The sequence below is a fragment of the Acinonyx jubatus genome, chromosome B2, assembly GCF_027475565.1.
Source record: "Acinonyx jubatus isolate Ajub_Pintada_27869175 chromosome B2, VMU_Ajub_asm_v1.0, whole genome shotgun sequence".
Classification (NCBI taxonomy): Eukaryota; Metazoa; Chordata; class Mammalia; order Carnivora; family Felidae; genus Acinonyx; species Acinonyx jubatus.
Genome location: NC_069385.1, coordinates 129,048,417 through 129,335,749, shown reverse-complemented (window position 1 = coordinate 129,335,749; position 287,333 = coordinate 129,048,417). Strand labels below are relative to the sequence as shown.

The 287,333-nt window shown below is 43.2% G+C and overlaps 2 protein-coding genes and 1 long non-coding RNA gene across 4 annotated transcripts; 2 read left to right on the top strand and 1 right to left on the bottom strand.

Moving 5' to 3' along the window:
* Window positions 1-52,583: 52,583 nt before the first annotated feature.
* Window positions 52,584-83,522, top strand: LOC106971797 (uncharacterized). 2 transcript variants are annotated; one of them, XR_001429738.3, is made up of 3 exons: window positions 52,584-52,645; window positions 76,906-77,015; window positions 77,781-83,522. It is a non-coding gene; the product is annotated as an uncharacterized LOC106971797 (long non-coding RNA). The 2 variants fall into 2 exon arrangements; XR_008298712.1 differs by having other exon boundaries at window positions 52,604-52,645; window positions 76,910-77,015.
* Window positions 83,523-100,953: 17,431 nt separating this feature from the next.
* On the top strand, window positions 100,954-127,653 carry TXNDC5 (thioredoxin domain containing 5). The gene is made up of 10 exons (XM_053223139.1): window positions 100,954-101,283; window positions 105,417-105,566; window positions 110,153-110,258; window positions 114,196-114,292; window positions 116,560-116,675; window positions 118,853-118,939; window positions 119,868-120,008; window positions 123,021-123,103; window positions 124,568-124,697; window positions 125,931-127,653. Exons 1-10 carry the CDS (start codon window positions 101,015-101,017, stop codon window positions 126,051-126,053), a joined length of 1,302 nt encoding a protein of 433 aa, XP_053079114.1. The 5' UTR covers window positions 100,954-101,014; the 3' UTR covers window positions 126,054-127,653.
* A 931-nt stretch (window positions 127,654-128,584) lies between these two features.
* BMP6 (bone morphogenetic protein 6) lies at window positions 128,585-285,784 on the bottom strand. The gene is made up of 7 exons (XM_027040270.2): window positions 284,249-285,784; window positions 159,199-159,391; window positions 143,880-144,028; window positions 142,914-143,111; window positions 130,427-130,503; window positions 129,364-129,474; window positions 128,585-129,044 (listed from the first exon to the last, which is right to left on the bottom strand). The coding sequence occupies exons 1-7, from the start codon at window positions 284,877-284,879 to the stop codon at window positions 128,895-128,897; spliced, it is 1,509 nt and encodes a 502-aa protein (XP_026896071.1). The 5' UTR covers window positions 284,880-285,784; the 3' UTR covers window positions 128,585-128,894.
* Window positions 285,785-287,333: the final 1,549 nt, after the last annotated feature.

The following is a 287,333-nucleotide window of genomic DNA, read 5'->3' as shown; positions in this document are numbered from 1 at the left end:
TTTTATCTGTTTCACTACAAAAATAGCTATTTTATTTTATACAGTCAGTATTTATTTAGATTTATCCACAAGCTTATCATTTTATTATCCTTGAAAGTTAGCTGGCTCTACAGTTCTAGGTTGATGATTATTTTCTCTTAGTATTTAATGATATTCTTTCATTATCTTCTTGCATCCATTGTTGCTTCTGAAATCACAGTTGTAGCTGATCACTACTCCTTTGAAGCTAACTGTCTTCTCTCTCAGGTTCTTTATAGTCTATCTTTGGTGTTTTACAGTTAAAGTCATCATAATACAATGTGTCTAGCTGTGGATTTTCTTTTTTATTTTAATTCCAGTATTTTTGATCTTTTCAAAATTCTTTTTATTATCCTATTCAAATTCATTGAGCTTTCTAAACCTGAAAATTAGTGATTTTTCACAATTCTGGAAAATTCTCAACTACTGTCTCTAAATATTGACATTGCTCATTCTCTCTGTTCTCTACTTTAGGAAATCAAATTACACTTATATTTTACCATCCCACTGTTCTTCAAATCCCTTTTATATCTGTTTCATATTTTGTCTCTTGTCTGCAGTGTGTTGAATTCTGGATATTTCTTTAAAAATCTATTTTCCAGTTCCCTAATTCTGCGTTCTTGCCATCTCTAACCAATTTATATCTGAGTTTTTTTTTAATTTTTAAAAATTTATTTATTTAGAGAGAGCAGGGGAGAGTGGCAGAGGGAGAGTGAAAGAGAGAATCTTAAGCAGGCTCCATGCTCAGCACGAAGCCCAAAGTGGGGCTCGATCTTGTGACCCTGGGATCATGATCTGAGCCAAAATCAAGAGTCAGACACTCAACCAACTGAGCCCCTAACCCATTGAGTTTTTAACTACAGTTGTTTTTTTCTTTACCAAAAGTGTTGTCTCTTTCTTTCTCAAACATTCCTGGTCATTTCAAATAGCTCCATTATTTCCTCTTTTTCTTTTCTTTTTTTATCTAATGTTTATTTATTTTGTGAGAAAGAGAATGAGCAGGTAAGGGGCAGAGAGAGAGAGAGAGAGAGAGAATCCCAAGCAGGCTCTGTGCTCTCAGTGCAGAATCCAACTCAGGGCTTGATCTTAGGAACCATGAGATCATGACCTGAACCAAAATCAAGAGTTGATTCAGACACTTAACTGACCGAGCCACCCAGTTGCCCCCTCCTTTTCTTTTCCTAAGACATAGTAAATGTTTATGTTCTGTATATGATAATTTCATGTTTTCTCCTTTTTTGTGACTCTAAATCTACCAATTTGTTTTATGTTGTTTGATCTGAAACAAGTATATTGGTGATTTGTTTTCTAATATGATCAGTAATTTGGGTTATGAGTTGGTATTCCTCTAAACTTTATTTTGGGGAGTTTTTATTTAAAATATGTTTCTATAGGGAGATAGTGTTTTCATTTTTCTTGCACCACCAGTTTGTATCTTGTGGCATGATGAACCCTGGATCCCTTCAGTTTTCCTCTGGGGTTTCCTGCCTCTCTCTCCCCTGTCCTTCACTGCATGCATGCACATGTGTACATACACTTAGAAGTAGTGTGAATTTCATTCTCAAACATAGGTGAGTGTTGGGCTGTGATAAGGCATTCTCAGAGGAGACTTTTTCCCCTTCATGGATCTCCTTGGAGTAAAGAAAGGCACATTTAGGTATTTTCTAGTTTACTCATTGAGAATGACACCTTTTGGGGGTTCACCAGTCCTACTGCTCATCCAGCTCAGTCCCTGTTGCAAACTGAATTTGTCCTGCCAAATTAATATGTTGAAGCCCTAACCCCCTGTGTGATTGTATTTGGAGATAGGGCCTTTACAGAGGTAATTAAGGTTAAATGAAGTCGTGAGGATGGGGCCCCAATCCCGTAACTAAGTCCTTATAAAAAGAGGAAGAGACAACAGAGCACTCTCTCTCCTCTTGCACACAGAGGAAAGTTCATAGGAGGACACAGCAAAAGGTGGCCATCTGTAAGCCTCACCAGAGGTAGAATTTTCTGGAATTGTGATTTTGGACTTACCACCTCCAGAACTGTGAGAAAACAAGTTTGTTTAAACCATCCCATCTGTAGTATTTTGTTATGGCAGAGCAGACAGTCCCAAATTGTAATTCCTGTCCCCCACGTAGGCATGGCTTCTTAAAACTGGAACCCTTTCAGGCTACGGGGATGGGAAAATGCTTTTAGGACTGTTACCAATTGCCAGTCTAAATGATGCTATGGAATTTCACTTTTTCCTATTAATTTGCCATTACTCAGCCATGAATAAAAAAATAAATGTTTTTCTCATTGTTTTTGGTATTCAGTATCTAGTGAGATTTCTCTGCACAGAAATAGCATGTCAGACAAATACATGTTGATTTTATTATATTAAAATTTACCTACCCCAAGGGGCATCTGGGTGGCTCAGTTGGTTAAGTGTCCAACTCTTGATCTCAGCTCAGGTCATGATCTTGGTTCCTGAGATCCAGCTCCAGGTTGGGCTCTGTGTTGACAGCATAGACCCTGTTTGGGATTCTCTCTCTTCCTCTGTCTCTGCCCCCTCGTAAGAATTCACATGTGCGCACTCGCTCTCTCACTCTCTCTCCCTCCCAAATTTAAAAAATTACCCCCAAAAGAAATGTCCATATTCTTGTATAAAAGGTGACACCTTTCCTTTTCATTATTGTACCAAATATTGTTCATTTGATTGTTTATTATCTCCGAACTAATTTGATTGTTTTTATTACTTCTGCTGGAGTCTTCCTTACTATTTGTGAGCTACTGAAAACAAATGAGTATAATAGTCTTTCTGAACCTACATCACTTTCACCTGAATACATCATTTTGGATTCTTTTCAGGACATTATTGTTATTTGTGAATATGTAGATAGATACTATGGCTATGTAGATAGAGGTATTAGATCTGTGGTATTAAACCTCAAGTGCCATGAAAACCTGGAGGAGTCACAAATGCTTCCAAGATACATTGTAAATTGTCGTCTTTGCTCCTGTAACACACATAGGCTTTCCATCTGAACACTTCCATTCACTTTCTCAACTGTTTTTAAATGTACATGTATTTTGATGTGTTAGGTTCTTGTTGCCATTGCAAATTAAAAGTAGAGCGTTTTATTGCTTTGGAAGTTAGCATGGTGACTGTCTTTCCTGAAACGGCACCTTAGAGGCTCTTTTTTGCAATTTGGGGCTATAAGTCTATATCTCAGTATGAAAAATACCAGAAAAATATTTTAAACACTAATTCAGTGAAAATACTTGAAGCTACCATTCTAGAAAATGTACTTTCTAGTAGTTTTTTCTTAGTCTTTCAGAAGAATTTTACAATCATTTCATTAATTTTCAACTTCAATAAATATGGATATTAATATTTTATTGACTTAGTGTAATTCAAGGTCATAGAATGAAGAGAGGATCAAAATCGCTTACATCACTGCTTGCCTGCTCATCCTCTTCTCATTTTTAAATTTTAACTGCTAAAAACAGTGGTTTCTTGTCACTGGTCTGGCAAAATTAACAAAGCAGTGTGGCCTCTGAAATTTTTATCTTTATGGTCCATAAAAAACAGAAAATGAGATTTTTAAATGTGATGCATTATAAGAGCAATAAATTAATAAGTAACACCTGATCCTCACACAAATTCAAGATTATAATTATTTCTGAAGAAATAATCCAAATCGATTTAAGGTAAGTATATATACATTCATATAACATAGCTTATAGCTTCCAGTGTACATTGTGCTTTTAAGTGCCTTGCATGTAATTTAATCTTCTTCATCCTTGTAAGCAAGACATACACCCTGTGTTCTTTTGGAGAAAAAGTAAAATGGTAGAAATATAGGTAATACAGTGTTTTGCTTACCTATCACTGAGCCAGCAGCAGTACATTAGACAGATAAAAAATACCTAATGTTTTTTTTAAATATTCCATAGATACTATCATGAAAATCCACACTATAGATGTGTCCGCCAATTTTTCTTTACCATTACATAGTGTTTTTTTTTAAAAGAATGTTTCATGTGCTACAAACACTAATAAGTCAATATGTGAAATTTCAGTGTTCTAAGATATTCTGAATTACTGAAAACATCTACTGTTAAATGCTGTGCCACAGGATAGAAAATGATATGAGTTTGGCCAAGGTTAAGAGATAATATCGTGCCACTAGGGAAGAGACCGCTGTGTGATTTGAGGTCACTGAGAACAGTCAACACACACCAGGCCCAAGTGGTCCAGCCTCTACTTAAATAGCAAAAGGAGAGATGGGATAGAAGAACCAACCTTTTGCAGTGCATGTAGCCCTCCTGGCCAGCCAGCCCCCTCCACAGCCAATGTGGGCAGTAGTATAGTATACTTTTTAAAAATGGAAGTGAATACAGAATGTGTTTCCCATTATTCCTCTGGAGTAATTGCTTTCCTCCCTTAAACTTAAAAAAAGAAAATCAAGTTTGATTGAGACCAGGCAGGCATGGAGTTTAGACTTCATAGCAAATCTTACCATTTATGAGTGAAAATTTTGACTGTAAGAGAAGTCAATGTCATCTGCAAAGAGAGACAGTTTTACCTCTTTCATGATATTATATATAGAAAACCCCTGAAGATGCCACCAAAAAACTGTTAGATCTAAAGAACTAATCAACAGATTCAGCCAAGTTATAGGATACAAAATCAATACACAAAATGCAGTTGTGTTTCTATACACTCAACAATAAAAGTAAGAGAAATCAAATTAAGAAAACCCATTTACAAATGCAATTGCCTTACAAATTGCACATCTCAAAAAGAATACCTAGGAATAATTTTAACCAGAGGTGAAAGATTGATACACTGAAAACTACCAGATATTGATGAAAGAAATTGAAGAAGACACAAATAAATGAGAAGATATTCTATGTTCAAGGACTGGAAGAATAATAAAACGTATAAAATGTCTGTACTACCCAAATTCAATACAGTTACTATAGATTTCAATGTAGTCCCTAACAAAATTCCAATGGCATTTTTCACAGAAATAGAATAATCCTAAAAACAGTATGGAACTATGAAAGAGTCGGTAAGCCAAAGCAGTTTTGAGAAAGAAGAAAAGTCTGGAAGCATCACATTTCTGTATTTCAAAATATATTACAAAGCTACAGTAATCAGAACAGTGGAACACATCGGTGGGACAGAGTATAGAGCCCAAAAATAAACCCATGTGTATATGGTCATTTAATTTATGATGAGAGTCAAGAATATACAATGGGGAGGGTGCCTGAGTGGCTCAGTCAGTTGAGCATCTGATTCTTGATTTTGGCTCAGGTCATGACCTTGCAGTTCATGGGATCGAGCCCTGCATCCAGCTTTGTGCTGAGAGTGTGGAACCTCCTTGGGATTCTCTCTCCCCATCTCTGCCCCTCTCCCCACTGCACACATGCACACTCTCAAAATAAATAAACTTTAAGATATATATATATATATACACACACACACACACACATATATATGTATGTATGTATATATACATACACACACACATGCATACACAATGGGGAAAGGATAGTTTCTTCAATAAATGGTATTGGGAAAACTGGACAGCCACATGCAGAAGAATGAAACTTGATCACTATCTTATACCATACACTAAAATGGATTAAAGACTTGAATATATGGCCATAAAGCCCTAGAAGAAGGAAGGCATAGAGGTAAGCTCTTTGACATTTGATGATTTTTTTTGCATTTGATACTAAAAGCAACAAGTGGGACTACTTTCAAAAAACTTATTTCTGTACATCAATAAAATGAAAACTGTGGGAGAAAATATTTGCAAATCATATCTGATAGGTTACTATCCAAAACATATAAAGAACCCATACAACTCAACAGCATAAAAGCAAACAATGAATTGGAAAATGGTCAGAGGAACTGGATAGACATTTTTTGAAAAAAGTGATACAAATGGCCAATAGTTATATAGAGAAGTGTTCAACACCACTAATTGTCAGAGAAATGCAAATCAAAACCACAATGAGATTTTACTGCATGCCTGTTAGAGTGCTATCAAGAAGATAAGAAATAACAAGTATTGGCAAGGATGTGGAGAAAGGGGAACCCTCACACGCTGTTAGGGGAAACGTAAATTGGTGCAGCCACTATGGAAAACAGTATGGAGGTTCCTCAAAAAATTAAAACTAGAACTACCATAGGATCTAGGAATTCCACATCTGGGTATATATTTATAGGAAACATTATCACTATCTGGAAGAGATATCTACACCCCTCTCTTCATTGCAGTATTCACAGTAGCCATGATGTGGAAACAACTTAAGTCCATCAACAGTTGAATAAAGAAAATGTGATACATATGTACACACTGGAATATTTAGCAGCCATAAGAAGGTAATCTTGTCATTTGCAAAAACATGGATGGGTCTTAAGAGCATTGTAAGTAAGTTAAGTTACAGAAAAACAAATACTGTGTGATCTCACTTATATGCAGAATCTAAAAAAAAAAAAAAACTTCACAGAAACAGATTGGTAGTTGCCAGAGGTGGAGGGTGGGGAGTGAGAGTGAAATGGGCAAAGAGGGTCAAAGGTACAAACTTCAGTTGTAAAATAAATAAGTCACGGGATGTCATGTAGAGCATGGGGACTATAATAAACAGTACTATATTGTATATTTGAAAGTTGTTAAGGGAATAGACCTTAAAAGTTCTCATCACAAGAAAAAAATTATAACTGCAAAGTGATGGATGTTAACTTATTATGGCGACCATTTTGACATATATACATAAATCATGTTGCACACCTTAAGCTAACACTGTGTTATATGTCATATCTCAGTAGAGCTGATAGAAAAAAGTCAATATATGCGATTAGCTAGATTGTGTTTAACAGTTTCTCTAGGGGCTCCTGGGTGGCTCAGTTGAGCTTCCGATTCTTGGTTTTGGCTTGGGTCACGATCTCATGGTTCTTGAGTTCAAGCCCTGCATCAGGCTGGCCGCGCAGAGCCTGCTTGCGATTCTGTCTCTCCCTCTCTCTCTGCCCCTCCCCTGCTCATGTGCGCATTCTCTCTCTCTCTCTCTCTAAACAAACATTAAAAAAAGTTTCTCTATTGCATAGATGTAATTCTTAACTTTTATGAAATTGCTTATATTGCTAAAATTCTAATTCTACAAAGAAAATATCCTGTAAATGATTTTAAGATTTAATATAATGCGTTCCCTTAAAATATATTTGTAGAGAATTTGAAAAGAAAGCTGCAAGTCAAACCACTTTTTTAAAAACATCATGTACTCCAAAAGGCTTAAAAAGCTTTTTTTTTTTTTTTTTGGAAATGTATCATTTTTAAGAAAACAGTTTATAAAGTTAGATTATTATCACAAAAATGTTTTAAATGTCAATTGCATATTAAATAAATTTGTTTCAAAAATTAATTATACATCAAATAAACAATTTCTTCAAATGGAAGACATTAATGTTTAATTTTACTAAGCAAAATTTTGATTCTAAAGAATGTGTCCTTTGCTTGGAATCTAAAATTTATAGCTAAAACCAGCAGGTGTCACTGTGATAACAGATTTGTTTTCTTTTCCCCTCCATTTAAGCAGTTATGTGTAGATGGGTACATACCATCTATGAACAAAGATGTGTAAGAGATAATGAATTTAAAGTACGTCACTGAGCAAAAATACTAGAATGTAGAAAAGTATGTACAAGATTTCAGGAGGATTAGGAGTACATTTGAGAATTGTATTTTTTCATAACTTTATTCCTGTCTCAAACATACATATTTTTTCACTATATAATTGATGTGCGGGTTTTATTAGCAGTAAAAATACATAGTAAAAAGCCTGAGGTGATGTTTTGGACTTTATACTGAAGTATATAGACTAGTGCACTGATGATTAGGTTACAGCTGTGTAATGAAAATCAAATCAAGAAACAACATTTCCAGGGGCGCCTGCATGGCTCAGTTGGTTAGGCATCCAACTCTTGATTTCAGTTCAGGTCATGATCTCACAGTTTGTGGGTTCAAGCCCTATATCGGGCTCTGCACTGACTGTATGGAGCCTGCTTGGGATTCTGTCTCCTTCTCTTTCTGCCCCTCTCCCTCCCTCCCTCCCTCTCTCTCTCCTCTCTCTCAAAATAAATAAACATTAAAAAAAAAGAAAGAAAGAAACAGCATTCCCAGGAATGTTTTCAAGTGAATTTTTGAAAAACTCGGTCCTGTACTCCAAATAAAGGTAGAGTTATAATTTCTAAATGAATGTTTAGAGACAAACATATAATTGGTGGAAAATAATAGGAATCGAAGAGGTGGTTGTCAGGGCATTTTTCCCCCACCTAGTATGGAAGCCAAAGTAGGATTTAATAAGCATTTATTCCTTGGTGCATTGTGCAGAGTCTGGATTTGATTCCAAGAGAAATACAGTCAATATAGCATTCAATCTTAAAGGAATTTATAATCAAGTTGTGCATATATATAATAATAGGAAAGCCAAGACCATAATAATAATATGATATCAAAGACCATAATATTTTATAATATGTCAAAGGCCATTTTATATATATAAATATATATGTATATGTATACACACACACACACACACACACACACACACACACACACACACCCCGTAATATACAAGCGAATTCCAGGTAGGAACTATCTTTGTGAATTATAATCAGGAAATAGTTCTTAATAGAGATAAAACTTGAATTCATTAGGTCTTAGAGAACAAAAAGGATGGCAGAATATGTCTGGTTCAGTTTAGTTCAATAAGCATTTATGGAGCACCTATATTCTAGCCACTCTATTCCTCAATAGATACTAGGGATGGAGAAGTGAATAAAGGTTGGTTTCTGCCCTTGTTTATCAAAAACACAGATGGAAATACGCCCAGCAAATTCAAAATAGTAATTCGTAGACTCTTCGATGTTGAAAACAGTGATAGGGAAGACTAGATTTTGGAAAGCACACTGGTTTGGGAGCCAAAAGACTGGCGTTAGTCATACCATCACTAAATTTATACAGGGACTTAAACACATCACTTAGAAAATTTTCACATTATTTCCAACTTTAGTAATTTGTATTTATCCTGTAGGTAATGAGACTATTAGAGTAAGTGGCACTATGAAAGTTACAGGAAGGTTACTCTGTAGACTCAGAGGCATGACTGATTGATAGAGGAAATTACTAACCTGCTCATGGGTCTTGAGAATGTACTTGAAAACAGCAGTTCCTAGTCTAGACAGGGCAGGGTTAGAAATGAAGATCTTGGTTTGGAATTTAAGGTAGTGGGGATTGTTAACATCCATATATAGATATGTTTATTTCCTATTTATATTACTTATGCCAATTACTAGCACAGTTTCAGATTTAGATAATCAGCCCCATTACCCTTTTTATATGATTCTTAATCGTTTTCCCAAGTAACTGAATTCTTGCTTTTGAGAGTACGATCACTATAAATTAGGAAAGTCAAAAAGATATTGAAGGGTCTTTTCTTCATCTTTTAGATATTTTGCTTTCATATAATTAGTGGGAAAATACTATGGGGTTTTAAGCAGCTACTCCCGTTTAAGGATTTCCCATTTCCTTTCCCAGAAGACTAAATTGTTCAAGGACAAAGAATGTGTTTTATGCTGTTTTATATCCCATGCTGAGAACATGTGCTGACTATGATTTAAACAAGGGAAATTCTCTCCATATTACAGAGCTAGTCATGAGTTTGTTAAGGAAGATTTGAATTATCCACGCTACTTACATTTGTGTTTTATAATGATTGAATATGAAGAAATACATAGACTAATGTGTTCCATTATTTTTAGTGTATACATACCATCAGGTTTCTGGTCTATCATCACCTAATTTATTATTTGCTATTTCTCTTAGGAAGCTTTTAACGTGAACTATATACTGCAAAAATAGAAACTTGAAATCTTAACCTCTTTGAAACACACGCACACACACACACACACACACACACACACACACACAATTACTCCCAATTAACCAATATATACATATTTTTTTTCCCAAAAAATTTAGGTCATCTGTTTGGAACTTGGAATGAATCTCTAGATGGAAATAATGATGTACATAGTGATTAGGCTCTTAGCTAGCCCACAAAACTATTAGGTCTCAAAATATTATGGTACCAGTAGTAGAACCAGTAGCATGTAATGATGTAAGCCACTATATTTAATTTTTTTTTTAATAAAATTTAAATGTACCCAGATTTTCAACTTGAGAGACCTGGAATGAACCCCTCTTGCTGTAGCTCTGAAGGTAATGTTGCCAGATAGGAACAGAGGAAGGAGAAATCCCTTAGTTCATGAAGAGAGACTTCTCTAGTTTAAGCCAAATCCTTCTTTGTCACCAGTCCTGGCCTCACACCAGTCAGCTTGCGTTTCTATTGCTACTCTTACTGCCTCAAAACAGAAAGTTCTCCACCTCATTTCCAAATGAAGTCACAGTTTCTTCTCTGGTGCTGAAGAGATTTTGGAATTCTTAACATGATTTGTTAACAATAGGAAGCAGATGACAGAAAAGAAGCACCCTTCCCTACCACCATCATGCACACTCACACATTGTTGAATGTCATTAGGTGAGGATTGATGGAGGGAGGTGCATGCGGGGATGGGTTAGATGGGTGATGGGTATTAAGCAGCACCCTTGTGATGAGCTCTGGGGGTTGTATGTAAGTCATGAATCCATAAATTCTACTCCTGACACCAGTATTGCACTGTATGTTAACTAACTAAAATTTAAATAAAATTTTTAAAAATGTACTCAGGTGACAGTGATAGCTGTTTAAACCCACCACTGGATAAAGGTATCTTCATTTGCAGGTTCAATGAACTTCATACATTTTGTCTGAGGTTCTTTCTTTCTTTCTTTTTTAAATTTTTTTAATGTTTATTTATTTTTGAGACAGAGAGAGATGGAGCATGAATGGGGGAGGGTCAGAAAGAGAGGGAGACACAGAATCCGAAGCAGGCTCCAGGCTCTGAGCCATCAGCACAGAGCCCGACACGGGGCTCGAACTCATGGACCCGGAGATCATGACCTGAGCCGAAGTCGGAAGCTCAACCGACTGAGCCACTCAGGCGCCCCTGAGGTTCTTTCTTTTAAGTGTGGGATGTTCTGTGAGGTGACTGAGTTGGCTGTGAGGGTGCCGCCTAAGGGCTTTCTTTGGGTCTTGAGAAATGACAAGTGGCTGTAGAGAGCAACTCCTAAGGGTTTATTTTCATTTTTTTTCCCTTTTCCCTTCTTTCATGTCCACACTAGTCTTCCCATCATAGATCTGGGTTACCATGAAGTGAGTTAAGGTGGTGTTGGAGATCCCAGGTCCCAATGGTGTCTACAATTATAAGATGGTAACAAAACACCTTCCTATATCTGATACATGTGTCTATGTATATAGCTCTTGCATTGCTCTTGGGTTTATTGTCTTATAATCTCTTGTAAGTATCCTCTTAATGTCCCAGAGTGAGACTGACTTGAGTGCTGGAATGCATGGACACTACTGTCAATCACCTGAGAAAGTGGTAACTCTTAGGGCCAAAGGGGTTGAGAATCCCTCCATTCTCCCCTCCCTTTCCCCCCTTTCCCTTCTCCTCTGTACTTTCAGAAATCTGGGCACACTTGATGGCATTCCTGGTGGGTTAGGGTTACAGGTAGCCTCTGCTACATGGAGCTAGTCAGGGAGTCTCTCGATAGGAGTGCTTGAGCCAAAGATGAGTGAGTTATGTTTTATAAACCAGATTATCTAGTTTTATTTTATGCTATTTCCACTTTGTAACCTCCAAATCCTTGGTGAAACCTTTTTTCAATATTCCAACATGACCTCAGTGGTGTGTGTGTGGGGGGGGGTGGATTTTGGGAAGTGGGTGTCCCTTGGCATCATACATGGTGGTGATAGCAGGGAGAAATCTCCAAGGGAGAAGGTGGACATTATACCCGGGAGGCCTGGTTACTGTTCTCCAGTAGAAATTTCATCTGTACTGCCCACCTAGGAGCATCTAGATTTGATTTTAGTAAATAAAAGGGCAAGTTCCCTTTTAAAGTGTGATTACTGTTACTGGAAAGTAAGAGGCAATACTCAGAGTTGCTATGGCCAACCGACCGACTGAGCCAAGTCTAGATGCCCATTTGTACGCTGCCTTGTATCCTAAAAAAGCAACAAAACAAAACTTTGATTAAATGTGTACAGAAGAGGGGCGCCTGGGTGGCTCAGTCGGCTAAGTGTCCAGCTTTGGCTCGGGTCACGATCTCACGGTTCGTGTTTGAGCCCCGTGTCGGGCTCTGTGCTGACAGCTTGGAGCCTGGAGCCTGCTTTGGATTCTGTGTCTCCCTCTCTCTCTGCCCCTTCCCAGCTTGCACTCTGTCTCTCTCTCTCTCGCTCAAAAATAAATAAACATTAAAAAAAAATTTTAATGTGTACAGAAGAAAAATGCATGTTTCAAACATAGGTTATAACCAGTTAAACTAATTTACTTCCATTTTTTCAGATGAAAAGATAAAAAATTTAGAGATGATGCAAAATCATTAATTTAACAGATTACAAATGTGTTAAAACTACCAGCTAGACTCACGAGGCCCTCCAGAGGCTCCACATTTACCCTTCACTACTGCTGCATTTATCTGCTCACATTTACAGTAAAATGCCTGAAAATTTGCTGCTGTCTCCACTTACCCTACCTTGTATTCTCCCTTGAGGCCTTTCCAGCCTGCTTTTCAGTACCACTCCTCCACTGAAACCCCTCTTGTCAAGGTCACCAGCATCCTCTATCAAGACAAATCCAATGAGTTCACAGTTTTCTACCCCAGCAGTTGATACTGTTGGTTACTCCCTCCTTCTAGAAACACTTTCTCCACTTGGCTCTCTGATCACCATACATTCCCAAGGTGCCTTCCACTTCTCTGGGTATGCCTCTTCTTTCCAACCTCTAATTTTATATGTGCCTCAGGCTCAGACTATTCTCTTGCCTACAGCCAGTCCCATGACTTTATCCCCAATTTATATGCTCTAGCCCTGACTTTTCCCCTCACACATTCAAAAATAGGCCTGGTCAGCGTCTCTACTTGGATATCTAAAAGGTGTCAAACTTCATTGTCTCCACAGAACTCTTGATGCCCCTTCCTCCCAAACTGTCCCTCTCCCACCCTTCCAAATGTCATGAGTATGAGGCTCCACCATTTATCCAGGTGCTTGGATCAAAATCTCGGCATTGTGCTTGATTCTTCCGTCACACACCACATCCAGTACATCATTTAGCCAAGTTGACTCAGCCTTCATATAATATCCCAAGTCTAACCACCAGTTTTTACCAGCTCACTGCTACAATTCTAGTCTAAGCTACTACCGGTTTTCTACCTAGATCTTAGATCCTAGACTACTGCTTCTTGACCCGTCTCCATGCTTTTTCTCTTGCTCCCATCAATTCATTTCCCTCACAGCAGACATGTGTCTTTCAGAAAGCACAGATCAGAGCATTGTCATTCACCTGCTTAAAACTAATGACATCCTCTCCCACTCAACAAAATCCATGCTTCATGGCATGGCCTATGAGGTCCTGTCTGTGTCACATTTTATCTCCCACCCCTGTGTACATTTGCTTAGTTTCATCTAGCATGCTGGCCTTCTTGCTGATCTTCAAACCTATCCAAGCTCATTTCCACCCAGGAGCCTCTGACTGACATGCTTTTGCCCCATATCCGATCAAGACTCCCTCCCTCATTTTCTTTAGCGCTCTGGTCAAGACACCACCTCCTCAGAGAGGCCTTCCCTGACCACTCAGCCTAAAATAGCACCCTCACATTTGTATTTAATGTCCCCTGACTAAAATATAAGCCCCATGAGGGCAGGAATTTTGACTGTCTTACCCATTCTGTATTCACAGTGCCTGGCATGTGGGACTTATTGATTGGATGGATGGATGGATGGATGGATGGATGGATGGATGGGTGAATGGGTAGGTGGATGAGAGGAAATGCTGTAGTCTAGCACTCTTCACCTGTATTTCTTCATACCTGATTTTTTTAAAGTGTAGAATAAAAACAAATGTAAGAACTGAGGTATTTCTTAATAGCTTAATTCTACATTTGGTAATGGATTTTTTAAAAAAAACTTTACAGACAATGTATTCTTAAACTTTTGAATGACAATGCTAGACATAGATATTTCATATAAATGGCTTTCTCTTTATTGACCCATCCTATAATATAGTAATATGCTATTCAAGGGGAAAATAAAACTTCTCTTCCGCAACTATTGGAAACGAAGGTTGAGTCATAATAGAGACTCTACCTAGAAAATTCTCAGGATTTCTCATTTCATTAACAAACCATCCAAATAATAACCTCTGTTAAGAGGAGATATGACGATTGTAATATACATGACTGAATCAGACAGAAGTATCTGAGAACCATGAAATATGGGATAACTGAGGGGGTAAAAGTGTCCATTGTGAGTTCAGTTCCACCTTCACTACTTATTCATTAGGTGACCACGGGCAGGTTACTTAACTGTCCTGTGCCTCAGTTTCCTCATCTGCAAAATAGGGGTGGTGAAAGTACCAAAACTTACCTCATAAGTTTGTTCTGAGGATTAAATGAGCTAATTTACGTACTATATTTCCAACGTAGCCTGACTTATAAGTACCATATTTATGTTTGGTTTGTTTTTCAACAGTTTTATCATCATCATCAACTCTAGATATCCATTTGGGAATTCACTCTTTGCGGTTCATCCATAAAAAGGTTGATAGGTCATGATTGTAAGTAGATTAAGCTTCTTAAAGTGAAGTCCGTAGTAGTTCCCCTTGGAGCACTTAACTGGATTAGACTGCTTTCTATGGTCTTAAAATACATACTAAAGCCAAAGAAATACTAGTTTTGTAAACCCTTAGATGACACACCCATACAGCTGGTACCACAAATGATGTCACATTTCAGGAAGATCAGCTAATATATTCCATGGAATCAAAGGTACTTCTCAGGATGAAATGTTTTACTTCTGGTTCCCAGGCTGGTCTTTGATTCAGACCCAAATTAGAGAAAAACCTAGCCTTTCAAATAGGTCTTTGCTGAACCAATTTTGACAGCACTTAATTCACCAAAGTTATTTATTACCACATTTAGTAATTTTGGTGAAATTTCTCATTTCTCAAAACAAGTTTTGCTTACACCCTTTCAAAAGAATGTTATTGGTATGTGGGTAGGTTGTCTGGGGCCAGCCTCTTATCTAGAGACCAGATTCAAAAAGTCTGAGTTCAGCGAAGTGACTTACTTAGACTGCATGCTTTTGTTTTGTTTTGTTTAATAAGCATGTATGAGTCTTGCTAAAACACAGTGCTACCCCCATCTAAGAACAATGCCGCACACATCATTTCCTGAAATAATGGAGTTGGAAGGCAATTATCTACTCACAAAACAGGCTGAAACAACAGTTCCTGATATTCTTCTCAAATACTTTAACTTCCCAAAGAATCCGGAAAAAATAATTCCATGAGCCCATGTTGTGAATGAAGGTATGACATTTCAGTTTCCTTCACTGGAATCCAGTGACCAGCAGTAATGAATTAGTACCACTTGGCGTTACTAAGAGGGGCTCTGGCTGGGTAAGTTGTTTGTCTTTGCTTTGGGAACACTGTACTGCCTTATAGCCTCTGGTGAGATGATGGCCTTGGGTCCTTTTTTGTCCATTTCTGGGAACCTTCCCAGAGATTACCTGCGGCCTCTGGAACTATAGTTATTTACGACATTGTTTTCCTTTTACTCCTGAAGAGAATTTGGGACTTCTGTTTCAGGCTTTCCGATAAGAAACATACACTTGCTAGAGAGAATGAATATCCATTTCATCAAAACATGTTTTTGAGTAGCGTGAGAGATTTTGAACCCTGTGGGTCCTTTGTCTTCAATGCGGGTTGGTAGATATTCATAATAAGAGCTGCCTTCTCTGTGATCCTTCACAATCTGGCCATCACCGAGGTAGCCTAATCATGTTCATGGCAAACAATAGAAATTAACATTTCTAATATTTAGACACTACCTTCTGGAAATCTCATCTGAAGGACAGTGGCACGATAAATTACTTCATTACTTCATTACTTCATAGCTTCATATTACGGGTTTTCTTCTTTGTGTCCAGAGAAAAAATTGGGGACAGTCATTTGGACTTGAAGCCTATACTATGCCAACTCTAAAGCTATTTGGAAACTTCCAGAGGATTGCCTGTTTGAAATGTCATCTGAATATTGGACTTTGTGTTGACATATCCTCCCTATGAAATAAGAGGTATAATGTATTGTGTGTAAGTGTCACAGGGAGTAACATTTAACAGAATGAAGAGAAACTTGAGACACTTCATTACGTCAGGAGGTTGCATAAGCTGCGTCCAAAAGTTTTTCACAGTCGGGTAGACTATTTTCAGCCTGCCTTGTTTAGGTATTCATAAATCTTTTCCCTGTCTGGAAGCATAGATACTGATTCAATGCCTTTTCATTAGGATACATCGGAATCAAATTGTTTGACATGTTCTCTGGTGAAATTTGTAACTTTCAGAAGCGCAGTGTGAAATTTGCATTTACAATTGTTTGTTTCTGATTTGTATTAGACATAGACCATTTCTTCAGAAATAGCGGAAATAGCTATATTGAGGTTTCCTTCCTTTAAGATATCTTTCCATTTAGCCCGGCCCTCACTTGGCTGACCTGTGTGGTTGGCAACCTTCATCTAGCTCCTTCTAATGGCCGTTATGTCCACATTAGAGAATTCCTTACCGCTTGACGTTGTCTTCTTTTGATTCCTGTTGACCCTTCTTAAGCCAAGAGGCCCAAATTGAGAAACTGTAGATGGAGATGGTCAATGTTTTAAAGAGGTAATGGATGAAATTAAGAACATCTAAAGAAGAGTCCATACAAAAGCCGAAAGCAAAAGTAGGGCCTGTGCCGTTACGCAGTACTGGATGGAAAGTAGACCACGTACGGTCCCAGGATTGTGGATAAAGCCGTCTCTCTGGGTGGAAGCAGGCCAGGCATGAGGTTTGGTACTTTGTTCCTTCTGTGGAGTGTGCCGGGGCCAGGTTCTGGTGGTCTTAGGTCCAATTTAAGAACTCAGAGAGAATGAGCTGTGTTTGGATCCTTAAATCAGTTGCCTCTGTTGTTTGGCTGTGGTTTCTATCAGTGGAATCATTTTTTTGGCTTCTCATTTTGGCTCACTCCCAGGATTGGCTTAACACAATAGTTAGCCAATTCTACAAATTCCAGTTATTTTAATAGTCTTTATAATTACCTCAGAGGGAAATCACCAGCTATGAATAATTAACACATCTGTGAAGCACTTAAATCCTAATTGCAGCCATACATATTTAAGGTTGGGTGCTATTAATGTTTTCTAGTATCAATGTTATTTCCCTGGTAATATAGCAATTTGGAAGACATAGTTGGTTTTTTAATAACAAGAGTTTGTTAGCCTCGACATCACAGGCTGTAAGCAAAGAGAGTTAGAGTTTGTTCCTCATTTTCTACTCATTGTTACCCAGGCTGGATAAATGATAAATCACGAATCTTTTTTTTTCATAATGCCTTTTCTAATATAGAAAGCTCTTGTTCTAGGGATACGTGGGTCATTCAGTCAGTTAAGTGTCCAACTCTTGGTTTCAGCTCAGGTCATGATCTCATGGTTTGTGAGTATGAGCTCCATGTTGGACTCTGCGAGGCTCTGTGCTGACAGTGCATAGCCTGCTTAGGATTCTCCCTCTTCCTCTCTCTTTGCCCCTCCCCACCTCACACACACACTCTCTCTCTTTCTTTCTCTCTCTTAAAATATATAAAGTTAAAAAAATGAACTTGTTCTAAAAAAATTGTTTTTAATTTTTTTTTAACATTTATTTATTTTTGAGAGAGAAAGAGAGAATGTGTGTGTGTGTGTGTGTGTGTGTGTGTGTGTATGTGTATAAGCCAAGAAGGGGCAGAGAGAGAGGGAGACACAGAATCCAAGCAGGCTCCAGGCTCTGAGCTGTCAGCACAGAGCCTGACATGGGGCTCAAACCCACAAACCATGAGATCATGACCTGAGCCGAAGTCCAGCACTTAACCAAGCCCGGCACTTAACTAACTGAGCCACCCAGGTGCCCCAAAAATGTACTTTTTCTAAAGCAGGATCTATCTTAGACCATATCCAGGAGGCTATAATGCTAATCCAGCCAACATTTATCTAGTTCTTACCACGTATTTTGCAAAATACAGGGGATGTGAACAGAATAATATGTAGCTACTGCCTACAAAATATTTTAGGTGGAGATGCAAAGTCTAACCTAAAGGAAATAGTTGGAACACAATTTCAAACTAAATATTAGAACTCCTGGATTGTACAGGAGGAAGAGATCATTGTAGGCTGAAGTGGTTCATTCTTTCTTCCAAGGAGGCTTCATGAAAGAGACAGAATGTAAAAGATGAGTGGAATATAATTGAACAGAAAAGAAAGGAGAAATATTTATAGAGCCTCTTGAATGCCAGATTCTGTGACAGTAGCTTCATATACAGAATCTCATGAATCCAGTAGAGTGGATATTTATATCCCTGTTTACACAAGAGAGTCTTAAGGATTGGACAGATTAAGTAGCTAACTCAAGCTCAAATATCCAGTGAGTTGCTAATCAGTAATGGTTAAGGTCATTGGCTCTGAGTTGCAGGCAGTTTGGGATTTGAATCCCAGCTCCTCTGCTGACTGGCTGTGCTTAGTTTCCTTCTGTCCCAGTTTTTTCACCTATAAACTGGCGGGAGATAATAACAGCTGCCTCATAGGTTTAATGTGATGGATAACTATTTAATGAGACAAAGAATTTAGCCATTTCTGATGTACTGTAAGCAATCAATAAATGTTTAAAAATATATAGAGAGAGAAAGTTTGAGATTCTCACCTCCATCTTGTCTGACCCCGAAGACTACACTCTTCATATTAGATCACCTTGCGAAGGGAGCAGGTAGAAAATGCCACACAGAGTAAGAACAAACATTTTGTCTGCTAAAGAAAAGTCAAGTCCTGTGGCACCTAGGTGGCTGAGTCAGTGGAGCGACCGACTTCACGGCTCGTGAGTTCGAGCCCCGCATTGGTCTCTGTGTTGACAGCTCGGAGCCTGGAGCCTGCTTCGGATTCTGTGTCTCCCTCTCTCTCTCCCCCTTCCCCACTCACACTCTGTCTCTCTCTGTCTCTCAAAAATGAATAAACATTACAATTTTAAAGAAAAAAAAAGTCAAGTCCTCTTCATGCCTGAAGTAGGGTTGGATTGATGAAATCATGAAAAGCACGATTGGATAAATCCTATGGAATGATATAGGGCCTTAGGAGCTAGATGCCATAGGGACCAGAAAAGCCAGCTGGTTTATGAATGGGAGAGCGGCATGGGAAAGTGTTGCTCTAAACAGTGTAGGCGGAGGGCGGGGGGTGCTGGAAGTCCTCTTGGGGAGCTGCCCCGTAAAGCGTGAGGTGATGTGGTGCTGCTCTGGGGGAAGCAACGGGACGTCCAAAGAAAGGACACCCAAGGGAGATGCTGGTCCTAGTGACATGACCTCTCTCAGTTGACAGCACGGCCCCTGGGCTCTCAGTGCTGCCCTTGCCGCCTGCAGTCCCCACGCATTACTGGTGCCACCCTGCTGTGGGTTCTCTGCTCCAGACCTTAAAACCTCCAGAGCCTCGGTCAACTTGCTCTAAAAATAATCCTGTCTTGAGTAAAAAAGAAAAACCAATAATGTTTTCTGCTAAATAAATCACAAAATAAACTGAACGAGATAGTCGACTACAGAGTCTCTCCCTAGTTTTTTGGCTGCAGCAAGCCTCACCTGCTGTTTTAATGCCTACCTAAAATTTGCTGAAGATTTGGTAAACTGAATCAGCACTTCTCAAACTGACTTCACATTTTCAATTTCATATCCCCTACTCCCCCGTTTTTTACAGCTCCCCCCCCCGCCCCCACAAGGACTTATATGTCCAGTTTGAATATAATAATGCCCAATCTTTTTTCTTAGCAATATAGGTGAGTGGTTATACCAGCTAGGTCTTATAGGTAGCTACAAAGGTTAATCAAACAGATTAAAAAAACAAGTGGCATGTATTAGCTGAATGACCCTTGTGATTAAACTAAAAGCTATTATCTGTAGGTATTGCCGATAGAGGAGCCTGAGTCTGGCAAATAATTAATAACCATTATATGTTCAGCGAGGAGCTGGAATTAAAACATACAAGAATTGTAATAATAATAGTAATAATTAGATGATTAATTGGGAAAGGGTGTATGGTAATGATTAAGAACATGGAATTGGAACCAGGCAGCCAGGGGGTCAAGTCCTGGCCTTACTCGTCTCTAACCGAATAAACCTAGCACATTACTTTACCCAGAATCAGCCTCAGCTTCCTCATCTGGTGGCTACAAGGGCTAGAGGGAGTAATATTTGTGTACAATAATACCCAGCGCTTTAGAAATGCTGAGTAAATTCTTTTGTTGTTTGTTTTGTTTTTTGCCCAGTAAATGTTAGTACTTAAAGTTAATCACACATTATACCTTCTAGAAAAAACTTGCCCACCTATATATTTGCTTTGAACCCGTCGGTCCTGTGAAGTAGGCAGGAAATGTGTTACTATTCCCATGTGATGTCAAGAACTGAAGTTCGAAGAGAGGTTAAATAACTTAACTAAAGTTAATTAATGGCAAATCCAGGACTCAAAATCCGGTGCTGTCTACTCTGGGCTTTACAGCCACATGTATCAGAAAAGAGACCAGTGCTAAGGAGTCCTGGCTTTCGTGAATTCAAGAGCCAGTCCCTGATCACGGTAACTTCCAAGTGCCAGTTCGCAATGATAGTACGTGACAGAGTTTTGCTGTACGCACCATTTGGATGCTTGGGCCAGATGACTGAAATGAGAAAATGAGCGTCAGTATAGGGAGTTTTAAACAGTTAAATGTATTCAATTTAAAGAACTCTGCCTTTTACTCTGAAGTTTGTATCTTTCCTACTATTTTTTTTTCCACATTTTATTTTTTTTTATTTTTTTATTTTATATGAAATTTATTGTCAAATTGGTTTCCATACAACACCCAGTGCTCATCCCAAAAGGTGCCCTCCTCACTACCCATCACCCACCCTCTCCTCCCTCCCACCCCCCATCAACCCTCAGTTTGTTCTCAGTTTTTAACAGTCTCTTATGCTTTGGCTCTCTCCCACTCTAACCTCTTTTTTTTTTTTTTCCTTCCCCTCCCCCATGGGTTCCTGTTAAGTTTCTCAGGATCCACATAAGAGTGAACACATATGGTATCTGTCTTTCTCTGTATGGCTTATTTCACTTAACATAACACTCTCCAGTTCCATCCACGTTGCTACAAAAGGCCATATTTCATTTTTTCTCATTGCCACGTAGTATTCCATTGTGTATATAAACCACAATTTCTTTATCCATTCATCAGTTGATGGACATTTAGGCTCTTTCCATAATTTGGCTATTGTTGGGAGTGCTGCTATGAACATTGGGGTACAAGTGCCCCTATGCATCAGTACTCCTGTATCCCTTGGATAAATTCCTAGCAGTGCTATTGCTGGGTCATAGGGTAGGTCTATTTTTAATTTTCTGAGGAACCTCCACACTGCTTTCCAGAGTGGCTGCACCAGTTTGCATTCCCACCAACAGTGCAAGAGGGTTCCCGTTTCTCCACATCCTGTCCAGCATCTATAGTCTCCTGATTTGTTCATTTTGGCCACTCTGACTGGCGTGAGGTGATACCTGAGTGTGGTTTTGATTTGTATTTCCCTGATAAGGAGTGATGCTGATCATCTTTTCATGTGCCTGTTGGCCATCTGGATGTCTTCTTTAGAGAAGTGTCTATTCATGTTTTCTGCCCATTTCTTCACTGGGTTATTTGTTTTTCGGGTGTGGAGTTTGGTGAGCTCTTTATAGATTTTGGATACTAGCCCTTTGTCCGATATGTCATTTGCAAATATCTTTTCCCATTCCATTGGTTGCCTTTTAGTTTTGTTGGTTGTTTCCTTTGCTGTGCAGAAGCTTTTTATCTTCATAAGGTCCCAGTAATTCACTTTTGCTTTTAATTCCCTTGCCTTTGGGGATGTGTCGAGTAAGAGATTGCTACGGCTGAGGTCAGAGAGGTCTTTTCCTGCTTTCTCCTCTAAGGTTTTGATGGTTTCCTGTCTCACATTCAGGTCCTTTATCCATTTTGAGTTTGTTTTTGTGAATGGTGTGAGAAAGTGGTCTAGTTTCAACCTTCTGCATGTTGCTGTCCAGTTCTCCCAGCACCATTTGTTAAAGACTGTCGTTTTTCCATTGGATGTTCTTCCCTGCTTTGTCAAAGATGAGTTGGCCATACGTTTGTGGGTCTAGTTCTGGGGTTTCTATTCTACTCCATTGGTCTATGTGTCTGTTTTTGTGCCAATACCATGCTGTCTTGATGATTACAGCTTTGTAGTAGAGGCTAAAGTCTGGGATTGTGATGCCTCCTGCTTTGGTCTTCTTCTTCAAAATTACTTTGGCTATTCGGTGCCTTTTGTGGTTCCGTATGAATTTTAGGATTGCTTGTTCTAGTTTTGAGAAGAATGCTGGTGCAATTTTGATTGGGATTGCATTGAATGTGTAGATAGCTTTGGGTAGTACTGACATTTTGACAATATTTATTCTTCCAATCCATGAGCAGGGAATGTCTTTCCATTTCTTTAAATCTTCTTCAATTACCTTCATAAGCTTTCTATAGTTTTCAGCATACAGATCCTTTACATCTTTGGTTAGATTTATTCCTAGGTATTTTATGCTTCTTGATGCAATTGTGAATGGGATCAGTTTCTTTATTTGTCTTTCTGTTGCTTCATTGTTAGTGTATAAGAATGCAACTGATTTCTGTACATTGATTTTGTATCCTGCAACTTTGCTGAATTCATGTATCAGTTCTAGCAGACTTTTGGTGGAGTCTATCGGATTTTCCATGTATAATATCATGTCATCTGCAAAAAGCGAAAGCTTGACTTCATCTTTGCCAATTTTGATGACTTTGATTTCCTTTTGTTGTCTGATTGCTGATGCTAGAACTTCCAGCACTATGTTAAACAACAGCGGTGAGAGTGGGCATCCCTGTCGTGTTCCTGATCTCCGGGAAAAAGCTCTCAGTTTTTCCCCGTTGAGGATGATGTTAGCTGTGGGCTTTCGTATCTTTCCTACTTTTTGATGTTAAGATATTCTTATGATGGCAGAACAGAAGTTATTATTATTTTCTTGTTGTTGTTGTTGTTGTTGTTAACATCTCTGCATGATGTCCTAGAACTTGGGCAAAACCACACTGGGCCACAAGTTTTGTTTTTGAAATTTTTTCTAACCCCAAATTTGAGAACCGATTCTAGCTCTAGCATGATTTCATTATTTTATGTAATGACAGTTTGAAGTTTACAATGGTAGTTGATCTACATTCGGCCATGAAATCAGGCACTTGGGTTTGTGTACAGTTTTACTTTTATCTCTTTCCCTTTTTTATTATCTAGGTTACTTATTCTTAGCCTTTTGGGCTGAAGTAGGTCATTTGGGGGATCTAATGAAAACTACGGACTCCCCTCTCTGCCTCCACCCCTAAAAAGCACATGCATAAACAGTTATTGGTACAAATTGAGCTGTTCACAAACTTGGTGGTACTGGAACCCAGGAACCTCTAGGTGGCTCTAGTTGTTTGTCCATGTAACCCATTTTGTTTGTTTTCATCTTGTTTTTCTCTATGGAATATTAGGGCTTACACAGGTGAGACTGGTTTTACAGGAGTAGAAGGCTCAGTGTCAGGACTCAGTGTTTATTTGAGGTTCCTTACACCGTGTGTGGTTTTTCAGGTAGAGCTAGCATTTGATGGAAGATTGCAGGAAACAAGGACTCTTAGGTATGGTTGGTGACAGTATAAATTAATGTAACATCTTTGGAGAGCAATCTGGAAATATCTACCAACATTTAAAATACATATACTTATATTTGTATGTTAAGGCATAAAGGGGCGCCTGGGATGCTTAATGCATCCAACTTCAGCTCAGGTCATGATCTCATGGTTTGTGAGATCAAGCCCCACATCAGGCTCTCTGCTGTCAGCACAGAGCCCGCTTCAGATCCTCTGTCCCCCTCTCTCTCTGCCCATCCCATGCCTGTGTGCACGCACTCTCTCAAAAATAAATATTTTTTTTAAAAAAGGCATGTATACAAAGATCTTTGTTGGGGCTTTTCATATGTGAGCGAGCTAATGAAAACATGTAAATATCCATCAGTTTGGAACTAGTTAAATAAATTAGGTATATTCAAATTAGTACACTATGCAGCCATGAGAAAGGGTGACTCTAAGATATGTGAAAATGCATTTTAAAATAAGGAAATGCACACATCCGTGGGTTTGGATACTCCTGCATATTTGGATATTTCTGGATATTTCAGCCGTTGGTAATAATACTGCCCTTAGAAGTGGGGACTGGGAAGCCAAGGGTCTCCAATGGGAAAGATATTTGCTTTTTTAATTTACTGTAGTGCCTAAATGATTTTAATCAGGTCCCTGTATGACTCATCCAGTTTTTTAAAAACCAGCTTAAAGAAAGGAATTAATTTTTTTAACTTCCTATGCAATACGAGAAAAAGAGATCAGAATATATTTAGCTTAAATGGCCTCAGTGAAAAGGATTGATACAAGAAAACAGGCTTTTCTCTTTGCCTCCTCTAATGTGAGAACAGGGGGGTACCTGATAGCATTACGAGCTGGTAAATGAATAAATCAAAGGAAATAGCTGTTCACACAGCATGTGGCCAGGGTAAGGAATTTACCACCACAGGCAGTCATAGAGTCAAATTTTGTGGCTGGATCTTTTTTTTTTTTTTTTTTTTTGGAAGTCTGGTCACCTATGTCCAGTCATAACATTAGTAGTTATGCAAGAAAAGATAAGGATAATCAAATCTGATGGTGCAGGATGCAAGCCGATCATTGCAAAGGAAGGAATTTCTCCCCCAACCTCCCTTCTTTTCTGGCTTCTTCCAATGCCTCCAAATAACATTACACAATTAGCTAGGTTCACTTTGAAGAATTAACAGTACTTCCTCTGACTCATTAGGTATTATCCATGGCTGGCCAAGGGAAGGATTCCAGACCTGACAGGGCAGCAGAGCTCATAACTCTTTTTTCTTTTCTTCTTCTTTTTTTTTTTTTTTTTTTTTTTTTTTTTGCACCCTGAGCAATGTCCTCTCGAGCTCAGAGTTAAACGTTTTGGCAGGCCAGCTCTCCCACTGCTGTGCTGCTCCGGCCATTCCCAGGAAAGAACATGTTCAAAGGGAAATAATGGGTTTCAGTTCTTCTCCTGTGGAGCTGGCAATCTTGTAGAAACAACAAACGCTAGATTATTGAGGGAGGGACTGAATAGATATTCAGGAAATAATTCATGCTTTTTTCTCTGTCTCTTTCCTTCTTTGGCTACAACTAGTAATGAATCCCTCCACCAGGGGGTAGACAGAAGACATAAACTAGCACTTACCAAGCTCATTTAGCCCCAGTTACAGGTCTGACATTGTTATTGGTCTCATTTATCCACATGACTCAAGAAATACTGCACCTATCCATGTGCCTCTGTCTTATGTCTGAAGATTAAGGGTAGAATGTATCTAATTGTCTTGGATCGGAGCAAGTAAATGGAGTGTAGAAAAGCATACTGTGTCAACCTGAGCAAGATAAGTTGCACTTAACAAAATCCACTGCAGAATGACTCCATTCTGTCCCTCTCATGTGATCAGGTCAAGGGCAAACTTTTAAGTGTCTAATCACATGAATAAGAGTCCCCTCTTGTTCTAAGCATTTTCTCTCATATTATGGAATCCAGTAGTAGGCAGACAGGGTATTTGTTAAATGTGCAGGATGAATGTGCATCCTTATTTCAGTGCTTTGTTTTGAAGGGCCTTTTCTATCAACCAGCAGCTGGATGACACAGAGACCCCAGGCCCATCTGGTAGCTGGACCCAGGGACATGGCATTTGTGCCTATCCCAGAGACATAATTCAGACACTTGGTCGTCCAAACACCCAAAACCAGGAGAAAGTTTGTCTCTATCATTATTGCTTGACTTAATTACATTCTACAAAGTTCAACCGGAAAAAAAAAATCTCTCATTACATTTAATTACAATTCCTTGTTTAGCTATCCAAACCCATTGGCACCTTCAACCTTTTTAAGGAAACCCATTCCATTTACTTTTTGTGGTGATGGAAATGCTCTGGATCTGCGCTGTCCAATGTGGTAGCCATGAGCTGTGCATGACTATTGAGCACTTAGGATGTGGCTAGGGGGACTGAGGAACTGAACATTTAATATAATTTGATTTTAAAGATTTTGTTTTTAAGTAACCTAAACACTCCACGTGGGACTCGAACCCATGACCCCCAAAATCAAGAGTCACACGTTCCACTAACTGAGCCAGCCAGGCACCCCTAACACGATTTGATTTTAATTAACTTGTAATCAAAAACACCACCGGAACCTCGGGATTCCTTGCATCCCCACTCCAATTTGACATTAGCATCCCAGCAAGTGACATAGCCATTTTCTTCTTTCCTGGGCAGAGCGTTGGCTCCCTTTTTTTTTTTTTTTTTTTGTCATTAAGATTAAAAAGCACTACTGAAATATTATTTTGCTGTGTTCACACAGTCTTAGCAAAAGTGATACAGTCGTGTCGCTGCGTAAAGGCTACGACAGTTGTTACTTAGACTCTGTTGTGAGGCCTGCCCTTATACCTAATACCCGAGTGGCCGCATCAGTGAACAACCATAGCGAGGCCTCTTTTTCTAAATGGAGTAAACTTGACTGAAAATCTAGGAATCTAATGTTTGCATAACCAAGAGCAACATGGGGTACTAGGAAATTCCACCAGTAAGCCAAGCAACTTCTTGGCAGCAGGGACCATGCCTTTTATCTGTTTCCTTAGTTCCTAGCATAAATTATAACATTGAAGAAGTCTCAGGAAAGCACCCACCACTCTAGCAGGTATATTTATTAGCAGATATGTTATGGAAACATGCAGTACAATGAATAAGAATTAGGCAACAGCTAATATAAAGACACTGCAAACGCATCGATGACTCATTTGAGTTCTGTACCAAATAAATGGTATCCTACATTTATAAAATCTATGAGTCCGGAAAAAAATTTCCATTTTCCACTACATTTTTACTTCTGTTTGGATTTAATTTTTACGAGGGGCTCTACCCCTTTCTGGCCATTCCTTTCCATCTCGACTTGCTTTCTACCATTGCACTGACAGACGTGATATAGTCAGCTGCTTCCCCCTCCCTCACCCCTGCCCAATTTTACCGTCACTACAGTCAGGGGTATGAAATTACTTTGTAAACTAAAGCGCAGGGTCATTCCTTTTGCAGATAACAAAACAAGAGCCTCGCTTTTCTACTTTGAGATGCTTTCACAGGATCACCTCCACTTTTCCTAGTCCCCTGTCTGCTTTCTTCATTGTTCTCATCAAAACAATCGATCAGTTTCTTTCCCTGATTAACTCATTCCTGCCTTAAGCCCTTTTTTTTTTGAGTTGTATCTAATGACTTATATGTCTTATCATCTCAAGTGCTCTGGCCTCATTCCCTTCTTGGTATCAAATCCTTGAAATCCTAACTCACACATAGAAGTTTTCTCAAACAGCAAAACCAGTGTGTTATGGAAGAAAGAACTCAGCGGCTCCAAGAAGTGTGATTAACTGATTTAAGAATCAGTCTCTTGTGTCACTAGCTGAGTGTATGATCAACTATACTTTGATTTTTTTTAAATGTAAAAATAAATACAATAAAATGAAAAATGATGTTTAAAAATATAGAAAGGTTTTTTTTTAGAATCTCAGCAACAATCAGGAGGGGTATAAATGAAATTACTCCAAGGTCCCCTGCATTTAGAAGTAAAAGTGTTAATGATATTAGCTATTAAAAAAATGCTATTTATTTATTTTTAATGTCATCTCTACCCCCAACATGGGGCTCGAACTCACAACCCCAAGATCAAGAGTGACATGCTCGACCAACTAAGCCAGCCAGGTGCCCTGATACTAGCTTTTGATATTGAATAACACATGTTGTAATCACTCCTATTAAAAGAATAGTAAAAGATTGAAAACCGCCAAGTTAATGGAAGAAAATTAACTTAAAATATTGTGTCAATTCTAAAGAAGGCAAAAAACAAGATGGGGAAAAGAGGACCTACCACAGGCAAGACCAGCATAAAGCTGATAGGAAGAGGGCAGATTTCAAAACAAAGGTAGATGAAGATATACCCTGAATGTAAACAGTCAAAAAATGCTTTACTTAAAATATAAACATTGAGGGGTGCCTGGGTGGCTCAGTCGGTCAGTTGAGTGTCCGACTCTTGATTTTGGCCCAGGTCGTGATCTCATAGTTGTGAGTTCAAGGCCCACGTCAGGCTCCGTGCTGACAGTGCAGAGCCTGCTTCGGATTCGCTCTCTCTCTCTCTCTGTCCCCTGCCTCCACCTCACTCACTCTCTCACTGTCTCCCTTTCTCTCTCTAAATAAATAAACATCTTTTAAAAATCAAGACACAAACCAGTGATTATGTTTATTCAAAATAGGCCTTATTATTTACTGAACTCTGGGCTAAATGCTAGAATTGGAAAGGTGGATCAGAGGCAGTGTCTGCTTTCCAGGAACTCAGATGAGCTGTGGACCATGACTTACAGACAAATGGCTGTGACAGAGTAATGTGCTAAGTGCCATCAAGAATCAATACACAGAATAGGACCGGTCTTGCCTCATGGGATCAGGATTGATTTCCTAGGGAGTCAGCATGTGAATTGGGTCTTGACGTATGATTGGCCTCAGAACAAATGAAGAAGATGGCTAGGGATGTTCAGGTAGAAAATGTATGAACACGAGCAAAGTTTAAAAGTGCAGGCATGTCTGCTTCAGATTCTGTGTCTCCCTCTCTCTCTGCCCCTCCCCTGCTTGCACTCTGTCTCTCTCCCTCTCTCAAAAATAAACAAACATTCAAAAAAAAAAAATGTTTTTAACTGCAGGCATGTTCACTCAACCACTAAAAAAAAAAAAAGGATCAGAAAAATCAATACTTATTAAGTTTTGCATTCATACTAAAGACTGATAATAAAACAGAGAATGGTCTGCTGCCAGGAGGCATGAGTAAAAATAGAAATCAAAGGAGAAGGCTTCTTTGTTCATCTAAAACTCCATGCCTGGATCTTCGCTTCCATAGAGTGGATTTATTGTATATATTTGATAGTAGCCAAGCTCTGATAGGAGTAGATGTTGAAATTAAAAATCATGCATATCCTTTAGGGAAAATGTGAGAGCTTCTTTTTAATCTCTATTTACTTTTGAGAGAGAGAGAGACAGACGGACAGAGCACGAGTGGGGGAGGGGCAGAGAGAGTGGAGACACAGAATCTGAAGCAGGCTCCAGGCTCTGAGCATTCAGCACAGAGCCCGACGTGGGGCCCAACCTTGTGAACCGCGAGATCATGACCTGAGCCAAAGTTGGACCCAGGTGCCCCAACGTGAGTGCTTCTGTGAGTCGTTCACACTCTGCTCTGCAGATGCTGATAATGCTTCCTGACGCACAGTGAGAAATGTGTCTGCTCCACGGGTGTGGGGTCTTCTGTCTGCTCACGCTTGCAAGCCAGCGCATACCCTGGACCATTTTCTAAGCAGGCAGGCAGCTCTTCACTGAATGGCCATTTTGAAGACACACTGAGGTCCAGGCTTTGTGTGCGCGTCTGCTGTGCACTTAACACGGCACCCCACAGCCATCTCCGGATGAGTCTGTCTCTCATATTCATGTTGTCCCCTTCGCCAGCCACAGGGGCAGGCCCCCCGTGGGTGCTGAGCAAATGTTTGCTGCAATCACACTAAAAAAAAAGCCTACGTGGTGAGTGGCCGTAATAGTGAAGTTGTGGCATCAGGAATGCGTCTCGACAGCCCCATTAGGGTGCGGACCGAAAAGGGGAGCATCTATCATGCCAAACAAGACACTTCTGAGTGTGAAAAAAGGTGCTATTCATACATATGCCAGGGAAAACCCAGGATTTTCTGGAGGAAACCGGGAGATACGGTCACCCTCTTATGACTGTCTCCCCACAGGATTATTGCAAAATGGCCCTGTGTCACCCCAGGGAGGGTGATCCTAATCCCAGGTGACCTTGGAGAGTCATACAAAGCACCACTCTTGTCCATTCCAGATCTCTGAGAGGAAGGTGGTCCCAGGACTGGAGTGGGCTTCCCCCACCCCGACGCCTACCGTGTTTCCTCAACAACCCCAATTGTGACCCACCACATTTTTAAGGTTGAGCTCTCATCCCATGCGGGCCTTCCGGGTTCCTGCTAACTTGCCAAAGCCTGGTGCTTGGCCCACACGTGGCCCATGCCAGATGCTGAGAGGTACTTGGTTCCCATGCTGTGTTTGCCGGGAAGACATGGTGTGACAGGTGTGATTCGCTCTTCTCCTGCCCTGTGCTCCTGCCGCAGACATAGAACCTTCCCCAGAGCAAGGTCCCCATGTTTCCTCTCTGTCTACATTAGGTGAAAGCTCACAGTGTTGATCTCACTGCACGCGCTGCCGAGTCCGCAGTCAGGGTGGTATTGCTGACGGCAGGGGAAGAAGTTCAGGAGACAAGAAATGTCTCGGTAGACCGAGTCTGACAACGGGCGAGATGAATGGCGAAGATAGACGTTTGCAATTAAAAGCACCCCCAGCACCAAAAAATAGTTTCCATGCTATGTAAGAAGTACGTAAACATTACAGCCGATTAACATTTGATAAACTCTTAACTTCCCCATTTCTCTGATAGGAAGGCTGTGAAGTGAGATAAAGCAGACGCGCGCCGCCTGAGGACAAACATCTCGGCATCCCATAAGCCTTGAAATGTTTCTTTTTTTGTTTTCAAGACTGGTTGCTATTTCCTGCGCGACTCTTGTTTATTAGCGCGTTGACTCATCTAGAGTCAAGCGCCCCGTTTGCACACCAGGGAGATGGGGCTTGCACGTGTGCTAAGCGGAGTCGCAGGGGGAGATAACAGCCAGCGACAACAATGGTCTTCCTCCGTCCCCGCCGGCCAACAGGGCTTTTGGCACAGTGGGCTGAGAATAACTTATCATCGGTGCCCCAAAAAGCTCTAAAGTTCTGGAAGCCCAGAGTGGTTGTTTGCCAGACAGAGATAACAGGCAGGATACGGCCGAGAGCCAGACGCACTCGGGAAGTCAGGGCTACACCTGGCAGAGCTTGCAAAGGAAAGGGGATGAAGCGGCCACTTAGCGCACGGTTTCCTGGTTGCCCCGTCCTGGCTGGCCACGCAAGCGAGATGTTCTTAAGTCAGCCCAGAGGACTGACTGTATGACGGGGCTGTGGAAAAAAAAAAAAAAAAAAAAAAACTTAATGGATTATGGTGCAGGGAAGAATTTCCATAGATGTGATTTAAAAAAAAAAAAATTATTGCAAGCAACTCATCCAGGAGAGAAAATCTGTTCCTTTTCAGTTGCTCTCGTTAAAAAATAAGATTGTATGAAGTGAGGGTTTGGTTGTCTTATGAATTGTCGTCTCAACGGGTGCCACGTCCTACATTCTTTTTTTTTTTTTTTTGAGTTTATTTATTTTGAGAGACAGAGACAGCATGAGCAGGGGAGGGGCAGAGAAAGAGGGAGACAGAGAATCCCAAGCAGGCTCCATGCTGTCAGTGCAGAGCCCAACGTGGGGCTCGAACTCATGAAATGGTGAGATCATGACCCGAGCCAAAATCAGGAGTTGGACACTTAACTGACTGAGCCACCCAGGTGCCCCCAACATGTCCTACATTCTTAAAGCATGGCTCTGATAACCTAGAGAGGCAGTTGAAGATGCCTCAGAGACCATATCTGCCTGCGCTGAGCTTTCCAGAGCATCTGAAACTAGTATTAAGTGCTCCACTCACCAAATGTGCCTTTAGATTCGGGACGATGCACACTGCTCCACAGGCTTCTTCCGCTCAAGTCATCAGATGCACCAGATAGCACGCTTACCAGTTTCCGCTATACATTTGTGATGAAAATTTCCTTCACTGTCTCATTGAAACTTCTAGGGTAACAACTAAGACATAAAGGAATGGTTGTTTTGGTAATAAGTTCGGTGCCATACTGTGAATCAAGCTACAAAGGGCTACGCTGCAGTGTATCAGTGCTAATAGCCATTGTTAATTTGAGGGGAGGGGAGAGCAAAGAGTCTGAGTTGTGTTTCATCAGTTTTCAAAGCCCCAGAGCTGGTTCAGCAGTGACTCAAAGCAAATGGCGGAGTCTGCTGAGTTATTGGAATTTTGATACATAATCGATATTTACATGTGACTTAAGATTCCGTCATGAAAGCCCCCATGTCGATACTAAGTAACTTAATTACATTGTGTGTAAATACAGTATATTCTTTCCCCTCCTCCAACACCTACTCCTATTCTTAGTTGTTATAAACTCATCAGCAACATCTCCAGGAGTATTTCACAGGCATCTATCATGGTATTGTGCTAGATCGCCTGAAAAAAAAAAAATCCATCCGGATTTTACAGCACTCCATTCTTTTAATATATGGATAGGTTTGTTTTTATATGTTGGTTATTTAAATCCCCCTAAGAGAAGAAGCTCAGTAACAGCCATGTGTTGTTTTTTGTTTGTTTGTTTGTTTGTTTGTTTTGGCTGTGATACAACAGATTTTCAGTAAGACTTTGGCAAGTGAAGGCTATGTTTAGCTATCAATTGTTTAGGCATGAGCAAGGACCACACACTGCTGAGTTTTATCCTTAGTCTCTCGGTCTAATTAAGATTGTGATTGGCCATCTGATCTCAATAGTAGCTAATTTCTTACAGTGGGTGGCTCATTAATTTAATATAGATAACTCAAAGAAATTCTAAGGCCAGAAAGGCATAAATTTGACCTACCTATTAGGAAGGGATTTTAATGCCCAGAGCCCTAAAAATAGGATTATGAATTTTGTGCATTCGCCTCCCTTGGGCTGGCCATCTGGAGGGCAGGTGGGAAATGACACAGCAATCCAGAAGCCCTACGGTTGACTTCTGAATCATCTTCTCCATATAGAAAAACAGATCCTAATGGGAGAATAATACCTGGTCCTCTCCACAGAAGGCCTACAGTTTATATGTATATATGAGACAAAACTGATTTTGGTCAGTGTAGAGTGTATTGTGTTATTAGTGAAGAATTGTCTTCCAAAATTCAGTTAATGTGGAAAGTCAAATATTTTTTTCTTTGCAGAATGTACTATGAACAGTTATGCTTTGGGACAATAATATTTGAGAACAGGAAAGTGATTAAGGAAAAAAGTGATTACATTGAACACATTTAGGGCAAATCATCTGTTAAAGAGGAGCAAAAGCACTCTTAATTACTATATCATATTTTCTCAAATCTAAGGTGCACTTTATTATTATTACCTGTTACCATTACTGCAGTGGACAGATCATTTCTTACAGTGCATATCTGTATTTAATGTGGTAGTGTTACATTCCTTCCCCACCACCCCCAAAGTCTATCATTAACTCATCATCTTAAAAATCAGTAGCACTGTGGTGCCTGGGTGGCTCAGTCGGTTAAGTGTCTGACTCTTGATCTTGGCTCAGGTTGTGATCTCGCGGTTCATGAGTTTCAGCCCCGCATCGGGCTCCGCGCTGAAAACACGGAGTCTGCTTGGGATTCTCTCTCTCCTTCTCTCTCTGCCCCTCCCCTGCTCATGCACTCTCTCTCTCTCTCTCTCTCTCTCTCTCTCTCTCTCTCTCTCTCCCTCTTTCTCAAAATAAATAAGTACACTTAAAAAAATTCAATGGCATCTTAGAATTTTTTAGAAAATAAAGAAGCCAAGAATTAAGCAAAGATAAATTTTCCCACCTTTCTGCAGAGTCTAATTTTACATATTAAAGTTTAAAGATTAAGTATTTTCCTATCTAAGTGGATGTCCTTAAAAGAGTATCCCAAATGAGGGTGATCATTCTACTCCGTATTTCTTTGATGAAGTCATCATCCATCATAACACTTAGAATTTTTTAATTATTTTCAGTTAGTAACTAATAATAGTGGCAAACAGAATATAAAATTCATTCAAAATGTTTCCATTTGGAGCCAGGCCTCTAAAACTCCCTGTTTACCTTCCTTAGCGACTGTCCTATAATGCATGCATGCATAGTGCAGGCATTTATGCATGTAAATGCTCTGTTTCCACCCCAACTGGGTGTCCTATCACATAATTCCCACACCAGCTACCTGATTAGCATCATACTCCACAGTTTTCTCTCCCTCTTTTTTTTTTTTTTAATGTTTTTTTATTCATTTTTGAGAGATAGAGAAAGAGCGTGAGCAGGGCAGGGACAGAGAATGAGACAGAGAATCCAAAGCAGGCTCGAGGCTCTGAGCTATCAGCACAGGGCCTGACATGGGACCCGAACTCACAAACTGCGAGATCACGACCTGAGGTGAAGTTGGATGCTTAACTGACTGAACCACCCAGGCGCCCCATCGCACTCCACAGGTTTAAGGGCTCAGTCTTAGAAGACTTCCCTCACTTCAGACACTAGGTGAAAGCCCCATGACTTAAGGGTTCCCATGAGTGCCCCAGGTTCAATAACCCACTGGAGTAACTGCTAGAACTCAGGAAAGCACTATACTTATCACTATAGTTTTAGCATAATGGATACAAATCATGGCCAGCCAATTGGAAGACATGCTCAGTGCAAGGTCTGGGAGGGTCCAGAGCATCCCTACCAATCCTTGTGGCATCTAGGTGTACCACACATCAATGTGTACACCAATCAGGAAGGTCCACTGAGCCTGTGTCCAGAGTTTTTACTGGGGCTTCATTATGTAGGCATGATTGATTAAATCATGGGCTGCATGATTGAGCTCAGTCTCCTGGAGGTATGGCTGGTCCAAATTCCAACTCTCCAGATACATGGTTGGTCTTTCTGGGGACCAGTCCGCACCCTGAAGTTATGGGGTGGAGTGGGATGGGGGAGGGCACCTTGAGTCGTCTCATTACCGTTATCAGTGACACCACAGCACTCTGGAAATACCAAGGGTTTCTGAACCTCTGTGCCAGGAAAGGGGGACAAAGATCAGATGTATATTCTTGATTATACTACAGGGTATAATCCAGATTTTGTGTAAGGCTCTCCTTTGTGTCTCTAATTCTGACCTTTCTACTGGCTTACTCACAGGCCACTGCAAGTCATTGGAAGCTGCCTTGCTTTCATCTAGCTCAGCAAACTCAAAATCATGCTTACTGCCAAATTAACTTGTCCCAAATTCCCTGTAATGGTTGATAGAAACCACTGTCCTCCTGGACGTGAAGACTCCAAATTTTAGATTCATCCTTGACTCTCTCTTGTGATTAAGATTTCCTGTAAATCTTTGTCTGATGACATTATTTAGATCACTTTTCCAACCTTGTTGAACCTAGGCCCCCTGATAGTAAGTGTTAAAAATCCAAATGCAAACAAAGCAAGTTAAATTCCACACACTTCACTTTGTCCTTTGTCCCATAGATTCTGATATGTCCCCTCTGGTTGAGAGTTTCTGGGCTGGATTATAGTCACATCACAAATATGACTTTAGACGTTTTCAACTCTTCCAAATCAAAGATCATCAATAATGTTTCAAGGGAACTTTCTCCCTGTGCCTTTGAACACACTGCCGGTAGATATCAATTGATGGTAATGCAATCACAGTAGAGGACTTTAACACTCCACTTCATTGATGGACTTCATCATCTACACAGAAAATGAATAAGGAAACAATGTCTTTGAATGACACATTGGGCCAGATGGACATAACAGACATACACAGAACATTCCATCTTGCAGAGCACTTTTTTGAATTTAAACAAGGGTAGGGCTGGCATGGGTAGCTCGAGAGTGGCCAGGAGGTTGCAACACAAACTAATCTCATTTTTCCTTTTCTTCCCTCTTCCTTGTTATTCTATGTTATACATCCCACAAATGAAAATTTCCTGACCCACTTTTTTCCAGCATCCATTTGCTCATTTCATCCTTCATTTATTCGTTCATCCCATGTCTCTTGAGCACCTCTAGGCCAGGCACTGTTCTAGTATCGGGACAGAGCAGTGTTCAATACCCAGCCCCCTGCCCTCCAGGAGATCCCAGTCTCACGGCAGGGGCAACAGGTAGGTAAACAGAGATACAGGATAACTTCAGAGTGTGGTAAGTGCTATGAGACCAATATTAAAACAGGCTCAGATGATAGAGATTGATGGGGGGCAGTGTGTAGCTTAGGTTGGGTGTTCAGAGAAGGCCTTTCTGTAGGGGCAGCATTTGATCCCAAACCTGAATGACCTAGATCTTGTCTCTTCACCCCTGTTATACCCTATGTAAAAGAGAGGGGAAGAGAGAATCCTAGGATCACACTGCACGGAAACCACGGTACATAGTAATTGAGAACACGGGGTCTATTTGGAGACAAACAGACTTGCCTTAGTCCTTAGATCACAAAGGACTCTTTGATCTTAACTCTGAAATTAGAGAAATTGGGCCCAAATTTGTTTAGCTTGAGCTTGCTCTTAGTTCCCATCTGAGAAACTCTGGGCTCAGATAGCCCTAGCATTCTTTCCTGGAAGCAGAGTGTGATAAAACCACACACTCAAGCTGCCGCGGCGTCCTACATTGCTTCCCTTAGTGTCCCCAAAAGAGCCTCGAGGGGTCCATATGGGTTTCCTACTAAAGCGAGAGCTCAGGAGTGAGCCACTCTGCTTCTGCTCTTTTAGATTCCATAGCACTCTCCTTCTCTCTCCCACTCCCCGCTCCTCTCTCCATAAATAAACCTGCCTTCTGTTTATTTAGGGTGGTGAGCGAGTTTCTACTTTCACAGCACACAAGGTCACAGTCAGCCTAAGGGCCCTCCTTGAGGTATTCTGCATTCAGGAATCTTTAGGGGGGGGCACACCTCTGGGGATTAATAGGAACAGGCAGGGCAGTGACAGTGAAATGTGAAGAATCTGGGGGGGGGGGGGGGGGAGGGGCTGGGCATCACCGTGCAGGCATACGGTGCTTTTTCCTGGATGACTGAATGCCTTATTATTAAGTCACACAGAGGGGGAAAAGTCGCTTTTGGACTGAAACCAAATACGGGAAATTTCAACACCAGAGGCGGCTTTCTCCGAGTATTTTATAAGGACCTCTGTTTCACACTTTGAGCCAATGTAATGTCAGGCTTACAGATATGCTTTTGTTGTAGCTCTTAATTGTAACTCATTTGAAATACAGGTACATCGCTTTGCAACTGCTTTAATGCATCAGGACAACACTGTGTTTCATCCAAATTAATGTAACATTTTCAAACACTTTTTGTGAGGCACCTGGCCGACTTCAGCTCAGGTCATGATCTCACGGTTCGTGGGTTCGAGCCCCGCGTTGGACTCTGTGCTGACAGCTCAGAGCCTGGAGCCTGCTTTGGAGTCTGTGTCTCCCTCTCTCTCTGCCCCTTCCCCACTCTCACTCTGTCTCTGTCTCTGTCTCTCAAAAACAAATAAACATTAAAACAAAAATAAAACACTTTTTGTACCTGTTTATGCCTCCAAGCTCAGGAATTTCATTCTGGTTTCCTATTCTTTTCCGTCTACCCAGCTCATTCTCACTCTGCTCCCACACCACACTGGACCTTCACTGTCTGGCCTGGCAGCGATTTCTCTCCCTCTCTCCTGGTCTCATTCCCTAAGAAACAGAAATGGAAACAAACAGAAATTAAAAGAGCTGCCGTCTCCGAGGGATGAGCTGGGTTTCTTTTCAGGTGTTTTCCCTTCGATGTCCTGCTAAACTGATGGTTATACCCAGTGTAAATCCACAGAGAAGGAGAAAGTCAACAAGGAAGTGAATCCAAATCAGAACACTATCCTGGCTGTACTGCAGCAGATTTTGTAAAGATTTCATTAAGGGGCGCCTGGGTGGCTCAGTCGGTTGAGGGTCTGACTTCAGCTCAGGTCACGATCTCGCGGTCCGTGAGTTCGAGCCCCGCGTCAGGTTCTGGGCTGATGGCTCAGAGCCTGGAGCCTGTTTCCGATTCTGTGTCTCCCTCTCTCTCTGCCCCTCCCCCATTCATGCTCTGTCTCTCTCTGTCTCAAAAATAAATAAACATTAAAAAAAATTTTTAAAAAAGATTTCATTAAATATCAGGCATAGCCTGCTCATGGATAATTAAATTAAAAGTTGCCTGTGGAGAGCATATTCCATTTAAGAGAGTAAGTAGTATCGGTGCTAGAGGGAGAAACAAGCCAGCAGTCCCCAAGACCTCCCATCGACAGTGCCTTCAGCCCTCAAGAACCTGGAGGCCTCTGGGGTTCGTTCGTTCCTGAAGCTCTGTCCAAGTACTGGCCAGCTCTGACTACTAGATACTTCTTTCCTTTACTAAGCTGACATTTCTCTCTCCTCACTGGAAATAGTTCTGTGTCTGGTGGGGGGCACGCATACAAAAATAGGTCCAGTTTTTCTTTTGGGTGAAAACATCAGCCTGCCTTATCTCTAGGTTAAACACATTTGATTTAAGTGAATAATATTGATAATGTTCCTTCAAGTCCCCTCAACAGGCTGCTTTTTTTCCTGAATTCTTTCTGATTAGTCTCTATCCCTTTTATACTGACTGTTGTGTCCTAAACCTCTTCTTTTAGTGTTTTCTCACTGCACCTTTTTGGCCCCCTTTCCTCTGATAATACATTGGAGTGCTATCCACCAGCAGCTACCCCCACCCTTTACATTTGCTTTTAGAGATCTACTCCTTTTATTTAAAAAAAAAAAAAAAACCAACTACACATATTCCTAAAACCATAGATGATGTGAATAGGAATATATAGTCTTGGTGTGATTGGTAATTCATATGTATTTCTCTCTGGGTTTGGAATCCCCCAGGAAAGGCAGACCATTGGGAGAATCTGTCTTTCCAGATAGAACTCCTCCAAATGCCCCATGATACTGAAAATAGCATTTTGTATTTATATTGCATGCTATTTGGTAATAACCACTGTTCTAAAAGCTTTACGTGGGTATTCTCATATAATTTAATTCTCATAAATTCACAAGGTAGGTGCAGCTAAGGCTTAGGATGATCACGTGGCTTGCACAAGGCTCTGCAGGTTACATGTTAGAGCCAGGATTATAACCCACCTCCCACAGTGATATCCTGCGGCGACTTCTGTGGTCTTTGTCATAAGGCCTCGTATAAGTACTTGTTGTTTTCCTGATGATCAAGCTAACAGAAACCTAACTTTGTCTTCCAATGTTTCCCATCTTGACGGTTCATCTGAATGGCTTGAAGAAACTCCAAGTGTTCTTGAAGTTCCTGGATAACGATCCGTGGATTTGGCTCTTTTAGGACGTGCATTTACTTCCTCATGCTTGTTCTCTTAACAAGGTTTGCAGTGCATTTATCACAAACACATCAAAATTATGTAAATGTCTTTCCTACTAGATGAACTGTAATTGAATGACTGCTTTTTGTGTGTTTTTTATGTTTATTTATTTTTGAGAGAGAGAGAGAGAGAGAGAGAGAGAGCACAGTGGAGGGGTAGAGAAAGAGAGAGACAAAGGATTCCGAAGCTGGCTTGTCAGCGCAGAGCCCGATGTGGGGCTTGAACTCACGAGCTGTGAGATCATGACCTGAACTGAAGTCAGACACTTAACCCACTGAGCCACCCAGGTGCCCCACTTTTTGTGTGTGTGTTTTTTAAATAAGCTATTGAGGTTCACTTTACATGCAATAAAACGTGTACACTTAACAGTTCAATGAGTATTGACAAATATATAAATCCATGTAATACCACCCTAATCGAGGTACAGAGCATTTCTGTTAATCCAGAAAGTTGCCTTGTGCCCCTTTTTGTAGCAGATCTTCCCTCCACCCACCCAAAGGCAACCAGTAATCTAATTTTATCACTAGATCTGATTCCTATCACTACACCATCACAAAGTAGAATCATACATACATAAATGGGATCTTCTATTTCTGGCTTCTTTCACTCAGCCTGATGTTTTTGAGACCACTTGTGCATTGTTCTATTCCTTTTTTTTGTGGAGTGGCATTTCATTAGATAAACATACCACAGTGTTTATCCACTCACTCAGTGACAGACATTGGAATTGTTTGTTTTGTGTCTAATATGAATAAAGCTGCTATAAATATAGACAAGTATTTTGTCTACAATGTCATTATCCTCTTGTAAAACCCTGGTTGCAAGTTAAGTGTACGTTTAACTCCGAAACGATTGTATCATTTTATATTCCCAGCAGCAGTGTATGAGGGTTTCAATTGTTCCACATCTTTGCCAACACTTGGTTTTGGTAGATTTTTTTTTTTTAACTCTTAGCCTTTTTAGGAGGTGAGTAGTGGTATCTCTTTGTAGTTTTCAGTTGCTTTTCTCAGATTCCTAAATGTGTTGATATCTTTTCTTGTTATTTTTGGCCATCTGGTTATTTCTGGTCATTTTTGGTTATTTTTGTACATCTCTTTTGGGAAGTATCTGTTTCTGTAGTTTTAGATCTTTGTGTTTTTTGGTGGGGTTTATCTCATTAGTAATAAGAGATCTTTATATATCCTAGATAGAAGTCCTTTGTCAGATTCATTTATTACATTATTTTCTCTTGGCTTGTGACTTGCTTTTGTATCTTCTCAACAATGTACTTTAATTTTAATTTAATTTATTTTTGCATTAACAGTTTTATTTGAAATGAAAAGCAAAGTCAGACTTTTAAAAACAAAATGAGTCTCATTTGACAGTCTTTTTTTTTTTTTTAAACAAATAGGATGCACTCTGCTGATTGGATTATATGGTGGGCATTTTCCATAAATTGAATGAACTTAATGTTTGTTTATTTATTTATTTATTTATTCATTCATTCATTCATTCATTCATTCATTTATTTAGATAGACCGTGAGCAGTGGAGGGACACAGAGACAGGAAGACACAGAATCTGAAGCAGGCTTCAGGCTCTGAGCTGTCAGCATAGAGCTCAATGCAGGGCTTGAACCCAGTAACCACAAGATCATGACCTGAGTCAAAGTCAGACGCTTAACTGACTGAGCTAACCCAGTTGGTGAATTATTTATTCCATAAATTGAATGAACTTAAATCAGCAGCTCAAGAGGTTGTTTTTCTAGCTTTGAGATATAATTATCACATGATCTTATGTAAGTTTAAGGTGTACAAAATGTTGATTTAATACATTTATAAATTGTAAAATGATTATCATTGTAGTATCACCTCCATCCTGTCATATAGTAACCATTTTGGGGGGCAATGCTTTCAGGTATATGATAGAGTATTATTAGCTCTACTAACTACACTGTATATTAGATCTCTAAACTTGTTAATCTTATAACTGAAAGCTTGTACCCTTTGACCAACATCTCCCCATTTATGCCATCCCCACCCTTGATAACTGCCACTCTACTTTTTCTCCAACTTTGTCTTTTTTAGATTCAATGTATAAGTGATACCTTACAGTATTTGTCTCTTTCTGTCTGACATATTTCACTTAGCATAATGCCCTCAAGTTCCATCCAAATTGTTGCAAACTGCAGGATTTCCTTCCTTCTCATGGCTGAATAATATTTCATTGTATATATACATATAGACTATATCTTCTGTTAAGGTACTTAACATCTGTTGATTGGTACTTAGGTTGTTTCCATATCTTGGCTATTGTGAGTAATGTTACAATAAACATGGGGGTGCAGATATCTCTATGAGATCCTATTTTTACTTCCTTTGCACATATATATATATATATATATATATATATATATATATATATACACACACACACACACACACACACACACACACCCAGTAGTGGGACTGCTGGATCATATAGTAGTTTTATTTTTAATTTTTTGAGGAACCTCCACACAATTTTCCATAATGGCTGCGCCAATCTGCATTCCCACCAACAGTGCACAAAGGTTCTATTTTGTCTACCTCTTTGCCATCACTTGTTGTCTCTTGTTTTTTGTTTTGTTTTGTTTTTGTTTTTATATATGCTAGTAATTCTAGCAGGTGAGAAGTGATCATCTCATTGTGGTTTTGATTTGCATTTTCCTGATGATCAGTGATGTTGAACACCTTTTCATGTGCCTGATGGTCATTTGTGTCTTTGTGAAACTCTATTCAGTTCCTCTGCCCATTTTTAAAAAGAGTTGTTAGGTTTTTTTTTTCTTTTTTGCTACTCATGTGTATGAATTTTTTTTTTATGTTTGGGATATTAACCCCCTATCAGATATATGATTTGCAAATATTGTACAGTTATACAGTTTCAGGTCTTAAATTTAAGTCTTCAATTCATTTTGAGTTCATTTTTGAGTGGTGTAAGTTGGGGGTTGAAGTATAATTGGCATTAAATAAACTACATATGTTTAAACTGTACAGTTTGATGAGTTTTGACATATATACACCATTGAAACCATTATCATTATCAAGATAATAAACATTTCCATAAGCCCCTAAAAGAACAGTTTCTTTCAAAAACTTTTAGTTTTGAATGAGTTGCATTCAAGGGGGCCGGGATAAGTGTCAAAAAATGAGGTTCAAAAAAATAAATAAAAATATAATTAGAATTTTTAGTTTTGAAGTTCAATTTACCAAAATTTTCTTTTGTGGTGATTTTTCTTTGTTAATTTTTTTAAAGAAAATCTGTGATAAAATGTTGCCTAACAGAGCAAAAGTTCTATACCATGTTTTCATCTAGAAAATTTTTATTTTTAGCCTGTACACCTAGGTCAAAGAACCATCTTAAATTAATTTTTGAGAACAAGGAAATAAGATTCAAGGTTCATTTTTTCCTGTGTGGATATGTAATTGTTTAAATAACATTTGTTGAAAATGTTCTGTTCCCCCATGGAACTACCTCTGTGACTTTGTCAAAATTGACCATATGTATGTGGATATATTTCTGGATTTTGTATTTTATTCCACTGATATACATGTCTGTCCTTTTAGCAATACCACACTGCCTTAACTACTGTAGCTTTATGGTAAGTCTTGAGATCAGATAGTATAAATTGTCCAACTTTTTCAAAATTACTTTAACTCTTCATTCTTTCATTTCTGTGTATATTTTAGAAATAGCCCATAAATTTCACACACACACAAAAAAAAACCAGTGGAATTTTGCTTTGTATTGTGTTGACTCTATGGATATTTGGGGAGGATTGACATCTTAATATCCTATGAGCATGGTATATTTCTTTTATTTAAACCTTCTCATTTACGTAAGTCTTTTATTTCTCTTAGTAGTGTTTTTTGTATTTCAGAGGTCTTACATATCTTTTTGTTGAATTTATTCCTAACTATTTTTATCATTTTTGATGCTATTTTAAACAGTATTGTTTAAAAATTCAGTTTCTAATTATTTGTTGCTAGTGTATAGAAAGATAATTCATGTTTATATACTGACCTTATATCCTATGACCTTGCTAAATTTACTTAATAATTCTAGTACTGTTTTCATATTTGTTAGGATTTAAAAACTTTTATCATCTGCAAATACAGATAGTTTTACTTCTTCCTGTCCAATCTGTATGCTTCCTCTTCCTCTTTATTTTTTTATTTTTAGTTTTGTTTTTTGCCATGTTCCACTGGCTAGGATCTCCTATACAGAATAGAAAAGAAGTGGTGATATTGGGCATCCTTGCTCAGTAACTGATCTTTGGAGAAATGTATTCAATATTTCACCATTGAATATGCTGCTTGCTATGGGTTTCTCACCAATGCCCTTTATAAAAATGAGGACGTTTCTTCAGTTCCTTGTGTGCTTAGAGTTTGTGTGTGTTGTTGTAATAATTAGTGGATGCTGACTTTTATAAATGACTTTTCTGCATATCTTGAGATCATATGATTTTTTTCCTCTTTATTTTACAGTGTGTTGAATTTTTGGACTGATTTTTTGGATGTAAAATCTTGCATCCCTGGAAAAACCCTCACTTCATCATGATGCATTACCCTTTTTGTATATCTCTGGATTTTAATTGTTTAATTGTTTTAAGTTTGTTGATTTATTTTTGAGAGACATAGAGAGATCTTGTGAGCAGGGGAGGGGCAGAGAGAGAGGGAGAGAGAAAATCCCAAGCAGGCTCTGCACTGTCAGCACAGAGCCTGATGTGGGGCTTGAATTCATAAACCATGAGAATAGGACCTAAGCCAAAATCAAGAGTCAGATGCTTAATCAACTGAGCCACCCAGGTGCACCAATTGTTAATTTTTTAAAAGAATTTTTGCATCTTTTTATGACAGATATTGTGTTCTGCAATCCTTTTGTATTATTTTTTTAAGTTTATTTATTTATTTTGAGAGAGAGAAACAGAGGGCACAGGCAGGGGAGGGGGATAGAGAGAGGGAGAGAGAGAGAGAGAGAGAGAATCCCAAGCAGGCTCTGCGCTGCCAGCACAGAGCCTGGCATGGGTCTCAAACCCACAAACCATGAGATCATGACCTGAGCCAAAGTCAAGAGCCAGTCACTTAACTGACTGAGCCACCCAGGTTCCCCTATTTGTATTATCTTTGTACATATTAGTAAACTTTCCTCCTTTTGTATTTTCTGGAAGAATTGGAGATTACTATTATTTGTCCTTTAATAGTTTGCTAGAATCCACCAGTGAAATATCTAGGCCTCCAGTTGTCTTTATGGGATGATGATGATGGTGATGATTAAACTTCTTTTATCGGTATAGGACTATGTAAAGTTTCTAGTTTTCCTTGAGTCAATTTTGGTAAGTTGTATTGTTCAACCGTGTAACAGCTATTCTCTGCTGAGTCCTGTGTATTATAACCCTATATATGTGCAGCCCAGCATTTGGCAACCTGAAGGGAACTTTCACACAGATTTTTGCTCACATACCTCCCCCAATCCCTAAGCATCTCTGTCTTCTCTTGTGCTCTTCCCCTATAGATCCCGCCAAGTGTAACAGCTCTTAGTGCTGGTCTCTGCCTCCTCAGCTTAAAGGAACTGCCATGCACTGTTTGGGCTCCAGCTCCCTGCACCATGATCAGGAAATTGTCCCTGGAAAACAGCCAGAGCAATCAAAAGACACACCCCTGAGTTTTCCTTCTTTCATGGCTCACAGTCTTGTACTATGCCAATGCCAGAAAACATTTGCTTCCTACAGTTTGTCCAGTTTTATAATTGTTTACAGTGGGAAGGCTAGTCTGATATGAGGCTTTCTATTATGGTGACAAATAGAGATCACTTTTTGTGTTTATTATTAGTATTAAGTATTAAGTAAACAGTGTGAGTGGGGATGTCCAAACTTCTATATGTAGTATATGTGACCTCTTGTGACCCAGCTTGTCTACCCTGTATATTCATCTAATCTTATCTGTTGCCACACTGCCAAGTATTTTATGCTTCAGAAAAACTATGCTACTTACTGTTACTGTTTGCCATGCGTATGCACAAATGAGGCTGGTGTACTTGTTCCCGTGGATCCTTGGGTGTTTGGTATGTGCTATCTTTATTGCCCTAAATGTTTCCTTCTGCTTCTCCACAAGGTAACTTGTGTTTTTCCTTCAGAACTTATTCTGACCCCTATGGCTGGATCACAGAGCCCTATGCTTATTCCTATCATAGCACTCAGCATAGCAAATTAGCATTGTCTGTTCATTTTTTTTTCTGCCTCTTACATTTGTGGACAGCAACTAATTCTTATTTGTCTCTAGATGAACAAATACCTAGAAAGTCCTTAATAAACATTTGAAGAATGACTGATCTAACACCATTAATTGCTACTTTAACTTAAGGCATGTGTTGTAGTGTTTCACTGTTTAAAATAATTAGCTTTGTTAATCTAGCTTAGTGTGCCAAACTAGAAATAAATCACAGTCTTTCAAGGCCAGCTCTTGCCCTTCAACCTTAGGATGGTGGTATCCCATAGGCCAGACCCCATAGCAGCCTGGAGTGAGACATTTCATGACTTTTCACTTTTATGTTCCTGGATCATTTGATTCATGATCTTGGGCCTGGTGGCTCTTTGCTCTGATAGATGACCTGAGGATCTGGCCGCTGTCATTTCGGCAGGACTCCTGGTGCCCCAGGTCCCAAGGCAGCCCCACACTGCAGCTTCCATTGCTTTAAGCATTCTGCAATGGCTGGATTCCTTTGCTAGAGATTAGATATCTGGAATTTGAACATCAGGCTTTCATTTTCTGGGGACTTCTTCTGTTTGCATTCCATTTTAGTGTGCCCTAAATTTTCCTTGTTCTTCTATCGGAGAGGAGATGATTCCTTTCTTGGGTGCATTACTTTCTTATTTACATGAGCATTCTACAAAGGTTTGAGTGTCTTATGTCTTAGAACTGCACTAAATATGACATTCTGAATATAGATTCTCATTCTGAGACTAAAACTTCCTTAGAAGTGTGACTTCTCCCTCAGAAGAGTGACTGGTTAATCAAAACTTCTGCTTGCTGAGGGATTTTTGACTCTCTAGAGCTTCAGAGTTGGGTCTTTACTACTTATAAGGACAGGGGCAGGAGACGGGGATGGGGAGAGAAAGAGAGAAAGAGAGAGAGAGAGAATACGAATGAATGAATCATAGGCAGGCCATGCTCAGTATGGAGCCCAACACAGGGCTCAATCTCTGGACCATTAGATCATGAGCTGAGCTGAAATCAAGAGTCAGATGCTTAACCTTAGCTGAGCCACCCAGCTGCCCCAAGAGAATACTTCTATACTACAGAGTTTTTTTCTTTATCAGTTGGAAGAAATGCACCAGTAGAAATGTCAGAGCCAATTGGAAGGATTATGTGATGACGTTCTAAATTCTTTACATGATATTTATTCTTTTCAAAACTTCATCAATTTGGATCACCTTTTTTTCCAGAAATTTTTTCACTCTCAACAGGTTTATTGAACGTGTAAGCATGCAGTTATATAGAGACTCCTCTTATAATTTTAGAGGATTTTCTGGTTATTTTTAGAAATTGAGAAAAAAAACCAAGGCATTGGTTTTTCTGATTGTTTTAATATGTTATTTGGCCAGGAAACCCAGAAATCTCCAAATCCGGTCTTGGCCCACCCGGTCCTCTTTTCTGAAGGGACTCCAAGGGAAATATAAGAACGGGCAACAATAGCAAAGTGACACAGAGAAAAGTCAAGTCTAGTTTCGGCTGGGACTTTACTTTGGCACTGCAGAGTTGAATGGCAGTAGGCTACATTGGGTCTGCATTGCACAGTCAGGCCTCCTGGATCATTGAGAATGGGTAGGACCAGAACAAATATCTCATCATCCTACTCCAGTGATCCAGAAGAAAAGGAGATGAAGACACAGCATTTTCCCCAGTAGCAAGCACTGCCCCAGGACATTTCTGACAAACCAGTAATTTCCTGCCCAGTTGCCACATTGGAGAAAAGATAGAGGAGAAAAAGAGAAAAGAGATGGCCAGGGTCTCCTGATAGCCACAGCAAGGGACCTGTGTCTTGGGGGTGGGGGAGGGGAATGGGGAAGGAGTGTACAAGCAATAAATTGGGGGAAATAAGAATTCCCTGAATTGTGCATTTTAAGATTTTCATTTATTTCCAATTTATTATTATATATTTTGGTGTTGACAAATTTTAATGTTGACACTAGAGTGGAAACACAATTACTTCTCAGCCTTGTCAGCCACTGATTTGCTCCTGAGTCAATGTAATATGCATTTTCAAGACAAAACGGACACTCACTTTCAAATGAGGCCTGGAAAGAGACAGAGAGTTAGAGGGTTGCTCTGTTCTGGTCTAACACTCTCGTCTTCATTTTTTATATTCTTTAATATGTCTGGTTCAACTGTGGTTTAGTATGGATGATATTTTACATGATCTGGGTGTCTTTCCTCCTTGTGAAATTCTGAGGTGGCAAAGCGGACATTCACTGACAAGACGTGAAGAATTGCCAGATGGGGTTTTCTCTTGACTTATGACCTAAACAGAATGCAATATATGTATGTTCTACTTCTTGTCTCTAGGAGTTTAATATTCTAAATACTAGTACAGCAAACAATTCTACAAAAAATAGGTTTATGATCTAATCTCCATCATTCTGCCTTATATTACTGAAGATTTTATAAAATAAGTTGGCTAAACAAGAATTAATATTTTTCCTGAAGTTATCTTCAGGGTACGCTCTGCTTCAATTGTCAGTCTTTTTCACTATTTATTTAACTGAAAGCCCTGTTGTTTTTTGTACATAAATTAATAGTTTTTGCAGACATTTTACTCTTGCATAGCAAATACACATCTACATTTTAACTGACTGATAGAATTTCAACCTATACAGTATATGGGCAGTTTCATCCATGTTTCATTAAGTATTAACAATAAATTAGACTGGCATGCCTTGTTGTAAACTGATGTCGTGCTACTTAGAAATTTTGGTCACATGGTCATGGATCATTCTTAAGACTGAAAATGAAATAGAATTCAGCTATTTGACCTTCCATATGGCCATGAGCAAAACAGAAGCAGCTTTAGGCCAGTTGAAAGTTGCAGCTGAAATTTGGTGCATCTTAATATTGACTTACATTTTTTCCTATTTTTTTCTAAATAACTATAATTAGGATGTTATATTCTGTTGAACCATTTGTTATTTGGGAGACTTTGGTGGGAGTTCTTTTAACCAAAATTTTCTTATTACTTTTTAAAAAAAAATGTTTATTGATTTATTTTGAGAGAGAGAGATAGAGTGAGAGAGAAAGAGAGCAGTGTCAGAGCAGAGAGAGAAGGAGAGAGAGAGAATTCCAAGAAGGCTCCACACTGTCACCACAGAGCCCAACACAGGGCTCAGTTGCATGAACTGTGAAATCATGACCTGAGCCGAAACCAAGAGTTGGATGCTTAACCGACTGAGCCACGCACACACCCCTTATTACTTTTAAATTTTATTATATTATCACCAAATAACATATACTTTTAACATATGATTTATTTTTCTATTTTATTTATTTCTTATGTAATTGATCTGTTTTATGAACAGGTCAAAATAGGTGTGTTAAAATGGTCTTACAATGATTAGTTTTGCAAAATGATCTGTGCATTTTTTAAAGCAAATTTTCCTATGGGTGTTTTGATACCATGTTATTCATGTATTAAAAGTTCACTCTAGGGGCACCTGGCTGTATCAGTCGGTGGAGCGTGCAACACTTGATCTCAGGGTTGTAAATTCAAGCCTGACACTGGGTGTAGAGATTATTTAAAAATAAAATCTTAAAAAAAAAAAAAGTCCACTCTACTGTTTTCTACCGATGTGACCATGGCAAGTTGCTTAAATTTTCTGAGCTTCATTTCCCTCTTTGTAACCTAGGGTGGTAAGACTTACTTTTCTACAGTCTTTGTTGGAGGATTAGATGAACTAATTTGCACAGAGGGAAAGTATACATTTAATAGTAGTTATTATATGTTCTTTGTGTTTTATGCACTTCATCAATGGCACTTTTTATTCTGTTTGATTCATTTTCAGTTCTGCTTGGTGTCAAATTAGTACTGTCATACTCGTTTTCTTTGGGTTTCAGTATGCCTGAAATCTCATTCTCTATTTTTTTATTATAATAAAATACACATAACATAAAACTTACCATTTTAACCATTTATAGATATACAATTCATTGGCATTAAGTACATTCATAATGCTACTATCCATTTATAGAACTTTTTCATCATCCCAAGCAGAAAGTCTATACCCACTACTTAATGAAGTCTATACCCCATTCTCCCCTCCCTCTAGCCCCTTGTAACCTCTATTCTACTTCTGTCTCTCTGAATTTGCCTTTTCTTGGTATCTCATATAAGCAGAATCATAAAATATTTATCCTTTTGTATCTATTTCACTTAGCATAATATTTTCAGAGGTCATTCATGATGTGGCCTATATCAAAATCTCATTTGTTTTTATTGCTGGATAATATTCCATTGTATATCTATCTATCTATCTATCTATCTATCTATCTATCTATGTTTTGTTTATCCATTTCTCTGTCAGTGGACACTTGGGATTGTTTCCACCTTTGTCTGTTATGAATGATGCTGCTATGAATATTGGCATATAAGTACATGCTTGAGTCCCTGCTTTCAATTCTTTGAGTATGTACCTAGAGGTGGAGTTGCTAGATCATATGGTAATTCTATGTTTAACTTTTTGAGGGGCTGCCAAACTGTTTTCCATAGTGATGTCCTATTTTTTTTTATTTTGAAGAGTTCTGTGTTAGGTGTATCTGTTTTAGGTGTATCTCTTGTGATACAGTTGGCTTTTACTTTTTTTTCAAAATTTTACATATACTTTCATGTTATCCTCATAAAACACACATGAGATATGTACAATTACTTTTAACTTACAAAGAAATAAATGTTCACTAATAGAATAAATAATTTCCCCAAGCCACACAACTGATGAATTTCAGGGAGTTTAAGTGATTCCAGACCTCTAACTATGGAGTGCTCTTTTTATATGATGGCTCCCATTTCTCTCCCAATAGATTTTTTTTTTAATGTTCATTTATTTTTGAGAGAGAGAGAGAGACAGAGTGTGAGTGGGGGGAGGGACAGAGAGAGACACACACACACACAGAATTGGAAGCAGGTTCCAGGCTCTGAGCTGTCAGCACAGAGCCCGACGCGGGGCTCGAACCCATGAACTGTGAGAACATGACCTGAGCCAAAGTCAGATGCTCTACTGACTGAGCCACCCCGGCACGCCCCAATATATTTTAAGTTACTAAAAATGGGCCGATGTCTGATGCATTTTTATGATCCTCTGTACTTTGATGAGTATCTTGCAAAAAAACAGAAAAAAAAACACATACTTATTGGTTGGCAAATTCATCATGCAGCTCTCCCTTCTAAAATATCCACATTTCTGGGGCGCCTGGGTGGCTCAGTTGGTTGAGTGTCCAACTTCAGCTCAGGTCATGATCTCATGGTTTGTGAGTTCGAGCCCCGCATCCAGCTCTGGTGTTGACAGCTCAGAGCCTGGATCCTGCTTCGGATTCTGTGTCCCTCTTCCTCTCCACCCCACCCCTGCTTGTGCTCTGTCTCTGTCTCTCTCTGTCTTTCAAAAATGAATAAACACACACACACACACACACACACACACACACACACACACACGCACACAATTAGAATATCCACATTTCTGACCAACCCTTAACTAAATCCTATGCATCAGCCAAAGGAAATATCATACTTCACTTAATTTATTAGACCATGGCTGTATACAACATTTTGCTGAGTCGCTGTTCTCCTAATGCACTTGCTTTCTGTTGTGCACTTGATCCTATGACACCTTATTACCTGCTTCATATTTCATGTATCATATATTTTCTAAGTTCATTATTCAATCATTCTTTCCTGTGCCCGGTCTGAGATAGTTAATACCTGCAAAGAGGCACAACTTTTCTTCTTCAAGATTTTCAATTAATCTTTGATTTTCTGCAGTTTGAGTGTGATATACCTAGGTATAGATGTTTTTGGTGTTTATTATGCTTAGTGTTTTCTGAGCTTGCTGCATCTGTGGTTTAGTGGCCATCATTAACTCTGGAAAATTCTCAGTCATTATTTCCTCAAATATTTCTTCTGTTTCTTTCTTATCTCTACCCCTGTTATTCCCATTACAGTTTCAGCATAGTATGTTCCATCTTTTTCATTCTTTTTTTCTGTTTATATTTCAGGTTTGGAAGTTTTTACTCATTGATTGTTTCACTGGCCATATCCAGTCTCCTGATGACCTCATCAACTACATTTTTACGTTTACGTGACAGTATTTTTTCTTTTTTAAAAAAAATTTAAAAAAATTTGTTTTAAATACAGTATTTTTTATTTCTAACATTTCCTTTTCTTTATTGGCATTCCCTTCACTCTGTTACCTATCTGTTCTTTCATGTCATCTACTTTTTCCATTAAAGCCCTTAGTATATTAATCATTTAAAAATTTTTTTTAATATTTATTTTGAGAGAGACAAACAGAGCATGAGCAGGGAATGGGCAGAGAGAGAGGGAGACACAGAATCCAAGCAGGCTCCAGGCTCTGAGCTGTCAGCACAGAGCCCAATACAGGGCTCGAACCCACGAGTGAGATCATCACCTGAGCCGAAGTTGGACACTCAACCAACTGAGCCACCCAGGCACCCCTGATCATAGTTATTTTAAATCACCAGTCTTATAATTCTAAAATATCTTCCATATATGAATCTAGGTCTCAGGCTGGATTTGTCTCATCACATTATGTTTTTTGCCCTTTAGCATGCCTTGTAATTTTTTGTTGAAACCAGGTGTGATGCATCTGGTAAAAGGAACTGATGTTGATAGATATTTAGTGTGAAGTTTTATGTTTATCTGATTAGGAGTTAGGCCGTTTTGACCCTGCGATAGCTTTGGTCTTAGAGGCTAAACTCTTCTTTCATATCCTTGTTTTTGTATCTTTTGTTGTTTTGTGGTGTCCCTAGAAACTTCTCAAGTCAGATCTGAAGCTCACAACTTGTTATTTGAATTTTTCTTAGTTGTAATCCCCTATTTTTTTTTTTTACAGGAACTCTACTGATGTGGTGGTAAGGTGAGTAGAGAGAAGAAGCCTTCTATAGTCCTATGATTAGGTCTGTGTCTTTTAGTGAACTTGAATTGGGTATCTCCCTTCCCCCACATGGAAGGCTAGAGGTGGCTGCAGTTGGGTGTTTTCCTATCTCCAGGTCAGTTTGGCTTTGGTATAACCCCAGTGGGTTAGGTAAAACAATTTCCTTTCAAGGCAGGCTTTATTAAAGAGAACAGAGAGCTCTGAGCATATTTCAAAATGATTATATTTCCACACTTTCTGTTAGAAGCACTAGGAGACCACTGTATGATCTTCACTGTAAGAACTGGTAGGGCAAAATGTGGGAGCTCTTCAAAGACTGGGCCCCCTTAGAGACTTTTTTTAATGTTTATTTATTTATTTTTTGAGAGAGAAAGAGATCACAAACAGGAAAGGGGCAGAGAGAGAGGGGGAGAGAGAATCCAGAGCTGGAAGCGGGGCTCAAACACACAAACTGCAAGATCATGACCTGAGCCAAGCTGGCTCAAGAGTCAGACACTTGACCGACTGAGCCATCCAGGTGCCCCCTTCAGAGATGTTTAATTCTCAAGATTGTCTACATCAAACCTCGAACAGTCATTTGTAGTTTAAAATGTTCCTGCTGATATTGTCTCCAGCTGTGAGTTTCTGCCTCTGATTTGTTCCTGGTATGCTGTGATTATCTGGGTCCATCTGTCTGACTCGTTTTCAGGGCAGTTTGCCCTGTGACCTCAATTCTGATGGATCTAAGAGTTGTTGTTTTTCAGTTTGTTCAGGTTTGTTTCTTGTTATGAGTACAGAAGCAATGACTTCCCAGCTCTTTACATGTCAGGCTGGAAACCAGAAGTCGATTTATAAATATCTTCCCAAGTGATGGGATCTTTGTTGCTTTCTCACTCACCTGCAACGTGTCTAGGGAGCCAAGACCAAAATGATACATGAGTCAAATAATCTCGGGAGAATGGCTGAGCAATGTTTATGTTTTCATGATGTTAATTAGCATGCTTTTACTTCCACTCAAAGAATTCCCTTTAGCATTTCTTGTAAGATGGGTCTGGTGGTAATGAAATCCGTCAGCTTTTGTTGGTTCAGGAAAGACTTATCCCTGTTTTGTTTGCAAAGGATGGCTTTACTGAGGATAGAGGCTTGGTTGACAGTTTTTTTCTTTTACTCTTTTGAACATGTCATCCCATTCTCTCCTGGCCTAAAAAGTTTCTGTTGAGAAGTCTGCTACTGGTCTTTTGGATGTCCCTTTGTATGTGTCTGTCCTTGTCTCTTGCTGCTCTTAAAATTCTTTGTCTTTGACATTTGACAATTTAATTATAGTGTGTCCCCGTGTATGGGGGCATTTTGGACATCATGCACCTGGACATCCATTTCTCTTCCCAGATTTGGGAAGTTTCCAGCCATTATTGTTTTAAATATACTTTCTATACCTTTCTCTTTTTTTTCTCCCTCTGGAATTCTCATAATGTGAATATTGTTTCTTTTCATGGTGTCCTATAATTCCTGTAGGCTTTCTTCATTCTTTTTCATTCTTTTTTCATTTTGTTTCTCTAAGTGAGTAATTTCCAATGTCCTGTCCTCCAGATCACTGACTCTTTTGTCTGCACGATCGAGTCTACTTTTGCAACTCTTGAATTCTTCAGTTCAGTTATTGTATTTTTCAATTCTAGGATTTCTGTAGGGTTTTTCTGTTTGTTTGTTTGTTTGTTTGTTAATGTTTATTTATTTTTGAGGGAGAGACAGAGCATGAGTGGGGGAGGGGCAGAGAGAGGGGAGGACACAGAATCCAAAGCAGGCCCGAGGCTCCGAGCTGTCAGCACAGAGCCCGATGCGGGACTTGAACTCACGAACTGCGAGGTCATGATCTGAGCCAAAGTCAGACATTCAACTGAGCCACCCAGGTGCCCCTTTTCTGGTTTGTTTTTAATGGTTGCAATTTTTTTTGTCAAACTTCTCATTTTGTTCATGCATTGTTTTCCTAATTTCATTTAGCTGTCTGTTTTCTTGGAGTTCACTAAACTTCCTTAAGAGTATTATTCTGAATTCTTTTTCTGACAGTTCATGGAGCTCCATTTCTTTAGGATCAGTTATCGGAGCTTTGTTAGTTTCCTTTGGTGGTCTTGTGTTTACCTTATTTTTAAATGATCCTTGATTCCTCATGTTGGTATCTGCACATTTAACAGGGTTCCTCTTCCAGACTTTATAGCTTTGTTTTGGCAAACCTGTCAGCTTCACCAGTCAGCTCAGTTGGGGATTCTGGGTGGGTCTACTGGTAATATTCTTGGGCAGGTGGAACCTACTAATTTGGTCTGTTTGGGGACAAGGCAATGTTTGAGCTCTGAAAATAGGGAGAGGGGAGTGTGCCACCAGTTGAGAACAGTTGGATAGGATTACTGGCTTGGTTCACTACCCAAGTGAGGTCGTAGTATGGGCTTAGCAGTTGGTTAGATTTCCTGGTCTAGCTTACAAATGCTCAGCACTGGGTAGTATATTCAGTAGTAGTTGAGGCTATGAAAATTAGCTTTCCTGCCCTGGGAGGGCAGCAAGATAGGACCCAGAACCCATCTAGCTTTGGAGATCTGAATCAAGCCAGAGTGTGCACTGAATTCCTGGTTAGGCGAGGCTACCAGTTTCACTCTGCAGATGGGGGAAGCCATGGCTGTGCTCTCTGTTCAAGTGCCCTGTACAGAGGGGTGTTGAATGGGCTATGCAGCCTCCCATATGCTCTGGTCAGGTACCCTGGTGGGACAGCCTGAAGGCTGCAATGAGCAGGTCTATAAATAAGGTCCCCTGTCTGGGCACAGTGGGGAAAGGAGCTCTAAAGCCAGTAACACTGTTTGTTTATTGTCTTAACTCAAACCAACCTGCACCACACACTCCCAGATGACACAGGGCCAATTGGATTTGTTCTGCAAACTCTCAGCTCTGCCTGCCACCCCTCAGACTGAGTACCGTGGGGTTGTCATGGCTCCCAGGAGTTATGTCCAGCCCTTCTGGTCTGTTGAGTCCTGAAGACACTCTCCACAGTGTGCCGGGCTGTGTCTCAGCTCCATCGACTGAGTGGGAAGGTCAGGGCCACTCCAGGTTACTCTGTTTTCCCAGACAGGATCCCCCATGGCTCCAGGCCAGGAATGAATTAATCCCCCTGCCTGTGTGTAGTATGGAGATGCTGCACACCTGTATTGGCTTTGCTTTGGGGGCCGTCAGCTCCGCCTGCCCACCTCTTGGTTCATGGGCAACACAGCCTCCAGGAGGCTTTGGTCAGAAGGGATTGGAATACACTTTCACAGTGGGTGGGGTATGATTCAGTTCCTTGCCCGGGTGTGGACATTCCAGGCTCTAGGGGCCGGCAGAACTCCTTGTGTTGAGGATCGAAACCAGGCAGATCTGTACCTCACTGAGTTCCCCGGCCAGAGCGCACCCCTGACTTGGTTCTGCAGATGAGCAAAGCCGCTGGTTGGGATTAAGCACTTGGGCACTGCAGGTGAGAACTCAGTCTGCCAAGATTCAAGTGCTGGTTCTTGCAATTCCCCTCCCCCCAACTTTTCTGTCACAGTCAGATTTCCAGTGGTTGAGCACCGCCCCCCCCCCCCCCCCCCCCGCCGAGATTCCCCTGCAGTCCCTGTAGGGCAAGATCACGGTGGGGCCTCCCACAAAGCAACCCACAATGCTGGGGCTGGGGGTGGCCCTGGTTGACTTTTCCCACTGGAGAAACTAGAGGCTCAGGGGAGACGTCTCCACGTGCTGCTGCCCTGTCCTGGGGGAGGGGCAATGGGGTCAATGCACAGCCACCTCTTTTACCCAGCTAATGCAGCCTGTCTTGGTCTCTGTGGTGAGAGATGCTTCAGCCTCATACCTGTTTTTTAAGATTCTTTCAGTGGTGTCTTATTCCTGAATAGCTGTTAGTTGTTCCTGTGAGGCAGTGTGAATTCGGGAAGAGCCCCTGTCACCATCTTGGTGATGTCCCTTAGCTTTACATTTAACCCACAGCTTTCTTTAATCTTAACTATTCCTAAGTATACCAGTATTTCATTAGGGTTTGCTCTTAATGGTTTTCAAAAATACTCTCCAGTCTCCATTTTCTTTTTTTGTTGTTGTTGTTTTTAATGTTTCTTTACTTTTGAGAGAGAGAGAGAGACGGAGACAGAGCACGAGCAGGGGAGGGGTAGAGAGAGGGAGACAGGATCCGAAGCAGGCTCCAGGCTCTGAGCTGTGAGCACAGAGCCCAACGTGGGGCTCGAACCCACAAACCGGGGGATCATGACCTGAGCCGAGGTCAGGTGCTTAACCGACTGAGCCACCCAGATGGCCCAAAAACCAGAGTTTTAAATCTTTCTAGGAAGTACCCTATCTGGAATTCGTGTGAGATCTTTTTATTCTTACAATTCAAAAGTTTTGCTAGACTATGTCACCCACACCCACCACCAATTCCTGCCCTGGATATTTTCTTGTATTTGTCATTACCTCTGAATAATGGCTGTAAGAGAGCTGTGTGATGGGCTACAGATGGAGGGCTTTATTCTGGTTGTTTGGGGTAGAATAACCAAAGCATAGATGGCGAGTTTGCATCCATATTTAGGTTCCAGGTTTCAGACAGTTGGGTAGGCATGATGTCTTTGGCCTATCATTTTCCAAATATGGGAGACTTATAATTTGTGGCAAGATCAGCCTATTTTTTTTTAATGTTTGATTGTTTGTTTTGAGAGAGAGAGTGGAAGAAGGGCAGAGAGAGAGGGAGAGAGAGAGAGAATCCCAAGCAGGCTCTGCGGTGTCAGCGCAGAGCCAAATGCGGGGCTTGATCTCAGGAACTGTGAGATCATGATCTGAGCTGAAATCAAGAGTCTGACGCTTAAACAACTGAGCCACCCAGGCACCCCAGCCTATTTTTTAAGGAACAGTTTTATTGACATTATTCATATGCCATACGACTCCCATTTTTAAAGCATACAATTCAGTGGGTTGTTGTGTAGTCACAGATACGTGCATAACCCATCACCTCAGAAAGAAAGCCCATGCCCCTTAGCTACACCCTCCCTCTACCCATTCATCCCTGCCAGCCCTAAGCAACCACTCATCTACTTTCTATTTCTATACATTCGCCTGTTTTGCACATTTTATATAAATGGTATCATGTAACATACAGTCTTTTGTGACTGACTTCTTTCCTTTAGCATAATGTTTTTAAGGGTCATCCATGTTGTAGTTTACAACAGTACTTTCTGGTCACATCACATTCCATTATATGAATATTACCACATTTTATGTATCCTTTCATTAGTCCATAGACATCTGGTTTGTTTCCACCTTTTGGCTATTATGAATAATGATGATGTAAGCATTTGTGTAAAAGTTTTTGTGGGCATACATTTTCATTCCTCTTGGATAGATACATAGGAGTGGGATTTCTGAGTCATATTCTAACTCTGTGTTTAATCACTTGAGGAATTACCACACTGTTTTCTAATGTAGCCACACCATTTTGCATTTGCAACAGCAGCTTAGGAAGTTTCTGATCTTTTCACGTCCTCATCAACACTGGCTTTTCATTTGTGGCAATTCTTGAGTGTGTGAAGCGGTATCTCATTATGGTTTTGACTTGCATTTCCCTGATAACTAATGATGCTCAGCATCTTTCCATGTGGTTATTGGACATCTGGATGTCTCTTTGGAGAAATGTCTATTCAGATACCTTGCCCTTTTTTAAGTTGGATTATTTGTCTTTTTATTATTGAGTTGTAAGAGTTCTTTATATATTCTGGATATGGTCCCTTATTAAATATGCTACTTGCGGGGAGCCTGGGTGGTTCAGTCAGTTAAACTTCCAACTTCGGCTCAGGTCATGATCTCACCATTTGTGAGTTCGAACCCTGAGTTGGGCTCTGTGCTGACAGCTCAGAGCCTGGAGCCTTCTTCAGATTCTGTGTCTTCGGATTCTCTGCCCCTCTCCTGCTCATACTCTGTGTCTCTCTCTCTCAAAAATAAATAAACATTAAAAAAATGCTACTTGCAAATATTTTCTCTTCCGTGTGTCAGCTTTTCACCTTCTTGATATTGTCCTTTGATGTTTTTTTTATTTTGATGAAGTCCTATTTATTTATTTTTCTTTTGTTTTGGTGCTCTTGGTGTTGTATCTATGAACCATTACCTAATTCAAGGTTATGAAGATTTATGCCTATGCTTTCTTCTAAGAATTTTATCATTTTTAGCTCTTACATTTAGGTCTTTGATCCATTTTGAATAAGCTTTTTTATGTGGTGTGAGGTAAAGGTCTCATTTCTTTTTTTTCTTTCTTTTTCTTTTCTTTTTTTTTTTTTTTCTATGTGGAAATCCATCTGTCCCAGCACCATTTGTTGAAAAAAACCTATTCTTGTCCTATTGAATTGTCTTGGAATCCTTGTCAAAAATCAACTGGCCTCAGATATAAGGGGTTATTTCTGGATTCTGTGTTCTCTTTCATTGATCTATATGTCTGACCTTATGCTGATTCCACATAGTATTGATTTTTGTAGCTATGTAATTTTCGAAACAAGAAAGTGTTAATCTACTAACTTTATTCTTCTTTTTTAAGATTGTTCTGGCTATTTAGGGTCCCTTCCAATTTCATATGAATTTTAGGACCAGCTTGTCTATGTCTGCAGAAAAGCCAACTGCAATTTTAATAGGGATTGCATTAAGTTTTTTGGTAATTTCAGGAGTATGACCATTTTATCAATATTAATTTTTCCAATCCATGAATGCATACGTCTTTCCATTCATTTAGGTATTTTCAAATTTCTTTCAGCAATGTTTTGTAGTTTTCAGTGTATAAGTCTTGCATTTTTTAAAAATCATTCCTAAGTATTTTAGTCTTTTTTATGCTATTGTAAATGTAATCTTTTACCTAATTTTATTTTCAGATTGTTCACTGATGGTTTATAGAAACACAGTTGGTTTTTGTATATCACTTGTGTATCCTACAACCTTGTCAACCTGTTTATTCTAATTTTTCAAGATTATTTAGGATTTTCTGTATGGGAGATCATGCCATCTGCAAATAGAATTAGTTTTATCCATTCCTTTCTATCTAAATGCCTGTTATACCTTTTTCTTGCCTAATTGCACTGTCTAGAACCTTCAGTTCAACACAGAATACAAGTGGTGAGAGCAGGCATCCTTGTCTTTTTCCTGACATTAGGGGGAAACTTTCAGTCTTTTACCATTAAGTCTGATGTTTGCTGTGGGTTTTCACAGATGTCTTTTATTAGATTTCAGAAAGTTCCATCCATTCCTGGTTGATTGTGTGTTATTATCACGAAAAGGTATTGGAATTTGTCAAGTGCCTTTTCTGGATCGACTGAGATGATCATGTGCTTTTGTTCTTTTTTCTGTTAAGATGGTGTATTGCATTGATTGATATTCATATGTTGAATCAGTCTTCCATCACTGGGATAAATCCCACCTTATTTTGGTGTATTATGATTTATGTATTGCTGGCTGTATGTGCTAGTATGTTGAGTATTTTTGTGTTTATATTCCTAAGAGATATTAGTCTGTAGTTTTATTATGATATTACTGTCAAGGTCATACTTTTAGAATGAATTGAGAAGAATTCTCATCTATTTTTGAAGTGTTTGTGAAGGATTGGTATTAATTATTTAAACATTTGGCAGAATTCACCTGTGAAGACATCTCCTGAGCTTTTCTTTGGTGGTAGTTTACTTGATTATCAAACTAGTCAGATTTTCTATTTCTTCTTGAGTCAATTTCAATAGCTTGTATCTTTCTAGGAATTTGTGTGCATTTCATCTAAGCACACAGTTGTTTATAGTATTCCCTTATAATCCTTTTTATTATTGTCAGGTCAATAGTAATGCCTCACCTCTTTCATTTCTGATTTAATCATTTAAATATACTCACTTTTTGGGTTAATCTTTCTAAAGGCTTTATAATTTAGTTGACCTTTTCAGTAAAATGACTTTTGGCTTTAAAAGTCTTCTCTGATGTTTTCTATTCCTTATTTCACTAATTTCTGTTTTCATTTTTATTATCTCCTTTTTCTGTTTTCCTTAGATTTAGTTTGCTTTTCTTTTTCCAGTCACTTAAAATGGAAGTTTAAATTATTGATGTGAGATCTTTCTTCTTTTTTAATACAGGAATTTACAACTATAAATTTCCCTCTACACATGGTTTTAGTTATATCCCATAAAATTTGATATGTCTTCATTTTCATTTATATCAAAGTATCCCTTAATTTCTCTTGTAATTTCTTCTTCAGCTCATTTCTTATTTAAAAGTGTGATGTTTAATTTTCACATATTTGTGAGTTTCCCAAGTTTTTGTGATTTCTAATTTATTTCATTACAGTTAGTATTGACATACTTTGATGTCAATCCTTTTCAATTTATTGAAAGTTGTTTTATGACCTAATGTATTATTTTACCCTGAATAATGTCCCATGTGCACCTGAGAAGAAAGTGTATTCTGTTGTTATTTTATAGCTATCGGTTAGGTCTAGTTGGTTTATAGTGTTGTTCAAGTCTTCTATTTCCTTGTTAATTTTTTGTCTTCTTTTATGCGTTATTTAAAGTGGGGTATCAAAGTCTTCAACTATTATTTGTTGGAATGTCTATTTCATTCTTTAGTTCTATCAGATGTTGTTTCGTGTACTTTGGGTCTCTTTTATTAGGTACATACTTATTTATAATTATTATATATTCTTAATACCTTGACCCTTTTATATGTATTACATGTCCTTATTTATCTCTGTCCTTCATGACTATTTTGTGTGATAGTAGGCTAGTCAACACGAGCTTTTTTGTGTGTTTACTATTTGTATAGTATATTTTTCTCTACCCTCTTTCTTTCAACTGGTTGGTATCCTTGAATCTAAAGGATGTCTCTTTTTTTTTTTTAATTTTTTTTTTAATGTTTATTTATTTTTGAGACAGAGACAGAGCATGAATGGGGGAGGGTCAGAGAGAGAGGGAGACACAGAATCCGAAACAGGCTCCAGGCTCTGAACAGTCAGCACAGAGCCTGACAAGGGGCTTGAACTCACGGACCGCGAGATCATGACCTGAGTCAAAGTTGGATGCTTAACCGACTGAGCCACCCAGGTGCCCCTAAAGGATGTCTCTTATAGACAGCACATAGTTGAGTCATTTAAAAAAAATTTTTTTAAATGTTTATTAATTTTTGAGGGACAGAGTATGAGCAGGGGAGGGGCAGAGAGACAAGGAGACACAGAATCCGAAGCAGGCTCCCGGCCCTGAGCTGTCAGACAGAGCCCATTGTGGGGCTCAAACTCAGGAGCCATGAGATCATGACCTGAGCCGAAGTCAGACCTTAACTGACTGAACCACCCAGGCGCCCCATAGTTGAGTCATTTTTAAAAAATTTCTTATCCATGGGGCACCTGGATGGCTCAACTGATTAAGCGCTGACTTTGGCTCAGGTCATGATCTGGCAGTTCACAAGTTCCAGCCCCACAACGGGCTCTGTGCTGACAGTTCAGAGCCTGGAGCCTGCTTTGGATTCTGTGTCTCCTTCTCTCTGCCCCTCCCCTGCTCACGCTCTGTCTCTCTCTGTCTCTCAGAAATAAACATTAAAAATTAAAAAAAATTCTTATTCATTCTACCAATCTCTGAATTTTAAGTATTTAATTCTTTTAATATAATTACCAGTAAGGTAAAATTTAGCTATGCCACTTTCTATTTTTCTTATGTCTTTTTTGTTCCTCTATTCCTCCATGACTGCCTCCTTTTGTGTTGAATAAATGTTTTCTAGCATACCACTTGTGGTCTTTTTTCTCATGTTTTACTATGTATTTTAGTCATTTTTTAGTGGTTGTTTGGTAGTTACAATTAACATCTTACCATAACAATTTTATTTAAATTAATACCAATTTAATTTCAATAGTATATAAAAACTTTACTTCTCTATAACTCCATTCCTGTCTTCCTATTTTGTGTTATTATTTTCATATAAATTACATCTTTATACATTATATGCCCATCCACACAGATATATGATTATTGCTTTATTCAGTTGTCTTTTAAGTTATGTAAGGGGGAAAAAAGAGGTGTAAAAAATACGTTTATACTGTCTTTTATGTTTACCCATGTAGTTACCTTTACAGATACTCTATTTCTTCATGCGGATTCAAATTACTGTATAGTCTTCATTTCACCCTGAAAGACTCTCAATTTCTTTTTTCTCTTTCTTTCTTTCTTTCTTTCTTTCTTTCTTTCTTTCGAGAGAGTGCAAGCAGGAGAGAGGGGCAGAGGGAAAGTAAAAAAGAGAGAATCCTAAGCAGTCTCCACACTCAGCATGGAGCCTGCCATGGGGCTCAATTCCACAACCATGGACCATGGCCTGAGCCAAAATCAAGAGTCAGATGCTCAACCAACTGAGCCACCCAATGCTCAACTGACCGAGCCACCCCGGTGTCCCAAGAGTCTCAATTTTTAATGTATTTCTTAGAGCCATTCTGCTAGCGACAGTTCTCATTTATTGTTTATCTAGGAATGTCTTAACTTCCTCCTTTTGAATGATAGTTTTGCTGGATATAGAATTCTTTGTTGACTATCTTTTTCTTTTAGTGCCTTAAATATAGCATTGGTTTTGGTTTCAACAGTTTGTGATGCGTGTAGGTGTTCATTTTTCTTAGTTTTGTTGAAACTCTTGAATGTGTGTATTAATGTCTTTCCTCAAATTTGGGAAGTTTGGGGCCATTTTTTCTTCAGTTACTCTTTCTGCACCCACCTTTTCCTTCTGGGATTCCCATTATGCATGTGTTGATGTACTTAATGATGTCCTAGGGGGGTCTCTGAGGCTCTGGTCATTTTTCTTCTTCTTCTTCTTTTTTTTTTTTTCTGTTCCTCAGGCTGGATAATCTCAGTTGAACTCAATTGACCTTAGAATTCTCAAATTCATGAATTCTTTCTTATGCCTGCTCAACTCTCCTGTTGAACCATCTAGACATTTAAAATTTTCATTTAATGTACATATTAGTTTCAGAATTTCTATTTGGTCCTTTTTATAATCTAGATTCCTTTATTGACATTCTCTGTTTGGTGAGACAGTGAGATATCGTTCACATACTTTAGTTTTTCTTCTTTGATATATTCAAAATACCTGACTTAACGTTCTTGTCTGGTAAGTTCAACATCTAGGCTTCCTCAGAAACAGTTTCTATTGATTACCTTTTTCCCTGTGTGTAGACCACTTTCTTTTTCCTCTTTATGTTTTATAATTTTTGTTGGATATCAGCATCCTTAAAATGTTCCAAAGCTTCCCTTTCTGGTTCAAATCCCAATCCCTCAGTAGGGCCTATTAGGTCCTGCATGAGTTTGTCCTCACTGCCCCTCTGATTTCACTGCCTATTACTCTTGTTTCTGTCATTATACAGCCTCTCTGTCCTTCTTTCCATTCTTTAAATATACTGGTCACTCATGTCTCAGCTCATTGGTGCCTCCTCATAGAGGTTATGCCTTCCCCAGCCCACCCTCCATCACATATCCCTGGCTTATTTTATTTATAACATTTAGCACTACCTGAAAAGATATTATTCTTTATTTCTTTATTGTATATGAGCCTGCCCCCTCACAAGACTGTAAACTCCCTAAGAGCAAATGCCTTGTCTTTTCTCTCTGCCATATCTTCATTGCTTAGAATGCTTCTTTGGCATATAGTTAGACATTCGTTGTTAAATGAATTAAAAGCTAAGGTCACAGTTTCACAGGTTCCAAAAAGAGACACACTCTAGTTCTTGAAGAGGATTAGAACTTTGTTTTTCTCCCCTAAAATTTCTCAAATCTGTGTTCTAGCTATGCAGATATAGTTAATAAACTTTCTCTTTAAAGGCAGTTTTTATAATTGTTTTATGAAACTAATTACTATCTATATTAATTATGCCCCATATACAATCTTAGTCTCTTTTCACTCTTGGCCTCGTATCTTAAGACCTCTGTTTATTTTAGAATTCAACTTTGTATGTTAAATAACTCTTCCTTTCCTGAACACTAGGAAAAAAATAATCACAGGAAGTTCTGGAGAATTTCAGTACCTAAAGTGGGAGACCATAAGATCTGAAAGGAAATTGAACAACTATAACCTGTAGAGGACAGGACCTATGGAAGTTTGAGTTGTAAATTAGGCTCTTCAGCATACAAATCTATTCTTCATGCTATTACTTAATATGCTTAGTGCTGCATTATCCCCACAGAGTAAACAAACCAAATCCGTATTTAATCTTAGAAAATTTTCTATCATTCCCTGCCACTCTTATGTTTAAGAACCACTTTTCCTCTTATGGCACTCCTTAGAGATGAAATCTGTGAAGTTATTGTGAGTCCTTTATTAGTGTCCTAGTGGTGAGCACACCGAGGTGTGGCATGATGACTCATTCTGTGTAACTAACTCCACTCTATCCAGGAACTGAGCCGTGTCCATAAGTGTAAGAGATCCAACCCCAGATGTCAAAAAGTCAATGTTTATTTAGGAAAGGAAATATGTCATTGCGTGATTAACTCCTAGAAGCAATAGTAAAAACTTTTGAATCATCTGAGTTCATTTTAAAGTGCCACTTTTCTTCTTTACTTTGTAGTTGGGATTATTTACTAAACACTAGGTTTTCAGTAAGAAAACAACCTGAACACTTGTCAATATCAAGAGTTTCCTTTTGATGGTTAGTCCATAAAATTAGCCTGGGAAATTCATAAGTTAATTATTTCCTGCTTTGAGAGGAGCTTTTGAACCTTATCAAGGTTGTACTTGGGTGGATTCCACTGAGGTGTATTCTCCTGGAGGCAGGGAGTAGCCTGTGTGCATGGAAGGATTCTGGAAACCAGAACCAAGTGGCAGTGAATGACCCAGGCACGTTATAAGAAAAGGTTCATTCAAGGACTATGTAATCCCCACAGCCCTTCCATTGGAGATGAGTTGCCGGATATCTCCTTGACTTGGCACAGATCAGGCCAAGAGTCACTGGCAAGCATGTTCTGATGGTTCAGTCAGTTACAGCATGATACTAACAGGGTCCAAGGACATCCTCTGATTCCTCTCAGGTCAGTTTGCTTGGTTCAGAGGAAGAGAGTCTAGCCCAAGGTCATAAACCTTACCCTTGGTTATTCAGCTAAACCCAAGCCATTTAAAATTCTGTTACACAGTTATGATCTTAGTTCTATAGAAGATCATGGTAAACAGCCTGCAGAAGTCACTTTCGAAATGCTATCCTCTTGCTTTGTCCATGCTCCAAGTTTGTTTTTAGAGAGAAATGTTTCTTAATGCGAATGAATAGCTACATATGGGAGAATTATACAGATTGTACAAAACATATCTAGACATTTGTTAGCCTATTCATTTAACCATTTATGTTTTAGGACAAGGTTCTAAGAATACAAAGCCAGTAAGAAATAATTCCTGCTGTCAAGAAACTTACAATGTGCAGCACCTGCGTGGCTCAGTTGGTTGAGCATCCAACTCTTGATTTCAGCTCAGGTCATGATCCCAGGGTCGTGGGAGCAAGCTCTGCATGACACTCCTCGCTGAGCATGGGACCTGCTTAAGTTCTCTCTCTCTATCCCTCTGCCTCTCTCCCCAGTTCACTTGCTGTCTCTCTAAAATTAAAAAAAACAACAACAACACAAAAAACCTTAGAGTATAATTAAATACCCAGTTTTGATTTTTTGGAATATACAAACTTTTGGGGAGGAAAACAATAATATGAAGTTACATGAAAGTCAAATATTCTCATGCAGTTCTACAAGTAAGCCTTTATTTTTTCCTTCTAATTAAAATTAAGATAAAAACAGTGGGGGAGCCAAACCATAAGAGAATCTTAAATACAAAGAACAAACTGACGGTTGCTGGAGGGAAGCGGGGGTAAAATGGGTGATGGGCATTAAGGAGGGTACTTTTGGGGATGAGCACTGGGTGGCATATGTAAGAGATGAATCAGTGGGTTCTACTCCTGAAGCCAAGAACACACTGTATGTTAACTAGTTGAATTTAAATTTAAAAAATCTATTTCTCTTGATGTTGTAAAATAAATATTTGTTTAAATAATTAATATTTTAAAAACTATTTCTGATACACATAACATATACACATATTAATACATATAAATTAGTTACAGGTGCTTCAAAAAAGGAATCTAGCTTGAGCATTCTATTTAAGAATATAGTTCTGGGATGACTAAAATCAAAAACACAAGAAACAATAGGTGTTGGCAAGGATGTAGAGAAAGGGGAACCCTCAAGCACTGTTGATGGGAATGCAAACTGGTGCAGCCACTCTGAAAGACAGTATGGAGGTTTTTCAAAAAATTAAAAATAGAACTACCCTACAACCCAGCAATTACACTACTAGGTATTTATCCAAATGATACAAAAAGGCTGATTCAGAGAGGCACATGCACCCCAATGTTTATAGCAGTGCTATCAATAATAGCCAAATTATGGAAACAGCCCAAATGTCAACCTACTGATGGATGGATACAGAGGATGTGGTATACATATGCAATGGAATACTACTTGGTGATCAAAAAGAATGAAATCTTGCCATTTGCAACAACGTGGATGGACCTAGAGTATATTAAGCTAAGTGAAATAAGTCAGAGAAAGACAAACATCATATGATTTCACTCACGTGGAATTTAAGAAACAAAACAAATGAGGGGCACCTGGGTGGCTTAGTGGCATACTGCTGAGCTTATCACATGCAGTATCTCATTTAATAAAGTTTAATAAAGTTCAGGTGCCGCATGTGTTTTTTTCTTTTGATTAAAAAAATTTTTTTTAATGTTTTTATTTATTTTTGAGACAGAGAGAGAGCATGAGCAGGGGAGAGGCAGAGAGAGAAACACACAAAATCCGAAGCAGGCTCCAGGCTCTGAGCTGTCAGCACAGAGCCCGACATGGGGCCCGAACTCACAGACTGTGAGATCGTGACCTAAGCTGAAGTTGGACGCTCAACCGACTGAGCCACCCAGGCACCCCTTTTTTGGTTTTTAAAAATTGAAGTATAATTAACATACAGTATTCTATTAGTTTCATGTGTACAACATATTGATTCAACAATTCTATGCATTACTCCGTGCTCACCATGGTAAGTGTAGTCACCATACAACGTTATTACAATATTATCGACTCCATTCCTTAGGCTGTACTTTTAATCTCTGTGACTTATTTATTTTATACTGGAAGTTTGTACCTCTTAATCCCCGTTATCTATTTTGCCCACCCCCCGCCCCACCTCCCATCTGGAACCACCAGTTTTTCTCTGTATTTAGGAGTGTGTTTGTTTTGTTTGTTGGATTCCACATATAAGTGAAATCATATGCTATTTGTCTTTCCCTGACTGATATTTTACTTAGCATAATACTCTCTAGCTTTATCCATGTTGTCACAAATGGCAAGATATCATTTTGTTTTGTGGCTGAGTACTATTCCAATGTGTGTGTGTGTGTGTGTGTGTGTGTGTGTGTGTGTGTGTGTGTGTCATATCTTCTTTATTCATCTATTGATGGACACTTGGATTGTTTCCATATCCTGGCTATTGCTTCCATATCCTGGCTGCAGTAAACATAGGGGTTAAAGTATCTTTTCAAATTAATGCTTTTGTATTCGTTGGGTAAATATCCAGTAGTGGAGTTGCTGGATCATATGGTATTTCTATTTTTAATTTTTTGAGGAACCTCCATACTGTTTCCACGGTGGCTGCACCAATTTACATTCCCTCCAATAGTACACAAGGGTTTCCTTTTCTCCACATCCTCCCCAACACTTGATATATTTGTCTTTTTTGATAGTAGCCATTTTGACTTGTGTAAGGTATATTTGATTGTGGTTTTGATTTGCATTTCCCTAATGATGAATGATGTTGAGTATCTTTTCATGTGTCTGTTGGCCATCTGGATGTCTGTTTTAGAAAAATATCTATTCAGGTCCTGTGTCCATTTTTTAATTGTATTGTTTGTTTGCTTAATGTTGAGTTGTATAATTTCTTTTTTTTTTTTAACATTTATTTATTATTGAGAGACAGAGAGAGACAGAGCATGAGCAGGGGAGGGGCCGAGAGACAGGGAGACACAGAATCCGAAGCAGGCTCCAGGCTCTGAGCGGGCAGCACAGAGCCCTACACGGGGCTCAAACTCACAAGCTGATAGATCATGACCTGAGCTGAAGTCAGACGCTTAACAAACTGAGCCACCCAGGTGCCCCTGTATAATTTCTTTATATATTTTAGATATTAACCCCTTATCAGATATATCATTGGCAGATATATTCTCCCATTCATTAGATTACCTTTTTGTTTTGGTGATGATTTCCTTCACTGTATAGTTCTAATAGTTTATTTTGGTATAGTTTACTTTGGTATAGTTCCAATAGTTTATTTTTGCTTTTGTATAGTATAGTTTGGTATAGTTCCAATAGTTTATTTTTGCTTTTGTTTTCCTTGCCTGAGGAGATATAACTTTTTTTAATGTTTGTTTATTTTTGAGAGAGAGAGAGAGAGAGAGAGAGAGAGAGAGAGCAAGAGCAGGGGAGGGACAGAGAGAAAGAGGGAGACACAGAATCTGAAGCAAGTTCCAGGTTCCAAGCTGTCAGCACAGAGCTCAAACTCACAAACCCTGAAATCATGACCTGAGCCAAAGTCGGATGTTTAACTGACTGAGCCACCCAGGCGCCCCAAGGACATACGAATATGTTGCTAAGGGCAATGTCCAAGAGATTACTGTCTATGTTTTATTTAAGGAGTTTTATGGATGCAGATCTCACATTTAGGTCTTTAATCCATTTTGAATTTATTTTTGTGTATGATGTATTAAAATGGTCTGGTTTCATTCTTTTGCGTGTAGCTGTCCAGTTTTCCAAACATCATTTATTGAAAAGACTGTCTTTTCCCCATTGTATAATTCAGGCCTCCTTTGTCATAGATTAATTGATATAGATGTGGGTTTATTTCTGGGATCTCTACTCAATTCCATTGATCTGTGTGTCTGCTTTTGTGCCAGTACCATATTGTTTTCATTAATATACGTTGGTAGGATATCATACAATCTAGAATTGTGATACCTCCAGCTTTGTTCTTTTTTCTCAAGATTGCTTTGGTTGTTTTGTGGTTCCACACAAATTTTAGGATTATTTGTTCTAGTTATGTGAAAAAATACTACTGGTATTTTGATAGGGATTGCAATGAACCTATAGGTTGCTTTGGGTAGTATGGATATTTGAACATTATTAATTCTTCCAGTCTATGAGCATGGTATACCTTTCCATTTGTTTGCATCATCTTCCTCAGCATGTGTTTTGTGGCAGTTTTTAATTTAATATATTGTTTGTGACTTTCCATTTAATTAAATATTCTACTGAGGCATCATTTTAAGTGGCTGCATGGTGTTTTTTTTTTATTTTTTTTTTAACGTTTTATTTATTTTTGAGACAGAGAGAGACAAAGCATGAATGGGAGAGGGTCAGAGAGAGGGAGACACAGAATCTGAAACAGGCTCCAGGCTCTGAGCTGTCAGCACAGAGCCCGACGCGGGGCTCGAACTCACGGACCGCAAGATCATGACCTGAGCCGAAGTCGGCCGCTTAACCGACTGAGCCACCCAGGCGCCCGGCTGCATGGTGTTTTAACCATAGATGTATTTAATCAAATTTTAAATTTTTTTGAACTTTTGTTTCGTTATTATAATAAGAGCTCATGATGAGCATGTGTTGTTTATAATAGCAAATGAAACAAAACCCAACAAGCAAGAAAATATTTTGTAACCTCCAAGTTTATTTCCTTAGGATCCTTCAGAATATTTTCTTAATTCTTAGGAATAATTCTGAAAACAAGTGCTTGAACAATTTTAAGACTTTTAATGGAAATGCCAAGAGAATATTCTTTTTGCATTCACGGTCTATATTTCCAGAACATAATGGACTTAATGATGATCTGATATTTTTCCATTATGTAAACAATCCATTAATTTAGTACACAGAGTGAACTATGTTACTCTTCTTGAGTTGTCCATTAAGCAGCTGCAGCTTTGGAGTTGCCAGGAATTCACCCAACCGGCAAAACCTTGGGACACTTTATTGGGCTCATGGTACCTACTTATAGCACTGGGGGAGGTGATGCGTGTCCTTCAGCTCAAAGAAATGAACTCAAATAAATCTGTATAAGTTTAAATGCCAAATGAAGGTTTTTATAGGTTAAAACATACCCTGCAACTTCTTTACCCTGTAGCCTACTTCTGTCTCTGTAACATTCAGGTTCTAAGACATATGACTGAGGAATTACCAAGAAAGATTAGAAGCAGGAATAATTCTAGTCCAGCAATGTGGGGATACTTGAACTTGGAGGTCACATCTGAAGATCTTACACCCTTCTGGGCTTGGGCATCTTGAGACATACAGCATTCACCATCAGCCCTGGAAAAGTTTCCAGAAAGTTCTGGATGCTTTCAATATTGGCACCAAGGAGATTGCTTAAATCTTCTATATGTCCTTGCAAGTGTCCTGCAACTATTGATAAAATGAATACAAAGATCATATGTAATGTGCATGTCAAATAGTGAGGATATTCAGGAGTCAACTCTTAATGTACCACTAACACAAAAGGAGATTCTGTTTATTATTTAAGACCAATGAAAATGCCAGTTTTGGCTAAATATTGGAGAACTGTAAAGATTCCTCTAGGGGGACAAAATAATAACAACAACAACAATAACAACAACAACAACAATAGTGGTCAAGGCAAATTTGACCTCAAACCTCTCCTTGACTCATAATATTTCCTGTTCCCTCATTGGTTTGGATTTTATTCTAAGACTTTCTTTCTGGAATCATTCGGTACTATATCTGTGACTTTGTTTTTTCCCTTAGAGTAAATGGTGTAATGTAATTGGAGACTTAAAAAAATATTTTCTCACAAAAATACTAAGTGCATAAATTAAAAACAAAACCCTAACTCATTGTTTGAGTCTCCTCAACTCCAGCCATACCTGAGTAAGACCTATATATGGATTCTACAGAAAAGGAATTAACTGGTAATTAGCTGGTAATAGTTCTTTCTTCTGTGCAGAATCCAACTGTAAAAGGTAGTTAAATATCACCTGCACACTGGGGGCCTTATCAGTACTTTGAAATTAATCATACTTCCTATGTTAGCTTAGAAGGTGGGGAAGTAGTCGCATATTTACCTTGGTCTGCTGTGGGCGCTAGTTGTGAGTTCTATTGTATCCCTCATTATATTACTTACAAGTCATTTATAATGGGCTGAGTTCATACTCTAGCTACAAATTACAGAGAAGCACTTAAAGTCACTCTGGAATAACTTTTAAGGTAATAGCATTTTTTAAGGCTAAAAAAAGCTTCTTGTACCATCCATGGTACCTTCTATAAATGCCCTTTGATAAGTTTGTGGTTTTAAGAAATGAACTTTTGCCTTGAGGTGGAAATAAAATCATGGATTTAGTTTAAAGTAGGACACTTTCCTGGTTTCTGTAGATTTAGCTAGGCCCAAGGGAATATAATTCCTGGAATCATATTTTAAGTCTCAATATTATACATCGAATTATAAATATTGATGTTGCTTTTTAAACAGGTTTTTCCATCAACAGCATGACTCTTAAAAAAGTGCCTACTCCCCCACTATGATTTTTATTGCTCAAATGTATCACGTGTTGGAATACACCTTTAAATCTATAAGGAAAGCTAATGATGATAAAACAGACATAAATTTACTTTCACAAAAGAGCTCTATTCCATAAAGTGAGGTATGACTCAGCTGCTGTGAAACCTATCAACTTATAATGTAGATTAAGTGATTACATTTAGTATTTAGCAATATCTTTGACTCTATTCAGTACTTTTAAATTTATTACTGCTGTTGTTTATGGCATATGTGTATGTATATCTCTTCTTAACATTGGAAATAATACTTTTTAAAGAAAACATGATTCTTCTATATTCCACAAGAGTGTTTGTAAGTCATGCATCCAACACTTAATATATGCCAAGTCCTTACAAAGAATTTTTGGTTAGAGATGATAGTAACTGAAAAGTCTTCTCTGTGCCCTTTTCAAGGGCAATTAAGCATCCAACTTTCAAATGGCACTGAGAGCCACTTGAGTTATTTAAGGATGCTTCTATTTTTAAAGTCGTCTTTACTAACAGTCTTTGAGATACATGGAAATGCTTAATATAGGCTTCCCAAATTGTTGAGGACGCCCTCTTATTAGTTTGGCTGCCGGTGCATGCACGTGTTGTCTGTCTTTCTTTCAGCGCCTTCATTTTCCTGCAAATTCCCACTGAGTGGCTGGACTCTGAGAAATTCCATGCCTTTGATATACCCAGTGGTGTCAGAAACTACCTCTTTGTGACAGTTGTGCCTTATGTAAGGATTTTCCTTATAGGTTCTCTCCTTAAGAGGTGCTGGTGTTTGACTCTGTTAAACTAGGACTTCCAGGAAATGTTTGGGTAATTGAAGGAAGATGGAATTTATAATGGAATCAAGGTAACTGGCTTCCTGGAATACACGTCTTGTACACACACATCTCTCCCCTGAGTACACACATGTCTTGCTTGCAGCACATTCACATAGAAGCTGCTCGTCTTCCCATGCGATACCGCACAGGCATGAGAGATGGGTGGACATCCCGCCGACTGTTCTTCGCAAGGAAAAGGAAAAGCAGTAAACTAGAGGCAGTTTTTCCACCCTCAAGCAAAAGCCCTTTTCTCCTTTCAAACGGAAGAAATGCCATCTTTGCCATTAATTCACAGATCTTTATTGAGGGAGGGTGCCAGAATGGGGTTAGGCCTTGGGGGAAACAAAATGGAGGAAAAACAACCTCTGACATCACTTGAGTTTCTAGTTTAGGGAAGGAGATAGACAATCCACAGATAACCCTGGGGGACACTCCCCAAAAGGGGTGAAGAGGTGGAATTAGAGAACAGAGATGTGTCTGCTTGACTAGGGGGTCAGAGAATCAGGGAGTGTTTCTGGAGGGAGTCAACAACACCTGAGTCTTACCCAACGAGCTGGCCTTACAGAAAGGGAACTTGTAGACCCGGCATGCAGCCTGGGCAAAGAAATGGACAGGAAACTGAGAGCATGTCCACTCTCAGGGGATGAGAGCCTTCAGGGTCTTGGAGGGTGGGAGGCTAGGAATGGTAAGAAATGAACGAGGCAGAGGCTAGAGATCAGGGATTTGGAATTGATCCTGGTGTAGTGGGAAGCCTTCATCAGTTTTCACCAAGGCTGTGATGCAATACAGTTTGCACTGGAATTTAAAGGATTGGCACTGGGCAAGACTAAATGGTGGGACATTGGTTAGGGGAGGCATGCGACCAGCAATAGAAGGCCACAGAGGTGGAAAGGCCCAGCTGAGGTCGTGGGCCAAGGGGATCAATGGAAGAGCAAGCACACTGAGAGCTAGTGAGGAGGTTGGATGGGCGAACTCAGAGCTGACTGGGCAAGACTGGTTCACTGTGCTCTCTGCTTGTGCAGAACAGTGGTCGCCTCCGACCCTCAGGGGGTCTGTTCTAAGACCCCAGCTAGTGCCTGAAACTGCAGATATTATCGAACCCTATACATACTATGTTTTTTTTCTTGTACATACATACCTATGATCGAGTTTAATGTATCAATTAGGTAAGAGATTAACAGTGATAGTAATAGAATAGAACAATTACAACAATATAGCGTAATGAACGTTATGTGAATGTGGTCTCTCTCTCTCCCTCAAAATATCTTACTGTGCCATACTCACCCTTCTTGTGATGATATGAGGTGATAAAATGCCTACATGAGGAGGGGAAGTGAGGAAATTAATGTCAACTTTGTGACGTAGTGTCAGGCTACTACTGACCGCCAACATATTGGAATGATCTGAGGATCATCTGCTTCAGGACAGAAAAAGAAAATATGGATGAAGGGGCACTGCTCTACTGGTGGCTCCCCCAAGTCAGCGAGCCCTCTCTCCCTCTCTCAGCACCACAGGTCAGGCCTCACCACTTTCCTTCTCTCTTGTCCCTTCTTTTTCTTCTCTTTCTCATCTCCCGGAGTACAGCCAAGTTATTCTCTCAGAGTGGCTTCCAATCTAGAAACTTCAGATTCTGCTTACCTTCTCCCCCTCTCTCAACCCCCTCCCTCCCAGTCACCAAACTGTATTGATGCTACTGAGGATTTCCCAATCTGGTTCCGTTCAAGCCACCACTGCTGCTACTGAGTCAGGCTTTTCTTTACTTCTTCATTCCTCCTTCTTCCTGCCATCTGCCATTGAAATCCTTGTCAGCACTGATTAGCATGAAGAACAATTAGAGGTGTGAGAAAATAAAACTCATCCCACCTAGCCAATTTTCAATTTTGCAGACATTTAAGCAAAGAATTAATGACATTTGGGGAGGTTTTTGTTTGTTTTTGGGTTTTTTGTAACAATTTTTTTTAATGTTTATATTTGAGAGAGAGAGTGTGAGCAGGGGGGAGGGGTGGAAGGAAGGGGGACAGAGGATCTGAAGTGGGCTCTGCTCTGACAGCAAAGAGACTGACTCGGGGCTCAAACTCACCAACCGTGAGATCATGACCTGAACCCAAGTCGGACACTCAACCGACTGAGCAACCCAGGTGCCCTTTTTTTAAATAACAATTTAATCTGCCTTTTCAGTTCTACAAAAGTTTGATTGAATAAAGGAATTAGGACAATTTTTTTCTAAAACACAATGAATTATATAAATAGTAGGCCTTATTCTAAAATTACTAACGAAGAAACTACTGTCCCTTCCTGTCTCCTTTTCACCAAGAAAAGCTAACCTATTTCAATGAGGAACAAAACATTTTTAAAAATGCACCCCTTTTGTATAGGAAAGTGATGAAACATTCTGGAAACAAAAAAAGGGGGGAGTTGCAAGGGATTACTCTTGATTATGGCAAATAGCTAATTCAAATATTCTACATCATTTTATTTATTCTAAAATATAATGATTAAAGTGAGAAACAATCCTTTAAGCATAATGTGGCTGACAGTGCTCTTCCATTGTTTTTGTGTAGATAGGACAAGGTCCTTAGGCATTCTTGCCAAACAGTGTCCTGTTCAGAGCAGTCACTAATACCAGATCTTGTTAATAAGCACTAATCTCTTTTTAATAGACTGCGTTTGATGCCAGATTAGTAAAATAAACTCTCATCTCTCATGATGACACTTTGTTCCTGAGAACTTTCTCTACTTATCTTGAGGACATTATGTTTGGAGATTTTTATGCTTCAGAATACATCTAGAAGACTTCTGCCTTGAATGGAAAAGGCTTTCTATATTGCTGAGACAGATGTGTTTCTGGGATGGGAAGGCACCAACTAAGCTATAGAAGCCATTCATAGGCGAAGAATAAGAATGCCTATTCCTTCTTCTTAGAGTTCAGTTTAAAGACAGAAAAAAAGGAAGTCCTGACACAAATATGATTATGAAAATGGTGATTTTAGAAGACCAAAACTGGTGAATTGCCCACATTTGGAAGAATATAGCAGTAGTTTTAAAAACAAATGAAGGAGCTGCTATAGGTATAGGATACGATATTATTGAAATCTGGCAAATTTCCATCAGTGAAGTGCTTGAGAACTTCCATGACTATGTGAAGCTCCCAGGGTAACCTGGTCCAGAATTTGGGGGAATGGGAATGGGGTTCTTAGCAACCTGGGAGACGGCCTACCTTGATCCAAGGAGACCCCTCTTTTAGATGAAAGCATGTCTCTGCACAATGACCCCTGGCCCTAGACATGGTATCAGGAATCCACAGGAGAGTGGAATCTGTGCTGTGATGGCAGGAGACACAAAGCACCTGACAAGTGAGAAGTTTGGGTTCTAGCACCATCACTTCCACCTCTTGGCTCTCTATCACATACAGCAAATATCTGAATGTCTTTCACTCTGACTTTTCTCATCTCTCCACATGGGGACAATAAGTGTTCTTATGTATCACTGAAGATTTGACAAGGAAGAGTCAAGGGAAAAGATGGAAATGAGGGCATCTTGCAATGGGACTCTATAAAGATGAGGTCTTGTAGTATGCTTTGGTGTGTGCCTGAGGAGCTCCCCGAAGGCCAGGGAGTCTGTGAAAGGAAAACCAGATGGGAAGGTGAGTCACTTCCGGCTCTAGCTTTATCTCTATTATTGGCATTTTATGTAGTGAACATGTATTAGTAGATTACTTGTAAAATTTTAAAATCTGAGGAAGTACAGAAATAGGACTATGGCATTTTATAAAAGAAATATATTATCTGCTTTAGAAATTTAATGTAAAAGAAGTAATTCATTTGTTTTTCTCTTTGAAGATAGGTCCGTGGTCTTCCATCATTCTGAAATCCCAAAACCTTTAAAAACAGAGTTTTAACAGAAGTTTTCAGCAAACTTATTAGATGATAAAAACATAACCTTAACTAAGGTTAGTCCTTATTCATTTTCTTTTCTTACGTTTATTTATTGAGGGGGGGGGCATGTGCACGTTCATGGGGGAGGAGCAAGAAGAGAGGAAGAGAGAATCCCAAGCAGTCTTCATGCTGGCAGTGCAGAGCCTTGATGTGAGGCTCGATCTCACAAACCATGGGATTATGACATGAGCCAAAATAAAAAGTCAGACACTTATCTGACTGAGCCACCCAGGCATCCCTTTTTCTTATATTTTTGGTAAATGTGCATACTGAGAACATGCTACATCACACATAATACATGAGCTGTTTTCACTTGTGAAAATGCAAAAAAAAATCTGGTATATTCTGACCCTGAAATTTTCATATCAGGAACGGTGTACCTGAATATGTGTACTAAATTCATGAATAAAGCAAATACTCTAGTAGCTCTCTTTCTGGAGATTTAGTCAGGATAAATCCAAGGGCTTCAGGTCTGGTAACTTTCCTGAGAGCATAATTCAGTACAACAAACATTTACTGAGTTGGTACTTTGAGGGGAAAATCAAGATTAACAGGTGATTGTTGTATAATGCAAGGAATTTGCATTATAGTGGGGAATGCACTTCCACTTAAATTTAATATAAATTGCATTGGAATCAATGTTGTAAGAGGACTATAATCAGAAGGGAAAGATGGGTGAGAGCCCAGAACTCCTGGGGGTGGTGGAAGGGTCTAGACTGGGGGACAGTGAGAGAGAAGACCGGTTAACACTTTGATAACTTAATTCCTTTTTTCTTTAGGAGTAACCATTTGTGTTGTTGGCTTTCTTTCTGCAAGATCTAAGAGGCCCGGTGGAATCAATATTCCCAAAACGCTTCCCAGGGTTATGAGACCCGCTGAAAGTGTAAGCACTGGGAAATGCTGACCCAGTTATTCAAAATTATGGTGAGCAAGAGTCAAGAGTCTTCCCAACCAGAGGTCTCGCTGTTGCAAAGGGGCCCTCTCACCCAGGTTTCAGGAATTACAGTTGTCCCTGAAAAGGTAACTGCTAAAGCATTACGTTGATATCAAAACACATGGGTTGTAAAGCCACCGAAACGATAGTAGATGGTGAAGAAAGAAACTGATGATTAAAACATGATGAAAACCAGTTTTTCCACTAAATCCTAAACATGGCAGACCAAGCTCTGAGAGTGAGCAAATGGGAGACTTAGGGATTTTTTCCCCCGAAGCCTCATTTGTGGCAAGGGTGTCTTATGACTTTGGTGCCATTTGTTCCTTTGAAATTGCTTCCTTTGTTTCCTTTTTTTTAAGTTTATTTATTTATTTTGAGAGAGAGAAAGCATGAGCTGGGGGGCAGGGAGGAGCAGAGGGAGGGAGAATCCCAAGCAGGCTCCTCAGGGTCAGCGCAGATCCCGATGTGGGGGCCTGAACTCACGAAACATCATGGCCTGAGCTGAAATCAAGAGTCGGCCACTCAACCGGCGGAGCCACCAGGTGCCCCTCTTGATTTCCATTTTTATGATTAGCAGCCTACATAGTTCCATAACGTGGATATACCATATCCAGAAGGACGGTGCCAGGAATTCTGCAGGTGGAAGCAATCCCAGGTGATGTAAAGAAGTCGTGGTGTCCTTTAATGGAAGAGAATGTGAACGTAGGTACCTACATGCCCAGCATTCCACCCAACACAGGAGAGCAGCTGCAGAATCGGCAAGTGGGAAGCGCCGTCTTCGGGACCTGTGACAATTTCTTTGTACACGTGGCAGATACCGGCTCTGGCAGCCTAACTGGAAAGCCCAGACTAGCGTTACAGCCGAGAAAACTGCCCCAGGACTAACAGCAGGACAGAACCTACACCCGCCAAAACCTCAGCATCTCGGAGCCCCATGTTGCGAGAGTTCTATGGAAAAGGACTCGACACTCTCATAATTCCACTCAGAGGGAGCTGTTGGTCGTGGCTCTGGGGACGCTAATGGCTGTTGTCATGGTCATCATTTTACTGTCGTGGCGGGTGCCAAACCAAAACAGAAAATGGAGAAGAGAACGTCTATGAAAACCTTTGAAACACACAAAACTTGTTGACTTAGTTGGAGTTGTATTCCTTCTAGCCGTATGCCTTCTTCTGGGCTGTCAAACTCGTAAGATTTGTGGGTGGCAGGATGATGTCATCTGTATTCAACAGCTTGTAGTAATTTCCACTCCCAGCCCTGCTCAAAGGTTGAGATTATTGTGGTAAATGGGATCTGAGCTTACAGATGAAAGCCTCACTTTTCTTTTCCATTGAGATCACAATACTGTCCCCTCTAGCAGGATGACAATTGTGCTGTCACCCACATTACATCATACTATCTCCCTCGAAATGGCCTCATCTAAGTGTGTGAGTGCAGCTGTGAAAACAAAACATATTTTACCGTGAGCTTTGTAAATCCTCAAGGCACATATTAATGAGTTTGCCTTTTAAAAGTAATATGAAAAAATGTAACATAAGAGGTGTGGCCACTGTGAGTGAGTCAGGAGCAGGATTCAGGAGGTCAGAAGGCTGTGAGAGATCAGGGCTGGGTACGGTGGCTGGGCCTGGCTGCTGGGCTCCTCTCGTGGTCCTACCTGGCGCAGGGAGGTGGCGTTCCACTGCTCCTGGGTAGCCCAGGGAGAAAACTCCTTCCTGCCATGCCAAGTCATGCGTAGACCACAGGATGGGGGGCCGCTTATATAACCAAATTATCACCAGGTGATGATATCAAAGGGTGATCAAGTGATTGTATCATCTTCTGAACACAACACTGACCATACTGCTCTTGAGATCGGAAAGGCTGAGGACCTGCTCCAATTTCGGGTCCCAAATCTGGAGAAGCATCAACAAACAAATAGAAAAAATGTACCAGAATCAGATATCGCCACCTGGCAGGGCAAAGCAAAAGAAAGTTCCTGATGTTGGGAATTAGCTTCAGCTGACAAGATGTGATGTTGATAGACAAAACTAAACGTGGATCGAAAGATCAACCAAAGGAAGGCTTGCCTCCTTGATTCCACAACTGGCAAAAGCCATCAAACTCACAGAAATGCGTACTTCGTGGTTACCCCCATGATGTCACCCATGCTTTCTGTGCAAAGTGCCCCTTCCAAGAAGCTGGAGACATACCTGCCCAGTCACAAATGGGGTGGGGTGTGAGGTGTGCGAGGCTGCATGGTGTCATGCTTCCCAGAGGGCTAGCTCTGTGGCTGGAGCTCTCCTAGAAACTTTGCTTGGTCTCTTGCTCTTTGGTCTAGTCTTTTGCTGTGTTAAAATGTGCAGAGAGAAAAATAAGAAAAGGAAGGCCACCATAATGTCAGACAAGGGGCACCTCCTTCAAAGAGCTGTGTATGGACAATCAGAATCTGTCTGGTCAGCTGTCACCTGTTCCCAGGATGCATCTCTATCCAAAATGGAAGGATATGCTGAGGCTCATTCTCATCAAGGGAAGGGAAGACTTGCATGGTGTTTCACTTTGCTGGGGCTGTGTAACAAAGCGCCACAGACTGTGTGGCTTAAACAACAGAAATTTATCCTCTGACTGTTCTGGAATCTAGAAATCCAAGATCAAGGTGTCAGCAGGATTAGTTTCTTCTGAGGCTTCTCCCCCCTCCCCCTTGGCTTGTAGATGGCTGGGTCCTCACATGGTCTTTCCTCTGTGCGTGTCTGGATCTTAATCTCCTCTTCTTTTAAGGACACCCATCCTATTAGATTAGGGTCCACCCCATATGACCTCATTTAACTAATTGCCTCAGTAAAGTTCTCATTAACTTACAGTCACATTTTGAGGTCCTGGGGGTTAGGACTTGAACATAGGATTTGGGGAACATACAATTCAGCCCATACACAACAGAGACCTCGCACCTCGGAGTCTCTGTCTTCCACCAGCTAAACTCAGGCACGTTTACCGGCCTGACGAGACAGGATCGCAGTGGTGAAACTAGGGAGGACCACTCAAGAACCTCGGAGATCAGACCGTTTGGATTTGGCTCTGTCACTAGTCCCTTTTCGCATTTAAAAACAGCTCTTAATGTGTTCTACGAGGGACAAAGTTTAAAGCCGCTGTGGAATTTTTTTTTTTTTCCCCTAGGGAAAGAGTGGATTTCTTCCTTCACTGCTTCCAAAAGAAGTTTCCAGGGTGTAGGGCATTTCTTAAAATCCATATGAGGTCCTCATTATTGTGTCTGTTTTGCAGACAAAACACTTTGCCAGGAAGTCTTTGGCAGAGGCAGCCCTGTAACTCAGAAATTCCAGACTCCTCAAGCCTCAGTGACACAGATGTAAGCTGTTACCAGTGCGGACCCGCGCTGCCTGACTGCACGTAGCAACATGATGCACCTAAGGGCCTGGGCTTCTTCCTGTGATAGAAAAGGGAGGCTACCTCCACGTGTGTAGGGACTTGGCTGGAACAACAGGAATAGGACCACTATGTTTTGAAAAATGCAAAGAGATTTTTTTTTAATGGAGCAGAACAGCTAGTTACATCACTGGGGTTTGCCCATCATTAAATTCATTTGGTTTATTTTATATTATGTCTGACCTGCATGTGTGAGGCTGTAAATTCTTCTATGTTTGGTAAAACACTGAGCAAGAAGGCACAACTGACTAAATACTAGATATTCAAGACCTATCTTTTCTTTTCTTTTTTTTTAGAGAGAGAGAGAATGTATGGGGGGGACGGGCAGAGGGAGAAAGTCTGGGTTTTTTTTTAATGTTTATTTATTTTTGAGACAGAGAGTGGTAGAGAGAAGGGGCAGAGAGAGAGAGAGTGACAGAGAAACCAAAGTGGGCTCAGCACTGACAGCAGAGAGCCCAATGTGGGTCTTGAACTCATGAACCATGAGATCACATGACATGAGCCAAAGTCAGACACTTAACTGGGTGAGCCACCCGCCCTGAAAGAGAGAGAGAGAGAGAGGGAGGGAGAGTCTTAAGCAGACTCCACACTCAGCATGGGGCCCAGTGCGGGACTCGACCCCATGACCCTGAGATCATGACCTGAGCTGAAATCAAGAGCCAGACGCTCAACTGAACCATCCAGACACCCCTCAAGACCTCATTTTTAATGTTGGTCAAAAGGTACACACGTTCACAATTCTCCCATTATTTCTAAGTATGATGACTGAAGACCTGATTTTGTTGCTTTAATGCAATCAATTGTTAAAGTGTTTTAAACTATGGTTTTCTTTACATGGGTTTTTGGTTTTGTTTTTTTTTTTTAAAGAGGGAAAAATAGAAGGTAATGACATATACAGAAAAAAACGGATTGGATCAAAACTCCTTTAAAACTTTTTTTTTTTTTAACATTTATTCATTTTTCAGAGTGAGAGAGACAGAGCATGAGTTGGGGAGGGGCAGAGAGAGAGGGAGACATAGAATCCGAAGCAGGCTCCAGGCTCTGAGCTGTCAGCACAGAGCCTGACTCAGGGCTGGAACTCACAAACTTCGAGTTCATGACCTGAGCCAAAGTCGGATGCTTAACTGACTGAGCCACCCAGGAGCCCCTGGACCAAAACTCCTTAAAGAGAAATTTTTATTTCTACGGAAACACAATTTTAAACACAATTTAAAAAGACAAGTAGGTGAAAATATATGGTGTAAGTTTTTTGGAAAACATTTCTCAAAGTTTCCATAAGGGTCTCTGTTTGTAAACAACTTTAAAATTAATTTTGTTGCCTTAGGGGCCAGAAATTTAGATTCAAACAAGGGACATCTGGAGATGCTTAGTAAGTGAAATAGATATTCTGAATGAGGCATCGTTCTGTGGAAGTTAAGAGGAATACACTGATGCTTTAAAAAAATTTTTTTATGTTTATTTATTTTTGAAGGAGAGAGATAGTGTGAGTGGAGGAGGGGCAGAGAGAGAGGGAGACACAGAATGTGAAACAGGCTCCAGGCTTTGAGCGGTCACCACAGAGCCCAATGTGGGGCTGGAACTCACAAACCACGAGATCATGACCTGAGCCAAAGTTGGACGCTTAACCGGCTGAGCCACCCAGGTGCCCCAGTACACCGATGCTTTTTTAGATGCTTAAATATACCAGCACTAAGTTTTGGGTTTTTTTTTTTTTTTTTTACAGATGAATGCTAATTCACCCTGAGTTGATGTACATAAAATTAGTGTTACATTTCTATATTAGCTGTTTATAAAATAAAATATGATAGAGGCTGAGGAGTCTTCCATTGGAAAGTGAAGGCAGTAGCTTTCACTAGAACTTCTCAACTCAAAGCAAACAAACTCATGAATAGGCTCCCTTTAATCATGAAGGCAGTGTCTAACTTACAGTCTATTTAATCTACAATGCAAAAAGGGAATGCAAGTTCTAATTTTTCAAGTTTAGAATGTGCAATTTTGGAAAGGCCGTGTTGTTTAAAAGCAAAGGAAGAGGAAGAAAATCCTGCTGTAATCACTGTGCCTAAGATAATTATGCTCTCATTAAAAAAAAAAAAATGTTCTGAGACTGCTATAGACTGAATGAATATTCATATCCAACCCCCCACCCCCACCCCAGGTTTCATTTGTTGAAATCCTAACCCCACAATGTGATGGTGTTGGGAGGTGGGGACCTTTGGGAGGTGATGAGGTCATGGTGGAGCCCTTGTGAATCGCATCAGTGCCCTCATAAAAGAGACCCCAGAGAGCACCCTCGCCCATTCTGCCATGTGAGGACACAGACGGAGGATGGCCGGCTCCCAACCTGGAAGTGGGGCCTCCTCACCAGGCACTGAATATGCCTCCCCTTGACCTTGGACTTCCCAGCCTCCAGAACTGTGAGAAATAAACATCTATTGGTTATAAGCCTCCCAGTGTGTGGTTTTCTGTCAGAGCAGCAGACTAAGGTGGGCACTTTTGGGTAAGGAGGCTTGGCTTTTGGACATATTTTATTTCTGAACACTCTTCACCCACCAATTCCTAAATAAATAGCCGAAGAAATATAAAACTGGGGAAAGCATCCGTTTACACAGAAAGCTAAGGAAACAAATCATCAAAATGGTAGAAGTAAACTTGTCTCCAAATGCCTGGCATAGCTCCTGGGAAGTAAGAGGGTAAAGTCCTGGCCCCTGTGGAGTCTCTGGGCTGGGAGGGCTGAGTGCTGGAGAAAGGGGTGGGCTGTGAGACTAATCTGGAAAGCGCCCGGGGGAAGTCTGGCTGGGTGTGCGCACTGCTGGGATCCCCTGCCAACAGTGGCCTTGCAGGATGCAGAGATCCAGGCTGCTGTGATTAGGGAAGAACTGTGGCTCGAGGCTCAGGAGAGGATGTCTCCCGAAGCCTAAAGGTGATTGTAATTGTGGCAAGCGGCCCGGTGAACCTGGGACCCTTTCCCCAAACAAGAGGCTGCTGGGAGCGGTAGGAGCCGCAGCCCAGGATGGTGGCAGGTCTTTGTGGACACAGTAACAGCTGTAGAGAGAGATGGGGCTCAAGAGGCAGGTATTCAGATGCCAGAGAGGAGGCTTCGCTGGAACCCTGGTGCCCAGCAGAGTGGCTTCCCTGTAGATAGAGGAGAAATTAGAGACCAAACTCTCTCATTGGCATAGCCGGTGGCTCTGATGCTCTGTCTGCTCCCTTCAGGCTGGACCACTGATTATCAACAATCAGTAAGCAAGAATAAAACTAATATGCTGTCTATGAAAAGATTCTTTATTATGAAATCCCACCAGTAAGATTCAGAGAAAGTGTATTTTTTTTAATTTTTTTAATGTTTTTATTTATTTTTGAGACAGAGAGAGACAGAGCATGAACGGGGGAGGGGCAGAGAGAGAGGGAGACACAGAATCAGAAGCAGGCTCCAAGCTCTGAGCCAACAGCCCAGAGCCCGACATGGGGCTTGAACTCACGGACTGCGAGATCGTGACCTGAGCTGAAGTCGGACGCTCAACCGACTGAGCCACCCAGGCGCCCCAAAAGTGTATATTTTTAAAGAGTGTTTATTTATTTATTTTGAGAGAGAGAGAGAGAGAGAGAGAGAGAATGTGCCAGAACACGACGCGGGGCTCAATCCCACTGCCCTGGGATCATGACCTGAGCCGAAATCAAGAGTTGGATGCTTAACCGACTGAGCCACCCAGGTGCCCCGAGAAAGTGTGTATTTTTGAAAAACATTTGTGGCAAAAAATACAATGAATTTCAGACAGCAACTGCTCTTTACTCTCAACATTAAAGAAATCTGCTCTCCATCAAATTAGATGACCTGTAAAATGATGTGACAGTGGAAGATTATGTTGAGGTATAGGCAGAACCATGCAGAGAAATAAATGAGGTATTGAATATATGTTTTAGAACCAAGCAGATAATGTCAGAGTCAAGATGCATTCGAAGCCCTAAAGAGCAGAATCAACCCTGCCAAAAATTATTTCAGTGACACAGAAGACAGGCTGGGGGCGGGGGGGGGGGGGGAACATATGTGTGTGTATGTATATATATAATGCAAAAAATAATGAAAAAAAGGAAAAGAAGTATATGTGGGATTTCATGGATATACATGGAGATCCAATATGTGGATAACTATTTCTGAAGAAGGCACCAGAACAAATGGACCAAAACAAAATTCAAACACATCTAAAACTTCCTTAAGACCTAAATCTCCCAATTAAAATAGCTCACTGGGTCCTAGGCAAAAGGAAGAATCTCAAACTCTTAATATGCCCTCGTGAAAGTTCCAAAATTTAGGTAAAATTAAGAACTCTGTTAATGCCCTGATAGAAGATTACATACCAAAAAAAAATTTTTTTTTAAGGGCGCCTAGGTGGCTCAGTCAGTTAAGCATTCGACCTTGGCTCAGGTCATGATCTCACAGTTTGTGAGTTTGAGCCCTACGTCGGGCTCTGTGCTGACAGCTCGGAGCCTGGAGCCTGCTTCAGATTCTGTGTCTCCTCTCCTCCCCCACTCATGCTCTCTCTCTCTCTTTCAAAAAATAAAAATTAAAAAATTTTTTTTTAAGAAATGCAAACTGGTCTCAGAATTCCTTTAAAAAAATAATATAGGTGGTAAAATTTATAAATTTTGTAGATAAAATCCATTAAAAAAATACAGAGATGATGTAATCAATGTCCATAGAGTTTTGAGGGAGAAACTTCATGACCCAAAATTCCTTATGTAGTTGAGCTGTCTCTCAGTTGCCAAGAACATAAAAGCATTTTCTGAGATTCAAGGGCTCAAAATATACAATTCATGTACTTTTCATGGCACAATGAATACTCAGAGAAGTAGTCCTTTGCTACTCAGATGTCTTCAATCCAGCAGCATCACATCATCTGAGACCTTGTTGGAAAGGCAGAATCTCACTCAGGCTTCACCTCAGCCCTCCTGAACCAGATTCTGCATTCTAACAAGATCTCCATGTAATTTATATGCATATTAAAGTTCCAGAAGTACTGCTCTAATAAACCAAGTAATTAATCAAAATGTAAGCCCCCCCACACAAACAGTAAAGTCACAGCTGAGAACTGCAGTGAACACTTAAATACCATAGAATAAAATCTTAATAAATGTATGTTAAAAGTCTACATACACATTTTATAATATAAAAGCATAACCTGAAAATTAATGTCTACAATTTAACATAAATAGAGAAGAAGAGTTAATGACAGGAAATAAAATGAGCCTGTTATGTCTTTATGGTTCAAAGAGATTCAGTAGAATTTATTTGAGATGTTTTATCCTTGATGTGATAGACAAATATGTATATATTCAAATATGTTCTTGAAACTCTTAAATGAAACCTAATTATATATTAGCCATGTAACAAACTACTTGAGAGGGAAAAACTCATAATTCACAATGTAAAAGAAAAAAATTAAAAATTGAAGAATGAACCAGAATACATTCTTTGTGGAAATAAATGTAAATGGGACAAGCTCCCGTATTCAAAGAATTAGATTTTTGTCAATGAAAATAGTTTTATTGCTTATCTTTAAAGAAAATGGGAAGTACAAAGCAGACACAAAAACCCTCCTGGGATTCCATTATGCGCAAATACTCACTATAAATGTTCTAATGATCATCTTTCCACAAAACAATTCAGTTTTTACAAATGGGGCAATACTACACATGTAGTTTTGAAACCTACCCATTGGAAATGATGTGTATAGGTATATTTGTTATTGTTATTTGTTTGGTGTGGCTTGATGTAGTTTGTTAATTTTGAGAATTTTGTTTTCAGTATTTTTTCTGCAAAGTTCTCTCTCCTCTTTGAAGGCATTTTTCATGCCTTTCAATTTTTTCATGCCTGAGACATTATGGTTTTCTTCCCCCTAGTATTTCATTTTGACTTTCCCTTACAGTTCCCATTTATCTGCTAAAATTTCTCATCTCCTAGGACTATTGTATACGTTTTTCCCCTACAGCATCTAACATATGAATTATACGTATTGTAAATTCCTTATCTGATAGCTCCAATATGTGGTTTACCTCCGAATCTGGTTTTATTTATTGCTTTGTCTCTTGTTGACTTTGGTTTTTTATTATTATTACTATTTAATCTCGTGCACATGTCTTGTAATTTTGGTTTGAATGTTGAATTGAATGGAATTGAATACACTTTGTTTGAATATCGTGTATAGTATAGTCAACATTGAGGTAGTGTGCCTGCAAAGGGGCACACCTCTTCTGTTAGACCATTACTGTTGGGGGTTGAGGAAATAGACTCAGGAGTTCAGGGAGGTTTGACTTGGGCTGTTGTTATGGTTACCTTCCATGCACCATTGGTTTCAAGTCCTCTAGCATTACCTTGTGCTTAGGGTGGGGCTGGGGTTCCAGACGGTTTTTCTCAGTGTTCCTGTTCCACCGTCAACTTTCAGTCTTTTTTGTTTGCCTATGCCAAAGAAGGGGACGTTGCTCCCATGCTCTTGTCCCCTCCCCAGAAGTTCTTGCTTATTACTTGGTGCTTGCTAGCCTGGTGGTGGGGAGAGGGAAGGGGCAGGTGTTCTGCCCCTTCTGTTGTGCTGGTCCAGCTCAGTCTTAGCCTGGTTCTGTCTGCCTGGGTCTCAAGGGTGGAGCTCTCCTAGTGACCCTACCTCTCTTCCCCATGATAGCCAAACTCTCCGGTATCTGTGGTGAGTCTTGTATGGGCCAGTTCCCTGCCCCTCCTTCAGATGTGGGAGATCTCTCTTCATACTGGTATATGATTCTGGACCCAGAATTGCTTCCTGCTCCTTCTTCAAGGGTAGAGGATGTCCCTTTTTCTTTTACCTATCCCCTAGCTGCCCCAGTTTCCCAATGTCTCAGGAAATTGAAACTTTAAAAAAAATTGTTTTTAACGTTTATTCATTTTTGAGAGAGAGAGAAACAGAGCATGAGCTGGGGAGGGGCAGAGAGAGAGGAAGACACAGAATCCTAAGCAGGCTCCGGGCTCTGAGCTGTCAGCACAGAGCCTGACACAGGGTTCAAACTCACAAAGCTTGAGATCATGACCTGAGTCGAAGTCAGATGCTTAACCAGCTGAGCCACCCAGGTGCCCCAAAACTTTTTAATAGGGGAGAAGAGTCCAATCAGGTTTTTGTGCCTTTCCTACAATAACAGCCACTCCTACCCCAAGTCTTGGTCTCCTATTCTGCTCCCACCAACCACTTTCTCGGGAGCCTCTGGTGGAGGTCCGTGTAAAAGATCCTGTGTATGGGGGCACCTGGGTGGCTCAGTCGGTGGTGGCTCATTTGGTTAAGCATCTGACTCTTGGTTTTGGCTCAAGTCATGATGTCACAGTTGGTGATACGGAGCCCCGTGTCTGGATCTGTGCTGACAGCAAGGAGCCTGCTTGGGATTCTTTCTCTCTCCCTCTCTCTCTGCCCCTCCCCTTCACTTGCTTGTTCCTCTCTCAAAATAAATAAACTTAAATAAAATAAAAAAAAAAAAAAGACCCCCACGTGTGAGTGCAAACTCCATTTGTGTCTGTGCTCTCGGGTTTGTACTCGCACTAGCCCACACTTGGCCTTTGCAATTCATTAAAAAAATTTTTTAAGGTTTATTTATTTTGAGAGAGAGAGAGAGACAAAAAGGGAAAGAGAGAATCCCAAGCCAGCTCCGCACTGTCAGCACAGAGCCCCCTGTGAGGCTCGATCTCATGATCTTTGAGATTATGACCCGAGCCAAAACCAAGAGTCAGATGTTTAACTGACTGAGCCACCCAGACACCCTGCAATTCATTTTAAAATCTAACTGAATTCTTCTTACCCACAAGTATGGTCCCAGCATTTCTTCCCCCTGTGCTCTGCTACAGATGAGCCCATGCTTGTATTTCATCTTTCCTTGCACGAACCTGAAGGATATTTGTTTTGTCCTGTGGCCTCAGTTCTCTGGTAAGTTCATGAAAAGTTAGTGTTAGAGTTTATCGTGGTTTTTTCTGTTGTCAGGGTGGGGAAATATTTTTTCCTGCTTTTTACATCCTAGGTGGAACTAGGCATGGTTTGGGATGCTTTACGTGCAATAACCCACCGCTTCCTTACAACAACAAACCTATTAGGTGGATACTATTCTAGTCCCCATTTAGCAGATAAAGGAACTCAAGCACAGCGAATTTTAATTACCCAAGGTCACATTGCCAGAAGGGCTAGAGCTGAAATGCCAATCGGAGTTGTCTGATACAGTGGCTGCACCACTCACCACTAAAATATACTGTTATGCACATTGTGCATTGTGCATGGTCTGAATATAGGTTTGCTTTTTTGTTTTGTGTTTTTGTTTTTTTTCTCAGTCCCCTCCTAAGGGATAGCGGGGTTTTTTCCAGTAGTTTGCTATTATAAACAATGCTGCAATGAACTTGTGAAGTTACCTCCCAAAGAAACTTAAGGTCCTCAACTTATTGCTGGGTCGAAGGGTATGCTTATTTAAATTTGAACTATCTATTGCCAAACTGCAACTAAGAAACATTTTTTATTTTTTTAATTAATATGTTTGAAATATTTATTTACTTTTGGGGGAGCTCAAGCGCAGAAAGGGCAGAGAGAGGGGGACAGAGGATCCGAAGTGTGCCCTGTGCTAACAGGCTTGACAGGCTGACAGCAGTGAGCCCGATGTGGGGCTTGAACTCACGAACTGCGAGATCATGACCGGAGTTGAAATCTGATGCTCAACTGACTCAGCTCCCCAGGTGCCCCAAGAAGCGTTTTTTTTTTTTTATTAAATTTAAACTTTTTCCAATTACAAAATTACAAAAGTGATATGAAGGCAGAATTATTGCAAAAAAAAAATCAGATGACAACTGTTACACACACACAACCACAGCCCACTCCAATCCCACCCCTCTCCTTGTATCGGCCACTATCACAGTTTAGCATGTATAGCACATAGGATTTTGAAAAGCAGAGAGAGAGAGAGAGAGAGGGAGAGAGCACATTTCATGCAGACAGCATAGCACAAGCAGCATCCGGCAGAGGGAATAGGGAAAGCAGCCTATCTGGAACAGAGTTACACGATGCTAGAGACAAGCTAGTAAAAGTGGAGGGAGCTGTGAACTGCAGGCAGAGGATTTGTGGAGTCGTGGAGAAGGAGATACAGAGCTGTTCTTTACGTGGGGGCAAAGCAGTGATGTGACAAAACTGGCTTTTAGGTGATTTTAGACTATCTTTATTAATCTGCTTCTTATTTTAAAATGATTATTTATTAATTTATTGGCCATTAATTATTAGATTATCTTGGCCAAAATTGGTGACCATGGAACTGGTAGTAACTACTGAGATCCTGGGGCAGCCAGGCAGGATGTGGTGAAGGCCTGAGCTGAAGAGTGGTAGTCGAACTCGGGGTACCTGGGTGGTCCAGTCAGTTAAGCGTCCTGACTCTTGATCCTGGCTCAAGTCATGATCTCATGGTTCGTGAGTCTGAGTCCCACGTTGGGCTCCACACTGACAGCATGGAGTCTGCTTGGGATTCTCCCTCCTTCTCTCTCTCTTTCAAAATAAATAAACTTAAAAAAAAAAAGTGGTAGTACAACTAGAATGTGTGGAATGAGACTTCTCAATAAACTGACAGGTGACCTACTGGAAATTACCAACATATCAAAGACATAATGAACTTGCGTATTGTACAGATAGATTGCTGAACATTGTAACTTCTTAAGATAACTGTCCTCTCCATTTACTCAGCTTAAATTCCATACTCAAGAGCTATCGTTTCTTCCCTCCCTACTCTCTCACCCTGTTTTCCCCTCTGCCTTGCTACCTCACTTGACTAAACCACCAACCTGGCCAAATTCAACTGCAGTCCCCTGTGGCTGCCCCGCACAGCAGATTTTCTGCAGAGGTGAGACTGGAGAAAATCCGGGAATGTCACATGGACTTCAAATGGGTCTTCAAGGCCACCAGGCAATCATACCAAACTTCCCTGGTCCTTCACACTCTCATCCCTTTCTAGACCTTGATTTCAGACTTCTCTTCCCTCCCCAAACCTCCCATACTTTCCCCCCCATCTTTGGTCTCAGTTCATGATATTGCTTCCCATTTCCGTGACAAAGTAGAAACAACCAGAAGAGAATTGATGTGGCTTCCCACCACAACCACATCTACCCACCTCTCCAGATCATTGCCCACCCCTGGGCCTGCCCTCCTCTTATTACAGGCAACTGGTGGTGTTCCTTGGGTCAGCCAACCTCTCCCCCTATACAGCTGGTGACACCCCCATACACACTCACTCAGAAACAGCGCCCCAGAAATTCTCCCTTCTCTTTCCTATACCATCACTGTGTCCTTCTTTTTTTGGATCAGCCTAGAAATGTGCTGGTTTTTCTTCCATGTTAAAGAAACAAAACTCTCTTGGCCACACTCTCCCTTCCAGTTACTGTTGTGTTCCTTTGCTTTTTTTCACAAAAGAAGTTCTCGAATGTGTGTGTGTGTGTGTCTTTAATTTTTTTAAGAGAGAGAGAGATTGCACAAGGGCAAGGGAGGAAGAGCCCGGAGAGAGGGAATCTTAAGCAGGCTCCACATTCAGCACAGAGCCCGACATGGGACTCCATTGCACAACTGTGAGATCATGACCTGAGCCGAAATCAAGAGTCGGACACTTAACCAACTGAGCCACCCAGGCGCCCCTTGAATGTGTTTTTATACTCATTTCTCTGACTCCCCTCCTCCTGCCCCTCTTGAAGCCAGTCAAATCAGATTTTTGCTACCACCTCTCCACCCAGACTACCATGTTCAAGCTCGCTGTGACCTAAACATTGCCAAATTCAGAACCAAGCGTTAATACCCAGTCACACCTGACCCGTCAGGAGGATAACCTGCAAATGTGCTATCCAAACTGGGACATATATGAAAGGAAATGGGGTATGAGTAATGATTACACTTGGTCCCCTGGTGCAAACGGGGATCGTCCAGGGCAAGCAAAGACATATTAGCAGATTTGCAACATCTGCTCCCTCGCTCTTCTTTGAAACATTTCTACTCTTGGCCTTCAGGGCAAGAGTTATCAGGCTGTCCTCCTAACTTGCTGGTTGCTCCCTGTTAGTCTTTGTTTTGTTTTGTTTTTTACATTCCTCCTCATCTGCTGGTCTTCTAAATGGCGAGAGGTCTCAGGGCTCAGACCTTGAACCTCTTCTCTTGTCTAGACCCTCTCCCACAGGGATCTCATCCTATTTCACGGCTTTAAATGCCATCTACATGCTAATTGCTCTCAAATTTCTATCTGGCACATCTCTCCCCTGAACTCGAATATCCAACTGCCTACCCTGTGTATCTACAGACATCTTCAGTTTCATGTGTTCCATTCTGAGTGACTATATACCCCCAAAACCTGTTTCCCATCAAAGTGAAAGACATCTCAATCCTCCTGGTTGCCCCAGCTAAAAACCTCAACGTCATCCTTAACTCATGTCTTTGTCACACAACCCTCATCTGCTCAAGCAGCAACTTCTACTGGCATTTAACATCGAAAAGTGTGAGTCACCAGATGGGGTGGCCACAATCATGCCCTAATCGTACCTTACCTCCACCCCCCTGCCCTCTTCGTGTTCCTCAGTACAACTCTCCGCACAATGTTGCTGGACAGGAAGTCAGGGCCTGTCATGGTTCCTGCTGAAAACCCTCCAATGACTTCCTTTCTCATTCATGAAAGCAAGCATTCTCACTCCAACCTGCCTGACTCTGGCTGCACCTCTCTGACCGCCTCCCCCAATATGTGCCTCCTTCGTCTGTTCTCTGTTCGGCTGAGTCCTCCGCAGGGTTGCTCTGCTTCCAAATTGTCACCTCTGTTACCCCCTCACTGCCCTCACGTCTTTACTCAGAAACCACCTCCCCAGTGAGCCCTTCTTAAGACATCAGTCCCATCTGAACCCTAACACTTCACACCCCCCTTCTCTGCCTTATCTTTTCCTCCTTGGCGCGTAGTCCTGACCAACAGAGTATGTATCTCCCGTATCCTGAAGCTGTATTAAGGCAGGGGTTTGGGGGTCTATTTTAGTCCTCGCCGAATCCCCAGCACCTAGAAGTGTGCCTGACCCGGATGAGATGCTGATACATGTTTGAGTGAATTTCCCTGCAGTAGGTCCTCACGATAGAGGAGGAGGTGCCAGAGCTCTAGCAAGGCAAGGAGACCAGACGTTTACCTTTGCACGTGAAATGCGACCTAACCTTCACAAAGTCGTTCACAATGCGTGTTTGCAAAGCATGAATGGCACAAGATATCCCACAAATGAAAAGGGGTCTGTGATGAAAGATGTTCGGGAAACGCTGCATATGATACTGTTGGAGACTCAGAGGGTGCGTTTATATATTCAAATCCCTGAGACATCCTTTGGTGAGTAAGCTTATCTCTTCTAATTTCTTCCTCATTCCTGCTTCATCTGGCCATTCGTTTAGTCTTCCCAGCTCCTTGGCACACGCTCCTGGTGTTTGCGGGGCTCCCAAGGTCACACGTCCCCGGGTGTGAACTAGAGTTCAGGGCACTCCGCCCTGATGCAGTGAGACTTCCATTGGAAACTAGTTTTGTCATGCAGAAGCCATTCCTGCAAGGGGGGTGGCGGGTGACGGCTGCAGAGGTTGAATCCTGTGTCCTGTCTCTGTCGAAACCCGGTGTTCTGCAAACATGTTGGAGTCAGAACTCTTTTCTTAAGAAAACCCCTGTTAAAGGGGCGCCTGGTTTCGGCTGAGATCACGATCTCATAGTTTGTGGGTTTGAGCCCCACATCGGGCTCTGTGCTGTCGACACAGAGCCTGCCTGGGACTCTGAATCCCTCTCTCTCTCTCTCTGCCCCTCCTTGCTCACTCGCTCTCTCAAAGTAAATAAATAAACTTAAAAAATTTAAAAAGAAAAGAAAACCCCTATCTACTTCCAGGGAACACCAGAATTCTTCAGTGGTCTGTTCCATGTCTGTGTGCTCAGGGCCCTGCAGCACCCCCTTCAGAAGCACCCCTCCCCCCCCAAGAAGCACCAGGGGCAGAGATCCGACTATGCATCATCTAATCTCAGTGCTTTTCGACATTGGGTGCTGGGCCAAGGCATCAGTACTGTTTTCAAGACCCAGCTGATTGTAGGATGCAGCCAGAGCCTAGAACCATTAGTTTAGGTAAATCATTTTCCTGGATTCTAGATTTGGAATAGTGTTCTGGGACCTGGGCAGTCTTTAAGAACTGGATTCTTTTTCTTTTTTAAAAATGTTTATTTATTTATCTTGAGAGAGAGAGAGCTTGGCGCTTGGGTGCGACCATGAGTGGGGAAAGGGCAAAGACAGGGAGAGAGAGAATTCCATACAGTGTCCACACTGTCAGCTCAGAGCCTGACTCAGGGCGTGTTCCCACGGACCATGAGATCATGGCCTGAGCTGAAATCAAGAGTCAGACGCTTAACCAACTGAGCCACCCAGGTGCCCTTAAGAGCTCATTTCTAAGCACCGTGAGAGTAGCATGCCCCCATGCCCATATGGAACACCACAGACTACAGTCAAGGCCACCAATGCCAGCTAGCACAGCCAAGAGAAAAGTAGAGCTATTTAGTGAGTGGCATCCATCCTTGGTGAGAAGACTGTTCTCCTGCTCCCAAACCCAGGTGCCCACGTGCAAATTGGTGCATCGGCCTGTTGACCTTGCACTCAGGGAGCCCGGGAGAATGGCAGAAGAGCTGCCATAGTAACATCCAGCAAAACGAGGAGCTGGGAGAATGACAGAGGTGAGGAGGAGCACAAGAATCCACATGTGCAGAGGCTAAAGTGAACCGCCCTAGAAAGCTAGAGCCACACGTCCATGGACTTTGAGAAATAGCACAGTTGTTTCGGCTCAGTGGTCACAATCCATTCAAGAACTTTTAAAGTGTTTCCCCTGGCATGGGTCCCACATGGATTCTGAACTGGATCTAGGATGTTACAGCGTGTTTTCCTGTGCTTAATTGTTCAGGAGGAGACGGGCAGTGTTGCCCAGGGAGTTCATGTGGGTAGCGAGTGAATATCAAATTTCCATTAACCATTTTCAAACGCTGAAAATAGCTTTATGTCTCTGAGGGACTCCAGGCTGGGACATTGCTTTAGTCTTTTTCTTTAGACTTTCTCTGATGAGAGCAATCCTATAGCTCTGCCCTCTTTCTCAACAATCACATTTGAAAAGTCACAAAGGCTCACTGAGAAAAATGGTTTCTCTTCTTTAGATGCACCTTCCAGAACGTTCTGACCAGCAGTCAGAACAACAGGATGCAAATGCTTTCAGTACCTGCCCCAAAGTAGCATTTTCAGCCCAATAATAACTCAGGATGCACCTGCTAAAGGGGTTCCGATGGTGGCATTTTAGTTTCTGTATTAACAGAATGTTCTGTGGGGTCCTCTTCCCAAAGTGACAACATACCGGGGTTTCATTTTACTCTCAGAACGTGGAAAATGCAAGCTGTAGTTTCCCTGTCGTAGCAATTCTTCCTATTTCAGCTTTGATTGCACTCACTGGGATGAGGACAGCTTTGCAAACCATAGGCTTTGTCACACACCCCTTGGGCTGCTGTTGGGATAAGGGCACAGCTCCTTGAAGGCTACAGATTTACAGTAAAAGGGCAGTCTAGCAACACTATTTGTCAGTAGTAGGAATACTGATACCAACCTTCGTGCCTGTAGCCTTATCTGTTTGGGATAAGGCTGTGATTGTAAGGGTGTTTTCTGAAGGAAAACCAAATGACTATGGCTTTTCATTTAATCCTTCATGCATTCGTTCAACAAACATGCGTAAGTACCTGCACCAGACATGATATTCACAACCCTTACCCCACGGAGTCTACAGGGGAAGGCTTATACCAACAAATAATTACTGTTCCGTTCAGGGGTATGGAGAGAAAGGACAGCTATTATGAGGGCATAGTGTGGGGTGAGGGCTAACCCCTCCTGGGGGGTCAGAAAAGCCTTCCCTAAGAAAGTTGTATTCACTTCACGTTATAAATATTCCATTTCTCCATTCTTAAGCCTTCTTGAGCTGAAAGTCAGGCTGCTGAGAGATGGGGCACTCCAGCAGGGGCACTCGTAGCTGCCGCCATATGAAGTGGCACCTCCGTTCCACATGAGGGCTGGGAATTCACAGAGAGTCATTCCAGGTACAGGGAAGAGCCCGATGGATATTTGGGAAAGAGTAAGTCATTTAGTCTTCCTGGAGCCTGGGAAAAGAACATGGGTCAGAAGATGGGCTCCTTCACCCAACACTTGTTGAGTGTCTACTATGTGCCAGGCATTTGGGTTCTCGGGAGAGAGCGGGGAACATGACAGATGTGGCTGTCCTTCACAGGGCTTATTGATGGAGAAGAGGGCCAATTAACCAACTTAACCCATGTGTCTGCAACAAAATGACATCAAATTGTGGAAAGGGATGTGCGGAAACCAAACCATGCAGTGACAGAGACAATGTGGTGAGCAGAGGGAGGCGGCTCCAGAGGGATGCATAGGGAAGGTTTCCCTGGAGTCGGTGATGTGGGGGCAAGAGACCTGAGGGCGCAAGGTGGCCAGTCACAGGAAGAGAGAGGAAATGAGCCTGGGGCACCACAAGTGCAAAGGAGGGAATCTCGTGGAGGGTGGTAAGGATCATCCAGAATGGGAGCAGAGGGCACAGCGGTAGGTCAGGAGGCTGCATCTTTCCTCAAGGCCCTCGGAAGCCGAGGCAAGGAGCTGGGGCTGCATTCTAAAAGAAAAGGAAGCCACTGAAGGACGTTAAGTGACAGTTTTAGGATTTTAGCAGTTCTAGCTGCTGTGTGAAAACCTGTGAAGCCTGGAGGGACTCAGTGGCAGACCACGTGCGAAGTGATACTGCGGGTCGTGGCAGGGAGTAAGTTGTTGGAGATGTGTTTCAGACATGGAAGTGACTGAGCCTCCTGGTGTGAGGTGGGGGCCGGGGTGGGGACTGAGACGCAGCATTAAGGGAAAGGGAAAGGGAAAGGAAGCCGTGCAGCTGTGAGCAAACCCCAGGGAAGCAGTGCTTACCGAGGTGGCGAAACTGAAAGACAAGCGCATCACTGTGGGGAGTCACGAGTTTGGTTTCGGCCACGCTTGTCAGAAAAACGAACGGCGGTGGCAAATAGGTAGGGAGAGCTCAGAGAAAGGTCTCAGCTGGTGTAAGCACTATGGAGTCGTCATCGTGGGGGTGTCTAAAGTCATGGCTCTGAGTGAGGTCACCCAGCGTGGTTGGGGGGAGTGTAGCCAGACGAAAAGTGGGTTGGAGGCTAAGCTCTGAGAAGCTGACACGGAGGGGTGGAGGAGTGGTGAGTAATGGAGGGGGCACATGGGAGAAACTGCCACCAGTCTCCATCCTGAGTGGATCCAGATGTGGCCAATGGTGATTGGACCAAAGCTGCCAGGAAGCCCAGTGAGATGAGCAGAGCAAAGCGCTCCTCTGACTAGCCAAGTGGACACCTTTGGTGACTTTGGTGTCTCGTGGGTGAGGGAGCCACAGAGGCCTGGCTCAAGAATGAATGGAACGTGAAATGCAGATAATTCTTGAAAGATTTTCCTATGAAGGAAAAGTAGGGAATTGGGATAGTAGCTGGGAGATTGTGAGGTCAAGGGATGTGTTTTATCTTTAAGTTCGGAGATCTAAAGTATGTTGTATGTGCATGGAAAGGTCTAGGAGAGACGGAGCAGTTCATAACCCATGCGGGGGAGAGAGAGAGAGAAGACAATGGAAGCAGTGAAGCCCTTGGGGAGGTGAGCTGAGATAGGGTCAGTTTCCTCTAGCTGCTCCTACAAACCACCATGAACTTGGGGGCTTAAATAGCGCACATTTATTCTCTTACAGTTCTGCAGGTCAGAAGTCCGAAATTAGCTTTACTGGACCAAAGTCACATTGTCAGTAGGGCCAAAGAGCCCTCTTGGAGTCCCAGGAGAGAAGCCGTTTCTTTGCTTTTTCCAGTTTCCAGAACTACATTCTCAGCTCACTGTCCCTTCCTCCACCTTTAAAGCCAACCGTGGAACAGCTTCAAATCTCTCTCTGCTCTGGTTGCCTCCTGCACTCCTTCTGTAGTCAAACTTCCCCCTGCCTTTCCCTTATTAAAAAACTTGTGATTACATTTCAGGCCTACCTACATATTCCAGAATAATCTCCCCAGCTCGAGATCCTTAATCTCATTACATCTGCAAAGTCTCTTTTGTCCTATAAAATCACACTCAGAGGTCCCAGGGATTAGGACCTGGATATCTGTCTGGGGAGGTAGAGGGGGTGGAGGGGGTGGAGGGAGCCATGGATATGTTCTAGAGCACTGCAGAAGACTGGCCTTTGTAAGGAGGGGGATACTTCCTTCACTTGTATAACCACAGGGAAGAAGGGGAAGGGGCCACGAGGGTGTCTATAGATTCGGTGGCACAAACATGAGAGAGTTCACGCTTTGGGCTTCAGTTTCCTGAGAGCAGTATGAGGTCAAGTTCAACTGAAAGGGTGAAGAGGGGAGTGGAGGGAGGTTGTTGGTAGAGGTAAACATGGCTGATTGGGAAGCCAAACTATGTCTCAGGCCTTGCCAGAGTCACTGCAAGAGAGCATGGCAAGACATCAAGTATGAGAATCCATGGGATCCAATTTGGTCGGGAGGCAAGGGAACACAGCGATGTGGATTGTAAGGAGACTGTGAGCAGATGTGGTCTGGAGCTCAGAAGTCATGATGAGGGGACACTGAGCAGTAGACTATAAGTACAAGAGGCATTGGGCAGAGTGGGATGCCTTTGATTCAGATTCCGGACACAGTGCAGTTTCAGGTTATAATAAGTTCCAGGGTTTCCCTTTGGGAAGGAATCACTGAGGGACAGATAGGTGGGCCATCTGAAGATACCAGGAATGAAGACAGGAAGGTGGTGGCCAGGAATACGGTGAGCCAGGAACCAAATCTTCCATGAACAACAGGGGGAACCACCTGGAAGAGGTTAGATGACAAAAGTGGGCGGGTGACAAGGACTGGAAGAGCAGTGGATGCCATACCCAATGGCATCACTTGAATGGCAGCTAGGGGTTTTGCAAGAGGAAGGGGGAGAGACGGTTTGGGAGGAGCAATGGGGAGCAAGGAAGCCATCTTTCAAGGTGTGAAAGAATAAATAGCTAACATTTGGGAGGGCTCCTCTAGTTTCTGTTTGTATTACGATAAGGAAAGAAACGTGTGCCACTCTAGTGTTGGAACTTCCTGATAGCACAGGTGAAAGAGTTTGTAGGAGATTGGGGGGAGCATCAGGATAAGAGTCTGGCAATAATAGATTATTGGAGAGGATCCCTGGACTTCCAGTGTTGAGTTTCACAATGATACAAAGCACATGGAATCTCATCACAGAGGGCCTTGAGTGGCAAACTAAGGAATCTGTGTTTGACCATGTTGGGGGGGAGGGTGTGTGTGTAGGGGAAGGTATTGAGCAGCAAACTATCATGGTCAAAGGTAGGCTTTAGGAAAAATAATTTTCCTGATGTGTGAACAAAGGAGGCCCTTAGAAAACTACTACAGTAGGCCAGGATTAAAGTCTGATGAGAGTATGGATACTTACAATGGTGGAAAGAAAGGATAGATGCAGGAAGTGTGGTTGGTTTGAATTATAGGAGATAAAGGAAACGAGGGAGCATGTGAGAGATGATTCCCATTTTTCAAGCTTAAGTGGTTGGGAGAAAAGGTTTTGAAGGGAATTGATAGTTTGGTATTTGGCAAAGCATGGTTAAAGGTTTAGTGGCGGCTGACCCAAAGTCTGGAACAGAGTAATGACAGGTGAATCACTGGGATCTTCCGCTGTTGCCATGCCGAATGGCTGGAGTTTCCCAGATTGAGGACAATCAAGGACCAAGAAGGATCCCAGGAAGCAACCCAGTGATTCTGCCTGATTTAGCTTCAGGCCCCCAGGGCAGAGCCCAAAACTTCAATAACCATATGCAACAAGACATGTGTGCAGGTATGAACTGTGAGGTGCCCAAGACCAGGGAATACCTTTTACTGGTTCCACAAGAGGGGCAACCAGAGTAGGGGTGTTGTCATTCACCTTAGTGCAGGGGGTGCACAGTAGGACGCCAGCCACCCTTTTGAAGATGAGCCCTGCGGGACTTGTTTGAAAGAAGCCACTCTGACCTCTCCTTCTCACCCCAAAGTTAAGGCAGGGCGGGGATAACAGGCCACGGTTTCACTTGGAAAGTGGGTTTCATCACACTTCTGACTGAGCTCAGGCCCAGAATCACGGTTGAGGTCTGGCCAAGCATTTGACTCATTCAGGTGCAAACCCCACCCACTTTTGCTCAATCCCCTCCATTCTGCTGACAGCCGCTCTTTTCTTCCTTTAGCCTGAAATCCCGGAGTCTTTGTGTGTGTGGCTACGATTAACCGACGCTGACATTCCCATCTGTGGCTTCCCTGCACTAGTCACCTTACTGTGGGCTGAGCGGGCCCCGGGGCGTGCTGGCGGCCGGGACCACTCACCTTTTCCCCCCTGGTGCTGTGGGTAGGAGGACCGCGGACGGGCGCGCGCGGACTCAGCCTCCGGCGGGCAGCGGGCGCGCGCCAGGCGCGGGGCGGGGCGAGGAAGGGGCGCGGCCTCTGCGGGGCGGTGCGCTGGGCGGCGCGCGGGGCGGGCGGCTGCGGGCGGGCGCCGGCGAGGGGACCGGCCACCGCGGCGAGAGCGCGCCAGCCCCGCCGTGATGCCCGCGCGCCCCGGACGCCTCCTCCCGCCGCTGCCCCGGCCGCTGGCCCTGGCCGCGCTGCCGCTACTGCTGCTGCTGCTGGGCCATGGCGGCGGGCGCGGGGGCGCCTGGGCCCAGGAGCCGGGGGCGGCGGCGGCGGCGGACGGGCCCCCACCGGCCGACGGCGAGGACGGGCAGGACCCGCACGCCAAGCACCTGTACACGGCCGACATGTTCACGCACGGGATCCAGAGCGCCGCGCACTTCGTCATGTTCTTCGCGCCCTGGTAACTGGCCGCGCCGCGCTCCACGGGGCCCCGCACCCTGCGCGCGGGGGGCGGCCGGGCCGGGGGCGCCGCGACGGGCCGGGGTGGGGTGGGGGGGTCGCGCAGCGCCGGGGCGGCGCGGGCTCGGGCCGGGGGCGTGGGCGCTCGCGGCTGACGTGGCGCAGGGCGGCCGGGGCGGTGCAGGAGGGGGCGGACCCCGAGGGGGCAGCCGGGAAAAAGCCGTCCCGTCCCCGCTCCCAGCACACCCTCCCCTCCCCCCGCCCCCGAGTCCCCGGACCGGGGGGAGGAGCGGGTGGCCTCGTCGCCCTGTGGGGCTACCCCGCCGGTTCACCAGCCCCCGCCCCAAACTTCCTGCGCCGGCCAGAGGCGGCGGCCTGCGGGTGCGGCTGGGACCCGTGGGCCACGTGCGGCGGCCGCCGGCCAGTGGAGTCCGGCAGTGAACGCTCGGAGGTCGGATTCCGTGCGCTCGCTGCAGGGCAGATCCCCCTGCACAGGGATTTAGTTGAAAAATAGCAACTCGCAAAGGTGTGATTTCCCACTTTTGTGTGTTCAGGAGCTGGGAAAGGGTGGTCCGGGGAGAGAAGGGGTTCCTGTACTACCCCGGGAAGCCGAGAGTAGTGCGAACGCTGGAGACCCCGTCGTGGCTCCGAGTCGATGGGGGAGCTGTGTGTGCTCTAGGCGACTGCAGCGCACTGGCCCCTCCATTCAAGGCTGACCCCCCCGGCACCTCCTCCCCACCTCTGTCTTGGGGCCTGGTCTTCTGGAAAGTGTGAGCTGAACGGAGCTCCTGCCTCGGTTCTCCGGTGGAGGCGTCCGTATGGGCCTCCGTGCCAACCCTAGAGACCCCCTTCCCTGCGAATTGTCCTGCAGAAGGACTTCCTGATGTTCACAGAAGCACAGGTAGTGCTTTCCTTCCAGCGCCTGGATGCCCCGGTGGAGGGAAGTTCTCATGGGGCAGAGCACAAAGCCAGTGTTAGGGCACAAGGCAGTTTGCAGGCTTGTTGCAGCACTTGGCATCCTTCCCCAGAGCGGGAGAGAGGCTCACTGCGATGGGGGGAAGCGATGTAGGAAGGAACAGAGAGAAGATGCCCGTGAAAAACGTCCTGCTCAGGAACTGTGCGGGCGGAAGTTGGAGGAAACTTTTTTTCTCTTTCTTTCCATACTCAGGCTGTTAACTGTATTTCAGTTCATTTGGAGTTAAGTCAACTTTGGGGGGCAAGTCTGAGTGAGAGATGGCATTTATTAGCAGTGTACCCGTGGGGTACATTGTGTTTCAACTTCCCAAGAACCAGCCCCGACTTGAAGTTTTAGACCTACCAGTGGTCTAGAAAATACTTTGTAGCATAAAATAATCGTTCATTATTAATAGTTCCTCTGTGAAGGAGTATTCTCAGAGTATCTATTCCAATTAAATACATTACTTAATTGGAGCCTATTTCAGTGGAATAAGTCCATGGATTTTTTTTTTCTTTATTTTTTAAAGAAAAGCTGACATGTAGACATAGGAAGTCTGCGCAGTGCCGAAGGGGTTTTAATTTTGGAGTCTCAGTAATACCAGCGAGTCCTAGACTGAGTGAGAAGACTGGCAACTGGGCACTTCGTATTAAGTAAACTCCTTTTTCAGCGTATGTGACTTACAGATTTAGATTTTTTTTTTAATGTTTAGTTTTGAAGGCGAGCGAGAGAGCGCACACATTTGTGGGGGAGGGGCAGAGAGAGAGGGAGACACACAATCCTAAACAGGCTCCAGGCTCTGAGCCCTCAGTACCAGAGCCTGACACAGGGCTGGAACTCGCAAGCCATGAGATCATGACCTGAGCCGAAGTCGGAAGCTTAACTGACTGAGCCACCCAGGGGACCCATGACTTACAGACTTTTAGGTGGATGTTCCTAGGAACATAGCTCTTTAAAGTTTTTGTTTGCTTCTTAATTATCCACTACAAAATACTTAGATAAAGATGTTGGGTTTCTATGAAGGCATTTAAAAGTTAGACCTTAAGGGCACATCGGGGCTCAGATAGAACAGGCTGTGGCCTACACCATTCCCCCCATCTCTTTCCAGGTTTAGTCTCTGGAATGTTGGAAGCCCACATGTAACTTGGGGGCAGCAGCAGCATATAATGAGAATATTGCTCTGTATACCTGCACTCTGAACCTGGCAGATGTAAGGTTATCCAGCTGTAGATTTTGTGCTAACATCAGGACACGGCTTCTGTATGGCCGATGCGCATCACCTTGAATCTGGTGACTGTCAGATTAGGAGGGCCAGGTGGCTTTGCTCTATTACGTGGCCACAGATGCAAGATTTTGAATTCAGCTACTGTCCCAAAGGTTCATACTGTAGCCACAACGGTCCCAAACCAGAAGTGCCCACTACATGGCACCTGTGGATGATCCATCACTAAGACATTGCCAGACATTTAGTACCCGTTAAGCATGTGCTGGTTACTGGAAATAAAGTTGTAAAAGGAACAGTGTTTGTCTTCACAGCACTTGAGCTGTATAACTTATATAACTTAATACAACTTAGGTATAATTCTGATTTTCCTTCACAATTATCTTCCAGAAAAGAGGGAATCATTTTGTAGTTGAGTTTCTTATAAAGCAAGGATTCTCTTAGCTGGCCAGGAAAGTGCTGCTTAGGGAAGACACATTAGCTTGAGGCAGACTTTTTTGGTGCTGCCTTTCAGTGCTTATGACGGAGGTCATCTGTCAGAAAAGAAAAGAGGCAAAGAAATGTAACACTGATTTTGTTGAAAAATTACTTTGAGGACATAGTGACCATTTTGAGTGTTGGGTATTCTTTATAAACAGGCATTTTTTTTTTTTTTTTACGTTTATCTATTTATTTATTTGGGCGGGCAGGAGGAAGAGAGAGAGAGGGAGAATCCCAAGCAGGTTCTGCACCTTCAGTGACCTCGGGCTTGAACTCATGAAACTGTGAGATCATGACCAGAGCCAAAAATCAAGTGGGTGCTTAACTGACTGAGCCAACCACACACCCCTATAAGTAAGCATCTTAAAGATCACTTTGAAAAGCAATACGGCAGCCAGTTTCTTTGTAGATACCATGAATATACACCAGGTGAAAAAAACAAAAAACACAACAAAAACTCCTACGTGCCATAATGCTACTACTGTGACTGCACCTGAAGCTCGAGATAAAGTTTCCATGCTGACTCATAGAGTATTCAAATATGGCACTACAGAGAGCTGATAATTAAAAAAGGTGATCAGTTATAGGACTGAAAAAGTAGATTTAGTGATGGACAAAATGCTGATGCTGTCAAGAAACGGGAAGAGTAGCAAGAAGCAATAATTCTAAGTTAATGTATTATTTTAAATGATAGGGGATTTAAAAATGTACTCTCAAATTCGTACAGCGAATATCAGAAGTATACATTTGGTTGCATCAAACCGAGAAGTTGGGGTAGCCACAAACTTTTCTAAAGTTTCTCATTGGGGAAAATGCAGAATTGAGTGAATTTTGAGGTTGCCTCGCGTTGGCAGATACTTAGTTATTTAGTAGAGAGTCCTGACTAAATAAAATAGGGGCGATTATGGCAGGCAGTGTGAAGCTGCTGCAGTACAAGGAGAGCAAGGGAACTGTCCAGAAGAAGAAGAGAAGAGAATGGCATCAGACAGCCTGGGTAGTCAGAGCCGACTTGCTGGAGGAAGCGATACCCAAACCAAACCTGAATGGCAAATAGGAATTTGCCATGTGGGCTTAGGGTGGAGGCGTCAGAGAGGGTGTGTACCAATGCCTGTGTGCAAGCCAGTCTGTCCCCCTTCAGAAAACCGCAAGTAGTTCAGTTTGGCTCCAGGTTAAACTGCAAGCAAAGGAGGGCAGCAGGTATACAGAGGTCAGATTGGAGGTCAACAGGGGCCAGTTCAAGGAGGATCTGTCACAACACCTTGCTATGTTTCGGTTTCCTGCTGAGAACAATGCGGGAACTCTTTGGGGGGCTGGAGGCCGAGGAGTGAGGTTCTGTGGTAATTGTGAGGCATCCTTCCCTGCTGTAGTATAAAGAAAGGATCAGAAAGGTCCACTGCCGTATGGAAATGGGTGAAGAGGTGGCCCGGCACCCCCTGACCCAATATTCAGTGTGCTTGCTCCCCTCCCCTTGTTCCAGGTGTGGACACTGCCAGCGGCTGCAGCCCACTTGGAATGACCTGGGAGACAAGTACAACAGCATGGAGGATGCCAAGGTCTACGTGGCTAAAGTAGACTGCACAGCCGAGTCAGATGTGTGCTCCGCCCAGGGGGTCCGAGGATACCCCACGTAAGTGGGAGGGGCCCGTGTTTCCCGTATGGGTCCAGGTTTTCCAGAGCCTTTTGCCAGCTGCACTTGGCTAAAGAACATTCAAGTTAAACTTCTGGTAAATTTTTATGTAGTTCTGAAGAGTGAGGAGATGATAAATGTAAGCAGGCAGTCCCTGGTGTCAGGGAGAGGTTATACTTAACACTGTCTTGTCTATATTAGATGTCTTTTTGTGCTGTATTTGGAAAGAGCCTTTCATTAATCAGTGTCGGGTTTCCTGTCTATAAGGGAATGTGTTTGTGAGACAGAAATGGCGGTCTCCATGGGGTCCTGTCAGGTTTGATGTTCACAAGTACCTTTATGCAACGAGCATACTTTGTCATCAATTTTACTTAGAGTTTTTGGTCACTCTGCTATACTTAAGCATCCTTCCTGGAGTAATTTTCCCATGTGACTAGCACAAGGGCTGTTTCTGTTGGAAAGAAAAGTGACAAACTGGAATATGGCAGTTCTGACCAGGGGTGCTACTTACTCCCTTGACAGTTAAAACAGGTTTTTTTGGTTTTAAGAAGTAGAAATTGAAACTGGCTTAGCAAGCAATAGAGGGATGACTTAGAAAGCTGTGGAAGAGGCTCTGAGGCTCCCTCCAAGGGCTTAGGGGCCAGTTTTTACCTTTACCTCCTTAATGTGACTTAACTTTCCAGCTCTGCATCTCTCTGTTGCCATGGTGGGCTCGGGCTCACTACCGATGGGCCCAGCTGGGGTGGAGTGTCCGCCCCAGACAGTCCTTGTGGCCAGAGAGGCAGGTACTGTAGGAAGGCAGCAGTGCCCTCAGACCACATGGCAGGCGTTAAAGTGAAGAGCTCTGCTCCAAAAAAGGGAAGAAGCTGTGTCCAAAAAGATGGGGGAGGGGCTGGCCACTGCGATTCCCCAAATATTTATTCAAATTGATGAATGAAGTTAATTCTTATAAAACCTGGGCCTGTCTTCAAACCCGAGGGGCGGCATGGAAAAGTGGAAGGAACTCTGGGTTGGAACCTAGAAGCCACGTCTGAATCCCGGCTCTACTGTTTACTTATCATGGAGTCCTGGCCACGCTGTTTAACCTCTGAGTCTAAAGTAGGATGTTGATACCTTACCGCCCCCCCCACCCCCACACCCCCACCACCCTCATTGTTGTATGAAATTACGTGTTTGTAAATACTGACCTCAGCATACTCAATAAATGTTAAAGTTTTCCCTTATGTTTAGAAATTTGGCATTTTCATAAAGGACACTGGAATTCTTGCTCTTTGGTGACTGCTGCTAATCCAAGTGCCATGATTCAAATCAGATCAACTACGATGTGTGCCTACGATAGTTACCATTGTCCTGTGCTTCATAGCATTGCCTTTAAAGTAAACGTAGCTTAGATGAGGGGCATCGCAAAGAAGCTGTCAGTGAGTAGTGGGACACACGGAGGAGGTAGATGTTTACCTGTTTGGAACCTGTTACTTTCAAGATGCAAGGGCAACAGAGATGATTGGCTGAGGTGTCTACTGTTAAATAGCTGGCTGTGTGTGGCCATGTACACCACCAACCACACCAGCAGGAAGTGAGACAGGACTGGTGATAGGCTGAGAAGGGCAAGTGTTAGGGGGCGCCAGAGGGGGCAGTAGAGGGTTCCACCAAAACCTGGTCATAGGAGCTCTCTGGCTACGATGTCAGTTACTCCATAGATGTTATTCACAGATTTTAAACGAGCCGCATTGGATCGTGTGTCCTGGTTTAGAAGATGTGGTCTGTCCAAGAAAACCATGCACTGGTTTTGTGTTGTTAAAAAGAACTAGAATGAGTCCACATTATACTGAACATTGTTTGGCAAGGAACTTCTGTAACCCTCAGAGCCCTACACACAAGTGCCCGAGAACAGGTTGTTGTTTTTTTTCCATAGAATGCAGGAGGCAGGGTGTGTTGCATTAAAACGAGTTACATGAGGGCACACATGAGGGCATTCATGCATTGACCTGGGTGAGCTTTTACTTCCTCTGAAACAGTACTCATGTCATAGAGATACATGAGTGAAAATGCCTGAGCGTGCACCGTGGGTCAGTGCATTCGCTTTTATGTGATTCTAACCCTGGTACCTTCAACTGAAATAAAGGATTGCACAGGGAGGGAGTTTGGGTTCCCATGTTCCTAGGGATGGCTCACTGTGCTTAGAAAAATGTTTTGAGGTCATGCTGTTGAGCCAGTAAGGAATCTTTATTATCGGGGAAACCGTGAGCCAGAGCAGGGCTGAAGGAGGTTTGCTAGGGCTGCCGAAGCTAAGCACCACAAACCACGTGGCCAAAGAGACCAGAAATTTATTGTCTCATAGTTCAGGAGGCCAGAAGCCCAACATTGAGGCATTGGTAGGGCCATGATCTCTCTGAAACTCGGAGGGGAACCCCTCTCTGCCTCTCCCTAGTGTCTGGTGGCTGCTGCAGTCTTTGGGGTTCTGTGCTTGTGTCTGCAGCACCCCAGTCCTCTGCCCTTACACGGCCTTCAGCCTCTGTGCATGTCTCTCTCTGGGTCCAAATTTCACCCTTTAAAAAGGATCCCAGCCGTATTGGATTAGGTAGGGCCCATCCTCGTAACCTCATTTGAACTTGCTTGCCTGTATATAGATCCTATTTCCGAACATGGTCACATCCTGAGGGACAGGAGGCTTGGACTTCAACAGATCTGCTTTGGGGGACACAAATCAGCCAGTAGCACTGTCTCCTCAGTTGTGCTAGGATTTTGATCACAGATTTCCAGAGTGACCCATAAATGGAGATTTTTTTTTCCCCCTTACAGTCTCCTTGAAAGAGAAACAGATCACCAGGAAAAGCAGATGCCCCTGTGGAGGTTTGGGAATAGCAGGAAAGTTTGAGGCTGTCCTTTAGGCTTGTACCCCGGGGCCCACTCCCTATCCCAGATGCCGTGGACAGACTGAAAGGTCTGTAAAGGAAGCTCTGATTTTATCCCCTAGGCTCTGTGAACCTAAGGAAGAACCCAGGCTTGGGCAGGATAAGAAGATTTCTAATCCAGTAAGAAGAAATTAAAAAAAAAAAATTGTTTATTTTTGTTTTGCTCAGTGCACACCAAATCAGAAAAAGTCACAGGTTAGGTTTTACTGCATTTTAATGTTAGCAAAGAAATGAGGAATGGGTTTGGTAGTGCCTGTTCCTTCCTAGTAGTTTGAGGATCCACCTCCTTTTCCACTCTGAAGAGCTGTGGTGGGGAGGTGCCTTCTGGAAGAGAGAGTCGGGAGTGGAGGAGTACATTAAGCATCTTCTAGCTCTGTGGGCATAACACGTTTCTAGAGCTTCCTGAGGTCCCAGGGGTGGGTGTGGGCATTCGTGATTGTGAGATCATTGGGGTTGCTTAAAGTGTTAAAGTTCACGAAGTAACGGATGTACTGGCCAAAATGGTGAGTTTAGCTTTTTGTTACAGTGGTAAAAGTAAAAGCTACTGAGGAAGCGGGGCACATATTCTTTATTGGAGGCACATTAGGGATGTCACCCTAAGTCCATCATAGGATCTTAGAGTGGGTAAGTCCTGTAAGCCTGTTGTGATTAAAGTGCTGATTCCGGCTAATGTGCTGGTTTTCTTGTACTGCTATGAAACTTCCTTCTAAGGCCTTTCTTAGCTCTTCAAACCACAGTTCTGATATCTGCATATCTTGACCTCTGACACTCTGCTCCTGCACGTCGGGCTCCTATTGCCAAAATCCACAGATGTGCCATAGAAGTGATTAGGATGTTTGGATGAACAGCTCACCAAAAAGTGCTCGTCTGTGTTTCTTTTCTTCTGTCAGTAGCCATATTCCCTGCCCCCACTCCTCCATCCTGGACACCCTCTATTAAGTTTTATCTAGAGCGTATTTGTCCCCTACCAGTGGAATGATACGGGATCTGGAAGTGTAATTTCAGTCTCTGACAATGTCTTTTGCTCACCCACTAAAGCAAGTGCTACATATTCTATCTGCAGATACCTTCAGAGGCTAATATATGTAGAAAAAGAAAAGACTCCTCAGTGGGGAGGTGGATAGACCATATCAGCCAGTGTCAAGGCTATTCTTATAGCTGGCAATGTAAATCTCACAGAACCTGGATATTCGTGCTTTGTTAAGAGTTGAAGAGCTGACAAGGTAGCGTGGAAATACATTTATTGCAAAACAGTGCTATTTCTACTACAGCTTTAATTTTTTTTTTAAACGCAGCACATAAAAATTACTAAAGCCTAGGAAGGATGACAAATCCCTAGCAGGAGAGAAGCTTGGAAGTTCTGTCAACCAAACGTTGGTGGCTTGGGTTTTCACTCACAACATCTTAGACTTGATGTGTTCTACTCAGTCTTATTTTTCTTGAATAAGTTAAGAAACTTTTTTAAGTGTGGGATTAAATGGATATGTTATCTTCTAGGACATTCTTTTCCTTTCTTTTTCATGTTGTATCAGAGGGCAGCAGGTCTGTGCCTGGCTGCGGTCCACTGATTGCCTCCCTGCACAAGCTTGCCCCCCGACGGGACAGCGCTGTCTACTCGGAGCACTCTGAAGGATTTAACAGTCTGCTCTGTCCTGTCCTCTGTCACCCTTTCAGCTTGAAGTTTTTCAAGCCTGGCCAAGAAGCTGTGAAGTACCAGGGTCCTCGGGATTTCCAGACACTGGAAAACTGGATGCTGCAGACGCTGAATGAGGAGCCTGCGGTGAGTGCACATGAGGCTTCCCTGCCTCCCGCCTGCTCTTTCTTCCTGTAGTTTCGGGGTAATAAAGAGGCCACTTCAGGCAAAAAAAAGTAAAGCTACCATTTCAAAGGAACTTTTTACTCTTTTAGAACTAATTGATGCTGTAAGTAAAAATGAACTTTTTTTCCCTTCTCAATTTTTGTTGATTTTGGTAAAATACACATAAACTTTACCATCTTAGCCACTTTGAGTACACAAATTCAGTGGTGCTAAGTCCATGCACCCTGTTGAGCAGCCATCCCCACCACGCGTCCCCAGAACTCTTTACACCTTGTAGAACTGAAACCATGTCCCCGTTAAACCAACTCTCCAGCCTTTCCCCTCAGCCCCTGGCAGCCAGTCCTTCTACTTTCCGTCTCTATTTTCACTGCTCTGAGTATCTTGGTGGAAACAGATGAACTTTTGAAAAGCTTTTTATTATGGAAATAGTCAAACATGAACAGAAGTAGGAAGAGTCTTATCTTCGGTGCATGAACGAGGAGCTGTGTAATGCAGATGGCCCCGTGTGCCTGCCCCCACCTTCCACAGTTACCCCCATTTTGCCCAACTTGTGTTATCATACCTGCCTTCCTAGCTCTTGTTTGGCTGCAGAGTCAGCCCTGGCAGAGTGTCATTTGTGAATATTCCAGTAGCATCTCACAGGTGCACGCTTCCCACTTCCTGACATAAACCTCTGGGCCAGTCTCGCATGTAATACAGTTACACTAATTTCTTAGCATCACAGGGTTGACTTGGGGTCCAGTCCAGGCCGGCTTTGGCCCTCTCCTGCATCCGTGAGCGGTACAGCAGGGTGACTCCCTCCTTGTCCTCTGCACTCTCAGTCCCCAAAGGTGCTCACTGGCCTCGCCAATAACCTAACGTAATAAATACTCGTAATACTGTCGGTGTCTTAATGGCCCTCCCTGCGCTAAGGGTAATATCAGGAAATGGTGGGAACCGTATGATTTCTGAGATATTTTTCAAAGATGTAGGTCTGTGTAGAGTTATACTAAGCGTTTATAACCGTCCCCCTCTCCAGTGGATGTTGGGAGCCTTGGTTTTGACCTGGAAGCACTCAGAATGCGTGGCACGTTCTGATTGGCGCAGAAGGCCCGCGGAGGCGGGGATTGGCTGGTGTGTGGGCCCTGGCGGGGCAGGTCTGGAAAGACGAGGTGTCCGGTGCCACGTGTGTCTGGTGAAATAGAGCCCCTGGAGTCTCTGGAGGCAGTTGTAATCCTGCAGTCCACTAAGGCTGCTTTGTTGTGTCAGGTGGGCTTTCGCGGATCCGAGGGTTGTCGGTGCCCATGCGCAGCTCCAGCGGTCTTTGGGGGGGGATCCACTGCTCCCGGTGCCGTTTCCCGGGGTGCCTGTGTGGTCCTTCGGCTGTCCCCCTCATTCTCTGTAGATGTCGCTGCTTATCCAAAACCCACCTGCTTCTCAGGTGCTGCTTTACCTCACGTTTTACAAAGTCTATAACTGCGTGGTGAGGAGCGTTGGTGTTAGCGCTGAATAAGTGTCCAGCAGGGACTTTTCTAATTTTAGGCACCAGGGGAAGCCACAGACCTCTCAGGGAGTGAATTTGCATCTTTGTCATGGCAAGAGAGTTACATGAGCAGGTGGAACTTTCATGTCGATTTAAACTTAAAATTGTTTCCTCTGTGAAAAGTGCTCTGAGTGGAGGAAGCCGATTTTAAAGAGGGAGTAACAGTCTCAAAAAAAAAAAAAAAAACCCACTTACAATACTTGTTTTCCATTATTCCACCAAAAATCCAGTCTACTGTGAGGACGTTTTTTCAAGGAACCAGTAGCCCTTAACAGGATGGCAGAATGACTTCTCTGGTGCTTCAAGCTCCCGTTTTTGAGGAGCGGCAGCCTCGGGGCAGGCTGGGAGGGACAGGGAGGCCCCGCCCCTGCTGGGGGCACAGTGTCTCCAGATGAAGGGCCATTGCTGCTTGGGGTCCACCTGCTGCCATATCCTAGTGTCAGAGCAGTAGGGATCTCAGGTCATTGCTGGAAAACAGTGACAATGTGCCTTCCTGTCAGAAAGTTCAAATAGTCAAACCTTATATTGCAAACCAAAAATTTTTTTCAATTAGAATTTGCCTTTTATTGTACATGAAAACTTTTTAAGAAGTTCTCCATCTGTGTTTATACCTAAGTAACTTAATGTATGCATTTTTATATTTAAAGAGGATAAATTTAGAGTTTTCCCCTTAGTGTTATGGCAATATTAAAGAAACTCAAAGAAAAGAAACCCTGATGCTATATCTTAACTTTCTACTTCAACTTTTATATTTTCCTATTTGCTTCTGTATTTTTTTTCTTAAATAGTCATAATCACATAAACACAGTTCACTTTACTAGTGATATTTTTGTATAGTTATATCATCTCAACATTGGTCATATTTTATATTATGTGGATTTGCCATAATTCACCTCTTCTCTGTCAATGGATGTTTAGGTTGTGTGTATTTTTTCTATCATCAGAAATGCTTAAGGAGCATGTTTATTTTTGTAAAAGACATTTTTTTCTACTTTTGAGTGATGTTTTTAGAATATATTCCCAGACATAAAATTGCCAGGCAAAAAAAAAAAAAAAGAAAAGAAAGAAGAAAAGAAAGAAAAAGCAAGACTACTTTTATGGCTCTTGATGAACATTGCCAGATTGCTTTCTTAAGAATCTGTAAGCTCACAGTCACCAGCAGGGCAAGACTCTACCCATTTCTGTGGTATACTGTGTTTTTGCCATGACTGCCGGGACTGCTCTGGTATCTGCCATGGGGCAGATAGTGACAGACTCCCCCCAAGTTTCATAAATGAGCATTGAACATACTATAAAGGGTGATATACAGTGTTTTGCATTATTGGAACTCACTGTTTGCTTAGCCACCATTCTGTCGGGCATCTTTTCGTGTGGGTACTTAGCACTTGGAAAGTTTTGACAGGCCCGCAGCAGCAAAGAAAGCTTCACGGTGCTTTATGATTACAACTCTGCACAGCTTTGAGCTGTCAGCACTTTTTGAAGCTTTTAATAACTTGGCTATTCTTTCTCATAGAAACGTGTGAACTGCCAGATAAAAATTGAGTAATCTACATCCACGTGTCTGTAGCAAAATGGTGATTTTTCTGATCCAGCCTCAGAAATTGAGAACTTTAGACTTGTGTCCTGTGCTAACTGCCTAGTTGTACACAGTTGGTACCTGCTCAGGGACTGGCAGAAGCATCCTTTAAAAAGCCACTTCTCGCTCCTGCGTTACGTGTTTCTGTCCCAAGCTTCGTTGAGTGAATTAAGAAGCACAACTCAGGTCTGCTCCATGGTTTTCTCACTCTTGCGAGAAACAGTCACCATCTCTTCTGTCCCTTTACCAGTCCTTCACAGTTTGTTACCATTTGTGTGAACAGAGGATGGCCAGGTCCTCCTGTTCTCTGATGGTCTCTCGCTCTCCACTGTGTCTATCTTGCTATCTTTGTATTTTCAGGTACTACTTCCTTTAGAGCCAGTCTGTCAGTGATTTCATTTTGAATTCCATGTGGAATCTGAGGTCACGCTGCAAAGAACAGGGCATTGTGCTTGTTTGGGGTGGGCCTCTCCTTCAGTTTGTCTGCTTTGTTCGTCTGGGGACAGCAAAGAGCAAGTTGGGGTGGGGACAGGCATCCCTGGCTGCCTTGAGTGCCGATTCTGGAGCACTTCCTGGAGGTGTGGCTGGTGAGGGGCCTCCTGCTGAAGTGTCCAGACGATCTGACAGAGTTGGTTCCTGCCTCGGCCTCCCTTAACACAGCAGCATGCCCCAAGGGTTTGATGTAGCCAGATGAGGGAGGAGATCTGCAGAAGGTTCCAGACAGACACAGGTCACCTCCTCAGTTGGTTTCTCTATGTCTTCACATACAAACCCAGTGACTGTTGTTTTGTTTCTATTAGACACCAGAGCCAGAAGTCGAACCGCCCAGAGCTCCTGAGCGCAAGCAGGGACTGTATGAGCTCTCAGCAAGCAACTTTGAGCTGCACGTCGCACAAGGTATGGTGGGTGAAGCTCATGGGTGCTCACAGTGGGACGCACACTCTTAGAACCACTGACCATCCGTCACTCCTTGATTTGCCAGGCTCTTTCTTCCTGCCACTTGAGGGCTCGTGGTTACCATCTGTGCACTTAGCAGTGGTCTCTTCAGGACCCGTTAACGTCCTTGTACAGTGCACTTCCTCTTAGAAATCATTTCTTCTTTTGTCTCTCTGCTTACAGAAATGCCAGTTTTAATGCTAGTTAAAGATGTAAGTTTTGGAAAGCTCACAAAGCATGAATGGGCACGCTTAATTTGTATACTAGTTAGTGCATCCTTGGATAAGAAAGTATTTATTTATATTAATGTGAATCATATGCTTATTGACCAGAGGCAGAAACAGAAGTTTCTCTTATGTGTTCAAACTAGAATTTAATGGGACCATTTTAACGTGTGAATCAGAGTAGGTGTTCTTGACACTTAAAACGGTTTTTTGTACCACATCTCATTTTTTTTTGAAAACGCTCTCCTAAATAGTAAAATGATCTATATACGGTTTCTAACGTAAATAACACATAAGTCCTTTATTCACATGTTTCGGAACAATTGGCTCAGCACTGAATGACTTGAAAGCAAATTCAGCTTCCTTGTTGCTCTCCATTCTCAAATGCTGCCATGGAGAGAAGTCCTCCTGTAAGACTGGGCTGGAAACATTGTGAAAAGGGCTTAACATTATGTCTGGCCCTGTAACTTCATGCCCGCTAGGGGGTTGAAACCCCCCCCCCCCAACTTAAGGTCTAAAATAACTTACTGTGATGCCTTCCTTTGTTTTCCCTTTGTGTTCAAGGTTGTTATTTGTACCAGGGCTCTGGGGGGGAGGGGGTGGCGGTGACAGTACAGTTTCAGGGTGTTTTCCCCAGTAGGGGGTTCACTTTAGTTCCCATAAGCCCAGCTAGGACTCTCTCTAAGCAAATCGTGCCTGAAGGGCAGCATTGTGGAGATGCCACCTTGTGCTGCTCACATGAGGATCTGTCCTCAGAAAATGACAGTCACCTCTTGGCCTTAAAGCTTCCACTGATACTCTGGTAGGTTCCTTCCTGGACATCCTGTCTCCACCTCACAGCACAAGTTAGTGTCATAATCTGTCTAGAGAGGCATGGCTTCAACCTCATGGATCACTTGCTAGTTTCTTGAATCAAGTGTTTCACCATTTCCCTCAAGGTGTCATTGCTGTGGGTGACAAAGCACTGCCATGAGCGTTTGGTGTGGCAGTGTTCTTCTGTGAGCCTACGTCACATTTTGATGACGTACTCACAACCTGATTGTGGTCTGGTCTCAGCCTGACATCTTTCAGGCCCTAGGCTGGTCAAGGCAGAACAGCCTAGAAAAAATCTTCAGTATCCAAATGACGATGTTGTATGGATTTGGGTTTTTTTCTCCTAGCCAAGGCACTGATACTGTTTTTAAAACCTTCTGTTTTATTGTCAAACAAAACACAGACACAGAAAGCCCTCAAACGTAGGGCTTAGTGAGTTGTCATAGAGTGGTCAGCCTATAACCGCCGTCCAGTTCAAGAAATGGCACTGCCAGTCACCCCGTGCCCTATCCAAGTCCCAGTCTTCCTGCCCTCAAGGAGGCACTTTCCTTGCTTTTCTTCATCATTCACTATCCAGATGTGCCTTCCTTACATTATAGTTTAATTTGTTCTTTATTTTACCTACGTCTCTCTTCCGTCTCAATCTACACGTTCCCCCAACATGTTTTTCTTCCTTGTATCCTTTTGCTGAGCACATAGGTTATTGGACCTGTAGAGTTCCCCAGTCTCGACTCTGACAGCTGTGTCCCCATGGCATGGTTGAACATGTTTCCCTAGATCCGTTAACTTATCAGGGTTGCCAAATGCCAATAGTCTCATTAAAACATCCTTTCTTCATTGTTTTAGGGAGAGAAACTTGCCCTCATTTATCACATGCTTATCCAGTGATGCAGTTTGTGTAAGAAAGGTGGAATAATTGCCTGATTCTTCCCGTTTGTTGCCAGTTCTTCAAATAATGTGTTGGTTCCCTGTTGTCCTCCAAAGATGACAAATTAGATTTTGTTTTGAGGATTGCTATGAGTTCATGGATATACACTTACTTGATGGAGTCTCTTTTTTACCTGTTAAAGGGTTCATACTGCAGTTAGTTTTGTGAGAGGACAAAGATCAGATCCTTGCATTCGATCTTGAGTAAGGTATTAAGTCACTCCTTCTCCCTCCTCTGTCTTGGCTCTCCACTCTCCACTGAAGGCGACCACTTTATCAAGTTCTTCGCTCCGTGGTGTGGTCACTGCAAAGCTCTGGCTCCAACCTGGGAGCAGCTGGCTCTAGGCCTTGAACATTCTGAAACTGTCAAGATTGGCAAGGTAAGTGAAAGCCCTTATTAAACTGGAAATAGACCGCCTTTGGCTGGATTAATTAGCAGAGTGGCCCATTATTCATTCTGTGTGCAAAGTCGCAAACTTGATTTATTAATTCCATTTAGTGTGCCACTTGATAATTCATTTCACCTTCACAGATGGCAGCCTGGTTTCAAATGTGCTGGCTTTTCCACAGCCTAAAGATAAATTATGGCTTTGGCTCCTTTGTTTATTTTGAAGCAATGGCCAATTCTGAATTGGCAGCCCCAGAGCCCTTTCTGCAAAGATACGGGGCACAGCCTTCACGAATGTTCACTGGCCGGACTTGGAGGCCATCCACATTTGACCTCACCCAAGAGCTGTCCCCTAGAGGAGCCTCAGCCCTGTGCTCACAGAGGCATGCAGAAGGTCCCCCTCCGGTGAGCCCCAGCTTTCACTGCTGCCTGGGAGTCTTTCCAGCTTTCCCCACTTTGCAGAGAGAAGCCAGAAGTGGTGTCTAACAACTTCTGTATAAGTGGATTTTCTGGAAATCTCCAGAGCAGCTCCCGGGCCATCAAGCACTTTTCATCTCACCCAGCCTTTGGCACCCACCAGACGTCCAGGCATGGGTTTCCTTTTATAAAGATCTCATGTTTTACTTTGCCAAAGGCCTGACTTGTATACAGAAGGAATGCTGCGTTTCCAGAACTGCAGCTCATGAGATGATCTGCCCGGGACAGGGAGATGGCCAAAAGCACAAGCTTAGGGTCCAGGCAGACCTGGCTGGCCAGCCTTTTTGACAGCTTCTCCACACCTCAGTGTCCCCTTTGCAAAACCACAATAAGACCTAACTGGGGCGGGGGGAGGTGGCGCGGGGAGAGTATGGAAGTCAGATGCTCAGTACGATGTTTGGCATGAAGCAGATGCCTGGTAAGTTGTAATAGTTGTCGTTCAATGGATTTTCACTGTTGCCTATTAAACACTTTTATTTTTTTAATGTTCGTATGTTTTTGAGAGAGAGAGAGAGTGATCAGGAGAGGGGCAGAGAGAGAGGGAGACACAGGCTTCAGGCTCTCAGCTGTCCGCACAGAACCCGACGCGGGGCTCAAACTCACGAACGGTGAGATCATGACCTGAGCCGAAGTCGGATACTTAACTGACTGAGCCGCCCAGGTGCCCCGTTGTTAAACACTTTCAATTATGTATTCTAGTTATATGTGTTCTTATAATTTTATATTTATTGAACATATCGTGGAAGTAGTCATAATTTTCTTGTGTTCTATCCTCCCCATTCCTTATATCCTTACTTTAAACTATTTTATGAATTGTCATGGGTGATTATTTTCAGGTCATGTCTGTAGAGATTTCTAGTAGAACCAGGTGTGAGCCGACACAGTCTGCCCATGCGGGCTGTGGCCTCCGTCTCTGGACATGTGTGCGGCTGGCTTAGACTGGACTCTGAATGCCCCCCACCCAGACTTCAGGCTGGGGCTTCCTGTGCTTCAGTTTAATACTTTAACTGCCGACTTCAGTCTTAGGTGTGAATGTAATATTTTTATCCTACTTTGTTGATATCCTGAAAAACAACAACTTAGTATCCCACATAGCTGATTTTAACATCAGTAGAAAATCAAAGAGAAGTGACTTAGGATAAACGGTTTCATGAAAATGTTGAACATGCAGAATCTTGATAAGATTTAAGTGAAACAAATTTAAAGAGCTGTAATAGTTGAGCTTATGGAATTAAGAACATATAATCACCTTAATTTGATATCTTTTGAGTTATCTTTATTTTATACTGAATACTCCTGTTTCAAAACTCCTTAAGTGTGAACATGAGAATAAATATCGCAGCTGGTGTTGGTGTGGGCCTCTCTCACCGACGGCCAGGCCTCCCCTCCCCAGATGTCAGGCTAGGCTCCCCTTCTCCATCTGCTAACATGCTCCAGGTAAAATGTTGCTTCCTAAAAATTGGCATTTTTAAGTGAGATAAATAAGTCATGTCTCTCAAACAAATCCCATCCCTCTGCTCCCTTAGCTCAGGTGTATTTGGGGGTAGGTTTTAGGAAGTCTCTCCCCAAAATGCCACTTGCTGGCAGAGATGCTACAGATGAAGTATGTAAAGTACTGAGTGCCCAGTGATCCATTTAGCAGGGAGGCTCACAAAGAAAGGAACTGAGAGTCTGGTCTTACTTTATTTTTAGGTCGACTGTACGCAGCACTATGAACTCTGTTCAGGAAACCAGGTTCGTGGCTATCCCACTCTTCTGTGGTTCCGAGATGGTCAAAAGGTACGTACGTCTTCAGGTCCTGGTATCAAGACCAAGTGCTTCTCTTAACCACAGTGGGCTGTTGCCAGTATGAATTGTTTGGGCACTGGTTTGTTTTTGTTTTGTTTTGTTTTTTTTTTTAATTTTTAATTTTTTTTTTTTTTTTTGAGAAGAGTGCATGAGTATGCATGTGTGTGTGAGCAGGGGAGGGGCAGAAGGAGTTTTTTTTTTTAAGTTTCATTTCATCTGAGAGAGCACGAGCACGAGTGGAGGAGGGACAGAGGGAGGGAGGGAGAGAGATAATCCCAAGCAGGCTTTGCACTGTCGGCATAGAGCCTGACTCGGGACTTGATCTCACAAACCGTGAGATCACGACCTGAGCTACAACTGAGAGTTGGACACTTAACCAGCTAAGCCACCCAGGTGCCTTGGACGCTGGTTTCAAGGCATACATAATCAACAAAAACGTCTTGGCCTCAATTAGTAAGATTTGGGTAGTTGACAAAAATGGTCAGTTGTCCTGCTATTTTGAAGCATTCCCATTGGCTGAGGTTAGCACTAGAATAGCTCGGGTGTACCGCCGGCTGTAGCTGTGCTCTGGCCACAACCGTTGAGTGGAGTCAACACTGGCTCCCAGTCACTGGCGCTCACTCCCACTCTCCTGTCTATCCCTGGCCGATGGTCAGCTTCTCAGCACACCAGAGTCGGCCCCAGTCGTGACTCTGGGCTCTGCAGGAGGCTTCTCTCCCCAAAGCTGAGGTGTTTGGTTTGTAACGTGCACTCTCGTGTGAATATGAGCGTGCGAATGCTGTCCAGTCCCCACCGCCAGGGTGACGGCATCAGTGGAGGTCTCATGGGGGTGAGTGGGGTCGGGACGAGGTTTGAGCGATTCAGAACACTTAAGTGTACTAACCTGACAGCATTTTTGTGCGGCCCTTACCTTGGACAGATTGACCAGTACAAAGGCAAGCGGGATTTGGAGTCCCTGAGAGAGTATGTGGAATCACAGCTGCAGAGCACGGAGCAGGGGGCCCCGGAGGTCGTCGAGCCGTCAGAGGCCCCAGTGCCAGCCACTGAGCCCGCGGCCAAGGTGGGTGTCCGCTGCGATCAGGAGCGCCGGGGGTGACCCACCACCTCCTGCCCACAGAGGACGCTCTCCTCAAATGCTTTGCACAGAACGGCAGTTGGGGGTCAGCAGAGAGTAGTTCAGATGGTTGGCCTGAGGCTGACTTTTCAACGTGAGACATTTCCTTCAGCCACTTTTAACATGCTTGTGAGGGGTAAACCTAGGAGCTCCTCTGAAATAAACGTGAGACAAATCCTAGGAGTATTTGGCGTCAAAAGCTCTGGAAAAGTCGTCCCTTTTTGAGTCAGTAATCCCTGTACTTGAGGGCATTTGCTACCTGAAAGTTTGGCTGCTGTTAGGCCCCCGTTTCTGTCCATTTCCACCACCTGCTACAGTAATTTGACTTTCACCCTGTGGTAAAGGCCCCTGAAAGGTCTGCAGCAGGAAAGATGTACACATTGGAACTGAAAGGCACATTGCCCGAGGACATTTAGTTTGCTTAGGCAGGCAGTCTCTGACTTACTGTGCCGTTGTCTTCATTCACCCAGTGGAAGGTTTCAGATCCACTTGTTCTGCATTTATCGAGCCGGTTACATTTCAGACACTGTCCCAGGCCACCAGGAAACAAAGGCAAATAATAAGACTCTTTCCCTACCTGTGAAGGGTACCTGGTCTAGAGGGGAGACAGATGAGAGCTTGGAGAAGCAGATGTCCCAGGTGTGTGACCCAGGAGTGTGCAGGCCCAGTCATGATTGGGGCAGGCAGGCAGGAAATGTCACTTGAAGAGCTGAAAGGCAAATTGGTAATTGCTGCAGAGACGTGGTGGACGTGGAGAGAAAAGGCTTGTCTGAGGAAGAGCGTGAGCAGAAGTGCGTTAGTGTAATCGGCTGGGCGTATTTGGGGCAGGGCCAGCCGTCAGCTGGAGGGAAGGGGGTGAAAAGGACAGGGGGTGCGGTGCAGGATGCCAGAGAGGGGAGGTAGGAGCTGGATCATAGAGGACTTTGTCGGCCAGCCAAGGATTTTGAGCTTCATCGTATATTTATAGGGATCCAGCAGAGGGTTTTGAGCAGATTTGAATTTTAGATGACTGGCAGAAAGAGATGGAAAGTATGAAAGGGAGGGGAAGTCAGTGTATTAGGCCAAAATGATGATGAGACCCCGAAACTAAGGCTGTGACAGAGGGTGGAGACCAGGAGACAGCAAGCGTAAGGAGCCTCACCCTCCTGAATACAGTCGGGCAGGTGGGGTGAGGGGATGACCAGAGTTGTGGCATACCTGGTGGTCAAGGGCACCAAGCGTGAGAGAAGGACTGAGGGGCGGGGGGAAGGGAGGTGATCAGGTCAGTTTTCAAGTTGCTGATTTTCAGGGCTGTGGTGGACATTCAGGCGGAGATGTCCGGTGGACAGTTAAGTAGGACTCGGGAACTGAAGCAGGAAGGATATGTGCACTAGAAGGGTAGCCTTAGGCGTCAGCCGATGCTGAAGCCATGGGTGAGAAGGAGATTTTTCAAAGGGAGTCAGGGAATGTTTTCCAGGAAAACAGAGCTTGGTTTCCTAGCTAAGAACCCTAAGGCCTATTTGTCAACAGATTTCCAAGCAGAATACTTAAGTTGCTACATCAATTTACACCAAGCCCTTAGCTGGGACACCGGGATACAGTGGGCAGGGGAAGGGGCAGCATGCCCTCATTCTGTGAGGCCAGAGCAGTGAGTGTGCAGATGTGTGTGACCACCCTCCTCCCGGCCCCCCCAGTAATTCTTGAACCCTCAGCATTTACATAGCAGATCCTGACTTGCTGGGACCATTGCTCCCTGAGCCCTAGCTGTTTGGAATTGGAAATAGACAGTCATCCACTCCCTCCTCGTGGAGTGGGGACAGGAATGGGCCTCCTTGCCCCGTACAGCCCATGCCTTAGTTGGACTCTTAGGTTGGGGACTTGCCTAGGTGTTAGTTCAAAGTCGGAGCTTTGGTTTAAGAAGTAAACGAATGATTCTGCAGTAGCTGCGACCACATACGTTGGAGGGGACTGTGTCACGGTGGTTCTAAAGGTCACCATCCCAAATTGAATGTAATTATACACTGTGGATGTTTTCATCAAACACAGAACAGTTTCTATTTATAACACAGTTTTCCAGCAGTAAGTAGGTCTTTCAGTGAGCATGGCGTCATGTTTCTGGACATAAAGAAAGATGGTAGTGTTCTACAATGGGCCCCTTGGCGGGCTTCGCCTCCGAGTCACTGACACGCGTTACTCGATGCCAGACTCAAGCGGAGCAGCCCTGGTACGTTTAGCCACATGATAAATCATCATATCCTTGCTCTCGTGAGAGAATCACAGATCCATTTCTGGAGAAACCCAGGAACATAATTCTGCAAAGAATTGTCAAGACCAAATTGCTTTAGAGCAGGCTGCCTCATGGCACCTTTCCCCTACATTCTCCAGCCAGAGCTTAGATGAACAGTTTGCACGTTTACTTTGAATTTAAGAAGCCTGGGATACGTAAAACACGTATCCTTGCCTGTGGTCTTGCCACTGTCGACTCTGAAGGCAGTACACAGAGAAGGGAACTTGTGCACATCCACATGCTAGGAGAGCGGTAGGGTCACTTCGAAAAGACAGCAGGTGCACGCACATCAGGTGAGCCAGTGAGTTGGTGTCTGGGACTCTCCAGTCGGCGTCGGAGGCTCTGGGCCGGAGAGGTGCACACTGTGGCACAGGCCACACAGAGCCAACTGGTCCACACCATGGAGCCCTGAATGACAGCAGCCACACCTGAGCCCCTCTTCCCCCCCAGTGGCCGGGGAGGACTGTGTCCTGCCACCTCCTCGAGGCATCTCCTGGGCTCAGGACCTTGGGGACCTACCTGTGGTGAATCATTGTCCCTTCTTGTGTAGCTTGTGAAATGCACGTTGTACAGGTATCTCCGTGTGACCTTGGAGCATGTATGACAGCACTGTTAAAAGATTATTGATTTGTATTTCTGTAATCCCTGCTCTAAGTGATGCCTTGGAACTGTGGCCTTTCCCTCCCCTGCAGGGCACCCTGTTGGCACTCACGGAAAATAACTTCGATGACACAATCGCAGAAGGAATAACCTTCATCAAGTTTTATGCTCCATGGTAAGTGGCCGTTGTCTCAGTGCACTTGAGCCCCATCAGAGTTCTCTGCTCATTAGGCACCGCTCTAGACTCGATGTTGGGCCTAGATGTTGCTACATTTATACATAGGTTAGGTTCTAGGAAATGAGGAAAGGTTATTGTTTGCACCTATATTCAGGTATGTTGAAGTTCGGTTTGGTGGTACTCATGAAGTTATTTATAGAGAATGAGGCCAGTTTATTTTAAAATTCAGTCTGTTTTGGAGAAAACATGACAATGTGACAATAGAGAATTAGGATGGCCATATAAAAGTTAAGCTTTGTGGTATCTGCCCTTGTCCAGATAGATTGAACATCCATATCACGATGTAGCTTTGCTCCTTAGTGTCTGAGACGTTGTAGAGAAATCCCATGGGGCTCCTGGGCAGCCGTCCTATATGTTACCCAATTACCCGAACCTTCCTGCTGCATGGTCCTCAGAGACCGGAGCAGAGAGGGCGACACCAACTTTGTGCCCAAGGCTCCCTGAAGTGGGGCAGGTGACAGGTGCCAAGAGTCACCTGCACTGCTGTAACTCTGCATGTCCTTTCTTTCCTTTGAATCTCTGTTTTCTGAGCTGTAAAACGGGAAGAGTGCTTTGTCTTCACAAACAATCCGCTTAGAAAAGCACAGTCTCAAGGAGAGTGTTAGGTTTTGTTTCTAAACATGAACAAGTAAGGTCCAGTGTGTCACTTCTGCTCTTCGGTTTGTTTTCATTCCGGGTATTGATGAGAAACCACAGGGGCAGAGAAGAGAAGTCAGGGAGCACACGACTCACAGGAGTTGTACAACTTTTGTTCTTAAAGAATAGAAACACTAGTCAATAACACCTTTAAATCTATTATTTTCTTTTTTTTTTTTTTTTTTTTTTTTGAACCTAAAGCCATATAGACCAAGTGTGAGGACAGAAGATCCCCTTTCAGTGAAGGGGTAAAGTGCTGGGGAAGGGGAGGGTTTGCACAGAACTTGGCTCGGACTTCACTGCTCACAGCGAATGGATGACGTTTCAGGGAAGCTTTCAGGCTGCTCTGACATTTTGAGACCACAGCAATCAAATCTAAAATGAAATGTCTTTAAAAGAAGTTTTTGGTGTCCATTTTCTTTTCTGTTCATCAACTCCTGCTCATGGTGCACTTGGTTCATTCATAATCCAGCTAGCTCAGTTTACCACATCCTGGAAATGGTCTCAGAATCTAAACTTGCTTTCAGACCAGCCTGTTTCCATTCAGTTCTCCAAAAGCCTACTTTGGATGGACTTCGAATTCCGTGTCTGGGACGGAGGAGGAGGAAATGTTAGCGCACCCAGGGGGGAATCTGATATCTTACACATTTCTAGGCAATTGCGGACTGCCTCGTACAGAAGAAACAAGGCTTGGCTCGGCAGCTGGATTTAGGTGAGTGAGCTTGACCCAAGACTTCAATAAAGCTGTCGTTGTCCTATTCCTAGGTGTGGTCATTGTAAGAATCTGGCTCCTACTTGGGAAGAACTCTCTAGAAAGGAATTCCCTGGTTTGGCAGAGGTCAAGATTGCGGAGGTGGACTGTACTGCGGAACGGAATATTTGCAGCAAGTACTCGGTGGGTACATGCAGAAGAAAACCCTCCCGGGGACCCTGAGTATCAGGAGCATGCCCACATGGAGCTGTCATCTGGTGTGGTGGCCTCAACCAGGACAAACCACAGGGCCCTCGTCGTTGCGAAGCGCTCCTTGTGTCCTTTTGAGGCTGTTGCTTCATTTTCGTTTTGAAAAGGAAAAGAGATGGTCTGCCCGAGGAAGGGCTTTCTTCTCCCACTGGTTACACACCTCTCAAGGGGGACTTGAAGCCTTGCTGTCTGCATAGAAGGCTGGGCGGTAACAAGAAGGAGGTGCCACCTCAGCACAGCCACTTGCTGGCTGAACAGTCAGCTGACTTGCAGCCTCGTCTCAAGCCCCTAAGTGGCTTATTGTTCAGCCCTGAGCGTGTCCTAAAGTACAGTGGTTGAGTAAGGGAAACCCCTGACTTCCGAAGGGACTATCCCAGCCAGCCAGGCTTCCACTTGGTTTTCTCCTGAAGCGTTGCCTTCTTTCTGAGCTGCTAGCACAGTCTGATAGCCCAAAAGGTTTGTAGTTCACATTTTTGCTTTTGTGCGGTTTTCTTAAAACATCTGGGGGCTCTGGAGTTCCCTCATTAGATTGAGAATAGGTGCAACACAGACGTCATTTACTCATCACTCGAAGGTGCCATTTTTTCTGGTGCCTTAAAGCCTTAGAAAAGAGCTGGAGATGTATATTCTTGTGACTCCGCGAGGGCCACAGAGTGGCTGGGCATCAGCAGGGGGCTTGTCAGAAATGCACAGTCAGGCCCCACCTGGACCTGCGGCATCAGAATGTGTCTGTTCACTGGGTGCCCAGGTGGTGGCATATGCACGGAAGCTCCAGAAGCTGTACTTCTGGGTAAAGTCCTTCCTTTGACACTAATCCTGAATGTGCTTTTGAATTGGAAGGTGAATAACCCCGAGGCTTTGCTTTCTTGTACTTTTTAAACAGTCTGCACCTTTTAAAAATTTAACCATGGGGGTGCTGTGCTGACAGCTCAGAGCCTGGAGCCTGCTTTGGATTCAGTGTCTCCCTCTCTCTCCCCTGCTCACGCTCGCTTGCTCTTTCTCAAAAATTCACATTAACAAAAATTGTTTAACTTAACCATGAACTTCCCTGGTTACAACTTTAGGAGTTTTTTTTGGCAGGGGGTGGTGGTGGTGGTTTATCTCAGAAGCAATTTGTATGTGACCTGGACCACTGGTCTTCATACTTTTTTTTTTTTTTTTTTGAAGGTACGAGGCTATCCCACATTGCTGCTTTTCCGCGGAGGGAAAAAAGTCAGTGAGCACAGTGGAAGCAGAGACCTTGACTCGCTGCACCACTTCGTCCTGCGCCAGGCAAGGGATGAGCTGTAAAACCCAGTCCCAAGTCGCCTGGCCACCCGTGCCCAGGGTGTGGGAGCTGAATTGTGCAGGTGTGGAGTTTCACATGGTGGTTTTTCAGAGAGCTGAATGTACTAAACTTGTGGTATCTTCTTTGTGTGTGTGATTTTTAAGGCAACACACTCTACAAATTCTTTATTAAGTTTCTCTAAGTAAACACGTAACTCATGATCCCTTCGCAAACAATATTTTCAGTGGTGATCTGTCGTCCCCTTTACCTTTCTCTTGATGAATCTAAATGGTTTCCTTTGAGACTAAAATAGAGTTGAGAAAAATCAAATTGCTCAACTACTTTTGGCTCCTGAGTGATTCTGGTGAAAGTATCATCTAAAGCATCGTTTGTGAACTGCCCACAAGTTCTGGAAAGGTGGCAGTATTGATATTCTGCTGATTTTAAGGTCAGAACGGACTTGTTAGTAAGGTGGTTGGTCAGTAACTTGGAGCAGATCTAAACACAGAAACCCCACACCTCTGGAAGATACCTTCACGTCCACCCCTGGCTTTGCTGTTTCTGTTAATACTACTCTCATCGCGAGAGGTCAGCCATAATGAAAGCAATGGTACTTCTGACGTGTGCCTGAGTAAGACAATGCTGGTGCCATAGTGTGTGTGTGTGTGTGTGTGTGTGTGTGTATGTATGTATGTGTATGCTTCTGTTTGTTACTCACAGGTGAAAGATTTATTAGGTTCTCATGCAGCCAAGAGTCCATGTGAACTTTAAGATTTGACGTCTCCCACAGAAAATGTGGCACGGAAAGTTTCACAAGACTTGTCCTGACTATTCTGTTAACTCATAGAAAGATTCTGGTTGTATTTGCCACCAGGGGGGCAAAAGGACTTAGGCGAGCTTTCCCAGCCCTGGGTCTCCTGACCAGGGTGGCCCTCCTGCTCAGCAACAGGGCCCGAGCTGGAGGCAGCCTCACGTTCTGCTTCTGAGTAGTCATTTTAGAGGCTAACTGTACTTTGCCTTGGAAGAGGTCTACTCTCTGCTGTATGAGGAGCGGGATTAAGTTGGCCTCCAGACCAAAGACTGAAGTAGGTGGGGCTGGCTGGGTCAGGGCTGACACAGGCCAAGTCACTGCCAATACCGGCGTTCTCACAAGCCACGCCATCCTAGGTGTTAAGCATTCTTAACTGTCACACTCGAAAATAAGCACCCATCGGACTAGGCTCCCTTAAGATAATGTACCTGTATGTTCTTTGCCATCGAGTTACCTCTCATAATCCCTCCGTCTCCAACACTCTTTGCCCCACTTCCCATGCTTGGGGGGTGCGGGCAGTGGACACACAGTAACTGGTGGTGGGAATCTGATAAACAAGACCACTTCTGCTGTCTGCGGCAGAAGACAACAGAGCAGGATCTCGGCCAACCTCTGCCTTAAAGGAAATCTTTATTAATTATGTATGGTTCACAGATGTTCTTTTAAAACCCCAACTTTCTAGAGAAGCACAATCCTCATGAGTGGCTTCAGCTTTGCATCATGAGTCTTGTATTAAGAGAAAATCCAAGTGGTACAATTTGTTTACACTATGATACTTTCTAAATAAACTCTTTTAAAAAAAGAAAAAAAAAGTCTGGTCTTTCCTTAAATGTTACAGCAAAACAGATATAAAATAGACAATAAATTATAGTTTCTATTTACAAAAAAGCTGTAAGTGCAAACAGTTTTAGATCATAAATGTATTATTTAATCAGTTTAGTATGAAATTGGCTTCCTAGTACATGATTGTGAAAAAGACACTTTAAAAACATTCTACGATTTCATCGGCGTCTTACTTTCTACAAGAGAAAATGGGATTCGGGTTCATGAGGGCATGCCCATCCCATTCCTAGTGGCTGGGGGCTTCCTTCCTCATTTTGTTTCCTTTGTTGCTTCTAACCCCATGACCTGGCATGCTGTCCAGTAAAAGGCAGACAGCCATTTTACTGAGATAGGTGAACTATTAAAGCCGACGTTCCCGAAGTTAATGTGCTTTTCCAAGAGCCGTTCCAGAAGAGAAGAGGCGCAGAATGGCTTTCACATGTTACACGGTTAAAGTGACAGCTGTCAAAAATGCTTCTGGCCCCCTGTAGCCTCACCGCAATGCCCAACTCGCCCCACTTACGGTGTTAGCAGAGAAAATAGCAAATGTTGGGGTGGGGGTAGGGGACCGAGGTGTGGAAATGACATGGTTTGTTGGACCGAAATAAGTATATTTTCACACCAACAGAACTCCAGCACAATCGCTAACGGCAGTGACGGAGACAAAAGGCACTTCCACGCAGCCCTGGAGACGACCCAGGCTGTTGATCCTACATGAAACCAACTTTTCTGGGAATGAAATCTGTGAACAGAGGCATTTCCCCCCAGTTTCCATTATCTGTAGGTCTCCCTTCGACAAACACTACAGAACAGGTGGATACTTTAGCCGAGAATACTCCTTTTAAGATTATTTTCCCTATTTACTGTTAAACACTAATGCCACAAATAGCTTGATCTAAAGCTAAAACTAATTTCAGTGGGCTCTTTTTCTTTTGTTGGGTTTGGGGGGGGGGGATACTTCAAAGTTATGTTTCTTTAGTTAACCAGACTTCATACTGCAGACATCCAAACTCCATTTCCTATAGACCAACAACTACTCACGTTATTTACTGTGTGAGCGAATTATTAACGAGGCCCTTTACAATCTTCCGTGGGCGGTAAGGCACCAACCAGCACTGAACGGCTTCGAAGCCTCGCCTCCCCCCTTCGCTGTGCTTCTGAATGTTTGTTTTTAAGGCAGACGTCATCTGGGAACCCAAGGCAGCATCTGTCCCCAGCAACTGGTTTTGAGTTAGTGGCATCCACAAGCTCTGACGACCATATTCCTGTATTTTTTCAAGATGACGTTGGAGTTGTCATCAAAGTAAAGAACCGAGATGGCATTCAGTTTGGTCGGTGCACAGCACGGTTTGGGGACATACTCAGGATTCATAAGGTGAACCTGTTCCAAAACAGAAGGGGAGAGGCACCGTTAGAAGCCATACCAGACCCTGGCTGACTCCTACCTATAAAGCGAGGTGGGGAGGGCGCCTGGGTGGCTCAGTGGGTTAAGTGTCCGACTTCGGCTCAGGTCATGATCTCACAGTTTGTGGGTGTAAGCCCTGCGTTGGACTCTGTGCTGACAGCTCAGAGCCTGGAGCCTGCTTCGGATTCTCTGTGTCCCTCTCTGTCCCTCCCCCCACTTGTGCTCTGTCTCTCTAAAAAAAAAAAAAAAAAAACCATAAAAAAATTTAAAGTGAAAAGGGTCCCCAGGAGCTCACCAGCGTCTGCACGATCGCGTGGTTTGTGGCGTTCATGTGTGCGTTGAGTGGGAAGGAGCATTCTCCATCACAGTAATTGGCAGCATAGCCCTTGGGTGCGATGATCCAGTCCTTAGTCAAAAGCAAAGGGACATGACATGTGATGAGCATACATTCCTTCTATCATCTGTGTTCTTAGTAATCCTGTGAGAAGGTATTCCTCACGTAGCACAGCTATGCAGACCAACACAGGGAGGCCAAGTTCATGTTCAAGTGGCAAAGCCAGGATGTGAACCCGGTCTGTCTGGCTCCAGAGCCCTCGCTCCTTCCACAGCCTGCAGGGCCTTAGCTGCTGCCCACCTGCCAGACCGGGAAGCACACAGGTGGTTGGCTGTCTGCACCTGCCCCCACCCCGCCAGGGGCCTCGAGTATGCCCTTCCTCATAATGCCACCTGCGTACAGTAAATGGTATCTCCTATCCCTTGTCACCAAGGATTTGCTCATAAACTAGTGGTGGCTCTCAGCTGTGGGGCTCAGCCTTTGTGTGCCTCTAGATAGTTCAGGTGAGTCAGTTTGTAGCCATTGGAGAACTGTCAGGGCAGTTTCTCCAATGCTTTCTCAAAACACAAAATTGGTGGGGCGCCTGGCTGGCTCAGTCAGGAGAGTGTGCGACTCTTGATCTTGGAGTTGTAAGTTCGAGTCCCACATTAGGTGTAGAGCTTGAAAATAAAATCTCACACACACACACACATACACACAATTTGTTTAAATGCCCAAATAAGCACACGCCTTGTGGACTTTGCAAAGAATGGGAGAACACTGGGGACGGTAGTATGGATCCTGAGGGACACAGAACTTAGCAACCAGGCTCCCTGGGAAGGGGGGGCTCTTGGTGCACAAGCAGGCCCGGCCCTTCCTCTGCCTTATTCCAGAAGCCCAGACATTTGGAAAGGCTCCCAGTACCTTCACACAAGGAGTCGCCTCAGCCCTAAAGCTCAAAGTCTTTGATGGTAGCTGCTCCATTAAGATAGGAAAGGGCTGCTGTGAAGGGACCTTTGTCCGCCTTGCTGTCCAGAAAACTCACCTGCCATCCCAGGTCTTGGAAGCTCACGTAAAGCTCATGTTTCCGGCAGGCTGTTTTCAACTCACTGCTGTTATAATCTGTCGGAGGAGATCAGAAGATGCACCCGTTAACCCACTCATTCTTTCATTTGAAAACATACACCGGGAGGGGTTGCTGCAGCCCAGGCCCAGTACGGGGCTCATGACAGACGTGAACCTGGCCCCTGCTAGACACAAAGGCGGTCACCAAACAGCTCCGTCACGTGCCCGGTCACTTGGCTGTCTCGTTCATGCCATCTTGTTCACGCCAGGGCAGGTGCCGGGCACACTGGCACACAATGTGTAATTATTGACTTGAATGGATTCTTTCAAGCGACAGATGATCGTTGTGAGCCCGTTATGTGCAAGGCCTACGGACAGAGTTTACAGATGCCCCCAGACCCCCCTTGGGCTCCTGACCTGGAAGGCACTGTATTCACAGTAAAAGCCACACCCAGGCAGGGTTTGCTATCATTCAAACAGACACAGTCCTAAAACTGTCCAGGGGCTGTGAGGACAGCTGGGTCAGGAAAGCATCCGGAAGGAAGGGTAATGGAGCAGGGCCTAACCAAGAGAGTGTCGTCAGAGTGAGAGAGTGACAGAGAGAGAGAGAGAGAGAGAGAGAGAGAGACGCTGCAGCAGGAATCACTCTGGCACTGGTCCCTTGCCTCACTTCCAGCGCTGAGCCCTTTGCACCAAAGCGCTGACTCCTAAGACAGGAAGCCCTGTGAGAATCTGCTGAAGTATCCTACCTGCCCTGTGCAATGCGGGAGCCACGGGCCTGGCCTAACCTAGAAGAAGGGGAGGGCCTGGATTTGTTTCGGTTGACTGGAACAGCTCTAATGTGACATGCCCTCTGCTAGACTGACCGCGGGAAACAGGAAGAGAGGTTACACAAGGCTTGCATCCTCCAGGAACTTAGAGAATCTAAGGGGCAGTATGAGACATGTACACAAGTAACTCCAATACAGAACAGCATAGACGCTCCAGGCAAGTGCGGATGGCAAATCCCACTGGGAGTTCGGAGAAGGGTCAGTTATCAGGAGGAATAAAATGGGACATGAACGGCCTAGAACACCAACCAGAAAGATTGGGACTTTCTACCAGAGGCATTAAGTAAGCCTGTGAAGGGTTCTGAGCCAGGGAGCGCCATGTTCAGAGCTATGATTCTACAGGATCAATCTGGTAGCAGTGTTCCAGAGAGATGAAAGGCAGGACTCCGGAGAAAAGTTCCTAATCTAAAATGGATTTTGATGGATGCAAGAGCCTGAGGTCACTCACATGCCTGTTTTAATCACATGAGCCAGTAAATTGCCTAATTGTTTAAAGCATATTTGAACTGGGTTCCCTGTTAACTTGTGCTTCTGGACAGCTTGGCCCAAAGTGAGACAGGTCACACGAGTTTGTAAGGGGAAGAGACAAATGGTACTGACTCCACTCAGTCACCTACACTGGGAGGAGAGAGAGGCTACCTTTTTGAGGTGATCTGCTAAATTCTAAATTTTTTCATGCTCCCTACCTGCCTTTTTCACTTTGCAGAACAACTCTTGCTGTAATTTCAAGTACCTGGGAGAACTGAACACAAGGCCATGCTGAAGGGAAGTCTTCACAGGGAAGGGCACTGAGGATTCTTGCTTAAACACACACACACACAAACCACCATTACCAGGCAAGACCAAACCTCCTGCTGAAAACAATCCCTCAAGAAAAAAATCAAGCACACAAAGGAATAAATTATCCCTAAAGTTAGAATATAAGAGAATACACAGAGACCACAATAAGAGTAGTCTCTGAGTGAGATTACAAAAAAGAATACCTAAAATAATGGAAGAAATAAAGTAAGAAATAGAAATGCTACAGCAAAAACGTTATGGAGAAAGAACATGAAAAAATGATAGGTGGATGTGAAAGAACAAAATAGAACTTTATAAAACCAGAACCATTGAAGATAAAAATGAAATGGATGGTTTAAACGTCAGATTAGACACAACTGAAGACAGGATTAAAGAACTGAGCAATAAATTTGAAGAAATTTCCCAAAATATAGCCCAGAGTGAAATGGCTCAAAAATAGGACTCTCTTCCTATAAAGAGATAATGGAAGACAGAATGTAAATTCCAGTGTATTTCTAGTAGGAATTTCTGAAGAGAATAATGGGGGAATAATATTTGAATATATAAAGTGTCGGGGTGGGGGGAGGATTTTCTAGAAGTGAAGAAAACCAAACATCTTTATATTGGAAAGGCACAATGAATCCTAAGCATAGTAAATAAATTCCTGTCTGGCCACATGTGGTGAAACTGTAGTATATTAGATGCAGAGGAATGCTTAAAAGCAACCCAAAGATAAAAAGAAAATAATCCACAAAGGAACATAAGGTAGATGGACAGCAAACTTTTTTTAAAATGTTTTTTTGAGAGAGAGAGAGAGTGCACGAGAGAGCAGGCATAAGCAGGGGAGGGGCAGAGAGAGAGGGAGAGAGAGAAAGAATCCCATGCAGGCTCCACACTCAGCGTAGAGCCTGATGTGGGCCTTGATCTTACAACCATGAAATCATGACCTGAGCTGAAATCAAGAGTTGGATGCTTAACCAACTGAGCCACCCAGGTGCCCCATGGACAGCAAACTTCCTAGCAACAAAAATATACAACATAAAAGGTTTAATACCATAAGAATGATGCTGTCAACCCCGAATTCCATACCTAGCTATGGTGGATACTTCTCGTTTGGGCCACCCAGCTCCCAGGTTCACCTCTCATTTGGAATGAGATGGGAATTCATAGACAGGTGAGAATCAAGGCCCGAACCCCCACAAGATAGCTCCTGACTTTCTTCCCTGGCAACTGAGTACAGGCTCATGACTTCATTAATGCCAGGCAGATGCCCCGACCCGTGAGAAAGGGACTCCAAGGGAAAGCCAAGAATGGGCAGGTTGGCAGCCATGTGTTCAGGGTAATGGCATTCCAAACCACACTCTCCTTGTGACTAGGTCTCAGCTTCCTCACTGGATTCCCTGTGTTTGGTTGAAGGTTGGAGGAGTTCCTGATACTCTTACATTAGTTTGCACTTTGATTAGAATCTGTTTCTCTTCCACATAGCCAAGAAGGGCCTTGACTAGCTAAATTATTATTCCACTGTTAAGGGATAGGGAGTGCAGGGTGCAAGGGAAGTGACGGTCACTATCTCATATGGGTTGCTGAGACTGTCTTTCCATTCACATGTCTTCTAAGCAGAGACCTGCAGGCATATTGGGAGTAAGGCAGGAAGCTATTTGGGGGAAGAATAACCTGCACGGTGAGAATGACAAATGCAAAGTCCCCGAGGAAGCAGCCTGGCTGGCCTATCGTAGAACAGCCTGGTGAGGGCTGCTGTCTGTTTAGTAAAAACCCATATCCTCCATCTACCCCCTGGGCACACAGCTATTGGACATTTCCCACTGCGGTTAGGTGTGGCCATGTGCCTAAGCTCTGCCCACGCACTTGGGGAGAAGCGGGGGGGGGTGTGTGGCTCCCAGGCCTGGGCCTCCTGGGTGCACATTCCTTCCTTTCCTGCCAGTTTTGAGCAGGGGTCAACCTTTTGAAGACTCCAAGGCTCTGGTTCTTTGTGCTCCTGAAGGTTTCTTGGGTTAGATGCTAAGTTATATGATCTTCCTACTTATAGTCTCAATCTGGAGTTTTCCCCACCCAACATCAGTTGGCCTGTGTCCCCACAAAGTAAACTTCCCCCCAAATGCCTTCTCTGTGCTGGGGACCATGATCTCTCCAAAGTCAAGCTTGGAACCGTTCGCCATGTGGAAGGCAGAGATTTCTGGGATACTTTTCCTTCCCAGGTTGATGAACATGGACACTATAATATAATAAAGAATATACATCCTGGCAGAGCTATAAAAACTATGAAATCTCCTAATAGTTCCAACTCGTGGGTCCCTAGATAGGCTCGGGATGAGGGCCGGCTGCCAGAAAGACCAACCATGATGTCATAGAGCAGGACTCTGCTTCTCTACCTTCACCAGTAGGTCTGTCTGTGAGCCTCCTGCAAATTTGACTCTCTCAAAGCTCAACAAAGAGAACTTTCTCCGTAAGAACAGCTATTTCTTTTAGAGCCAGACACTGGCATTTTTGTTGTTAAGTAAAGATTGGGGCCGGAGAGAGGAAAGGGAGGAATTCAACTCTCCTGTTTTTCCTCCTACAGACACTTTCAAGCCACACTTAAGTTTCCTTATAACTCCATGTTAAGTGCTGGCTGAGAGTGTATAAATATTTGTGAAGGTCAATGCTCCTCAAAATACTTGTGTCTGCCACTCAGGGGTCGGTGCCCTGGGTTCTGCAGTGGAATTACACTGCCACGCACCATTTTGTTTGTTTGTTTGTTTGTTTGTTTGTTTGTTTGTTTTTAAGGACTGAGAGATTGCAGAAAAACATTCTCCTGCCCTGGCCCCTTGATATTTGTTTAGATGAATGGTCTGGACAGGCCCAGTGACAGTTCATGCAGTAAATTCTCAGTGGGAGAAAGGAAGGCAACATGACTTTGTCCAGATGGGCTCGCCAATCAAGGGGAAGGCAGAAACAAGAAGCCATATTGCTGGACAGAGGTAACAGACAGACAAACAAACCAAAGCAACAGACCCGAGGCTGACACAAACCTCCCCAAGGGCAACAGTCCTCTGTCTGATGCATCGTGAGACTCATCAGGGAATTCAAGCCCTCTCTCAGACCCTCAAGCCAGGATCACTGGAAATGGGTCCCCGGCCACCAGGGCTATCTGGGCATTCTGGCATGCAGATGTGGCAAAGGCTGGTCTGGGAGGTGAGACACATCTTCAAGGAATCTAGGTTTCTCAAAGCTGAACACATAATGTGAAATCTGTCTTCCATTCATCCCAGGGGATTCTTTGGCCTAGAGCAGAGGGCAGGGCAAGTGCCCAGCAGCCCAGCTAGGATTCTGGACCAGCCAGACCAGGCCCAAGGGGGTTGTCCTGAGTACCGTGGATAAGCAGGGCCCAGCCATAGATGGGTTGGGGCAAATAACTGTCACCAGGTGACAAAATCTACCAATCATAAAAGCCCCCAGGATTAATTTCTTTCATAACCAGAAAAATGTAGCTCCCTGGTCTACTTTTAAATAGGAGAGAAACATTTTCCCTCACCACACATTTCCTTCCTTCCGAGAGAGAGTGCGAGTAGGGGAGGGACAGAGAGAGAGGGAAGCAGAGAGTCCAAGGAGGCTCTACACCGTTAGCACAGAGCCTGACACGGGACTTGAACTCACAAACCGTGAGATCGTGCCTGAGCTGACATCAAGAGTTCAGATGCTTAACCAACTGAGCCACCCAGGTGCTCCAGCCCTCACCATACATTTTCAAGCTTTAAAAGCTTCAGATGCCCCACACTGGGAGAAGGGGGGAACCTTTAAAGACCTAAGACAGCCCTGCCCGTTTGCCCCCCCGCAAATGAAGGTCCTTGGGCAAAATCTTCCAGGCTCTGTTGTGGGAAAGGCACCGTCCTGGTCGGAAATGAGGACGAGCAGAGCGGGGCTGGGGCAAAGGCCAGGCTCCCACACACAATGCGTTCTCCATAAGCCTCCGTTCTTCCCATACTTTGCCAAGTGACACCTGCATCTCTTCCAGGCCTTCTGGGCCATTAAACCAGTGGCACAGAAAGTGTCACGTCCATGCCCAGTGGCCAGGGCCACCCGTTTTGCACTGTGGCTGCTTTGGAGTAGTCAATCTCCCAAGCCTCAGGTGTGTGTGTTATTCATCGATCTGGGTAGTGCAGGAGCCAGGTGCACCGCGGAGGCTTCGGGGGGAGGGGCGGAGGGCAGCACAGAACGAGCTCTATGGAGGTATGTTCCCTGGAGTCCAGGCTGATGGGCAGGAGGGTAGGGTGACACGCGTCTCGTCCCGGCGCTTCAGACACCACCTCATTCCCACATCCGAGAGTCCTGCTGGGAGCGGGTGGGGGTGGCTGTTTCCATCTGGATGGGCCACTGGAGGCCGACGCGGTGGGTCCCACCACACGCAGCTCTTCGCTGACCCACTCACTTGTCCTCGGCCCCCGCTTCACCTTCCAGTGCCTCTCTCACCTGGACAGCTACGGCCGGACTGCCACGGCCTCTTTGGTTCTGGCTGGCCGCTCTGTCTTCTTGGCTTCTGGCCCGCAGCCCTGACACTCAGTTTCATCGGCAACAGCCTCTACTCCCCGACCTTACGTTCCATTCTTCCCTGTGATGCCTGAGGGGCGGCTCACCTACAGACAAGAACTAGTGGGACTAATGGGGGCCTGGGTGAGCCCCTGTGACAGTGGGGGCCACCACTGCCTCACAGGACACTGCAGGGAGACAGTTCTCTTGCTCAGCACAGTGAGGACAGGGTGCTTCTGACCCACTGTAAGCAGCCAGCTGGCCTGGCACCTCCTCAAGGCATCCGTGTCCCTAGGCAGTGGCCATGTGTACATGTTTGTTCTGTCCTGAACACAATGGTCACATCCCATACACCCTAAGGAGGACATCCAGCATTCCTTGCTGCCCCCCGCCACGCATCCCCAAAAAGCCATGAAGACAGTAAAGCACAAAGGAGCTGTAGGAGGGGAGAGCTTGGGCCCCACCACTGGCTTATTTCTGAAGCTGATCGGCTACCTGGAGTGAAATGCAGGCATCCCAGGCACCAAAGATCAGGGTATTCTCAGGGGAATGAGTCCTGGATGAGAAGGGAAGGGCCCAGCAATGATCCTGACTTCCACGGCAGGCAGCGAGTGGGAAGGGTGGGGACCATCGTGCCAAAGTGGGAGCCATGCAGCCAGCCGGGTCCCAGGTGTCCAGGCAGCCTGCCTGCCATCCTTTCCAGTGCCAGGAGAAGAGGACAGGAGAGAAAAAAAAGGGAAGACATGGAGAGAGGAGACAGGCAGACCAGGGACAAGGTCAAGGCAACCACACGTAACCAGGTGAGTGGGAAGGAGGGAAGCAGGCAGGTGGCCGCCACCCCGGCCAGGGCTTCTGCACAGGGCTGATCAGCAGTGCTGGGCTCACCCCACAGCTGTTGTCCCTGCTCAGCAGGCTACACACCTGGCAGGGGCTGGGGACCAGGTGGCATACCCCACACTGGGTTCCCCGTTCTTCTGAGCCCAAAGAGTCTTCCCAGAGGAAACCCGTGTTTTAAGTTATTTTTAATGTTTTATTTTTGAGAGAGACAGAAAGAGAGAGCGAGTGAGCATGAGTTGGGTGGGGCAGAGAGAGAGAGGGAGACAGAATCGGAAGCAGGCTCCAGGTTCTGAGCTGTCAGTGAAGAGCCCAACATGGGGCTCAAACCCACAAACTGCAAGGTCATGACCTGAGCTGAAGTCGGATGCTTAACTGACTGAGCCACCCAGGTGTCTCAAAACTGGTTTTTCAGAGAAACAATTGACTACTCTTATCTCCCTCCTCTCCTAGAATGACAAGGGCAAGTATAACATTAGCAGCTGTTGAAATGGCACGTTGGTCTTCATTGATCTGGCTGCACCTTCCAGATCGCCCAGCCTTATCAGCCTGTCTTAATCCAAGAGTCTCTGGCTCTCCCTCCCTACCCCGCCCCTCCAATGGAATCAACCTGGCCATTAAGAACGTGCTGGAGGAAGCCCAGCTCCTTGTGGAACCACACTGAGATCTTGATCTCAGGTCTCAGTAACGTCACAGAATGTTGGGGGGCAGGGAGCTTGATCTTCAGAATCTAGACTTGGTTTACAACCTGGATGGTTAGATTGAGAGTCAACAGGGAGGTCCCATTCTTCTGGGGTGCTGGAATCTCAGCCTCTCCTGCTTCATTTAATTGGGGTGGACTTTGGCCTACTTTCAGCCTTTATCTTGATTATCAAAGAATGTGGAGATTAACTATCTTGAAAACAGACACAGGCTTCTCTTCAACACTGAGCATGAACACTAAGACTCCCTGTGCTTTCAGCACCTCTGCTCTCCATGTTCCCTCCTAGACGGAGTCTCCTGGCCCCCAGGACCTGCCCGTGGGCTTAGCAGGTCTTGGTGGATCATTCAGGTTTTTGCAGCTCCTGTTTATGCTTCTTTATTATTTCCCTTCAGCACTGCTGGCCGTTATTACATTCCCATGGGGTAAACCTAAGGATGGGGTAAAGGGGAGCCTATCACTCCTTGATAACTTTTACCCAAAGGGACTTCATGGTAAAGGAGAGTCAAGTATTATAAATATGGAGTTTGAAATGACTCTGTTGAATCACTAACACCATGTCTGTTGGCCACAGCTGTGAAGAATTAAGACTTGATTTCATTTTAGAAAGTCCTGAACAGGCCTGTACTTCTTGACCAAGACATCTGGAAGCCAAGCCGCAGGCCCTAAAATTTTAAGTTGAGATCAAAATGACAAATTACAATTCCCGATTCCTTTGAAGAACCATAAACAGCTAACTCAAAGCCCTGACCCACGTCCATTCTTCTCAAGCTTTGGATGGCCACAGAGGGTCAGCCCACTCAGCTGTGGCATGCCAACCCTCAGAAGCACATGAGGAGCTAGTGGGGACACCTGCCAGGAACTAAAAGGCCAAATAAACATTGATCTGTAAGAATGAGGCCCTCGGCCTGCAGACCGGAGTTCCCGGAGATCTACAGCAAGATTTCACAGTCATAATAAAGTACCCAAACCACTGTTTTGCAAGCGACGCAGTCCGGTTACCTTGCTTTTATGCTGGATGCACACTGAATGGTCCCAATCAGGAAGTTCATGAGATACAAGATATGAACTATCAATGAGGTCAATGGCATATCTATAATGTACCAGAGCCACATTTCCCCCCAAGGATCCTTAAAGGCACATGTCTGGGTGGGTTGGAAAGAGACAGAAGAAGAAAGGACTCAGAAATGCTAACTGGTAGCATCTGAAGCAATGAAGGACTCATTCCAAAAGACAGACAGGGTCTTGAGGAGTCGTTGATTCACAGATGGTTGGCAGAGGTGCGTGGCAGCGACAAAAACATGAGGATTAAAGAGGCCTAAAGGTCATCTAATTTTACATAAATTGTTAAAAGTGGCAGAAGAGTTCCCACACTATCATCTGCCACAGCAAAGCACAATTCTAAGTCACAGCGTTGGCAGCTAGTGGGTTGGCGGGGCAAAAAACCTCAGACTCACCAACAACTTCTCCCTCCTCAGTGATGTCTTGGAAACATCCTGGGAAAATTAGCTAGGTTGGTATCTAGAATCACCACATGGATCCATCCCTCAAGGCCATTTGTTCATGGCACCAGTAGTGAATTGGCCAGGTGTTGTCACAGTCCTCCAGTAGGTGAAATAATGAACCCCAAGAAAAAGCTACTATAAGAGAGGGTGAGGGGCAGCAGGTAGAAAGACCAGCACACGAGAGAAGGAACTGGAGGGTAGGGTGTCACAAAGCAGTAGGCTGGGAGAAATGGAGGCTGAAAACTGCCAGATTCACTGGAATTGCCAGTAGGCGGCACAGCGTGGCTCGGACCAGCACTAGTAAAACATGTGTAAAAGTGATAAACAATGCTGTCCAGATGATGTCCAAGCCCACTGGAGAGGTGCGACACAGCCAACATCCATCATTCATTTGGAGCAGACAGCTGCAAAGAAGCAAGGGCAAGTGAAAACCATCCGGGAGCCTTCGATCCAAACCCACGCTTCGGTGTGTGTGTTTGCAAAGTCTGGCTTGAAGGCCAAGTACAGATGTCAGAGCAGATTCTGGTGGGCGGTGGGGAGGAGGTGGATGGGGCTCTTGGCCTTTCCCTTGTTGTGGACTCGTCCTACCGGCCCAGGCATCTGAAGCTCTGTTCCAAAAATAGCCACAGATTTCCCTGCCATGTTTCACCCTGATGACAGGCAATTTGATGGATTATGTTAACTTCTTTGCCCAGATGCAGGATGGTCTCTGATGGGCTTCCGGTGGTGGTTGTTTCTGTGGAGAAATATTAATTCCTTGGGAGCACTCTATTGAAGAAGGGGGGCAGCAGAGGCAAAGTAATCTCTCCCTTCAAACTTCCAGAAGATTTACAAAGGGAAAGTCCTGCCTGGAGTCATACCAGAGACCACAACTTTTTGTCTCAGTGGCAGCTACCTGGTTCAGGATGGTCCAGCAAGACATGAAGGTTTAGTCCCATGGTGGCCTAGAAAAAAGGACAGTCCAACTGGATGGCCCATTTCTCTGGGTAGCAGACCATCTTTGTGGAATTCCCTTCTCCAGGAGTGACCTCTTCCGTTATGTATCTGCTCCCATTAATAGCAGGGATAAATGAAGAAAATGTTAAATATATAAAGTAGCACTTGAATGGGCCTAACCTGAGCAATTTCTCGAACCAGCTTGAGAGGGCCTTTGAAGACAGTAAGAGGGAAGGAGAATCCTTCTTAGTCACACTCTCTTGGGGGTTGTCCTTGGAACAGGTGAGGCCAGAGGCACTTGCTGTGAACTCTCTCATCCTACTACCACTGAAAAGAGTGAAGCGTGTTTGCAAGTGCTGGGTTGGGAGGTGGGGGGAGGGAAGACCAAGACAAAGCAGATATACTTGCCTGTTATTCCACATTCGATCAACTTTAATACTCGTATTTAATTGCAACTTATCAAATTGAAAAAAAATGTTGAAAGGGACATGGAAAAGAATAATTGGGTGACATTATGGAAACCCAAATCAGAGACCTGTCTTCCCAATGAAAAACTCTGGCATGTGTACTTGGGGGAGGGGGTGTTGAATAAATCAAGTGAAATTTCAATTTTAAAAAGCAATCAGCATTCCCAGCGCTGCCTTCTTGTCTGGGGTCCCAGTCCCAACTCCTTGTCTGGAGTTCATTCATTAATTGAAGCCTAAAACACTGAGATGATTAACTCTCTTTAGCAGGCTTCCTCTGAAGCGAATAAAGAAAAGCAATCATTTCTTCTTTGTGTTTTTTAAAAACCCAACCCTCACGGTTTTTAGTGATAAACACAGGAACACCCATGCTGGGCAATGCTTCCAAGAAACACCAGGAGGACAAGCAGGAAAATGTCACATCACCCTGGGTGGTAGGTCCTCAAAGCCCCACAGCTAAGTTGCTGGGGAGAGAAATGGCTTATTAAGTCAGACTCTAAAATGAAGACCATTCCTCCCAAAGAAAAGATGAGTACTCTGGGAAGTTGCATGAACTCTTTGTGGCCACTGATGAGGACACTTTTAAACAGTCACCTGGAGGAAGTAATGCATCTTCCAGAACTTTTTTACATCCTTCCCAACGATCCTAACATATGCTCTCAGAACATACTTCCCACAATTGGAGGTAACTAATCTTTGAGTATTATGGACCAAATCAAACACTTCTCATTTAATCCCAGCAAATCTACCAAGTGTTAAGCATCCCCACTTAATGGATGAGTAAACTGAATCTGGAATGGATTAGGTTTGCCCAAAGTCAGTCACAGGGTAGTAATAAGGGAAGCAACATCTCCGGCTTCAAATCCTACCGCAAAAGTTCAACTGCATGCTGAATCCTGGGCTGGCTCAACAGCTTGAGGAAACCCAGAACTTACAAGCCTTGGCTTTAGAGTAAGATGGATCTCTGCTGGAATTCAACACTTACTAGCTATGTGAACTTCAAAACATTGAAGAGTGGACTTCCATACCACTTCCCAAAAAAAGGCACAGCACGGTGGGGTGGGCATCTCTGAAGGACCACTGAATTGACAAGTAGTGGTGTCAATTGACTCTCAATTGACTCTCACCCTTTGCACCTGCCCGTTCGGGGCAGGATGGAGCTGACCCCATTCTCTAGCTCCAGGGTCAAGCACATGACCTCAGCCTGGCTATCTACTAAGCTACTGTGAGAGAGACCTCTCCTGAAGCAGAGGTAACCAAGGGTGATAAAATCCTGGAGCTGTTGGTTGCCTTCTTTACCACCATGTTAGAGATAGTCTTTCTAAGAATGCCACCAACAAGGGAAAAATTGAAAAGGAGAAAGTAAGACTCCTAACACCATGTGAGCCCATGATCCAGCCATGCCTAAAGCCAGAACCCTCAATTTCCCAGTTCAGTGAACCAACGAAACCCATCAGAGAAGGCTGTTTGAGCTGACTTTCCATCACTTTCAGCCAAGAGCACCAAGTCCATTTTCTGCAACTATACAAAGTTTGCTTGTGCACCACAACCTCCCAGGTGTCATGCAACTAGAAGAAAACCTAGGTGTCCTCAGGATTTTTACGTGAATGAAAGAAGAGTTGGAAGAAAAAAACCCAGAAGGATGCTTTTCCAGAAAAAGAGACTCTCAGGAGGTCTTCAGCCTGCAGACTCAGTACCTGGATAACAAATGGTCCCTTCTGATGGCCCTAGGAACCCATCCAGATAATTGGTGGCTGTGATGAGGCACCTCTGGGTTTCTGTATTTGCCACGCAGAAGCCATGCGACGGCTAAAACCATCGACACGTCCTTGCTCTCGCTGAGGCCCAAGAGCCAGCTAGGCTTCCTGAAAAACCAGGCTCCACCCAAACCTACCTGAGGCGCTGGAGACCCGTGACACGTCCTGCGACTGGGTGGAGCGATTGCGGCTCTGCTGTCGGCGCCGCCCAGGGGCTGACCTCGTGGTGCGCACATGGACCTCACTCACTTTGAAGAAGGCCACCATGAAGGGCTGCTTGTCATAAGGGCCGTCTCTGCCCACCAGGCCTGCGGCTCGGGGGTTGATGTTGAGTCCTTGAAGGCAAAGCACAGCGCGCCTGTCTTTACCCATGGAAACTTGTTCCTGCAGCTGTAGACCTGAGCTTTCCTGGCCACCCAGGTGCCAGCCACAAAGAAGGAGCAGGAGGGAAGAGCACTGTGCACTCTCAGAGCCCTGATGACTCCCCTCAGATGGGCAGAATCAAGACACTCCTTCCAAAGTTCCATGAATTAGAGCCAGGGGTGGTGTGAACTCCCAAGGCTTGCCCATCCCGGATAGACTTCCCCCTACATGATCATTCTCTCTTTCTGATGATATAGGTCATAGAGTCTCTAACCAGTGAGGTGACTTCACAGGCAAAGTGTGCCCAGTCTGGGACCTGAGAATATAGATCTGATCAGATCTGATCATATAGATTATAGAGTCGCCAACCAGTGAGGCAACTTCACAGACAGAGTGTGACCAGTCTGGGACCTGCATGAGGACCCTGAGCTGCTGGGCTTTGGTGCTGCAGGAGAAAAGGGTGCTGGAGGGGTTCTTGTGCAAACCCACCCAACTGTCAGGAGGTAGACTAGGCTCCCCCCCTGCCTCCACGAGCTGTCTTCCCATTGTGGCCCCTGGAACTCAGACCACCTACTTGTATCTGGAGACCTCAGGGACAGGTTTTGCTTTTCAATAGCCGTTCTGAGGGAATAGTCAGTGAGGTCATCTTGGAGCCGTGGTCTTGACTGTAAACCATGGTTCTACCATAACTGTTACAAAGGAGACGAATGAAAAGTGTTTGCCGATTTGAGCAAACTTACCATCCCGAGTCACCACGCTCAGCTGAAGCCCCATGTTGTGCTGTGGGGTCACGACCCACAGGTTGCTAGTGGCTGTGATGTCAAATTCCAGCCAGCCTTCTTCTGAGGCCCACACCATGCGGGTGTCCAACAAAAATAGGTCAGAGTCTCTGAAAGAGAGAAAAGACAGTGTGGTGAGTACCACGCCACCTTCTTGGCCCATCCTCTCTGTCCTGCCTTGGCATTAAAGTGAAAATGCCAGCATCGGATCAGGTTCACCTAGGAGACACTGCATACAGTGCCTACCATGGTTCTGGCTCACACACACAATACAATCTGGAGACGGATATCTGCTAGGGCACTTCAGAGCAAGGAGTTTTCTCCCAAATATAGGTGGACCCCTCAACTTCATCAAAGGCCTTGCTAGGGCTGTTCATGCCAAGTCTTTCTCTGAAATAAGGGGGGGGGGAGGAGGAAGGGAAGGAAAGGAAGAGAGGGAGGGAGGGAAAGGAAGTCATATTGTTGCTTCCTTTATGGCAAATGAACTCTAAAAAGAGAGAAAGGGGGGCATGAAAAAAATAATTAGGAAAATATTAAAATCAAGATTCATGTGAGCAAAAAACGAAAAAAGTTGTGCTTTGTTCATTTTTTTTTTTTTTGTAAAATTAGGGCATGATAATCTTCACATGTTAGTTCCCGTGAAATAATGAGAAACAAGAAGCCACATCGTATCTATGAGTAATCATTAGTCCCTTGCTTTTAATTAAGGCCTGTGAGTGGTCCTTGCTGAGTGTGGGGTCCTTCCTAGTGTGGACAGTATAGCCACGGGTGTATGTTGAGTGATTTTAAAGTTCATCCCAGCACAGCTGTGAGCCATGGCTGGGGTTCTTGTAGGCAAACTCAGAATCCATACCCAGGGAGTAGTTTTATATATGTATCTCTGTCTATCTATACATATGGACATAATTTTTGCTTACAGTTTTCAACTAACATAACCCTAGGAATTGTGGGAAGGTGGAGTAAGGGTTTCTTCCTTCTCCTGCACACGTCGTGATAGAGCAGTGTTAAGGGACAGTCCCCTTCATGTGTTTCAGGGACATGCTGAATCTGAGTTGACATCCCAGGATCACTGGCACGAAATGGCCAGGAATTCCCATGACAGGGAAGGGGAACCACTTTGGCCATGGAAAGATTCAAATCTCCTGGTGCCATATTTTACAGGATAGAAAAAGGACTAGAATTAAATACTGAATTTAAGATTAGTATCACAATATTAATGTCGTACACCAAAATTGGTTATAAAAGGCTTTCATCCACTTTGCTTTCCTTAACAACAATCCTGAAAGCTAGCAGCATATCATTATATAGCTGGGGAAACGGAGACTCAGATATGAGGTTTCAGACATACAGCTAAGATCAAACGCTAGTAAGTAAAAGAACTGGCTAGCAAGGGGTGCCTGGGTGGTTCAGGAGGTTAAGCATCAGACTTTAGCTCAGGTCATGACCTTGCAGTTCATGTGTTTGAGCCCTGCATCAGGCTCTGTGCTGACAGCTAAGAGCCTGGCACCTGCTTCGGATTCTGTGTGTGTCTCCCTATCTCTCTGCTCGTGCTCTGTCTCTCAAAAATAAATAATTGTTAGAAAAAATTTTTTTTAAAAAAGCCTAGCAAGCAAGAAGAAAGCAAACAGATTCAGAGTTTTCCATACTAACATGCTGCCTTCTGAGATCAATATGAAAGACAGCCTGTGGCAAATGAATAAAATGCATTTCTATCCCATCAAATATCTGTGAGGCCAGTGAAAATGTCTAAGTTAAACATTTTAGATTTCTGAGGGGAAACAATTTTTCCTGTTTACATGGCTTAGAGTTAGAAGGAAGTTCTATTGTCATCTTTTCCAAGCTTAAAACAGTAGGTAGAGCTAAAAGTAGTTTACTCAGCTGCTGACCAGGGTCCGCGGGGGGCCACTCTTGGGCCTGCCATCTTTAAAGCGCTCTCCGATGTGCATGTGTCATACCTCCTGTTGACAAATTACCCCCCAGGACTGAGGTAACTGTAAGCAGGGAGATGGGGGTGTTCATGGAAAACAGCAAGAGGGGAGTGCAAGTCCAAAGCTTTGAAGTGAAGATATAAAAAGACATAAATTCTGATCTAGAAGGTTGGAGAAGACCCTCATCCAGAAATAACACAGGCGCTATGGACAGCAATGTGGGAAAATGTCCCGAAGGCAGCATGAGACGTGTCCATGTCAGAGCGGCACCCTCAAGGATGAAGACATAGTGAGAATTTCAGGGTGCCAAGCTGCCCCTGAGGCGAAGGGGGTCCGCTGTCACTATCTACAGAGCTTCGATGACGGACCTGGCAAACGATTCTTAAGGCCTTGTAACAAGGACGCAGAAAACCTCAGTCTGGGACAGGAGTGTGGCAGAGATGGTACGAAGAGCTAGAATGAACTTTTATTTTGAAAAAGTAGGGTTTATAATAATGGAAATGGGCCTCTATTACAAGAGAAAGCAGGATGGGACACAAGTCCATTGTCCACAATAGGAGAGAAAGCAGAGAGGAGAAAAGGAGAAAACATGAATCAGAAACTAAACTTGGGGTAAAGGGGGAAGGTGTTGATGGGAAGGATTAACAATCATGACGTGGAAAGCATGAACTCCTCGGGGTTAGTGGAGACCCGTGGACACAGGGAGCCTGACGTTCTCTCCTGACTGCTCCTGAGTCACGCCGGGTCCCCGGGCATCTATGATGTCTCTCCACCACCTTCCCAGGCCGTGCAGTGAGAACGCTGGTCCTCACTGCTTAGGAGACCAGTGGCATACACAAACACAGCCTGGCAGCTGAGTCCAGAAAGATGGAAAACTCTGTGGCTCACCAGCAGTGAGGCAGCCTCATTCAGATGTTCTTTGAATCTACGATGCCTGGGTCCCATGGGAAGAAGGTGAGCTAGAGCATGCTCTTAATATGATGGGACTAAATGGACAAGGAACAACAACTATTCACTGTGTGCTTTTGATATGCAGGGTGCACCCAGAGCCTCTCCTTTATTCCTTGGGGACCCCGAGAGGCAGGTCCTATTACTGTCTCTCTCCTACAGCTGAGGGCATGGAGCCTAGAGAGGTGAGGTATATCAAAAGTCACACAGGTATTAAGTGGGGTGACCAGAACTTACAATCAGAGCCCACACTCTTGGCCACCACATATCTCAAAAGCAGAGTCAAGAAAAGCACAGGGCCCAGGTTGAAAACTACTGCACCAGGGCTCAGAATAAGGTAAGGGTTCAAATCTACTGCACACCAATGCCAACATCAGCTGGATGCAGAAACGTGTTAAGATACTTGGAGCTGGCATGTGATCAGAAATCATGAGCAGATTCTTCTATCAAGGCCAGGGAGGAAGAGGTGAAAGGTGCACACAGGAAGGGACCAAGATGGCTGACATCTGCTGAACTCTAGGGACCTTCTCAGTCTTACTCTACTCTTCTTCCCACGCACAATATTCTCTGTTTAGACTGAGAACACTACTGACACATATTCACCCAGCCAGGGTGAAAAATTAAAAAAACAAACAAAAAACAAAAGGAACAACTTCATTAGCTCACCCTCAGTGTTTCCAATAACTCAGGTATTTAAGAGACGCTATTTGGGGCGCCTGGGTGGCTCTGTTGGTTAAGTGCCTGACTCTTGATTTCGGCTCAGATCATGATCCCATGGTCCATGGGATCGAGCTCCAAACTGGGTTCTGTGCTAACAGCACAAAACCTGCTTGGGATTCTCTCTCTTTCCCCCTCTCTCTGTCCCTCCCCCCTTCACGCTCGCTCTAGCTCTCTCTCTCAAAATAAATAAACATTAAAAAAAAGACATTATTTATGGCAAGTCAATGAAGTGGGTCAGGTCTCACCAACATCTATTTACTTTTCTTCAATGACATATAACCTTCTTAAGTCTCCTTACTATAAAAGTGTAGCCTCAGGGCCGTTGAGTTGGCTCAGGCTGACAGGTGTCCACCGTCAGCTTAGGTCATGATCTCATGGTTCATGGGTTCGAGCCCTGCGTCGGGCTCTGTGCTGACTGACAGCTCAGACCCTGGAGCCTACTTCAGATTCTGTGTCACCCTCTCTCTCTCTCTGCCCCTCCCTAACTCGTGCTTGCTCACTCTCTTGCTCTCAAAAATAAATAGAAATATTAAAAAAAATTTTTTTAAATACAAGGATTCCCTTCTGAATCTTATCTAAAACATGTATAACCAGTGGATAAAGAATCCTAGGGTCTGGCCAAAGTGACTGCCATTAAAAAAATTTTTTTTTTTTAATACAAGGATTCACTTCTGAATCTTATCTAAAACATGTATAACCAGTGGATAAAGAATCCTAGGGTCTGGCCAAAGTGACTGCCATGACTGGACTATTTGGACTTCCTACTTGGATGACTGACATACTCAAGTTAATACACCATGAAAGAAGATTCTGAAATGAGAGAGAGACAATTTTGAAAGAATTTACTGGGGCGCCTGGGTGGCTCAGTTGGTTGGGTGGCTGACTTGGGCTCAGATCATGATCTCACAGCTCGTGAGTTTGAGACCTGAGTCAGGCTCTGTGCTGACAGCTCAGAGTCTGGAACCTGCTTCGGATTCTGTGTCTCCCTCTCTCTCTGCCGCTCCCCCTCTTACACTCTGTCTCTTGGTCTCTCAAAAATAAATAAACATTAAAAAATTTTTTACAAAAATAATTTACTGCCTATTTTGTTCTCTATCAACTCACAGAACCCCATGTTTCATGCTGAATATGCATTCCATCTTCAAGGATACAATAATTTTATTCTCAGTGTTATCTAACCTGAGGGAATGAGTTTCCTCATACTGTGAGGAATTAAGTTCTTAACAATTAATAAGCCTAACAAGAGATTTCTAGAAAATGTAGAAATTTCTAGAAAATTTCACAAATTCACCTTGGGGCTAGAGTTGACTGACCAGCAAGTCACTTGCAAAGACTTGTGGAACTAGTGTTGATGGGCAAGGTCACCTCTACGTGGTCCCTCCCATTGCACAGCCTCCAAAGCACCTGCCCTTGTAGGTGACACTCCGTCAGGCTGAGAGGCAGACCCATGGCAAACACAGTGGGTCTCTTTCTTTTTCACCCCCAGGGAAGAGCAGGAAGTATCTAAGCTCCTAGTGTCCAGCTTTGGTCTTTCCTGACAAATGGCACCCATTACAGTCATACTGCCCTAGACAAGGTGCAACTTTGCTTACTACTCACCATTTTACTAGAAATATTCTTGATAAAGTAGAATTTAGATGTTTGAAGCAAGCAGATTTATGAAATATTTGATAAGGTGAGCCTGTGGTCTTGTGCCTTTATTTGTTCAGAACATTCCTCTACCTATGTCTAGACTTAATGGCAAACTAAGATACGAAACGACATTCTTATAGTGATGAACTGACTTTATATGCAATGAGGTGAATTTAAACTTCAAAAAGAATGGAAGTCAAAAGCCAATCATTTTAGAAAGTGAGATAGTAAAGCAGCATTTTTACTTTCTTCTTACATAACATATCATATATAGAGAATTATGTTTAAACTTTTATCACTAAAAGGACAGAAAAGAATAGGATATTTGAAAACAGCCCTACGAATCAGCGTAAACTGCTACACACACATCAATTTGAGTAACAAGGGTGAAGGCACATTATTATTATATAATTATCTAAGCTGTCATTGATTTTATGCCACTTTTTATTAACTAATTTTCACCTCAAGGACTAGCATGGTATAAAGAGATGTTTCAAATGGCAAAGGCAACTTAACTCTGTATGGAATATTCCATCTTCAACAAACGAATACAAGTCACTTTGCTGACAGAATATTAACCTAGCTAGCACTTACATGCTGTTTACTACCTGAATGCTTTTACACATGCTAACGCCTCACAACCACCATAAGAGGTAAATGCCAGGGATACCATCACAGGTTTACAGATAGGGAAACTAAGGCACAAAGAGGTTAAGAAGCTTGCTCGCAGTCATACAGCTAGTAAACGTAGAGCTGGGATTTGAACCCAGGCAACTTTGTTTCAGTGGTGCACATGCTCTTAATCAATCATCAGAGCGGTGGTTCTCAAGTTCAGCTGGCTTCCTGTTGGAATCCCCGGGAGAGCTTGTTAACACACAGACTACTGGGCTCACCCCCAGAGTTTCGGGGCATGGGGCCTGAGAACTTGCATTTCTAAGGTTCCCAGGTGATGCTGCTGGTCTGGGAATGACACTGTGAGAGCCACTGACCTACAGCATAGTCCCCCTCCCTTGAATAGGACTAGCATTACCTTCACATGCTTTTTAGACTTAAGGTTCAAAGCTAACTGCTCTCGAGAGTTCTTGCTCCTCTCCTTAAAACAGTACAAAGCAAATGTAGAATGCTCACAGAGTAAATGTTTGATTGTCTTTATGGATTGGCCTTACCCTCAGGGAGTTATCAAGTTAGCCTAATAATCAGAATCACAAGCAAGATCAAGTCCAAAACAGCGGTATCATTAGAAGGCCCACTTCTCTGTGTCGAGGACAGAGAGAGGTAAAGCAGATGACTTTCCACAAATTCACAGCTACCTAACCTGCAAAATAATGTTCTCCTTCACTGGGGTATATACTCCAACATGCTCGAGTGATCAAGCACAGACTATGTGAGAAATCCAGCCAGCTTTTAAACATGTTATGTGCAAATGTTACGCTGTCATTGTCATCACCAATCCTACATTTCCATATCCTGTATGATCTAGGGAAATAAAACAGGAAAAATGCTGTTCATCTGTGACTTTTCTTTAAAAAACAACAACAATGACGACGACAACAACAACAACAACAACAACAACAACAACCCCAGATGTCTTGCAAGATAGTCTTAGCTACTACCATGGCCGGCCTCCCACAAGGCTGGACATCCTGGTAAGAAGATTCACGTGACTAAGGTGCGTCAGTGGCTCAGTCAGTTAAGTATCCAACTCTCAACCTCGGCTCAGATCATGATCTCACAGTTTGTGGGTTTGAGCCCCGCATAGGGCTCTGAGATGGAGCCTGCTTGAGATTCTCTCTCTTCTCTCTGCCCCTCCCCTGCTCATGCTTTCTCTCTCTCAAAATAAATAAATGAACTTAAAAAAAAAAGAAAGAAAGAAAGAAAGAGAGAGAAGAATATGCATATGATTAAGGCAATCTGTTTCTGGGAATGAATAATATGGAAGGCACAGTTTCCAGAAATAAAGACCTATTTTCATGTTTACCAAGTTACCACTTGGTAACAGTCCCCAAACAACAGTTTCTCTTGCCCGCCACACCCTGACTCCCCCTCTCCCCCCAGGTGGAGCATTCTTTTGAGTATATCCAACTCTTTATGATAACCTCAATTCCTTTCTGTAATATTCTCTTCTACATTGTGCCTATGCAAAGAACAGAACTTAGATTGGCTAAGGAGTAAGGTTCAGTAGCTGCTTGAATTTTTTTCTTGAATTTCCAGTAGACCATTCTAAGTATGACTTCACTAAAGAGATGAAACTAACTAGTTATATAACCTGAGCTGTGGGTCAGCTGTATTGTCCCTTTTTCAGGGGCAAAGGAACAAATACTGAAAAGTTCAATTCTTGCCTGAGGCCCACACTGAGTGTGCCAAAGATTATCAAGTCGGCAAGTAAGATTTCAGGAGTCCCTGAGGATCATACCTGTGAAAGCCAGATACAGAAAGAGAAACAGGTGTGGCTTGGTACAGTGATAAAGGGCTTTGATTTCCCTCTGCCCCAGGTACAACGAGGTTCTCTAATCCCGGCTTTCTCAAATTTGCCCTTCTCTTCAAAAAAGAACATAGTCTCAGGTATCTCACCTTTACCTCAGTGAAGATAAAGGTTCGTGTCACTTCAGCAAGCAGCACTGAAAACCCAACAGCATTTTTAGAGCAATCAATCTATAAGAAATGCTATTTGAAGGAAATTGCTCTCCTAGATCCTGGAACTGGATCAAGTACCAGGTTCAGGTCCTGTTCCCAAAACAACACCCTTTGGTTAATAAATCAAAAGCAATATTTGTAGGGATTCGTTATAAAGATTTCACCATAAAAATAATAAAAATACTATGATTCAGAGACACAGGCTTCTGGTTATGATGTAGCAAACTAACATTCCCACAAAGAACAACTGGGGACAAAAAGCCCATTTGTCGTCATCTTAGAGCAATAGGACAGTCAACTCTTGATGGGTCAATTTCACAGAGAAAAAGAAAAACACATGGAGGTGAGCCCCGCATTTGTATTCTCTTTGTATTGCCTTTTCATTTCAGGACATTGGATAATTCCTAGCCTGATGCATGGGTATCAGAAAGGAGCAGGAGCCTATAGCTTGGAACAGTATCTGTAATTGAGGATAAAAACTGGAGTTTCAGAAAGCAAGGGCTTGAAGGGCTAAGGTCTCAGAGGAAAGGGGCTGCATAAAAGTGAGCTCACAGAAGTTTGGGTTCACTTCCTCTAGGGCCTTGGATCTTTAAGTCCTGTATACCTTGAAGTCCAATGTTTCCGTGTGAGATATTTGCCAAATATTAGGCTGTGTATGCCTAGAGTAAGAAGTTGAGAAAACAAAGAGAAACTGCTTAAAAGGCAAAAAGCAAAGCAGAGTTTTTGGCAGTTTCTTCATTCTGGGGAGTTAAATACTAAAGCTCAGAGCCCACCAAGGAAGAGGAGTTCTGGTAAACATCCTAGACTTTCAGCTGAGACTCCCTGAAAAGCTAAGCTCTAGGAGAAAGGGAAAAACCAAAAACAGATAATCCTTAACACATCCTTAAATACCCCCATTGGAACAAAAGAACAAGATGATCATGGTGTATTTTGTCTGCCTTCCAGAAGAATTTAGAGTCCACTCTGGAAAGAGATAACAGTATCTATTAAATATTTTCCATAAATAATTTCCAGAATTTATTTTTTAAAAAGTATCAGGCATGCTAAGAAATAAAACCAAATGAGGAAAAATCAAGGGAACAAATAGATAATGGGAACAGACTCATAGGTGATCTAGACAATAGAGTTATCAGACATGATCTCTGAATCAAGCCTTGTATAAAAAGGATAATAAATGACAAGTTAAGCTTGTTCCAGGGATGTAAGGTTGGTTTAACATTTGGAAATCATTTAATGTAGTATATCACATTAATACTTAGGGAAAAAATCATATAATCATCCCCCCAAATTCAGAATTTTTTAAATAAAATTTCACACCAATTTCTAACATTAAAAACTCTTAGCAAACCAGAAATAGAGAACTTCTTTATTCTAATAAAGATTATCTACAAAAACAGTTTTAGCAAACATCATCCTTAATGGTAAAATATTAAGTCTTCCCCCTATAAGATTCAAAATATCATAGGGATTTCTAATCTGAGACAGAAATCTGAATCAAATTCAAAATTTTACTGGATGTCCAGCTAGCATAATAAAAACAAGAAAAACAGAGGAAGATAAACTATAAGAATTACAAAAGAAGAAATAAAACTGATATTTATAGATGGCAAGATTATATTTATAGAAATTCCAAAATTTTGCACAAAAAATTTTTTAGAATGAATATGTGAATTTGCAAGGTTGCTGGATATAAGATCAACATACAAAAATAAGGGCATCTTGGTGGCTCAGTTGGTTAAGCATCCAACTCTTGACTTCAGCACAGGACATGATCTCACAGTTCCGTGAGTTTGTGCCCCCTATTGAGATCTGTGCTGACAGCACAGAGCCTGCTTGGGATTCTGTATCCCTCTCTCTCTGTCTCTCAAAAATAAATAAATAAACTTAAAAAAAATCCAAAAGTCAATTGTATTTCTATATGTGAGCAAAAGTAATTAGACACCAAAATTTTTAAAAGCTAATAATATTTACAATAGCATAAAAAATCTTCAAAACCTGGAATATTATAATGTTCTATAAATAAGAATAATGTAATAAAAATATCCAAGACACAAAAAATTACAAAGAATTACTGAAAAAAGTAAAAGAAAGCCTAAATAAATACCACATTCTTAGACTGGAACATTCAATATTTGTAAGAGTCAATTCTTTCCAAATTGATTTCTAGATTTAATGCAATTGCAATTAGAAGCCCAGCAAGTTTCCTTGGGGAAATTAAAATGGTGATTTTACAATTTATACGGGAATGCAAAAGGCCATAAGTAGCTGAGAAAGTCTCAAAATCTGAAGAATTTAGATACCATTTTTCAAGACTTCTTATAAAACTGAGAGAATGAAGAGTTTAAGATTGGTGCAAGAAAAGTCAATCAATGGAATTGAATGAAGGTCTCAGGCCCAGACCCACACAAACATGGCTACCTGGTTTATATTGGAGATGCCACTGAAGTGCATGGAAAAAGGATAGTATTTCAATAAATGATACTGGATCAATTATGTATTTCTATTCTTACACAGTGAAGCTATCTACTTCACAAGTTCACTTAGGATCTCTAATATCTATTACTTTAGTGAGACCATTATGCTGAGCTGAAAACTTTCATTTTTTAAAAAAAAATTTTAATGTTTATTCATTTTTGAGAGAGAGAGACAGAGACAGAGCACGAGCTGGAGGGGTGCAGAGAGAGAGGGAGACACAGAATCCGAAGCAGGCTCCAGGCTTTGAGCTGTCAGCACGGAGCCCAATGTGGGGCTTGAAACCACAAAACATGAAATCATGACCTGAGCCAAAGTCAGCCGCTTAACTAACCGAGGCACCCAGGCGCCCCTGAGCTGAAAACTTTCATATCCCACTGCCTCTTGGTCATCCACTCATGCTTCAAACATGTCCACACCTGAACTCCTCCTAACTCCCCTTCCCTCGCTTATTCCTGTGTTCCCTATCTCTATGAATGGTTCCGAAGAGCACTATCAAACTAAATATTCTGGAGACATGTGTTTTTGCCCTTTGAAAGTTATTTTCTCTCCTGAAACAATTTTATATTGTATATTTATATCGGTGAACTTGGCCAAAAATTTAGTTCAAGCAATAATTCAATCTGAGATTGTTCCCAGGGACTCTACTAGCTTGGGTTTTGGGTGGCCTGAAGAAATCTTTCTCAGTTTCAAAATCCAACTCTGATGCAGCATTGCCTTTTTCCCTTGATTCAAAGATGCATTTCTTCACAACCTAAGGCTACTTAAGTCAGGATGAAACACATGAACTAAAACAACAACAAAACTTTGCCTATCTCCAAACAGAGGAGTATGTTGTGACATTGCTTATTATCAAGAGGAACTTAATTTTAAAGTTGGGAATGAATTCTCAATCTAAATGTCTTCCAAAGACTGCACCATGATAGAACACAGAAAAGTTACCATATACACAGAAGACGGACTATGACTGCCAGCAATGCAATTGCCAAAACATATAGAGCAGAATATGGAATTTCCAAACTAGCAGCAGCGAGTGGGCCAATGCCTGTTCCAAACTGTACCATCTTTCAGACCCTGAAAACATTTCTGGCGGGCTTTCAAGAGATGATGTTTGACTTTGACTTCTAAGTGGACGAAATTCAAGTAAGAACAGCAAAAGACTGTCTTTAATCCAAGAAGAAACGTAGGTGAAAACGATCCTCTTGAAAGGTCTCAAAATTGCACTCTTAATCTAAAAGTGCTATCAAAGTAAAGATCATGAGTACGTGTTATGGAAAGCAACAGGCTACCATCATGAGCGGAAGGTCCCAAGGTATTCAGAGCAGCATTTACACTCCAAGCATGAAGACAGCTTAGGGTGTACGAGTTTCAGGAGAACATGGTAAAGTAAATGGACAAACAGATAATACTAGGAATAAGTAAAGATACTTTTATATAAGATTTTCTAGTATTTTTTCTCATCCACACCCTTCCTCTAGAAAAGCTAATAGATGCTCAATAGCTCCACAAAGGTTTTCTTTGGAAAAACCTGGAAAGCCAAAGAAGCAGGGCCTGAATTCTAGCACATCTGGTCCCCAACAGAGCCCCATCTCATTGGACATCCAAACAGAAGCATCCTTTGGAATGCTTGCATCAAAGCTAAGCAGATGGATATAAGGGATGTGCCAGAAGGGGACTGCTGACCTCTTTCTGACACTTCAGCTTTATCTTGGGACTGTCCCCATGTCATCGGGGTGACTTTTGGGAAACAGCAGGTGACAATGGAGGCCTAAATTGGGCTTGACAAAATTCATATGTGCCATGTTTCATTCTCTAAAAGGAAACATGCTGGCCTGCTTAGCTGATGGGGTCAATGGTTAAGTCCTCCTAGCAGGGGGATATGTGAGAAGGCTCTTTCCAAACTCTAAGTGCTATGCGAGTGCCAATTTTCACCAGTGTCATCATAGAACCATGATGATGTAGAATATCAGATATTAACACCATGTGCAAAGGGCACCCTGTGCTACTCTGATTTAACTGTGAGCACTGCTGGGTTGCTAACCAAATGCTGCTCTATGGGTTGCTCCAGATCTTTTCAGCACTTAGATTCTATCTCAGGGCTTATTCTCAGTTTTTGAATAAAGTATCAAATGTTTCCCTGTTCTTACTCAAAGCGCCATCTATTCAAGTAGTCACTTTCTGGAACTTACCTAGTCCAGTGATTTCTTATCAGTAAGAGGAATATGTTTCTGCAGAATTCATAGCAATGGCCTATCTTCCAAGAATCTTTTCTGACCCTGCCCTGGGTCAGCCTTCTTAGCTGCTTTTATATCAAGAGGCCCAACATATCATTTCTGCCTTAGCTGAGGCTATGACTTCAGCACCAGAAAACCTGCCTTTTTATGTTTTTATTTTTCAAGGAGGCCAACTATTTTGCAAAGCAAACGTTTGTTAAATTAAGTTAATCCATCAAATTCTCCAAATTTCACTTAAACACAGATTAGACAAATAAATTTCTTCACAAGCCCGGAGGATCATTTTTAGCCAGGACACCCCAAGACGGTACAGATGGGGAGATCAAACCTTCCCCAGAAGGAGTCCTGCAGTTAAATCTGGAGGCCTCAGGAAGAACATTAAGAGACAGCAGGAGGCCTGGGCTCCTGGCCCACCGATAAGAAAAGAAAATCTCCTCTTGGCCAACCTGGAGCCCTTCAAAAGCATGAAATTCTCCCAAACCTCCCCATATTTCCCCTTTCCTATGCACAAAAGTTAAATACATCCGACCGCCAAGTACTCCCATCCTAGAAGGCAGAGAAATTACAACTTTGCTTTGACACAGTCATCAAAGTTGGGACCGTTTGGGATTTTGTTTTCCAAACTCGCTGCTGGCCTCGAGAAAGTATGACACCACCATGTTAAGCACAAGGCAGCTGTTCATTTTTGGCTAGAGTTCAACATAAACCTTACAAATGGTCTGCTAGCTCTATTTGTTAAATAATAATAATTTTGAAAAATCCCATAGTTACAAAAATCCCAATCTAGTGTTTTCACTAGAAAGCTTTTCCTGCAGAACAGAGAAAACCATGTATTCCAAACAAATGCCTGAGCCAGAAAGGTACTGGTAGGTTATTATTATTTTTTTTAATGTTTATTTATTTTTTGAGAGAGAGAGAGAGCAAGTGAGCGTGAGCCAGGGGAAGAGCTGAGAGAGAGAGAGAAAGAGAGAGAGAGACAGAATCCAAAGCAGGCTCCAGGCTCTGAGCTATCAGCACAGAGCCCAATGTAGGGCTCGAACTCATGAACCACAAGGTCACTACCTGGGCCGAAGTCGGACACTTAACCGACTGAGCCACCAGGTGCTGGTATCAGTAGGTTATTTCTGCCAGATAAATACAGTGGACAAATAATTAGGCAGATTGAAAAATCAATGGCTAAAGCAGGTCCAAAGAATCACCACTGAGTATAAACTCTCTCTGAAACCTCAAAAGACAAAAATCTACCAACCAATAATTTATTATTTCAAAAGAGACCCTGCCTTAACACTTATTAACTATGCTTTTATTGAGGAGTGAAAATCAGACATCAGAAAACTTTCCCTTCTTTCTGAAATTTTGGTTTGTAACAGATACCACAATAGCTATATTTTGCTTATTATATAACCATCCCACCTAAAAACTCACATACAACCATCAGTGCACATGTTCCGCACCATGACGTGTCCCCAAAGCCTGGCATGTGTCTTTCCTTCTTCTCTGTTTCCCTCATTACAGACTTGAAAATGCACAAGGGCCAAATGTTGGCAGTGCTCTCAAAGTAAACCTTTTATGGGGCAAGTTAAGGTCCGTTATTATTTTAGTGTGCCTATTTGTGGCAGACCCACACACAGATCCATAGGTCCAGGAGAAGCCAAAGTCATCCCTAAACCTTCGGACATTCTTGGGAAGTCAACAGACATCCAGGACCGAAAAAGCAAGAATCGAGACTTGGTGTATAAAACCAACGCTGGCAAATCCCTTACAGAGTTTGTAAATGTGGGGCTCCTTTCCTCTCTGCATTCGCTTTCATTTTTATCTGCCTACTTACCACAGAATTGCCAGGCTGTCACAACACATGCTGCATTTCCACGTCACGAGCGCTCACATGGAAGCATGCGGTGGTGCTAATCTGTGCGTCGGGATCACCAGTCTCTCTGGACTACCGAACTGACTGACCCCCAAATACTAAGCACAAGTCAAGGTCACTGGCTTGCTCTCTTGTGCTACAGGATTGCACCAGCTGCTGTAATATTTCTCTCCTTGGCCCATCTAATCCTCTAGAAACCACTCTGTGGAAGTTTTTCTTTATTGGTGAGCAGCCCCAAGAACATATTCTGTTGAAGTTCTTTTGTAAAAACAGCCTGGCCTCATTTCAAAAAACAAGAATAATACAGGCAGGGTGGGGAGGGGGCGGGGCAGGGCAGGCGGGTCTATTGTTGCCCTGAACCCAAATGAGAAGAGATACATTGGAGACACACAAAGATATATTGTATCATTTGGATGTATATGTTATATGCAAACACACAGCTGTCTATTAACTTGAATCAGTATCCTTTGCAAGCATCCTTATGTAACTGTCACGTGTGAATCTATTTTAGCCACCTTCTCGCCCATCATTCAAAGTAGGCACTGAAAAACGGTGGGATATGTTTTTTGCCCAATAAGGCACGTGTTCTCTGATCACAAAGGATGCTTAGTAAAGACCGTCCACTGGCTTGCTTAGGAACAGAAAACTATTTGGAAAAATCTTCATTTTAATAACAAAAAATCTCCCTGCTGGCCAAACACTACCATTCAGAACACATCCCTTGTCATGCTCATGGCTGCCCTTGGACTCCACATCACGTTCCACAGACACACTCGGGGTCAGACGATGGCGGGGTGAGAAATGGGGGCCAGCCCCACCCTTTGGGGTTCCTTGCGCCTTCATACCTGTGCTGATGCTCCTGCAAGACTTGATAAATGCTGATAAGAAAAGTTTGGTTTTTAAAACTCCCCACAACACAGTCCTTGTAGATTCGGAATTCTGCAGCCGTCACCGCCTCACCCTCAGGAATCTGGGATAAGTTGAACTTGAACTCTTTGTGGTATCGCTGGCCAGGGGAGAACTCCTTCTCGTGCTCCACTATAAGATTAAACAAGAGAGAGTGACAACTATTGTTACTTGACTAAGTGCCACAGGCTCACCTCAAGAAAGCCGCCCCGTTTTCATTCATAAGTGGATTACCGGTTACCAATGGCTTAGGAGAGGGGATGGGGGCGGGGGGGGGTAGCAAGAACCAACAGAGGCTGACCTGTCACACAGGCTGAGATTAAAATCCCTCATTTGACCCAAGGATTAAATAAAACTCTTAGATTCTATTTGGTTTAAATACTTTAAATACTTAGTTGAAGTACGTTGCATAAAAGCAAGTTATTTTAAACTCTTGGCTTTGGATGTCCTCATCCATGGAGACAAGAATTCACAGGGCTTCCCAAGGAAGTTGTGAGAATGGAGAAAACGAATATGATGGTGCCCGGTGATCCTGGCCCCGGTCACCCCCTCCCGCCCCCTTGACTTCCTGCTGCCTGGTCCCCCTCAGATTGGTTCACCAGTCACCATCAAGCAGTTGACGAGACCAAGGGTAGCCCTGAGCTGACCTCTGAGGGGGATGGTGGGGGAGGGTCCTTGTGGTGGAGGGGACCGAGGAGTGCATTGACCTCAGCCTGAAGCTCCAAGAGTCCTCGGATTTTGCCTGCTGCTCTGTGGCAATTTTTGTTGAGGGGTTTAGGGTAAAGCTTCAGAGTAAATGCCACTCTTAGCTCAAGTCCACTGCCCTCCCTTCTCCAGGAAGAAAGGGAGGGCTGCAGGAATCTGAGGCCAGGGCCCCTCCACTTAATCTTTGTGTGCAACCCAAGTGTGGGGACGGACACGTGGAAGCAAACCGCCAATGGTATGCATAGGTTGTGATTTTCTAAGGCTTTTCTAAAAACTGGGAAAGATTTGAATCTGAATGTCATTTTTACTTTTTTTAAACATGTCTTTTTTTTAAGTTTATTTATTTATTTTGAGAGAGAAAGCACTAGAGCAGGGGAGGGGCAGGGAGAGAAAGAGAGAGAGAGAGAGAGAGAGAGAATGAGAATGAATGAATGAATAAATCCTAAGCAGGCTCCATGCTGTCAGCACAGAGCCTGACGCGGGGCTCCAACTCACAAGCCATGAGATCATCACCGGAACTGAAATCAAGAGGCAGACGCTTAACCGACTGAGCCACTCAGGCGCCCTTGAATTTTTTTTAAATGAAATCTTTCCCCTGCATGAAGATAAATTATGGAAAACTACAACCGCTGATTATCATTTTTCAGAGTCAGCTTCCAGTTGTCTATATAAAGTCCTGTGTGAGAGAAATGGTATCAACCTCAGATGCTTAACTCATAAACGTAAAAATTAAAAAAAAAAAAGGGACTGCTCTGCTTCCCACCATAAATCCTTGACTCTTTTCTCCAGGGTTTGGAAACGCTTCTGCCCTACTATTCCTATTGGTTTTTTTTCTGAATGGCAACCGCAGTGAAATCTCATGAGTAAATTAATCCTTTATGGCAGAGTTTTCCCAGGGCTGTGGGTAGGAAAAAAACAACAACAACAAATTATTTGCCACCTCCAACTGCCCATTTTCTCCCACATGTGTTGGAGATTTAGCTTCTTTAAACAAAACAAAACAAAAACACCAATAACTCTTTATAAGAACCTAAGACCTCAATGGCATTTGTGGAGGAAGCTAAGGAAAAGTTAAGCCATGTATAGGTAGGAGATTTTAAATAAAGAATTTCTGTAACTGCCATGTGAGTATGCTAAAATCTTTTAGATTCAAGTTATCTCTTCATTTGGGGGGTGGTATAAAAAATAAGCTTGGACTTGTGTAAGACTTTGATAGTTAAAAAAAAGAAAAAAGAAAAAAAAAAAAAAACAAAACCAAGATCTAACCACAAAGTAAACCACGGTTCAGTCCCAACAAGAGAACAGGTTTTCTAATTTAGTGGCTAAGCATGAAAAGCAATCTTGTTGGTGAGTTCACCTAAGGACACCCAAACATGAGGGTATATCACTTTTCCCTAAAACTGATCTGCCTTTTAAGTGTGATATGTTATCATTGGTGGTTAAAAAGTGAATCAAATCTGATTTCCCAAACAGACTTTCTTAAAAACAAAACAAAACAAAACAAAAAACCAGTCACATAGCTTTTCTATAGGGCCTCTTGGTTGCTTAAATTTTAATATCAATAAATAAAAATATATTGTTAAGATTCATTTGAAAGAATGCATACGAATTCCTCAAAGAAGTCTTTCAATCACTATTAGTATAAACAATAGTTAGAAAGAATAATGGATGTGATACAAGATATAAGATAGTAACAAGATATTTCAGTTATAAGAAGTAAACAGAAACTTCAATAAATCAGGAATGTGGTCTCTAGTTCTAGACAAGTATATCACCCCCAATAAACCACAGTTCTGTGTATTCAGACTACTGGGTGGTCCCCCTCCCTTGGGGTAGGCTCCGTGACCTTCTCTGTACCCATTTCATCCAGCAACAGTGCTTCTGAGTGACTTCCAAGCTTTGAACTTCCTTCCACTTAGACTTCTTGGAATGCTTATCTGGGGGAAAGATGGTTACCATGTAAGAGGTCCAAGTACTCTGACCCTCTATGCTATGAGGAAGCCCAAGCTAACCATGTAGAGAGACTGTCTGGTACATGAAGAGACAGATGGAGGGAGAGAGGGAAGAGTCCAGTCAGTCTCTGACCACCTCAGCTGAGGCACCACACATGTTATAAAGATGCTATCTTAAGATGCCCAATCCAGGGGAGACTTTGGAGGACTCCAACCCCAACCAGCATCTGTCTACACCTGCATGAGAGACCTTGAGCAAGAATCACCCAGTTGAACCTGGTCATTTCACAAGACTGTGGGAAGTAGCAATACATTGTTTTAAGCCACCGTGATCTCGGGTGGTTTGTTACACAGTAATCGGTAATGAACACAAAGAGGACTAAGGGAGGACAGGAGAGGATAAGAAAGAGATGGGAAGTCTGGGAGAAATCACATGCAATTATTAAGGATTTCAAAGTTCTGGGAAGCAGTATGTATGACTGAGGAGGAATCCTGGCAAATGCTCACAGACAAATGTGAAGAGTTAAAGAATCTAAAAATGAGAAACTAGGGGGTACCTGGGTGGCTCAGTCAGTTGAACGTCTGACTCTTGATTTCGACTCAGGTCGTGATCCCGGAGTCATGAGATGGAGCCTCTCATCTGGCCCCATGCTGATCATAGAGCCTGCTTAAGATTCCCTCCCTCTCTCTCTGTCCCCATCTCTCTTCCTCCCTCCCTCTCCCCCACTTGAGTGTGCTTGCTCACTCACCCTCTAAAACTAAAAAAATAAAAATGAGAAGACAGAAGCATAGTTCAAAGCCTTTGCCTTATTACAACACGAATTAGAGCTCATTGCCTTGTTATATGCATTTTCCCAGTTCTCTGACCCCACATTACCTTGAAGCACTTTGAACATTCTTTTACCTTTCCTTTATTCCTTCTTTGAGGAGATTCAGGGATCTGATTGCCCCCACCTCATTTTCAGCCCTCTCACTCAACCCCTTTACTCCACTGTCTTCCAAACCTCTCTTGAAGCCTCTTGGCTGGAAGTTGTACCACCTTCTTTCCTCTCCCCACGATACTTCAGCCACGAGTCATTAGGAGTTTGCCTGGAACGCCTCTCTCCCCCAGTCTTTTGCCTACAACTGAATTTACATAGTGTGTGCACTAATGTCTCATAGGGATACAAGAAATAAATGCAGTTATGTCACTGCTCAGACGTGCATTTGAAGACCACAGTGGTAAAACTGTAATGTTTCCAGCAAGCTTAGCGTTCCCCCTTCAAGCTCTATGATTCTGGACTCCTGAAATATCAGACAACTCAAGAAATATGAGAGGTAATGAAAGGGAGAGGGCTGAGTTCTGAACTCAGCATTCAAGGCTATTTTGTAACTCCTAGCCTTTTGGCATCTCAATGGTGGTGCCAAACATGCTACATGATTGAGTAGTATCTAAAAGCGTTGATGAAGGGTCATTCTGCCAAACTGGTTTTGAATTCCAGCTCCCCTTTTCCTGATCTGTGTGATGCTGCGCAAGATATTAGCCAAAATTTGTTATCAGTTAAGTGAGAATCATAGCATTTCTGAAGATTAAGTGAGACAATCTATACAAAAGAGTCAGTGGTAGAGTAAGTACTTAATAAACATTAGCTGTGATGATCATTAGCTGATGCTTGAGAATCTAACTCTACTGATGGAGTATGTCTTTGCTGAGTAATTAAAATTTACTTCGGAGTCTTTAGATAAGGCCATCAATGGTTCCTCTAAATTACCTTTTTAATTTGGAGAGATGCATTCTGTGTAAAGGGCAGTAAGTCAAATCACTGCATTGAGTATCATCATTCTTGGTGTTTGGCTAATGAATACAGTTCGGTGTTCTCTGAGGTAGTAATTCCTAGAATTTTTTTATTTCACAGACCAGTAAAAACTTTTTAACAGTAACGACCTTTTGCAAGTTCATTTATTTTTTCCGTTTGCCATCTTTGAAAGCAGTAGAACAAACAAAACAACAAACTGCATCCTTTTAACTCGATGATCATTTCTAAAGTTTCTTTTAACACCAAATAAAATAGAAAGGACATAGTTGGAGACCATATACAATCCCATATACCAGGTGAAATATCAGACCAGCACCGGACCTTTGCCCAACATGCAGGAACCATAGCCCAAAGGAGTAGAAGTTCCTAGTTGAGGATTCAAAATGTAAATTATGTAATACTATATATACAAAAGGATATATGCAACTTACGAAGGTAATGAAGCATCCTAACAAAGCACTGAGGAAACCAGCACCCAACTGGAATATGACAAATACTGTGTTATTCCTCCCTGGTGGCATCCCTGGCACCTGCCCAAAAAGTATCTAGAATCATGAATAGTGCCCAGCACTGTCTTGCCTTTTAAGAACTAACAGTTTCACTACATATGTATCACTAAATCAGTGTTTTTTCTTTTTTCCCTTAAAGTCTGTCAGAGACATAATGGAAACTTTATAGGCACACATGGAAAATCCAGGCACGGTCACAGCTAAGAGTGAAGGCAGCCCAAGCAGATGGCCATATTGCCTGTCAGCTGGTGGGGAGGTGAAGTCCCATGGGTGTGGCCTGGCTGCTCTGGAGGCGATGGGTGACTAATAATTCTTCTTCTTCAGCTCTACCTCGTACAAATCCACTGAAAACACGGACGTTTTCTTAACAAGCGCTGGCAAGGATGTGGAGAAAGTTAGAACCCTTGCGCTTTGCTGGTGGTGACCTAAGATGGGGCAGCTGCTATGGGAAACAGTTTGGCAAGTCCTCAAACACACACCGAATCACCATATGATCCAGCAATCCCACTTTTAAGTATAGACAGGTATCCACAAGAATTTAAAACAGGAACTTCAACAGATATCTGCACGCCCATGTTCCTAGCAAGATTCACAGTAGCCAAAAGGTACAAGCAACCCAAAGGTCCACTGATGAATGAAAGGATAAACAATGTGGCAGAGACAGACAGAGGAATATTGTTCAGCTTTAAAAAGGAAGGAAACTCTGACATAGGCTACGACATGGATAAACCTTGGGGACGTTATGTGAAGTGAAATAAGCCAGTCACAAAAAGACAAATATACGCACTTACATGCGTGTCAAATTCATAGAGACAGAATGTAAGAATGGTGGTTTCCAGGGGCTGGAGAGGGGAATGGGGAGTGAGTGTTCAGTGGGGACAGAGTTTCAGCTTGGGAAGATGATAATGTTCTGGAGACGGATGGTTGGTGAACTTGTACAATTAAAAATGGTGGAAGCGGTAAATGTTATGAGTATTTTACCACAAAAAAACTCAAAATGGGCATTTTTCTTACATAATCACAATGCATGATCACAGCTAAGTTAAATAATTCATTTTTTTTTTTTGTTTAAGTTTATTTATTTGAGAAAGAGTGCCAGCAAAGGAGGCGAAGACAGCGACGGAGAGAGAGAATACCAAGCAGGCTCTGCACTATTAGGGCTCCATGTCATGAACTGTGAGATTATGACCTGAGCTGAAATCAAGAGTCTGAGGCTCAACTGACTGAACCAGCCAGGTGCCCCCATTACTGTTTTCTAATATCCAATCCCTAATCAAATTTCCTCAAACACCTCAAAAAACAATGTTGCTGCATTTGGTTCATTGGAATCAGGAGACAAACAGGGTCCACTCATTACACTTGGTTGTTCTGTCTCCTAAGTCTCTTCCAAAATAAGCAAACCAGGAACAGAAAGAACCCCACTAATCTGATCATGAATCCATCTAAAAAACCTACAATGAACAACATTCTCAATGGTGATACACGCAGACGTTTCCTTTAAAATCAGGAAGAAGACAAAGATGTCAATTTTCAGTCTTGAGGTCCAGTTCAGCATTGCTGAGATTAAATAATAGGAAAGGAAGAGTACTATTACAAATTGTTAAACCTAGTAAGAAAATTCATCAGATTGCTTCCTTGATGGTCTCGGTGAGTTAAAGTTGCTCTAACAAAAGTACTACAGACTGAGGGGCTGAAACAATAAACATTTCTCACAGAGATCAGAGTGCCAGCACATTTGGGTTCTTGCTGAGGGCCCTTTTCCCCTCTTCCTGGTTAGGTCGTCGCTTCGCCTACCTTGGCGCATGCACGTAGAGAGACACAGTGTGAGCTCCAGTCTCTTCCTCTTCTTTTTTTCTAAGCTTATTTATTTTGAGAGAGAAAGTGGGGGAGAGGCAGAGAAAGAAAAGGAGAGAGAGAATCTCAAGCAGGCTCTGCAAGGCAAGCACAGAGCCCATTGCGGGGCTCAAACCCATTTTGAGATCGTGACCCGAACCAAAGTCAGATGCTTAACCAACGGAGCCACCCAGGTACCCCCAGTCTCTTCCTCTTCTTGTAAGGATACTAATCTCATCATGGAAGCTCCACCCTCATGACCTAATTATTTACCAAGGGTCCATTCATAACACCATCTCATCAAGGATTAGGGCTTCATCCGTATGAAATTTAGTGGACACGAACCCACAGTTCCCAACACTGACACTAAAAGTTGTTTGTTACTTGTTCACATTATTTGTTCTGTTACTTTTCAAATTTACAGTTTGGAATTTTTGCATTTGTGTTCATAAGTGACACTGGTGATGGGCTCATCTCATATAGCATTGTTCAGTTTCAAGTAATACTTGCTCTTGGAATCAGCTGGGAAATGTTCCCTCTCTTTCTTTTCAGGAAATGATCTCTTCCTTCAAACCCTGGCAAACTTATCTGTAAAATCATCTGATCCTGGTGTTTGTCCTTTGGGGAAAATTTTTAATTACTCATTCGCTTTCTTTTAAACATATAGAAATATTCGAGTTATCTATTTCTTTTTAAGCCATTGTACATTTTCTAGAAGTTTGTCAACTGGGGCATAATGTATCAAATTTATTGCCATAAAAATATTTATTTATTTTTTTGAGGAAAAGAGAGAGCATGAATAGGGGAGGGGCAGAGAGAGAGAGAGGGAGACACAGAATTCCAAGCAGGCTCCAGGTTCTAAGCTATCAGCACAGAGTCTGATGTGGGGCTTGGACTCAGGAACTGCGAGATCATAACCTGAGCCAAAGTCGGATGCTCAACTGACTGAGCCACCCAGGCGCCCCGCCATAAAATTTTTCACAGTATTCTCATATGATTTAATCTCTGCTCTATCTACAGCTTTTTTCATTCCAATATCATTTATTTGTGAATTCCCTTTTTTTTCTGGATTCGTCTTACTGGAGGCCAATTTTTTTTTCCTCATTATTGCTTAATTTGATTGTAATATTGATTTTTCTTTTTTGACATGTTGAAAGCAAAGAACTTTTTGTTACTTCTTACAAACAAGGAGACAGGGAGCTAACTCTCAAGACTTACTACAGTTTCTGAATCACATCCTGCTAAGTCTGAATTGTTTCAGGTGTCTAGAGAAAAATAAAGACACAACCTTTTTCAGGTGGAAATATAAACAGAAAAGAAAGAGGGGAGAGTGGTGGGAAAAGAACAGAGCAATCTTCCTAGTTAGTACATTAAAGGATCGTCACATAATCAGGATTTTCTCACTATCTGGACTCACTCACTGGTGAACTTGGCAAGACTTAGTTAAGGCAAAATTACACTCATTCCGTAATAAATTCTACAATTCCAAATGCTTCATGCTTCCACTTATAGTCATACACCAAACTTAAAAATTTTTTAACTCTTTAAAAAAAACAAAAATTTGCCATTCCATTGACTACTGTAAACAATTTTGTATGCTATGGCATAAGTTTCTTTCATTTTAGGTGACAAGGACTGTTCTGGCTGGTTTCAAGGCTTGGTACAATAGCAGCCTTCTGACTTTTAAGATGCCAGCATTCAACCTGAAACAGTAATAGAGACATTGATCTGGACTCTTTGGCTCACTTTTTAACCACAATGAGTTAACAGACTTTACCCTCTAGGGTGCACCAAACATTTCTAAATATTTGTTTCTATTAATGTTCTATTAGAATCACAAATATCAAGACAAATATTTTCCTGGCTGCCATCTTATTTTTTTAAACTGATTTTTCTAAACTTTATTTTTTTAAATGTTTATTTATTTGAGTGAGAGAGAGAGAATGTGCACAAAAGCAGGGAAGGGACAAAAAGAAAGTGGGGGGGGGGGGAGTATCCCAAGCATGCTCCACACTGACATTGGGCTTGACCCCATGAACTGTGAGATCATGACCTAAGCCAAAATCAAGAGTCTGATGATGCTCAACTGACTGAACCACCCAGGCACCCTAACTTTTCTAAACTTTAATTTTTATTTTAAAAGTTATGGACTCACTAGTAGTTTCAGAAATAGCAGAAAGGATGAAAAAAAAAATAGTCGAAAGATCCCCTGTGACATCTTACATAACTGAATAACAGTAAAAAAAAAAAACAAAAAACAAAAAAAAAACCAGGAAACTGACATTGATATAATACCTTAACTAGACTTCAGACCCTACTTTGATTTCACCAATTTTTACACCCATTTTCTGGTGTGTGTATATGTGTGTCCATACATAATTCTACGACATCACATGTATTGATTCCTATAACCACCACCATAATCTAGACACAGAACTATTCTGTCCCTGCAAAGTAAATCCCTTGAGCTGCCCTTTTAATTCAAATGACTTTTTAAGACTAGATCGAGCACATATACTATAAAGAGCTTTCGGACCAACACTAAGTGCCTACATGTCGTCATTAGTAGTACAGGTTAGCCAACACATTTTTTTACTTTTAAAAACATGTTAAAAACATTTTCATACCAAAATACAGATGTTCACATCACTTTAGGTTGGGGAAGACATTCAGCTAATAGCCACAACTATATATGTCTTCCAATGGAAAAAAGTTGCAGACTTCAGCTAACATGAGAGAATACACTCAGGCACTTAAGTCAATAAACATGTGTCATGAGGAAAGACTTAAACTGAAAAATTGCAGCCTTGCTAGAGTTCCATCAATATCAAATAACCACATTTTTTGCCCACTTATAAAGACTGCTATAAAGAAGCAATCAGACATTTAATAAAAACCAATATATACATGTATTTTTTTCACTATTAAAAATTTAACATCTTCGGTCAAAACACCTAGATAGGACAGCCTAAAAGAATACGCTCCCATATCTCTGATTAAAAAAAAACTTATTCAACTTACTTAAACTAAAAAAAAAAAAAAAGAAAAACAAAAATGAAAAACAAACAGTTCACCCATTTCTTCCACCCCCAACCACCTGCCTCTTGAAATCACCAATCTGTTCTCTGTATCCATGAGCTTAGTTTGTTTTGTTGTGTTTTAGATTCCACAAAGAAAAGAGATCATATGGTATTTGTCTTTCGTTTTTCACTTCAAGGTCCATCCATGTTGTCACAAATGTCAAGATTTCATTCTTTTATACGGCTCAATAATATTTCTGTGTGTGTGTGTGTGTGTGTGTGTGTGTGTGTGTGTATTACAATTTCTTCATCCGTTGATGGACATTTAGGTTGTTTCCATGTTTTGGCTACTGTAAATAAGCTGCAACGAACATGGGGCGTATACACTTCTACTTAGTGTTTTCATTTTCTTTGGATATCCAGAGGTGAAATTACTGTATCATACGGTAATTCTATTTTTAATTTTTTGAAAAATTTCCATACTGTTTCCCACAATGGCTATACCAATTTTCATTTCCACCAACAGTGCACAAGGGCTCCCTTTTCTCTACATTCTCACCGACACTTCATATTTCTTGTCTTTCTGATACTAGTCGTTCTCACAGGTGTGAGGTGGTATCTCACTGTGGTTCTGATTTGCATTTCCCTGATGATTAGTAATGTTGAACATCTTTCCATGTGCCTGTTAGCCATCTGTAGTGTTGTTTGGGAAAAATGTCTATTCAGATCTTCTGTCCATATTTTAATCAGATTGTGTTTTTGCTATTGAGTTGTAGGAGTCTGTTGTATATTTTGGATATTAGCTCCTTATCAGATATATGATTTGCAAACATTCTCTCATTCAGTACATTGCCTTTTCATCTTGTTGATGGTTTCCTTTGCTGTGCAGAAGCTTTTCAGTTTTGGTGTAGCCCTACTTGTTTACTTTTGCTTTTCTTGTTTTTGCTTTTGGTATCAAGATTCCAAAAATTATCGCAAACTCCAGTGTTAAGGAGCTTAGTGCCTATCTTTTCCTCTAGGAGTTTTACAGTTTCAGGTCTCACATTTAAGACTTTAATCCATTTAGGGGCACCTGGGTGGCTCAGTCAGTTGGGCGTCCGACTTTGGCTCAGGTCATGATCTCGCGGTTTGTGAGTTCGAGCCCCGTGTCGGGCTTTATGCTGTCAGTTCAGAGCCTGGAGCCTGCTTCGAATTCTGTGTCTCCCTCTCTCTCTGCCCCTCCCCTGCTCACACACACTCTCTCTGTCTCTCAAAAAATGAATAAATATTAAAAAAATTTCTTAAAAAAATGACTTTAATCCATTTTGAGTTAAACTTTGTGCACAGTGTAAGACAGTGGTCCAATTTCATTCTTTTGCACGTGGCTATCCAGTTTTATCATTTATTGAAGAGACTGTCCTTTCCCCATTGTATATTCTTGGCTCTTTTGTCATAAACTGACTATAGATGTATGAGTTTATTTCTGGGATCTCTATTCTGTTCCATTGATACATGTATCTGTTTTATGGCAATACTGTTTACTATAAATTTGTAATGTATTTTGAAATTAGGGAGCATATTGCTATGTTGTTCTTTCTCAAGACTGTTTTGGCTATTTGGGTCTTTTGTAGTTCCAGACAAATTTTAGGATTGTATGTTGTATTTCTGTGAAAAATACCATTGGAATTTTGATAGGGATTGTACTGAATATATTGCTCTGGGTAGTATGGATATTTTAACAATTCTTCCAATCCATGAGCATGGAATACCTTTCCATTTATTTGTGTCATCTTCAATTTCTTTCATTAATGTTTTATAATTTTTAATATATAGACCTCTGAGCTCATTGGTTAAGTTTATTCCTAGTTATTTTGTTTCTCTGGTTATCCAAATTTTAATTTTTGTCAAGAAATTAATGTGGTTTTTTCGAGTATAGTAGACACATCATGTTAATTTCAGGTGTACAATACAGTGATTCATTCATGGTGATAGTGATTTATGTGTTATGCTGTACTATTTTATTCTCTTTAATGTAATTGTAAATGGGATTGTTTTCTTTTTTTCTGATAGTACATTAGTATAAAGAAATACAACAGATTTTTGCATATTGATTTTGTATCCTGCAACTTTACTGACTTCATTTATTCTAATAGTTTTTGATGAAATAATTCAAGTTTTTTATATACAACATATCTTCTACAAACAGTGACAGTTTTACTTCTTCCTTTTGGATGTCTTTTTCTTGCCTAATTTCTCTGGCTAGGATTTCTAATATTATGTTGAATAAAAGTGGCACAAGTGGACATTCTGGTGTTGTTCCTGATCTTAGAAAAAAGCTTTCAGCTCTTCACCATTGAGTATGATGTTATTAGCTGTGGGCTTGTCATATATGGCCTTTATTATGTTAAGGTACATTCCCTCTATCCTGCATTTTGAAGAATTTTTATCATAAGTAGATGTTGGATTTTGACAAATTCTTTTTCTGCATCTGTCGAGATGATCATACAAGTTTTATCCCTTATTTTGTTAATCACATTGACAGATTTGCAGACATTGAATCATTCTAATATCCCTGGAATGAATCTCGCTTGATCATGATGTATGACCTTTTTTTCTTTTTCTTTTTTTTGACATCTCTTACACTCTTCACCAGTTTCACCCATCCCCCAACCCCCTCCCCTCTGGTAATTACCAGTTTGTTCTCTGTATTTATCAATTTGTTTCTGTTCTTGCTCATTTGGTTTTTAGATTTCACATATAAGTGAAATCATATAATATTTATCTTTCTCTGTATGGCTTATTTAATTTAGCATAATATCCTCTGGATCCATCCACTTTGTTGCAAATGGCAAGATCTCGTTCTTTTTTATGGCCAAGTAATATTCTATTGTATACATATATAATATCAATGTCTATTAATGGACACTAACATTGTTTCCATATCTTTGCCATTGTAAATAATGCCACAATAAATACAGAGGTGCATATATCTTTTCAAATTAGTGCTTTTGTTTTCTTTGGGTAAATACCCAGTAATGGAATCAGTACAAGATCATACAGTAGTTCTATTTTGAATTTTTTGAGGGCCCTCCATATTGTTTTCTACAATGGTTCCACCAATTTATATTGGCCTATGATCCTTTCATTGTGTTGTTGAATTTGGTCTGCTAATATTCTGTTGAGGATTTTTTCATCTGTGTTCATCAGGGATATTGGGCACACTTCATTATTTCCAGAACTAATGTTCTGGAAAATTCTTTAGCCTTTAGCTCATTGATGAGGACGTTCCTCCATTCTCTTTAATGTCTCCTTCAAGAATGACAATTAGATGTGTTTCAGACCTTCATTTTAATTTCCACTGCTCTTAACTGCTTTTTTATGTCATTTATCTCCTTGTCTCTTGGCTGGAAAATTTCTTTAGATTTATCTAAAAGTTCACTTGTTTTTACCATATAGCTTAAGCCATCTATTAGTTTCTCATTTTAATGAGTTTTTAAATTTTTCTAACTCCATCTCTTGTCATCATTGTTGTGTGGTCTTTTTCAGTTGTCAATTGTTCTATATCACTATTATGTATTTCAGTATTCATTATTCTTTGTGTATTTCCTATATAGTTGTCTCACAGTTTCTAACTCAGTGTCTGTTTTCTGTGAAATCCTTGGCAAATTTAAATCAGCACTGCTTTCCCATCCCTCTGAGGACTTTCATTTTGCTTGTTTATTACCTTGTGTGTTGCAGATTTTTAGGTAATTTTTGATTGAAATTCATCCTCAATGTTTAAATGGTTTGCTTTTCTCCCCGCCCCCCCCCCCCTCCAAAAACAGAGAGAGAGAAACATGGACATTTGCTTTTGTGAGGAATGTTACTGACCTGGACCCAGTTATCTCCCCGCTTTGAGGGCTTAATGTGGGAATGTCTAGGATAGCTCTCCCACCTTGGCCTGGACTCTGCACTGATCTCATGATCTGCAGGAACGTTGGTATTTGCATTCACAGAAACCTAGCTTTTATGTTTGTTTGCTCACAGTAACACTCAGGGGAGTCCTCAAAGATGTCCCCAAGTCCCTGACATTCATACTGTAGACATATTTGCTTTTGTTTATCCTGGATCGAGTCATACTTTAGCAGGAGGGCCTTACAAATTATCTAGTCTGCAATACTTCCAGAATTTGAAGTCTTTCTTTGGTCGGTTACGTTTGGAAAACAACATTCGGGACACACTCCTCTCAACTTCTAAGATATTATAAAACATGCCTAATGTTTGAGGAGTTCACAAGCATTTTCATACATGCTATCTCATCTGTTTCTCAGAATAGTCCCAGAAGGTAGACACAGCAAATATTATCACCATCATAGCAATAGGAATCCAACACCAAAGGCAGTTAAGGGGCTTCCCTTTGGCACTTACATTTATGATTTTAATTATTATTTTATGCTAATGCCTCCCACATTTCCCATCTCCAGCTCATTGCTCTCCCTTAAGGAATGGGTTTATCTCACTACCTGGGACACTTCATCCTGATGCCCCGTATGCATGGGGAGTCAACATGCACAAAATGAGACTCTTTTTCTCTCCCACTAATATGCCCCTGTAGCTTTCTTTGCCTTCTCCACCCTTATCACTCCCAATTGGCCAATTAATCACCAACTCCTGTTGGTTTTACCTTCTAGAACTGCATTGTGTAATACAGTGGCCACCCGCACTAGCCACATGCAGTTATTTAAATGTAAATGAGAGAAAATTTAAAATTCACTTCCACCATCACACCAGCCACATGTAGAGGGTTCAGTGCCCGCGTGTGGCTGGTGGATACCGTATTGGCAAGCATATCACAGAACATTCCCGTCATCACAGAAAGCTCTGTTGGATGGCACTGTTCTGGAAATTTCTCTAACCCACCTGTCCTGCTCCATGACCACTGCCCTTATTCAGAGCCGTCCTGCTGCCTCAAGATGTGTCCCTAGCCCATCCTCTCTCCACACTGCAGCTGGTACCACAGTCATAGACCCAAACTTGAAAATCGCCTGCTTAGAGCCTTTAATCTATTCCCCTGACCTTCTGTCCTTACCCCTCACCTTCTCCTGCCTCAAACTCTACTCTTAGGAGAACTTAAACTGCCTTTCCCTTACCCTTTTTTTTTTTTTTGAACTGTTTTGTTAAGGTTTATTTTTGAGAGAGAGAGAGAGAGAGAGAGAGAGAGAGAGAGAGAGAATGAGCAGGGGAGGGGCAGAGAGAGAATCCCAAGCAGGCTCTGCACCGTCAGCATGGAGCCTGATGTGGGGCTTGAACCACAAACTGTGAGATCATGACCTGAGCAGAAAATAAGAGTCAGATGCTTAAAAGATTGAGCCACCTAGGCACCCTGCCGTTCCCTCACTTATACAATCTCCATGCCTTGTCAAAGAACTTCCCCTCCCTAACCTCCAGGATATAAACTTTTACAGGCTCAAAATTTTGGAGATGCTTTGATGATTCTATGTAATTCTAAATGAAAACAATTTATTAAAGCCATAAAACAAGGGTAGGTACATCAGAGTTTTTGCTTCCTCCATAATTATGAATGCTTTGTTGAAAAATATCAAGCTGAAACTCTTTTTAAAGTAGATGTCTTCAGGGGCACCTGAGTGGCTCAGTTGGTTGAGTGTCCAACTTTGGCTCAGGTCATGATCTCACCCTCCGTGAGTTCAAGCCCCGTGTCGAGTTCTGTGCTAACAGCTCAGCTTGGAGCCTGGAGCCTGCTTCGTATTCTGTGTCTCCCTCTCTCTGCTCCTCCCCTGTTTGCACTCCGTCTCTCTATCTCAAAATATAAATAAACATTAAAATAAATAAATAAATAAATAAATAAATAAATAAATAAATAAATAAAGTAGATGTCTTCACTCAGTGTTAAGTGTTCCTCTTTTGCTAAAACTCTGACCATTACTTGCCTTGCTTAATGGGTAATGCAGCGATATTTTAAATCTTCCTTTAAGGCTGAATTCCAGGAAGCCTTCCTTAACTGCTGTTTCTCTACCCTACTTACCCCCAGTTGGTTTGGGACCTTGACTACAAGTTTCTGTAATATTCCATGCAAATCTTCAGCGTTGCACCCCACCTCTTACTAAGGTGATCATTGTTCGTGTATGTACCTTACCCACTGGAGCGCAAGCCCCTCAAAGGTAGAGTCCCTGTCACATTCACTTTAATACCTCCAACAGAGGGTTCAAGAATGTTTGTTGAATGAATGTATAAGCCAGGACTGAGGTCTGCTTCATGCTCTTTCCTGGGCACTGTAGTATCCCCACTGGACAAAAAGAGCCAGAACAAACTCAAGCTTTGGACTCCAGCCTCTGCGATCTGTCTTCAAGACCCAGGGGCATTCTCCAGAACACAAACAGCTAAACTAAGGGACCAACTCAACACATCTGTCTGGGTTTGTTTCTTGAAGGAGCAGCACTATAAGCCCAGAATGCCAATTAGCATATTGCTTTGTGCTAGGGAGTTGAGGACACAGACTCTAAGCATGTTAAATTTTAAAAAGCTAAAGAAAGAAATTAATCTGCTCAAATTACTTTAATTATACTCAAGCCGTATCACAAGGTCATCACGCACAAGAAAGACGGAATCACATCCTCAATTCAGAGAAACAGACCTCTGGCACATGAACACGCTCTCTTTCATCCGTTTTTAAAAGAAGTGAGGGGCACCAGGGTGGCTCAGTCGGTTGAGCTTCTGACTTCGGCTCAGGTCATGATCTCGCAGTTTGTGGGTTCGAGCCCTGCGTCAAACTCTGTGCTGACAGCTCAGAACCTGGAGCCTGCTTCAGATTCTGTGTCTCCTCTCTCTCTGCACTTCCTCTACCCATGTTCTGTCTGTTTCTCTCTCTCAAGAATAAATAAACATTAAAAAAAATTTTTTTAATTGAAGTGAAATTTACATAACATGAAACTAATCATTTTAATGTGAACAATTCAGTGGCACTTCGTATATTCACAATGTTGTGCAATCACCACCTCTATCTGGCTCCAAAACATTTTCATCACCCCAAAAGCAAACCATACGCCCATTAAACAGCAACTCCCCATTGCAGCCCCTGGCAATCACCAACGTTTGTTCCATCTCTATGGATATTTCATATGAATGGAATCATACAATCCTCTGTCACCGGTTTTTTGCACTTAGCAATGTTTTCAAGGTTCATCAACAGTAGTATCACCTATTGGTCCTTCATTCCTTTTTATGGCCGCGAAACATTCCTTTGCATGCACATACATTTCGTATGTCCATTCATATGCTGATGGACACTTGGACTGTTTCCACCTTTAGCAACTGCGAATGGCACCTCTGTGAACGTGCATGTACTTATCTGAGTGCCTGTTGTCAATTCCGTTATGTTTGTCTTTTGCTTTTCCTCTTCCATTTTCCTTCTCAGCCACCGATTCCCTAGAATTAATGTTGGATGGGTTGCTCATTACCCACCAGGGTTAAGTCATAGCCTGTCCCAAACACAAGGGCAGAGAGCTGGGCACCCCCCTCTCCAGGGGCAAGCTATGCAGGACATCTGAGAAGAGACTAGGTGTTGAGTGAATGTACCCAGCACACTCTCTGGCACACAGTAGGTCCACAACAAATGTTTGCTGAGTCCGAATATAAATGAGGTTAATCCAGGGGGGCCTGGGTGTCTCAGTTGGTTAAGTCCAACTTTGGCTCAGTCACGATCTCATGGTTCATGAGTTTGAGCCCCGCACCGGGCTCTGTGCTGGTGGCACAGAGCCTGCTTTGGATCCTCTGCCTCCTAGTCTCTGCCCCTCCCCCACTATCTCTTTAAAAAATAAACATTTAAAAAACAAAAAATAAATGAAGTTAATCCAGAATTACAGAACAAAGAGAAGGAGAAGTAGATATTGGAGAGGAAGAGTCCAAAGAAGAAAATGATAGGTCAGAGGCCAACACACAGAAGGGGCAACAAGAGAGACTGAAAATCGCACTGGTGAGAAAGCTTCTTGCCAGATGAAACCCTGGGAGCACTGAAAAAGAGAGAGGTCCTCCTAATGAAACAGCTAGCTTTTTTTTCTTTTGAAAGCCAGATGTCTAATACACAAGGGAAGAGCACAGGGCCAACAGGCTGAAGAGGGGAGGTTGAGAAGCAGCAGGGTCTCTGTGTCAAGTTACTTAATTGTTGCAGCTTTTTTCTTTTTGGAGGGAGGGAGGGAGGGAGGGAGAGAGATGGACAGAGAGGCAGAGAGAGAATCCCAAGCAGGCTCCATGCTGTCAGCACAGAGTCCAATGTGAACCTCAATCTCATGAACTGTGAGATCACAACCTGAGCCGACACCAAGAGTCCGTTGCTCACTTGACTGAGCCACCCAGGCGCCCCTGTTTCAACTCTTGCAGTATCTATACAGTGGCCATAAAGTCTGGAAACAATGTAATATTATTTTATCATGCATTAGAATGTAATGTCTATACTTCATTTGTTACCGACTTGCCTACACTTACGGATATGGTGACCACCCTCTACGTGAGCAGTAGGAACATCTACCCACGAGGTAGCATGAGAGGCAAATGAGACTCTGTGCACCAAAATGCTCCATAACCCACAACGGGGCTATAAAATGCTACATGATGCATTCTTTTTACTAAGCGCAACGTATCAACATCACTACCATTAGGATTTTTCTCCATCTTCAACCCTTTGCGGAGAAAGACAGTACGTGCAAACGGGTACATGAAAAGCCCACAAAAGGAAAAACCCATCCTTAAATGATTGAGAATTGAACTGCATTGGCAACAGTTTCTCTCATTGGGTGGCAGCTTAAATAAACACTAAATCCTGCCTTTCTCCACAGCAGACTTTTGACCATGACAGTGGAGATATGCGATTTACTAAAACGTTCAAGTTTTAAAAGTTAAAAGTAACTGACAGGCCAATTCCTTGCTTCAGTTCCCAGGGTTACCAGGGTTTCATATTCCTATCAAGTTACACCGCATCAGATGACCTGCTATTATTCGAGGCACAGCATCGAGCATGCCAAACACGGGGACATGGGAGAGTCCTTTCTCATGATCCCTTCCGACCTCTCCTCTCCGTGATTGGTCCAGGGTGTCCTGACCCTGGGAAGTCGGGGGCCAGCCCGCTTCCCTCCTTGCAGGCATCTGCATGGCCCTCCCTCTCCACCTTAACAACACCCAAGCCAGTGGCCACAGAAAAAGAAAATGCAGGCCTGTGACTGCAGAGGGCTGGAACTTCCCTCCAATGTACACCCCACAAGGGCGGGGCATTTTGTCTTGCTCCCTTATGAGTCCTGAGTGCCGAAAGTAGTACCTGGCCCAAGGAAGGCGGCCAGTGCGTACATGTTGACAGAGTAAATGACTGACTCATCCAGAGCCAGTGGAGCTGTACTTCTCAAGCTCTGAGCGGCCTGACCTGGGACAGACCCTCGACTCCGTCCTGGTCAAACTAAGACCTGCGGTCCCAAGTGGGGATGTGACCATGGCTGCCGCGCTGTGTGGGGGACGTGAGCTTGTCATGCCAAGGGCTCTAAACAAGAGAATGGAAAAATGCCACCATGGGGGTCAAGACATTCTCTGTAGCACAGCCGTGTGATGCAAACACACAAACACAGAAAAGGGCCATTCCTTTCCTTTAATAGACAAAACTCGGATCCCCACATCCTTGCAAAAACACAACAAACACTTCCCCCAGGACTGCTCTCAGGGAATATCTTTCCGTCTCTGGACAATAAGCCCTCTGGGCCCCTTTTGAGGGATAGCTGTGCTGGTGTGTTTAGCCCTGTTGGATCCTAAGTTGGATTCTAAGTGTTTACAAGGTAATGCTTCCTAAGTTGAAAAACACCACAAAAAAAAAAAAAAAAAAAAAAAAACCTCACCAAGATTAAGTATTTGAATGTATGGTTTGAAAAAACAAAAATATAGCCGACACCTACAAGAGGCTTTAAAAACATGAGAAAAGGAGGGGCACCTGGATGGGTCAGTCAGTTGAGCTTCCGACTTCAGCCCAGGTCATGATCTTGTAGTTTGTGGGTTTGAGTCCCACACTGGGCTCCCTGCTGTCAGCCTGTCAGCACAGAGCCCGCTTCGGATCCTCTGTCCCCTTCTCTCTGCCCCTCCCCCACTTGTGCTCTGGCCAAAAAAAAAAAAAAAAAACCATGGGAAAAAGGATAAGAAATGCCTATGGCTCCCACCTTCCTGCTCCTCAAAAATATCACGTAACTTCTGACTTAACCAAATAATCCTTACCCCAACAATGTCATGTCCTAGGCAGTTTTATTTATAAGACTAAAACTGAGTCCAATCCATGAGGTACTTCCAGCTTTGACTCCCAGATGATGACAACAATGGATGGTCTAAAGTCAGAAAGACAGAACTGAGCTGGGAAACAGTCAAGTGTGACAGATTGGTGGTATGCACTCATTTGTGTTTTTCATTTGGTTCTGATTTACTAATTAACAAATGGAGCAAGAAAAACATATTTGGGTTGAGTTGGAAGCTTTCACAGCTCATCTCCACTTCCTGGAGCCCTCAGTGAAATACTCATCTTGGATTTGTTGCTCTGTGATAATTTCCATGTCTAACATGGCCTTGTCATTTCACTGCAGGATTGAGTTTGGGAAAAACCAGGCTGGAGAAGAAAGTTCTTATCCAAGCATATATCTGAAGGAAGGAAGGAGGGAGGGAGGCAAAGGAACAACAAAGCAACCAGCCAAAGGTTTCTCAGTTACTCGCGCTCCCCTTCTAATTCAAAACATTATACTTTATTATTGGTGCAGCACCAGAGAGCACATTCTTTGCTCCGGTGATTCACTTCATTTTCCTGAGAACACAATGGAGAGAGTATCTCAGGGTAGAGTTACTGATTTGCCTCCAGATTAAGTCCAAGCTAAACTGCTCACTTCACGTTTTGTTTTCCCTGAAGCACAGCAGGTCCACATGGCGGGTGAGTCCTCGTAGCGGGTGGCTCCTGATGCTGAGTCACAAGATCTCAATTCTTTCAGGAGCTCAAATCACAGATTGATGAGACCAGCAAACAGGCCTGGCAAAAAAAAAATGGGCTTGGGAAAGAACTGAGGAGGGCCATAAAGATGATAGAAAATCTCCAAGGACACTTGCCCTTGGTTTTCGGATTGACACAGGGCTGTGATGTGTTTGGACCAATATTCCAGCCTCACTAGTGTGGACTGAAATGATCAAAAGTCATGGTTCATAGGACAAAAAAAAAAAAAAAAAAAAAGATGAGAGGAAATGAGTGGATGGGGGTTGACTGGGGGTCCCAAAGAACAGCTCACATAAGTCGGGGAGCATGTGTCCACAAAAGCGATTGACCATGTAGCCGTGGAAAGCCAAGTCTCATCCCACTCCACTCAATGGGTGAGTGCCCGACTCTCGACTCGGGTGGCTAAGGGTGCGGTACTATGTCGTGCTGTATCTCGTGCAGTACTTATCTCGTGCAGGCTCTTGCTAACCTATTCTCTTCCTACCTGGTCTTGGCAATAACCAGACAAACCAAGTTAAGAGGACAGTGGGAAGAAGAAAAAGGGCCATTACTCAAACGATCTCTGCTCAGAAGTGCCTCTCCCATGAAACCTTCCACCAAAAGCAATTAGTAATCAGTGCAACTGATGGTCTGAATTCTCTTCTTTCTCTTTTCACAGCTTTTGGATGCCCAGAGGTTGGCAGTAAGGAGCTGAGTGCAAAATAAACCGCAAATGAAATCAGGAGCCCTCAGGTAATTCAAACCCAGGCTGACAAAAGGCATTTCCATAGGCCCCTCCGGGTGTGGGATCATGCCAGCCCTCTGCACTTACTGGGAGATAAATACACCATAGAGGAGAGTAAGAATGAGAGAAAGTGAATGGGAAGCCACCGACAGAAAGTATTTGACTTGGCTAGAAGTCACTTCTTGAATAACAAAAAGGAAGCTGCTGCCTTATAGCCCTTAGGAATCAAGAAGGACATCTACCCAGTGGGCCTTAGAGAGAGAATGACGTCTAACAGCACAGCCACTGTAAATGTGCCTCAAGCCTCCCTGAGTAGTCTGGAAGGATCCACAGCCCCTGTGATGTGGCCTCAACTCACAGGACGCCCCAAGCCCCCTCCGTCTCTGGGATCCTCCTCAGCCCTCCTCCTGGCTAGAGTGTGACCAGCCAGTGGCATGGGGTGACAAATAAGAACGGGGGACAATCTGCCTTTTCTGTAGCCCTCCTCAACCAAAATGCCAACAGGAAAGAATAAGATGATGGGGGAATGTTCCCCAACAGGCTGCCACTGGTCTATAGTAGATGGAGTCTTTGAGAGCCACATGGTTGAAGAAGCATCGCATACTTCAAATTAAACCTTGGGGAAACACTTTGTGCCTTAAAACCACTACGATTCTAAAAATTACCAGATATGAGCAGATTTTATCATGGCCTGACAAAGTCCAGTCCACAGCAAAAGAAGACCCTAGAAGGTGAACATGGGTTGAAGTCTGCACATTTTCAACGGCGCAGCAAGCATGTGTATCCCCAGGGCAGATGCCTGGGATCCAGCTGTAAGATTCTCCGGCACCGGGGCGCCTGGGTGGCGCAGTCGGTTAAGCGTCCGACTTCAGCCAGGTCACGATCTCGCGGTCCGTGAGTTCGAGCCCCGCGTCGGGCTCTGGGCTGATGGCTCAGAGCCTGGAGCCTGTTTCCGATTCTGTGTCTCCCTCTCTCTCTGCCCCTCCCCCGTTCATGCTCTGTCTCTCTCTGTCCCAAAAATAAATAAACGTTGAAAAAAAAAAAAAAAAAGATTCTCTGGCACCTTCCCAGCTCCAGGGAGGAGGATCTAATGGCATCATCCAGACCAGCTCTTCGATTTCCCACTTGTTCCCATGTCAGTTCCTCACTGGCAAAGTACTAGAAACACCAACACTAATCCCACCTGAAAGTGAGGTGTGACTCTAATTACCAATATTGGAAAGAGAATTGAAATATGCATGTTTCAGAAAAAAAGCCAACATGCTTCACCTTCAAAAATCACTAAATTCAATACATACTTCCTGAACATCTATGATCTACAAGGCATGTATGGATAAGCTTTTGGGATTTTCAGATCATCCTCTATATAGTTCATATCTGCACATGAAATCACTGTAAAGTTGTTAGCCAGAGGTGCCTGGTGGCTCGGTTGGTTAAGCATCTGACTTTGGCTCAGGTCATGATCTCGCGGCCCTTGGGTTCGAGCCCTGTGCCATATTTTGTGCTGACAGTCAGAGCCTAGAGCCTGCTTCAGATTCTGTGTCTCCCTCTCTCTCGCCCCTCCCCTGCTTGCGTTGTGTTTGTCTCTCTTGCTCTCAAAAATAAACATTTAAAAAAAATTTTTTAAAGGTTGTTAGTGGGCTTTTAAAGATACTACAGATACACTAAATGGTATATTACTATTTAACTGGATATTCGGTTAAGCTCACCCTCCTCCACCATGACCTTAAACAAAATTAAACGATTACACAGCAATAACTTGCTGTCCTCCCTCTACTATGTACCAATCAGGAAGGGTCAATAAATGTCTGTGGTCAAAAGTGGGTTTGAAAGAGGGAGAAAGGTCGCAGCTGCATCCATTCTTAGAAGGCTCACAATGGCCACAGGGAGAAGGGGCCAAGCTGGACAGAGAGCCCTGCTACTCACTGACCCTTGCTCAGAGAGTTCTGGAAAAGACACGGGGACATCCATGTCAATCAAGAGGTCTGGACCTGCCTTCAGCCGACAACAACATTATATCACTTCTTGAATTCTTCCTCCGAGCTTAAAGCCCCACTTGGCTCCTCTCTGTCTCACACCTGACTCTAAGACACTGGAACAGCCTACCTGTACTATCTTCAAAATCTATCAGATTCCAATCAGCTCACCACCTCCCCAACCACCATCTGTTACCTAAATTATTGTGGCAGTCACCTAACTCTACTTTCTGACTCTACTTTGCCCTACAGCCTATTGTCTACACAGCAGCCACAGTGATTCCTTCGGAATATAGATCAGGTGCATCCCCAGCACCTAAGTCTCTGAAGTACCCTCCTGTCTCAGAGCAGAAACCTCTTCAGAATAGAATTAAAAATCCTCAGGGTGATGCACCAAGCCCTGATTTAGTCTCTGACTTGGTCTCTGACCTCATTTTGTACCACTGAAGAAGTTTCTCAATAGGGCAATAGCATGAACACACCAAGCACATTCCTTGGTGCCACAGGACATTTGCACCTGATACATCCTCAGCAAGAATGCTCTGATTCTGATGGCCATGCAGCTCACTCTCTCACTTCTCATTATCTTTCTGCTTACATGCCATCTCCTTGGACAGGCCATCTTCCCTGACCACCAGTAACAGCACATCTAGTTACTCTCTGTCCCCTTAAAAAGCCTGTTTTGTTGACCTCCACTGCATTTGTCACCAATCTGGTATTATACTGAATTTGTTTAAAATGCATGTTCCATGAATGCAAGAACTTTGTGTTGGGCATTTTTATATCCTGAACACCTAGAACTCTGCACAGTACATGGGTGATGGTCAGTAATTCTTTCAAGTGAATGAATAACGGTTTTGATTTTATTTCCTCCATTGGCTAAAGAAAGATGATAATTCATCTGCCTCTTGAAGTTCAATGCTTCAGTGAGACAAAGATGTGGAAGCATTTTGGAAAGAGTAAACTACAGTACTCTAAGTGGAAGGTACCATTCACTTCTTTTTGCCCACTTGCCTTGGAACAAAGCAGAGTCAACAATATCTCCAGCAGCTCTACTTCCTATAACCGAGATGCAAGGTGCATAGATGTGCGAGAAAACCCAGCTGACAACACATTGTGGTCACTGCAATCCCTCGCATTAAAACTTTTTCCGTGGAGAAAAGAAGATCAGGGTGAACGTCGGATAGAAAAATGTAAGGTACTGATGGTCACAGAGAAGGTCAAGCAGGCCTGCTGCAATCTGCAAATTCCACACTGGGGAACTTGACAGTGAATCAACGCCAGAGAAAAAAGAGGGGGACATTCACTGGAGCAAATGCGCTAGCCCTGATCCCGCTGCAGGGCTGAGGGCCCGCTGTGGTTTCCAGAACTCAGTGGCATGGAGGAGCTAGTTGCTATGGCTTAAGATTCCAGCACATCAAAAGCCTTCTGAATGCTGGCACGGCTGACTTCTGTAACTCGGGCTTTTGAAAGCCACACTACTCTTTTGGTAATCTGTCCTATTTTGCTTCATTTTGTACCACTGCTCCCAGAGGAGTGCTAGCAATTAGGAGGGAGAGGTAAAAGGGCGGCGGGTGGGGGGGTTGGAGCACGGTAAGAGGAGGGAGGGGACAGATGAGGGACCTCACAACTGGAGTGAGGCCGGAGGGACGGGAGGACAGTGTTTCCACAGTCACTCCCAGGATGAAAATAAAAGCCCCAGAAATAAGTCCACGGAGCGGTGATGGGGTGGAGTTGAGGCAGCGAGAACAGGGCTCCAGGTGTTAGGAAGTGATGTGGTGAGAAGGAAAGCTTCAGAAACCTGACCAAACACCCCAAAGAGGACAGAGGAAAGAAAGCACCACTGGTCCCTGCAGCCTGCCTCCCGTGCCAAATGCCATAGTCCCCTGAAAAAGTCCTTCCCGGGGACGCCTGGCCGGCTCTGTCAGGACTGCATGCGACTCTTGATCTTGGGGTCATGAGTTCGAGCCCCACGCTGGGTGCAGAGATTACTAAAACTAAATAGACTTTTTTCTTTAAAAAGCCACTGTCTGCTGAGCTAGTGACATTGAAAAAAAAATTCCTTGGGGCACCTGGGTGTCTCAGTCAGTTATGCATCTGACTCTTGGTGACGGCTCAGGTCATGATCTCACAGTTGGTGAGTTCGAGCCTCATGTTGGGCTCTGTGCTGTGGAAAACACATTAAAAAAATTCCTTTCCACAGTCGGGGATGACCTTCAGTCAGTCCTTGGTTGCACAGGGAGGAGGGCGGGTAGAAAAGTGAAATTCACAACCATAGGCTCTATGTTAGGTTACATCTCATTCCCAGTGACTTTCCCCAAACAGCCAGTCCTTTCACAGATCCCCTTTTTCTTTTTTAGAGAGAGAAAGAGAGAGAGATAGAATTTCAAGTAGGCTCCACGCCAATGCGGGCTCTATCCCACGACCCCGGGATCATGACTTCAGCCAAAATCAAGTCAGATGCTCAACCTACTGAGCCACCCAGGCGCCCCCATAGATCCCTTTTTTGTGCACCTAGGGTCGAATATTCCTGGAAAGGAGAGAATGTTTTGTTTAAATAAGAATACATTGAAAACAGATTGTGGGCCAAATAGTCTGACAAGTGGGGTACAAGCATCATCTCACCCACTCTTCCTGATGCCCACATGCAGCAGTCACTGTTACCACACACACAGCACATCTGGGGAAGCAGACTCTCAAAGACAGAAGAAACCTGCTCAAGGTCACGTGACTGATAAGGACACAACTGGGACCTAACTCCAAACCCAAGCAGTCTCATCACACTATGGTGCCCAAGGTAGTTACAGGAGAGATTCTGGGGACACAGATGGCACCAGAGGTGACCCAGGTTCTGCAGTCTTGATGGACACAACGCAAGAGCCCTAGAGTTCTCCCACTCAGACCAGAAGAAGCCAGCCCTCAGGTGGGGACAGGAGAGTCCGACCCCAGGACCCCAAACCTCACAGCCAGACCCGGATGGAAGAGTGAGACAGAGAGTGACAAGAAGCCTGGGCATCCTATTCAGCTCAGGCATGTTGACGTTTCCCCAGAATAAAGGAACACAAGGGGAAATAACCCACAATAGGCAGAATTACATCCAATGGGCCAAAGGCTCTTGGGGAAATGTAAAAGATGAAGGAATCATTTAATGACTAGCGAATGTGCCTTCCCCCATCCAACAAGCTCATCTGCCTCAGGGAATGAGCTGACAGGTCAGGTGCTGGCTCTGTCCTCCACCTGACTCCCTCAGGGAACATACACACTATATATGCTTTCAGTGCCTGGGTCACAAAGCAACCACAGGGCTAGAAGAGCTCCCAGATACAACCTTTTTTGGGTGGAAAAAGAGGAAGGACCACAGGAAGCAAAAAAGGGCATTCAGTCATCAGCAAGTCTTGAGACCCAAAGAGCTTCTGAGCTTCTCAACCTGTCACAAACCCCCCCGGGTCTGATGTCATCGGCTACAGGTAAGAGCTTGTAAATGCCGCAAAACCCAAAGCAATCTTAGTAACAAAAAGGACCAACCTGTATTGTGTATCTGGAACTTGCTAAGAAAGTAGATCTCTTTTTTCTTTTAATTTTTAGAAATATTTTTTAATGTTTATTTATTTTTGAGAGAGAGAGAGAGCAGAGCACGAGCAGGGGAGGGGCAGAGAGAGAGAGGGAGACACAGAATCGGAAGCAAGCTCCAGGCTCTGAGCTGTCGGCACAAAGCCCGAAGTGGGGCTCGAACCCACAAACCATGAAATCATGACCTGAGCTGAAGTTGGACGCTCAACCAATGGAGCCACCCAGGTGCCCCAAAAGTGGACCTTAAAAGTTCTCATCACAAGTGGGGCGTCTGGGTGGCTCCATAAGTTAAGCATCCAACTTCGGCTCAGGTCATGATCTCACAGTTCGTGGGTTTGAGCCCGGCATCGGGTTCTGTGCTGACAGCCTCAAGCCTGCTTGGGATTCTCTCTCTCTCTCCCTCTCTCTCTCTGCTCCTCCCCTACTGTCTCTCTCTCAAAATAAATAAATTCGTAAAAAGAACAAACCTTTAAAAAGCGTCTATTTATAAAACACTATATGGAGTGACACCGTTTGTATGCACATACATATATTAAAATGGACACACATACACCCACTTTTCCAAAGACTGAATGGGTGTATACAACAAACTAGTCAGCTGGGATGACAGGATTATGGATAATTTCTATTTCCTTAGTTTTGGTTATCTCTATTTTATGATATTTTATTGTTCCCAATATATTTTATTTCTAATAAAAATACATTTTTTAAAACAAAAACATTAAGTGGACCACAAATGCACCCAATTGCACCAAACTTTCACTTTATTTCTCAAAGCTAAATACTCTCAGATGACTAGAAACATAGTTGGAATGCCTCTTTCCCATCTGATAAAAAGATTACTCACCGTAGTCCAATTTATGTTAACTCTGCCACCAAAAAAAAGAAAGAAAGAAAGAAAATGTAGCTTCTGTTTCTTGGTGAAAATCACAGTATTACCTCAACTCCAGCTGGATGATGGAAAAACAACATTTAGGATTGAAAGGCCATCTTCATTTACATGCTGAGTTTTGGAGGAATATTGTAAGTGAAAAAAAAAAATTAAATACAAGTAAAAATGATTTTCAGAACAGATTCTGAGTTCCCACAATTGGCCTCATTTTGGTCTGGGAGCACTGCTGAGGCCTGTCAACAGGGCCCTGGGGCCTGCGTGCCACCCCCAGTCCTTGCTTCCTTCCTCTCACCCTACTTTCCCTTTTTCACTCTCCTGCCTATTTGTCAAATTCAAGTTTAAACAACCGCTGGACCTCCAGATCTGACAGTCAACATACTCTTGTCAGGCCTACCATGGCTAAAGCATTAGCCCATAAACTGACCCGGATGAATCCCAGCCAGTGAACTGTGAACAATGAGACAGTGAAATAGGGATGCAGTAATACCAGGTTTGCGTTTCCTCTGGATCATTCTCACCAGCTGGACCTTAAGCATGATGAGTAAGGTGTATAGTGACCACCCATGCCGGTACGCCCAACACGGAGGGATTTCCCAGAACGCAGCCTTTTAGTGCTAAAACCAGGATGGTCCCAGGCAAACTAGGGTGAGCTGGTCACCTAAGGCCTTAGGCTATCAACTTCAGTAAAATCTCAAGATCCAGAAGATGCCCGGATTGGAGAGCACATGTGGACACAAGCGCAGGCATGCACACACGCAGACTCACACACAGAATCACACACACACACACACATACACCCCTACACGTGTACCTGGTCACACCTGGTCGCTTTCTTTCCCTGATTTTCTTTTCCAGCCAATTCTTACAATTCACCTTGTCATCACGAGTGAGCTTTCTCCCTCTGAGTACTCATGTGCTCACAACTTGCCCTGGCTGGACAGGGGATATCCCTCTCTGAAACGTGAAAGGAGCATCTTGCCAATTTCATGTGTTTCTGTTTTTACACAATGCAATCATCAGCTCATTAAAGGCTCTCCTTCCCCCCAGAGACGGATGGCCTTTTCCTGTTTTGATATTATCAACATGTCGACAAATGACCTCTGCCCCAGGTTGTAGGACCTCTGACCTGGCAGTCCTATGTGACATGGTCCCAAAGACCATGAGGAGCTGTATCCCCTGTTCACTTAGCAAACAAAGGGCATGGAGCCGGGATCCAGAAGCCCAAGCCCAGAATGGGGCTTCCTCATTCGAGAAGAGTCAGTACTCTTGGCTCTGTGACCTTGACCAAGCCAGCTACAAGCTTTGCCCTTTGGCGGCTGCTATATGATTGGTGTTTTATTGCAGATAGTGCTTGCCTATGGAAAAAGGAAATCTTTGAAAGCACCAGGCCACAATAAAGCCCTCGCTCCCGTTGTGTATGTTGACAAAACGCAAGTTATACAAAGATGTTGGTTATTGCCTACAGCTGCTAGCAAGTTTGGGGGCGAAAAAACTCCCCAAATCAGAGTTAGAAGTGCTGAAATATCCCACAAGGGGTGGTAATAAGTTAAATAATATGATTCAACAAGGACTATTCAAAATCCCAGAATCTCTTCTTTTTTTTTCCCAAATCCCCTTCAGCAGAATAGAAATTGTCCCAAAAGTATAAAACAAATACAGCGTTGCCACTCTTGTCCTACAAAAAAGAGAAATGCTTAGCAATGTTTTTATACCTCTATGGCAGTGAGATTAGGAAATCTGGGAAGCTGACCTAGCTCTAACTTGTTCCTATTTGCCTATTTTTGATCTACTGCAATTCTCTGTGTCTTGTAAATTCTGAGAAAAATCAGCAGAACCAAACAGTCTAAGCCATGGATTTAGTCCGTTTTATGCTTTTTAAAAATTTTTTGAGGAAACAGTCCAATTACAAATGTGCTAAAAAAACAATGTGCGGGCATGGAGACATGAGCTAAATTTACTCACCTGTTGGATCCCTAACGTGATTACCCATAACAGATGGGGACCAGCTGGCTGAGCAATGTCAGGCAAAGGGCCTGACACTCAGGACTTCCACTTACTCACTTTGCTACATGAGGTGGCTGTCCAGGATGATTCCCAAAGCCCCTTCATTCCAACGCTACGTTTCTATCATTACAGGAGGTGTCTGGGATCATCTAGTATTCCACATGAGATTCAGCTAATCCTCAGCTGATGGGAACTTGATAAAAACTTTAAGTAAAACTTCTAAAAGCACCTATAATTCAGCTTTAAAACATGAGACAGCTTTCTGCTTTGCTAAAACATACAATGATCGAAGCTCATACAGAATACCCACATGAGCATTCACTAAGAAAGGTAAGACAGAAACAAGGTCATTTCGTTGAAAGAACCCCAAAAATCACAAGACCAGAGCACATGCTTAGCTCCCTCACCAAAATGAAAAAATGCAAGAATCAAATGAGCTCACTGACACATGAAAAACCACCTTGCAAGTGGTAAAGTTCAAAGACCAGACTTTTTTTTTTTGTAATTTGACGGAATACTTGGTTGGCCAAGGACCTGCCTAAAAGTTGGTTTCTTCAAGTGAAAATGATGCTGGGGATGTGAGGGACCCAAGCCTTGCTTCTGTTTTTGAGTTTATTCGTCTCTTTACTCTAAGGATGGCTCCAGAATGCTAGACCTGCCTGGTAAACTGAAGGATCTGATCTTAGTAACTGAAGCATTACCATAACAAAAAGACCAATCAGCTAATAACTGGTGTCAGGCACAGTAGAGCAATAATTTCTTGCTTCTATAGCATTCTGTAGTATTTTCCCCTAATGTCATGGTGGATTTTCTTTTTTTAACCTAATATATAACCTCCCTAAGGAAACCTGACATTAACAGAAAAAAGTAAAACCAGAATCCACCACAACCAAAACAAACTACGTACTCTGATGTGTTAATGTGCTCTAATCAAGTTGAACTAGTCCTCAGTTTAATTAGTCAGTCTAAAATAAGGTTCAGCAAGGACAGAAAATGTAATTATGGATAAGACTTTGAGAGACATTCTACTGGGAGGGATTCTTTCAAATATTGTTTCAACGTCACCTCCCCCTCCAGAGTTACCATGGTGAAATATATTGACGTTTTCCTAATTATGAATTTTACTTTAGGTCAGAAACCAAAACTGTATCTGCAAAAAAATGCATAGGTTTTGTGGTCAGATTTATGTTTAAATTCAGCTATCTCACCTAGCAATTCATGTGACCTTTGAGAGCTATTTGACCTCTGAGCCACTTGCTTACTTTTAAAATGGGGAGAGCATCATTCTGTGACTTGAGAGGATGAAAAGGGCCCAGGCATTACCTAAATGTCAATGCCAAGGTCTGTACCCACCTCCTCTAATTTGTCTCTTTTCCCACCATTCCCTCTTCCTTTTCTAAAAGATTCATCAGGAAAACATACACACAAGTCTCTCTAGCAGTTTTCCGTCTTACTAATGGATGGCTTCGCAACCCAGCGGGTAGGACTTCCTTAAGGCCTCACTGTCGGAAATGTCCTAACATAGAAGCACAACCCCACCCCGAAGCGTCACAAAGTCAGCCTGTAACCATTTTGCCAGCAAGCACAGCTTAAACCATATCAATACAGAAATGATTAGTAAAATTCGCCTGCCAACCATTTGGTTTCCAGCCAGAACTACTATTTCTATGCTATGTTCTATTTCCTCTTGTTCTATTTTTGGATAAATAAGTTGTATTAGGAAGTCCAGCAACTGGAAACAAAGGAAAATGTTAATACTAAGCATATCTTTGCTGTTAAATGCTTATTATTGTAGTCGGAATGAACCAAGCCATTTTCCTCCATTCTGAAAGACCTTATTGTAGTGTGTATTCTCTATTTTTAAAAATTTAGTATTAATTTATGATTCAATTTATAATTCTATGATCATTTTAACCTTTAAAATGTTTCATTCTAAATGTAATTTCAACCAAGACTATAGCATTATTATTGCCACCATTAATTCTTAGCAAAATAATAAGTGCTATTATTTATTGAACCCTTATTATGTACCAAGCAGTGCTAGGTCTACAAACACCTAGTCTGGTTTTTGCAACTCTCAGTATTAACTTACTGATGAGAAATTTGCCCTAATTCCTAAAGCTTATCAGTGTCAGAGCCAGGATTCCAGTCCAGATTTTTTTTTTTTTTTTTTTTTTTGAGAAAGAGAGTGAGCAAGCACGTGGGAGGGCCAGAGAAAGAGAATCCCAAGCAGAATCCTCACTGTTAGTGCAGAGCCTGACGCAACTTTGAGATCATGACCTGAGCTGAAATCAAGAGCTGGATGCTTAACCGACTGAGCCACCCGGGTGCTCTCCAGTCCAGATATTTTTATTGCAAAGTCTGTGCTCTTAACCACACTGCTATCCTGCGTTCATAGAGGTAGGCGCCACACATCCAAAATTATTTCCACATTCATCAGTTCATCAATGTTTTGGTCCCACAGCACTTGGTGGAGGTCTGAAATGCAAGTCTTCCAGGAAGCACTTTGAGTAAAGGCTCTAATTGCTCGGTGAGGCTGATCCCTTGATTATATCCTAGGAGTTCTTATGTTTACCAGGAGAGAAGGGACCCCAGAAAGGGGAGAACAGTCTTACAATTGGTGACTTGGGAGCCTGGCATCACATAATTTGAATGGTAAAAAAAAAAAAAAAAAAACATGAAATGAGCTCATTTTATACCTCAAACAGGTTAACAAAGGCACATTAGTTACCACCAAATGAGATAACTAAGGCACTAAGAGATCAAGATATTTGCCTTAGAGACAACAGACTTTCAGACTACATTTCTCCTCCTGATGGTCTGAACAAAGAAACAGATACAAAGAGAGAAAGACAAGATGGAGAGACTCCCTATGTTTGCTAGTGAAAGATTCAGGGGTGGTATAAAAGGATTAAGAGGATGTGTGCACTTTATGCAAAAGAATTAAACATTCCTGAAATAAAATGAAAGAACAACAGAAGCTGGTGAACAAAAGAAAGACAGAAATGGGGAATATGATAAGTACCATCTTAAGGATCAAGAAAAGTCCAGAGTTTTTGGCATGGGCTATGGTAGGCAAATCCAAAAATGGATCCTTGACACTATCTGCCCTAAGTCCTAGGACTGTAAAATGATGAGATACCATGCCTGATTATGTCATATGACCTGGCAAGATGTAATTAAGGTTACTAACCAGTTGACTTTGAGTTAATCAAGGGGAGATTATCAGTGAGAGCCTCATGTAATCCTAGAAGCCCTTTAAAAGCAGTTTTCTCCAGGGGTGCCTGGGTGGCTCAGTTGGTTAGGCATCCAACTGCGGCTCAGGTCATGATCTCGCAGTACGTGAGTTCAAACCCCATGTCAGGCTCTGCGCTGACAGCTCAGAGCCTGGAGCCTGCTTCAGATTCTGTGTCTCTCTCTCTCTCTGCCCCTCCCCTGTTCCCACTCTGTCTCTCAAAAAAAATTTAAAAAAATTTTTAAAAAGCAGTCTTCTTCAGCTGGTGGCAGAAGTGGAAATCAGAGATTTCAGGCATGATGTGTCACCATGGGCCCTGAAGATGGAGGGGACCACCTGTTGAGGAATGGGGATGGCTTCTAGAATCCCAGGGCAGCCCTGGCTGGAAGCCAGCAAGAAAATGGGGACCTCAGTCCTACAACCACAAGGAAATGAATTCTTTCAAAACTGTGTATAAACTTCAAGGTAGATACTTCTCCAGCTTTCAGGTAAGAGGCCAGCTTGGCCAGTATCTGGATTTCAGCCTTGTGAGGCCCCAAGAGGAGTACCCAGCCATGCCCCCCAGATTTCTGATCTATACAACAGTGAGCTAACAAATGGAGATTGTCTTGAGGCCCTAAGTTTGTGATAATTTGTTATGTAGCAGAAGAAAACTAATACACTGGCTGACTTAGATTCAAATCTTAGCTCTGTCATCAATTTCGTCAAGTTACTTAATTTCTGTGTGTCCCCATCTGTAAATAGAAATAATTACACGCAGCCCGGAAAGCTGGTGGGAGGACTTAAATAGCTGCGCTTGGCCTGGCACGTAGAAGCTGACACCTGTTACCTGTGAGGAAGAATCCGAATAGCTGGAGTCCCTCAAACTGGCCACCAGGTGGTGCCACTAAACAAGAACAGCTGGGTTTTCACTCAAGCGCCCACCGCCCCCCCCTACCCCCGGAGAACGGGACGGGGGGAGGTGTCATCATACAGCTAGCTATTTACATATACAACTTTTCACAACTCAGGGGTACAAAACCAAGAGAATTCCAGAGACAGACTGTAGAGGGATGCTATGGAATATCTGTACAAGTGTTAAAAAGCGTTTTACTAAGGATTTACTTAAAACCTATGTCATTTCATGTTTTTATAAAGTTTATTTTATTTATTTGGGGAGAGCGGGGAGGGGAAAAGAGAGAAGGAGAGAGACGATCCCAAGCAGTCTCCGCGAAATCAGCACAGAGCCTGATGCAGGGCTAAATCTCACCAACTGTGAAATCATGACCCCAGTCGAAATCAAAGAGTTGGACGTTTAACCAACTGAGCCACCCAGGCGCCCCAAAACCTACGTCATTTTTTAAAGAGTATTTGAGGGAAAAAAATAAAAATAAATAAACGTATTTGAGGTGGTTTACAAAATAAAGCCCTATATCAAGTTAAAAATTAATAAGTGAGTGGGACAGCTGGGTATCCCAGTCAGTTGAGCACCCACCTCTTGATTTCAGCTCAGGTCATGATCTCACGTTCGTGAGACTGAGCCCCGTGTAGGGCTAGAGGCTGATAGGCGCTGAGAGTGCAGAGCCTTCTTGGGACTCTCTCTCCCCCTCCCTCTCTGCCCCTCCCCCTCAAAAATAAACTTAAAAAAATTACTAAATAAGAAAACAGGGAAAGAGAAAAGAAAACCAGATGTGTATAAACTATGTGACATTAAGATCTTTCCCCATGCTAAGGATGGTGTTCAACCCTCCCGGCAATCACTGAAAACAAGGAGACATGGCCAGGGACCCAATCCACTGAGAGCAGCTGCTCAGAAAAATGCACAGACCAGAGGTTGGGGGGGGGGGGGGAGGGCGTTCCTCATGTGGGTCCACAGAAGCAGGCCAGTTCACCATACTCTGAAAGGGTGCTCGAAAGTACACCACAGATATTCACAATTCTTTCTCGATCTCTTTTCGTGCCTTCTGCACATTTTAACATCAATTTCAGTATTTTACTTCATGATTTGCATGGGTTCCTTATACAAGACTAGCTTTTTGTCAGATTTGATGTCTATCTAAAGGGCTAATACCACAAATGTATTGTTTATATTTTGACATAAGTGAGATTTTGAAAGTTTATCTCGTCTGTTCTGTAGGTATATATTTCCCGATACGTATGTGTAAGTAATATGTATAGGAGTACAAATACATTATACAATCTCATATTACTTTACAGCTGGAACAAGCATTTCTCCATCCAGAGACAAGTTAAATAGTCACCTTTATTTCCATCCAGTTTAATTTTGTAATGGTTTAATTTTGGAGATCTCCCTGTCGCCCAAAGACTACTGAATTTCAAAACGTGTCTGAGGTTCAGGCCAGTGTTCGAAAGTACTGGAATGGGTAGTGTTCTTCAAGCAAATAAAAGGAAAATTTTTCTAAGACTGAAAGTTTCAAGTAGATCCTTGTTATCTGGAATTAATTCATTATCAGTCCCGAGAAGAAGCAAACAGATTCACCTCTTATTTCCTTTCCTTAACACCCTTCCATTTTCTCAATCCAATTATAACACAGTTCTATCAAAGTATAGAAGATGTACCCTTGATCTAACTCAACCCTAACCCAAAACAACCAAATCTATGTTGAATTTGGAATCTCAGTCCTGGCTTGCAACCCCCACCCTGTTTTCTCCATTTGAACACCTGCCTGTGTTGACATAAAGCTCTGAGCAGAGAGGCACCACCCTGTTCTCTTATAACCATCTCAGAGCAGAAATTTCATATCTATGGGCTTTTTTTCTTTTAGTTAAGGAACCTAATTTGAAGACAAAAACATGAAGTGTTTTCATCATCAGAGGCTTCTACTGCCCCAAAAGAAAATTTGGTGCTTCCATTACAGAAGTTACCTGGAGAGAGAGTTCTCACCACTGCCAGAGTTTAACTGGAAAAGTTGAGCCAAGGGAAAAGAGAACCCATTTGAAGAAAGGAGGGATAGATGTTCGGGAGACAATGATGAGGCCTGGAATCAATTAGGTCAAATTATACCCTGTATTACATGAGCAAAATGCCTCCTGTTACAGTCAAATGCAAGAGCAGAAAAGAATACTACCCTGAACTTAGACCCTATTTCTGAACGCGGAGTGCTTTATAAACAAAGTTTCCTTAATCAAGCTGTTTCGATTCGAGCGGGTCAGAAACTGCCAGCTGAGAAGGCTTTTCTCTAGGGCATATACATTGGCCCTAACAGGGGGCCCATCCCCATGGCAACTAGTTACCAGGCCAACGATTATCCCTACAAATCAGACCTTCCTCCCAAATATTCTTTTCCATCTCCTCCTCCACCATTGATTTCTTCCTCCCGTCATTTTACCCATCAAGCAAGTGTGTCTTACCTCACAACCCACCAGATACCCCGAGTCTTCGCCCCTGATGACCTCCACGCCCCTCTGACTCTTGCTGCTGGGACTGGCCCCATTCACGCTTCCAGAAGAGCCAGGAACACTGAGCATGTTAGAGGGGATGTCCCGGGCTTCTGGGGACAGGATCCGCTGGGGTGAGGTGTAGATCTGTTCACTCAGAAATCATAGTTACAGTAACTGAGGCCTAAGAAGGTGTCAAGAGCCTGCGATACGGTGACAAGCGGGGGCCTTCTTGAGAAGACCGCACTCCTGTTTACATGCTGACCTTTGACCCCATTTAGCATGCACAGCGCATTTACTAAACAGGGCTCTAGTCCCGAATTGGGAGCTGTACGGAGGTAACAGCACACTTTCCAGGCCCTGGACCGTGGCATTTTCCAGTCAAGGGAAAAGCAGCATCGGGGGGCCTCTGTCAGACTCTGGGGTTTCAAAGTATGGCTGTGGCTGGGTCAGAACTCCAGCGCGAGTCGTGGGCTCCACACTGTTGCTGTCCCCATGGGAACACAGGGCAAGCACGCTTCATCTCAACCCCCCTGCCCCCAGGGCTTCAGAGCTGGCTTAGGTGACAGCAAAGCCTCTCTCCTACACCCTGAGAATTCCCTTTTCTCGAGAATGAATGTATTTTAACGCCTTATAAACACTTCTGGTAAAATACAAGCGCAACCATTACGTATAATCCCTCAGAAAACAATCTTAATGGATCCTCTGATTAATTTTCATACTTCGTAAGCTTCCACTTTAATATTCGAGGAAGAAAGATCTAAGACAAATACAAGACTGCGTGTGAGCTCCTCAGGGACAGGGACTTTTGATTTCTTCTATTTAGTCACAGAATCTGGCACAGGGGCTAGAGCCAAGTCAGAGCCTCAGCAAGAGTTTGGTGCTCATAAGGGTATCCACCCTGAGGGAAGCAACATGGCCCCTGTGCTTGGCTATTCCCCCAGCTGCCTCTGTAGTCTTGGGACAGCCACTAGGCTAAGCTCAGTGTGCTCATCTATAATTTAGGATACTGAGCTGGATGTTCTCGAACATCCCTTGGAGCTTTAAGATTCTTATGATGCAGGGCGCCTGGGTGGCTCAGTCGGTTAAGCATCCAACTTCAGCTCAGGTCATAACCTTGCAGTTTGTGAGTTCAAGCCCCGAGTCCAGTTCTGTGCTGACAGCTCAGAGCCTGGAGCCTGGCTTTGGATTCTGTGTCTCCCTCTCTCTCTGTCCCTCAGCTGCTCACACTGTCTCCTCTCTCTCTCCAAAAAATAAATAAACGTTTAAAAAAATATATTAAAAAAAAAAGATTCTATGGTGCTATGTAGCTGTGCTTTTAAATTTTGAGGATCACACAACTTGAATGGAACCATTTTGCTATTTATGGATAAGGTGAACAACCTGGCATACAGGAAATGTTTAATTCACATTCTTCGGTGAGCCAAATAAATGTGTTTTTTTTTTTTTATTAGTACATACAATTAACCAAGAAAGTTAGACCCAACTTTGGGAATTTGTACAGCAGGAAATGTAAACATATTTGTATACATATATTTTTAAATGGCTTAAATACCTTGGGCTAACAACATCTAGCTGTGTACATAATCAAGTGGCCAACAAATATATGACTAACTGATCTCACCGTGGAGGAGATTTTGGAGAACTAATACAATATATTTTCATGATCAGATTCCATTTCCTTTGATTTTGCTGTCTTTGATAATGTTTTATTCCCTAGAAACTTCCTAAGCATTCAACCCAATTAGGCTAGTTTAGACACACGGGCTTTTTCTCAAGCTGAGTGTGGTATAAATTCAAACACAATCACACACTGTTCACCCATTGGGCTATAAACCCTAAAAAACAACAAATAGCATTTGCAGTAATAACTGTGTCAGTCTATCTTACAGAGTCTGAAGATTTCCACTGAATGGTGGCGGGTGGAATGTGGTCACTGGTCGGGAGTATCTCCTGGATTAAATGTTTTCTGGCATTTCTCAGAGGAGAGCAGTTAGTCTGCATTTAATTTTTAAACCACATTTCATCCCCTTCCGCCTCTACACAGCCACACACAGAAGAAAAAAAAAAAACAAAACAAGCCTGTTGCTCATGCTACGCATTCTTTTTCCAATTCTTCTGGGCCGTTCTTCCATTTCTGTTTAGAACAGCTAATCTTCCACAAACCTGGACTGAGTGCAAAGAGGCACATTTTGCACATCCCTAATCACACAAACATAAATAAGGTTTGGACACCATTAACCCCTTGAACAACAGCTTTTTCCTGACCCAGGAAAGGTTCAGGAAACATATGATATCTCTTTCCCCGCTCATTCCAATGAGTTTAATACAGGTTGCAAAAAGCTACCAGAGAGTTCCATTTAAATAAATGCAAGCCAAAAGTTTACAGGATCTACGGATGAATGTTTAAGCCATAGCTTTTAAATCTTTATCAACACAGCCATTTTAAGCAGAGTATATTTCTGTGCTGTACATCCATTAGAACAAACAGGGCCCCTGCCAAAGCCTTTTATTTAAAAAAAAAAAAAAATCTATTTATGGCCACAAGTTCTCAGGAGTCTCAAGACCCAGGAGTGCTAATGCGAAGTGGATGCTTGTGATCACAGTAGGTGAATATGTGCCTGTCTTGCTCTTTCAAGGGAAATAAAATTTGACACGTTCAGTGTCTTTTGGAAAGGAAGAGGAAAGCTGTTTCAGGAACCATCTACATCTTCTTTAGTCCTCCCATGTCCTAAGAATAAATGTGAAATTTAAAATTGATAATTCAGAACATGCAGTCTTGAAAAGTGAACTGGGGCCCAGAAATCCCAGGCAATTGGTTTTGATAAGACTGCAGTGTGCTCCGCCCACCACAGGGGGCACTGTGCCGTTTTTGGTCAATGAAGTGTGCATGATTAGCAGGTCTATTTGCAAAAAGCTTCTCCATTCATCAGTGAACGTTCAGACTTTATAGAAGTTTGTCTTCTACCCACCAAAAGCACAAGCTGACTTTAATTATAATTGCAATTCTTTATATGTGTATTTATTTTCTTCCACTTTAACATTTAAAGACTTTAGGTTAGGGGCACCTGGGTGACTCAGTTGGTTAAGGGCCTGATCTTGATCTCAGCTCAGGTCATCATCTCACAGTTCGTGAGACTGAGCCCCACGCTGGGCTCTGTGATGACAGCAGCATGGAGCCTGCTGGGGATTCTCTCTCTTTCTCCCTCTCTGTCTGTCTCTCTCTGTCTCTCTTTCTCTGCCCCTCCCCTGCTTGCTCACATGCTCCCTCTCGCTCTCAAAAACTTAAAAATCAAAAAAAAAATGTTCTTCTAAAAATGAAAAGCTCTCAAACCAAATATTGACATTGGTTTCCCCAGTCATAATGAAATATGTGCTCACTGATTCACATAGGTTACTGACACATAAAAGAACTAGGATCCTTCACAAGGATGAGGTGGAGTATGGCTGCATCCCATTGTTGTCTTCAAGATGCACTTGAAGTGTGATGGAAGACACAGTCTGCCCTTCCCAGGATGGTCTGAGTTGTCCTCTCTCCTTTATGACTGCCTCTCCCCAACTTCCTATACAGCAAGGGTTCCCAAACCTTGCACACATCAGAACTATCTGGAAGGTCAATTAAAACAAATTGCTGGGCCCACCCCTGGAACTTCTGACTTAGTAGGCCTGGGATGCGGTCCAAATGTGCACGCCTAACAATTCCCAGGAGAGGCTGATGCAGCTGATCTTTGGACCACACTTGGAGAACCACTTCTATATGTGTCAAAGGTGGGGAGAGGGGACAGGAGATACAAGATTCCTGCAGGGTACTATTCTCTCCCCCAACTACAATCATAAGGAGAGAGTTATCTATGAGGATGACCCAGTGTTTCCTACTTATAGGAGTGAATGTTTAACTGACAAACGGAAGCAAAATACGTTGGGATAGGATATTTACAGAGCTGGTAACTAGTGACACAGATGACAGAGAGATCATGGAATCCTCTTGTCAGGAAGTTAGGATTAGGGGTGACCCTTAATTCAATGGTCTTATTTAAAATGAAGATGGGGGTGTTAACCAATCCATTCCTGTCCTATGACAGGTGAAGTATTTCCTTTCCTACCCAGCTACCCTAGATTAACCCAGTCTCTTGAGAAAGCATGAAACTTTTATTCTAAGCTATATTTTTTCTTTTAAAAACTTAGTAATCCAAGCACAGTTTAAGAAGATGGACTCTTAAGTGGAAAATATTAATTTCATTAGGATGTAAAGTCTTTAGAGTTGTCTAACATGAAGAAAAAACAAGATAACTAAGGGAAAGACCACACTGAAAATTCTTTAGACTACTTTGATATATTCCCTTTATTTAAATCTTTCCTCCTTACTTGTCAGGACCAGAAGTATGTGTTCCTTAGAAGCAGAGAAAATATCAAGAGCCAATGAAATTCATTTGTACAACCACAAAAGCCACACATTTCCAAGTCAAAACTCTGGAGAGGGAAAGGAAAGAAGGTACAATTTACACATGAGAAAAGTCACATAAGTTTTCACAGTGAGAATGTGAAGGATTATAGAGATATTTGGACAAAAGGAAATTAGCTGATTAGCTGTCCTAGAAATGGGTCATAGGGACTGTAACCTACAGACTGCCTATCCATGCTAAGAAGGGATCACTAGAATAGAAGTCGATTTCATCGACCTGGGCTGGATAACAACATATGTATCATTCTTATTTGAAGATCCGGGTCCCCTATGTGAGAAGGGGAGGGGGAGGTCATTGGGGTCCTGGAAATCCAGAGAACAGCACATGTCTCATGTTCCCTGGGTCTCTGAAGGCTGGCACCAAGTGGTTAACTTGATGTGTTGAACAGGCTTTGCAGAAAACGTGTTCGATGTTAATCTCCTAAAAAGCATCCAACCACATCACTGACCCCACATCTCAGAACACAGCAATTCTTATGTGTGGAAGACTGCATTCTTTCCAAGTGGACACTTCACACTTCAGCAGTAATGAGACTAAATGTGACTGTAGTCATGTGTCATTCCAAATGGAGATAAACAGACTCAAATGTGCCTTCCATGGTGACCTCGCTTAGTGTGGGAAGCCTCACTGGGACATTTTTCACATTGTGGAGTAGTTAAGACTTTAATGGCCTTGTGACTTCTGTGCTAGAATATTTTATGATCTCTACTGACCCTCAAAAATGCTCTTTGTGGGATTTTATTTTGCCTTACATGGTCCTACAAGTGCTCTTCTAAGAGTGAAAAGCTCTCGAACCAAATATTGACACTGTTTTCCCCTGTCATAATGAAATATGTGCTCACTGATTCACATTCATTCCTATTACTTGAATCCTCTACAAAATTCTAAGGGGGAAAGATCTGGTTTCCTTCCAGAGTATCTGATGCATCTATACAATTAAAATTCCATCTGTCCTAAGCCATTAAAACAAGACAGCAGGGCAGACTTGGTTCTTTAAATGAACCTAACACAGAACCACAGAGAATAGTTCCATCTCAGCCCTTCATGTTAAAAAGACACAAATTTCATTCTACTTTTTAAGATGACTGCAGCCAAGATAACCATCTTGTATGTGCTGAACAGATACGGATCACTTCACATACCTGTATGTCAGTGTGTAGCTTTGTAATCCAAAAGATAACATTTATGTATTGACAATGAGCTCAGGATTATTCTGGCTCTGCTGGACGGATGACAGACAGCATGGCCAACAAAGCTCTTTTACACAGGGAAGACTTAGGTGAACTCCTTTTCATGGCTCTTTGTCTACTGAAAAGAACTGAATCTCTAGGCAAAGGGTGAAAATTTGAAGCTGGCCAAGTCAGCATCGGTGTAAATTGGGTTCCATTTTGGATAATAACTAGCTTTCTATGAAACACTGTGTCACTTCGGCGTGACCTGGGGGGTTTACAAACATCAGGTTGGTGAAGAAGAGGGGACAGCATTTCTGGGTGATGGCATATTTTTTATACGCTAAAAATTGGTCATAGAAAAAGATGGAAAATATTTTAAAATCGTCCAGTCCAGGGATGGAAGTAACCTAATTTAAACCAACCCAGTACAGGTCATCAATACATGTTTAGTAACAATCCTGAACATGCTCTTTCCCTCCTTGACATGGAAAAAAATCACCTACTAACCAACTCTTTGTGTTTAAAATAGAAGTTGCTTGAAGGAAGGAAGCACACCTTTGTGTGTTTCCTGAACCCAGCATAGTATAACTGGAATGCAGATGTTTGCTGAATGAATGAATGAATGTACCAATGACAAAGGAAGAGAAGACTTCCAGCATTACCCACGTGTCTTTGGGTTCTAAAATCTTACTCCCCACTGAAGTTCAGGTTGATGTGAAATTAATAATTTAAGTAAAGGACTTGGGTAATCAGTCCTGACAGTCACAGAGCTGCCTGAAAACTCTGCCCTGACATTCACTATGTATAAGGCCAGGGTTTCTACTTAATTCTTCTTTTTCTAAAGAAAAAAGCAAAGGAAAAAAGAAAGAAAATAAAATGTCGAAAAATCAGTTCACACGACAAGATGGCAAATGGCGAAAGGAACTAGAGGTTTTTTAAAAATCTGTAATGTTTTAAGGGGAGAGAATCATGAAAAAAAAATAAATGATCAGAAGTGAGGGTTAAAACCAAAAGAAAGGGGGTAACCCCTGGAGTCCTTTACTTCTTCCTTAAATCTCTGTTTTAATGTCATAGCTCAATGACGGTCTTAGTTCAGGCTGCTCTGGGTGCCTGGGTCTTAGTTCACAGCCCTGGGGGTGCCTGGATGGCTCAGTCAGTCAAGCATCCGACTCCTGATTTTGGCTCAGGTCAAGATCCCAGGGTCATAGGATTGAGCCCCATGATGGGCTCTGCACTGACTATGGGGCCTGCTTAGGATTCTCTGGAAGTGGAAAGGAGGGGAGGAAGGGAAGGAGAGGAGAAAAGAAAGGAAAAGCCTGGGTGACTTATGGACAACAGAAATTTCTTTCTCACAATTCTGGAGGCTGGGAAGTCCAAGGTCAAGACACCAGCAGATTTGGTGTCTGGTGAGATCCTGCTTCCTGGGTTACAGAAAGCCAACTTTTTGCTGCATCTGGTGGAAGGAGGAAGCAAGCTCTCTTGGGACATCTATAAGGGCACTAATCCCACTGATGAAGGCTCCACCCAAATGCCCTCATCTAATCCTAGTTATGTCCCAAAGTCCCCACCCCCTAAAATCGTCACATTAGGGCTTCAACATAACCAATTTTGTGGAACGTGAGCACTTGGCCCACAACTGTGACTATGCACCTAACTTGTCTGAGATTCTAGAGGAGATCAGAATTCTTTAGCCTGGCATTTGGGCTCTCTACTCAATGGGTCATCCACCCCATTCTAGATATGTCCATCTCTCATAATGCTCCAATTCAGTCCCTCAGATCTAGCTGGAGTAAATTCCTTATTGTTTCCTGCACACTCTTCTCTCACTTCCCCCATTTTCAATTCATCGTGGCATGCCAACTTTGCATATCAGGAAGCTTGCCTAGAAAAAGGGGTAGGTACCATGTGGTCACTGTGCCCTGAGCCCTCATTTCAGGAGTGGAACATGCAATTATGTTGATCACAATAGCACATGGTAGACTGATTACCACGTTTCACCCAATCTAAAAGGCCACTGATCAAGAAACACAGACTTCACTTACACAACCAATAAAGTTAAAAGCACTTCTAACTAAACTATTGCACACCATCAGTTGTCTGGCACAACCTAACTTCAGAAGTTGAATGTGGAAGGAAATCCACACCTCGAAGTTATGGAAATCTAGTGGCATTCATAAATTACAAAAGGCTCGCGGAGAAGGGAAAGCATATCTGGGCTGAGGGAACTACAAAACAGGGCATTATGATGGAAATGCCATGTGAGCTGGGCCTGGAAGGTGGTGAGTTTTCTAGAGGTGGAAAGAATGGTACGGACAAAGGTGTGGGGTGGGCCAGCATAGGGGGTAGGCATTGGTAATGGGATGGAACTTACTTTGCATGCAGGGAAGAAATGAAAGACAAGACAACCTGAAGGGTGTTGAATGCCAGTTGGAAGTCCATGGGGGCGTCCCCAGGGATTTTTGTGTAGTAACCCACAGAGACCGTTAATCTGGTAGCAGTATCTAGGATTACATCACAACTGTATTCAAACACTTCAATGGATTCTAGTTAGAACACATCCAAACTCTTTTTCAAGAACTCCAAAGCCCTGAATGATCTGGCCACTGTGTCTCTCTTCAGCTTAACCCACACCTCTCCCCGTCTACCATGGACCCAGCCACATTCGCCTGCAAGGCTCTTCCTTGGGTCTACACAAAGCGGGTCCTTCCTATGCTTCAGTTCCCCACTCACCGTCTCAAATGGCAGGGGTGGGAGGGGGACCTGCCTGGCCAACTCCAACCAACAACGTATGTGGTTTTCCTATTCAGCTTCTCACATGCTTCTTTCCTAGCACCCACCACAGCTGGAAGTGGTTTCACTCATACTGTTTCCTTGTTTAGTTGGCCTCCATCCTTAGAATGAAAGGTCCATCATTACAGGAAGCACATCTCCCTTATCTTCTGCTCTCCCAGTAAGTACTATGGAGTGAATACATGAATGCCTACCCTCCTCCCCTAGCGTGTGTGCACTCTAAGCCAGAGTGCCAGCTGGGCTCAGGGCCTCTCATCCCACCACGGCACACAGGGCATTGCCTAAGACTAGCTCTCTGGGATAAAGAAACCAGGAAGATGCTACATTGTCAGCTGACAATCCAAAGGAGGGAATCTCAGCACATCCAAGGGCATTGCTGCCTCCCTCTCCTCTTAGCAACCTGCTCTGAAGAAACACATATTGTCAATAGCAGTCATGTGACTGCCCTGTCCTTCCCTCTCCCTGATGCGAGGTCTATCTGAAGCTTATAGAACAGTGTTCTCCTAACTCAGTCGTGCCACAAACCATGGGTTGGCTGAACATGGTACTTACTCCACTAATTATGACTCGGATAGGAAAAGCCCCTTTACTTGTAAACATTATAACCCCTGCACACGAGGGTTCAAGAAAGATGAACTGTGTGAGCTATCCCAAGTCTCTGAACAGTGCTCCAACATAGGAATCAACAAACTGCAGGAAGACAGGGTCTATATACAACAGATCTTTTTCCTTAATAACTGATGCTAATAAACTATGAGCTGAATTAGGTAGTAAATCGACTGGCTCACACAAGGCATCTTTTTCAAGCTGAAGATCTCTTGAGCATTCCACCAAATGTCTTGTAAATGGCCTATTGGCAGGTTCTCTGTGCTCAGGAAGCTGATTAGGACTTTGCCCCTTGGACCTCTGTCTCCATCTCCCTGATAGAAAAGGCTTTCTACAGATTTCTGGGCGGTACATACGTCTCCCTGACCTATATCAAGCTGACCTCATTTGTGAATTCTACTATAGAACCATCTGTACCCCATCTTGCTAGATGTCCACAAGGCTGCTGTTTCTGCCAACCAGAACCACATCGCTGTGTCTGCCTTGGCTCCAGGGCCCACTAAGTCATGAGAGGCAACCTCACGTCTAAGCACTCCGCAAACCTCACAGACATACAGAAGGCATCTGTAGTCATGTGGCATTCTGCAAGCCACTTGAGCTACCCACCCACCCCAGTTTGGCACACATCTCCCAAACTGAGAGGGAAACGCGGAGGGAAAATATTTCCTCTGACACTACTCTATTATCTGGACAGACCTTTCCCAGTCTCTGAACTATTTCACAAAACCACCTGAGATCGGGGTGGGGGGTGGGGATGATGCCAAGCCTGTGGGCGAGCATGACTTGGCAGAATCCAATTGTCCTGGGCCCCCGCATTTGATCACTGTGCATCTCAGAGCTCACTGTTGACCAGAAGGAAGTGATTTCCTGTTCACCTGGGTTTGCTCTTAAGAATGCATTCAGACCCAGCCTGGCAGAGTCCAGCCCGAGCGTCAGTCACTGCAGGTGCTGCTCTATCGAGTTTCTCAGTGCGTCACTGCTCAGCGATGAAGAGCTGGCTTTAAGTCCAGTCATATCAGGCAATGCCAAAAATAAGAGGACTGGTCTTCAAGAAAACAATAAACAAAGCAGTTTGAAAATTCTGCAAGAAAGTTTTTCAGAGGATACAGTTTGAGTTAATAAGTACACTATTAAAATGTTAATGCTGAGCTACCAGAATGAAGGAATACTATTTATTCTCTTGCATGGGAGGGATCATCAATTTAGAAATATTTTGCTTCATCATCTTTGCCTTCATGACTACATCCCAAGACAGAGACACATTTCTTCTTCCAAATTAAGTGGTCAAATGAGAACAATCTCAATTTGAAAAGCCTGTTATGTATGGCTTCCTCCGACCTGAGGCTAACTGACCCTTCTCCCTGAAACTGAAATAGACATGGCTGACAATGACCAGCTCAACTGGCTGGAGTCAAGGTCAAGGATTTGTGGCCCACCTTTGATTCGCTTTGTTTTATGGCCGCAGCCCTGTCCGGTTCAGGTGAAAATCAGCTGGGGTAAAGAATCATGGGCACTAGAAAATATGGGTTGAATTTTTTTAATTAATGAAGTTTTATTGAATCAGGTTAATCAGTTGGTTTGTAAAATAATGCCACACCAATAAATATCGCCACTATGCCCCCAAACATGGAGATAAAATGGAACAATAGAATGAATCCCAGAATAACTAAATAAAGTGATTATATAAACTCACCCTCCAGCCCTAAAGGAAAGAAAAACTTCAGTCAGTAGGGAGAGCTACTACTGACTCCCCAGAGTTTAGTAAGAACAGATTACAAGGGATCCCACCATCCAGATAATGTGTAAGACCTGGTTTCCCACAACTGTAGGGCAAAGGAAAGGAGAGAGGAAGAATTTTTTCAGGACATAATATTAACAGATTTTTTGAGACTTTGGGGCTATGGAAATAAAGGCCAATACATGGCGAAACAGGAGATCAAAATGCACTATTTATTTTATGGATATTGATTATTTACAAAGTTTTCCACTGGAATTATTTGATTTTATGAGATAATTTTTAACGTCTGTATTTAAATCTTTTCCTTAAGAGATCAAAGAATGCTCACATTTATTATCTCATTTGTCTCTACTACTTACTGTGAAATAGGAAAGATAAAGACTATTCCATTTTATAGCAATCAGAGTGATGTTTGGAAGTGGTCATGTGAAAAGGGAGGAAACCATATGGCAAGGTGGCTATTCTAAACACACACACCTTTTATTGTTCAGTAACATAAATATAATATAAACAGAGAAAGTCAAAAAGCATCACGCACTAGAACCTGATCAATTCAGGACTTCATTAATTTTGAATGTCTCTCTCTCTCTCTCTCTCTCTTTTTTTTTTTTGGAATGTTCTTTTTTTTTTAATATTTATTTTATTTATTTATTTTGAGAGAGAGCATGTCCCTGTGAGCAGGGGAGGGGCAGAGAGAGAGGGAGAGAGAGAACCCAAGAAGGCTCCATGCTGTCAGCACAGAGCCTGATAGGGCTTGATCTCATGAACAGTAAGATCATGACCTGAGCCAAAATCAAGAGTCCAACACTCAACCCACTGAGCCACCCAGGTGCCCCAGGAATGTCTGTTTTCTTGATGGCACCTGACCCTTCACCATTTGAACTTACCAATAAATAAGGAGTTCCTTAAGCAAACGGAAATGACACATATGAAGGAAAGAAACTCAACTGTTAAAGCGGGTGTGGATTAAAATCAAGCTCTGCTTTCAAGTTTTAAAGATTCTCAAATTACAGGGGCACCTGGGTGGCTCAGTTAGTTGAGTGTTGGACTTTTTGTTTGGGGTCATGATCTCATGGTTCGTGAGTTGGAGTTCCACATCAGGCTCTGTGCTGACACTGTGGAGCCTGCTTCAGATCCTCTGTCCCCCTCCCCCCCCCATCTCTTGCCTTCTCTCAAAAATAAACAAAAATTAGGGGCACCTGGGTGGCTCAGTCAGTTAGGTGTCCAACTTCAGCTCAGGTCATGATCTCATGGTTTGTGGGTTCGAACCCCATGTCGGGTTCTGTGCTGACAGCTCAGAGCCTGGAGCCTGCTTCGGATTCTGTGTCTCCCTCTGTCTCTCTGCCCACCCCCCACCAACCCCACTCACAATCATTCTCTCTCTCAAAAATTAACATTAAAATTTTTTTTAATAAATAAACATAAAAAAAAGATTCTAAAATTACATCAAGTCCTGTAGATATTATTTTTTTTCACAAACACAGTAGGTTGGCTGGTGCTGTTGTCAACTACAAATCGTGACTGTTTATTTATTAAAGTAAGCTAACTGGTTCAGATGCTTGACTAACTCATTACCAGCTACGGTATTTTAAAGTAATGGCCCTGTGCTTACAAGGTGTTGGCATTGGAAGAGACCTTAATATTCATGTTGGTGAATGGATGACTAGATGGTTAGATGGTTCATTTGTCCATTCATTCATTCATTCATTCATTCATTCATTCATTCATTCAATTTACAGGGAAAATCCAAGGCCCAGAAGACTTAAATAATTTGCACAATGACATTCAGCTACAGCTAAATAGCCTTTCTTTGAGAAAAAAAAATCATAACTTTAATTTCTTCAGTAATTTCATCAGGCCTTCCCTGAATTAATCAAAGTTACTTGCAGTTTTCTGAATTCTACTTCACACACAATTACCAATTTGGCATCTGACCCTGACCCCCTGCTTTGATTGACTGAGACTTGGTGACCATTGAAAATCCACAATGTAAATAATCCTTGAAATGGATAATTGAGAAGTGAGTGCAGTAATTTTAACAAATTAGCTTGGCACTCCAGCCTTAAAATGAGGTTATTCTGTTGAATAAGCTGTTCTCTCCTCTGCCTCCTTTGGAGTCCTTGCCAGATTTTGCCGTCCAAAACCCTGGAATTCGCAGTAGCCGAAGTTTTCATGCTCTATGTTGGAAAGTTCGAGTAAGTTTGTTACTCTTAGGCTACTGACCAATTAAAAATCAGTACATGATGTGGGTGAGAGAAAGTGAGTGAGTGAGGTCAAGAGGTAATAATTAAAAATGATGTAATGAGATGATCCAATCTCCCTCGGCCTGCCAGAAGGCCCACTGGTGACCACGGTCCTAGTTTCCCTGTATCACTCTGGCATCTAGCCAGAGAATCTGTGAAATAAAACCACCTCTAATCCTACCAGGGGTTTCTCTGGTTCCTGAGCTGAGGCCAGTCATTGTAAAGTCTGAATCTATGGGAATTACTCTAGAGATCATCTTCCTTGGACTACAAGTGGTGTGGGGATCAAGGACTATTTAGAAATACTTCATAGTGACAGGTGTCTGATATGTCCTTGAACTACCACCCCTGGCCCAGTGTGTGGCACACAGCAGTGTTCAGTGCAGGAGTCTGGAAGAGATACTGGAGTCCTTACCCTCACGATGAACAGGACTGGCAAAATGTCACTGTCTTTGTGAGTAGGAAAACATACTATGGAGAATATGAGAATACATGGAACAGGAGCACTGAACTGGTGTGTTTTTGTGTGCTCCCCACAGTGATGGGGGATATTTGCTGAGGTGTCTGTGCACACAGCACCAGAGGAGAGCTGGATAGAAGGTGGTCATACAGTACCAGCTCTGAGAGCTCTGAGTGACTATAAAAACAGACTTGACCTCCTTGAACCTCAGGTCTTCATCTGTAAGGTGGGGAAAATGACCCACATCATCTCTGCTATGGACTGAATATTTGTGTCCCCCAAAATTCGTATGTTGAAATCCTTCACCCCAATGTGATGGCATTTGGAGGTGGGCCTTTGAGAGGTGCTTAGGTCATGAGGGTGGAATCCTCTTGAATGGGATCGCTACACTTATAAGACCCCAAAGAGCTCCCTTACCCCCTTCACCAGGTGAGGACACAGTGAGAGGACGGCTGGTTCAGCCTGGTTAGGAGGTACACTCTCACTAGACACCAAATCTGCCAGTGCCTTGACCTTGAACTTCCCAGCCTCCAGAACTCTATGAAATAAATGTCTGATGTTTATAAGCCACACCCAGTCTATGGCATTCTGTTATAGCTCCCCTAGCAGACTAAGACAATGTCTGTGGTTCCTGCTGAGCCCAGAGTCCTCGGCCCTCTGGTCTTGCATCCAGTTCTACCTCATGACTCATGGCAAGGAACTGGCTGACTTGGCCTAAAAGTGTAGCTTACGGCCTTAAAATATAAGGTTAGCGGAATCTACAGAGATGAATGCGTTGGCACACTTACACACATGTGTGAAATAGAAGAGGAGTTTTGTATTTAATCGAAGGCTTGGTCCCCTTAGTATACTTCACTCAACCAAACAAGTCAGCTAATGAAGAAACCACGATTGAAGTAGCAGAGTCTCTAGAGGCGACTTTAGCTTAAGGGAAAGAATGGTAGAGAAGCACAAGGTCCACAATATAATGGCAAGTGGAAGTCACCCTATCCCAGGACAGGACGGACCAGTCAACATGTCTGACCTTTTCAATTGCTAGTTTCTACACTTCTCACAGCATCACGATGGAACAAATGATCATAGAGGAGTTCACTTAGTAAAAAAGAAATACACATAAATCAAAAAAGCAGAGTCTAAAATAATTTTTTTTCACTTTGGGGTTCTCTAAAGCTTGCGTCAATCCACTTTTTTTGTTGCTGTTATTAATAAAGTTGAAGTCTAAGAGATGAACCAAGCAATCTCCTGGCACATGGAACTTACTACTCATGCAATTTCTACTCCGAGAAAGAGATTTACAGACCCAGTGAGAAAAATAAATCAAAGGTACGCTTGTGAACGTTGTCCAATAAGAACAGTGGTGTGACAAAATGTCGCCATTTGACGTTTGATGGTTTATTACTCTCTCTCAACACCCACTCTTGTTTCTCATCTAAAACACAATTTCACATGGAGATAATTTATAAGCACCAATTTGCCAAGGTCGATTGCGAACCTTAACTTTTCACTCAATGAATTCTTAGGTGCTTATTAGGATTAAAATACATCACCTCTTAGAATATTAGTTCCGTAGCTTTCCAAGCCAGGAGAAAGTTGAAGCAATTATATATTTCACTGCTTGGGATTGGTGACAGCCCATGTTTTGTGTAGTGGATGAACGAGGGGGTGCTGCCTGTGCCGGATTTATTTTGGAGTCTGTGAACTTAGGGACACATTAAATAGAGCATACATTTAAAAATAAGCACCACCTGAAATTTCCAGTGTGTCATCCTCTACAAAGAGTATGATGATGCATATTTGTTGTACTTACTGTGAAGTTTCCTATTGCTTTACCAAATCCTCATTATTGGATTTGTGAGTCTGCATTGAAGGTTAGTATGAATAGGTAGCACTGCTAAAGCATTCTTTAAAGAAGATACATTACAGGTCCAGAGTTTTATCACTTCAGTTGATGAATAAAAAAATAAGCCTCAACCCACACAACAACAGAACTACTTGGGCCTCTGTTTGGGAGCCTAAGACAGTGCGGATATCTGGAAAACAGGACCAATTATCCAGAAAGATTTAGATAGCTGTGAATTGAGAAGAAGATTATTTGGGGGAATTATTTCACTAATTTACAAAATCTGAAGATCTGATTTAACTGTGAATCCAGCAGCCTTCTCTTGTTAAAAAGAAGTCTGCTACCAATTTGCTTACAGAGTAAATGTTAAATGAAATGAAACTAAAATTCCATTATATATTTATTCTACTAAGAGTTAAGTGATAGAAGAGAAAACACTATTTTGTAAGTATTACCTTTTCTGGCAAAACAGAAACTCCTTCACCATGAATTCTAGGCCCCATGGAAGTTAAAACATTCAACACATACAATTTTACTTCTCTCAACAGAATGTCCATAATATAACTGACAAGAATTTAGGAAAAGTTAGCTAAGATACTCCGGCATCAAGACAAGGCCCAGAACTAATACTCCTACACATGAGAGAGAAATACTATTTAAAATGCCTTAATGCAACAATGTGGAGAACAGGGTGAAAATAACATTTTTCCACCAAGGACTTTCCTGCGACAAAACCAACACCTTCATGGTCACAATGGCTAGATTTGGCTTCATCCTCAGTATGTCTGCCAAAGCTTTTCTACCTCCGGTATCATGAGCTCCCCTGTGGCAATCAGGATGGCACTCTTCTTTTTCTTTCAAGATCTTTCAGCAGAATGTGACATTACCCTTCTTGAATGCTTGCCTCCTTTGCTTTTGAGATCCCATGCATTTCTGATTCTTTTCAGCCTCCTTCCCAGGATCCTCTTCTTGCACCTCATCTTAGTCTACCCCGGGAGCTAGTTTATCTCCCCCCTAGGGACTCTCCCTGGGCAATCACATCCATTCTATAGTGTCAACTGTTATTCCACGCTGTAGACTCCAAATTCCAAACCTCTACCCTGGACCTTCCTTACAAATTACAAACTTGATTCCAATCACCTACTCGATATTTCCCAAGAGTACCTCAAAGTCGACATATTTCAAACTAAGCTCAATCTTTCCCCCAAACCTACTCTTCCTCCTCGTGATGGTTAATTTTGTGTGTCGAATTGGCCACTGATGCCCAGATTAAACAGTGCATCTGGGAGGGAGTTTCTGGATGAGACTAGCATTTGAATTGGTGAATGTAGGAAAGCAGACTGCGCTCTGCAATGTGGGTGGGCCTCACCCAACCTATGAGGGCCTTAACAGAACAAAGGGTAGAAGGAGGAGGAATTTGCCCCTTTTTTTCCTCCCTCATTACTTGAGCTGGATGAGATCATCTTCTCCTGACCTCGGACTGGGATTTATATCATTGGCTCTCAGGTTCTTGGGCCTTTAGACTATGGTTGAATCACTCCACCAGCTTTCTAGGGTCTCCAGTTGGGACTTCTCAGTCTCCATGAGCCAATTCCCCATAATAAATTTCCTATTCTATCTCTCTATATAAATTTATAATATACTTTTACACATTTGTGATTGATCATTTTAATATATAAATATATCATATACAAATATATATTTAAATATATAAACCCAGGATATATATTATAAATATTTTAAAATACCAATTTATATATACACTTATATATTATGTATAAATATGTTATCTATTTTTATCACATATATTAAAATATATAACTATATGTTTTATTATATATAAATATATATATTTATCATATATGTAAATATATATTTAATATATAGATGTGCATCTATATCTCCTACTGGTTCTGTTTCTCTGGGGAACCCTAACACACTTCCCATTCTCTGACTCATTTAGAGGCATCACCCCCCAGCCATGCACACAAGACAGGTGTCTGGGAGTCATCTCTAACACCTCACTCCCTGCCATCTCTGCCCTTTTCCAATCAGTACCAAGTCCCACCAACTGGACCTCCCCAGTGGCCTTTCAGTGTGTCTCCTGCTCTCCATCCACACTGTCACTAGCTCATCCCAGGTCTTCATCTCATCTGGACAATCTGAGAGCTTCCCATCTTCAAGTTCTATCCCATCCACCCTCTCCCTGCCACCCAGCAATGCACCTAAAAACACATGTCTGGTCACATCACTCCTGATTAATTTCTTTCAATGGCTTGTCATCACCTAGAAGGTTGAATCTAAGGAGCTTCTGACAAACTGGCCCCTTGTGACCAGAACCTTGCTTACCTGTCTGACCATACTTCTGTGTGTTAGAAACCCCTGCACTAACAGGGCTATTTTACAACTCTCTAACAGGGCTGATTTCCCCCCTCTTTGCAGCCTGGGACCACCACCACCATCCCCTGCCCCAATAACATCCTCCAGATCATCTTCCTGGGCCAACTCCGATCCCCTTGGGACTTGACTCCATCCTTGGGGAATCTGCACCAACCACTTCAGACTGGGCCAGGGTCCTCTCCTGGGCTCTCTGTGCCCTTTATTCAAGCTTCTTTCAAAATCCCAGATTGTGTGTAAATGAAAACTTCCTGCCTCCGTGTTTTCCCCCATGAAAGTTTCTGGACATAGAGACTATGCCCCACTGTGTTCATAAAACCAAGTGCACAGAAGGTTCTTCACCTCCAGTATCTAGCCAAGAGACATTCAATATGTTTTTTTTTTCTTCCTTAACTTGGCAGTGGTTATGCTATTTTGCAGTTTAATAAACATTGAGAAACCATAATTGTTTACAGGACTCTGTTTCCTGCATAGTACTGGGATTCTGAGGTCTATAAACTTTTCTCTAGGGTTAGAGACAGCCTACTCTCACAGTTCTTTTCACACTGGGTTAGGTGTCCCTTGGAAAATTCCTCCATGGACTCTCCTTACAAACAGTTTGGCATAGTGAAGTGAGGCCAACCTGTGTGTCCCAATCCTTGCCCTACCACTTAAGAACTTGGGCCAAGTGACAGCTCCTAAAACTCTCCGCATTTCATTTCCTCTTCTTTAATCTGGGAGTGAGGGTGCTACCTCCTGGGGTTGTTGTAAATGTGGCAGAATTTACTGTGAGGTTTTAACTCATGTATTATTTTCCCATTTCCCTTCCCATTCTTTGACCATTTTCCATTTGGGATGCTACACATGGGTTGACCTAAGTCATTTCCCCCATTATTTCATGGGGGAAAAACCAACAAGAGAACAAAACAACCCAACTTTGGCCTCTTCCGTTTCAAAAGTCAAGATCCTTCCACAAACAAGTGTTGGCAGAACTCGTACTGAACCAGGTGTGCCTCCCGCCACTCTTTCCCAGACACCTGAAAGGAAATTTCCAGGCCATGGGATGGGAGAGAGCAGGAGGGAGTACCAAAAGGACAGATACCGATGTGGGTCTCTGAGAATGAGCCTTACCCATAGGCAGAGCTCAAGGCTGAGAATGACAGAACCTTTACAGGCATCTAGATCCAGACCTTTGTTTCCATCCGAAGCCCTGGGGGGACATGGAGTCCTGAGAGCATCAGGGGGCAGAGGGAGCAGACTAGAAGTGGCTGCATAGGTAACTGGGAGAGTCACAGAGAACTTCCTAGAGATCACAGAGGGAATGGAGAATAATACCTTCTTCCCCCATGCACTTGACAATGGAATTAGTGGAGATGCAGCCGGCAGCTCCTAAAAGGCTTGGCAGTGTGACAGCATATGCTGGCCTGAGCTAGATGGCTGGGGCTCAGGTGCAATCACAGACACACCAACAGACATCAAGGTAGAGGGAGCACTGTGCCTGGGGGTGAGAGGAGAACACCTACACCCTAGCAGACACCCCTGCAAAGATGGTAACCAATGATAGGTGTCCTCCCTCACAGCTTTGAAGTTATGAGAACGTCCCGCCAAGAAGATGCATCACCACAGAGAAGGATGGCTAAAATTTAACTAAGAAGCCTCTGAACTGACTGTTTTCCAGGCACCAACTCTATGACATTTCTGCCATCAGGCACCCATGTGGATGGGAGGCAAACTCATTTATAGAAAAATACAGAAATTGTACTTCTTGAACCCCAAAGTGAGTGACCTAGAAATGCAGAATTGCTATGTAATAAAAAATCATGTGGCCGTTTTTGAGTACTTAATATGGCACGTGACAATTAGTGGTTACCGCTACTAGTCTCTTAAATAGGAAATACTTAGCTGCCAAGTGGCCCATCTCTTCTTTCCCTCTTACAGTTCATGTGCTACCACTGGATCTGGGCCAGGCTTTGTAAACCCTGAAATGTTTGCCGTGTGGCATATGGAAATGTTGTGCATGACCTGGCAACTGGCCATTGACATCAAATGTCCTTTGTCATTGATTCTACATGGTTGGGACCATTGTCTGCTTCCTACAATCCATGAAAACACATACTAAGAAAATAAATATCCACACATTCATTTTACTCCTACATATGTATGTATGAGTGTGTGTGGGGGGGGGAGGGGAGTATATGTCTGTGCATTCCTATTTTATGCAGGCATTAGGTAGACAACATACAATCTCTGCCCACAATCCAGTGGAGACACAGATGAGTACACAGCCCATCTCAATACAGTGAAAAAGATGTTAGGAGATGTGTGCTATGGGAACATCCACCCAGAAGAACTATGATGGTGAGTTTTATGTGTCAACTCAGCTAGTTAATAGTAGTATCCAATTATCGATCAACCTAGTCTAGGTGCCACAGTAAAGGTATTTTGTACATGTGGCTAACATCTACAATCACTTGACTTTAAGTAAAGCAGATTTCCCTTGATAATGTGGGTGGGGCTTAATCGGCTGACGGCCTTAAAAGCAAAAGCAGATGTGTCTCAGGTAAGATGAAATTCTGCTGCATCACCCCCTGCCCGAGTTTGCAGCCTATTGGCCTGCCCTACAGTTTGGGATTGTCAGCACTCACAACTGCATGACAATTCCTTAAAATCAATTCCTATGCACCTATCCATCCACCCATCCTACTGGTTGTTTCTCTGACAGAGGCAAAAACCCAACCTGTTTTTGTGAGGTCAAGGAAGTCTTCCAGGGTATTGACTTTTAAGCAAGAGATGAAGTGTAGAGAAGGATAAAGACAAGTAGACAGATGTGAGATGTATTAAGAAGATGGAATTGATGATTGTCCATTGAAATGGGTAGGTGGGAAATGGTGGGAAGAGGAAGAAGCAGCTGAGAGAATGCCTTTTTTGCTGGCTTGGGAAGCTGAGTGCATGGTGATGGCAGTTGCAGAACAGGGGCACAGAAAGGGTGGCAGGCTTAGGGACATGATGAAACACATTTCTACATGCTGAACTTGAGAGGTCCCTGGGACTCTGAAGCACCAACGTTCCAAGGGCAGTTTGGAGGGTCTGGAGACAGAAAGAGGGAGAAAAGGAGAAAGAAGATTCTAGGTTAGATATACAGATTTCACAGACAACCCCTCAATGACAAATTGAAGCTCTGGGGCGACATGGGTTGCCACAGAGAGTGAGGGGAAGTCATGAGGGCCAAGGGAGGGGCCCGAAAAAGCAAAGCAGAAAAATCAAGAGCACAAACGCCACAGGGACATGATGCTCCCAGAGAAAAGACATAGCAGAAAGACCATCATGGAGCATTCCTCCCCAAATGCCAGGACTGACCATAAACACACAGGGCTGGGAGCAGGTAATGGGTCTATTGGAAATACTTCAGAATTGTGCCTGGCTATCGTAAAAAGCTCGGAATTTTTTAAAAAAAATATTACTTATTTTTGAGAAAGAGTATGAGCAGGGGAGGGGCAGAGAGACAGGGGACAGAGGATCCAAAGCAGGCTCTGCACTGACAGCAGCAAGCCTGATGTGGGGCTCGAACCCACAAACCATGAGATCATGACCTGAGCCAAAGTCGGACACTCAACAGACTGAGCCACCCAGGTGTCCCTATTCCATTTTTTAAAGTTTACTTATTTTGAGAGAAACAGAGACAGCATGAGTGAGAGAGGGGTAGAAAGAGAGAGAGAGAGAGAGAGAGAGAGAGAATGAATCCCAAGCAGGTCCCACGCTGTCAGTGCAGAGCCCCATGCAGGGCTCAATCATGACCTGAGCCAAAACTAAGATCAGACGCTTAACCCCCCAGGCACCCCCAAAATCTCAGAATTTTAATAGAGAAAACAAAGCATTGCCACCTTCTCCTGCAAATAACCACTTCCCCTCTACCCTCTGACAGGGGGGAAGCCAGTCAGGGGGAGGGAAGGCAGTGAGACTGCAAACACCACTTTCAGGAATTCTGTCCCTGCAGGGGAGGTGTGAGGAGGGGAGGGTCAGAGAAGGCTCCTGTGGGAGGCGGGCAGACAAAAGAATGTTTAAATGCTCTTGGGAAGGAGACGCAAGACAGGCAAACGGGAACCTGTCCAGGAGAAGGCAGATAAGTGGTTGCTGGGCAGCAGAAGCTTTTCCACATGACAAGAGGAAAGGAAAGGATGCTCCTCAGAGAAGCTTGGAAGCATAGCAGTGGGAAAACCTTCAGGAAGCAGTACTGGGACATCTGGACATCCAACAGTGCCCAACGTGGTGACAGCTGACATGCCTTGAGAGAGGAACTTGGTGGTTTGGGTTTTCTTCTGTTTTGTTTTCACTACAAAGGAGGCACGATGGACAGTGATGAACTCTGCCAGCACCCTTGCCCTATCCCCTCTGCCAGATGCTAGAAAAATTCTCCAAGTAGAGGGGGCAGGAGGAAGGGGACCATGGGAAGAAAACACTTGAAAACGAACTTGAATAAACACACATGCGCACGCACACCAGTAAGAACAGCTGTGTGTGCGGGTTCTTGGGCCAGCATCAAAACAAGTGGTCCAGGCTCAGAAACGTTCACTGTGGCAACTGGTGACACACAGGAAGCTTCTGGAACACAGGGTAATGCTCAGAACTGACAGAGGTAATGGCCCCAAGCGAGAACCTGATCAACACTGAGCGATGCTGACCAGCACTGGCAGGCCTGAGCAAGCCAGGGACACGGGCCAGGGTGCAGGCTGCAGGAGGCAGGCCAGACCAGCAGCCCCCAGGCCCAGCGAGGCACGCTGTGGCCTGGCTGCGGTCATCAGAGGCCGCTGAAAGCATCTTCTTGGTCTGAAATAGAAGGGTCGTTTGGAAAAGGCCAGCCAAGGAGAGCCTCTGAAGAAAGCCTATACAAGCTGGGAAATGATTACCAGCCCAGAGTACTTCCAGAAAGGAAGTTGTCAAGACATTCTGGAACTGGTCGCTTAGGAGCAAGTTACCCACTTTCCCTGAGATTTGTGGAACGTTTGCCAGCCTGTCTGCCTGCTGTCTCCCCACCTCGCTTTATCCACACATTTTCAATTCAAGCATCCATGTGAACTACAGTCTCGTGGGCCTCATTCTTCCTGGCATTTTTCTACCTATTTTTAAACTTCTGTCTATCTTCAGTTAATTTTTCAGTGTCTTTGGGGACACTCTCCCTTGACCTTTCCCTCTACATATATGCCTGCTAAGAGTCACATGCTCTAAATCAGTCAGTCATCTCCCAAACGGGGTCCACAAAGCCCTAGGGGAAGGACAAAGATTTTTCTGGAGGGGGTATAAGCACGGAGGACTTCTAAAAGTAGATTACATTTCCAGAACCTGTTTCTATACGAATTCTTTCCTAAAACTGACGAGGCAGAGATTGTGCTGGGTCTCCCTTCCTACCTCCCCTTTCACCTCTCCCCTCCTGAATCTTATTTTTTTTTTATTTTTTAATGTTTATTTATTTTTGAGAGGGAGACACAGAATCTGAAGCAGGTTCCAGGCTCTGAGCTGTCAGCACAGAGCCTGACACGGGGCACGAACTCAAGAACCATGAGGATCAGGATCGGAGCCAAAGTCAGACGCTTAACCAACTGAGCCACCTGGGTGCTCTCCCCGACTCCTGGATCTTAAAGCACACTGACAGGAGCATGAAAGCCTCTGGGGTGCCAAATAAAAAGAGTAGTTTGAGAATGTATTCCCAAGACAGAGGCCTGAGGAGCAAAGCACAGAAATGTTTTCTTTATAATAAACAGAGGAGCGCCTGGGTGGCTCATTCAGTAAGCGTCTGACTCGTGATTTCGGCTCAGGTCATGATCTCAAGGTTCACAGGATTGAGTCCCACATTGGGCTCTGTGCTGTTAGCGCAGATTAAGATTCACTCTCCCCACCCACCCCGCTTGTGCGCTCTGTCTCTCAAAATAAACATTTTTTAAAAGTTTATAATAAGTAGAGATATGATATAATAAGGGGAGGAGGAGTCTTAGTTCTGTCGGGTGACAAATTCACTGCATGGCCCTTGCTTTTCTGATCTATATACCCCAGATTTAAATCCAGAAGTTAGATGGTTGCCTAAAGACACATGTTAACACATTTTTTAAAATTGAAAGCCAAAGTGACCACTTCTGATTTGCTTTATAAGGAGAACTGGTCCTCTCACTATTTGTCTTATAATGGTGGATGTTTTCCAAATAGGAAAATCCATAACTTCAACATTTTGAAGAAAATATATTTAAAGCATGTATACAATGTTACAAGGCATGGAAGACTGCACCTTTAAGACTATTCAAATTTATTTTAAAAAAATCTTTAATTGTTCACACAAAAATGTGTGAAGGGATCCATAGTCCTTTAGCATATACATGGCAGATGGTATTGAGATCATGTGACTTAATCATTTTCCCACTTTGTGCCGGTATACACAATAGTATACACTTGAGTTTCTTCTTACTCAGAGTTTACAGACAGTCTAGCTGGAAAGACTAATGTATGAACTGAGGAGTTTGTTCCGTACTGGATGCAAAGCATGACTCTTCTTTGTCTAGTGTCCTCAACTAATTGTTACCAAGCCTCTGCCTAAGTGTACTTGGAGGTCTGAATTCAATTGTTTGAGCTCTGGCAACATTCTTCCAAGGACTCCATCTTATTCCACTGATTCAAGAAATATACTCCAGACTTGTCCAAAGAGCACCTGTACACGACAGGCTGAGCCACGCTTACAACCATTGATCGTCACTCTTCATCATTTCTAATGGGTCACAATTATCGCATGTTATTTGTCGTCTTGCCATGTGTACATACATATGCAAATACACTGTCTGATGAAAGAATGTGCCTGGATTTCTCTGGAAGAGCCTAAGTGAGTCAGTGTCTAAAATGGAGTTACACCTCTAAAACAGTTATCAAATATTTAGGGGTGAGGTGCTTCAAGCTATACTTGAAGCAGGCACCCCAGCCTGACATAATTTCATCAAAATGACTTTGGATTAAAAAAGTAAGTCAATGTACCACAGTCAGCAATCCAGAAGGTGGGCAAATCATGCCAAAGATAAATGTGAGCCCACCAATCAGCAGAAAGGAAGGAGAGCCCAAGAAGGGAAATGCCAAGATCAAATGATTTATGGGATTCTGGGTAAGAAATCTTGGTATTGCCATAATGAAAGTAATAAACATTCCATAGGTATTAGGAAATATGAATTCCAGAGAAGTTCTACCAGTATCTACTATTTACTAAATTGAGAGTCTTCATTCCAACCTAACACACAAATATGCCAGAGTTGAATGTAGTCTTGACCTGTTTTGGATAGAGCAGGCTCAGCTGAGAAAAAGTAGCTAAGTGGCACACCACACGAGGCAAATGGCCCCTCGGTTTACTAACGGCAATGCAAGCAAACAGATCCCTCCTCTGACTGAGGAGTCTAACAGATTCCTCTTGGAGCTCTGTCGCAGCCTGCAACAATTCATCTGTCAAAAAAGTGCATGAATGGGAAAAATCCAGTGTTCGAGCCAAGGACTGTGTTGCAAGTGTCTAAGATTGTTGAGAGCCGGCCAAACACGCCTTTATGGATTGTTTTCACTCTCTTGGCTTTGTAGCACCTCATCCCTAAATACTTGATAACTGTTTTAGAGGTGTAACTCCGTTTCAGACACTGACTCACTTAGGCTCTTCCAGAGAAATCCAGGCACATTTTTCCAACAGATGGTGTATTTGCATATGTACACCTGGCAAGACGACAAATAAACACATTTTCCTTTTACTAAGAGCTGATCCATATTCAGCTATTCAAAGATGGACTTCCTTGACTCCTTACTTTTGTTTCCTCCCTGATGCTGCCTCCTTCCATTGGCCTTCTACTTCTCCCCAGTGTCTCCATCAGAAGGCTAGTGGAAAGGAAACACAAGGAAGGAAACTGAACTCAAACTAGTTAATTTAGCTCCATACGGTAGCTCTGGGGAAAAGGCTCAGGAGAGAAGGATATGAAAACTATTGCCAGTGTCTGGGAATTGTTTGGGGGATCTTAATTACTCCCATTCTTCCTACTTTGAAAGGTCGGGAGTGATTAACAGCTGGACGTTCAGTGGAATGGATGGTCAAATTGGTGGATCCTCAAGGAGATCCTTCCTTCTGACACTGACCTGGGTCCCCCGCATGGGGTTTTTTACCTGATGCTCTGAGTGAGCACTATAAACCATCAATCACTGCTTTCCTCTCTACTTCCTGGGCTGTCTCAAGAAATGCTCAGTATGGCAGGCTTGTTGCTGGGGCTGTCTGTCCAAGGCCGACTGAATCACAAACACAACATTTGATGCCCATCCACAAAATTACCTCTAACTCCCAGAAGGGCAACCTGCTAATTGATAACCTGCCTAGAGTAACAGGTGCTGGTCAGGAGCATGGCATGGCACGGCATGGCATGGCACGTGAGGGCCTTTACTAAGGAAGCATTGCCAAGGATGTGAGCTGAAAGGTTTCCGGAGGGATTTTATTTAAAAAAAAAAAAAAAAAAAAAAAAAGGAAAAACAGACTAAAGAAGGGAAAAGCAGCTGTTTGGAAATAAACTGTAAAACATCTGTAGCACACGACTAGAATTCTCTAAGTATGAGCATGAACTTTTAAAGGGACCTCATCTTTCACAAACACCACCCCAACTGCCCAGCATACACCAAAGGCAGCCGATCCTTGGCAGTCCCCCTGGCACGAAGGAGAAGAGGCGTGCCCAGATGAGCCATCACAGGGGAAAGGCCAGTTTCCCTGGCAGCCATGGAGCATAACTGTCCTTTGCTGCACCAGGCCACAAAGAAGGGACAGCTCAGAGAAATCGTAGCTATAGGGCAGTACTGTCTCATCATGGATGGTGCATAAAGAATGGAACACACTCAGACTGGCTCCGCCTCTACTGGGAAGCCTCCACTTACGCTTTCTGCTTTCTCTCGACTCTTTGGGGGTATGCTAGTTAGCAAAAGGGCAAACACACTTTCCGTACAGTTTCTCTGTGTTTTTGTTTTTTTTGTTTTTTTTTTTTTTTTTTTGCATCACTGCAATCGAATTTAGAGATTTTTTTTTTTTAAATCAAGGTTCAAGGGTCTAAGTAGCTCGATTTATTTTTCAGTAACTAAGTTACCAGAAACTTGTAGCGTGGCTGTATTTATTTTCTGAAGAAGGCTCCAAGTTGGCAGAGGGGTCCTTGGAAGGACATATTTCTTCACGTTCTCTTGATCTCAGTGTGTGGAGATTCGCTTAACAGCTGGTTTATGTACAAGTGTTTTTTTTCAGCCACGTCCTCCCCCTCCATAAACAGACTTTTTTCAGGCAAAAGAAGTCTGCGAGACACAACAAAATACGAGGCTCCTCACACTTCTTCCAGCAGCAGACACAGTAAGAGTTTAGGACGTTCATCAGGTTGCATGCTTTCCGTTAATTCCTTTAATAGCTTAAGGGCAAATGTGTTGAAAATAAAAGATGCCTCTTCTCCCTGTCCCCTAAGGAGGCCTTTTCCAGGCTTATCATCACTCAAAAGGCAATCATCAAGATGCAAAATCATGAGAGATGCCAATTTTACTAAGTGTTTGACAATTGGGAAGGTCAAACAGGAATAAAACCCTTTTGTCATTTACCAAAAAAAGCAGGTAACAAGGAGACTAGTTGTGACGCATACAAAGAAGTAAATTAACCATTCTTTAAGCCATATAGATTTTTTAATGACAGCTATAATTCCTTGCATTTTTTAAATATCATTTATTTGAAGAGTGCCAAAGTCTGTAAATTCAGTCTCCTCTCCCTCAACAGCACTGGTGGTGGGAGATGGGCGCTGTTTTGGTAAATACTGAAAGTGGACCATCGCCGAAAGCTATCTGGTATACCATCACACTCTTGAAACTCCAGCCCTCCTCTGGCTGCCTAGAACAGGTGTCTAGGGAGGAAATCTGTTCTCTCTGGAATTCATCTCAACTTTCTCGTCTCCATGACTACTCCTCTCGGTTTGCCAGTAAAGCATTAGCTATCCCTTGCTAAGTAGGTGGCAGATGGTTCTAGGGACTTCCCCTCCCAGGACTGAAAAGTTCACCTCAGACTCTAAGAAACACAGACACTCCTTCACTTCCTCACAGCACACTCTGGAGCCCTGGGAAGGGCGACCCGAAGTAGGAGGCAGCCCATCTCTGTGGAGACAACTGGTCCCTCCCTCCCTCAGCTGCTTCTATAAGCTCAGGGTTAGCATCCTACTGAGGAATAAGAGGATTTCTTACACTTCTTCCAAGATCAACTTCCTACACTTCCTTCTCTTTCGTGTTTGATCTTCCCCCATGCTTGTGTCAAATACTATCATTGTAAGTTCAAAGGATTTTGTAAGAAAAAGTGAATTTTGCCAAACGTGTTAATTTAAAAAAAAAAAAAACTATGGAAAAAATATTTGAGTTGAGGCATGAATTAAAAAAAAAAATTATCCTGACAGAGAAAAACTTTACTTTGTAACACTTGTGATAACACCCTGGACAATTTAACATTAATCACATGATCTGAACAAACCTTCAGATACATACAGACCCATTGAACTATATTTGAAGATGGCCAATGACTTTGTTTTAAAGGAAATTATCAGTAAAGATTGCTAACATTCACATTTTTAAAAAAAAATTTTTAATGTTTATTTTTGAGAGAGAGACACAGAGCCCAAGCCCGGGAGGAACAGAGAGAGAGAGGGAGACACAGAATCCGAAGCAGGCTCCAGGCTCCGAGCTGTCAGCACACAGCCCGATGCAGGGCTCAAACTCATGGACTGTGAGATCATGATCTGAGTGGAGGTGGGATGCTTAACCGACTGAGCCACCCAGGCGCCCTGCTACCTTTCACATTTCTTAGAAAATAAGATGAATTTAGATAATAAGCAGGGGGGGGGGTGCAAGAAGATGCATCACACATTTAATGATGAAATACAAAAATGTCTCTAATCACAAAAGCAAAGTGAAGAAGGAAAGAACATTTTAGGTGTCTGTGTGTGTTACAGAATGTGAAGGTTAGAAATAACAGCACCTTAAATTTTTAAATATACAAAATGATTGACCCAAATTGCTAAAGAATGTTCATATCCACTTAGCAGATAATAAAAAATACTGAATTTTTTTAAATAAAAAGATTAAAGAATGAAAATCGAAAGGAACCATTTCTCTATGTAAAGGAAAATAAATGGCAGAGAGAAATCAAATAAAAATTGGAACTTTTCAGACCAGAAAGATAGGGCCTTAAAAAGAATCCAGCAGAGGGGCGCCTGGGTGGCTCAGTCAGTTAAGCATCCTACTTTGGCTCAGGTCTTGATCTCGCTGTTCGTGGGTTTTGGGCCCCGCGTCAGGCTCTGTGCTGACAGCTCGGAGCCTGGAGCCTACTTTGGATTCTGTGTCTCCCTCTCTCTCTCTGCCCCTCCCCAGCTCGCACTCTGTCTCTCTCCCTCTCTCAAAAATAAATATTTTAAAAAAATGTTTTTAAAGAATCCAATAGAAATATACAACAGCATGGAGGATGGGAACATCCACTGTTTTAAGAACTTCACAGGTTATCTCCTTAAATTTTCACAATGGTCTTACCAGAAAGGTATCTTCATTTCAGATTCTCAATCATGTTTCTCTCTCTTGGGGCATCAACCACGCCATCTCATCTAGATCCTTCCCAGGGATAACTGAAACACAGCAAGTCTCCCCCAGCATAGCCGCATACTCCCATCCTCTCTGGTACATACCCCTTCTCTCTCCTCCCCTCCACAAGCCAGGTTCCAGGAAAGTTGTCTCAACTCTAGGTCTGCATTTCCTAACCTCTTATGCTTCCCCTTGCCCATCGCAACTTGACTTTTGCCTTGATCTCTCCATCCAGTCAATCTCGGTAGTCAATGATCTCCATGTTGCAAAATGTGATGGACAATTTTAAGTTCTCCTACCGTTCTGTCAACAGGATTTAAAACTGTTTGTTGCTCCCTCTTCCTCCATACACCCTCTTCTCAATGCCCCTGGTTTCTCTCCCACCTCCCTGGCTGCCGCTCAGTTTCCTTTGTCAGTTCTCTCCTAGGCCCTCCTCCCTCTCACTCTGTATTCCTCCCCTGGGTGAGTGCATCTATGCCCATTGTTTCAGTTACCTCGCAACACTCATGGCACCAAGTTCTATGCCCATCCCACATCTCTCCTGACTTGAGATCTCTAGAAAAACAGTGAGTACACAACAATTTCTCCTGGGTGACTCAAAGAACCCTCAAAACTCAACATGATCATGATCCAAATTGTAATCTATCCCCCACCAACCCAGTATTCCAGATTTCCCTATCTCCACGAATAACACTCCCTCTGTCCAAGGTCTGCCGGCTAGAAACCTATGCATCAATCACCCTCCAAACCCCCCTCTTGCTTGCTCCTTCACCCCTTATCCATCACCATGTCCTGTCCATTTACCTCCTAAATCTCTCAAATTCATCCACTTCTCTCCATCTCCTCTGCCATTCAAGCCACCGTTTTTCAACCCAGCTACTAAAATCACTTTCCCAGTGGGCTCCCCACCCACTCCACCCCCTCCATTCTGTCTGTTCTCTGCACCAAACCACAGTGATCTTTTCTGAAATGCATTTTGGACCAAGTCAGCCCCCCACCACCAATCACTTGAAACCTTCCCCATTGCTCTTGGGATAAAGGTTAAAACCCCAGATACAACCTGCAAGACTTTGTACTTACCACCCCACCTTTCGGTTCCACCCAAGTTCTACATCTTCTGCTGACAAAGCCTTCAGCCAGGTGCCATTTATTCCAGGATAGCATCCCAGAGTGCCCAGTCTTGCTTGATAGCTTTTGCTCTTTCGGAGCACTTAACTTCAATATTACATTATACTCAGTACTAAAATTACTTGGTTGATATGTCTGGTTTTTTGTTTGTTTTTTTTATTTAACTGCATCCCTGGGCACAGTTCTTAGCACTCGATACACAATTGTTAAATGAACAAATGAATGAGAGACTCACTTAAATAACATGCTAATTCAGCTGGTGACAGAAGTCTGATTCAGAGGAAAACCTATCAAATGCTAAAGGTCATGTTCTTTCCGCTACACCACACCACCTCCCACAGCAAATGCTCGCTGTGTAGTTGTTGAGCCTGAATCCATACAAATACAGTAAAAACGGACTAACAGAGTCTTTGTCCACATCACCACGGGGCATGCCTTGAGCATGGCAGAAACAGCCACATGACACGTACGAAGGAGCGTGGGTTTTTGCACTTATCGGCTATGTGAACTTCAGCATTTTAATCCTTCTGTGCCTCAGTTTCCTCATCTATAAAGTGGTAATAAGGAATTTGGTGAGAACTAAATAGACTGCAAATACTCTCTTGACTCTTGAATGCTAAGCATCCAATGAGAAGGGGCCAGAAGCAGCAGTGGAAGTAGCTTTCATGACAGTGTTAGGGCAAATAAAAATAGTCCCATAGTGCATTACACTGTTTGGATGAGAAATTTGCTAAGAGATACAGGTTAACGATATAGTCTCGCATTTAACAGATATTTATTGATCACTTACTAAGTAGAAGCTGTTTGGGATATAAAAAAAGGGCTTTAGGCTAATTCAAGGATTAAGGAAAACGAAGACTTTGAAGGGTCTTCCTTGACTTTTTGAAAAACACTAAAGGGACGCCTGGGTGGCTCAGTCGGTTGAGCGTCCGACTTCGGCTCAGGTCATGATCTCGTAGTCGTGAGTTGGAGCCCCGTGTCGGGCTCTGTGCTGACAGCTCAGAGCCTGGAGCCTGCTTCAGATTCTGTGTCTCCCTCTCTCTGACCTTCCCCCATTCATGCTCTGTCTCTCTCTGTCTCAAAAATAAATAAACATTAAAAAAATTTAAAAAATAAAAAATAAATAAAAAATAAAATAAAAAACACTAAAAACGCTACCACGGTGGGCTAACAGTCTGGTACCAGCAACACACACCAGATGTGAGATTGAATTGGTCACAGAAACTCAAGGGTTGAGAAGATCTTGATTCCCCAGAATAAGTCATGACAAATTAGCCAAGTAGAAGGAGCACAGAAATAAATTACTGGGTGTGTGCACTATCTAGATTCTACTTAATTCTCTCTCTCTCTCTCTCTCTCACACACACACACACACACACACACACAACCACAAACAGCCTATGAAGTAAGGTGGAATGAGGTGAACCAGAGAAGCAAATTGGTTGCCCAAAGGCAGCCTGTGGTTTCAGGGCGGAAAGACCATAAAGCACCCAAACACTCTCACCAGACACCACAAAAAGACACAGTGAGCACCAACGAGGTACCAGAGAGAGCTGTTTTCTCATCAATCCCTTCTTGACCTCAGATGGCATCTCTCTGCTATTTAAGTGTCCTTCTCCACTTTGGTGCCCCTGACCATACGATGGGGAGGGTTGGCTCACAAGGACGCAATGTGGATGGAGGTACTGCAGCTGAGAACCCTGTGGGAAACGTAGAGCTCTCTGTGAGAGTAGTAACGTTTTTCTCATCATTGTTGTTAAGTACACAATTTGCACATTAAAAGCTCATTAGAGAGTAAACCCACCCGGGTGAGGAGTGGAGGCAGTAACTTGAGAGTCCCCCAGGGGGCACCATGGTAACTTGGCACATGGAGGCCACACAGTATCAGGTTACTTGGGCAGCCACCACAAACACCTGCAGGGCTGTAACCTGGGTCTTAGGGAAAGTGCTTGGGTCCTCTTGATCCACTCCATGGGGAGACCCACAGGGGTTCAGAAATTGCCAAGACAATCCGCCCAGCAACCCCCGAGGCATGAATTACTACTCCCCAAGAAGCAGAGTTGTGTGGCATGCCTAACGTGACATGAAATCAGAAATACTTGAATACCTACATGTTTGAGGCACTTGTCTATGAGCTTGGGGGAAAACAAAAAAGTTGCACAGTACCTGCCCTCGGAATGTTTATGATCTTGTTGGAGAAGGCAGGCATGAATAGAGAAGATAATCCATGAAGCAAGATGACTGGATACCAAATGAATGTCGGGGAGAACAGAAACCACAGACAGTGTGCCCTCCTCTCGTCCCACACCGAAAAACAAGTTCTGCCCCTGAATCTGTGCATCTGGGAAGTTGCTTCATAAGACCACACTCCAGCAAAGCATGGAGGGTTAAAGCAAATCATCTCAAACTCTTTTCTAGGTCTAACATCCTAAGACTTTAACATCAGTTCCAATTTCTCTACTTCTCTCATGCTTTTTCTGTCACTCATGTTAAGAAACTTACAACTGTACAGCCACAGAAACAATGTCTAGAGAGCAGCTCCAGGTCTGCTCATTTAGAGACAGCAGATGCCTCTAGGGGTCAAGAGACGGGGTTTGGAGTGAGACATACCTGACTGCTTACTGAATCCTGCTGTTGCTGGCTATGCAGCCCTGAGCGAGGTACTGAAAGCCTCTGTCTCCTTATCTCGAAAATGGGGAGGACATGACGCGCCTGGGTGGCTCAGTTGGTTAAGCGTCCGACTTCAGCTCAGGTCATGATCTCACGGTTTGTGGGCTTGAATCCCGCGTCAGGATCTGTGCTGACAGCTCAGAGCCTGGAACCTGCTTCGGATTCTCTGTCTCCCTCTCTCTCTGAACCTCCCTTGCTCACACTCTGTCTCTCTCTCTCTCTCTCAAAAATAAACAAACAATAAAAAAAATTTTCTAATAAAGAAAGAAACAACAAAATAGAACATTTGGTGCATTGCACTCAATACATGCCGGCTGTTAATAACGTTTGTGTTTTCACGTTATACTTCCCTATAGTGTACATTTATCCTGCGTATCCCACTGCTTTGAGATGAGGGTACCCAGAAGGTAAGTCACGTCTTCTGTAACACACCTCTCCTGACAAAGTTCCATACTGTACTCTGAAGGTCAGACAACAGTCAGCAAACAGTTATTTAAAACACTTTGCAAATGGTACAGCTGCTTGCTCCGAGGAGATGCACGTCTGAATACGAGCATGTAACCAGACTTTTGAACTAACAGGTAATGTTCCTCATAGAAAAGTTATTTAGCACTCCTTTTGGGAAGGAGGGAAAACACAAGGGCAGTGCTATCACTAACGCTCTGCAAGCCAAAGAAAACAGTAACGTATACAGCCTCGTCTCGGGCGGGGGCCCTGAAGAGGCTTGGTAGGCTGGAAGTCACGGCTATGCAAGCAAGCGACCTCCCAAAAGGTCACTCCCTGAGTGGCTCCAGCTCTAAATATAAAGGTATGTTTGCACAGAGTACTAATTTGGTAGTTCTCATGTGTTTACTAGGGTTTTATACTTTACTTTCAGCATTTTGTTCCCTGTGCATTAGAAAAAAAAAATGATTCTAGAAAGATACAGTCTTCATTAGGTTTGTGTGCTTGTTTTATTTTAATATTGGCCTAACTTCCACTCTCTCTTCCCAGCTTCTCTCTCCTGCTGAACCCTTCCCAAACCTGCAAGTGCCAGAAGTCTGCGAAGAAACAAGGCACTTCCTATCTTTATTCTGTATCTTCCATTTTCCAGTACATGTACTAGAGCAAGAGAGTGGGCATTCCATTTGACACAGAGTCACTCTGGGCCAGCTTTAGCATGCTTTAAAGAAAGCGCTCTTATAAAGCAAGTATTCATGTATTATGTGCATAACTTTTTAAAACCACAATGTGTCAAAATGCATCCAGTCCACTGTCTCCTAACCTAATGGCTATTTGAAATACACATGCAAAGGTGTGTGTGTCTCTGTACAATGCACATGCAGAGTAAGTGTTAACAGTCTGAAGCTCAAGTGCACCCAGGGGCACCTGGAAGCACTCAGACCTGATCTGGTCAACTCAGCCAGCGCCTATGTCCCCCTTCACCTTGCCAGGTACCCTGATGCAGAAGATGCCTGCCCATTCTGAGGACAACCTTCTCAGGCGGACGATACCCTTCCTTGATCAGGGGCATAGGAAACACTCCACTTCCGTGCGAGAACCCTAAGGTGAGGCTGTCCTTTAGAATGTGGAATTTAAGAAACAAAACAGATGAACATTTAGGAAGGGTGGGGGAAGAGGAGAGAGGAGACAAGAGACTCTTAATGAGAGAGAACACACTGAGGGTTGATGGAGGGAGGTGGGTGGGGGACAGGCTGGATGGGTGAGGGGTATTAAAGGAGGGCATTTGCTGTGATGAGCACTGGGTATTGTCTGTAAGTGATGAATCATTGACTTCTACTCCAAAACCAATACTGTACTGTATGTTAACTAAAATTTAAATAACATTAAAAAAAAAAAAGAATGCTAAGGAGCCATTCCGAGCTCCACAGCATAAATAGTTTCTGGTTATGACCTCCTCATATTGTAGTAACATGAGTGCCTGACATTAAGAAAAACTCTGAGACTAGATATTCAAGTTGTGGCCAGATTAAAATCTCAAGGACTTGATTATCACTCTACTAGAGGTCTTCATTTTTTTATAGATGTCTTTCCCTTCTCTTCACTCCTCCATCATAAAGTAACTAGAGTATGGTCCTGAGGGGCTTCCCATATCAATAAAAATAATACTGATAAATCATTGTACTTACACTCTTAGTTTGACAACGACCAACAGTAAAGCCGGGGAATGAAAAATAAGCAATTTTGGCAAATAGACCACCCTGAGGAAACAGCCCTAGTGACTAAATATTCGACTGACACTGTCAGGTTCTTCCTCCTGAAAGTCTGGGAATGGGCAGGGGACTCCCTGGCTAACTAAAAAGAGGCTCTTTGGGAACCATCATTTTTCCTGGATCCAAGAAAGCAAGCTATAAAAGCAAAGCAGAAAACCAAACTTTATGTTACTTTCTCTGTTAATTTCTCTTTTACTATATCAAAGTCTCCATAAAAGTCTCTTTTAAATGTTCTATCCAGTCCCAGACAGTTAAGGCTCTTGGGCCAAAATGGGAAAAAAAAATAAAAATAAAAAATAAAAAATAAAAAAAAGAGCATTGGGAGAAGTTCTACCAATGTCTTCGTATATAACTTAGGCAACTATCTCAATGACTAAATTCCTTCTTTAAGCCCATAATTTTGTTTCATCAACTTGAGGAACCACTCCTCAAAATTAAAACCTTTCATTTCCAAGCACTGTAAAACTTAACCTTTTTATTCCTGCCCTTGGTTACATAATAAATTAGGGGCATTGTTTTTTTTTTTTAACGTTTATTTATTTCTGAGAGAGAAAGAATGAACGCAAGCAGGGGAGGACCTAGTGAAAGAGAAGGAGACACAGAATTCAAAGCAGGCTCCAGGCTCTGAGCTGTTGGCACAGAGCCTGATGTGAGGCTCAAACTCACAAACTGTGAGATCATGACCTGAGCCGAAGTCCCGAAGTCAGATGCTTAACCAACTGAGCCACCCAGGTTCTCCAGGGCATTGATTGTTTTAATTAAAATTTTTCAAACTAAAGAAAAATATAGAAAGTTTCATATTTGAAGTGCTATTTCATCCTAATGTGAGGAAAAAGAATGGAAAGGAAGTTACTAAAAATATATATAATTTCATAGGAGATATGGAGAATGATGCCTTCTTTGCTACCCCAAATGTTTAGTTTTAGAATCATGGAGGAGAAATTATCAATACTGAACCAAGTCACTGGAATTAACGAAGAATATTAGCAAATTTCACTCTAGTCATCAAATAAAAGCTAACGTGACCTGGAAGGCCAAGCAGAGAAAGTCCTCTTGACTGGGAAGCAAAGTAGTAGGAAGATGACAGAATTGGAGGGCTGCGCTTGCCTCATTCCTCCAACTGGGGACATAAGCCCCAGGGCCCTTGACTCTCTGCCAACAAGTGAGCAATTTCATAGGATAAAGGGCTCATCTTCCTAAGAAGTCAACTTCACTCACCAGGATGTAATTTAAACCATCATTTTACATTAAAAATAAACAAGGGGCACGTGGGTGGCTCAGTCAGTTAAGCATCTGACTCTTGATTTGGGCTCAGATCATGACCTCACAGCTGGTGGGATGGAGCCCTGCATTGGGCTCCATGCTGACAGCATGGAACCTGACTAGGATTCTCTCCCCCCCACCCCATGCCCTTCTTTGGCTTGTGCTCTTTCTCTCCCTCAAAATAAATAAACTTAAACAAAATTTTTTAAATAAACAAGATGTGTTATGGACAGTGAGCAAAACTTGCAGAATTTTTTGAGAGAATGCAAGGAATTTGAAAAAAATATCACAGGCTCTTGGTGGTGGCTGTGGGTACTCCAGATCTTTCTAGAATACAAATGGGGTCTCCACAGCCACTGAGGCTGCTTCAGCAGCTCCATGATTCTCAAAAATTTCCCACCAACTTCATGCTTGGAGCAGAGGAGAGACAAGTTTTATGATGCAGATATCTCCAAGTTAGCTAAGATCACATTTTAACATTTTGTGCTTTTTATCTTAAACATTCATGTGAATTTCCAGTCTGCTCCACAATATATCCATGTGTATTCTGATAAAGAAATAATGTCCTATGGTATTTATCACTGAGGAGAATGGAGGGTCTGGGAAAACATGGTGTATTGATCTACTACATCCTTAGGAAACCTCCAAAGATATGTTCTCCTATGGTAGGTAGAAAGAACCCTAGACTGGAAGATGTGGGCTCTATTCCAGTTCCTGATACTAGCCAGCGGTGGGACCTTAGGTCAGTCACTCTCTTTGGACTACATGTGTTCTGTGATAGTGAATTTAATGTGTCTACTTGCTTGGGCCATGGGATGCCCAGATATTTGGTCAACATTATTCTGGGTATTTCTATAAGAGAATTTTGGGATGAGGTTAACATTTAAATTGGTAGACTGAGTAAAGCAGATTACTCTCCCTAATATGTGTGGGTGGGCCTCAACTCACCAGTTGAAGGGCTAAACAGAAAAGAAGGCTAACACTCCCTGGAGTAAGGGAGAATTCTCCTGCCTGATACCCTCAAACTGGAACACCAGCTCTTCCTGCCCAATGAACATTGGCTCTTCCTGGTTCTATAGCAGCTTCCAGCCTTTGGACTTGAATTGGGACATTGGCTCCACAGATTTTAGACCTGCCAGCCTCCATAACCACACGAGCCAACTCCTTATAATAAATCCCTTTCTATATATATACACACACCCTATTGGCTCTGCTTCTCTGGACAGCCCTAATACAAACTCTCAATCTCCACCATTCCAAAATATTATAATTGGAATTACACATTCAATGTTTCTCACTGCTTCTCTCCCCCACCCAAATTCTAAGAGTAATTGGACACACTTGGCTCCTTCCTTCCTTCTAGTTTTTATAGTCCTAGAGCTAGTGTCACTGGGCAGCCAGGGAGGCGGCAGGGGGTGGGGGTGGGGGACTCCATAATTTTTTTTTTAAAGAAATATACAGCATGTTAATGCAGGTTAATGTGAAAAGACTTTAAGTCTTGTAGTAAATAAGTCTTTTAAACTGTTTGGAATCCCTTTTTTAAAAAGAAAATATACGTCAACACCACCACCAGAGCTCTTCGGCACACATTTTTAAAAACGGCAAACTGGAATAACTGTTCGGGGCCCAGACATTGCCACCTCTCTCTCCACCTGCCAGCCTAGTAATGCAGGCACCAGGTAACTCTGTCGTGAGTCACCCTGGTGGCCATAAAGAGGAAGCACGTGGCTCAACTCCTACTGAGAAAACTGGTATGAACTTGGCATCCTCTAATTATCCCTGGCCCCTCTCTTTGGTACTAAAGCTGCAACAGTGCTCGACTCACTCCTCCTTACTTCAATTCCCTCCAGCTGCCCTTGGGTTTCAATTGAATCTAAACTCACCTGGAGGATCCAGGCTAATTTATCCTTGACCCACATCCCATTAAGATGTACCTGCTGATCCAAGCTGTTATTCATCCTCTACCTTGTCCTCTGGCCTAGGGGTTTGTCCATCCTGTATCCCTTAGCATAGTGCCTAGCACGTAAAAATTACAGGTGCCTGGGTGACTCAGTAGGTTAAGCATCCAACTTTGGCTCAGGTCATGATCTCACAGCTCGTGGGTTCAAGCCCCGCATCGGGCTCTGTGCTGACAGCTCAGAGCCTGGAGCCTGCTTCAGATTCTGTGTCTCCCTCTCTCTCTGCCCCTCCCTCTCTCTCTGCCCCTCCCTCTCTCTCTGCCCCTCCCCTGCTTGCACTCTGTCTGTCTGTCTCTCTCTCTAAAAAAAAATAAATATGAAAGAAATTTTTAAAAATTACATATGATTTCTCTTACATGGAACTTAAGCAACAGAGTGAACAAAGGAAAAAAGAGAAACAAAACAGACTCTTAACTAGAGGACAAACTGGTGTTCACCAGAGGAAGGTGGATGGGGGAAACAGGTGAAGGGAATTAAGAGTACCTTTATCTTGATGAGCACTGAGGAATGTATAGAATTGTTGAATCACTACACTGTACCCCTGAAACTAAAATAACACTGAACGGTAACTATACTGGAATTTAAAAAACATTAAAATAATGGCCAAGTAGCAAAAGGGGGGGAACATTAGCAACAGATTTATTTTTAACTTTATTTAGAGAGACAGAGCACACACACAAATTGGGGAGGACATGCTGCGGGGTGGGGGGCCATGGAGAATCCTAAGCAGGCTCCATGCTGTCAGTACAGAGCCCCAATGCGGGGCTCGATCTCATAAACCATGACCTGAAATGAAATCAAGAGTCGGATGCTCAACCAACTGAGCCACCCAGGAGCCCCAGCAACAAATAGTTTCAAAAAGCACTTAATCAATTTCTGTCGAATATGTAAATGAATGAATGAAAGTGCAAAGCAGCACCTGAAACAGGGGAAATTTCCTGTGACTCAGCCCCGGTTCAAGGAGTAACGAACAGCCTCCTCAGATCTGGGGAGCGCACAGGGCTACAGTCTGCAAGGTATTGTGAGGGCAACACAGTGGATTCAGGCCAATTTAAACACCTCTAAGAGAGGACCCTTCTTGTCGCCAGAATCAGAACAATCTGAGCTCGTTGGGCACAGGGGGACATGCACCTACCGCGTGTAATGGAGCTGCGCCTCGCTGTCCAAGAATAAATCAGGTCACCGATGCTATTAGGGTGGCAGCTACGAGGGCCAGTAATAAATCACAGATTGAAACACTGAAAGCCAGGACTCCAGAATTACCCATTCAATCCCTATCGTTCTACAAACGAGAAAACCGAGGCCAGGAGTCGTTAAGCAACTCACCGAAAGTTGAAGATTTCAGAGCCAGGACTGAAGTCCAACTCTTCTGGTTCCCTGTTCAGGGTGTTTCCTACACCACCACCCTGCTTGGGACTTGCTCAAGCCTTAAACCTGTCGCTGACGCTTTTAACACAAATGTTTTGAAATTGTTTTAAGAAATTCTTGGAAACATCTGCTTACATTCTTTCAAGTTGTCAGAGTATCCAGAACAGAACAGCAGCAGAACCCGAGTGCAATCCACCCAGGCACAACACACACGGTTACTGGTTTTCCACGTCCTGTGGCAGTTTTTCATCTCTATCGGGACATCCGATCCACTGTTGCTAAATGATAACAGCAGGACCTAATTCATCCATGGCTGCATAGAAAATTATTACAAAACCATTTTGTTACTGAGAGCAGTGTCACGAGCAGGGTCTAGGGGAGGCAAGGTGGCAGGAACATAATCTAAGGAGCCCATCCTTGCTATGTGTATATGCTCATCACACAGCATATGCATGATAAGATGCCAAACCCAGGTTCCTTAAATGGATTTTATTTCCTTTCCCAATACTTTGGAAATGCTTTTCTTTTGGTTGGAGAGATGGAGAAAGAAGGTCTAAGCTTCGGCTTTTGTTGTTGCAAAACATGCATAATGCCTGAAATTCTTTCATCCAATTAGTTCAAACACCATTGGACAGACGCGACTTCACAGCTTTTCCAAAAGTCCAAGCTTATTCCAAAGTAGAAAGTTTGTTTAAAAAAATTTATATATATATATATATATATATATGTTTATATTTATATATATTTATATATATATATGTTTTTATATATATACATATATGTATGTATACACACACACACACACAAAGAAAGAAGGCAGGAAGAAAGGAGGGGAGGAGAGGAGCCGCAGAGGTGGAAATCAGCACATGAGCGCGAAGCTGTGCTTGCTTGGCAATCCAAGCTGGAAAGTATTTGGGTCCCACCATGTAGTGACTCATCTGTGCAGTCAGGGTGCAGGTAACACAATACAACTGAGCAACTTGAAGCAGAAAGTATCTTAACTTAGGCAATTAGGTGTTTATGAATTTGTGAAGGAGCTGGCGGCACGGGCCCTGGGCTGGGCCTCCAGGAATGAGGCCTAGAACAACACCCCAGAACTGGCCTGCCAGGGGGGCCCTCAGTAGCACAGTCAGAAAGCCACTGCTCCCAGCTGGCCCTGACACCATCCACCCTCTCAGCCACCCCCAGGGAAACAGGAAGCTGTTCCAGAGGTGCGCTAGGCTTGCGAGATCTGCACCAACCAGCAAGTGGGGGCCTCAGGCACTGCCCCTCACCCCTCAAGTTGGTTCCACAGTCTATCTGACTGGGGGAACTGGTTGCACTGGGTCTCCTGGCCTCTGCAGCACAAAAGGCACACTAGAAGGGAGATGGAGAAGTTTACAGGCAAAACCATGGTATGCCCCACACCCACCAGGCAGAGAAAGTCCTCCTTCCACAGAGCAAATGCCTCAGCCAGGCTCGGGGTGGAGGAGCGGGAGTTCATCTTCACTCTGAGCCACCTCTTTCTAGAGCACCCCAAGCTGAAGCCTGAGCCCTCTTCCAGGTTAGCCAAACCTCCACAAAAACAGTATATCCCAAAAAACAGGTTCCAAAGGAGACAGAGATGGCCAGCAGACACATAGAAAGGTGCTCAGTGTCACTAAACCTCGGGGGAACACAAACCAAAACCACCGTGACACCACCTCACACCTGTCAGAATGGCTAGTATCCAAAAGACCAGAAATGGCCAAGTGTTGGCGAGGATGTGGAGAAGAGGGAAACTTTGCGCAGTGTTGGTGGGAATGTACATTGGTGCAGCCACTGTGGGAAACAGTATGGAGGTTCCTCAAAAAGTTAAAAGAGAAATGACCATAGAATCCAGCAATCATACCTCTGGGTAGTCATCTGAAGGAAAGAAAAACACGAACTCAAAAAGGTAACTGCGCCCCCATGTTCATTGCACATTACTTACAATAGTCGGGACATGGAAAGAGCCTATCGATGAATGAATGGATAAATAAGATACATATCAATAAATAAGATATATATGGATCATAAAAAGAATGCAATCCTGCCATTTGTGACAACATGGATGGACCGTAAGGGCATTATGCTAAGTGAAATAAGTCAGAAAAAGACAAATACTGTACGATCTCACTTATATGTGGAATCTAAAAACAAAAACAGAATTGAATGCATAGACACAGAGAAGAAATTGGTGGTTGCCAGAGACGGGAAGGGGTGGAGGGTAGAGAGAGGGTGAGGGGGCCAAAAAGTACAAACTTCACTTATAAGACAAATCCTGGGGATGTAATGTACAGCCTAAACAAACAAAACCCCAACAGGCACACAGCGGCCTTGCTGTAGTCAGCTGGGAACCAAATCCTGGGATGCCCACCTGCCTCAGCCTATGCCGCTTTCTGCCCAGGCGAAGCCTGATGACCAATGCTAGCAATTTCTCTCGGTTAAGCTCTCTGTGCCCAACTCCCTCCTGGACACTGCTTTTGAAGCTTGGATCCTGCCTTCTTCTGCCCTTCCAGAAATCCTGAGAAGTGCTCTTCCGAGGCCGCATTCACTTGAGCTGGGCCCCTAGCACCTGTCACAGGTAAGTGGGGCAGCTAAAATGTGATGGCCACCAAAGAAATGGGTTTAAATCCCAGCTCTGTCACTGAGAGCCGAGTGAACCTGGATGAGGTACTGCAACACACTGAGCACTAGTTTTCTAAGATGTAAGAGGAAGAGTCTAGAGCTGCCAGGGATGTTCAAAGAAATGCAGCAAGACAGCTTAAGGAGCCTGGTGAACCAGGTCTGCAAAAGTATGCAACCCATCCTTTGTTCTTTGACTGGGCTGTGCTCATGCCTCTTGCTTCTGCCTCATCTTTCCTGCCCCCACGTGCTTGGGGATGACCAGTGCACACTTGCCATCAGCTGCCCACCTCTCTGGACATCCGCTGACTGTCTGCCACCAAGCAACATCCCAGTCTGCCACCCCTTCCCGCGCCCCTTTTGAGACCGGTGGTTTTCAACCACGGTGAGTCATAACCAGATGTAATAAGACACTGGAGTCTGCAAAAGATTCACATTTTTCATAAATTAGATGAATGAGGCTATCCCCAGTCTCACTCACCTCCTTGCACTTTGAGGAGCTTTCTTGGGTGCAAAGGAAAGCATGCAGACGGGGACTGGCATGCCGAGACTTATCTCCGCCACAGCCTTGAGGGAGCCACCTAAGTCCTGGAGTGGACTGTGCATCGTGTGTGACACCCCGTGGGCCAAATCCAGGCTCCACCACAAATCGATGTCCACTCACCGGCTCGTCTCAAAACTGGCTCTCCTTTGGGCCAGCAAGGCTGGAATTAGGTAGGCCCCTCTGAAAATAACAGGGGTGATGGTTAAAGGCACTGGTGGCTTCTGGCCTTTTGATACATCCCCAAGAAATCATGACAAACTGGTTAACATGTCATTATCCCCCCAAATTCCAAATAGGCTCAAGAAAAGGGTCTCTCCCAGGAGAAAGAAATGGAGGGAGGGGATGTGTCCCATTAACTCTAAGCCATCTGTGAAAACCAAAGTCAGATGGCAAACACATGGACATACCAAATCTCCTTGGTTGCTTCAGGAAAAGTCACCTGCACATACTAGTTTTACCCAATGTTCACATTTCTCTCTATTCCTATTTTTTATTATTTTTTAATGTTTATTTATTTTTGAGAGAGAGAGAGAAGTGCGAGTGGGGTAGGGATAGAGAGAGAGGGAGACAGAAGATCTGAAGCGGCCTCTGTGCTGACAGCAGAAAGCCCGATGCAGGGCTCGAACTCACCAACTGGGAGATCATAACCTGAGCCACAGTCGTACCCTTAACTGAGCCACCCAGGTGCCTCTATCCCTATTCCTTTTAAAAGCTTTGGCTTCAGGACGCTCTTTTGCACATCTACACGTGCACATACATATTATAGCACAGAACACAGTACACGATACTGAATACATGTACATGACCCGCACATTCATTGTGAGCCTATGCTTATGCACCATGTAGGCCTGGACCGAAGTTTGGCTTGCCCATCCTTTCCCTGTTCCTGATCTGTTCTGTATGATCCTCTCCACAGTCATCTCTGCTTTCCCATCACTCCCTAGAACCCTGCCCAAGCACATTCACTAGGAAAATACTTTGTGATGAATGAACACAATTAATAGCAGATGTTTTCTGTTCTCCCATTCCTTCCCTAGTTCCCTCTGGAATATGGAGGTCATCTGGCTTTGCCAAAAATGCCATGATCAACAGTAAAACTGGGTCTGTTGGGCTGTACACATGCACGTAAATGGAGACAGAGGGCAGAGGAAGGTTTATGCTGGGATTTTATGTGCGTCCCTTGAGAGCAGGTGCAAGTGGAAACCGCTAGAACAGTATCAGGCATTAGTTGGGAAGAAATTCTATAAAAACAGAATCTAGATTCTTCTAAGTATGCTTCTTTTGTCATTTTCCTAACTGTGAACAGCATATAGGGGCTACAGTGAGAAAATCCCCTCCAAGAATCTGAAAAGAGAGGGAGAGGGAGAGGGAGAGGGAGAGGGAGAGGGAGAGGGAGAGGGAGAGGGAGAGGGGGAGGGAGGGAGGGAAGGAGGGAGGGAGGGAGGGAGAGAGAGAGAGACAGAGAGAGAGAATTGCCCTTGGAAAATGAAATTTTAAAAATGAACCCATAGTGAATCCAATTAAGCCACCAGAAGGAGAAGGATTGGTTCCCAGGCTTGCAAGGCATGAGAGTAATCAGATCAAATGTTCTATAAAATACCTAAAGAAAGAATGTAAGAATGTGTTAATCAGCAGTGGGCAGAGGAGGTGCCTGTCACCTGTTGGTCCCTGGATCTTAGGAAATGAGGGCATCCAAAGATTAAGACACACAGGTTCTAGGGACGCCTGGGTGGCTTAGTTGGTTAAGCGTCCCACTTTGGCTCAGGTCATAATCTCAAGTTCATGGGTTCAACGCCTGTGTCAGGCTCTGTGCTGACAGCTCACAACCTGGAGTCTGCTTTGGAACCTCTCTCTCTCTCTCTCTCTGAAAATGAGTAAACGTTAAAAGAAAAAAGACACAGTTTCCACCCAAGCACTGTCCAGAGTTAGGGGAGCCCACCCCCTGGGAATTTAGAGAAGAATCCCCATTTTACAAGCCTAATTAACTCTTGCACTTGAGTTCCTGTTTTGCCTCCCCACCTCCTCGTGACAATTTGACTCCTATGGCATCAGCCCTCCAGGAGAGAGCATTCTGGCAGGAGGATACAAGTGCTTAGTCCTGTTGGCACTTATTCTCACTGTAAATCAATAAACTGGCATCATGTTTGAAATCAGGCTTGCCCCAGCCCCCACCCTCAGGGAGACAACCCTCCTCCATCTGACTACATTTGTCTGGCCCTCCCAGTAAGTTATAATCTTGTCGTAAATCAATAAATTCGTTACTGGCAGAATGGGCCGTGAGACTTTACAACTGTGGGACAGGCTCTGTTTGACCAAGGAGAAGAATCCCTGATAGGTGTGATTCTGCCCATGAGACAGCACGGGAACACACCCTTGCTAGGAATAATGACAATAAAATGGAGGGTGTCTCTGTTAACTGGAAGCCTCTCTGTTGGTTTAGGACCCAGATGCATTTGTTTATGCCAGGTGAGAGCGGAAGTGCTCTAGAAAATAGAGGAAGAAGACTGTGGGATTCCCAGGAGTGATCCTGAGGCGGGAAGATGGGAAGGGGGTTCCTAAGGCTGACAAGGTCAAGGATGCAGCCCAGGTGACAAGTCCCTTTTAGTGAGAGCTGAACAGATTTCTAACAGAAGCAATGACCTATATGCAGTTTCAGGTTTCCACAGTGCAGCCTGCTAGGCCATTTCCACTCCCTATGACAGCCTCTCAGCCCCCTGACCAAAGGCTTCCAGAAAATCTACTGAGGGGCAAGACTGCAGGACCATAAAAAGCATCAAAACACAAACTCTGGGGCTAGGATGCCCAAGCCCAACGTCTGGCTCCACCTCCCACTTAACTGCATAATCTCAGAATGAGCTACATAACCTCTCTGCCTCAGCTTCCTCACCTGAAAATGGGGATAATGAGAGCAACCACCTTACATACTAATGCCATACTTACGAGGGAGGGATCATTTCACCAATAGGTCAAATCCGTGTGGAACATGAACCTCTTAGGCACACAAGCAGACACCCAGGGGCTGCCGCCAACACAACCACACAAACGCAAAGGCAGCAGAAGGTTTGAAAAGGGCACAATGGAGACTCAAGGCAGTCAGGTCTACAGCGGAAGGAGCAGGGTGCTCCCAGGAGACATCTGGATTAGACCAAGAGTCAAGAACATTCATCGAATGAACATTTACTGGGTGTCTGGTATACCTCTACTTTTCTACAGAGCTCTAACTTGGTTGACCAGAGTGATTTTTAAAAAGAATTACATTGAAGATGAAGAAAAGGGAAAAAAATAAATATTAGAGCAGAAAGAGGGTCTCAGCCTCCTTCCTGTTTCGCAAAGACAAAGAATCTACCCAGTTAGACCCAGTCTTGGTTTTCCAATGAGACAAGGAATCAACAATGATCTCCAAAGAATTCCCTTCAGTTCTCAAGAATGCTGAAGGTCAGGGGCACCTGGGTGGCTCAGTCAGCTGAACATCTGACTTAGACTCAGGTGGTGATCTCACGGTTTGTGGGTTCGAGCCCCACATCGAGCTTTGCACTGACAACATGGAGCCTGCGTTGGATTCTCTGTCTCCCTCTCTCGCTGCTCCTCCTGTGCTTTGTCTCTCAAAAATAAATAAACATTAAAAAAGTTTTCTTAAAAAAATAATGCTGCAGGTCAAAGACTCCCACCGAACATTTGAAAAATACTGCTGTCTAAGACCTATTTCCAATAATGCAGTCAGTCACTTGGTGAGTGAGGCCTGGGCATCAGGATCTTTAAAGTCCCCCACTTGATTCTAATGAGTAGTCAAGGCTGAGAACCACTGGTATGATGAATTTTAATCTATTTCCACCTAGGTTGCTTCTCGAGCTTTCCTAACAACGGAGATTACCTGGGATAATAGGTGAACATACAGATTCTCAGGGTCCCCTCCCTAGGATTTCCGAGTTAATAAATCTGGGACAGAGCCCAGGAATTTGCATGTTTACAAGCACCCTGGGTGATGTATGTACTCAGGGAGGTTCAGAAAATAAGGTGCACTTTTCAGAAAGGGTGTGGACAATATTGGAAAATCAACAGGGAAGTTAAGAATGACTCTAAGTATACCTCTTTATATCCATAAACCCAGTCTCTCCCTCTGAGGTTTTGTTCCAATCCCAATCTAAGTCCAGGACTCCAATGACAGACAAAACGGGGGAAAAAAATTCCCAGTTCTGCAGATACTCGATCCTTAGTGGGCCCCAGGCCCAGAGAGAAGAGAACCAATTGTTACATGTGGTTTCTGTCATCCCTTATGGGATCATTTCTTTTCACTATTATTTGAACCAAATCACCAGGACCTAGCATTTAACAATGATGTAAGCTATACACACATCACTGAATAAGCACTTAGATATCAATTCACTTGAAAGTATGTTCAACCACTTAAAAACAGGATGTGGCTTATTTTTTATTTTAAATGTTTTATACTGTATCATTTAAACTGTTCCACGCATTTTTTTAAATAAGGCAGAAGGCTTCCAGCTCATTCTTTACATTCACACTGGAAGTGGCTATATAATCCAGATACCAAAACAGGACAATGACAGAAAACAACAAAAATGGAAATGCATAGCAATTTCATCTGATTATATCCAAAGATCCTAAAATAGTTTATTAGAATAATTATATTATAAAAGGTTTATTCCAGGATGCAAGAATGATTCAACATTAGAAAATCTGTTTGCATAAATCACTACTTTGAAGGAGCCCACAGTTGCTATTATAGATTTTTTTAATAAAATATTTCTTAAAGTCCTAGACAATGAAAGAACAGGACAAGACAGTTACTGATACTAGAAAGAAAAATACAAATTTATCTTTATTTGCAGATGGCATGGTGGTCTACCCCCAAAATCCAAGAAAATCAACCTCTTTACATTGTTTCTTCCCTTGTTTGATCTTAAATAAATGTAAATTACAGTTCACAAATTATAATACTTTTCCAAATATGTTTTTTTTTTCCTGACATTCCATGACTCTACACGCAACTACCTTAAGTATTTTCACATGCTTGATCTCTCTGTGACCCTACCAAGTAAGTCTTCAGGTTTTTAATTCAAAGGCCAAAAAATGCAGAAACCCAAAAATCCTCTAGAGGTCATGGCAACAGGAATGTGAAGATCATACACCTGTCCTGAACTTGACCCCAACTCAACACATGCAATGCATAAGCCCATGGCCCTCACACTCTGCTGTATCTGCTGGAGTATCTCTAAGGGAGCCTGATGCCCAGCTTCCACCCCAGACACATGATTGAATTAGGGTGGAGTGTAATCTGGGCATCAGATTTTTTTAAAGCTCTCCAAGTGTTGTTTTTTTTTAAATATTTATTTTTGAGAGAGAGAGAGACAGACAGACAGACATGAAGCCTGAGCAGGGGAGGGGCAGAAAGAGGGAGAGAGAAAATCCCAGGCACACTCCCCACTGTCAGCACAGAGCCCGATGTGAGGCTCTAACTCACAAACTGTGAGATCATGACATGAGCCAAAGTCGGATGCCTAACGAACCGAGCCACCCAGGTGCCCCTAAAGCTCTCCAAGTGGTTCTAATGCATAACATAGCTCAGGAACCACTGGTTCAAGCAGTTCTCAGGTTGCTCATCATTTCGGCAAATGTAGGCTATGAAGAGCTGGTCAGCATAATTCTGCTTTGTCCTTTCCAACAGTGAACCTGGTTCCCTTTATTTATAACCAGTCTCCCTTCTAGTTCAGAAATTACCTGGGACATTTGTGTGCTCTGTTTGTCTTTGGTTTTGTTTTTCCCATCTGCATTACCATACTAACTCATTACATACTTACTATGTTTGGTTTGGGGAGGACATGTGTGTATCCCTTTAGCACTGTTTTAGCTAGGCAGTACAATAAAGTTTCTATCGTATTTATTGACTGCCTACCATGCAGGTGCTGTGTTGGGAGTGGGGGGTAAAAGCGATGAATGAGGCCCAATCCGCACAGTTTACAATGTGGAGAAAAAGACACAAATGACCATAACATACAACAGAGCATAATAAGCTGTGATGAGTTCAACAGGAAAGGAACAAATAAAGTGTAACAGGAGTTCAAGGGAGAAATATTCCTTTATACCACAAGATGATGAGACAGAAAAAAGTAGCCAATCCTGGAGGGCTGATGAAATATGAAAGAGGCCCCTGAGCAACATGAAGAGGCGTGACAAGGTGATGCCTTTCCAGAGGGGCCATGATGATCAGCAAGAATGGGGATAGGGTGGGAGAGCAATGGGAATGAACACATGTTACAGGGACACCAAGGTGAGGCTGCTCAGAGGCTGAAGACCTAGGTTCAGCACAGGTGGCCAAGACCATCAAGACAGACTAGGGGAGCAGATGTACAGAGGTCAGGGTGTCTGGAAAAACCCAGGACATCCAGCTAGGCAAAGGCAGGGCACCAAACTCAAGTAAAACAACTAATTTTCACTTCTGGTTTCCTGTTTGGCATGTGAGGCTCTCGTAAGTCTCCAGTCCATCCTAACAAGTAAAAAGTTGAACAAACTGAGAGGCGCCTGGGTGGCTCAGTTGGTTAAGCGTCCAACTCTTGATTTCCGTTCAGGTCATGATCTCATAGCTGTGAGATCAAGCCCCGAGTTGGGCTCCACGCTGGGCATAGGGCCTGCTTAAGACACCTCTCCCTTTCCCTCTCTCTCCCCCCCCCCCATTTGTGTCCTCTCTCTCTTTCTCTCCCTCTCCGCTCTCAAAAAAAAAAAAAAAAAACAAAAAAAAAAACAAGTGCTGGACAAGCTGAAAATCAATAGCTCTTCTCAGGTCTGTCAGTGAAGTGAGGTCACAGGACAAGCCACCATCTAGGATACTGGAGACATAGACAGGCAGATACAGTGAATCACAATTTACTGGAGCAGAAAACTCCAGGGAAACCAGGACCCAGGAAGGGAACCCTGAACTGTAAATAACTGATCATTAGAGGTTCCATGTGGACCAGTCTGAGAACTTACAAGTCCAGGGGAACCTCATATTTTTGCAAGTTTTACATTCTTTAGGAACTTGACCATGTTCTCACAATGAAGATCAGAGAAAAATCCCCTCATGCTTCCAACAGGAGGAGAGGAAAGTACTCATTTTAAAATGAGTGCATTTTAAAATGCACTAGAGCACTCTATTCTTTTTTTTTTTTCATTTGAGAGAGAGGGGCTGGGGAAAGGGTAAGGGGTGGGGAGAGAGAGAGAGAGAGAGAGAGAGAGAGAGAGAGAGAGAGAGAATGAACCTTAAGCAGACTCCACACCCAGCACAGAGCCCAATACTGAACCAACTGAGCCACCCAATGCCCCTAGAACACTCTCTTCTTAGGGCCTGTGCTCATGACACATTATTTCAGTAGAGCCCAACCAACCTGGGGAAAAGGAAATACCAACTCCAGTCCCCACAGGCCATCATATCCCACCAGGGAAAAAGTTGAGAAGCACGAGTGAAGTTCAGAGCACAGGGACACAAGCTCACTAAAAGACCAAGACCTAGTCATAGGACTGTAGAACATGGTGTCCCTGCCCTAACTCCTCACCACCACCTTACTGAGGATTTGTTTATTGAAGTTCCTTTCATCCAGTATATTATGTCTGTCTTTCAACAAAAAATTACAAGGCATACTAAAAGGTCAAAACAAAAAACACAATTTGAAGAGAAAGAGCAAGTATCAGAACCAGACTCAGATATAGCTGGGATGTTAGAACTATGAGATCAGGAAATTAAAATAATTAGGACTGTCAAGTACAAAAGATTTACCATATGCTGTTAAACTTTCATCCACCAAATAAAGAAAATTACTTTGTAATTAGCTTTGTATCTGGGAGAAAAACAGCTGAGAACTGAGTTTTCTGACATTGCCCCCTCCCCTACCTGTTGAATCTGAATGTCCAGGATGGGACTCAGAACTCTACACTTTTTTTTTTAACATTTATTTATTATTGAGAGACAGAGAGACACAGAGTGTGAGCAGGGGAGGAGTAGAGAGAGGGGGAGACACAGAATCTGAAGCAGGCTTCATGCTCTGAGCTGTCAGCACAGAGCCCAATGCGGGGCTCAAACTCACAAACTGCGAGATCATGACCTGACCTGAAGTCGGTTGCCCAACCAACTGAGCCACCCAGGTGCCCCCAAACTACACTTTACAAAGCCCCCTGGTTACCCTGATGATCAGGCAGCTCACAAATAACTGCTGTTTCAAAAGAGGCTCATAGGGGCACCTGGGTGGCTCCATCAGTTAAGCGTCTGACTCTTGGTTTCAGCTCAGGTCATGATCTCATGGTTTGGTTCGTGGGATAGAGCCCCACATAGGGCTCTGCACTGTCAGCACATGATCTCTCTCTTTGCCCCTGCTCCTCTCTCAAAATAAATAAAATAAACGTCAAAAAAAGAAGCTCAAAGTTTACTGTTATCTTCTCTAATGAGCACACAATAACTATAAAAAACATCTTCAAAATAGAGTTGACCCTTGAACAACATAGGTCTGAACTGCACAGGTCCACTTATACAGGGATTTTTTTTCGATACAGCACTGTGCTTAATTTTCTTTTATGATTTTCTGAATAACAATTTCTTTTCTCTAGCTTACTCGATTGTAAGAATATAGTATATAATACATATAACACACAAAATATGTTAATCAACTGTTTGTTATTGATAACAGTAGTTAAGTTGGGGGAGCCAAAAGTCATATAGGGATTTTTGACTACACGGAGGGACTGGCACCCCTAACCCCACATTGTTCAAGGGCCCACCATACTAGGCTAGTTTCCTTTTGGTTTGTTCTTTACTAGGGCATTTCTAATTTCTGATTCTTTTTTGTTCTTGTTTGACTTTAAAAAGTCTTCAAAATAGGGGCACATGGGTGGCTCAGTCAGTTAGGCATCCAACTCTTGGTTTTGGCTCAGGTTATGATCTCGTTGTTCATGAGCTTGGGCCCCAGGTCAGGCTCTATGTTGACAGTGTGGGGTCTGCTTTGGATTCTCTGTCTCCCTCTCTTTCTGCCCTTCACCCGCTCATGCTCTCTCTCTCTCAAAATAAAATATTTTAAAGTCTTCAAAATGGGACAGTAAGGTCACCAATAGGATAGGAATGATATCTAAAATACCTTTATGCATATCACGCTTCAAAGTCTCCTGCCTAGAGAATATGCCATCAAAATATATACTGGTTTTATTTAATTGTGCACATTATCCTAAAAACAGCAACCCTACATTTAGGCACAAGGAAATAGTCTGTCATCACATACCTTTTAATTAATGATTTCTGATCATCTATTTAGATCATCAAAGTGGACTGCAAAACCACTCAAAACCTGCAAATGAGATGCAATCATCAAAACTCTCCATAGGATCTTCCTTCCATCTGCCTAAAAGACCCACCAGAAGTACATACTATGTGCACAAAGAATCTCCCACTTAAAAAATATGTCATCACAAAGGCATCAAACTTACTCCAACAGTCAGAACAGTACCCCCCCCCAAAAAAAAAAAAACAAAAACAAAAAACGCTCACATCCTAACCTATGGACCAGGGAATGTGTTACTTCATATGGCCAAAGGGATTTCATAGGTGTGATTAAGGATTAAGGATTTTGAGACGGGGAGATAATCTCAGATTATCTAGCTGGGCCCAATGTAACCTCAAGGGCCCCTTATAGGGAAAGAGGGAGGGAGGGAGGAGATGAGACAAAGACCTCATGCTGCTGGATGTAGTGTAACATAGAGGAAGGTGCCATGAACCAAGGAATGCAGGAGGCCTCTAGAAGCTAAAAAGGGCAGGGAAACATATTTTCCCCAGCGGCCTCCTGAACAAACACTGTCTGGCTAACAACTTGAAATTAACCCAGAGAGACCCACACTAAACCTCTGATCTACAGAACTGCAAAAGAAAGAGCTTGGGGTAATTTGTTACAGCACGCACAGGAAGCACGTTGCACCAGAGTGCATTGAACGAAGGTCAGTGACTTAATGAGAGAACAGGAATCTGGGTCTCTCACCTTGGGGGGTTGCTGATGCCAACAAGGTGAGGAATGCACTCTGGTTAATGTGTGCTTCTGATGCGCTTATATGTCATTGTCACTGTTAGGTGAGATCATGGAACAGAGTTAACCCAACTGAACCAAGCAAGGACTGACTAGCCACATTGTTTGTTTCGGGGAGAGAAGAGGGATTATTTTTCCTCTTAACCTATAATGGTGGGAGCTGATGCTATTGTTCCCTGTCCTTCTTATAATCCTGAGAAGAGGTAAAAATAATAGATGTGGTTGAATGAAATGGGGTTTCCCCATTGTGGAAAAACTAGTGTGGACTTTTTGAGAAATATATCTCCAACCCCAGCATCCCTGTGCCAACCAACTACCCTAACCAATCAGGAAGGAGATGGAGAAAACAATCATGGGGAAATTTGAGGCTTTAAAGTCTCAAGGCTGGCCCATTCCAGGAACATTTTATCAGCCACCATTTGTCAGGAGGACAGATTTATAATGAAACGGAATGAGCTACATACCAGTGAGAGTGAAATAGGGCAGTGTGTGTGTGCATGTGTGCACTTGTGCATTTGACCAAACCTTCCTCATGAAGGTGGAGCCGGGGGTTAAGAGAGCCACCCATAGTCCTTGGAGCACATTCTTCTTCCTTCGGTCCCACTGACGACGGCAGTGTGTGTTCCATGCTGATGTCCACAAAACCAGTCATGAAACACCATGTGATCCGTCTTAACAAATCCAGGGATCCATTAAGGAATATGACTGGATTTGCATTCTGGATGGGGACTCAAGTTATTCAAGTCAAACATTTTCAAAGTTCCATCTATGATCCCTCTTTAAAACCAAGAGCTGGGGGGCAACTGGGTGGCTCAGTCAGTTGAGTGTCTGACTTTGGCTCAGGTAGTGATCTCGCAATTCGTGAGTTCGAGCCCCTGCATTGGGGTCTGCGCTGACAGTGTGGAGTCAGCCTGGGATTTTCTCTCTCCCTCTCTCTGCCCCTGCCTGGCTCATGCTCTCCCCTGTCTCTCTCCTCTCCCTCTCTCTCAAAAATAAACAAACATTAAAAAAAAAAAACCCTGAGAACATAGAATAGCAACTCATTGAAAAATCGATATTGCAGGGAGGAAGGGGAGGGGCAGACCAATGGGGAATGAGACAAAATTCAAACTTCCCACAAGTCTACCACTACCAAGAGAAGACTTGGTCTTGAAGTCAACTCATTATCTGCACGCAGGAAGTACTTAACAAATGTCTATTAAATAGACGAGGGTATGTATAGAACCCCGCAAGCCGTCAATGGCCAAGATGACACAACCTCCATGCACTAACTGAACGCCTCCTGGCTTCACTCTTCCCTACTGCTCCAGTGGTGGGTAACCAGACCCCAAGTTCACCCCGATGCAGAAATCTAACCTCCTCCATAAGGTGACACACCAAGGAGGGCCCATCATAACAGTGCACACTGCACATTATAGAGTGCACACCGTGAGCCTACATTTGGACAGTCAAGAACAAAGAAACAGGAGTGTGGTCCAAGACTTACTTCTAGTGGGAATAACTTACAAATGTAGGCTGCTGGGGCCACGAATTTCTGATGTCTTTTTCTCAGAGTCGCAGATTATTTTAAACAAGAATAAGTGGAGAAAGATAAAATCTCCCTTCCATCACCCCCAGGAAAGGACATCCAAGGGCTTGTATATTAAACAGAGGTTAAATCTGAGTAAAGCGGATGAAATTTCAGGCTCCCTTTTCCCCCAAAGCCTTCCCACACTAATCGTTCTGAATACTTTAACCGTCTTAGCTGAAAACACAGAACGGTCTCTCCTCACACCCAGCTTATCCTGGAATACACAGCAGATACCCCATCCTGGCCCTGCTGAGGACCACCTGCTCCCCCAGGGCCCTGACACATCACTTCTCTCCCCTGCTGTGGGCTCTCTGGCAGGGCACTGTGGTTTGTTTCACCATTTCTGAGGACAGAGCCTTCGCTCAACAGCTGTGTTTGTTTACAGGACTAGAACTGAACGCAGGACACACACGCTTGACCCAGCAGAGTTTTTCTTTTGGCATCTTCCCCTCCAGACTACACGATATATCCAGCCTCATAGTTCAATTGTAACTTGCCATCAGTGTGAGCCAAGAGGGTGGGCAGAGAGAAAGTCACCACATAGGGGAGCCTTGTACTATTCGCTCAACATTCTCTAGAATAGACATAGGTTTTTCCTTTAAGCAGGGCCAGGAGCCCACACCTGCATGGCCATCTGAACCTAGCATGTCCTTACAATGGAGGGACAGGGTCCTCACTTTTCAGACACAAGGGCCTAGTAAACACCCTTGGAATCCATGAGAGGTTGTGCCGGGGCACAAGCGAGCCAACCTGCCCGTCCAAGACCACAAACCGCACTTTCTTATCTGGCAAACTGTACCCAATAGCAAATGGCTTTCTGTATGAAACCCACTAGCCTTCATTTTGAGTGGGGTTTTAAAAGGATGACAGCAAAAGTCTGGGATACAAAAGAAAATGTGGCTGTTTTCTTGAGACTTTTTCTGTTCAGAAAAAATACTCTTGGTTTTTGATGGGTTTTTTTTTTTTTTTTTGGTTGTTGTTGTTTAACTCCCATGAGAGTGCCCTCCCTCTTCACAACTTTTTAAAAATAAAGTCATCTAGAAGAGAACCATTATCGTCCGTAAAAATACAGAGCCTTATCATTACTTTTCAAAATAAATACTTATGGTCCTCTTGTGTCGAAGTAAAGGGGTGTCTTGTGCTTTCATTTCTTTGAGATTCTTTTACATTATTCCTCCCCCGGGGTTGGCTGCAGAGAATGGAAGCTGAAAATACCCGAGAACCTTTTCCAAGTTCTAAATTTGCTTCCGAGATGCAGGCTTTGTACTTCAAAACACGGGTTTCTAAAAGCCAACCTATTTACCCGATATTAGTTTTGGAATATCTGCAAAGCAGAGCGTGGGGCGCAAACATGCCTGGGATTTTGGCGGTCAGGTGGGAAGTGGGGCCTATCGCACACAGTCACATTTTGACGGGGTTGTGGCTGAATCTCAGAGTAGTTCAAAGGCTTCCGGGATGCCATGATTGCACAATGAACCTCAGCCGGCTGCCTAACTGTGTTGCCACGCAGCTTCCCCGACAAGCCAACTCCCAAGATTCCCTCTGTCACCTCACAGCGTGTCCCCTGAAGAGGATCCGTGAGAATATGGATGCACAGTCCAGGTTTCGCCGGGACATTACGGCCACTGGAGAAACATTTGAAATGGATGGACACACACCCAGACATGCACATTGAGCTGCATGTTTTGATTAAATCAGAATTGTTATAGACACTATAGTGTTTAAGAATACTTAGCATGCCATCAATAATGTTACATTTCTATGGTCTCTGTTGACCATTTCACTCAGCCGGCATTGCATTTAGAATGTACTTACATCGTCGTTTTTATTATATATTAGTCTTATTTGCCCTGACATGTTGTCAACTCCAAGAGGGCGAGGACGATCGCATAAGGGTTCAAATCCCACACACAGCACCTTAGCAATAGATGCCTGGTAACCTTGTGAGAGACAAATCATTAAAGCAAACCTGAAACTTTGAATCAAACCGTCGACCCAGGAAGTCACTGGCTAGGCCCAGACATGTCCTTTGAAAAAGAACATGTAACATTTCATTAAGACATGGCTAATCACATCCTAATGAAGACACATCCTCTTTCCTGTGACAAATCCAAGGTGAGCAAGACACTGTTCTTACCCCCAAGAAGGTTATAGACCAGTAGGGGCAGTAAAAAACAAATGACGACTGAGCAGTGAGGAAGTACACATAAAATGCTGAGAAGACTCCAAGGAAGGGGTGTTTGTGTCAACTCAGAAGGGCTCAGTCAAGACTTCATGAAAGAGGTACCATTTGACACGGGCCTCAAAAGTCAGCCAAGAGCAAAGGAGAGCCAGCAACAGGAGGGGCCTATGATGGAGAGAGAGAGGTGCCCATGGCTCAGCACCTCAGCGGCTGTGTCTGTGCCCTGGCCCAATCCATTCCTCCACCCCCGTGGCCTCCACTCAACAGCAACCACGGCTGGGTTTGGTTAACCCTCAACTGTCCCAGAATTTTCTGTGCTATTAATTGATCACACGGAGTCTATTACAGAATATCAGATGTCCTCCTCAATCTTACAAAAAGAGAAATGCACTTGGAATTCTATGTTAAAATAATATAACGTGCTCCTTCTGTCTGCTGCCCAATTACATTAGGTTGGAACGCTCGACTGGAAAACTTACTATAATGACCAGCCAAGTGCTTAGGGCATAATGTTTTGATTGTCAAACAGGTTGTACATGATGCAAATATATGACTTAAGAAGTGATTTCACAAACATTTTGGTAACAGTAATCTGAGTCATAAGCTCCAACGTAGTCTCATAAAACAGCTGTGTATATAAGTAATCCAAAGATGGTCCTTAAGAAATGTTACAGAGAAAAGTCTTAAAGAAGAGGAGAGAGTTTGAATCTTGAAGAGGATGTCGTTTGACATTGTAACTTTAGCATTCAATGGCAAAGGCCAAATTGACCACACAAACAAAATGTGCCACTGCCATTCAGATCTGCCAGCATTATTGATCTGAGGAGAAAGACTAATAATTATCAATCTTACAAAATTTACTGGAGATTTTCCACCCACTAATTATAGCATTAGGCAAACAAAAGATATTTGGGTGGCACCATTAAGATAATGTTCACTTCACAGAGAAATTGTTTATCCATTCCAGACTTTTACTTTGATTTGTATATTTTATTCACTGGGCATCTGTCTTTGCTTATGAAAATACTATGGTCCAGGAGAGTTAAGTGACTTGCCCACGGTCACCCAGCAGCAAAGTCAGGTACAAAAATGGTGTTCCTCACTCTACTCTGATTCCTTTAACACATATGCAGGCTGACAAAGATACTCAGGAAAAGGGCCAAATAAATTGTAATTCTGCATTTTCTGTGTCAGTTTCACTGGGGCTCAATCACACCAGCATAAAAAATTTTGAAATTCTGATTTCTTAAAAATAAGAATGGAATCTGGTGTGTGGAACAGATTTCTTTTTTCTTTGACTTCAAACTTTTAAAATCTGATTTGTTTCATCCCATGGAAGGTGTGTTTTATTTAAATTTCAAAGCAAATTCAAGGCAAGAGTTTAGACTTAGAATAACCTTAAAGAGCTTGTGTTTTATTGCTGAGGCAGCTGGGACCTAGAAAGTTTAAACCTAAGGTCACCAGGTAGTTAGTGGCAAAACTAAAACCAGAAACAAAGTGCTCTGGATTTCAGCATCTTGAGTGGTGGCTGAGTTCAAACTGTCTACAGCACCAAGCTTGAGCTGTTTTCTTTGTTTGTTTGTTTTCATTCACGCTCTGACAGGTCCCCTCTACCTCCAGCTGCTCAAGGAAATATCTGGCAAAACTCATCTGGCGGAATTATTCTGTGGCAATCTATGAGCTTCCTAGCGACACAAGTTCCTGGGAAGACTGAAGGTGTTGCTAGTGTTGAGGATATTTACATGGTCATGATGGATTTAAAAAGCACATAACTTCAGAGAACACCTCCTGACTCACTGAACGAGTCCCCAAAGCCAGTAGGGAGACTAATATTCTGCAAAAGGAAAGCCTCCTTTGTACCACTGAACCATTCAGAAGATAATTCAATGGTTATCATATGCCAGGCTGTCTGCTTGAAGATACACAAAAATTATAGTTTCTGCCTTTAAAAGCTCTTGGTATAGTGAGAAGCACTGATAAGTAAACAGACTGACTCGTGTTGGTTCGACAGGAGACAACCTCTCCTTCACCACTCCTCAAACCACAGATGCACCTGTACACAAGGTGAACAGAGAAGGAACACGGGCTCCACCTCCTGCTGTGCCCGTGAGCACGTGGAAGGTGGGTGCAGAAAGGGTGAGGGTGTTTGTGGCTAGGTCAAAGTCAAGACTGGATAAAAAAACTGCTAGGCACAGCCTGACCCAAAGGCTGCATTTTTCTAATGCATCAGGTTTGGCTGGCCTCCTGTGACCAACCCCTCTAAAGTATCCTAAACGTTCACCTTCTGGCCACTACCACCACAGCTATTCAAAAGAAGTCAAAATTAACACACCAAGACCACAAGGCCGAGGAGGGAGGACAGGGGTCCTGTTGATCTTGTTTTAAATAGGCTTGGTTGCAAACCGTAGTTGTCAGTATGGCCATTTTCCAAAAACACAAATCTAGTAAGGTCCTGCAAGGACCTAATAGAAACGCAGATTAATTTCTTGGTCTCTAAAAAAGTGCCTGGTGGTGAGTCTTCAGCCAAAATTCACTAAATCTATTCCTGATTCTGCCAGTAATTTCTGGCCATGAGTGAGAATCACTATACCCTTATTCAGTTCCCTGCATGGCAGTAGGGATATCACTTACCTAACTATGGTGGCCACTCAACTTGCTTTCATGTTCTCAAGTATGAATTCATAAAGATGCTAGAACCTGCACAGATTATCTTCTTTCCAAAAAGAAGCTGAGCTAGAACTCTGTAGGGCAACATGTGAGATGTTTGTGAAAAATGCTGTGTATTTGGTTGGTGTTATCCCTATGCAAGAGCATTCTTCTCTAACCAGAAAGAGTATTCTGTTTCTCATCTGCCATGATTCTGTTTCTCATCTACAGAACTTTGATCTGAAAAAGGAGCCACTTCTATGGAAAGAGGTCACAAAGGAAACTTGCAAAGATCATTGCAGGTAGGATTCTGAAATGTGAACCTTCAGAGAACGGCCATTTTAGCAGAGTAGGGAGTAGTGACCAGCAGTTATGACCAAGGTTGTGGAAAGAATGGAAGGAAATGCTAGATGGGATTTCCTCCCTGCTCAGCAGTGCAGTTATCCTTCAAAGGGAATGAGTACAGAAACAGCTATGAAGATGAAGCTTTGGGTACACTGTGGACCTATAAAAGAACACCAATCAAGGCGCCTGGGTGGCACAGTTGGTTAAGCATCCGACTTTGGCTCAGGTCATGATCTCACAGTTCGTGAGTTCAAGTCCTGCCTTGGGCTCTGAGCTGACAGATTGGAGCCTGGAGCCTGCTTCAGATTCTGTGTCCCTCTCTCTCTGCCCCTCCCCACTCATACTCTGTTTCTCTCTCTCCTTCAAAAATAAATAAACAAAAAAAAAATTTAAAAGAACACCAATCGATTGCTGGGTAGGTGGCTCCCACATAAGGGAGGAGTCTGGAAAGGAAGTAGACAGCATCTTTGAAACTAGCCTTGTTTCAGCATAAAGAATTTCTTTATCAAGAATAATAACTGATGTGAGCCCCTTTCCGCCTGAGCTCTTCCACAGCTTCAAGGGATCAAAGGAATTTTGGGGACTCACAGTTGCCAATGTGTTGGGTTAAACAGTATCCCCCTAAAATTCATGTCCTTCCCAGAAATGTAGAATGTGATCTTATTTGGAAATAAGGTCCTTGCAGATATAATTAGTTAAGACAAAGTCATACTGGCGTCAAGTAGGCCCTTAATGCAATATGACCAATATGCTTGTGAGAAGATGTGAAGAGACAAGAAACAGATAGAAGGCCAAGTAATGGCAGAGGTTAAGACTGGAGTGATGGAATGCCAAGAACTGCCAGCAACACCAGAAGCTAAGAGAAAGGCATGGAACAGATTCTCACCTAGAATCGAGAGAGAGAGAGAGAGAGAGAAAAGAGAAGAGAAGAGAGAGAGGAGAGAGAGAGAGGAGAGAGAGAGGGAGAGAGAGAGAAGAGAGAGAGAGAGGAAGAAGATGATGAGGAAGAAGAGGAAAGGGAGGAGGAGGAAGGGGAAGAGGAAGGGGAGGAGGAGGAGGAAGGGGAGGAGGAGGAAGGGGAGGAGGAAGGGGAAGCGCTCAGCATCCCTGATACCTTGATTTCACACTTTTAGCCTGTATATCTATGAGAGAATAAATTTCTGCTGCCCAAAGCCACCCAGTTTGTGGTACTTTGTGATGGAAGCTCTAGGAAATTAATACACCATACTATAGGACCTTCCCTTCTACCCATGGAGGATTAACTGCTATGGAATGCCCCCCCCCCCCACTATAAAACTATTAGAAACAGAATAAAAGTTTTGAAACAAATGATTTGAGCCTTACAATTATCCCAGATCACTACCAGGAGAGAGATTTGAGGGGCAGAGGGGCCAAATAGAACCCAATAAACTTACTGGGTTTTGGAGACAGACTGGAGTCTGGGGAAGCCAAGGTAGCTAAATTTGCAGGGGTGAATACCAGAAGAGAGAGAGCTACACACACACACACACACACACACACACACACAGCACATGCACGCTCCACAGATTTTCAAAGGGGTCCTCTCTAGCCTTCAGCAGAGTTGTGAACTGCTCATGTATGAGAAAAACCTCCAAGGCAGGGAAAGAACTGTGGGAAAGCAATACGAAAAAAAAATTACCAGAACCCACACATGGCTAGAGAAATTCTGTGTGTCCAAGAACCAGAGTGTAGAGGCCTCTTATGAGAAATTGAGTAGATTCTTAAAAAGAATGTGCCTTATTTGTGAGATAACTTATTTCTAAAATAAAGACTGATCTGGATCTACCATAACAAAGCTTAAAAGCAAACCTCAAAAGGATCCTCAAACAGATCCACAAGTTACTTAACTACACACCAGAATAAAATCTAGCTTTCCTCAAAAGAATATAAAATCCAGCACACAACACCAAATCAAAAATTAGTAGACATGCAAAGACACAGAAGTATAACTCATAACCAAAAGAAAAAAATCGATACAAACAGATTCAGAAATGAAATAACAATTAGTACACAAGGACCTTAAGTAGCTGTTATCTTAACAATATACTCAAGGATGCAAAGAAAAACATAAATATGAGGAGGAAATAAATGGAATGGAAGATATAAAATATCCAAATGAAACTTCTAGAAATCAAGTGAAAAATATACCAGATAAGATTAACAACAGTTTAGATACTGAAGAAGAAAATATTAGTGAAGTTGAAGTCATAGCGTTGGACATTATGCCAAACAAGATAGCACAGGAGAAAAAAAAAATGACTGAAAATAAATGGGCAGGGTTCAGAGAACTGTAGGATAAAAAAACAGTCTAGAATTTCTGCCATCTGAGGCCCCGAAGGAGGGTACAAAAAAGGGAAAGACTGAAAACTGATTTGAAGAAGTAACGGACCAATTTTTCTGAATTTGAAGAAAACTATAAACTCGCAGATCCAGGAATCTTCAAATAGGAGAAACATAAAATAACACCAAGGCACATGATAATAAAATTGCTGAAAACAACGGTAATAAAGCGAAAACCTTAAAAATCAGCCAGATAAAAGAAGACATCACATACACAGGAACAAAGATAAAAAGGAGAGAAGACTGCTCATGAAGCCATTCAGGATAAAAGTCAATAGAATGATATCATCAAAGCACAGAAAGAAATGCTGTCAAATAGAATTCAATTATGAAAGTGAAATTTTTTCAAAAACAGAGATACTTTCTCTGATAAATAAAAGCTGAATTTATCACCAGTACACCTATACTACATGAAACATTAAAAATAAAAGTTCTTCAAACAGAAGTAAATGATTCTAGATGGAAATTTTGATCTACACAAATAAATAACATGAGAAATATGTAAATATAAAAAAGTTTTAAAATTTGTTTAAAGTTTTTTAAAACATAATTAATTGCTTCCAATTTAAAAAAGGAATACTAAAGGGTTTGTAACACATGTAGATGTAATATGTATGACAACATAGTACAAAGGACAGGAGAGAGAAACTGAGGTATACTTTGTAAAGTTCTCCCACTACATGTGAAGTGTTAAAACATTAAAGATAGAATGTGATCAGTGTGATACACACACACACACATACTGAAAATCCTACAGGAATTACAAACAAACAAACAAATAAATAAAGGTATTAACCAGTAATGGAGAATGGAGATAAAATAAAATCATAAAAAATACACAATCCAAAAGAAGGCAAAGAGGGGAAGAAAAGAACAAAGCACAGATGATACAAACAGAAAATAGCAAAAATTGTAGATTTAAACTCAATCAAGTCCATAATCATATTAAATGCAAATGTTCTAAACACTCCAGTTAAAAGGCAGAAATAACCAGTTTAAACACACACACACACACACACACACACACAGGCACACACACAAGATCTAACTCCACGCTATTTACAAGAAATCCAATTTGTATATAAATACACAGACCTGTTAAAAGTGAAAGATTAGAAAATTATGCCATGCACACATTAATTAAAAGAAACTTGGACAGGCCATATTAATTTCAGATACAAGATGGCATCACAATAAAAAATATGACCAGGGATAATAAAGGACATTCCATAAATGCTAAAGAGTCCAATTCATCGAGACATATAAATCCTAAATGCATATTCTAGAATAATACAAGAAAAAATAGTAGCACTGAAAAGTAAACAAATCCATAATTTTTGTTGAAGAGTTCAACTTCCAGGAATCAACAGAACAAGTAAACAGAATGCTAGTAGAGACACAGAAGGCTTGAATAACACCATCAACCAACTTACCTACCTGCCATTTACTGAATGCTCCACCCAACAAGAGCACAGTGTATATTCTTTTTAAATGCACAGGAAACATTCACCAAGTAGAGACAATACTACAGTCCTGAAACAATATTCAAATTCAAAATTACTGAAATAATACAGAGTGTTCTCTGATTACAGTGGAATTAAGCTGGAAATCAGTAAATCCCCAAATATTTCAAAATTAAACTGCATACTTGTAAGCAATCAACAGGTCAAAGAAGAACTCACAAGGGAAATTTAAAAAAAATATTTTGAAATGTATGCAAATGAAAACACAACATAACAAAAGCTGGGGGGTAGAGGAAAACCTATACCATTTAATGCTTATTTAGAAAAGAAGAAATGGCCACATACCAGAGTGATGAGAGGACTTAGAACTTTGGCACTTAGAATAATTTTATTTTGTAGATTTCTGGGCAGAGTCTCAATGCCATAGGAAGTATGACTTCTTTCCTCCACCTTATCTCTCTAAAAACAACTCAGTCTCTTCGTAATTATGGGTATTTCTGAAACAAAGATAACCTTGCTGTGTTACCTCTGTGAAGAAGGCTGTGACCAAGATCAGCAGCTCTCAAAGCAAATCACCTAGGGGTCTTCTGAGATTCTGAATCAAAAGATACAGAATTGGGCCTGAGATGACGCATTTCTAACAAGGTCCTTAGTGAGGCAAACCACACTTTCTGTAGCAGGGAACAAGAACTGTGTCCCCCAAATACATAAGCTCATTTTAGCCAGGAACAATTTCTCCCACCAAATCTGAGTTTTTAGCCTTCTCTCGTGTACTTTTCCTCTCCAGAGAAAAATGCCAAGAAAAGGCTGGTGGGTGATTAGGGCAAAGTTACTTAATATGGATGAGACAGGGCTTGCCAGTGACCATCTGATCAATTAAGTAGCAGGTGCATGATTGAGGTCAAGACTGGCTTTAATAACCATTACTTAAAATGTTCTGAATCCTTTTCTTTAATGCCTAAAATTACTTTGGACTCAGACCAGTATTTTTTTTTTTAACAGCAGTGCTCTTACCATATATAATGCAAAATCTTAAAAATGAAGTTCTGTGCTCAATATTACCTGCTTCTACAGTGTGATACGCTCTGACTCCCGGCCGACCCTGCTTCTTGATCCTCTGAGTTATAGGTGTAGGTGTTTATTATGCCTACCAGACAATACTCTGGCACCACCATGGCCCTACAGAGGATGCTAATTGGCAAAGAAGAAAACCCAAAGGGCAAGAGGAAAGGGTAAAAACCATGTGAGCAAGATTTCATGTAGCTGTTGCTGTGTATCCATCTAAACTATAATCCATGGTCTCAAAGGATAGTTGTACTCAGAACCCTAAAAACATGCCACACTTTGGGGGCAAAGATTTTTGTCCACCTGAATCTTCCTCATCTCCACTTTGCCAACGGCTCAACCAGAAAAGCCCAGCGATTGAACGCCAGCGGCACTTTCTTGAAGCTATGGCTTCCTGACATAAAAAATTACGTAGTATCAAAGTTACCCCTTTTCAAAAAGGAGCATATGATCTTAAATCCCATAATAATACATTTAGAACAGGAGGTAATTCCACTCGCAAATTCATTTCTAGGACTTAAAGACTTTAGAAGGACCTTCCAATAATTCACCAAGTAGAACAGGTGAAAATCAGCCTAGAACTTAAAGTTCAAGTAACTCACATTCAGGACCTAGATTCCACAGCTCTAGAACAGAAGCCAGAAAACCATGGCCCATGAGCCAGCCACCTGGTTTGTAAACACAGTTTCATCGGGATACAGCCTCTCATATGTTAAGTTACTCCTCCCTCACTACCGTAGGAGACTTGAACAGGGGTGAAAAGACCATGCTCGCAAAGCCAAAAATATTTACTATCTGGTTCTTTAAGAAAAAAATTTTCCAACCCTTGTTCTAGAAGCATTAGCATGTACCAAGACTTGTTAAGGAGGTGGAAAAACTGAGTAGACAGTTACCAACGACCACAGTACAAAATTTAAATGAAGTGTCTTTGCGAAGCAGTGAGCTTCCTGTAACTGGAAGGCTTTAAGCAACTCTGACGATGCTCACCGTCTCAGAACTGTGGTGAAAGGGACACAGGCACCCCTTGAATAGTTTCTTAAATCACTTCTGAGATTCTGCATCATTTTAGGCTATCATTGCACAGAAGTCCACATTAGACTTCTTGAAAAATAGTCTCACCTGACTTACAAAGTAAAACATCTTACATTATAAGAGAATCAAAAGAAAACACGTGTCTTGAAAAGGAGAGCCCTGGGTATCTTCTGGTGGCCAGTCTGCCTGTAATGGGCCCACAGAAGTGACTCTGCTGGACAGAAGCCATGTCTAATTCTGAGGCCATTATAGCTCTTCACATGCTATGATTGCTCCACAGAGATTTGTAAATATAATTTAATGATGTCTCTGTGTAATCCAGATTGCCGAATCTTTCCGCAATCTTACTCTTGGGCAGAGAATGTGTGTGTCAACACCATTATATACTCTTAAATATCTGCTGCCCTGTTAGGATCTTTTAGAACAACAGTGAGTATTGTTTTCTAGAAATCCAGGTGGGTGGCCTCCTGGAGAAATAAGGTAAGGCTTAAAAAGTCAAAGATTCATCAGTGTTTTTCATTTCTTAGCCAAATTGCTTTCACAATATGGCAAATTAAGAGGGCTTTTTTAAGTTTGCAATTAACGTGTTTGACAGGTCTACTACATTTTAGTTAGGGAGCCCCATGAGATTGACCTGGGCTCCATTCCTCTGCCAGAGGAACACTCTTTGTGATTCTGAGGCCAATTCTTTGACCAATTTGGCAGCATGACTGGCTGGGCTCGCAGGTAGTAGAGTGAGCACTCTCAGCGAAATGTTCGTTTTTATGGTGTTGGCTTTCACCTACATATCAGCAGGAGGCAATACCACTTGGTCAAGTCCGCCTTTACGCAACATCAAAGGCACAGAGCTTACTGTGGCTGAGTACAGAGTAATCCAACAACATTCAAGGCTTTGGGTTATAGGCAAGCACAAGTCGGTTCAGCATTTTCGCTCTGGCTCTAAGTTAAGAGTAAGTTAAGCAGCATCCTGACATGGATCCATCCACCATTCTAGCTGATGCCATCCGAGAAGGCATGCAAGGTGGAGAGAATTAGAGCTCAGGCACGGCAGAACTGGGGGCAGGAATGGAGTAAGGAGGTCACCGGACATTTAACCTCAAAGTGTTTAGGACCTCGGATACCAGACTTAAAAGGAAATAAACAGCAGCCAGGCTATTAAAAAGCTTCCCATTTATTAAGTTCCTCTTTCCAGTAAAGAATGTTAACTTTGTTTTTAAAGAATAGAGAATTTTAAAAAATCAAAGGTATCTTTTTAATTTCAAATTCTCGAGCCACCTGGAAAAACCTCAAGATACACCTAGTTAGTTCCCTACATTTAGTTCCCTTAGTTAAGCAGCAGAAAGGCAGAGAGAACACAAGGAAACCGCCCAATAAAAATTACCTGTTATTGCAGAAGTCACTGTGGGGACTCTCAAGCTGAATCACCACATGGTACAATTTCGTAAACTTTGAAGAAAAGCTTCTGATTTTGTTTCAGGATCCCTCAGCTTCCTCCTCCTGTCCTTATCATTCCCTAATTGATACACTCCAAGTAGATTTCTATCATAGTGCCAGCTACGCTCCAGAAGTCCTGTATCTACACATCAGCCTCTCCCTTCTCTGCTGCTGGCAAAGCACGGCCTATGTGCTTTAGTGTCCTTGGCACTTGGCAAAGCAGCCAGCACACAATAGGGACCCAAGTGTTCAAGTGGATGGACAGACAGGTGGCACTGACAGTAGGGAAAGTGCCCTACACACACATGGTGTCCACACTTCAGCCCCCCTTGTCACCCGCCCTTGCCCACAGTGATCTGTGGCTTTCTTGGGCTAGCTCCAGCATCTGAGGGGCACTACCCCTCGTCTCCTTTTTTTTCATTTTTTCAATTTTTTTATGTTTATTTTTGAGAGAGAGAGAGAGCAAGCGAGCGAGCATGGTTGGGGGAGGGGCAGAGAGAAGAAGGGAGACACAGAATCCAAAGCAGGCTCCAGGCTCTGAGCTGTCAGCACAGAGCCCGACACAGGGCTCAAACTCCCCAGTGGCGAGATCATGACCTGAGCTGAAGTCAGATGCTCAACCTACTGAGCCACCCAGGTGCCCCCCCGCCCTCATCTCTTTAAATCCTACCCACCCTGTTGAGGCAGTGCCACTCAAAGTATGGTTCACCAACCACTTGATTAAAAACAACTTCTTCATCCAACTTCAGCTCAGGTCATGATCTCATGGTTTGTGAGTTCAAGCCCCACGTCGGGCTCTGTACTGACAGCTCGGAGCCTGGACCCTGGACCCTGGAGCCTGCTTTGAATTCTGTGTCTCCTTCTCTCTCTGCCCCTCCCCGACTTGTGCTCTGTCTGTCTCTCAAAAATAAATAAATTTGAAAAAAAAATTTTAAACAAAATTTCTTAATATGCAGACTCCTCGGTCTCAGAGCAAACATACTAAATCAAACCCTCTAGGAGGGAAGCCCAGGATTGTGCATGTTAAATAAGTTCCTCAAATGATTCTGATGCCCATTATCCATGGGACATACTTAACGTTTAAAGTCAACTCAAGCCTGCCTTCAAAGTTAATCAGCCAGGCGATGTCACATTGTCCCATGTGCCCTGAGGACTGTGTGTGACACGTAACCACTTGGCAAAAGACGCCAGCCCTACACTCAGGGTGACATGCCAGGGTGTAGGCAATTTTTGTAGAGGAGAGTCCCAAAGGTGTGGTCACAGAATAGGTGTGGGACGTACTGGCTCCCTGACGACAGGAAATGGTGTCCTTGACAACTTATTATTGATCTTGAACAGTAATTTGCTTCTCCCTTAATTCTAAAAATAGATTTGAGACAATTTACAGAAATACAATTTTATAGGATAAACATTAAGCAGACGTGGAAATAGGAATAAAAGGGGAAATGGGGAAGGGCAAGAAGATAAGGCTAATATAGGAAAATAAATACCACAGATCAATCAATACTAATAGCTCTGAGTTTCCTAGTGACCAAAGAATACGAAAACACGAGCATTTACAATAACTCAGTATTCATAAAACACAAGTTGGGGCGCCTGGGTGGCTCAGTCGGTTAAGTGTCCGACTTCAGCTCAGGTCACGATCTCGCGGTCTGTGAGTTCGAGCCCCACGTCGGGCTCTGGGCTGATGGCTCAGAGCCTGGAGCCTGCTTCCGATTCTGTGTCTCCCTCTCTCTCTGACCCTCCCCCATTCATGCCCTGTCTCTCTCTGTCTCAAAAATAAATAAACTTAAAAAAAAAAAAAAACACAAGTTAGAGAGAGAAAAAAAAACCCTGAATTTCCCTGACACTGGCAATTTGATCTAAGCACAGCTTCATATTCTGAAAAGCATATCAATAACATGAAATACCTATCCCACATCCCACTGCTCCCCATTGGAGGCACAGCACCTCATCCATGATTGCCTTCGGTAGACAAAGCACACAATGGTCAGCAAGCATCTATAGGATGTTATAAGTTCTCACCATGAAGGACAGAAGGCCAGCGGCATCAAGGAGGGAATTGGCGGAACTAGACGTTTGCTCTATTTTACTAGGATCTCTGCTTTGGCTAAAGAATGTCGGGATTTGCAATTTTTTTCATCCCTCACAGGCTCATCTTCTGTGGATACCAGCATTAGGACATCATCATAACACCGTAGCACACTTGAAATCAAGGGCCATCAATTGCAGTCTAGAGCCATCAATAGGCACAAGAAAATTATAAGACTATGGAAATTATGTGACTGTGGCATTTCAAAATTATAGCCCTACGGAACTGGACTGAGACACTGACAGGGAATCTTCATCATTCACCGTGGGTAGCTTTAACAATAGCAAAAATCTCCACCCACTCAAAAGCTGACCATAGGCACTAAGTTAACTTATAGGGTATTTGTGGTCACAATTGGTGGAGCTCCCAATCGTCCTGATTTATTTTATCTTACGTTGGCATACTGCTTTAGCTTTATAAGTCTCTCATAAACGTTACCTTAAATTCCAGAGACTACATAATGTATTTGTGCATTCCAGGAGAACTTAATATTTATTACCTAGCGCTTCCCAGTTTTTTATGGTTTCCTCTTCTTCACAGAAGAAGAGGATGTGTCAAATAGTATCACAGGCAAAGAACATAAAGATTTTTTGTAATGGCCCCTTATTGCAAACAAATGCTATGGCTTATAACCGAGCACTTAAAATGTAGCAAGCACTGTGCTAAGCTTGTAACATGTAGCATCTCAGTGAATCCTCACAGGCACCCTAAGAACTAAATGCAATTATTATTTCCTGTTTATACAGGTGACACAACGGGAGCACAGAGAAGACACTGACCTAATGCCCACCCAACTAAGTGATAAAGCCCATATTCAAACACAGGCAGCATGCCTCTAGCAACTATTGGTGTAACCCTCCTTCTCTCCCAGAATACCGCCATCCCATCACTTACTTAAGGGATTTCCAAGGGGACAAGAACATCATCGAGGGCCTCTATAGAAAACACCACATTCATTTTTCTATCGCTGCCTTAACAAATTACCACAAACTTGGCAGTTCAAAACCACCACGGTTCCATAGGTCAGAAGTCTGACATGGGTCTCACTGGGCTCAAACCAAGGTGTCAGCAGAAATGCTCTCTGTTCTGGAAGCCCCAGGGGAGAATCTGTTTCTATGCTCATTCTATGCTCCTTGCGGTCACAGAACTGGTATCCCCATTTCCTGACTGGCTGTAGGCTGAGGGCCCAGGCCACTGAAGCCCTTGGCTTGAGCTCCTTCTTCCATCTTCAAAGCCAGCAACAGGGGCATGAGCCCCTCTCGCCTCTTCTACCTTCCTCTTCTAAGGGCCCATGTGAGTAATCATCCAGGATAATCTCCCGAGTTTAAAGTCAACTGTTCAGCAATCTTAACACCCTCTTGCCATGCAAGGTAATATATCCCTAGGCAAACCTGGGGGGGTGGGGGGAGGGGCAAATACTATGGCAGCCCCAACTGCTGCAAATATGGACACCAACCATGGTCACATCTAACCCATCTCTCATACACATGGTTGTCCTGGGTGTTATGTATTGAGGTAATGACATTTTGTGAACTATACACTGTGGTCAAAAATTCTTAGGAGTAGGTCCTTATGTGATGAATTAGGGAAGTCAAAAGGAGGAGAGCTTGTCACCTGCTTGAATTGACACTGGCTAATTCCCAGCCCCAGAAGAGGACACGGGATCCTTCATGCTACCTGCCACAGGTGTGGGCTGGCCAACGGAATGGAGACAAACCTGGTGGAGAAGCGAGCTGAATTTCGATCTGGTCAGTCCTGTTGGGCCGAGCAGCCTGTGAACAAGGCTTGGTTCACGACTCTCCAGCCTCCTCTTGAGCCAATTAGTTTCAAAAATGGAAACATTCTCTGAGCCTTGACCACACTTCTAGGCTCACAAACCGCTGTTTTTAATTGTAAGGAGAAATGAGGGAAAGGGTTCCAGGAAGACCAGGTTAAGTCTATTTAAATCCTAACCCTTCGGAGCATAGTTACTGGAAGTGGCACTTTTTCCACAAGTTATAACCTCTTAGGTGCTATTCATGAATTTGTCACCTAATTCCCCTTCTTCATTAAACATTCTAAACCTAACTAGAGGAAAGGAAAAATGCAAAATACTTGTAAAATTTCAAAAAGCCCTTCAGATGCTGCAGATACAGATCAAATGGAGGAGGGGGGGATTGCCTAGACGACTGCAAAATTGTCCTAGCTGGTCTCCCCCTATGCAGCCTCTTCCACACTGCTAGCAGAAATACCTTCCGAAGCACACATCAGCCATGCCACCGCCTGACTGAAAATGGTTCCTCGCTGCCTACAAAATCAAATCCAAGCTCCTCAGAACCGTTCAATGTTCCCCACAGTCTGGTCTTAGCTTGCCTTGTCAGCCTCCTCTTCCTCCAAGGCCCATAGCACCTCCAGGCCCACCTGCCCTTGGACCCAACGCCCCACCGCCATCCCCTGCCTGGTCTCCTCAGTCTGGAATGGCAGTGCCTTTCACATCCACCAGCAGAAAGCCAACTCTTCTTTCTACCTTCAGCCTAAATTCATGTCCCTCCATAAATTAATCACATCGTCCTTGGCATTCCCGTAATATTCTGCTTTTAGCTCTATCACAGGTACCACCAAATTCTGTTTGGGGTCAGGGTCAGGCATCCATACATCTGCCCCTTTCTCTGGAGGACACAACGGCACCTCTCCCTTCCCTACTGGAGTCAGCACTTGGCCTGATGTGTTGAGAGAGCTCCATCAACACACCGGACATCCACATCAAATCCGTCATTTCTAATACTGAAGACACTCCCTGGGTTTAAGGAACGTTCTCGTCAGGGTGTGTCACCCAGTGCCTCAGACTCCGTTTGGTAAGAGGCACATTGTCACTGGATCTCCCACAATGTCAAAGGATGTGACAATAGAACCCATATACTTTTGTCTTCATGTGCTAGATGGGATCCTGTTGTAAATACATCTTTTTGCATTCTGGAGGGGGGCGGTATATAGATAATCACTATAAAACCTTTCTGCTTTTCTATTTGTTTGAAATTTTTCGCAATAAAATGTTGGCCAAAATTCCACGGTGAATCGCAACTTGGAATTTGCGTCCTCGGAAAAGGTGTAGAAGTAAATCAAAATATTTGCAGAAATCAACATGAAGAAAGCCAAGAATTCATTGTGGAATTGTACATGAAAAGCACTTAGGTAAGAGTTTGGTAAACCATGTTTGCTGCCCAGTAGGAAAAAGCATGTACCATAGTTGACCTTAGAGAATCATGGAAATAAATCCCTCATTCCAGCGAAATGTTCTGGTGACATATTTTATTTTTGTAGCATTCACGGGGCTATCCCGGTTGTCTCTGTGGTTTTAGTGATGCAAGGTGGCACTTCAAGAGAAGTTTCAATTCTGAGTTCAGCTTCCTATGAGCCAGGCTCCAAACACCAGAAGGGTCACAAAAATATAACACCTAATGAGAGGGACAGATCAAGTGCATGAGAATGAGCAAGCATGTCTACTGTCCTGAAAACGCAGGTGAGAAAAAAAAAAAAAGTCGAAGGGATGACTCATTCGCTTCAGAAAAGTGGCTCACATCATCCCACATCCCACACCAAGAGGAAAAAAGTTAGATGATGTATTACAGACACAAGATAAATTGTGACTCTAACAAGAGCCGGTCAAATAGGGAAAACATAAGACGACAGATATTATGATAGCCAAGACACCTTAACCTTCTAAGTCCTGAATAATGCAACATTTTACACTATTACTTATTCCTAAACAGAGCCAAAAAATAAAAATAAAAAATGAAGCAGGCAAGATATGGAAACAATCTAAGTGGCCATGGACAGATGAATGGATAGAAATAATGTATACACAACAGAGTATTATTCAGCCTTAAAAAAGGAAACCCTGGCACACCATAGATGAACCTGAAGGACGTTATGCTAAATGAAATAAGTGAGACACAGAAAGGCAAATTCTGTATCACTTATATATGGAATCTAAAATAGTCAAACTCGGCGCCTGGGTGGCTCAGTCTGTTAAGCGTCCAACTTCAGCTCAGGTCATGATCTCATGAGTTCATGAGTTCGTGAGCCTGAGCCCCGCATCAGTCTCTGTGCTAACAGCTCAGAGCCTGGAGCCTGCTTTGGATTCTGTGCCTCCCTCTCTCTCTCTGCCCTCTCCCATTGTCACTCTGTGTCTCTCTCTCTCTCAAAAATAAATATTTTAAAAAATTTTAATAAAAAATAAAATAGTCAAACTCAAAGAAGCTGTGGCTCAGGGAAGAGGTGGGGGGAAGGGCAGAGAAATGGGACGATATTGGTCAAAGGATACAAAGCTCGTTACCCATGATGAGTTCTAGAGATCTAATGGACAGCATGGTGACTACAGTTAAAGCTGCACTGTATACCTGAAATGTGCTAGAAGGGTAGATCTCCAGGGTTCTCACCTCAAAAGCACACAGACACAGACAATGGCCACTATATAACATGATGGATATGTCAGTTAGTTTGAGTGTGGTGATCATCTCACAGTGACTTCTATTAGGTCATCATGATGTATACTTTAAATATATACAATTTCTATTTGTCAATTATACTTCAATAAAGCTGAGGGGAAAAAAACACTACCTAATTGGGTGGGGGTCAGGTAACAGAAGTATATACTATACAACATACCTTCCTCTACATTTATACAGGTCTTAAACATTATAAAATACAGAAGATTATCACTTACAAATAGGAATCTGAGGTTATTTCACATCTCTCTTGGCTACACTCTTGCAATTCATCAAATAAAATGTGAAGGAGAGCGGGGTCTGTTAGTTTTATGGCCTGTATCAACTCTGTGTCCCTCCCTAGAGCTAATATATCTCCCCTCAACCTAAGGCTAATATATATCCTGGAAATAAAAGTGTTTATGTCTTGCATACTCTAGGAGGGAGAGCAAAATTTAAGTGGGAGAAGGGGGGAAAAATGTTTTTTTGTTCCAAGACCTACCTGTCTCATTACACATAATTTAAGTACTGAAGAGCTGTTTAATTTTAAACAATTTTTATAACCATCTATAAAAGGAGAAACATCACATCTTGTAGGTGCTTACTCTAATTTGACATTTTTTCCAACCTATTTGGACACACTTGTGCCCACTTAAGCAGTCTCTCTGGATTGGCTGCTCAGAGTTGAATTCTGCTGGATTCATTTCACCAATGGTCTGGAAATACAGTGGGGCAGTAACACACGTCTGTTCCGGCAACCAACCCAAGAGACCACCCTCCCCCTGGCCAGACCTCGCTGCTCCTGGGCAGGGGTATCTCAACCCTGCCCACAACTTTGATCTGTTTTCAGGTTTTAAATGCTCCCTGTTGCCTAATGGGGAGCTAAGTGACTTAGCTTCAATAGACATTATGTCACCTCCTCAGCCCTTACGTAAACAGAGTGTCTAACACCTTCACGATGTAAGCCAAGCCATTGAGCCTACAGTAGAGGCTGACAAGATACGTATTTTTGGATCGGCACCTGCCAGAGTCCCGCCTCCTCGCATGCAAGCTTTCTGTGGGGCACGACCAGGAAATTTATATTTAGACTTAGTAGCCATTCTTTCTCCTACTAATACATATTAAAGTCAAAATGACATCAGAAAGAGGGAAAATAATCTTTCTTCTTCCTGAGGTCTTTTTTCCCTAAACCATCTAGAAAGTCACAGAACATTAACTGTGAGAGGAGAAGGCAAGGTCCCTTTTTAGAACCGCTTTTGTGAACAGAAAGAAGGAACATTCCTCATATCTGCACAGTATTTCACGGTTTATCATTCTCTTGCTCAAGTGTTTGGTGTTATTAGTGGGGGGGGGGGGAAGAAAGAAAGAAGACATGCACACACCAACTTTATTTTGGACAAACTGACTTTCATTCATCCAGTGGGCACTTATTCAGGATCAACGAAGGTAAGGCACCATGTTAGTTACCTGCAGATGGGGGGGAGGGGGGTGTCACGGTGAATAAAATATTACATGATCAAGAATCCAAGAAGTTGGTGCTGAAGGTGATTTGCCCGAATCCACACAGCTGGTAGGTGGCCGAGCCAACACTGGAGTTCAAGGTTCCCAGATCCTTCCTGTGAGCCACATGGAGCTCATCTGCAAACACGCGTCTGGCGTTCTGCGCTAAGGAAAGTGCCCGGTCACCGGGCTCCAAACGTTCTTCCAAAGAGTCATGGCCTGTGGGTGAGCAGATGTCAGGAAGGCTCCCATGACAGCATGGCATTCGAACCGGGGCTTGAAGAACAGACAGAACAGAGAATGCGGAAATCGGCAGCTGTGCAATGTCAACGTTAAAAGTCCGGAGAGAAAGGCCTGGAGGAGGAAATCACACAGCAGTTAGTGAGCCTGAGGAGGGCACGCACACACCAAGACGAGTGTGGGAGGTAAAGCTGGAAGGGGTGGGAGTCAGGCTGGCATTCAGGCGTCATTCAGCACCCCCTCGAGGGTCCAGGGAAGGGGTGGAGGACAGAGAACAGGCCACACCTGCTATAGAGCAAGAGGACCCACTGGGGGCCATGCAAGGGTGGGTTAGCTGCAGAGGTGACAGCACACAAGTCTAGGCCAACATCATGGAGACCTTGTGCGGGGAACGTGGGAAAAGAATGGAGCAAAGAGATAGAAGTGAGAGCTATCTCAGAAGCTCAAACAGAAAGCCTGGCGATTGGCTGGATGTGGGAGGAGGACAGAGATCAATGCTGCACCTGGGTGCCTGGCTCCCAGGTGTTCCTCCCTGGCGCACTCACTCCTCCCAGCCAGCGTGCTGACACATAGATTCCCACACCAAATGCCCACGGAGGACAGGGTCCAAGAAGCTGCTTGCTCACAAACACACTAGGTCTGAGCCACCCACTGTCACCAGCCCACAACAAGTACAGAAGGGGAGGCTGTTCAGTTTTACAGCAATTTGATCATTTCACACCAATGGAATCCAATAGTTAAAGATTGAGGCTTGATTTTGTATATGCTGGGGGGCGGGGGGGGGTGCTTTGCCATTTCACTTTTCTAGTAACTCGTTTTTGGTGGACTTTAAGAAAGTATACACCCCCAGAAACAAACAAAAAAGCTAGCTCTCGTGCAAAGACAGCTTGAGGTGCACTGCACTACACGATTCTGATGCCGCGTTGTGCCTGGACCACACTCTGAATACACGGGGCACAGAAACAGAAGGGAACACATGAACAGGTGCTCAGCGCTGGCAGACCTCCCCGCAGCTGACATCTGGCCCTCTGACTACACCAGCTGCAGGGCTCCCCACTACCGTGGTCCACTCAACCCCCAGGCCACCGCACCGCTGCGGCGGGTCACCCGAAAGCCTGGCACCTGCCTGTCATTGTGCCCTGTGGCCACAGATCCCCTGAATCCTGTGTCTGAGTGTGTGCTCCCTTGCCCCCCCCCCCCCATCCCAGCCCTGTGGCTATCTCAGCCCCACATGGAGGTCTAGCGCCACCTGCCAAACCTTCTGCATCTTTTGCTGCTTTTCAGGAAATGTCCCAAAACACAGCAGGTGTGGGCAGGACAGAAACAGAATGAAGAGGAAGCAAGCAGTATTACGGAAGAAGAGAATTTTTCAAGGGGACTAAAGAGCAAGGAGAAAAAAAAGTGTCCAAGTGACAAAAGTCTTGTGGAGTCAAGATGAAGACTGGGGACAGCAGCATGATGAGGACTCCCTGGTGGGGAGTCAGGGTGTGGTCAGGTAACTTCATGAAAATCTTCCATCACCTGACTGCTATTAGGAACATTAATGCTGCTCTAAATAATTTTCTCTAAATTCTCCCCTTACTGTCTACTAATGTTCCGTGTAAAAGTCTCAGTTGTTGCCTTGTGGGAGATAATAGGATTGTACGTGACATCAGTCATTCTTCCAGGCAAAGGCCATAAAGAAATACAATACTTATGTTTTCTTGCAAAAAAAAAAATGCAGTTTCCACTTCAGCTTACAGAACATTTGGAGAAGGATGAGCATAGGGGGGAAAGTTGGGGGTAAATTGGAGTCTACTTTCATAAATTTCTTGGACTTGTGCCCTGCGTAAATTGCCAGAATGTAAAACAGAAACACAGGAAAGCATCTTTGTGATGTTTTCCAGAAGGATCAAATCTTTTAAACTTGAGTATTTAGAAACAAGATGTCAACAGGATCACTAACAACCCAAAAGTACCCCTACACGCTTGATTTCAAAATTGGAAAAAGATATTCAACCTATTTTTATTATTATTTCCTAAAATAAATATGGGAGGTGAGATATAGGATAAAAGCCAATCACAGCTGCAAAGAGCAAGTTTGACCCCAGGAAGACTTGACCCCAAGGTTCTCTGATCCAAGATAACCACTTACAAACATCTTCAGCAAATTCCTTGAAGGATGTTCAGAGCCTGTAAGATGAATGCATGAAGAGCAACGTCATCCGTGAAAAATGGGAATTTTCACTGAGGTTCCTGTGTGTGAGGACTATTTCATTCCCTGGCATAGGCAATTGTTTAAAAGAACAGCTCAGTATATGCTCACCATCTTGATTGTGGTGATGGTTTCATAGGTACATGTGTATGACAAAGCTCATCAAATTGTACATTTTAAATATGCATCTTATTCTACATTGATTATTCCTCAAGAAAGCTGTTTAAAAAAAAATAAAGAATCAGAGAAATACAAACAGGGAAGACTCCTAGCATGGAGCTCGGACAATATCTATCTGGAGTTTCTCTGTGTTTCGCTGGATTAAGAAGTCCTAGCCATCAGAGTCCAACCAATACTTGCAAAATCCCTGCAAGTGTTTACAACAGAGGGAATTTAATGAAGAGAGATGGTGGCATAGATAGCAGGTGGCAGAGCCAAGCAGTCAAACAGGTGATGGTGAGTCAGCCTGCAGATTAGCAGCACGAAGCCACTTCCACCCCCAGGAAGGAGAGCGTCCAGGGCCACCAGCGGGAGGCAGAACAATAAGGCAGCCCATCCAGAGAGAGCTGGAGTCACAGAAGAGCAAGGAACAACTAGAAAAGCAGCTGCCTGGGGTCCCACACCCGATCCACAGAAGACCAGGGAAAGGGTCAGGAGTGGATCTGGGGCACAGATGCCCGGGGCAGACACAAAAAGTGGTTACAGAGCAAAAGTCAATTCAAAGAAAACGCTCTTCTTCAAGCAAATCCAATCAGCAGACATCACTGCCGGGCTTGTCCGAGCTTCAACCTGCTGATGGATTTGTAAATCTCAGGACTAGGATATAAATGATATTCTCCATGATATTCCGCAGAACATCCTGGAGACATAGTGTTCCCTGAAACACTATTTGGAAAATGCTGACCTAGCCAGTGCTGTCATGTTTTGCAAATAAGATAGATTACAAGGCAAGAGACCAATAAATTTGGGTAAGTGACTTCAACAAGGTATTATAAAAAGGAATAGCACTAAAATTCAAGCTTCCTAACTCTTAGCCACACACTCTTTCCTCAATTCTGTATTGAAGTGCTGTAAGCACTTCTCGGCACCATCAAGAAAACCCGCAACTTAACCATTCTAGAGGGCAAGGAGTCATTTTGGCGGTATAAAACCACCAGACTTCGTGGAGATACGTACAATCTGCCATGTTAGGTCAGTGACAGCCAAGGGCACCAACACTGTGAGAAAAGAACAGATAGGAAACAGGAAATAAATGCAATGGAATTGCTAAATTTACTAATGGGAAGAAAAGAAGGGAAAAGTGAAAGAGAAAGAGGGAAACCAACCTGCACTGGGGACCACCTACATGCCTGCAGCTATGTTAGTTTCCACATCTTATAATGATGACACAAATGTGCACGCATAACAGTAGGTCAAACACCCTCAATCCAGCAGATGAAATAACCGAGGTGCCAGATTTGTGGCAGCAGTTTTCCAAGCTGAGGTTCAGGGATTCCACCCTAAATGGACCCTATAAAAATGCAAAGACCTGTTCTGAGGCCCCCGGAAGAAATGCGGCTCTCCAAATATCTTTAGCTGCAGTACCTATGTCCTCTTCATTATTACCTACCCTGAGTCTTAATCCTATACCCTATGGTATCATTTCACTTAGGGCTCGATCAAACTTCTATCCTACCAGAGGGGTAGTTAAACCACAGCACGTCCTAACTCAGGGGTTATGGGCCAAAGCTAATTTTCTCAAGCCCGTGGATACAGCCATGGCCCAAGATCATCCCTCTTTTCGAGAGGTTTCTTAAGGGAAGGGGGGGAGCAAGGGGATCTAGCTACAATTCAGTGAGAAAATACCCCACTAAAATAGAGAACTGTATGAGAAGTGGTGAGAATTCACAAAGTGTCTCACCTGTAGAATGCTTGTTAAAAAAAAAATGCCCACAAGTTCCCAAAATATGTCAAATAAATCGCTTTTTGCTCAATTGCACTCTTTTAGAGTTACCATGTTCCTTGCTTATACTGGTATTGCATTTTCTTATTTACCATTAATCTGTGTAGCTCTATCTCACAGAAAACAGTTCAAAGCAAATAAGTCTCATCTATAGACCACTTACAAAGACCTCTGGATTTATGGAGTCTCTATTAATTTAGTTTTAATCTGATCTAAACAGTCTCTCCTGAGGAAACCTTTAAAGGTCTCCTGACCCTGCCTCTAGGGCCAGTAAAGCATATTTTTGTGAGTTTCTCTATCCAAAATCACACTACGTTTTAATACGTTTTCAGAAAAAAAGGGGAAAAAAACTTCATCCCTCCCCTAACCATCCCCCAAATTTCAATAATTTACAAGCACAGAATTCCTATAATTCTTGTTCATTCTTCAGGCATGACTCCCCCAAATCCTGCAGAGTGTGGATCAAACAGGGCACAAGCCAGGGAGAAATTTAATCGCTCATATCTCTGCCTAAGGGATTGTCTAGGTACTATGGTGACAGACACCTCAATGAAAGTATGTGGAGGAAAAAAGATTTTTAAACTCCCAGACTTAAAAAAAAAAAAAAAAAAGGTGGGGGAGGGATTTCTAATGGATTTGGGGTCAACGCTCAGAAGCACAAAATAAGGCCCATGGAGTCCATCAACATCACTTATTTCTACACCAATGTGGTAAAACCACAAAAACATTATTCAACAAAAGCATTTTATTTTTCTCCCCACAAGCTCTGCATATTTTGAATTTTCATATTCCCATTGATTTTTCTGGTTACATGTACAGCTTCTCCACAGAGGAGTTTTAGGGCAGTGAAACGACCCTGCGTGACACTGTAATGACAGATACTTGTTCTTATACATCAGTCCAAACCCAGGGAACGTACAACAGCAAACGTGAACCCTAATGTGAAAAATGAACTCTGGGTGCTGATGATCAAGGTCGGTTCATCAAGTATAACAAATGCACCACTCAGGTGTGGGATATTGACAACAGCAGAAGTTATTCATTCGGAGGCGGGGAATATATGAGAAATCTCTAGACCTCCCACTAAATTATGCTACAGACCTCAAACTGCTCTACAAAAATAAAGTGTTTTTTTTTTTTTAATGTACAACCTCTCTGTTAACATACTCTTACATGAGTGTTCAAATAAAATCTGGAAAAACCAAAGCCAAGTAAAACTTTTAGTCCTTAATTCTGTAGTTTACAAAGCTCTCTAATATTTAAATGTAATTCACAGATTTGAAAGAGGGGAGAGCAAATAAGTGGTCTCAGAGACTTAAGCAAGGCCAATTATAAAAATCTCCCAACCTAATCAGCACATAAAATAGCTCACACCAATGATATGGTTAGTTCATGCTCTAATACGCACATCAGAATGTTTTGCCAGCCCGTGTTCATGCACAGGAAACCAACAAGACTGTAAACACAGGAACAACAATCAACACACACAGATGTTTAAGGCTGGAAGTCACATTCTGGACAAGGTGAAAAGGGTAAATGGCAGGAGAGTCATAATAAGGATCGAGGCGGATATCAAAGTTCAGCATGAGGAGGGCTCACGGCTTGGCTGTGCTTTGGAGACACTGTTTTCTGCCTGCAATAAAGCAACTACACACGCCCACCCCCCCCCCCACCCCCACCGAGCTCTGTGATGATGAGAAAACAATCTGAACATAAAATCAGCAATACGGAGCCAGTACATTTCAGGCCTAGGACAATCCCAACCTATCCAGCAGGATCAGTAATCAAGGGCGTATGCCCATGAACCTGAAAGTCAGTAAGGCTCTCCTGCTCGGAACCAGAGCCTCATTCTGCAAAAATGCTTTGGAGGAGAGTCTTCTACCCGGTCATCTGGGACAGAGTTAGAGATAACAAGGCCGTGGGGACCAATCAAGGAATTACCTGATGTCATTTAGATATCATTTCTATTATGGACTCAATCATTTTCATAATGGACACGGGAAGGGTGGGAAGAGAATCAGTGCCTGCAGACATCAGTGGAACAATGCCACTCACAGCAACCTGGTTTTCAACTCACTTTCAGAGCAGAAAACAATTCTTTGGGGTCCGCGGTGCTTCAGCATGCCAAACAAGGTGGTATTTATAGACCTGCACTGCCTTTTCTTTTCTAAAAGCAGAGTTCTAGGAGACAATGCTACCCATGGAGAGAAAACCCACAAGTTTTCAGATCTGGGCTTCCCCACTTCTCGCCTAGCACAGTGCTCTGGCAAGCTTTTGTAATTTCTCCTTAATTATCCACTCCTGCCTGATGGAGGGCTCCATGGCCCTGTTCCTCTGATGCATTAGGATCTCTCTGCGATTGTCCCTCAGTCTTAAGATGTAACAACAGTGAAGAGGAATTGGTCCTGAATAAATCAAATTTAACTGCAAACATAAGTGAGTAGATGATATGCAAAAAAAAAAAAAAACCCTTAAAGTTCTAAATTCTATGATCTACAAAATAAGTTTACCACTAATCCCAAACTCCCTATCAATTATAGTGAAAACTTTGCTTTAAAATGGGGTGTCTGTTGCCCAGGCATGTTTCCCCAGATAAAACAATGTTATGGAAGGGAGTTGTGCCCCCAGCCAGCTCCAGATTCTAATTTTATCCATAGCAGAATGAAATACTATACATTTAAGGTGGGGAAAAATGATGGAGAACAGTATTTTCCAGACACTAGTAACTGAACAAAAAATCCAATCAACTTCAGTGAACTACTGGAAAATCCAATGCTTCCAGTGGAAGATGAACAGGAACACCTCTGAGTTCTAAGAATTTCTAGCACTCTCAAAAACTTTAGAGGGTGATGGCCCTGGTTCTTTAGTGACTCTATTTTTCATCAAAATGAGAATGGTTAGGGGCACCTGGGTGGCTCAGTCGGTTGAGCATCCGACTTCGGCTCAGGTCCATGGGTTCCAGCCCCACATCGGGCTCTGTACTGACAGCTCGGAGCCTGGAGCCTGGAGCCTGCTTTGGATTCTGTGTTTCCCTCCCTCTCTGCCCCTCCCCCACTCATGCTCTGTCAAAAATAAACAAATATTAAAAAAAAATTTAATGAGAATGGTTTTCCTTCTCCTTAATTGTCACCACTTTCCTATATTCCAGGGAAGACTGGAGCCATTTTCTGGCTTCCAAATTTCCAGAGGGCAAGAGTTAGAAGTGAGCACAGTCAGGGTGTTAGAGAGGCAGTAAGGGTGTTATAAGAGGAGAGAATGCGCTTGAATAAAAGCAGCTGAGCTGTCATGATGAAAACAGACAAAGAAGAATGTGTCAGCTTTTTGTGAGAACAGGAGAAGTCAGCAGCTGGGTCATACCAGCCCCTGGGTGACACCCTGCGGCCAGGGCAGCCATGTTGTTGGGCTTTTGGTTGGGTTGTGAAATGACCACAAGGGAGGGTGGGACCGAAAGGTTAATGTGTAACAGCTGTAAACTGCTCATCTCTTAGTTTCTCTACTGATTTCTACAACTTTTACTTAGGTATTCATGGAAGCTTCTAGTCAGGAACACAATCACCTGATTAAAATCTGTATTGCCTGCTTTCCTTCCCCTGCTGGAAGCTCTAAGGGATAGGAAAGAAACTAAAATTCAAACAAGGGGGTGGGGGAGGGGGAGCAGGAGGAGGCTCAAAACAGAAAAATTAAGAGAAAGCTATAAAGGCTTTTTATTAAAATAAGCATTGTATGGATTCATTCATTTTTAAATACACGATGGGAAGCAAAGGACGGACTTGTGAACAAAATTAGACAAAGCTGGTGAACGATCCAAGAAATTTTTACCCTCTTCGTTTTCCCTAACTCAGCTCCTTCAACAGAGGAAGGGTGAGCCAAGGATGATAGCACTGTCACCTCTGAGTCGGCTATACACCTCTGATACCCAGCATGCACCCATCCAACCCCCACATCCAAGTAAAATATTATTTTGAAATCCAACATTTAAAGTAGCTAAACTCTGGGGGCGCCTCAGTGGCTCAGTTGGTTGTGTCTGACTTCGGCTCAGGTCATGATCTCACGGTTCATGGGTTCAAGCCCCGCGTTGGACTCTGCTGATGGCTCAGAACCTGGAGCCTGCTTTGGATTCTGTATCTCCCTCTCTCTGCCCCTCCCCTGCTCACACTCTCTCTCAAAAATAAGCAAACAATAAAAATAAACAAAAATAAGAAAAAAAGTAGCTAAATTCTGAAGACAAGGTGTACATGTTGAATAAAGTGCTGAACTCAGTCCGGCTCCCCTCCCCCCACACAATTTTTTTTTTTTTAATATCAGTAGGAATCCTTCCTCCATGCTAATCAGAGGTAAGCTCTTAAGTAGAGGAACTAAGCATGATTCAGCACATTTAAAAAGGATTTATACCCATTCTTAGAAGGACGACCAGAGGAAACACCATCTGAGGTCTAAACAATGATATCTGCTTGCCCTTTGATCTGAGTTTAAGAACACTTTGTACAACTTTTTTTTTTTTTTTTTGCTGAAATACCACTGAATTTCACATTTACTATTTGAAATCTGTTTAGAACATTGACTGCTTCTTTGAATCACACTCTTGCAAACAAATTCTCCAAATTATATTTGCTATGAGTAGCTTGCAGGCAGGGATTTATTTTCTGCTAACAAAAATCTTCATAAGTACAGACAGCCTAAATGAAAAATAGTACCACTGATCCTATGTTTATGAGAAAGAGACAGTACAGTGTATCTGGTTACAAATACAAGTAGGGAGTATTCCATTTTTCTTCTAATTTATGTTTCCCAAGGGTAATTTTGTTCAGAAGATTGCCAGTATTTTTAGTACAATAAGTTTCTTGTTACTTGTACTAATACATACTGATTCCCTTTTCTGAGCATAATTTGGGTTTTTTTTATTTCATTTTACTCTAGCATCTGGAGATCAACACCTCATTAATTCAAACTAAATGAAGTCTGAAATGCAGAGATTTACAGAAACCCTTCCACTACTCTCAAATGTGATGCACATTAGAAATATACACATGGGTAACTAATTAAAGAGAGATTATTAAAGTATTATGATATACATCGAATACCATCAACCTCAATGTCCTAAATGTCTTTACTTCAAATTCAAATGATTTTGACTTAATAAAAATCAGGTACACCATTTATAAATGATCAGACCTTCCAGATTAGTGAAATAAGAAGTTTAAATGAAGAATTTAAAAAATACCCCCTGTGAGAAGTGCAACCAAGGAAATAAACAGGGTGTTGTGACAGTAAAGAAGTGGGTGGGGGTGGGGAGGGCACTAATTTCTATAGAGGGGTTAGAGAACGCTTTTCTAAGAAGGCGAATTTTAAGACCTCAAGGATACTTCAGGATACTTCTCCAAGGTCACCAAATTGGCAGGCTTGCTTATTAGACTCCCAAGACATTTTTAGCATTAGAAAACAAGTAGAAAATGGCATTGGTGGCCCTGATTGAATGCAGGTTCACGAGTGCACTGGGCTAGTCCAGGCAGCCTCTACACCAGCCAGTTCGCACTAGGGAGGCTGGACACATCTCCAGCCTATTCACCCACAGAGAGTTTAAAACAGTCAAAGAAACAGTAGTGAGCTGGTCGAATGACCAGCATTTGGGATGGGGCGGTGGGGGGGGGGGGAGCTTAATTCTGTCGATTGATACTTCTGATAGCCACTTTGGCTGACAAGGTTCAGGTTGTTTCAAATGTATTTCATGAGTAAATTATTCCCAGGTCCCAGGGAAGAAAGATGTTTACCACCATGTAACACTTTCTCTTGTACTCTGTTTATAAACCTAACCTACCCCACTAGGTATCCAAGTACTTCAAAACATGTATCTTTTTGTAGGTTCTTTAACAAATGAGTCATGTAATGCAGCAGCGAACATGCCGTGGACATGGAAATCTGCAGAATTCTCCCAACATCCTGATTTAGAGAATCCACATTGCTAAGCAATTATAGTACTTTCTTCCAGTAAACTGTCCTTATGCTCAGAGCTATGATGATCAGATTTTTTTAACCACATTTTAGCCTCTCATTATGAAATTCTCTTTCTTACTGCTAAATGGATTTAGATAGAATTTCTGGACTGGCAGGTGGCATGGTTTGGGACTTGGATTCTACTTACCTGGAAAAGTTTTCCCCCTCTAACTGCCCATGTGGAGTCCAGGACCGGACCTACAGACAGTTAGGACTTGTAGTCGGAAAGCCCAGGGCTATGATTGGAGGGGCTTGGGGCAAAGTTCCCTACCCAGGAATCTCTTCTAGTTCCAGATTAGCCTGTCCCAGGCCTGAAATTGCACTACTGTTGAATTCTCTTAGAATTTTTCAGTGGTATATTTTGGACCTCGAAATTTCCCTTATGTTAAGAGATACTATGTTAAGCCATCACCTTAACAGGAGTAGTGGACAACCAGCGTCAAGCAGTGTGACTCAGAACCAGTGTTCACCTGTAGACTAGGAAAGGTCAGACAAGCAAGGAATGAGAATTCAGAGGTCCTTAAACACATTAAAAGTCACCGCCCTTTACAAACTTGGCCTCTGGCCAACTCTAACAATTTCAAGTACCACCTAAGGCAGTGGTTCCCAAACAATGGATTCACCTGGGCAATCTCTGAAATGAGGGATACCTGGCTTCCACCCCGCACATTGATTTAACTGATGGGGGGGGTTCCACCTGAGCACCAGGATTTTTAACAGCCCCCACGTGATTCTAATGTGCAGTAACAGTCGGGAGCCACTGACATAAGGAAGCATTGCTCTTCTCACTGGGCTGATCTGATTTCCTTCAAACATTAGGATCTCATGTCTCAGTGCTTCTTGACCATGGTGGCACATCCGAAAAACCAAAGGCTCTTCAAAAAAAAGAAAAAAAAAAAGATGCCAGAGCCCACTCTCACTGACTCTGATCTAACTGCTCTGGGGAGCAGCCCCGCAGCATCCCTTAGGTCTTTAAGTATCCCCAGGTGATGTCAATAGCCAACCAAGGTTAGAACCATGGTCTAAGCCCAGGAACTGTTTCTGGAGACCCTAACATGATTCTCCGTGAAGGAGCCAGAAGTACCATTCTTTTTCCACTTTGTCCAAGTTGGGACTACCCCAAGAGGCAATAAAACATTTCCCCAAGGCTGTCAGGAAACTGAGGGGAGGGAGATGGCAAGAGGTGGAATTCACTGAGCCAGAAGAAGCCCTCAAGTTAGAAGACAGAAGAGCTCCGGCCTCTGAGCCGCCCCTCCCCCGCCAACTTTACTGACTGCAATGAGAAGCCTCAGAGTGCTTCCTGGAGATGGCTCAACCTTGGCTGTGGTCCCAATAAATGGTGAAAACTCTTGTCCAATCAGAATTCCTGGCACTGCAAATAGCAAGATTGGCAGGCCTTGAGCCTCCACTCCCTGTGAGATTCTGTTTCATGTATTTCCCAGGAGGATTTCTGCACCAGTTGGAGGCCAATCTGACCTCCCCCTTGGGCCCCCACTCCTTTTTTCCCCCAAAGCTCAGCAGAGTTGAGAGTCATCTCATAGACATACTTGTAAATAACTCGCCGAAATATTTCACATAGTTGTCACTCGATGTCAAATGTCCGTACATCTCTGACGCGGTCTGGACAAGTGTCCGGTAACCCACTCTGGGGCGTGGGCAGGGCCACGCGTCTCACACGGGAAAGGACGTCCGCGGAGACCCCACCCCTGGCGTGGCTACCGCACCCCCATTCCTCCCAGCCCAGAAGGCGTCCCCTACATCCCTTCGCCTACGCTAAGCTGAGTGAATTTATGAATGAAGAGTAGCATAGATCGGAGGCACTGATCCCGAAAAAAAAAGTCTGCTTTACACCGTTCTCATTTACAGATGAGAAAACTCGGAGAAAAAAAGGCTATGTGACTCCGTCCGGGTTTGCCACAGAACATTTGTGGCGGAGCCCGATTTAGCCGCCCTTGAATTTCCATTCTGTTGCCTGGCAACCAGTTCAGACCAGCTCAGCGCCCAACCCCGGCCCCTAACCCGCACCCTTTCTCTGCCCGTGCGTCTTGGGCAGCAGTTATCAAAAGTTCAGCCTTTGTGGGGGCAGTGGTCAAAGGCATGTGAGCTAGGGCCCTGGACGGGTTACCCCAGCTGGGCTGGGGGTCCGGTCCCAAACCCGCGCGAGCCCCGTCTGGCGTGCCTTCCGAGGTCCTTTTGACACCTTCCTCTGCAACCCTCCTCCTGCGCCAATTCCCTGGATACCACTTAGCACAATCATGTCAAGTTTCTAAAGTTCTAAATCGCTATCAGATTCCCTAAAAGTCCCGGTTGGGAAACTGGTACTCAGAGCTTTAAGGGTGCAAAAAAACACAAAACAAACAAAAAATCAGGAGGGGAAGGAGTGTTGAAGAGCCTTCTCCTTCCCAGCTGGCTACGATCGGGCGGGACTTTTCTGCTAAAGTCGAGTGAACCTGGCCCCGGCCGGGAGTTCTTGGAAAAAGCGCGGAGTGTGCTCGGACGCCGCACTCCGGGAGCCTCACGCCCCGAACCCGCCCGCCGCCGCCCGCAGCCCCAGCGCGCAGCCCCGCCCGCGGCGCGGGGGAGCGCACGTGCAGCCCACCGCCGCGCAGGTGGAGGGAGCGCAGCCCGCCTGCCCTCGCGTCCCCGCTGCGCCAGCAGGACCCCGCGTGCCAGGGACTCCTCCACCCTTTCGTCTCCCTCCCCGGGCCCGGGAGACCGTTAAGGGGAGGGAGTTCTCGTCGTTACGCTACCCTAGATCCTTACCCAGGTTCACAAAGCTCATGACCATGTCCGCGTCGTTGAGGAAGGCGCTGTCCTGCGCACTGGTCAGTGGGGACGTGCCGCCGCCGGGTCCCGAGGCCAGGAGGCTCTTGCCGTTGACCGGGTGCGCCGCGCCGGGGGGCGGCTGCCGGGGCTGGGACGAGCCGGCCGCTCCTCGGGGCCCGGGCTGCCGCCTCTCCTCGTCCGACGCCCAGTCCTCATCGTCGTCGGCTGCCAGGGCGTTGTACAGATCCAGCATGAAAAGGGGCGCAGACTTCAGCCGCCCGGGAGGGGGCTCCCCGCGAGGCTGCTCCTGCGGGAGCGCAGCGGGCTGCGGCTGCTGGAGGCCGTGCAGGGGCCGGGGCCGGTGCGGGAGCCCCAGCACGGAGAGAATCTCCTTCTGCATCTCGCGCTTCTCGTGCGTCTTGAGCCGCCGGTAGAGGAAGCCCGAGGAGGACTGCGGCGGCGGCGGCGGCTGCTCCGCGTGGCCCGGGCTCCCGCCGTCCCCCAGCAGCGCCCCCCCGCCGGCGGCAGCGGCGGCGGCGGGCAGGGGGGGCCGCAGCGGCTGGGGGCCGCAGCAGCTGCACAGCAGCCCCCACAACCAGCACAGCCACTGCGCCCTCCGCCCCAGCATCCCCGCCCGGCCGGGCTGGCCCCGCGGGCCCCGCGAGGCGTGGAGCGGCGGTGCGAGGCCGGAGCGCTGCCGCTGTGGCCCTTAGCGTGAGCAGCCCCCGCCACCTCTCGGCGGGCTCGCTTCCCCTTCCTGGCCCTCAGTCCTTATCTCTCATCGTCCTCTGGGGCGCCCCCAATTGCCCAGGCTGGAGGGGAGGCGAAGAGGACGATCACCCGGAGAACCACTTGGAGGGGAGCCCCACACTCTGGCTCAGGTCTCTGGAGGCGCAAGGTCCGGGCCAGGTGTGTCCGAGTCGGGACTGCGCTGCAGCCCGAGCCCTGGCCCCTGGGCGGGTCACGGCGCGGTCACTCTCGGGCCTCGCTGCCCCGCGCACGTGCGCTGTCCCGCGCCCTCCGGGGCGGCTGTGTGGGACCCGGGGCGACCGGGCGGCTCACCAGCTGGGGGGGATGCCCGGCATCATCCCCGCGCACGCCTCTCCTTGGCTGGCACAGCCGCGGTGAAGTTTACTCCGCCGTGGGGCCCAGGCTGTGGCGACAAGGCGTCCCGAGATGCCAGTCTTCTCCGCGAGGCTTAACTTCCTTCCCGCTCACAAACTCCGCGCCCTCCGCCCTCGGGCACTGTCGCTGCCCCCCTCAAAATCTCCGTGCGCCGCTCGACCCCCCAAGCAGAGGCGGCAAGGATCTTGCTTTCCGTTCTGAGCTCTCCCGGCTGCCCCGCAAACACCGCCCGCAGAGGGAATGGGAGGGAACTGGACCCGCGCGCAGAGCAGCGACCGCGGCGTCGGCGCGAGAATTCGCAGACTCCCGCCTCTCGGAGCTGCGCTCCCCGCAGCGGCCAACGTGGGCTTTCTGGTGCGCGTCTCGCTCAGGTACCGCACTCCAGCCCCGGAGAGTCCCTGCCCTCTTGGGTAACAGACAGGTTGGCAGCCAATGAAGAGGCGCGTCTCGCCTGTATTTAAATAGGCCCGCCCCCTTCTTTCACCCTCCCTCTCCAGGGAGGCGTTGCCTCGGCCGCGCGTAGGTTTCAAGTACAGAGGATTCTTGGAGGCACCCAAAGTGGGCGCGAGGTAGCAAAGACTGAGAGGTCATCTCTAGTGTGGACGATCTAATCAACACCCTAATTTAAGCCTGTCTGTTTCACAATCATATAAAAGGCCTGACCTGATGCTTTAACTAAATAAAAGCAAAAACAACTGTTAAATCAATGCCGCCTGTATTAATAGAGGAACAACAGGAATAGTTTCTCTAATTGCTGTAATATAGACATTCAGCGGACACATGACTTTCAAAGGCAGCTGCTGGAAGCTGGGACACACCTTCTGTTCACAAACGGGCCACGGGGCCACAGACAGGACCAAATGTAAGCCAGAGCAGGCATCCCGAGGGTTTGGGGCCATATATTGTGATTCATCGCTTCGTTTCGGCCTTGGCTTGGCTTCTTAAGACAGCACCTTAAAGAAAGAGGGGCAGTCAGATAATATAACAAAAAAAAAGCGCCACCTTCTATCTTCTTGGAAATGTTTCAGTGCTCGTTTTTCTGTGAACTTTTCATGTTAATGTATTGAAATACAATAGAGCTTTTATGACGCCAGATAAAACCTGAGGAGAGGCAGTATGGATAATTCCAGCCCGGGCAGGGGCCTGGCGTGTTCCCGTTCAGTGTAATAGGGCAAAGAAAGGCAGGTTGCCGGGAGGATTAGACAAGATCAGGCATAGAAGACACACGTTACATTACACTTGCATGATGGACACACTTCTCAATCACAGACACGGCCCCCTCTGTCCAAACACCACCACCACCACCTGCCATTCAGGATGCAAATCCGCTTGCCCTCACACTGGCCAAGAATGCCCAGTAATCTATGTCGGGATCCTACAAACGCATTCACTTAAAACACTAGGATCTTTTACTTGGTGGAAAGTGTACGGATTAGAAAACAGACTTCACTTTGCTGGCCTGGCGGTCTTAGTTCACATGGTCCAAGGCATTTCTGAGTTAGAGCAAAGAGCTATAAACTATGGGACTCATGGACTTATGAGATCATGGGGTTTCTGCTGCTCAAAATCTGATAAGCATTTCTGTCTTAATACAAAGAATCTGTTTTTCATGGGTGAGGGTCTTCACCCCCCTCCACCCACTGGATTGCTTTTCTCATTCTCTCATGGCCCAGAGAGATCATCTAGTCTTTAATTCTACAAATTTAATTTTCTCAACTCGAGTTTAATTCTGCAAGTGTGGTCTTTAGTTCTACAAAGTCCCATAGCCATTGGCCTCAGGCACCACAAGGTCAACAACATTGAAGACCAGTCTTTAACCATCTGCAGGGATTCTTTTCATCTGAAAAGAAAATATATCACTACTTGGTCTGGGCAACCAGGATCCTTAGAATTTAAAAGCCTCCATCACTTGTTGCTTCTGTATGGGACTTAAAATCACTGCAGTACATAACATCAC

Excerpts from the sequence above, each read along its gene's own strand:
- TXNDC5 (XM_053223139.1), top strand. The coding sequence starts at position 101,015 with ATGCCCGCGCGCCCCGGACGCCTCCTCCCGCCGCTGCCCCGGCCGCTG. Across the intron at positions 101,284-105,416 it reads GTCATGTTCTTCGCGCCCTG|GTGTGGACACTGCCAGCGGC; the intron begins GTAACTGGCCGC and ends CCCTTGTTCCAG. Across the intron at positions 124,698-125,930 it reads ATATTTGCAGCAAGTACTCG|GTACGAGGCTATCCCACATT; the intron begins GTGGGTACATGC and ends TTTTTTTTGAAG.
- BMP6 (XM_027040270.2), bottom strand. The coding sequence starts at position 284,879 with ATGCTGGGGCGGAGGGCGCAGTGGCTGTGCTGGTTGTGGGGGCTGCTG. Across the intron at positions 143,112-143,879 it reads GAGCGTGGTGACTCGGGATG|GACTCAACATCAACCCCCGA; the intron begins GTAAGTTTGCTC and ends TTTGCCTTCAAG. Across the intron at positions 129,475-130,426 it reads TCCAAGACCTGGGATGGCAG|GACTGGATCATCGCACCCAA; the intron begins GTGAGTTTTCTG and ends CTTTTGACTAAG.